The 217,817-nt window shown below is 39.0% G+C and overlaps 9 protein-coding genes, 3 long non-coding RNA genes and 3 other non-coding genes across 22 annotated transcripts; 8 read left to right on the top strand and 7 right to left on the bottom strand.

Moving 5' to 3' along the window:
- Window positions 1–14,404: 14,404 nt before the first annotated feature.
- Window positions 14,405–14,505, top strand: LOC122660609. The gene has a single exon (XR_006332722.1). It is a non-coding gene; the product is annotated as a small nucleolar RNA snoR69Y (small nucleolar RNA).
- A 62-nt stretch (window positions 14,506–14,567) lies between these two features.
- On the bottom strand, window positions 14,568–17,524 carry LOC122660270. Its single transcript, XR_006332657.1, has 4 exons — window positions 17,514–17,524; window positions 16,066–16,072; window positions 14,837–14,847; window positions 14,568–14,681 (listed from the first exon to the last, which is right to left on the bottom strand). It is a non-coding gene; the product is annotated as an uncharacterized LOC122660270 (long non-coding RNA).
- On the top strand, window positions 14,599–14,681 carry LOC122660614. Its single transcript, XR_006332725.1, has one exon. It is a non-coding gene; the product is annotated as a small nucleolar RNA snoR53Y (small nucleolar RNA).
- Window positions 17,525–25,520: 7,996 nt separating the features above from the next.
- LOC122660111 lies at window positions 25,521–26,369 on the bottom strand. The gene has a single exon (XM_043855294.1). It carries the CDS (start codon window positions 26,281–26,283, stop codon window positions 25,714–25,716), a length of 570 nt encoding a protein of 189 aa, XP_043711229.1. The 5' UTR covers window positions 26,284–26,369; the 3' UTR covers window positions 25,521–25,713.
- A 1,538-nt stretch (window positions 26,370–27,907) lies between these two features.
- LOC122660110 (60S ribosomal protein L19-2-like) lies at window positions 27,908–31,161 on the top strand. Of its 2 annotated transcripts, none has more exons than XM_043855292.1 (5): window positions 27,908–28,110; window positions 29,727–29,849; window positions 30,381–30,694; window positions 30,814–30,860; window positions 30,958–31,161. In XM_043855292.1, the coding sequence occupies exons 1-5, from the start codon at window positions 27,999–28,001 to the stop codon at window positions 30,980–30,982; spliced, it is 621 nt and encodes a 206-aa protein (XP_043711227.1). In that variant the 5' UTR covers window positions 27,908–27,998; the 3' UTR covers window positions 30,983–31,161. The 2 variants fall into 2 exon arrangements, with proteins under 2 accessions (XP_043711227.1, XP_043711226.1); XM_043855291.1 differs by having other exon boundaries at window positions 30,955–31,161.
- A 1,293-nt stretch (window positions 31,162–32,454) lies between these two features.
- LOC122659584 (cactin-like) lies at window positions 32,455–75,279 on the bottom strand. The gene is made up of 16 exons (XM_043854686.1): window positions 75,213–75,279; window positions 74,725–74,813; window positions 74,536–74,625; window positions 74,353–74,444; window positions 71,488–71,587; window positions 70,059–70,130; window positions 69,098–69,160; window positions 68,661–68,801; window positions 59,538–59,633; window positions 56,675–56,959; window positions 56,452–56,587; window positions 56,219–56,361; window positions 55,402–55,578; window positions 55,054–55,320; window positions 54,789–54,957; window positions 32,455–32,503 (listed from the first exon to the last, which is right to left on the bottom strand). Exons 1-15 carry the CDS (start codon window positions 75,277–75,279, stop codon window positions 54,838–54,840), a joined length of 1,938 nt encoding a protein of 645 aa, XP_043710621.1. The 3' UTR covers window positions 32,455–32,503; window positions 54,789–54,837.
- Window positions 70,511–100,066, top strand: LOC122660108 (phospholipase D zeta 1-like). The gene is made up of 22 exons (XM_043855288.1): window positions 70,511–70,521; window positions 80,263–80,688; window positions 82,487–82,588; window positions 82,760–82,875; window positions 82,979–83,120; window positions 87,014–87,184; window positions 88,349–88,522; window positions 91,446–91,688; window positions 91,795–91,911; window positions 93,535–93,674; window positions 93,805–93,954; window positions 94,188–94,344; window positions 94,432–94,959; window positions 95,171–95,281; window positions 95,443–95,589; window positions 95,784–95,981; window positions 96,125–96,226; window positions 97,289–97,420; window positions 98,429–98,494; window positions 99,485–99,546; window positions 99,642–99,942; window positions 100,004–100,066. Exons 2-21 carry the CDS (start codon window positions 80,455–80,457, stop codon window positions 99,889–99,891), a joined length of 3,342 nt encoding a protein of 1,113 aa, XP_043711223.1. The 5' UTR covers window positions 70,511–70,521; window positions 80,263–80,454; the 3' UTR covers window positions 99,892–99,942; window positions 100,004–100,066.
- Window positions 100,067–102,839: 2,773 nt separating this feature from the next.
- Window positions 102,840–123,158, bottom strand: LOC122660112. The gene is made up of 3 exons (XR_006332623.1): window positions 123,147–123,158; window positions 120,287–120,291; window positions 102,840–102,979 (listed from the first exon to the last, which is right to left on the bottom strand). It is a non-coding gene; the product is annotated as an uncharacterized LOC122660112 (long non-coding RNA).
- Window positions 108,636–113,686, top strand: LOC122660109 (probable protein phosphatase 2C 34). 2 transcript variants are annotated; one of them, XM_043855289.1, is made up of 8 exons: window positions 108,636–108,682; window positions 108,729–108,804; window positions 108,902–109,149; window positions 109,284–109,592; window positions 111,209–111,326; window positions 111,428–111,651; window positions 112,380–112,609; window positions 113,484–113,686. In XM_043855289.1, exons 3-7 carry the CDS (start codon window positions 108,907–108,909, stop codon window positions 112,596–112,598), a joined length of 1,113 nt encoding a protein of 370 aa, XP_043711224.1. In that variant the 5' UTR covers window positions 108,636–108,682; window positions 108,729–108,804; window positions 108,902–108,906; the 3' UTR covers window positions 112,599–112,609; window positions 113,484–113,686. The 2 variants fall into 2 exon arrangements, with proteins under 2 accessions (XP_043711224.1, XP_043711225.1); XM_043855290.1 differs by having other exon boundaries at window positions 108,652–108,682; window positions 108,742–108,804.
- A 2,037-nt stretch (window positions 123,159–125,195) lies between the features above and the next one.
- On the top strand, window positions 125,196–125,278 carry LOC122660624. The gene has a single exon (XR_006332734.1). It is a non-coding gene; the product is annotated as a small nucleolar RNA SNOR75 (small nucleolar RNA).
- Window positions 125,279–132,816: 7,538 nt separating this feature from the next.
- LOC122658041 (ATP-dependent RNA helicase DEAH13-like) lies at window positions 132,817–147,084 on the bottom strand. The gene is made up of 13 exons (XM_043852897.1): window positions 147,047–147,084; window positions 141,006–141,115; window positions 140,487–140,559; window positions 140,304–140,372; window positions 140,177–140,226; window positions 140,000–140,060; window positions 139,110–139,499; window positions 138,744–138,989; window positions 138,379–138,609; window positions 136,688–136,801; window positions 135,336–136,580; window positions 133,199–134,855; window positions 132,817–133,061 (listed from the first exon to the last, which is right to left on the bottom strand). Exons 2-12 carry the CDS (start codon window positions 141,092–141,094, stop codon window positions 133,368–133,370), a joined length of 4,056 nt encoding a protein of 1,351 aa, XP_043708832.1. The 5' UTR covers window positions 141,095–141,115; window positions 147,047–147,084; the 3' UTR covers window positions 132,817–133,061; window positions 133,199–133,367.
- Window positions 147,085–147,627: 543 nt separating this feature from the next.
- LOC122658050 lies at window positions 147,628–171,062 on the top strand. The gene is made up of 3 exons (XR_006332407.1): window positions 147,628–147,863; window positions 159,706–159,712; window positions 171,052–171,062. It is a non-coding gene; the product is annotated as an uncharacterized LOC122658050 (long non-coding RNA).
- Window positions 149,994–194,155, bottom strand: LOC122658045 (fumarate hydratase 1, mitochondrial). 4 transcript variants are annotated; one of them, XM_043852905.1, is made up of 18 exons: window positions 194,039–194,155; window positions 193,799–193,960; window positions 193,175–193,292; window positions 172,822–172,971; window positions 172,635–172,745; window positions 172,326–172,409; window positions 162,873–162,971; window positions 157,329–157,379; window positions 157,200–157,249; window positions 155,746–155,827; window positions 155,498–155,592; window positions 155,346–155,412; window positions 155,172–155,222; window positions 154,689–154,784; window positions 153,220–153,318; window positions 153,081–153,110; window positions 152,908–152,973; window positions 149,994–150,458 (listed from the first exon to the last, which is right to left on the bottom strand). In XM_043852905.1, the coding sequence occupies exons 2-18, from the start codon at window positions 193,948–193,950 to the stop codon at window positions 150,372–150,374; spliced, it is 1,488 nt and encodes a 495-aa protein (XP_043708840.1). In that variant the 5' UTR covers window positions 193,951–193,960; window positions 194,039–194,155; the 3' UTR covers window positions 149,994–150,371. The 4 variants fall into 4 exon arrangements, with proteins under 4 accessions (XP_043708840.1, XP_043708841.1, XP_043708842.1 ...); XM_043852906.1 differs by having other exon boundaries at window positions 193,799–193,952; window positions 194,022–194,080; XM_043852907.1 differs by lacking the exon at window positions 157,329–157,379 and having other exon boundaries at window positions 194,039–194,089.
- A 3,695-nt stretch (window positions 194,156–197,850) lies between these two features.
- LOC122658049 (dnaJ homolog subfamily A member 4) lies at window positions 197,851–204,229 on the top strand. The gene is made up of 5 exons (XM_043852914.1): window positions 197,851–198,149; window positions 198,250–198,301; window positions 198,389–198,456; window positions 198,539–198,888; window positions 204,197–204,229. Exons 1-5 carry the CDS (start codon window positions 198,000–198,002, stop codon window positions 204,204–204,206), a joined length of 630 nt encoding a protein of 209 aa, XP_043708849.1. The 5' UTR covers window positions 197,851–197,999; the 3' UTR covers window positions 204,207–204,229.
- On the bottom strand, window positions 199,796–215,983 carry LOC122658042 (pumilio homolog 24). Of its 3 annotated transcripts, XM_043852900.1 has the most exons (18): window positions 215,660–215,983; window positions 215,495–215,596; window positions 215,272–215,325; window positions 215,095–215,156; window positions 214,935–215,016; window positions 214,700–214,823; window positions 214,532–214,615; window positions 212,077–212,191; window positions 210,363–210,513; window positions 210,148–210,261; window positions 209,985–210,056; window positions 209,546–209,596; window positions 209,403–209,453; window positions 208,960–209,073; window positions 208,668–208,874; window positions 208,030–208,104; window positions 200,121–200,368; window positions 199,796–200,020 (listed from the first exon to the last, which is right to left on the bottom strand). In XM_043852900.1, exons 1-18 carry the CDS (start codon window positions 215,879–215,881, stop codon window positions 199,891–199,893), a joined length of 2,058 nt encoding a protein of 685 aa, XP_043708835.1. In that variant the 5' UTR covers window positions 215,882–215,983; the 3' UTR covers window positions 199,796–199,890. The 3 variants fall into 3 exon arrangements, with proteins under 3 accessions (XP_043708835.1, XP_043708833.1, XP_043708834.1); XM_043852898.1 differs by having other exon boundaries at window positions 215,495–215,983; XM_043852899.1 differs by having other exon boundaries at window positions 208,966–209,073; window positions 215,495–215,983.
- Window positions 215,984–217,817: the final 1,834 nt, after the last annotated feature.

Below are 217,817 nucleotides of genomic sequence, written 5' to 3'. Positions count from 1 at the left end.
ATAAAGTGGTCTGCCTGATAAATATACTGTCAGAGAATTGCTAGATGCAATTTCCATCAGATACAAAGTTTCATCGAATGCTAAGAGTGGGAGGCTTCTGCTAGGGTTATTTAATATGGGATATGATGGTTCTAGGGGTGTTAGGGATTACATTATTAGAATGGTTGAATACCGCACTAAACTCAAGACTTTGAACATTCCTCTTCCTGATACCCTACCTTCTGAATTTAACATCAATCAAACCTACTATATTTCCCAAGATGGAGTCTGGAGTATTAATGACCTTATTTCTAAGGTTGTATCTGAAGAAGAGAAACTAAAGAAAGATAAACCCATCACTGCCCTTCTTACTTCCAAATCCCATAAGAGTAAAAAGTCTAAAAACCATACTCAAAAATCTATCAATAAAGAGTCCGATCGTATTAACAATTTGGAACCCAAGAAAGACTCTTTCAAGAAAGAGTGTGATCGCTGCTTCTTTTGCAAGAAGAAAGGTCACATAAAGAAGGACTGCAACAAATAGAAGACTTGGTTATCAAAACCGAAGCCATCAAGTAATGATTCTTTGGCTTTACCATACAAGGGGTTCATAAATCGAAAAAGGCCAAATCAGGATGAATCAAGGCTTGTCATAGGGAACGATGGATATGTTGACGTAGAATTCGTAGGAGATATCATTTTATTACTAGTTTCTAGTTTTAATTTTTATTTTAAAGAGCACCTTTTATGTATCGTCCTTCAGGCAAAATTTAATTTCGATTTCAGTATTGGACATTGGTGGTTATCATTTTGAAATAAAGAACAGTATGGTTCCTGCATTTTGTCCAATGGATTATACAGATTGTGTTTGTCTCCCAATGAAATCTATGTCTCCTATAATGTTGAAAACGTTGTTTCCAAAAGATCCTTACCTAAAGAACGGTCTTTCACAGTGTGGCACAAGAGGTTAGGTCATTTTTCTAAGGCTAGAGTGGAAAGGTTGATAAAGTCTGACATCTTACCTACTCTCAGAAGTGATCTAGAAACTTGTGTAGACTGTTGTAAGAAAAAGATGACAAAAAATAAAGCAGAAAACTGCAGCCTGTAGTTCTGACCTGTTGGAGGTCAATCATATTGGCATCGGTGGTCCCTATTCAGCTACACTGTGTTAAATTTTTTTATCACTTTTACAGAAGACTATTCCTGATATGGCTATCTGTTCTTAATTAAAGATAAGTCTGAATCTCTTGACAATTTCAAGTTTTTTAGGACTTAAGTTGAGAAACAGCTGGGAAAGTTATTAAAATTGTTAGATCCGATCGTGGGGGTGAGTATTATGGCAGACATAGCAATGCTGGACAGCTTAAGGGCCCGTTTGCCAAATACCTAGAGGACTCTGGGATAGTTAGTCAGTTTGCTATGCCACGAAGTCCTGAACAAAATGGTGTCGCCGAAAGGCATTACCGTACCCTTATGGAATTGGTGAGGAGTATGATTAGTAGGACAAATTTACCTAAGTTCTTATGGGAGAGGCTTTGAAAACTCCCCTTTATATCCTTAACGATGCAACCACTAAACCCAGTTTAAACCATCTTAGAGTTTGGGGATGCCCTGCAGAAGTAAAACTATATTATCCGACTTTGAACAAGTTGGATCCCAGGACTACTTATTGCTATTATGTTACCTACCCAGATCATTCGGAGGGATATAAATTTTATAATCCCTGCGGAGGCACTAGGATTATGGAGCCACAGACAACGTAGTTTCTTGAATTTGATGTGGCCGAAAAGAATGATTGTTCTCAGACTGTTCAAGATAGTGATATGATTAGTACATCAGTACCTGTTCTTCTACCTATTCAGACGGATATGGGGCATACTACGCCATTGGGTACACTTACTGGAGTTCAGGAGTCTGATATTGATACGGTCATTGGCATTCATGTAGCACCTGATGAGATTCCTCTTCATCAGGATGCGGCTTAGGATCATATCATTGATGCAGTTTTAGCTGAGATTCCTCAGATTCAGGGTGAGACAGTGGTAGCACCATTACGAAAATCCATCAGGCAGAGAAATTCAGTTATACTATCTATCTATGAGGTCTATCTGGGAGAACATGACTATGACATAGGCTGTGTGGTTGATCCAGTTACTTATTTAGGTGTTGTTTTCTAGTCCTCAGTTAGATTTATGGTTAGATGTAATGAGAGATGAGGTGCAATCGATGAAACATAATGGTGTTTGGGATCTTGTTGATTTACCTAAAGGTTGTAAGCCCATTGGGTGTACAAGACCAAAAAGATTCCGAAGGTAAGATTGAGAGGTTTAAAGCCAGACTGGTAGCCAAGGGATTCACTCAAAGAGAGGAAGTAGACTATAATGGGTTTTTTTTTTCTTCAGTCTCTTCGAAGGACTCTTTCAGGGTAATTATGGCATTAGTAGCTCATTTCAACATAGAGTTACACCAGATGGACGTGAAGACTGCCTTTCTGAATGGAAACCTTGATGAGGAGGTCTATATGGTTCAGTCTGAGGGTTTATGCGGTGGATGGTTCAGACCATCTTGTGTAGACTCAAGAAGTCTATTTACGGTCTCAAACAAGCTTCCAGATAGAGGTATTTGAAGTTCGACAGTGTCGTGACTTCATTCGGTTTGTTGGAAAACAAAGTGGATCAGTGTATATATCACAAAGTCAGTGGGAGCAAATTCTGTTTTCTCATATTTTATATGGATGACATCCTGCTTGCTAGCAATGACCTAGGGATGTTGCATAATACAATGCAACTATTATCTAGGGAATTTGACATGAAGGACCTTGGTGAGGTTTCTTTTGTCCTTGGCATTCAGATCCATATGGATCATTCTCGCCGTTTACTAAGTTTTTCTCAGAGGGTTTATGTTGATCGTATTCAGGAGAGGTTCAGTATGCTGGATTGCAAACCTGAGAATATTCCTGTTTTAAGGGGTGACAAACTGAGCTCAATACAATATCCAGAAAATGAAACTGAGAAGGATGAAATAAAAAATGTGTCTTATGCTAGCGCACTAGGTAGTATCATGTATGATCATGTCTGTATCAGACCAGATATTGCCTTTGTGATGGGTCTTCTTGGTAGATATCAGTAAGATCCTGGTCTTAGCCACTAGGTTGCTGTCAAGAAAGTATTGAGGTACTTAAAGGGGACAAAAGATTATATGGAACATAAAGACACATTCCTGAACTCAAGCTAGTGGGTCATACAGATTGCGACCTTGCTGGCTGTGAGGATGAGAGGAGATCTACATCTGGTTATGTTTTCTTGATGGCAGGAAGGGCAGTATCATAAAACAGATATTGGTAACCACTTCGACTATATAGATAAAGTTTTGTAGCATGCCATGGAGCTGCTACTCAGGTTATTTGACTCAGAAATCTCATAAAGTAGTTGACTATTTTAGATTTTGTGAATAGACCCATCCAGATATACTGTAATAACAGTTCTACTGTGGCGTTTATACAACAACAATAAAAGACTTAGAGAGTCTAAACACATGAAGGTTAAGTATTTGACCATAAAAGAGACAGCAAAGAAATGTGACAATAAAGTGGAGCATATTGGTGCAGATGATATGGTTACAGATTCCCTAACCAAAGATCTTCGCCCTTGTGTTTTTGAAAGACATGTCATAAACATGGGTTCAGGTGCATTTTCTTTGCTCCATTATAAAATAAAATTTCTTTTCATCTGTGAATTTTTTACCGTGTGATAAACTTTGGTTTTTATATATATCAGTTGTTATTGCATATAGTTTCTTTTGAACACATGAATGTTTTAATTATTGACATGATATATATATATATATATATATATATATATATATATATATATATATTTAAGTTTTAAAGTCTTAAGGTATGTGATAACATTAAGCAAAGGCCAGGGCACTTAGTTATTGGCCTTAAAGATATGTCTTATATCACATAAAGTAAAACTCGAGTTACTAGATGTAAGACATACAGGTTCATTGGAACCATAAAGTTTTCTCTATTGTGTCATTGCGTCACTTAAGGAAAGAGAATTGAACTGACAAAAGAGATGACACATAAAGATTATCTGTAAAGTGTTATTCAATTACTACACTACCATATTGCATCCATTTCAGTAGAGTTAAGGACATTCGTGATTATGGATGGTCCTGTGTCACTTAAAAGATGCAGTTATCACCATGATCCGGAGTTTGAGACTCTATGTGAGAGGATTGATCATTTTAGAGTTATCTCTAGACCAACATAAAGGCACGCGCAAGTTTTTCAAAAATGTTTTTGAACTGTTTCGAACGAAAACAAAAATCTTTGATTTTCTAACTTTGGTTACAATTAATATAGTCCAAGTGGGAGAATGTTAGAATATTTCTGATATTCTTACCTTTTTGGGTGGGCTCTATTAATTGTGGCAGTTACTATTTCTATGGATTGGTCTAATAAGGTAGATACACAATATCTTGGGGATCTAATATGGACTGACTAGTGTAGGCTCACAGATCACCGTTAGATCTTTAATGGGAAGATCTAATGGGAATCTGTATAAAATGAAAGCTAGGTCCCTCCTCTAAACCCTATTCATTCACAATATTGCGTCGTCACTCTGGAGAAATGGTGACTTGAAGGTTCTACCATTGAATAAGTTCTAAAGGGAAGTTTAGAGGAGAAGATCCTTACTTCAAGGGAGACTAAAGATCTATTCCGCTGTGTTCTTCGTCGTCTCCATGGATCCTAAAGAAGGTACGCTCCCGTGAACAATTTTGTCATATACTTTGTTGTGTTCTTAATCTATCTATATGCGATCCTGTACAAATTTATACTTACAGTAATGACCATCCTACCCTTTGAGTGGCAGGCCTATATGTCTCGACATAGCCTGTGCTACGGCACAGAGAACATGAGCCCTTATATTAATAACATTTTCTACATTGCCATTGGTGTGGCTTCAGAGATTTTCCCCGTATTGGTGGAAACCCTCCCCCTACACTAATGGTTTCAATTCTAAATTGAAGCTGAGCTATCATTTGGTTTTGGTTTTGGATTAGACTTTTTAGTCTAATAATTAGTTTGGTTAGGATTTTAATCAAGAAATCATCGAAACTAAGAAATCGAATAGGTATTATAATATTTCTTATCATGAAACTCACTTCATGACAAGGATAGAGCGAGATGGAATGATTAATAGAGAGACGTAGAGTTTTGACCCTCTCTAGTCTCTATTTTGATATTGTTCTCTCTGTCTTTATCTCTCAGCTTTTCTCAAACGTTTAGTTTCTATCAAATTTGATGGATTTTCACCCTTTTAATGCCAAAAATTTATAAAAACTGATTTAAATAAATCAATTACTAATTGATTTTAATTCAAAAAATTAGAAACATTTAATAATTGATTCAGAATTTCCGCTTTTGAAGGGTGTGCCGTGCGGATTGATCCTATAGTCTTTTTATGGTGGGAATTGAAGGCGATGGGGACCAAAAAGAGAGATCGAGATAATATTGGATTCGTCTTTTTTGGGTTCTCAATAAAGAATCGAAGACAAAGGAGTGAGGGCAAAGCAACGAAGGGATAGAGGTCATTAATGTCAATTCAAAATTGAGTGGTGAAGTGATACACAGCAGAAGGTGATGGAAAGAAACTAGGCGAAAGGAATAATGAAATTTGGTGAATCTTTCCTTAATGATGATTTTGGATTTTTGTGTTGCTTTTGGACCTCTTTCCAACTTTACTAGCTTCTAATTTGCTTTCTTCATCTCATCTAGAAAGAATCCTCACTATAGGAAAAGCCTCTGAGCAAATGACATGGCATAGCCTACGCTTACGAAAAAGAATTCTTTCACGAGAAGAAAAAATGAAGGGGGCTGTTTCCTATGCCGCAACGCAGGCTATTCCCAGGCACATGAAATTTTTTTCGTTTACGATTCCTTAATCAATGCGGTTTTCTAGTTTCTCTCACAAGAAGAGGGTGGATCCCACTTGGGCACACTATTCGGTCAGGTGCCCCGAGTGGTCCCACCCCCCTCTTGTGAGAGGAACTAGGAAACCGCATCGATCAGGGAACCATAGACGATAATTGTCCCAGGTACATGGGGGTGGGTAAAATGATCAGAAAACTCATTTTTTAAGGAATTTCAAGGGTAATTTTATCTGATACAAATCGATCTAGGCTGATACTGTATCGGTATTATATCGATTTTGAGTGTTACTGATACCCGTTCCGATATCGTGCACTAAAACCATGGAGGACGCAATGACCATCCTGCCCCCCCTGAGATGGGCCTAGGCGCAGCCTACACTGCGGCGCAGAGAACATTCTCCCAAAAATGAAATATAAAAATTAGGAAATAATTTTTTGTCAAGAAGTATAGCCAACGCTGGCGTTTTTTGAGTCTATCTCTCCCCTAATAGAGGGGCATATATGTTCTCACAGAACCAATTGCTATCGTATCGATACAAGAGAGGGTAAAATGGTCTAAAGTGCCACAGACCACGGTAAGTCCAACATATCATGAAAGTATCCGTTATGGCTAAGGTTCACCGCACGGTTTTAGAAAAACGTCATGTCATATGAAGGTTATCCGTCATTTATATGGACATTTTATGATCTAGGCATATGCAATATGTGGACTAAATTACGTGACACAACAAAGATAAAGAATGGTATATGGGTTTTTTTTGTAAGAATCTTATATTTTTATTTATTTTTTGTACGAAGAAGATTTACTGATGAGAATCATGTGTACAACCAGTATCTTCAAATAAACAAAGATCATCAAGCCACGAGAGCCTTCCTTGCTAGGACATCTGCAATTACATTCATAGTCCTTGGAACAAAAAGAAAAGAAACAGATACAAAAGCTGAGCATAACTCACAAACATCTTCAACGACAACTGTAACATCAAATGGTACAACACGGTTTCGATCTTCAATAAAACTAATAATCTCCTTATTGTCTGATTCAACAAGAAGAATTGTGATTCCTAATTCACGAGCTTGCACTAGTGTTTCATTTTGGATTACAAAAGATAAGACCTAAGACTCAGAGAATGCCTTTCAAAGACGCCCATTGTAATTCCCAAAAATAACCTCGCAATCCATCAACAGTATCTTCATGAGACTTTGCAACAAAAGAGGCCTCTATCAACTAATGTCACCCATCGACATGATATTGATACCGATGCGCACTGATAGGGAGGTTTACGACAAATAGGGAGGGGAAAAAGTGTAGTGTTAGTTAGCATGTAGTAACGTGGCTGCGGTCCAACAAATATCACTCTCTCTCCAGCCTCTTCTATTTTGTATAATAAAAGAAGAAAACTAGAACCAATAAAGAGTGTTAATAGAGTTGCTAACCCCACAGGACGTCGCGCCAGAAAATGAAGGGTACAAAGAGAAGGAATTGAAGGTAAAAGAAGATGGTGTGTGTGCGCGCTAATGGGAACCGTGGATGTGACACCTGGAGGGGATGTCAACATTTGGAAAGCAAAAGGCCATTCTCTTTGCCATCGCACCTACTAAAACATTCCATATTTCCAAATCCCAATTGGCTGCTTTTGCTTTTTCGGTTGTTTTACTTGCCTATTGTGTTTGTCGAAAAACTCAAAGTCACATATCAACACAAAAACTACCCCCAAATCCATACACTATAAAAAAATATCTATTTTTGAGACATTTTGAGGTCAGCCTCATGGCTCTTAATGTATTTTTTTTTTTTTTGGGAGAATGTTTTCTATGCCGTAGTGCAATCTGCACTTATACACATACACATGGGCAGCCTGTGCAGGGGGCAGGGTGGTCATTCTATTCACCCCCATGTGCTTGGGTGCAGGATGTGTTACAGTATAGAGAACAATGCCCCCTTTTTTAGTACTTTAGGGGGGGGGAGGGAGATGGTTGTTGTCCGAGCAAGCAGCTTAGAAGAGCATATAATTGGAGTGCACTAAAATAGGTAAGAAAGCCTTTCACATGGAGAAGAGAGATATAAAGAGGACGCTAGCGTAACCTATCTTAATGGCTCGGAATATATTTCTTTTTTGGGTTTACTGAGCCACTAGGGCATCCAATCCCTTCTCTCCAATAAATAAGGCAAAAGATTGGCACATTTTTTGTATACAAATTCTTTCATATGCCCTCTCTCAAAAAGTGAGGATCCCACACAAGTATATTGTTTTTAGGAAAAAAAATGCTACCTGGTTGCGTGCAACACACGGCCCTTGTGCCTAGACACAGAGTCACGCAAAATGACAATTGCGCCCCATGAAAATGTAAAAATATCTAATGGTGTGCCGGTCTTTTTGAACTCGCATGCGACTAGATAGCGTATTTATTTTTATTGGGACAATTTCCTATATCTATTAGATTAAAACAACAATTACAAAAACAAGTAGATTTATTTCATCTATTTTGAAAATGTCAGCCTCACATGAATGATACTTTTTTGTGAATACTAATTGGTGTGGTGTGCAGATTCCTTCTCATGCTTGTACCGTGGGAAACCCTCACCCTTTATTTATATATTTATTTTTGGTCTTGGTTGTGCTACTTCTTTGGGCATTAAGGTCCATGAGGTTCGAGTTTCAACAAAGGACCTCATTCACCATATTCCACAGCCATCTACATGTCCATGGCCGTGGGAGATTGATGGACGTTGCTTTTCTGGATGGATTGTATATCTCGAAAAACAATGATAGCTATATCGTAGGTTGGCTAACCCGCTTTGCTTGGAATGCCATAGAGCACCACCAACTCTATTCGTATAATCAGGATGATGTACATACTATGGTTACTCATTAGTTTAATGAACCTTCTTTTATCATCAAAAAAAAAAAAAAAAAAAAAAGAGAGTTACTTAGTCATGTGGCTTCTAGGCCCAAACACATGAGCACACAAAAATTAACGCCCCGCTCCCATGAAATCAAAGATCTTATCTATGTTGATGCCCATGTGCCCGCTCTTATTGGCCTCAATGTTGGTGCATGGGCCACACGAGCAGGCAACGATCTCCTGCCCATTCATTTTTTAAGAAGAAAGAAAAAATAATATAAGTTTGGAATTATTTTATTGTAACGAAAGTGGTGATCTAAGAAGTTGTAACCTTAATTTTTTGCCATTTTAAGATAACACATTTTTCCTCTCTTTTTTTTTGTGTCTTCCAATGAGGGTAAATCCTATTTTTTCACATAAATATTGCATTAAACACTGAGTTAAATAACTTTTAATATTTTGAAAACCCTTTTTTACCCTTGTATTAAATAACTTTTAGAAATAAGATAAGGGGCAATTAAAAAAACGAACATAATTTCCTTCAACCTAAATGAGAATCCATTTACTATGGCAGGTTCAGATGCACGTATCAAGAGGGTATTTTAGGCAACATGCTAAAACCTGTAGGGGTTTGTGAACCTAAGATAGTGTGGTGAATATTCCAGCCCTGTGGAGGAAATGTTACAACTTCTTATAATTCATCACTTTGGTGACAAGAAGTTGCACCCTATAAATTGATGGAAAGTATATCTTTAGGACCATTTGAGTTTCCTATTTCCCTTACAAAGAAGGTTTTATTTATTTTTATATTCTTTAAAAATGATTTAATTATTCTCTGTGAGAGGGTGTACGATGTCTTGGCGGCTCAAAGAACCCTTGCCCAATCTTTGTAAGGGCGCATATGATACCCGACGGTTTGGAGATATTTCTCTGTGCCGCAACGTAGGTTGCGCCCAGGCACATGGGCCAGCCACTCAAGGGGGTAGGGTGGTCATTGCGCCCACCCCCATGCGCCTGGGCGCAGCTTGCGCTACGGCACAAAGAACAGCACCCCTTTTTTTTTTTTTTTTTTTTTTTCAATTATGAGTAATTTATTTTTTCCAGTTGGGGTGTGTGGTTGAATTGCTCTACTCCTGCAAGCTTGTAGCTAAAATGCGTGGAGGGCTCTAGCTGCAATTTTGCTGCTTAAAAGTTAAACACCTTTGAGAGATCCATTCTCCGAAGTCCTTGTATTGCCAGCCCAAGCATAATCATATCAAAGACTAGGCCTTTGTCCATCCAATACAAGCCCAGCCCACTTATACCACCATTAGTGGCCCTTCCCAACTTTGGGTTCTAACATGTGTAGTGTTCTCCCTCTTGTTTCTCCTATGGTCCTAATTTGGAAAAAAGAGTTGGGAAATTTTTTTTCTCATCTAGATCTAGGTGAGAATTACATTTCCTATTCAAGTTTTCGTGACAAAGTCAAGCTCCAAAAAAATATTACTATTATTATTATATGTTAGAAAAAGGAGAGGACGGTGAGACTGCCTGAGTTGAACGAACACATTCTATCTTTAAGACAGTATTTGCACCCTAATTACTGCATTGGGTTACAGCAAATCTATGAGAGAATGTTATACACAAATGACTGATTTCGTGGGCTGTTTATGGGCTCACATGGTTGTTCGGATGGGTCACAACCATTGGGCTCGTACGTGCAAAGTGCAAAGTGCACCTTCAAAATGCCACATTGCGCCTCACGCACGCGTACACGTATGCGTTTGGATGGTCACCGTCCTCGTAAGTGCACCTTAGAATCTCTTCTAAATATAACATCTGATAAATGACCACTAGCACATATAAGCCATAAGAATTCTTTCTTCATAACCGATGTGGGACTTTACATTATTAATTTGAAAATTTCCAACAATATATTATTTGACAGAAACTACGAATTTATTACCAAAAATCAGCATAAGAAAAGCTCCGACTGTTGGGAAGATTTACAGAGAAAGAGGGTTTTAAAAAGCCAAACCCAAGAGGTACAAGATCTAGAAGCACAGGAGGCCAAAGAATGGGCCTAAACAACAAAACAAACTAAAAGACCAAGACAATATTCGAACTATATAGCTACAATGACGATGGTACCCAATTAAGGGAAATCATAATGTCGTTTAAGGCATGAATAACCAGAACACAATCCGAGATGATGACAATGGAGGAGATTGACAAACTCAGAGCCAAAAAGAAGATAACATCTCGTACTAAGACCAGCTCCACATTTTGACGTTAAGAAAGATCCATTCGTGTTCCGTAAATAATGGTTCGGGCACCTCTACGAGTGGCAGCATTCCATGCACCATTAGTAATGCCTAATGTAGCTCCTGGAGGGAGAGGAGGAGAAGCAATCCGACTAGAAGAGTCCACATACGCCAGGCCTAGGTGGAGGGAGGATAGCATGACACTCAGTTTCGAAGAGCTGACAAGCAAACATAGGGGAAGCGTGTCCAACAATGGGTAACAAAGGACACAAAACCGAAGCATGTAAAATAGATTCCTCTTGTCCTAGACAGAAAGTGAATTAGGGTAAAAAGCTAAATTCCTTTTCCGGAGGAGTTGTTTAACAGCCCGAAAATCAGTGCAACATCTTTATAAAAAATAACTTTATTTTGAGAGCAATTTGATACTTCAAAGCCATTTCCAAAAGGGGCTATTAGAGGCTTAGTTAGTAAGCTCAGGAACGGCAATTGAACGGGAACGGATACGTACGGCAATTAAACGGATTAGATGGCAATAATATTTTTCAAAAATTCAGTTTAATAAAATACATACGATAATAATATGATACATATTTAATACGTGTTTAATACGACCTAGACGGCAATAATACTTTTAAAAAAAAAAACATACTAAGACAAAAAGAAAATCAGAATAAACGTCTAATCCTCAAGTTCTTCAATGATTGTTCAAAACTTAGGTTGTTCCACCGAGCTTTCTTCATCTGTGATGTCAAAAAACCCTAGTGGTGGTTTCTTGAGAAAGGGGATTTCTGCATTATAGTCTATTCCCTTTCATTTTCCTCTTCCTATTTATAGTTTCAATCCCAGATGCCTTTAATTCCCTCAGTTTATGTAAAGAAGCAAGCTTCTTGGCCTCTACAAACTGTTTCTCCCTAGTTTTCCTCTTTGCTTTCTTCCCTCTGGTGTTTGCTAAACGAGCCCGTGCTTCTAATAGCATTTGTTTTTCATACTTATCCATAGAGAGCAATGGTGAAATTATTAAGAGAAAGAAATAAAGAATGAGACTCATAAAAAACAGTACTACATGATCACTCATTGGCTCATAGCATAGCTACATTATAGGACCTACGATCCCTCTCTTGTTTTTGAAGGTTAAATCGATTCACAGAGAACAGAAAAAAATAAACGAAATTAGGAAGAACAGCTTTATTTGCAAGATGGGTCATAGGAATCGTGAGATCAAACAAGGAAAAAATACAAACCTGCTGTGTATCTCTCTTGTTTTTGAAGATTGAGAAGAGAAGAGAACTGTGAAGCCTTCAAGATTGAGAAGAGAAGCCGTCGCAGTCGCTATCGCTATCACCGTCGCCGTCGCCGTCGAGGATTTGATGATCGCCGGTGACTGTTGAACGGAGATGGTGAAGATGATTGCAGATTTGGGGGCAGCTGCTAGGGTTTGATGGTTCGTTCGAACTTCACAGAGAATGGCAAATGGGAAAGTGAAATGAACCCCGATATTTTTGTTTGTGTTTTTTTTTTTTTTTTTTTTTTTTTTGCATTAGGTTAAAAAGTATTTAAACCGTATAATACGCTAATTATATGCATTTAATACTCGAACGTTTAAAAAACACGTTGTTCAGTAAAAATACGAAAATATGCGGCAACAAAAGTTTTTTTGATTTCAATGTTCGAATACATGTATAAATACGTGTATTTATTAACTAAAAATTAGAGGTAGAAGCAAGGGGTTGATGTTGGGAGACCTCAAAAGGATAAGACTTGTTTTAACCAGAGAAGATTCCATTAGCCATTGGAACCCAAATTCAACTATCCGGAGTATCCGAAATTGAGATTGGAATTTGACCAAAAACAATTAAAGAGAAACAAAGACTGAAGGGTTTCAAGATCCTTCATGACACATTGCTATTAGAATCCTAAAGGGCGTACCCAATACACGAGGCTCCCGCCACTGCGGGGTTTGGGGAGAGTCATAATGTACGTAGCCTTACCCCCGTTTTCACAGAGACTGTTTATAGACCCGTAATATCCATTATTCTCCATGAATCCCAACTCAAGGGTAGATAATATTACACCACACAGTAGGTGTGTCAAATGTTGGCCTGCCTGGTTAAAGCATCACATCAAACTGATCAATTAATAAATAGCTTGGTGCCAGACTTAACCCGATTATGGACTTGTCATTCTCGGTGTTTGGTTGTAGGCCAACAGGTGTCGTTATTTGACTATTCCAGTTAGCTCATTTATAACACGATTAGCCATATTGGTCTATTTATAGTCCAATTAACATGAGTCGGCCTGATCCTGTTTTAAGTTATACTATATATATATATATATATATATATATTAAACTTTAAACGTTACCTACATTTTGTTATATAATATATTATATATGAAGATAACAAATGATATAATACATTTTATTATAGTGTTATTATACATAACAAATTTCTCCCTAGTCCAGGACCAAGCAGGGTCAACCCGGCCCGACCCAGAGGGTGGTTCAGGGTTGGATTATTAAGGCCCTAAGTCAAGGTTGGGTCGGGCTTGGGCCCAGCTAAGGAGACTTAAGATTGGGTTAGGGTTCTATAAAGTCCGGCACAACCTGCCCTGTTGCAGCCCTAGGTAATACTCACTCATAGGGATGTAAATGAATAGCCAAAATCCGTTTCCGTATTCGTGTCCGTATCCGTTTAGCACTATCCGAATCCGTCTGAAAGCTAAACGGATACGGATACAGATAGGCTATAGCTATCCGAAAAGCCATATTTACATGTAAACAGATAAAATATCCGATCCATATCCGTGTCCGCATCCATTTAGTACTATCCAAATCCGTCCGAAACCTAATCGAATGCGAATGCCGATAGAGCACTAGCCGAGCCAAATCCAATCCGTCTACATCCCTACTCACTCAGACCTTGGTCCAGTTACTTTTCTACACTTTTTGGGTTTCTGTATGGGCCTTCAAGCTGCAGCCCTGTTTTTTTCGTAAAATTCAGAGATCACAAGTCACACAACTACAACCTCTGTTTATAGGTTATGTTCGTAATTTCGCAGAAGATTAGGGTTAAGGATGAAAGTGAAAACCATTGCTAACCCCAAATAAACCCTAACCCTATTATCCTTCACCTTTTTAAACCCGCAGCAAGCTTCCTTTTCTCCTCGCCATTGGAGACTTTCAACAGTCACGGCACTCAGGATTGAATGCCCAATGCATAATCCCTTATTTCCTTTCAGAAGATCTTACGGATTCGTTTTTCTTTCATCTGTGGTTTTTTCTATGAGAAATTTCAGAAGATCTTAAAAGGTTCGTAGTTTTATGATATAGTGTTTCTCTCATCTCTGTGTTTTCGATGAGAAATTTTCTTTTCCTATTTTTTTCTTCGATTTTTCAAAGATGATGCGGTGATGATAAATGTTAATCCCAGCTCATTATGAGACCTTCGGTTTCCGAAGGTCGGGGAAAAGATTCTATAACGTTCGTCTGAGCATAAGTTAATTTGTATTCGTTTTTTACTTTTTGTTTTTTTTGTTTTTTGTTTTTTTTAAAGCTTTTTGGGTTTAGATTTTCGTTTGATTTAGGGGTATTGTTCCCAGTGATGATTATCTTTTACCATGCTAATTCTGAGGTATATTGATGAAACCTTATTCTTTTGATCTCCTGAGGGAACTCTCTTCAATTTTTTAAATTCTTTTCGATCTTTCTTAGTGTCTTTTTGATGACATTTTTAAAACTAACTATGAAATTTAACTGAAGTATAACCTCAGTTTATCTGATTTATCCTTCATCTTTCAAGGATAGAAACTCCATTTGTTTTTCTTACTACGTTTTCACCTTCTAATGTATCTTTGGATGTGGGAGCGGGATTTTAAGCTGTTAAACTGGTCTCTGGATAAATTAATGTTACTTTTTAAATAAATTAACCTGTTCAGGTGTTGTATTTGCTATCTAAGGCAAGATCTATCTGAGAGATTTTCTTATAGATCAAGTAGCTTCAAACAAAATGATCTTCACTCGCATGAGAAGGATTGGAGGCAAGAGAGTCAGGTGTATTTAAGCTGATTACATTATTCCAAAAAATTAGGTTCTTGATGAGTATTCGGTTGATATTGAAAAATCCAAAATAATTTGAAAACCACATGAGATTTGTTTGAACCATCTTAAACCTAACCGATTCAAACACATCAAATCAAATTCATTTCACTTAAACTCACACTCAATTGGTTAGGGTTTCAAATCGTTTAGGAAAACAAAAATTCTCAAAATTTCTCATTTGCGTCATGGAAGAGAAGAATGGAGCAGAGGTTTTGCTGAGATCTTGGGAATTTTCATTCTCTTGAACGATTTGAAACCCTAGCCAGATGAATATGAGTTTGAGTGAAATTGGTGTTGTTTAATGTGTTTGAACCGATTGGGTGGGTTTGTTTTGGGGATTAAGGTGGTTTTCAAATTATCTTAAATTTTTTTAATGTCAACCGTTGGATGGTTCTCAGGGAACTGGTCCCTTTGGTAACTTTCTTTTAAAGTGATTTTTTGTTTCAAATCTCAGAATACTCGAATTGAAGAAATGTTTCAAAACAGCTTCTTGGAATGGCAACGTTATTAGCGTGTAAGAGAAAGATATGCACAAAAAACCCCTCAAATTCTAACAATAACAAGAGGCTAGCCTTGTGCACAGACAAAACAAGATACACTGGAGATATTGGTCTTTGCACTCTTGAAAGTGAAGCTAAAAAATCCCCAAAAACCTAAAATTCTTCTTAGATCCTTGTGGAGTTTGTTTTACTTTAAAATATGAGAGAGAACGCTAGCCTTCCGCTCAGACATGGCCCCTGTCCACGGATCTTTATCACTTGCGGTTCCTTGCCTGGTACAATTGATGTGCTTCCCTAACATGGGTGACGAAATGACCATTCCACCCCTGATAATGCCGGGGATATTTTTCCCTGTGCACTTACCACCCCCATCCAGTATGTGTATTGGGTTCTATACACTGAATTGTACCTATCGTGAACAAACATTATAAAACAAGACCTGAAAGACCATAGAAAAAACTTTTTTTCTAAGACACAAAATCCACCAGGTTGAACTAGAAGGCTAGGGTGAACCAAAATTTTGGTAGATTGGTCTGGTCTAAACCTATTGTTCTTCAATCACGCTCTTTACCCAGTAGAAGATATTGGTTGATGGCAAACATTTTTCAAACGGAAACTGAAAATCGTGTTTGGTAAACATTCCATTCTCAAATCCTTGTAACGCAGTGAAGAATGCAGCTTATTCTGGAATGGGCTTTTTTTACCATTCCACGTTCTCATTCTCCAACTCGAGTTTTGTCAGAAACTCCTTTGATTTGATCTAGCAGCCGCAACACGACATTAGTTTCTACCCCTGAGCTCTTGAATCCACCCCATGCTTGACCAGAAAAGGAGTGATATTTTACAAATAAATTCATGAACTTGGATCTAGCGGTAAAGGTAGAATCAAATCTGAAGCTTGAAATCTAACAAAACAATCGAGCATAGAGGGCCAAATTTAATCCTTTGAGTCGATTTAAGCAAAAGTATCAAATCCCAGATTTTCAAGTCGATTATTTCAGATCTGAGGGAGAACTGTTAAAAACATTTGGGACTGCAAATACCGCTCAAGAGAGGGAATAGCAAATAAAAATTCAAATAAATGAGACAAAATAGAAGATCAGGTCGCCATGAACTGATACGTTGGTTGTGCATCAACAGAAGGGAAGGATTTGCCCATGAAATCCATCGAGCTAGAGGCCCTTCTCTGTTCCAAAATTATAAACCCATTCCAATAATATATTTCTCAACCAATTGATATTCTTTTCTGTTTGTGTCTAAGGCCCCTATTCAAGAGCGCAGCCGGTTGTTCATGTTGTTATTTTCAGAAAAGTTAAACTGAAATTGGTTTGTTTGTTGCTTGTATGAAAGGTGTTTGATGAAATGCATTAATATGAATGTACCACCTCGTGCCTACGAATGGTATGCATTACTGTGATACACTCACTGTCTCACCAGCATTAGAAAATCAAGAATATAATTTACTTAGATATGTGCCAAACAACATTCCCATTCTATATGAGGAATGAATTCTCCATCTTGAGAATGAGAATGTGCATTCTAAGCATGAGATTGTGCATTCTAAGAATGGGAATGCATACCAAACACAGCCTAAATCTACCATATAAAAACCCAAGACAAAGCCTAGATATCACCAGGTGGAATGGTCAGGGCTCCACCCAATATCCTGAATGCCATCCCTCTGAATTTTAAGGGGGGAAAAACACGAAAAAAAAGTTGGAAAATTAGTCAAGACAGAGCCCTAACGGGTTGGTGCTGGAATGCTGATAAAGGCGAAATGAGGTTGAATGAAAGATCGGAGATTAAAATCCTCTACAGTGCGGACATCTTGCGGTGCACTACAGTGCAAGGCTGAGAGCTCGACATGTGAAAGAAGCTTCATCCAACAGTGCGAGTTTGATGCAAGACAATTCTTTTTCTTTCTTCTCAAGCTCGGCACCGCTGGATGTCGCAACTTCCAAGTGTCAAGCTCTTAGACAGACATCATCAATTCCACATAACATATGGAACTTGACTAAAATTCCATATATATATATATAGGGAAGTAGTTTTCTGTCCGGGAGTGTGGCCTATGCCAGCACTCCCATGTGTCTATCTCTCTCCTCCTTAAAACAAGGGGGTAGAGGTGTCTTGTCAAATAAGGAGAAGAGAGATAGACTCATGGGAGTGCTGACGTAGGCCACACTCCTGGACAGAGAACTTTCTCCCATATATATATATATATATATATTTATATATTTATATATCACCCCACCAACGAGAGAGAGATGAAAACACTACAAACAACTAAGGTTTCTATACCATATTCTGAGACAAGAAGGCATTAACCACTTCCCCCCCCCCCCCCCAAGCCAATTCCTCTTATCTATGCCCTCTTCTCTATCCGACACTTGACAGTGCAGGAATCCAATGACCTCGCTGTGCAAAGGAACATTAGATATGTTCCCTTTTGAAACACTAGTTTTCAGTAGCCACCAGAAGTTTATATCCCTGCTTAGACAATACATGTGAAGTTGTGAACCCAATTATATTATTGCATGTCCCTATAACAAGACGACCTTGGCCAGCAATAAGCACAATCCTGGTAAATGAATATTTTGATATAAGCCATATTAAGCTTTCCAATACAGGCTCTATAGTTTTCATACAGGCTCTAAAGTTCAGATAGATGCCCAAAAAGGATGCCATAAAGCTAGAGATGACTAGTGTTGGGCCTTTCATGAAAGAAATTTACAAGTACCTCCACTGAGGTAAGGCTCAATAATAGATCCACCCGTGAGTTTTGGATATTTACATGTACCTCCCTTGCTTTTCAAAATAATTAGTAAGTAAACCCACTCCATTAACCTGGGACTAAAAGCGTTAGAACTTATCATATATTGACCAAATTGCCCTTCCTGCTACAAATGTTAGAATTTAAGGTCTCTGCATGACTCTCTGATCATCGCACATCCTAACAACTTCAGACCCTGTCCAGGCCACATTCACCACTACACACTGTAGTGTCCCCTCGCCACAATCCGATCAAAGAGCTCACCACTGACTTTTGTATTTATCATTTTTTTCGAAGCATACATTTAGAGAACTAACTTATGTATTGGCAGGTTTGAAGACAAAGAAGTGTAGAAGAACATGAAACTTGTTCCAGAGGAGATTAGTGCTATGGTTCTTATTAAGATGAAAGAGACAGTTGGGAAGAGATGCCTGGGACATGGTTGGATTCTAAAATATCACAGCCATTCCACATCTCATTCACAAGCCTTCTCAAACACACCCAAAAAACAAAAAACAAAAAAAAAAATCTCAAAAAGAAATGATTTTTCATCCAAAGCAACCCAAAACTGGAGCTACATTCCAGCACAACATCCTCCAAATACATCAATCCTTCACAGTAACCTCTTTCAATGCTTAGAAACAAAACTCAAACAGATATCATTTACACCCAAACATCATGATACATGTATCAAAAGAATCGAACTTCCAACAACCTACTCTTTCTTTTTCTAAATAGAAGAATTATTCAAATATCAATGAAACCCAGAGCAAGGAGTGAAAAGAAGGGGCAGAAAAAAAAACAACAAATCCAAAGCTTCTAACACAATCACTCAATCCCATAAATGCTAAAAAGTTGCATGAACTCAACAACAGATACTCCACTGTTAAACCCTAAGAAAATGTTTCTTGCAGTAATTATGGCCAAAAAATGATGATGCTTACCAGCTATCTCAGCGACAGAGAAACCCTAGTTTCTTTTCGACATATAGTCGAAGCTAAAAGAATTCTGGAATTTAAATTGCAAAGGGAGCTTTCTTCACTTGAAAACAGAGATGTAGCTTGTGAAACAATCTCAACTCTCAAATCCGTCAGGCTGGTGTTTCAGGATGAGGCAGAGGCAGGAGATTCTAAGATCACAATTTAACGCAGGTAGGTCACGTTGTCTGGTAGGGCTTGGTGAGGCGGGCAGAGTTGATGCAGGGTGAAGTGCGGCAGTGTAGGGTGGGGGTTCTGGGTGCAGATCGCAGATAATGAGGCAACAGTGTTTAGGGGCTGGTGATTTTGGGAGATGCAGGGGTTACTCACAAGGTTGGGGTGAAGTTTGGACAGCTGAAGCTTGGAGCGATGGTGCCATGGCGCGATGACACCGGCTTGTTGCGATGGTGCAACTGGCAGGGGTGTGATGCCTAGGGCGATGGACAGAGCAGGGCTGGTGAATTGCATAGGGCAGTCGAGTGATAGAGAGATCAGCAAGGTGGAAGAGGAATCCCGTGGCCTGTTGATTCCAACTAAAGAGCACCCAAAACGGAGATCCAGAAAGTCTCCTCACCTCCTTTCCAAACCAGGAAGAAGGACAATAATGTCATTCTACCCTATCAAGGCTATATTGGTCATAAAATGACAAACTCTTACTGTTCGCAACTAACGGAGTGGGTTTACTTACTAATTATTTTGGAGAGCAGGGGAGGTACGCATAAATATCCAAAACTCACGGGTGGTTCTGTAATTAACCCTTACCTCAGGGGACGTACGTGTAAATTTCCAAAAAAAACAAAGAGACTAGCATAAGACAACAAAACTGGAATGTGGACACATCAAACAATAGGCCCAGCCTCCAACCTTTAGTTGCCACAAACCCAAGGACATGGGAATTCAGGAGAACAATATCAAGACTAAGCCAGAGTACTCTTACTAAAGAGAAGAGAAACAATGGTTGCTTTTGATTTCAATAAATCACCAAGCAGGACCAATTAAAATACTCTGCATGCATTCACATAATTCTCATTTGGAGCTAAGAAACAGAGGTTTGCCAAGAGACGAAGGCAAGTGCTTAACTAGGCTGCAATTGGGAATGGTTAAGCAGGTTCCCAGCCTACCCTATTTGGAGTATGATACAACCTGAATAAATTTTGGTCATAGGAAGCAAGCTCTATCAGGTTACAAATATGCATGAAAATAAGTGCGACATGGAGTATTAAGGGAGTGATTGGCCACTTGGCCAACTCGGATTGAGCTGAAACTTGAAATGTGGGCAGGGGGTAAGCCTGTTGATGCGGAACCCGGGGTTCAAAAACCCTGTTGGGTTTGGTTATGGGCCCACCCAAGTGTGTGATAGCTAATATTTAAGAATGATGGTAATTCCATAAATAAACTGAAGTAGCAAAGGGAAGATGGCAATCTGGTAAATAATCAAATGTGTAATGCAGATAAGTCACCTAAAGGGCTTATTTTATTGGAAATAAGCCTTGTGTTGGGTTATGTAGGTATTGGGTCTTTGATCCCATAGGTTTTCTTTGTAGTGGACCACTTTAATGGACCTAAAATATGGGTGGAAGGTAGGAAAACGGGGTTTACTTCATTAGTTTAGTTAGAGTCCTGTTTTGAGTCAGTTTCTTTCATTATTTTAGTTTCTTAGTCAACTTATGTTACCTTATTAGTTAAGGATTGGATTAGGCCTTTCCCTTTTAGTATTTGAGTCTGTTTTTGAGACTTCTATACAAGTTTGCAAGGAAACTACAGCCTTGTACACGAATTTGAGTAATGAGATTTTGGCTTGAGCCTTTTCTTTCGTTGCTGAGAAAGTATGCATGCTGTGAGACTCAGTTAAGGATGAGAAACCCTTGGAATCAGTGTGATTCTAATCCAAGACTGCTAGTGGAAAGCCAAAGGTCACACTCTTCCTTTCCATTATTCAAGTACAGTTCTGAATTTTCTGTAACTCAAGATCTGAATCTGGGATTCATATGCAAGGGTTTTTTTACACAAATTAAATTTAAGAAGATCCAGCCATTAGAATCCTCTCAAATTTTTAGGAGTTATTCTACACCCTAAAAGAGGAACTCGTCCAGAATTCCTCCATGATCTGACCTGCAGATCTGGTTTTATTTCTGATTTCCAATTCTGCCCTTATATCTTAGTTACTGTTCTGTGCATCTGAATATTGAATCAATTTACTGGTTTTAACTATCTATTATTGCTGAATTTTATGTCCATTGATCAGAATCGATTGGACATTATTTTCCTCCCATCTGAATTTCAATCTGAACAGTGAATTTACTGATTTACCCCTATCCTTAGGACTGGTTCATATTTTCAGATCCAACCCTTGGATCTGACTTTTTGGGGATTGATGGATCCAGCCAAGAGTGACATTCGACCTGAATCTTAAGATGATCTACAACAACAACAACAACAAACTCAGCCTTATCCCAACTTAATGGGGTCAACTACATGGATCCAAACAAAACAAAGTAGGGAAAACTACTGTCTAAAAAAAGGGGGGGGGGGGGGATGGGAAATGAGATGAGAAATGAAAACTGGAAGATGACAAAAGAAAAAATGAAAATAAATAGACAAAACAAAGATAAAAGATGAAAGTAAGAGGAAAGAGGCACAACCCAACAACTCAGGAGACTCTCAGCTAAATGGGGTCCGCTACATGGATCCTTGCCCTCCAATAGGCTCTATCCAAGGTCATACTTGGTACAAGACCTAGACTAATCATGTCCTTCCTCACAACTTCTCCTATGGACATTTTAGGCCTGCCCCTAGCTCTTTTAGCTCCTTCAATCGGAATCATATCACTCCTCCTTATTGGGGCATCCCTAAGCCTCCGTTGAATATGAACATACCACCTCAAACGACTTTCTAGGAGCTTGTCATTGATCGGGGCAACTCCCAAGTCAGCTCTAATAGGTTCATTCCGTACTTTATCCTTTCTAGTTTTCCTGCACATCCATCTTAACATCCTCATATCTGCTACACATAGCTTCTCGATATGACACTTCTTGACCGCCCAACATTCTGCCCCATACATCATAACCGGTCGAAAAACAGTCCTATAGATTTTTCCTTTAAGCTTTAAGGGAATACGTCGGTCACACAACACTCCGGATGCACCTCTCCACTTCATCCATCCCACCTTGATTCTTTGTAAAACATCATCTTCTATGTCACCATCTTGACCCCGGATATCTAAAATAGTCGCTTTGCGGTATCTCTCTTTCCTCAATTCGCACCATGTCAGCATCCCTCATAAAGGTCGTACCCAGTGCACAAGGCTCCTGCATTTAGCAGGGTCTCGGGAGGGTCAGATGTACGCAGCCTTACCTCTGTTTCCAGACAGGCTGTTTCCAGGACTTGAACCCGTTACCAAGCGTTCAGCAAGTGAGCACTTGACCAATGCGTCAAGCACGACCTTCGTCACCATCCCTCATAGTGTGACTAAAATTACACATCATATACTCCGTCTTCATTCTAGTAATCTTAAAGCCTCTTGTTTCCTAGGTTGATCTCCACAGCTCTAACTTAACGTTAATCCCTTCTTTTGTCTCATCCACCAAAACGATGTCATCAGCAAAGAGCATACACCACGGGACCTTGTCTTGGATGCTCATGGTTAGGTCGTCCACGATAAACACAAATAGATAAGGGCTTAAGGCTGATCCCTGATTTAACCCAATTGTAATTGGGAATTCCTAGCCCTGACCTCCCACAGATCTCAAACTAGTCACCACACCCTCATACATATCTTTAATTACATCCACATATTTACTCGACACCCCTTTCTTTAGCAGAACATGCTGGATTAAATCTCTAGGGACTCGATCATAGGCTTTTTCCAGGTCAATAAAGACCATATGTAGGTCCTTCTTGCTCTCTCTATATCTTTCCATTAGTCTCCTCAATAAGTAGATAGCTTCTGTCGTAGATCTACTTGACATAAAGCCAAATTGGTTCACCGAAATATGAGTGTCTCTTCTCAAGCAGGCTTCAATAACCTTCTCCCAAAGTTTCATAATGTGGCTCATAAGCTTTATGCTTCTATAGTTTTGCAGGGTCTGGGAGGAACAAATGTATGCAGCCTTATCCCCTGCTTCACAATGAGAGGCTGTTTCCAAGTTTTGAACCCGCCACCAACAGGTTGCAATAGCGCAAAGCAGCAAGGCTCGCCCACTTGTTGGGCACAAATACATGGAAGAATAAAAGGAAATAAAACTCCTATTCAAACTCTAAAACCAAAGTAGAATCCAAAACAAATTAGCCTATCTCCTACAACTCTAACTCTGACCCTACTTACAACTCCAAAAAAATATAATGAAAAATTATAAAGAATTCCAAAAAATTAAAAATCCTAAAATATTCTACTGGACCAAAGACCCAACTTTTGATCCGATTCATCCCCATCTGGGCTCCTCAACGGGTTTTGGCCGGTCAAGAAAAGTGTTCATGCATCACCGGTCCACAAAATGTGGGCCCCACCTAAGCAGCCACATGGCAGATAGTTGATGTAAGGTGTGATTGATATATCACCTAAGTGGGTGTTCCCATAACAAAGCTCATGGCATGCTTTCATCCTAAAGCATAAAAAGGGTGTACCCAGTGCACGAGGCTCTCGCCACTATTGGGTCTAAGGAGGGTCATAATGTATGTAGCCTTAACCCCCGTTTCGCGAAGAGGGTGTTCCTGACTCAAACCCGCAACCACTAGGTACCAATGAAACCTTACCATTGTGCCAAGGTCCGCCCTCTAAAGCATGCTGAGCTTATATTGGTACTAGCCAGAACCAACCTCACTCTCTTTCTACATGCACTGCTTCTTCATCAGCAAGTAGGGAATTCGCCACACTAGGTTCCATGATCAGTATCCTAGAAGGTATTGATATCCGACCAATAGAGATCGAAGTGACAGAGGCTTATGCATACTATTTGGCAATCGAAGAAGGAGAAGCGGAAAGGTAAGCCATGGTTTCATGACTCTTCATGGTCCAATATAATATTTACATCAGTAACAATAACATAAACAAGACTTAAAAGTAGTACCCTAGTCAGATTCGTAATGAGGCTTGTGTTAGGCTCTATATTAGATTCAATCAAGTGGGAACTGATTTTAATTTAAACAAGGCAACCTCCTAAATTCATTTCCATCACTATGCCTTCCTTTGTGTGGAAGAACATAAAAGCTTTGATGTGTCAAAAGTCCCAATTAACATCTATTCAACAAATTTTAATTACAATTTACATGGCTGAAAAATCCTATTCAACAAATTCAGATATCAGCTCTTGTTTTAATTCACAGGCCTCCTTAGTGGTAATTCAGCTCAACTAAGCCTTAACTACTTGAGTTGTCAGATAAATCAACTATGGTCAGATTGTTTTCAGCAGATATTTGAAACACTCGCACATTTTTGGGCCAAGAATAGGTCCTTAAGGTTAGACTGTTACAGGTTGTCCTAACATGGTGGTAGATGACCTGAACACACTGACTGCTATGCAGACAATCCTTAAAAAAAGAAGCTCATTTTGATACTTTTTCGTCTTCCAATTTTTGTTGTTCAAGCTTTCATTTATATTAATTTCTCCTCCTGATCTCTCAACTGCAACCTATCAGCAATAGCATTCTACTCAATCAAATCTTTTCAAGTCTTTTACACTAATGACAACAATTCCGACAATCCCATTCAAATACACAGCTGTAGCACCATTCTTGAGACTTTTCACCAATTACATTCCCTCACACATAAAAAATGCAACCATAAACTATTGTCTATTCCCATAAGCTGTATGGCTTCGCACTCAAACTCCTACCATAATAACCTTCCTCACCCTTCCAAAATCCTATTACCTCATATAGACCCTAATCTTCTAGATAACCTATATACCAAAGAGACCTATTTATCTGTTGTCTGATTTATCAAAGCTCATTCCAATCAATTTTTTCTCTGTTGTGAAAGATCCTATAATCCATTTGTTGCAACGAGCAGTTTCAGTAGCTTAAATTTAATAAATAAATCAAATTACAAGGCATGTTACTAATCGCCAGATGAACATAACAAAATCACAAAATTTCAGGGTTCAGCATCTCCAGAACAATCAATTTATACTTAATTTTGAATTTATAAAATAGACAATAAAGCTACTGTCTGTAGACTCTGTACAGCCACAAATCATAAAAGGGTTATCTACAGTGCGAGTGAGAAGATATATACATATATACTATAATCGAAAGGATAATTATCAAAGTTCAAGACCTAAATTGACAAATAAAAACCCCGACTATCCTCGATTGCTCTTGTAAAAAAAATATTCGAGGCAACATATCCACTTCAGCACATCTATACCAATCTCATTGGAACTTTATCCCTAGAAGGATCGCCAATCCCAGCTGCTACAATTCTAACGAGCTTCTTGAACGCGAAGTGCAAGCAATTAGAGAAAGCAACCCAGCAAATTACCTCGTAGAAAAAATCGAGAGCATGATCAGAAAAAGATGAATAAGAAGACTCCTCCCAATCAAACCCCCCATATCCGTCAAAATTCCATCCTCTTCCACCGCTGCCCCCGCTACGGCCCCCGCCAAAAGGACCATCGTTGCCATCGCCGAAGAATCCATCCTCCCCGCCGTCCTCAGGGTCTCCCGTGGAAGGTCTTCTCCTCGTACGCCTCTGCTGTCTAGTGAACGTCCGGGGAGCGGGTCTATAGGTATACGATCTGACTGCTGGCGGAGCAATAACGGCCGAAATTCCAGCAACTCCGGTGGTATACGACGTTTCAGACGAGGAACCGCAGAGAATAGAGGAGTTGCCGAAACAATTAAAGCAATGGCGCCGAAGGATGAAATTGGCAAACCCTATACTATGGGTCGTTGCCACTGCAACAGCATCGGCGATGGCGAAGACCTCCATTATTTCAGGCACAGATACTAAATTGCTACAATTTCTGAAAGGCAATTAGGGTTTCAGAAAATTCAACGGAGATTAGGAATTTACAAGATTCCAATTTCCGAAGAAGAAAAAGGGAAATTCTCAATCTCTTCCTCTCCCCTGATTAAGAAAGTCTTAATGCAACGCAAACAAAAGGTTCATTGATAGAGAAGTCAACTGGAACTCTGCAAGTTTAGAACTTTGAAAACGCGCGTCCCACACTCCACTCCAATTGTGTGCTAATTCAATCAATCCGTTTCCATGTATAGCAATTTTGGATCACGGTTTCAAGAATCGGGATCGGATCCGTCGATTTGGATCAGAATAGGTCGAGCCCGATCCCAATCTTAGTTGATCCGGAGCGGCTAATCTATAAGCCTTTTCTAAGGTTAATCTTCGGCTGATCCGGCATAATTTAGTAGGGGTGTCAATGGGCCAGTCTTGGCCTTAACCCTAACCCAATCCTAGAAGCGTTAACTTAAACCCAAGCCTAGCCTGATCCGCCAAGATACCCTCAATCCAGCTCGATCCTAGCAGGGTTCCCAAACCCGGCACGTCCATGATTAGCATTGATAGTCCATTGAATAGTGAAATTAACAAAGCCCACCATGGCATCATAGCCCACTATTTGATGTATTATATATTATATAATACATTAATACACGATCAGGCTAGCCCTACCAAGGCCGAGGCCTCAACTCAGGCCGGGCTTGGCCAAAGCCTAGCAATTGTGAAACCCAGCCCAACCCTTACTTATCCCTGGGCTCGGTCCAGCCCTATCCGGGCTTTAGGGCAGGTTAGGGTTGGGTTGGGATGGCCGAGTTTTTTTTTTGACACCCTATTATTTAGTTAACGAAACTTCATACGTTAGGAGTGGCCACATTTATATTCGGTCAGACAGTTATTGGTTCATAATTAAGGTCAAGTGAATCGGACTATAATTGGTCTTTAAATAGGTTAATTGGGTTATAAATGGGCTGTTAATAAGCCATCGGATTGGGCTGGGCCTTTTCAAACCTCAGCCCAACCCTAAGTCGCCTTGGCTAAGCCCAGGTCTAATCTGACTCTAACTTAGGGTCAGAAAATCCAACCCTAACCTGCCCTCAGGTTTGGGTCGGACTAACCCTGACTGGACCTGACCATGGGGGGGGGGGGAGATGCATAGGCTGGCCAGGCAGAAGAAATAAGAGGGAGAAGTAGAACAAAAAAACTAAAGAACAAGAGATGAAGAGAAGGTCAGGTTGGGCCGGGCCAAGCTCAGCCTAAGGCCTTAATCTTAAGTCTAACCCGACCCAACCCTGACTCAGGGTCGAAAATTCCCAACTCTAACCTCCCCTCAGAGCCAAGGTATCTCAACCCAGGCCCTATTTGAGTTCAGGCGGGCTCGGGCTGTCAGGGACAAACTTGCATCCTCCCAGGCAACCTCATCCAGTGTTGGAAAATCTGCAGTGGAAGAATATATTTTCCATCCTCCCGTCGGTCATACAAGAAACGATCTCTAATGCAAGAGATTATTTATGTTTTGTTCGTCAGATTGGAATCCAACTTTCATAAGTCGCAAAACCCTGAAAGTCCCTCACACGCTACGGGATACCCTAACGAGTTAGCTTCTGAATATAAAAGGAAATCTCTTCCCTTCTTCGCTGCATTTCTCGTTCTGCAACGGCGAGGGAGGAAGACAACGACTGGGCGACGCGATGGTGTCGTTGAAGCTTCAGAAGAGGCTTTCGGCCAGTGTTCTCAAGTGTGGGAGAGGGAAAGTCTGGCTCGATCCTAATGAGGTCAACGAAATCTCCATGGCCAATTCGAGTACGGTCACCCCCCTTCCATTACCACTGTATCTCGTATCTTTATTTTTATATTTGAGGTTACTAGAACGGACTTTAGCTTCCAGTAGCACACTTCAATTTATAACTGCGATTCATTCAAATACTCTTGAGAAGATTGTGATAGATCGAGGCACACACAGACGCTCTTCTTCTTTGTTGCCATTTTATTTGTTTAGTTGTCACAGAGACCTATATGCGATCGATGGCTGGAAGAACGCACCTAGCGACTAGGATGAATAAATCTGCTGCTCTCTTTACTTGTGTTTGCCAGTTCTACATTAGTAATTTTCTTTTGGAATAGATTTGAAGCTTTATTACTAGTTTTCTATCAACAAATTCAGAATTTCTTTAAAAGTATCACTATGTCTGTACAGCTCCTCTCTTAACCTTGAACCCTAAACCTCAACTAGTAACTAGCTTTTAAAGTTTAAACCTCTTTGATGGGGGGAGGGGGGGAGAGTGGTTGTCCTTTATCAAAGAAAAATCATATGATGGACATGGATGTATCACATATACTCATTTAAGCAAAAAAATTTCTGTTGGGTACCTACCATCTTGAATCACCAAACATAATGTGGAGACTTTGGTTTGATTGCTGGAATAGGCTTTATCTTCTAATAGGCCGCTTCAAAAAAAAAATTTGCGATTCATTAAAATACTTTTGTGCAGTTTGTGATAGATCGAAGCACACATAAATGCTCTGGTATTTTATTGTTATTTTACTTGTATTGTTTTCACTAGGGCCTTTATGGGATGAGTAAATCTGCTGCTATCTTTGCTTGTCTTTGCAAGTTCTATACCAGCAATTTTCTTTTGGAATGGTTTGAAGCTTTACTAGTTTTTTCTATCAACAAATTCAGAATTACTTTTAAGAGTATCACTATTCTTGTTCTGCTCATCCCTTGAACGTGTTTTTTTTTTCAAGTAGAATTTTGCCCTGACAGTTCAGATTAACATTGAAATGATGCCTATACAAAATAACTACGCTTGGGTTTTTCTTCTTTTAGCTAATGACTGTATGCTTTTATGATTCTTAGTGTTTCTTTTATTGGGGCAGTGTAGTTTTATGTTCAAGACGTTTAACTGTGACTCTACTGTGTTTGTTATCATCGTGTGATCTTAGAGGTCAGTGAAACTGGATGAACGTTGAACCATAGGAAGTTGTGTTAGCACAGACTGCTGATTCTAATTGTTGAAAAACTATGCCACTGTTGAAAATTGGTGTCTGATGAAGAATTGGATTATTATACTGACTGATGCAAGGGCTTCTGAACTGCTTCCGACGATTTAAATGAGGAATCAGATAAGACTACTATGATAGTTCTATCTTCTATAACTAATAACTAGCTTCTAAAGTTTAAACCTCTTTGATTAGGGTGTCCTTTATCGAAGGAAAATGCAAAATGGAAGATATGGATATATCTCCAAAACCTATACCAGCTCTCTACTGAGGTTCTGGAGTTGCTTTTAGTTTTTTCTTTGATTATTTGTTTCTGCTGTAGCCTTACCCTCATACAGGATGATGATTCCATATTTTCTTACTGTTTGGACTTGTGTGCAGGTTGTTTTCAGTTTCTAACTGATTGTCAACTGCAGGGCAAAACATAAGAAAGCTGGTGAAGGATGGATTCATCATCAGGAAGCCAACCAAGATACACTCTCGCTCACGTGCACGCCGGATGAAGGAGGCCAAGAGAAAGGGACGTCACTCTGGTTATGGTATGTTTTGCAATGTGAATCTTAAATAATAGTATTTTATTGATTAACAGTATATTATTAATTAAGAATATTGATTTGCTATCTTACCCGAGTAGATATGCTGATGGCAATTACTCAGTTTTATTCGAAACTTGAATGGTTCCTGAAAGATATGCATTTGTAGATATAGATGATATGGTTTTGGCTATTACTGGCAGTCTTCTCAATGGGAAATGCTGTGAATTGGTCGCCAGTACCATTAAGTTTCTCAGTTTTATTCGAAAATTGAATGGTTTCTGAAAGATCTACATTTTCAAATATAAATGATATGGTTTTGGCCATTACTGGCCGTCTTCTCAGTGAGAAGTGCTGTGAATTGGTGGCCAGTACCATTTGGACTAGATACAATGCAATGGAGAAGGGTAGAAAACAGTTGAACTATAATTCTAGTGAATTTGTTTGTTTGACCGGTGACATTCTTGTTGTTGCTCTATTAGTTTTCTGTTCAGTGGCAACTCGGCCATCTTATACTGTAGTCTGTAATGTTTGCAGGTAAACGGAAGGGTACACGGGAGGCAAGGTTGCCAACAAAGATTCTCTGGATGAGGAGGATGCGTGTGCTCAGGCGCTTGCTCCGCAAATATAGGGAAGCAAAAAAGATTGACAAGCATATGTATCATGACATGTACATGAAGGTTAAGGGTAATGTTTTCAAGAACAAGCGTGTGCTAATGGAGAGCATCCACAAGTCAAAGGCTGAGAAAGCGAGAGAGAAGACATTGTCTGACCAATTCGAGGCTAAACGGGCCAAGAACAAGGCAAGCAGGGAAAGAAAATTTGCGAGGAGAGAGGAACGTTTGGCTCAGGTAAACCCTTACAAAATATACATTTGAAATTGTATAAGATACTGTTTCAGAATTTTGATGGTTAAGAATAGCGTCCATTAGAGTTTTCTGAGTTTCCCATCATTACTGCTCGTGTACAGGGACCTGTGGAGCGAGCCCCACCAGCATCTGTACCTCAAGCAACTGAGTAAGTCTTTCTGGTTTCATACTTCGTTCTTTCACTCAAATTTTGAGGCCCTTACAACTTCCAAGTAATTGTTATCCTATTATTTTCCTTGTAGGGGAGGAGCCAAGAAAACCAAGAAGTGAGAAATCAAGTTGAAGGAGGATAAATGACTGTTGAAGACTGTATTTTTGGGTATCCAGGAATGGCTCTCATCCGTAAAAGTTGGTTTTTGGTGCACTTATTATCAAATTTCCCCCCTTTTCCACCCTGTTCTGTTGTTTGTTCATCTATATCTTATGTTCCAGAGAAGATAAAACAATTTAATATTTTAGAACTTAATTTAGTCTTCAATTCTGAATCCAAGTTTTTTGGAGTTACGATTTTGTTGAAAGGACAAACTATGGGTAACATTACATTCGAAGTAGAGACTTGGTTGTACTATGGCGCCATGTTTTGATTGACGAGGAGAGTCCGAACTGTCTTGCTTTGCTTTTGTTTTTGGCAGAATGATCAAATTCGGCTTTGAAAAGCTGATTTTATACCTCTTTGGCGTAAAACCTTAATCTATAATTGGATGATAGATCAAGCTAACTACATGATAAATGCTGTAACGCCAGGTATTTAGCTTGATGCTTTACTATTGGTTTAAATTAAAGAAAAATATTCCAGCATGCTCACCTAAAAGTAGATCCGCATGTGCATTTTGATATGGGCCGATCAAAATGGCAAATTTTTTTTGTCTTCTCTAGTTTTTTTATCATCTGTTCTCAGATGTCCAATCAGATCAGTCCATGTTCAACAAAAGTTTTATTATCCTACCCTGTTTTTTACAAAGAGGGAGGCAAAGGCCTGCAAAAGAAAAGAACCCCAGGGAACCACAACAGGTTAAATTGGGAAAACGGCCTAATCACGACCCGACAACTCAACTCATCATCAAGAAAGCCCACCTGTCATTGCTCAATTTTCTTCCCCAAGATGGATTTTTTTTTTCTGCAAATGGCACCTCGACGAGGATGCCAATGAGCAGGTCAATGGCTACGCTGATTTAAGCTCAATCGTAAGCGGAAATCTTGAAATCAGTTCTAAGTCAAGTGGTTCAATCAGAAGAAGGTGAGATCTGGAAAGAGAGGGGGAGGGGGGAGGTTTGTTTGGTTTGTAAATCAATTGGATCTTGTAAACTGATAATATTACAAAATATCGAATCATGACAAACACACTGTCATATCTGTATAAAAGCAAACCAATTTCCTGACCAACTTTGATTTGCCGCGATTTTTTAAGTTTCACAGGATCAGCAGAATAATATGGATGGCTCCTAACTTGATCCAATCCACATTCCATTGTAATTCTTGACGGGCATTTTCATTCTTGATAAAATAGTCTGCCCTGCTCTACTTTTCGAGGATTATGAATATTGTTCTGTGACGAAACCCTAGCAAAAATGCAGATATTTGCTCTGGGCCCTCTTGATCCCGAGTCGGAAGCCGGAGCAGAGCCTACTTTGAGCACCATGTGATAATGGATGGTACCCCTCGGGACACTACAGATACTGTGATGTGTACATGGACTTTCTAGCTTGTCGCTGATTGTCCCCATCCTTGCTTCAGATGCAGCATGTATTAAATTCCAGGTTCACTGGCTTTCCTCCTTTAAGTAATAGAATGCTATAAAAACAAATAAGAAAGATAAAATAAGCCATATTATTTGGGGAAATTTAATTGGTCACTATAATTGTAACCATGGCCTGATTCTGCCACGTGGAATAATGGTGTGACAAATGACTGATGGATATTTAGGGAATGGCATAGCTTGGCCAGGTAACAAATTTCAGCCTGAAATTCAAAAGTTCACCTTTCATCCAATGCCATCTCCTCCCATGTTTACCATGCAACCCATTGTAGTCTATATGTCCACAAATCTTCAGCCCCATCTGAGTCACCAAGTGGCTGAATCAGGGCCAAGGTTACATTATAATTATAACCAACAGGGTTACCCATAGCACAACCCTATAATTTTGGGAAAATCTAACTGTAACCATCTATGGTTATTGCTCAAAAACAAATGAAGGGTATACTCAAACAGAATGATTGCATAAACAGTAAGTCTTCATTTCTCAAACGCTAAAGCATCTAATAATCATTTGTTATCATTAGTAAATGAAACAATATCAGAACTAAGCTCAGAATCCTATTCAAGAGAAAAAGTTAAGTGAGAAAAGAAGATGAAGAGAGAGCCGCAAGCCTAAAAAACCAGGTTCACGGTCTGGCTGAATGCCTTACCATGAGCACAACAGTGTAAAAAAAAGAGCGTACCCAGTGCACGAGGCTCACTGCGGGGTTTGGAGAGGGTCATAATGTACGGAATCTTAACCCCCGCTTCGCTTCGCGGAGAGGCTGTGTACATTATATACCCCTGAACTTATGTCATTACATAAAAACCCTTAACTTATATATAACACCAATCTCAACACTCCCTCTCAAGTTGGACAATATACATCTCCCATGCCCAGCTTGGAACAACCCTCGAAGAAGGTTAGAGGAAACAAAGCTTTGGTGAACATATCACCAAGCTGAATTCCAAAAGAAACGAATGGAATAATGATCGACTTCCTCATTACTGCATCCTTCACAAAGTGACAGTCGACCTCAATATGCGTAGTCCTCATGAAACACTGGATTACTGGCAATGCAAATGGGAGCCTGATTATCAAAAACATATCTAAGGGTTTAGTAACCGAAACCCAAGCTCAAGAAGAAGAGACCTAATCACATTAACTCAACTGCAATATGAGCCATAGCTCTATATTCAGCTTCAACACTAGACCTTGTCATCGTAATTTGCTTTGCTCCTCTTCAACATCAATATATAGGTATGAATGAGTCTACCAACTAACCTCTTGTACTGATGCTCGTCTGTAAGGTCCTCACCATCATTCACCCCAAATTTTTTATGTGGATCCATAGGTGAATCAACTGATTTACTAGTCTCAGCCAGAATATCCAAACATATTTCCTCTGTAAAAGACTAATTCCCTTTTTACTCCTGATCACTTTAATCCAAAGAAAATATCGGAAGACACCTAAGTCATTTGAAAAAACTGCTGTAAATAGGATTTAACCTCTGCAATAAAAGATGAATCATCGCTTGATATAATAATATCATCGACATACACAATCAAAACAACCACCCTAAAGTCACGACGATGGACAAATACCGAATGATTAGAATAACACTTAGTGAACCTACACTGAGTAACATGATTCCTAGTTGCATGTCTATTTCTTGCCATGAGTGTGAAGCGTGTGAGTTGGGAAGCATCATCGTTTGTCTTTTCCTTCTCGTAGTGTCTAGGAGTTTGTTTTTATTGTCCTTGGAGCACTATTATATATTTAGGGTCCATGTCGAGTCAAAAAATAGGTTAGGATTATCTTATTTTTGTGGATGATTATTCCTGGTTGACATGGTTGTATTTGTTCCAACCCAATGTAGTTGAGATAAGACTGAGTTGTTGTTGACATGGTTGTATTTGTTGAAAGAGCATTCTGAATTTATCTATTTTAGAACATTTTATAACGAAATAAAGACCCAGTTTGATGTTTCTAAGAAAATTTTTCAGTCTGATAAATTTGTTTTTAGGGAAAATTACACGACCCCCTGAGGCTTGTCCTAAATACAGAGCGACCCCCTGTGTTTCTAAATTATACAGCCGCACCCCCTGAGTGTGGACGGTGTTAAATAATACAATGTAAAATACCAACTTTGCCCTCTTCTAAGATCCTGTTAAATAATACAATGTAAAATGCCAACTTTGCCCTCTTCTAAGATCATAAACCATCTATGTCTTCTCTCCCTCATCTCAAGTACTCATCTCTTCTCCCTCTCTTCTCTCTCTCTTCTTGCTCGTATTTTTTTTCCTGCTCTCCCTTATCGCCATTAACCCTAAAAGTTCAGCAAACCCAAACTTTGTCTCTGTATATTTGGTCTTCTTAATCAATCATCCTCATCCTCATCTTCCTCTCACTCTCGTTCTCTTCTCAATTTCAACCACCCACAAATTCCAAAGCTTACCCTGAAAATCAAAACCAGAAGAAAACTGATAAGAAACGCTCTGCTAAGGCTACCAACCTCATCACCCCACTTGGTTCCTCCAGATATCTCTTGGGCAAATCCTCTCAAGTACCCAATCTCCACATGGGCCGATCCAAAAGGACTGAAACGGGTTATCAGCCGTGCAACTCTTGTACTCTCGTCTTGATACTTGCAGTACGCTGTGGAAGTCTGATTGGAACTTGAAAACTGCAGATAAGTAGAAGAAGAAGAAGAGAATTAGAAATGGGAGATATGAGAACAGAACTCATTAAGGAATTTATTAGGTTGAGAGAAATGGAAGGAATACCAAGAGTGTCCCCTATTTGGAAACCCATCTGCCAATGGCAGCCACCAAGCAACTGCAATCACTAATATTACGAGCCTGCCACATTGTGAATACATCGTAGAAAAAAACTATAGACTTGAGGCAGAACGAGAAAGAGAGAGAGAGAGAGTTAAGGACTTAAGGATCCCAAGAGAAAGGGCGGGGGAAGATGAACAGACGCCTCTTCCTTTGGAGAGAACGAAAGTTACTTTTCTCATTTAGCACTTGGCGGGATTTGGGATTGTAAACCGGGTAACGCAATTCCTCACACTTGTACATGTTCTTCAAAATCACTATTCATGGTTACAATTTCAATTCAATCTAATGCAGCATGGTTATTTCAAAAATTCAAAATTAATTTGAGAGAATAGATAAGGAAAAGGGTGAGATCGAAAATCACAGTTGGGTTTTTGGTTAGTGGGAATGGAGAACAGAGATGGGAAAATGGGTTTTTTTATGGTTCGGTTGTTAGTGAAACCAGAGATGGAGATGAGGGTTTCAATCGGTGGAGTTGAATAGGTTTTTAAGAACCATAAAAAATCCGAGAGAGAAGAGAGGGAGACGAGATGAGTAGTTGAGATGAGGGAGAGAAGACATAGATGGTTTATGATCTTAGAAGATGGCAAAGTTGGCATTTTACATTGTAATTATTTAACAGGATCTTAGAAGAGGGCAAAGTTGACATTTTACAATGTATTATTTAACACCGTCCACACTCAGGGTAATGTAGTCCTAGATAGGTAGGAGACCTACTAGGAGCCAAACAACAGGATCAAATAACAAAAGGGGCTGCTGGTTCAAATGGACAGCACTAGGATTTAGGTCAATTCCTAGGGTTTGGGTTGGATATTGGGAAAGGGGTTTATAGGGTATTAATGGGCAGGTCTAGGGGGTCAATATGGTATAAAAAAGGTTAGGGTTTGGATGAATTTTGAAATTCTGCAAATTTGGGCATAATTGAATTTTAGGGTTTTGAGTTTGGGTTTTAATGGAGCAAGGAGATGAAGGGGTTAGAGTGGGAGTTTGGAGCTGAAACTTGGATCGAGTGTCGACAACGATGTAAGGGATGTATGCTGAAAGTTTGGTTTGAAACTGATGGACAGATTCGAAGTTATGGAGGTTTCTTAGTAGAAGTAGGAGAGAGGGGTAAAACTATAATTTCAGACAATCGGCTGGGTGGATGGTGCTGAAATTTGAATCGAGTCTCTCTTAGGGTTTGAGGAAGACTCGATCAAATTTTTAGCAGGTTCTAATTGTTAGATTTGGCTGGGCAGAATTCTCACGAAAATCACCTTGTATGTGACCTTCTAGAAGGAAGAAGAATAGTTGTAGAATTTCTTACTTGTTGCAGGTCTTCAATGGCAGTAGCTTTGAAGATGAACAATGGGATCTCCCGATCTTCACGATGCAAGGAGATAAGTAGCAGCCCTCCCGATCTTCTCGATGCAAGGAGTCGATTGGAGATCCACCAATCCCTTCCACCTTGAGATCCACAAGGATATACACTCACAAAGAGCAGCAACAATGGCAGCAAGCATAAAGTTAATTTTTATTAATCAAATTCGTATTCAATGCTAACCTCCCTTAGCCAGCGGTTAAGGGCCCCGTTTGATGGCTAACAGGTTTACTTAGACCTATGGTGTGTGGACTATTTTGCGACTTTTTTCTCCCGTTGCTCATCTCAATTTAGTTCATGTGCTTATTTCTGTGGCTGTGGGATTGGCCGTTGTATCAGTTGAACATCAAGAATGCATTCTTACATGATGATCTGCTTGAGATGTGCATGGAACAACCTCTTGGGTATGTTGCTCAAGGGGATAATGTTGGTAAAGTTCGCAAATTGCATAAGGCGATTTATGGTTTGAAATGGTCGCCCAAGACATGGTTTGATAAGTTTAATTGAAATTTAGACAGCTACAAATGTCTTAACTAATGCCATTATAGAGGAAACACCACTAGAGGTAGTAGCAACAACCATAGAAGACACGTCACACTCGAGGTAATACAACCCATCCTTCTCACGCCTTCCCTCCACCAATCCTCTTCTTTGTCTGAAGATTCTGAAAGACACAACAAGAAAGAATGTAATAGAACAACTAAGTACTTTGGTGAGTTGACTAACAAATAAAAGACCCAAAGGTAACTGGGGAATATAAAGGACAGGAGTAGGCAGGAACAGAGTGTCATGGCCAATGACTTGGATAGAAGACCCATTAGCAAGAACAACATGAGATGGATGATGAGTTTTATTAAGCAAGGAAAACAAACTTGACTTACTTGTCATATGGTTAGACCGTAGAGGCACTAGAACCAATGACACAAGAAGTGGGACATGAGGTGGTAAAAAGGGCAATTCTACCTATATGGGTTAGAGTAGTTGTGGATGAGGAGGATGACTCTAGCTGTTGGACACGCTTCAAAAACTGAGTAACCAGATCACCATGAGACAAGGATCCTAACGTACTAGCTCCAGATAAGGTGGCAAGATTAGTGTCACCAGATTACACCGAGTCATTACTTCCATCGGGGGTTGCTATATTGGCCAATCGTTGGGCCCACTGAGGTTTACCATGTTTCACCCACATGTATCAACAATATGGTTAGACTTGGGTGCCTAGGCTGGCGCCTTGGATGCCTTGGTCACCTAGTTGGTGTTGCCTTGAATTTGGACCCTCTCCAATGCCTTGGGTCGCCTAGACGCCGTGACAACTATGGGTTAGACTTGCCACAACGAGTACAGTGCCACAAAGTATGGTACGTCCATGTCCAACTGAACCACAAACTCTCCCAGGAAAGCTAGAGCCACGACCATGACCACCACTATTAGCAACAAAAACAGAGTTTTTCTTAGAAGAGGAAGACAAATCAACTTTGGTATGAGGAGAAAAAATACGCTGAACATGAGAAAATGCCTCATTCAGAGAAGGTGCTGCCTTTTCACCACCAAGAATCTGACCTTTACCCGGCTGCAACTCAGGATTCAATCCAACTAAGAATTTCGCTACCTGAAACCCAGCCCTTTGTATCTTCAATCCAGATCTATGGTGAGAGGTTGATAAACATCGAGTTCCTCCCATATTCCCTTAAAGGCACTATGATTACTAATAGATTTGTCTCCCTGCTTCAAGTTGAAAATTTTCTCATAGAGATCATAAATATAGGTCATATTCTTCTCTTGAGAGAAGCTTTCTTCCAAGTCACTCCAAACTCCCTTAGTGGTGGTGCGGAACATAGCATTGGCTGCAATTGTGAACTCCATACTATTCCACAGCCATATAAGAAGAGTATCGTTTTCACACATTCATTCATCATAGTCCTTAGAATCAAGAGGAGAGGGTTCGGATATGAGATACTTGAGCTTACCCTAGGCATTAATGTAAACTTTAACAGCTTGAGCCCATAACAAATAATTAGATATTCCATTGACTTCAATAGAAGTAATTTGGACATTGATATTGTCCACAATAGGTTTGGAACCAGCTATCATATCAGAAAAATGATGCACAGCAAGATGAGCAACCAGCGACTATAATAAAGAGTAGCCAAAAAGTGTACCAATGCGCAGCCACAAGAAGAACAAACTGAATTCTTGGAAAAATAACCAACTGAAGAGCACAAGAGGCTCTAAAACTGATATATGGATGCAGCAGAAACTAAGGCAGCACCTGCTATAATCAACCTTGCAATCAGCAGTAACAGAAAAACAACTTCCAAACCTAAACAGGGATCAAAGGTAGTAGAGAAACCCTAAACAGGGAGATATTAAAGAACTTGCAAACGGCTGATCAAATCAGCCAGAAAATCCAATCAAGTATGATGCTTAATGGGGGGGATAAAACCATCAAACTTTGGCAGCAAACTTCTTGGTGGATTTGAATATATGAAGCAGCTATTAAAAAAAAAGTATTTAATAACACCTGCATAAGAGGAATCTGATCTTCAGGACTTGCAGCATAAAAGGAACAGCAGCCGAGGAAGGAAATCAATCACAGGAGAGTGGAGAGAAAACACGTCTGCGCCAGAAGCACCGGGGGAGGGGGAGTGATGCAACCACAGATTTGATAACCACGATCGTGGGTCGCTATGGGCCCAGAAAAACTGAGAATTAACTCAAATTAATAGTTGAAGGGCAATTCGGTAATTTCCCAGCACAAGCAATGGCTCCTTTGGAAGAGAAAAGAACCTTAGGGCATATAAATAAATAATTTTAAAGAAAAAGGACAGATATGGGATATAATTGATAAAAGGTACAAAACAGAATCAAATTTAAGGCTAAGGACTGTTTGTAGCAATAATAACTCAGAGGGGGTATTTTGTAATTTTCAAAACCTATCCTTCTTCAACCTCACAATAGTTCTTCAAAAGGGAAAACCCAGATTGAGTTCGATATTAATAACTCACTTAATAGGCCAAGGTTTGGCCTAAGATTTCAGGTGGAGTTCCCTAGTTCGAAGGCTTGCTGATCCCAACTCATAAACCAGCCAAAATACCAGTAACAGGAAGAAAATTAAAGAATGAAACTGACCCAGGCGGAAATTCCAGGTTATGGTTTGAACTCAGGTTTGAAAGGACCGTCAACTCACTCTTACGGACCCAGATTTCACAGGTTCTGCCGCCCACAAGGGAAGAATCAGCACACATTTTGTGACGAACGGAGAAGGATCGAGAGAGATCGATCCCAAACAGTTGGACTGTCAGTACTGTTTTACAGGAAGAGGAACAATAAAACAGAAATTCTGCAAATAACAAGGAGAAGAAATAACAGGGAAGACGAGGGAAAATAAGGAAAAGGAAGACAGAGGAAGGCTTCCGTCAGAAGATTGAGAAAAAAACGTGAGAGAATAAATCTGTGCACACAGCTCTTGGCAGCAACATGGATGCGCTAACGCGCAACGGCTTTCGCGCGTCATGCTGGTTGCGTGCTCCTGCGCAACGGCTTTCGGGCTAGCAGCAAACGGTAAACCCTTTTCATTCAATTTTCAAATCTCAAATATGTCTCCAATCGTTGGGTTACATGCCCTTTTTATAAAATAAAACTCCTAATCCTACTTTGGAACTGAAATCATAACCTGAACCAAACTCTATCTAATCTAAAACAGAAAGCATTCTCATATAAACCTGAACTCATACCTTCCTACAATTCTAATAACAAGAATAAAATGAAAATTACAAAGAGTCCCTATTTGATCTAACGTCTAACAGCATCAGGGAGGGGGGAAGGCTGTTTTCAATAACTTCTAGCAACCGCAGGAGATGACAGTGTGCCTTCGATAATCTTCATCCATATCCAAACAAGTACAGAAACAGAAACCCTAGTTTTCATTATGGTACCAATAAGGTTTCATTACACAATAAAGCAGGATAGGTGGCTGCACACCATAATAGAAAGAAACCCTAGTGTTACTTTCTAAACAGAAAAGAAGGAACGATGTAGCACTCACAGAGGCTTCGACAATTCTGTTTCGTGGGAGTATTTTTGAGCTGAAAGTGTTCCGTTTCTGTTCTCAGTGAGTATTTTTACGGGAGTGGAATGTGTTTGATAACAAGACTTAAGAAGTGCTTCTGAAAAAGAAACATGTTTGGAATGACTTTAACAGAAACATTTCATGTACGAATAATGATCTTCACTCTGAACCATCTTTTTGTTAAATTTCCTAATTCATGACTACTCTGTATTCATCACGAACAACTGCAATAAAGCTCTCCATTAGGTCTCTATGCCCTTTGAAATCATGAGTTGCGTCTTGAAAAAGTGGGAGCGAGATTTGCATCAGTTCTATCCACCAGCAGTCATTAACTCATCCAAACTCCAATCATGTTGCCCAGATTGGGTCCTCCACATGTGTCATGCAACTCCAACCTTTATCACTCTCTTCAGGGCTTTTACTCTTCTTTAACTAGTTGAAAACCGCTCAAAATCCTCCTTAGTAATCATACTAGCATCCATCAACTGACCAAAAGGCCTCTTAATTCCAACAGTCCTGTCCACCAGCTTCTTCATTTCAGTCTCAAGAAAAACTCCTTTATCTTCTACCTTGGTCAACGTTCGATACACATCCTCAACCTGAACCTGCATCATTTTCGTCTCCCTCTTTATAAACTTCTCAGCCTCTGCAATCTGCCCTTCGAAATCCGCCACATACCCAATCGACCAATAGCACTGTCCACAGACTTATAAGCTTTCCACTTCAATTGGGTAAGAACTAACACAATAAGAAGGGGCAACAGATTCCAAATCATACTAAACCCTTTTGTCACCAGTGCTTCTTCGGCTTCGAAACCATCTTCCTGGTCCGCGAGGCAAAATGATGAAATAAATCAAGTTCTTCTCCTGCAACAAATCCTTGGGTCTCTCAAGAACCGTTTCACCCTAATCGAATGACTCAGATAGTTCCCACCAAGCACCTTCTCATCACCGCTGGCTTTGGAAACTTCATCGTCCCCAACCATTTCGATACTCGATCTCCTGGCAATGCTTCTCCGCAAAACCATCTAAACCAGCGGTCTTGACTTCAATCATTGAAATTGAACCTCAACGACCTCATTAACAGATCCACAGAACAATGCAAGGTTTATCGGGTCAGACCCCTTGGGGAAACCCCATTTTCCCTCTAAATTACTGAAACGCCATATCTCCCACCATGAGCTTGAGTAATCAAAGCTCAGCGTGCAGATCATGACCAATGTGTAGTAGGCATTGTAATCATAGTAACGGAAGTGAATCTCCTAATTTTTTTTTCTGTTTCTTTTCTTTTCCCTTCCGTTTGATAGGCAACTAGATTCAGTGAGTGTTCATTATATAAAAATGGAAAAATTGAGGGTTCCTATTTAAGAAATCAGAGGAAAGCTGAAAATTACAGATTTTAAAGAAGATAGAAAATAATTCAAAATGTTATCAAAAATCAAACCCAATTCAGTGAGATATATGACAAACAAATTCTTTGCCTGGAAAAAAATCTCTTGTGCAAAATTTAGAAAAGGAAAATTTTTTTCGAGTAAAAAAATGTCGCAGGCACAGCCATAGCCAAACTGTCAATGCCAACCGTGCCATCAGCACGGTGGGTGAAAGAGAGGCACAGAAGAAGGGATGGATGAGAGGGGGAGAGGGAGAGAGAATGTCACACCCCGAAACCACCCCCTAAGAGGATTCGTGGGTTGACCTGGATACCCGATGTATTCGAGGACCTCCAGGATCATAAAGCTGTAAATACACGTCACAACCTAAACACAATGATAAGATGACAGATATGTCCCGGATCAGAGTGCACGAAAAGTAAAGAGTTTAGTAGATAATTTACAAGTTATTTACATTGTCATTAAACATCCAAACTTCCAGAAGGTACGATGCCCAACCATCGGGCCAAAACCACCAGACTAAACAATATTTACAGTAGACCACGTCCACCAAAAAGACTATATAACATCAAAAGATAAACGAGCTCCTCATCATCAGTCCCTATTCCCCAGGGACACCCTGATCGTCCATGTAAGAGGGGTCACACCCCTCTGGGTCCAAACCAGCAAGGTCACTATAACCATCAGCCTCTGCCTCAAAATAATCCTCCCCACTGCCATCACGTCTACCCGCAGGATCATCTAAAAAAAAAACATTCCACAAGGGTGAGTTCTACTGAGCCCAGCAAGTAAGGATAGACCACACACACACAGACATAAACAAGCAAAGCCCTATGTGCATGAATTCAATTTTATTCTTAGTTCCACCTAACAGAAATGCCTAAGTCACTAAGTCTGTGATACGCCAACAATTCGGGAAACATTCTCGGTTCCTTCTCACTTCCCCGAAACATATCCTCAATTGTTGTGTGGGGCCCACACCGATCGTAATCCTCCAGATCTCCCCGTGGGTAGACCCCGATAATCATAGCCTGGACCCCATCCCGGCGTACTTCACACTCCTTAGTGACCGGGAGCTATGATTACCCAACACCTGAACCCCTGCTGGTAAGGGTTGTAGCACTAGGGAATGACATTCCTAGCCATATGCAATCTAACTGGCATAGTACGAGCTGTACAGTGCTCCCGCATCCCATACTACGGCACACCATACCTCTCGTTTCCAAGCCGACCATGGCATCTAATCTAACACAAGAATTTACATCTACAAATCATTCCACATCATACCATTTATAACCTCAAATCATCAATAATAGAATCAACAACTTATTACAAATAAAACGGAAATTTAAACATGTGTATGGTTTCAAACATATAAATCAAGTAACGAATTAAACATTTCCAAGAGAAATCAAAGCCTACCCCCACTTACCTTTTCCCTTTCGTGTAAAGTCTACCAAGTCTGGGTCAGAGATAAGCTTCGGATTTGGTCCCGGTGAAATATTTAATTTCCTATCACAAGGCTCATTTCATTAGAATTCGTAATCGGTATTTTGTTTAATCTTTGTTTGTTTCTTGTTCATTTGCGTTTCAGGTGACTTTGTCGTATTGTCGAGCCTTATATGTTAAGTTTCGATTTTGAGCTTCTTTATGAAAATTGTACTTCTTTCTGTTGTGATTTTAATGACACTAGAATCGAACTAAAATCATTTACGGTGAGGGGCATACGATTGGCATAGCCCAACTGTCCAAAATCCATGTTTTTGTCTAAACCTCGACTTCAAGATCAGGTTTGGGGAGTTTCTGTTCGGAATGGGTATTAGACGAAAACATGGTTTTAGAACATGATTCTGTTACGAAAATTTTGGCGTTGGTTTCGTGAATTTACGATATACCGTTTGTGAGTTATCATTGTTTTCATTAGATCTATTCAGAAATTTTAGTCTGCTGATCGGGAATGTTCACCGGCCGAAACGGGACCCATGATCTCCAAATCTGATTTCAGTTCCTAAACAAAAAATGTCAGTCGTCGAGTCTAGTTTACAGAGGTTTTGGAATAAGTGGATTTGAAGTTCTGGAGAGTGAGATATCTCTGTTTTCGTATAGGGTGTCAATTTTGGAAATTTGATTTTCAAAGGTTTCATGTTGTAGGTACTGTTTGGTTATTCCTAATAGGCACCTAGTTATTATTATTATTATTATTTTTTTTTTTTTGCTGTCCCTCCAAATAGACCTTAGGCTTTAGTTTAGATTGATGTTTAGGGGCTTGTTTGGTATCATGTATTGTGAGTTGTGCCACTTAGTGATACTTATATATGTTGCCAAACAAGCTTTAGTTAGATTGGGTTAGATAAAACCAACCCAAACCGAACCGGGTGGAGAGAGTTTCTCTTCACCCATCTTCAACCTCAAGTTCCCACTTTCGTTTCTTGCACATAGCAGTCCCTTTTCTTTTTTTATTAGATGGAATAGGGTCACAACCACCACCATGTATGGTGGTCGGATCCGGCGGCCGGAGCCACTATTGCGAAGAAGGGAGAGGGCGGTGGTTAGCCATCATGGCCGAACCCCCTTCTCCACCTCTCACCATTTTCTCTCTCTCTCCTCCCCTTCTCTTTCTCTTTTCTTCCTTCTCTTGTAGAACTCACACATCCTCTCCTACACTCCTTCCATTTTTGTTTTTTTTTTTTTTTTATTCCATAAACCAAATCTGAAATCCATTGTAAACTAAAATTTTCAGAAAAAAGACATTTACCTATGGGGATGAACCACTCCACTTCTAAGTTTAGTCCTCTTCTTCTTGATCCCCTTCTAATTGTTTCTTGCTCTCTCTCTTTTTTTCTCCTCTTTTCTCTTTTCTCTTTTTCTTTCTTCCCATTTCTTCTATGTTTTCTCCAATGTTGCTGAAATGGAAGAATGAAAATGATCTCTGGTTATGCCTTTTTGTGTTTTTCTAATCTAAAACCTGATTTATGAAATCACCATTTTACCCCTCCTAATCCCACTAAGATCTCCTATTCATTTAACTTTTAACTCGACACCTAACCACTATGTTAAGTGTTTGAGTCTAAGAATGCCATTAAACTTTATCCTATCCACATGTTGAAATCCACTTTCTATACTAAGCAAATAAAATAAAATAAACTAATACTATATACAAAACACTATTTACTTAATATATAACTATAACTATAACTATAACTATAACTATATATATGTACCATAGTATATTTATATATCCCTAGGGTATTATAATTAAATAAAATTCTTATAATATGAAAGACTTATGTATAAAAGAAAATAATAATAACAATAATAAGTCTTGCATTATTATAATATAATAAACCACTTGTTTACAATGGATTTCAGATTTGGTTTAGGGGCTTGTTTGGTATCATGTATTGTGAGTTGTGCCACTTAGTGATACTTATATATGTTGCCAAACAAGCTTTAGTTAGATTGGGTTAGATAAAACCAACCCAAATCGAACCGGGTGGATTTATAACTAATACTCTATATATATTAAGTAAATAGTGTTTTGTATATAGTATTAGTTTATTTTATTTTATTTACTTGGTATGGAAAGTGGATTTCAACATGTGGATAGGTTAAGGATTAATGGCATTCTTAGAATCAAACACCCAGCAAAGTGGTTCGGCGTCAAGTTAAAAGCTAAATGAATAGGAGATCTTAGTGGGATTAGGAGGGGCAAAATGGTGATTTCATAAATCAGGTTTTAGATTAGAAAAACACAAAAAGGCATAACCAGAGACCATTTTTGGTTCTTCCATTTCAGCAACATTGGAGAAAACATAGAAGAAATTGGAGGAAAGAAGAGAGAAAAGAGAAAAGAGGAGAAAAAAAAAGAGAGAGCAAGGAACAATTAGAAGGGGATCAAGAAGAAGAGGACTAAACTTGGAAGTGGAGTGGTTCATCCCCATAGGTAAATTTTTTTTTATGAAAATTTTAGTTTACAATGGATTTCAGATTTGGTTTATGGAAGAAAAAAAAAATAAAACAAAAATGGAAGGAGTGTAGGAGAGGATGTGTGAGTTCTACAAGAGAAGGAAGAAAAGAGAAAGAGAAGGGGAGGAGAGAGAGAGAGAAAATGGTGAGAGGTGGAAAAGGGGGTTCGGCCATGATGGCTAACCACCGCCCTCTCCCTTCTTCGTAATAGAGGTGGTGGCTCCCGCCGCCAGATCCGACCACCACACATGGTGGTGGTTGTGACCCTATTCCATCTAAAAAAAAAAAGGGACTGCTATGTTCAAGAAACGAAAGTGGGAACTTGAGGTTAAAGATGGGTGAAGAACTCTCTCCACCCGGTTCGGTTTGGGTTGGTTTTATCTAACCCAATCTAACTAAAGATTGTTTGGCAACATATATAAGTATCACTAAGTGGCACAACTCACAATACATGATACCAAACAAGCCCCTAAACATCAATCTAAACTAAAGCCTAAGGTCTGTTTGGAAGGACAGCAAAACAAAACAAAAAAATAATAATAATAATAACTAGGTGCCTATTAGGAATAACCAAACAGTACCAACAACATGAAACCTTTGAAAATCAAATTTCCAAAATTGACACCCTATATGAAAACAGAGATATCTCACTCTCCAGAACTTCAAATCCGCTGATTCCAAAACCTCTGTAAACTAGACTCGACGACGAACATTTTTTGTTTAGGAACTGAAATCAGATTTGGAGATTATGGGTCCCGTTTTGGCCGGTGAACATACCCGATCAGCAGACTAAAATTTTTGAATAGATCTAATGAAAATAGTGATAACTCACAAACGGTATATCGTAAATTCACGAAACCAACGCCAAAATTTTCGGAACAGAAGCATGTTCAAAAACCATGTTTTGGTCCAACACCCATTCCGAACAGAAACTCCCCAAACCTGATCTCGAAGTCGAGGTTTAAACAAAGACATGGATTTTGGACAGTTGGGCTATGCCAATCGTATGCCCCTCACCGTAAATGATTTTAGTTCGATTCTAGCGCCATTAAAATCATAACAGAAAGAAGTACAATTCTCAAAACCGAAACTTAACATATAAGGCTCGACAGTACGACAAAGTCACCTGAAACGCAAATGAACAAGAAACAAACAAAGATTAAACAAAATACCGATTACGAATTTTAACAAAATGAGCCTTGTTACAGGAAATTAGATATTTCACCGGGACCAGATCTGAAGCTTATCTCTGACCCAGACTTGGTAGACTTTGCATGAAAGGGAAAAGGTAAGTGGGGGTAGGCTTTGATTTCTCTTGGAAATGTTTAATTCGTTACTTGATTTATATGTTTGAAACCATACGCATGTTTAAATTTCCGTTTTATTTGTAATAAGTTGTTGATTCTATTATTTATGATTTGAGGTTATAAATGGTATGATTTGTAGATGTAAATTCTTGTGTTAGATTAGATGCCATGGTCGGCTTGGAAATGAGACGTATGGTGTACCGTAGTATGGGATGCGGGAGCACTGTACACCTCGTACTATGCCAGTTAACTTGCATATGGCTAGGAATGTCATTCCCTAGTGCTACAACCCTTACTAGCAAGGGTTCAGGTGTTGGGTGATCATAGCTCCTTGTCACTGAGGAGTGTGAAGTACACCGGGATGGGGTCCAGGCTATGATTATCGAGGTCTACCCACGGGGAGATCTGGAGGATTACGACCGGTGTGGGCCCCACAACAATTGAGGATATGTCTCGGGGAAGTGAGAACGAACCGAGAATGTTTCCCGAATTGTTGGCGTAGCACAAACTTAGTGACTTAGGCATTTCTGTTAGGTAAAACTAAGAATAAAATTGAGTTCATGCACATAGGGCTGTGCTTGTTTATGTCTGTGTGTGTGTGGTCTATCCTTTATTTGCTGGGCTCAATGGAGCTCACCCCCGTGGAATTTTTTTTTTGAGATGATCCTGCAGGTAGACGTGATGGCAGTGGGGAGGATTATTTCGAGGCGGAGGCTGATGGTTATAGTGACCTTGCTGGTTTGGACCCAGAGGGGTGTGACCCCTCTTACATGGACGATCAAGGTGTCCCTGGGGAATAGGGACTGATGACGAAGAGCCCATTTATCTTTTGATGTTATATAGTCTTTTTGGTGGACGTGGTCCACTGTAATATTGTTTAGTCTGGTGGTTTTGGCCCGATGGCATCGTACCTTCTGGAAGTTTGGATGTTTAATGACAATGTAAATAACTTGTAAATTATCTAGTAAACTCTTTACTTTTCATGCACTCTGATCCGGGACATATCTGTCATCTTATCATTGTGTTTAGCTTGTGACGTGTATCTACAGCTTTATGATCCTGGAGGTCCTCGAATACATCGGGTATTCGGCTCAACCCACGAATCCTCCTAGGGGTGGTTTCAGGGTGTGACAGGGACGGTTACAGAGAGACAGAAGAAGAAGGGTTTTTGTCTTGAAAAGAACGAACGGGAAAGAAGAAAGGTTTTTCTTCACACCGTTCGAACCTTTGATGGTTTAATTTTTGTTTCTTGCATTTTGTCCAGAACAAAAAAACAAAATTTTTTTTCCTTCAATGTTTCTGTTCTTTTTGTGTTCTAAAATCTGGTTCACTTCGAAAGAAGTGAAAAACGAACCAGACTCACCAAACATGTTTCTGTTCTTTTTTTGTTCCCATAGAACAAAAGAACACTGTAAATACTTCTGCAAAGTGTTACCAATCGTGGCCTGATAAACTGTTGAAATAGGCTACTTACCCGATTGGGGTAATTAGTCCTAGTCAGATTATGTTTCTCTTTTTTATTGTTTTTCCCTCAGCCGAGTCCTATTTTTGGTATTCCTAGTTGTATTAGGAATTCCTAATAGGATTAGGACTAAGGCAGCATTCCTATTTTTACTTTGATTAGTTGTAATTCAATTCAATAAAAATAAAGGGCCTGGGTGATTGATTTAGATCATTCAAGCATTCAGTTCATAGGGCTGTTAACATGGTATCAGAGCCAACTCTGATCTAAGAGCAGCCTTTCTCAGTTTTTCTGGTTTTCTGGTTCTTCCCTCTCTCGGTTTCAGTTTTTTTTCTTCTCCACCCCTCTTGGCCTCTTTCTCTCCATCAGGGCAGCAACTATGAGGTGGTCTAATGCAAGTTTAGCTGCTGCCCTCAATGTCACCTCATTGAAGATCGAAGAAACAGTGGTATGACCTAAATCTGCCGGCAGGTTTCCTCCATCCTTGGAGATCGAGTTATCCTTTCAACTGAAGTTTGATTTCTGCTTTTGTGGAGATTGGTTCCTGCTCTTATTGGTTTACACCAATCCCTGTTTGAAGACTGCAGTTCTGGATCAAAACCAAATTCTGATTCACACCTGCAATTTTTCTGCAATCAGTTTTTTTCCTAAATTTTGACAAATTTAGGGCTTTTTATTGGCTCATCAGAAGGAGCTAATTTTTGGAGGATATCTTCCCTACTATTAGAGGGAAACTCGACCTAAGTTTCAGCCCATTCTGACGATTGAAAATTCTGCAATCTCTAAACCCATCTTTCACACTCGATTCAAGTTTTTTGAAGAACTGATTTTTTTCTGCCTAGCTGAATTATGGGTGACTTAGAGATGACTACTGCTACTTCTGGAGGAGATGGTCATACTAGGAATGACTTTCTTCCCTATGCTGCTGCCATTAAACTTGATGGTACGAATTACTTAATTTGGGTCAGATCATTATCCTTGACCGTGGCTGGTAGGGGACTTACTGGCACCACCAAACAACCTACTGAAGATGGTGCTGCCCGTACTAAATGGGCTGCCAATGATGCTATGGTGATGTAGTTTGTTTTGAATTCTATGACCACTGACCTTTCCAGTCAATACCTCCTTGACACTGCTACTCAAATATGGACTGCTGTCAAGGGAACTTATGGTCGATCAGGAAGTGGTGCTCAGGTTTATGAAATCAGGAAGACAATCCAAAATACTACTCAGAAGGAGATGTCTGTCACTAAATACTATGCTGCTCATAGTTGTCACGGCGGTTAGGCGACCCAAGGCGGTGGAGAGGGCCAGAGTTTAAGGCAACACCAACTGGGCGAACAAGGCGTCCAAGGCGCCCGCCTAGGCGCCCAAGTTGACCAAAGCGCCTAGACGGGCCTTGACAACTATGATGCTGCTCTCAAGTGTTTATGGCAGCAATTGGATCATTATGCTCGGTTTCAACCTACTACTACTACTGACATTACTGCTTATCATTCTTATGTTGATCAATTTCGGGTCTATGATTTCCTGGCTGGCCTCATTGATGATTATGACCCTATTCGGGTGCAAGTCCTTGGTAGGGTTCCTTTTCCCACTTTAAAGGAGAGTTTTTCTTATGTTCACAGTGAAGAGACACGAAGGGCTGCCATGATGATTACTCCTAAAGTTGAGAGATCAGCCTTACAGACTGCTGGCTCCACCCCTATTACTTCTTCTGACAGTGTTGCTGCTACAACTACTACCAAAGAGCCTGTGAAGTGTGAGCATTGTCACAAACCATATCACACTGAGGCTTAGTGTTGGAAATTACATGGGAAGCCTGCTGATTTTGAGGCCAAACGTGGTCGTGTTAAGTCTAAAAACAAAGCCAATCACACTAAAAGTGTAGCTCCAACTCCCACTGCTGACATCAGTTTCTCCCAGGAAGCACTCTAGGCTCTACATCGTATGTTGAACACATCCGTTGCCTCCACTATGTCTGCTGCGAATTCAGGTTCCTTCTTTGCCCGTACAGGTATTTCCTTTGCTGGTCATTGTGCATCAGTAGTTTCCACTCCATGGATCATAGACTCTGGGGCTACTGATCACATGACAGGTTCTTCCAACCTTTTTAATACATATTCTCCTGCTTCTGGTAAGGATAAAGTCAAAGTTGTTGATGGGCCCCTCTCCTCTATCTCAAGAAAAGGATCCATTGGTTGTTCTCCTTCCCTTACACTGTCATTTGTGTTGCATGTTCCGAAATTTACAACTAACCTCCTTTCCATTAGCAGTATTACCAAATCCCTAAATTGTAAAGTGACTTTTTTTCCCACTCACTGTGTTTTTCAGGAACTGGACTCGGGGAAGACGATTGGATCGGGTAAAATGCATGGCGGATTGTACCTGCTTGATGGAGATCCTACACCTACCCAGGCTTTACCTTCTGCATCTTTCTCTTCTGAATTACACAAATGGCACTCTAGGCTAAGCCATCCCCCTTTAGTTACTTTATCAACTTTATTTCCAGCATTAGTTAAAGATTGTACTAAGGAAGACTTTTTTTGTGAGCCTTGTGTCTTGGCTAAACAGACACGCTCAAATTACCCTATTTCTAATAAAAGATCCTCTTTCTTTCATGTTGTTCATACTGATGTATGGGGTCCTAGTAGAAAAACTTCCCTTTCAGGACATCGGTGGTATGTCACTTTTATTGACTGCTATTCTAGGTTCACTTAGGTCTACCTCATGCACACAAAAAATGAAATTTTTTCATGTTTTCAGCACTTTCATCAGTTGGTTAAGACCCAATTTAGTGCCACTCTTCAAATTTTGAGGAGTGACAATGGGACAGAGTATATGGAAGGTCAGTTCCAAAAATACCTTGCTACCTATGGAATCCTCCATCAGACCAACTGTGTCGACACTCCAGCCCAAAATGGTATGGCTGAGAGAAAAAACCGCCACCTCTTGGAGGTGGCTAGAGCTCTTCTATTTGCTCGCAGTGACCCTTCCCTGTATTGGGGGGATGTTGTCCTTACTGCCGCCTATTTAATTAATAGGCTGCCCAGTCGGGCTCTTAATTCTACAGCCCCTATTGAGCTATTACTTGGCTCTTCTTCCTTTATAGTCCCACCTAAAGTCTTTGGCTGCGTTTGTTATGCCAGGGATACAAGGTCCCCTGGTAAACTTGAACCCCGTAGTCTCCGCTGCATTTTCTTGGGTTACTCTGGTACACAAAAAGGGTACAAATGTTATTACCCTCCATCCCGCCGGACATTTGTCAGCATGGATATTGTCTTTCATGAAAGTGTTCCATATTATGTGTCCCCACCTCTTCAGGAGGAGAGTGTTAGTGAAGATGTGCTGACTATTGATTCTCCACCTCCACTATAGTCTGCTTACCACGAGTCTAAACCAGTTCGGCCTGCCCCTAGTACTCCCCCTGAGTCAGGAGGAGAGGTTCCTATACAGGGGGAGACTATCTCTATTCAGGGGGAGCAATCTACCCCGGTCCAGACTCCTATCCAGAGGACTATTAGTGAATTTCGGCGGAGGATTGATGACAGTACTGTGAAGACCTATGCAAGAAAACATAAGCAGGTTCAATCAACTGTTGCTCCAGCACCCATCCAATTGCCAAACCAGGATCCAGAACCTGCCTCTCCATCTAGTAATGTTCCTTCTCCTGAATTACCTATTGCTCTTCGCAAAGGTGTCAGGACATGCACTAAGCATCCTATATCTCATGTTGTTTCTTATGACTCCCTTTCCCCCATCCTTTCGTGCGTTTGTTTCCTCTCTTTCTTCTGTTCGTATTCCAAACAATTGACAGGAAGCTCTATCAGATGGAAAGTGGAAAGCAGCTATGATGGAAGAAATGGAAGCCTTGAAGAAAAATAACATATGGGAGCTTGTGGTTCTTCCACCTGGGAAGAAAACCGTTGGATGTAAATGGGTGTTTGTGGTAAAACGGAAGGTGGATGGCACTGGGGATTGGTATAAGGCACGACTCGTGGCCAAGGGGTTCACTCAGACATACGGCATTGATTACCAAGAAACTTTTGCACCTGTTGCAAAGTTAAATACTGTTTGTGTGTTATTATCTTGTGCAATCAACCTTGGATGGGATTTGCAGTAGCTAGATGTAAAAAATGCCATCCTAAATGGAGCACTGGATGAGGAGGTGTATATGGACATTCCACCAGGGTTCTCTTGTGACAAAAACTAAGGAAAAGTGTGCAGGCTGAGGCGTGTATTATATGGGCTGAAGCAGTCACCGCGAGCATGGTTTGGTCGGTTCCACAAGGCCATGATTTCTGTGGGCTATAAGCAAAGTAATGCTGATCACACACTCTTTATAAAGAGGACTGGTGAAAAACTCACTGTTCTTATAGTCTACGTTGATGACATAGTAGTTACTGGCAATGATGGTGATGAGATCAAACGGTTGAAGACCTTCCTTGGACAAGAATTTGAGATTAAAGATCTAGGGAAACTACGGTACTTTCTTAGGATTGAAGTGGCCAGATCTGCTAAAGACATTTTTCTCTCCCAAAGGAAGTATGTCCTAGACTTATTGGCTGAAATCGGGTTGTTAGGCTGCCATCCTTCAGATACTCCTATGGACCCTACTGTTCGACTCAAGGAAAAAGAGGGTGAGCCTGTTGATAAAGGCCGGTACCAAAGACTTGTGGGGAAGCTGATTTATCTCTCACACACTCGTCCTGACATTGCTGTCGCCGTGAGTACTGTGAGCCAGTTTATGCATGATCCCTACTCTTCTCATATGGAGGTTGTCCTTCGTATCTTGCACTATTTGAAGTCCGCTCCTGGAAAGGAAATTCTTTTGTCTGCACATGGTCACCTATGGATAGAAGCATACACTGATGCTAATTGGGCTGGTTCTGCAGATCGCAAGTCTATTTCTGGGTATTGCTCCTTTGTAGGTGAAAATCTTGTTACATGGCGTAGCAAGAAGCAAAATGTGGTTGCTCGTTCTAGTGCTGAGGCTGAGTTTCGGGCTATGGCACAAGGTATTTGTGAGTTACTCTGGCTTAAAGGTTTGCTACAAGATCTTGGTGTTCCTATTCGTCTTCCTATGATGTTGTACTGCGACAATAAGGCTGCGATCAGCATAGCACACAACCCAGTACAACATGATCGTACCAAGCATGTTGAGGTGGATAGGCATTTCATCAAAGAAAAGTTAGAAGATGGGCTGATTTGTATTCCCTCTGTGACATCTGCTGATCAACTTGCTGATATCTTCACCAAGGGATTGTCTGGGAAATTGTTTCATCCCAATCTAGTCAAGTTGGGCATGATCAACATCTTTGCTCCAACTTGAGGGGAAGTGTTGAAATAGGCTAGTTACCCGATTGGGGTAATTAGACCTAGTCAGATTATGATTAGTCCTAGTCAGATTATGTTTCTCTTTCTTTTGTTTTTCTCTTTTTTATTGTTTTTCCATCGCCGAGTCCTATTTTTGGTATTCCTAGTTGTATTAGGAATTCCTAATAGGATTAGGACTGAGGCAGCATTCCTATTTTTACTTTGATTGGTTGTAATTCAATTCAATATAAATAAAGGGCCTGGGTGATCGATTTAGATCATTCAAGCATTCAGTTCATAGGGCTGTTACTATAAACCCACTCTGATACCATGAAACAATATCAGAAACAAGCTACCACTCCTATTCAAGAGAGAAAAGAAGAAAAGAGGAGAGACACCGCAAATCAAAAGAACCGGGCTCAAGGTTTGGCTGAATGCCTTACCATGACCATAACAGTGTATTCATATCATATTGAAATAAGGAATGGACAAGTATACCCCTGAACTTATGTCATTACATAAAACCCCTTACCAAGTCATATATATTACCTAAATTACCCCTATGATAGCACTCAAACATAATAATACCAATCTCAACAGTAAATAAGAAAGACCACTGAGGCACATACCATACAAGAGTATAGCTGGACATAGCACACACCATTGGCCTGTTTTAACTTATCGGCGGTAACGATAGCGTTTGAAGTTAAAATAGACATGCAAAATGCCCCGCTCAAATGTGCATTTGAAACCCTTCTTGTGGGAATATTCCCACTCTTTGTTCACAATCCGGAATGCCTGTAATGCAATTACAAGAGCAAATCTCTGAGTAAATTATTTCCAATAAAATTCGGATAGATGATAGGTTCATTCAATGGACAAAGCAAGACTCACAATGTCTTCGTAAGGTGGCCCAGCATGAAATCTGATCAGGCATGTCTCACCACTGCTTCCATCCTTCTCTATGGTATACACTGGCGCTTTTGTTTTGTCAACAAGATCTGGGTAAAAGATGTTAAATTTGTAACCTTGCACGATCTTTGGAGGCGGATTGTCGTGGTCGTAGTGGGTTTGGTTGTATTTGTTCCACTCATATCCAGTATGAACCCGATTGAAATACTTCGGTTTCCTTGGACGGTATTTATCATGCCACCAGTATACCTGCATCGAGATAAATCATTACACAACTATGAGATGGTCGAATGAAGGGAAAATAGAAATAGTAGTAGCTGAAAAACACACTTGCGAATCCAGGTTGACTTCAGCGCCAGAGCCAAATACTGCATCCCCTTCCTCCATAGCTCCCATAGCTTTCATGGCCTTCAGCTCCAAGTTATCTTCTGATGAATTTGGTTTTGATGCCATTGATTCCCGAATCCGTCTTTGCTGTTCTTCTAGTACAGCAACTCTTTTTCTTTCCTGGTACATTTTACACCAAAAAGGTTTTAAAACTGGGAATTGGGAACTGGAACAATCTCCATCAATTCTTATTCAAATTGGAGAATTGGCCGGACTCAGCCAAACTCAGTTGGACTCGGTATCACTCAGTTAGAACTCAGTTACTTGAGAATCGAGGTTAATAGGAATTGTGATCCATCGATTCCGAGACGAGCGGCGGATTTTTTAATTCCACTCCGATCTTTAAAACCATGAACACCAAGGAAATCATTATAGAATGCTCAAATTGCCACATCAAAGTATCCTGAAGATGCACTTCAGAAAATTACAGCAATCATGGCATGTTGAAAGGTGCACAATTAGGTTCTGGGACCAAGTACCACAGTCTAGTGGCTGTGATTTAATTACCTAGCTATAGATATTTAAAAAGCTTTCCTCAAAAACATCAGTTAAATCAAATTATAGTATTTTTTTTGGGAGGGGGGAATTCAAATCATAGGTTTGACCAATTTGCAATCGTAGTATCCTTTTCTGTATCTGAGAGTACTGGGTAATACTCAGAACTCCATACCTTTTCTGGGTGGCAGAACTGAATCTTAGTGCAGTGAACTGCATATCTAATACAATCAAATCAGCATCTGTGAATTAGTAGATAGATTACCAGCTCAATTCTATCCTCTTCAGGATCAATTGCTTCTTCATTTTCATCACCATGCAACAACTGCGGTGAAAATGAACCAGGTTCTTCTTCAGGCTCATGAGTCTCTTCATTGATCAGGGGCTCAGGAGAACAAGGTTGAACATCTATACACAAATTCAGATTAGCTAACCATTCTAAATAAAAAATCACAAAACCAAACCAGCATAGGCAGCTAGGACAAGGATTGTCCATACCTTCCACAGCATGAATGGTATCCTCTTGAAGATTTAAGTTATGATCACCTTCCAAGTCTTCCTCAATCTCCAAAGGTTGCTCCAGACGTTGGAGATGTTTATGCAATAGATTAGCATGAATATCCTTTAGAAGAGCCTATTATAGCAAAAATCAATTGGCAATTTTCCAATCGCAAGATGGGAGTTGGATGAAAAAAATTTATGGAGGTGTAAAACTGTGTACCTTTGCTTTATATATCATAAGGTGTTTCTGAACAGCCTGCCAGAACTCAACCACCTTAGCAGTGCCGGAACGCAACCCTGAATCAATCTGTGATTCTAATTCCTCTAGCTCATTGTAAGTCTTCACTTGTAGGACGTTCTTGACATCTCCTTCAATGCTCGAGTGCAAACCTCTTTCCTCAGCAAGCAATTCAACCAGTGGTTCCTGTCCCCGTACCCGAGCACGATCTAAGGCATCCTTTTTCCGAGCTTCAGCTAGCTCCCAGTCACAAACCACCATTAATGCCTGTCACAGAACATCCATTGTCTCATTCATGTGCTTTGTACCCATAACAAAGTAAGAGCATATACAATTTTTTTTCTTCAGGGAAACTACTATCAAGGCGTCACTCCTAACACAAATATCATGTTAGTCAGTGATAATTCCAGAATATCAAGTCTATAGTTCTGTAAAACAATCTCAAATCCCATTTATGCAGTGTGTAGTTGTATCGTGAAATTTCTAAATTATCTTTCATCATGAACTTCAAATCAACTCTAGAGGAACTGCCAGGTCCAGAAAAATGAAGTGGTCATTTGGGGTCTCCACTGTAACCCAAGCTATGCCAAAAACCAAATGTAAAAATTCCATAAGATTCTTGTTGCTTGGTTATGCATCATCAGATGTCTGGCTCCCTGCTCCCTACACAACACACATTGACTATACAAGGGTACCCGTCTTTGAGATAGCCCATGATGATAAGGAACTTGTCAAACACCACCACCCAAACAAGAGCAAGAAGTTTCAAGGAAAGTCATTTCTGGGGATCCTATTGTTCAATCAACTCTGGCCAGAAAATTCTCCACTCCATGTATGAACATGGTAATCCATGGAATCTAGAAAAAGAAACACACAAACACATAATTCAACTTAAATAAGGTTCAAGATTTCGGTTTCGACTGGGATTTCGACCCTGGTCAAAACTGAAATATACCACCCAAATGGTTGAAATGGCATCAAATATTGTCAATTTTCATGAAAAATCCAAACTTTGAAGACCCCTTAATTCGCAAGCCATTTTGTTTTGACAAGTGTCAAAGACGAAATATGCCATCGAAATTTCGACCTATGAACTTAAAAGAATATGTAAAATTTTATTAAAAGAAAAGACAAGGACAAAGTACAGAGGACAAAAGGGAAACCGCTCCCCCACAACAACCCTCCCAAAAAAAAAAGGAAGACAAAACTATAACAAGAAGCTAAAGGTTACATATAATTATGGAACCCTAAGTAACACCACCTTACTCTAATGTCATTGCTCAAATCAATCAAATCAAACATCAAATGCATTTTACTCAAAAACTCTGGAACCCAAACCTTATCCTACCCATTTCATGATTAAGGGATGGCTTTCCTTAACCAGATTATTAAGACGGTCAGGTATGGATCAAGAAAAGAGCTCTTACCATAGTTGTCAAGGCGGCAAGGCGGTGGAAGGGTGCCTAAGCACTTAGGCGACAAGGCGCCCGCCTAGGCACCCAAGTGTTATTTTTTATTTCTCCTCTTTTCTAACATTATTTAGTATGCTACAATATGTACCTTATATCATCAAAAATCAACATTAAGCTACATCAAGTCATAAAAACTCAATATTAAGCAACATCTAGTCATCAAAATCAATATTAAGTCATATTAAGTAATCAAAATCAATATTAAGCCACATAAAGTCATCAAAAATCAACATAGAAGTTTAGAACTAGAAGACATCAGAATTGAAGAAGCAAGCTATTGGAAGTTTGAAACAATCAAAACATATATTTGGTTTATACTGTTCTTAGAAAATATGATTTTATCAATAAGTAATTAAACTGCTCTCAATTTAGAGAAATGTTCTTGTTCTCTAAGAAGTTTGACTGATCAAATGATTTCATTTTTACGTGAGACTTTTTGTATTAGGTAGAACACAAAACCAGCTTTCCAACAAATCTAAGATTGTTTAAATCTGATTTATATTGAAGGAGTTATGTTCCGGTCAAACCTTATTCGGTGTTTGCGAATGCTGTCAAAATCGCTCTAAATAAATAAAAAAAAATTTTAAATATCAAAACAAATGAATATTTTACCTCACTTTGGGTTTTTTGCAATGTTTTACCATATTAAGATTTATGGAATTTTTAGATTTGATTATAAAAATAAAAAAAACTCAGCATTAGAAAGTTGAAAATTTCACCTACTGCCAAAAATCCAGTTTTTATTCTTGAACTGGGGGGTTGACTTTTTATCCTTTTGGAATTTTATTTTTTAACTATTTTTATTGCATTAAAATAAGGGGTGTTTGCTTATTTACAAATAATATCTTAAGTAAATGATTTTATTTAAATGATATTTGGCATAAATAAGTCTCAGACCCTGATCCAATACCAATTAAACCAATGCAAGGCACCCTGCACTATGGTGGCAGTCGCCTAGGCCCCTAGAGATCCACTTGGACACCTAGGCGGCGCTTTGACAACTATGGCTCATATCCTAAATGGTTAACCAAATTAGAACCATTTAAAACTCCAAAACCCAAACCTTCATCCCACCCATTTCATGACTAAGGGATGGCTTTCCTTAACCAGATTATTAGGACGGTCAGGTATGGATCAAGAAACTAGCTCTTACCCTAAATGGTTAACCAAATTAGAACAAAAAAAATGCTACGTACTAAAACTGGGACTGGAGCTTTCCAAATGAAAAGTAAAACCCGGACATTTACAAAGTAAAATATGACAATATTTACCTAATTGGGTTCAGAAGTTTTGTGGCTAGGTTAATTTAATTATGTTATGATGCACAACAGAGGATATTGAATGCATAAATGGACCAGGGAGAAGGTTCATACCTCCCAAAACTTTATATGTGTTGGTGTTGCTCTATCCAAATCCAGGTGCATTTTTATGTCATCATGAAGCTCTTCCATTTCCTTCACTGTCAAACCCTGCTGTACACATTTCAGGTTTTATTCCAAGCATAGTCATCATAAATAATAAGAAAATATAGTAGAGCATAATTCATAATTAAAAAAACATTCAAGGTAAATATTAGATCAATCCATATAGCATTGAAGAGGGTCAAGAATATTTGGCAATCGTTGACTATTTTGAAAAGATCAGTTCTCTCTCTCTCTCTTATTCAATTCCTCTACTGTGGATGGGAAGGTGATTCATAATTAAAAAATATAAACGCAAACAGGCCTCATTCTTGCAGTTATTCTGTGCTAGTTTTAGGTTGTTAATTAATGTCAAACCTTAGTTTTGCATGGTCTTTATCTTTAATATTTAAGTCTAGGTTGAATATGCACCATCCCACCATTTCTCCTTTAAGGGTTTATTTCGAGGGTATTGTCAGAGAGGATTTCCGTTAGCCATCTAATAGCTCAAGATCTCACAAATCCAATGTGATAAGCAAGAGAATGACCATATTTGCTAGGTATTCAACTCAACTCAGCCTTATCCCAACTAAATGGGGGTGGATCCTTTTCTCCAATCAGCTCTATTCAAAGCTGTACTTGGTACTAGTCCTAACTCCTAAGCTATGCATGTCTTTCCACACCACTTCTTCTAGAGTCGTTTTAGGCCTACCCCTAGTTCTCTCAATCTGAACCAAATCAACCCTCCGTATTGGAGTATTCAAAGGCCTTTGTTGCACATGTCCATACCACCTCAAATGACTTTCTTGCAAATTATCATGTAACTCCTAAATTAGCTCTGATTTGTTCATTCCTTATTTTATCTTTTATAGTTTTACCACTCATCCATCTCAACATCCTCATTTCAACTACACTAAGGTTGTTTATACGTTGTTTCTTCACTACCCAACATTCCGCTCCATACATTATTATTGGTCTTATAACTGTCCTATAGAATTTTCCTTTTGAGTTTTAAAGGAACACGTCGATCACACAATACTCCGGACACACCCCTCCACTTCATCCACCCTATTCTAATTCTTTGTGCAGCACCATCCTCTTTCTCCTCCTTTATTTATGATTGAACCTTGGTGCAATGGTTAGGTTGCTCCATTGTGACCAAATGGTCATGGGTTCAAGTCTTTGGAAACAGCCTCTCTGCAAAGCAAGGGTAAGGCTGCGTACATTAAGACCCTCCCCAGACCCCACAATGGCAGGAACATAATTCGAGATCTCGGCGAGTTTCTCAGTTTTTTGAGAAACCAAGACGAGTTAGCATACGAGTTGCAAAAGTGCAACAACTCGACCGAGATCTCGAGAATCTTGACCCAAACTCCTTTATATGAGTGCCAGATCTCGAGATCTTGGAGGAAAATCTTGGTATACAGACACCTATCTATGCAAACCTTGGTATACAGACAGTTATTTAGGCCAGGAACTAAGACAGACACTTTTTTTATGCCTAATATCATTTAAGTAAATGTTTTTGTATTACATTTACTTAAGATATTATTCATAAATAAGCAAATACCCCCCTATTTGAATCCAATAAAAATAGTTAAAAAATCAAATTCCAAAAGGAAAAAAAAGTCAACCCCCCTGTTCAAGAACAAAAATTGGATTTTCGGGGGTAAGTGCAATTTTCAACTTTCTAATGCTGGGGTTTTTCTCAAATCTAAAAATACCATAAATCTTAATATGGTAAAACATTACTAAAAACCAAAAGTGCGGTAAAATATTCATTTGTTTTGATGTCCAAGAAAATATTTTCATTCAGAGCGATTTTGACAGCATTCGTGCACACCAAATTAAGTTTGACCGGTACATAACTCCTATTTGGACTTTGTTTTTGCAAAATTTGATAGTGCCATTGTGTTTAAATGGTCTAAAATAGGCTGAATACCAAGTTTCAGACCCAAACTAGGTCTAAAACCCACCGAGTTGAGGCTTCGAATCTGAAAAAAATAAAATGCGCCAAGATCTCGACTCGACTAGACTCGGTTTTTCAAGGGACCGAGTTGGTACTGAGTTCCGAGTTTTAGTACCTCGGGCGGAACCTCGTGCACTGGGTACACCCTTTTTTTTAATCTTGGTACCTAAAATTCACTTTGCAGTATCTCCCATCATCAATTTTCACCTCCTCACTTTTAGTCATATAGTTACTAAAGTTACACCATATTCTTTGTTTTTGTTTACTTAAAACCTTTTGATTCTAAAGTTGATCTCCATAATTTCAACTCTGCATTTATCCCTGCTTTTGTTTCGTCCACCAAAACAATATCATCAGCAAAAAACAAACACCAAGGGATCCGATCTTGAATGTCTCTAGTTAGTTCAATTATGAATACTGTAAACAAATATGGGCTTAAAGCTGATGCTTGATGTAATCAAATTGTAATTGGGAATTCACTACTCTGCCCCCCCCACCTACAATTCTTACACTAGTTACTACACCATTATACATATCTTAAACTATGTCCACATATTTACCCAAAACACTTTTCTTCTCTACTACTAGCCAAATTAACTCTTCTAGGGACTCTATCGTAAGCTTTTTCTAAGTCAATAAACACCATATGGAGATCCTTTTTACATTCTCTAAATCTTTCCATTAGTCTCCTAAACAAATAAATAGCTTTTGTGGTTGATCTTACTAGCATAAAACCAAATTATTTATCCGAAATACTAGTTTCTTGTCTCAAGCAGGTTTCAATTACTCTCTCCCACAATTTCATAGTATAGCTCATAAGTTTATTCCTCTATAGTTATTACAACTTTGAATATTACTTTTATTTTTATCAATCAGAAACGCAATGCTTCTCCTCCATTCATCTAGCATATTACTTGAGCTCATAATCTTATTAAACAACTTAGTTAGCCAAGTTCTTCCAAAAATTCCTAGGTGCTTCCACACCACTATTGTAATACCATCTGGACCTACTGCTTTAACTATTTTCTTCTTCTTTAAAGCATCCTTTACTTCAAACACGATATTTTTTATTATATATCTAAGAATTATGGTTTCTTGATGGTTATTGGGAATTTCTAAAACACTATTACTTGTATTGTTTTTATTGATGTTGTAGACAATGTTACCATCTCTTTTTCATATCCTTGTCATTTATTAAAATTTTATCACCATCACTTTTAATGCATCTAATATGGTTGAAATCTCTACTCTTCCTTTGATGGGTTTCTAGAAGCCTGAGGTGTTAGATTTAGAAACTCAGTTGAAAACCAGAATTGCAGTGAGAGAAAAGGAATAGATTTACAAGATTTAAGATATCAGACCAGAATTGCAGTGAGAGAAAAAGAATAGATTTACAAGATTTAAGATATCATAAGATCAAGGATTCTAATCTGGTAAAAAGAGTGGTCGAGACCTCTATCCAATCTGATGGTCTAATCTGCAAATATGGAAGAATTCTACTGAAGATAAGATCCAGATTAGGGTTCTAGAACAGTAAATGAAACCACAGCCTTAAAGACCCAAACTGATTTTAAACAGGTTGTCAAAACAGCAATAAACTTAAGAAACGGTAACAGAAACATTTATCTGATTTTGACATCAAAATTAAAATTCAAAATAGATTTCAGAAAATCCTACTAAGAAAAGGATTTCATGAAACCAGCTCAAAGATAAAATTTTGAAACCATAAATCGATGAAGCATGATTGCTGTCATATGTGTCATTACTCCTACAGCTACAAGAGAGGGGGCGCAAGGGAGTGCCTTATGGCACAAGGTGTACAAAGGAGAGTTGAACCTATGACCTCCTAGGAGCCTACACTCTACAGGCAAGGCACCAACAAACTGAGCAACGAGTTGTCTTCATATAAGGGATTAATCGCTAATGCAACTGCATCAATTCCCCCTCGGCTAAAAAAGCTCATCCTCAAGTTTTGAAGAATGAGAGGATCTTCAATGCATGAGCAACAAATATTCTCCTTGACCCCACGAAACCAATGATCAGACCACGATCTAACCGTACAAAATCAGCGATAAGGCAATCGTCGTTCAAGTCGCATTGTGGAAGTACATATTTGACTGGTTCAATAAAAATATCAACCATTGTATGTTCCTTCATAGGTGGTTCTTCAATGATACTGGAGCCACTTGGTCTTCCATCATCAATTGCATGTCTTTTTGAACTTCCACCCATTGCTTAACGACTAAAACCAATTTATCGAATGAAGATCCCATAAGATCGAATGTGATCACCAATTGGTTCTTAAATTCTTTACATTGTCGCCAAGTTTCTTCAATATTCACTTCAACCGTTCGCAAGTTCTCTTACTATTGAATTATTTATCCATCTGTGTCCCCCTTTGGATAGTCCGCCGTGTTAGAGCTCCTATATGATATACATATTGTTTCCTCTCTTTCCTACACGGCCGGCCTTTTAGCGGAAGCGGTTCCATCATGGTATCAGAGCAGGCAGGGGTCACGGTATCAAGTCCCCCTGAGAGCGGGCCGGTGTTGAATTATTTATCCACCCGTGTCTCCCTTTGGATAGTCCGCCATTTTAGAGTTTCTGTATGATATACATATTGTTTCCTCCCTTTCCTACAAGGTCGGCCTTTTAGAGGAAGCGGTTCCATCATGGTATTAGAGCAGGCGGAGGTCACGGTATCGAGGCCCAATGGGAGCGGGCAGGTGTTGAATTATTTATCCACCTGTGTCCCCCTTTGGATAGTCCACCGTGTTAGAGCTCCTGTATGATATACATATTGTTTCCTCCCTTTCCTACAAGGTCGACCTTTTAGAGGAAGCGGTTCCATAACTTGCACAACTTGAATTTGTTGGCGGATAACAAGCATTAGAGTAGGATCCATGGTATTTACGGCCAGGTTTGGCTTTGATACCTGTAAAGAATAAAAGGAAAGACAAGAAGAAGAAAAGAAAGAGAGGAGAAGAAAGATGGTTGTAACTTTGGGAGTCACACCCTTGAGATTGGGATTGCCCACTTCATTCAATATAAATAGAACTAGGATACAACAACAAAGAGAAAGGACAAGAGACAAAAAAGCCCCTAAAGGAGGGAAATTGAGATTAGCACCAAGCGCTAATCATAATTTCCCCTCCCCCTTATTTGACGACCTCTTACACTCCCCCTCAAGCTGGAGCATAAATATTAACCATGCCCAACTTGTTACAAATATAATCAACTCTACCACTCCCAAGAGACATCGTAAAAACATCTGCAAGTTGTTCCCCTGTGCGAACATGACTTGTACAAATAATTCCCTGTTGAATCTTTTCCCGAACAAAGTGACTGTCGACTTTAATATGTTTTGTTCTCTCATGGAACACTGGATTCGATGCAATATGAATAGCAGCTTAGTTATCACAAATTGGACAGGCTGAGAGGAAGACTCATTACTCGCTGCCGAATTAGCAAACTGCTTCCGAGGAGATTTGCCATGAAGTTTCCAACACAAACGTTGGATATGTCCTGGTTTACAACAATGGTGGCATGTGCGTACAGATACCGGAATATCTAAAGAGGTGGAGTTACCAGTAGGTTCCCCTTTGTTATTCCCACTACCAATGCCACGAGCATTACCACGATTGTTGTTCTAAGAAACAAGGGCTGAGCTGTCCGCTGGTGTAGGATCATGAGAAGTCTCCTGAGATACCCGTAAGACTCGGGAAAAGGTATCGGCAAGAGAGGCGACCTTGTCGCTGCCAAGAATTTGAGAACGAACAAAATCATACTCTGTCCCAAGGCCACCCAAAAAGTCCCTAACTGCGAGTTGTTCTCATTGTTACTGCATCTGTTGCACATCACTAGTAATAGGAACTAGGAAGTATAGAATTTAATTCTTCATACATCCTCTTAAAATCAGCAAAGTACTGAGTCAGAGGGCACCACTTCCGATCAACCCGATAGAACTCCTATGCCAACTCGTAGATACGAGAAAGGTTGTTCTGTCCAAAATAGAGAACATTCAAATATTCCCACAACTCCTTCACAATGTCGATGAGGGTAACAAGATCAACAATAGAATTATCCATTGAATTCAGAAGCTGCCCTAGAATTTAGGCATCAACAGTATCCCACGTAGTATCATCAGGCTTCACCTTTGTGAGATGACCCTGTTGCTCACAACCAGTCAAAACCAAATGCATAATTTTCTTCCATTGTTGAAAATTGGCAACCCCTGTAAGTTTCTTTTCTGTGATTCGATGAGAGGATGAGTATACAACCTCACTTACCATATTCTTTGTCTCAGCCATGGAAACAAAGCAAATAGCAAAGCAAGCAACAAAGCTGACCAACAATCAACTCTCAAAAAAAAATATCGATTTTCCAAAACCCTGACAAAAAAAATTGATTTCTCCTAAAACCCTGACAATGGGAAATCAATGAGTCCCAGACAGCAGCACACATTCCAAACAAGCAGCACTCTCCACAAAAAATCGATCCCAAAAGCTCCAAAAAGATAACCGATCGATCAATAGGACATCCCTCTTGAATTGATCCTTCCAAAAAATTAATTGATCAATCATGTCTCCATTGCAGTCGAATCAAAATCAGCAAACCAGGGGGTGAAATCACCCTCTCTAAGCGTAGCCGTGACTTGTGGGGTAGATCAGTAGCAACCAAAGATGAAGAGGGGTTGTTGCGCTGCATGTATCAAACTCGATTTGATGTTTAAGGATCGAGCTCTGATACCATGTAAACAATAAAAGAAAATAGAAGAGAGATGGCTGTAACTTTGGGAGTCACAAGCTTGAGATTGGGACTGCCCACTTCATTCAATATAAATGGAACTAGGATACAAAAGCAAAGAGAAAGGACAAAAGACAAAAAGCCCCTAAAGGGAGAAAATCGAGATTAGCGCCTGTGCAAATCACGATTTCCCCTACCCCTTATTTGACGACCTCTAACAGTACCAATTGATGCGATAAGGAAATCCAAATCATAGATCTCAGATGCAAACTTGGTTCGAGAACTCAATTTCGGACCTGGTTTCGCTCAGGTCAAAAACCGAGTTGGACCGAGATCTCGGCAAGTTTGTGCATTTGTTTTTTTGAACTCGTTTGATGGTTTTGGAGGGTTTTTGACCTAGTTTGGTCATGAAACTTGGTATACAGCCTATTTTCGACCATTTAAACACAATAGCACTATCAGATTTTCCAAAATCGAAGTCCAAATAGGAGTTTGACTTCGGACCCTAGGTTGGTAGGCTATGACGTACTAATAGGCCCTATTCTACACATAATTTAGTAATAGAAAGCAATCAAAGCACACAATTAATGTAAAACGACTTAAATAAATCGACTCCATCAAGTCATAGATCGGCCAAAGTTGTGTAACACATATTAAATTGCCAACCACCCACCAAGAGTTGAACATATTTTTTTGGAACAAAAAAGAGATTTAGGGGAAAATGGTTTACTTTGGAATGTTCAAATCTTCTTTAAAGTTCTTTGGATTTGTTGTAGTTCTTGCAAGTTCGATGTTTGCTGAAGTATTCCCGTGCAATCCAACGATTTTTCCGTCGAAAAATGGGATCAAAACCAAGTTTTTGGTGTTTTTTGGAGGTTCTTTGCCGAAACCAGTGAGACGACCAAGAGCAGCCGAGATTTCGACTGGTCTCGGTCGAGTTGAAGACCATTTTATATGTGCGTTTGGTTCAGTTTCGGTCAAGACAATGCACTTTCTTATTCGTAACTGATCTCGTCCCGGTTTTGCAAAAAACTGAGAGCTCGCTGAGATCTTAGCAAGACCTTGTTCCATGGATGCAAACACGCCCAAGCATCAAATCTGTGATCAGATTGAGATAAAAAGTAGCAATTGCATTGTTAAAGGAAGTAATCAGATCAATTGAAGGGGAGGGGAAAAAGAGGAGATCAATCTGCTTGGGATACCAATCCCGTATGCACTGCTCAATAGCACCAAAACTCTATAAAATAAAATTTAAAAAAAAAAAATTCATTTTCTTTATGGAAATCATCTCTAAATGATGAGGGTGTATTACATATAGAGAGACCTTCTAAAATTCCTAAATTGACTCATAAAAGGACACCTAATCACTCTAACACACTTAATAAAGTAAATAAACTCAAAACATAACTCTAACTATAAGTATAATTTAACTCAAACACCTGACTACTAATCCCATGTACCAACTCTATTACCACTTAATGAACTTACAAATTAGGCCCATTGCAATGAAACCTAAAAAAGTAAAAGGCCCAACTTATAATATAACCACCCAAAGGTCAATTTCAGCCCATTAGACTGCCACCATGAACACCTTATGGGCCTCCCAAGCTTATGCATAGGCCTCCATATGGGATTAATGTCTAATGCAACTGCTCACCCTCTGATAAGTACTACGTCATAACTCAATTTAAAAGTCCACAAATCTCCACTAATACCTAAATTGATTCCCCATACACCCATACCCATCAACAAGCCTTTAGAACCTAATTTCCCTAACTGATGATGAGACATGCATCTTCAATTTACTTTATGACTATCAAACTCTAACCTGAACCTTGGTTGACCTATACCAGATTGGTTTCAAAGAAAGGTTCCACCAAAATGTTTTCACAGTGTGGCACTTCCTCCATTACAGACCAACGATTAGCCAAGGTTCCTCTGTCTACTCTTAAGCAGCCAAACATGGAGACCAATATTATTGAGTAGATGGATGGCTTCGAAAGTAGCCTGCATAAACTAAAATTAAGGAGGTTCAGAGGTCCGCAAGCCCTTTAATTATGCAAGTCCAGAACCTAAACGTTACAAATGAATACAACTGATTGGAAGATGATTTCATGTAGAGAAAGCTGGGAAACCAGAAATCGTGTCATTTGACACCCAATTGCCTATTAGTTTGAACAGTTTAAAGAAAAGACTCTCATGGGAAACAAATGAATTTCAATTTTTCAGCAAACACATTTTTTCATTTGCTTTGTGTACTGTAAACAATATGATATTTCAATCAAAGACATGAAAAAGTATAAAGAAACTCATGAGAAGGTCAGAAGTGTGTAATAATTAGCACAGAACAAATAGAATTTGAGAACACAGTGGATACTTGCCTTGAAAACCATGTATGGTTCATTTATCTCGATGTCAAAGTCAGCTGAACCATTAAGATGCTTGGAGAGAATATCAATGGGCTTTATACGCCCCTCACGCAATCTAATCTCTGACCTGACTTTGCTTTGATCAAAATGAAACTGTAAATTGAGCAGGTTAACGCCTAGTATATTGACATATTTGCATTATAAAAAAATAAATAAATAAAAATATAACAAATAGTAATGAAATGCTATCATATCAAAATTACCTCCATATTTAAATCCCCTTAACATAATCGATATCACAATACCACAATAAGAATACTAAAAATACGCATTCATATCGATTTCACCTCCACAAGAAATAGTAATAGTAATACAAATAATAATACATGGTTCACATGAAAGGATGAGGAAAGGGAACAGGAATATAGAGGGATAAATTTGGTGCTTACCTCTTCTTCTTTCTTTTCCCAGTCATGGAACTCAGCCCTAGCACGTTCTCTAGCCAACATTGCCTGGGATAATGAACACAATTGGTAACTTATTCCTCAGGAAGTTATTAATTTCAATTTAATTAAGAGATTGAAATAAGAACTATATGTATCAAACCATTATCTCTTTACAAGGCTTGATGGCCTCAACATCACTCCCAGGATGATGATAGGCAAGTTGATGTTAGATCAGAAGGCACCTCTTTTTTGTGCCTTCTTCAGGAGTTCTATGGAAGTAGAACAGATATAAGGAAAATCTTAATTTTATGTGAAGCAGTCCCATCCCAACAATCATCAAAGCTTCTACATGGAGTGTGATGTTAGACAATATCCTTACAGCTGACCACTTATAAAAAAAAAAACAGCCAGGTCAAATGCAACTAGAAGGTGAGACAATCCATCATCTTTTCCTCCACCACTAGATGTTCAAGACCATTTGGTAGTTCTTCCCTTCAAAATTCTTTGGGCATCGCATTTTTTCCAAAGGAGACTTCCTTTTCTTTAGTCAAAACTGCTAAGGGGATGGTCGATAGTGGTGAATCTTATGACAGATTTTCCATAGATGGTGGTAAGGGCATTAGGAAGGAGAGAAAACAGAGGAATCTTCCAGGAATCAACAGCCAAACCCCACAATATGCATGAATGTAGATGTTTCTCCTTTATAATTGGTTTGGGTGCTAAGATTTGTGTCAGAGGAAGAGTCTAATTGGGAAGGTACAGCATACAGCCATATTGCATTTAATTTTTTGCATCTGTTGGACATAACCCCCATATATATACCACAAATGTACTTATTTTTCTCTTCCTCTAGAATACAAAGGTTACTGTTACTCATCCAAAACAATACTAGAAAAAAAAAAGAAAAATGACAGTTTCCTCCAATAGACCAAAAAGATTGATGAAATGTCAAAGACGAAAATACCATTTCCTCTTCATATTTTGCCTTCTCAATTGCTCGCTCCTCCCTTCTCTTCTTCACTTTCTCAATCTCTGCCTGCATCATGAGTTTGATAGTAAGTGCCTAAATTTCATATTTCAGACAAATGGAGCATCTCAACTCAACTAAACCTTATCCCCGCTAAATGAGGTTGGTTTAAAGGTTCTGATCTGCCATTGCACACCCGTTATGGTCACAGCGCCTAACAAATGAAAGACATTCCCCATGAAAGGTTTGGGCAGATAGGTGAAAGTGAAACTACTATACCCAGTCTCAAAGTCAAAGCAATATTTGTAGGGGGCTACCAGGACCAGCTAATCATTAAAGATGTTGGAAGTATTGAAATAATATATACATGAAAAAAACTCAGTTATACTGGTTTTTGCCAAATTCAAAAGGATCCACAGGTTAGAGCAATTGAGTAAAATAGTTTAGGTAATATAATGAAGTGAAAGGCTTTAAAAAAATGCTTTTCAACTCTTTCAATATAAATGAAAGCTTTACTTTCTTAAAATTATGGGAAACTTTTCCTTCACCACATGATGAAGGAACCGTACAGCCATCAATGACTGTAGTTGTCTGCCCCCCCCCCCCTATTTACGAATGGTCAATAATACCCCCATTGTTGCACGATCCCCTATGGAGACCATCTGAAGTCCTCGGTCAAGGGATTCTCCCATGACTGTGGCTGAAGGAAAACTAGGTCCTAAAATTGTTTATACCAGATAGAAATTTTATTTTATGTTGAAAAAAGGTCGGAATTTTAGTGAAAGATAAGGGAGAGAAAGAAGTCCAGTTAGGCTGAACAAAAATTATAATTTTAAGCAAGCACATTATAGAAGAAAACCACACCCAAAAAACGAAAATTCATCAAAGTTCTTATTCATTGTTGAAGTACGTCAATGTAAACCAATTTTCTGCAAGAGTGTATTAGACTACGCCCTGGACCAGCATATTCCCCCCCCCCAAACAACTCACATCCTCACTTTCTTCTGCACATCATTGGTACCTTCATCCCCTCATTCAATTATGTGGGCATAAAACAATTAATTAGAAGACCACAAAAGCCAGAGGATAGCCTGGTCTGATAACAGAAGAAAATCTATTGGTTAGATTTTCTGGCCTTAGAATAATTTTTCCCCTGGCTAGTGGAATGTAATAGTTTGATAGTTAGCAGTCACGGTTTTTTGGTGTAGATTTCCTCTACACCTTAGTGGCTTCCTAAACACTACATGAGCCAAAGACAGTAATCAAGAAGACAACCTAAGGAATAATTACTTTTTGTGCACTTTGTATGTTTTAGATTTTAGTGCTAGTTTATAATTACCACAGGAACTAGAATGAACTGTAAAAGAGAACCTCTTACAATAAAGCAGATATCAATCAAAAGACTGATCATGGCAAGAATATATACCATCCTTTCTTTCTGTTTCTTTTTCTCTGCTTTCACTGAATACATCTCAAGTGGTAGACCTAGTGAAACATCGCACTCTATTTTCTTTCGCCACACAAACCTGCCACCATTGCATGGTAAATATTTATAAAGAAACATAGAAACAGGCACAGCCACTTTCATTAGCTTATCTTATCAAGTCCACCAAGTGAGCAAGTATAGACCTAGTAGTCATAGCTATCCAGTCCAACAACACTGACATCTGTACAAAATTTGAAATAGAGGAACCAAAAGATCAGATTTCCATTCAAAATATCTATAGATAAGCATAAGATAGCTTCAAAGTGTATATGTTTATCTCAATAGTAGAAAAATCATGTATTATTATCTTCCTCATCCAAATGAAACTTGAACAGACAAAAAACATAGTTTACAATACCATACCCGTTCACACAAATCCCAGCCTTACTGCACCCCTTTTATATAAATTGTAATAATTCTGCTACTTGCAATCACAAGGTGATAGAGATAGGTTGTGACAGATTTGGAGCTGGAATAAGTCCTTAATAAAAGCAAAAAAAAATATTTGGAAAATCTAGCTCTAACTAGAGTGGAATGGAAGAATATAGTTTGCGCTCAAACCGGAAAAAAATTTAATTGGGATGACACTAGCTTGAGTTGTAGTCAAGTATAGAACACATTTGATGATGACCAAAGGCAAACACCTAACTTATAGAGATCACATCTTCTAGACCACCAAAGGAATGGTATCCAAGCATTGCCATAAGACTTCTTCCCTCCTCCCCCCCTCCCCAGGTACAAAGAAAATAATTGTAAGTGACTCAGCAAGGACAAACAAGATGAAAATAGCCAAGGCTCTAGGATCAAATGGGATCCGAATAGAAGTATGGAAGAGCTTAGGGATCTGTGGCTTATCTTGGTTAACAAAGCTGTTTAATAAGATTGTGTGCACCGAGAGAATGCCAGATGAATGGAGGAGAAGCTATGTGGTCCCGATTTACAAAAATAAAGGTGATATCGAAAGTTGCCACAACTATAGAGGCATAAAACTAATAAGTCATAATATGAAATTATGGGAGAGGGTTATTGAAACATGCCTAAGAAAAGAGACCACTATTTCAGAGAACCAATTTGGTTTTATGCCACGAAGATCCACTACAAAAGCTTATCTATTTACTAAGGAGACTCATGGAAAGATTTAGAGAGAGAAGGATCTCCATATGGTCTTTATTGACCTTGAAGAAACTTATGACATAGTTCCTAGAGATTTAATTTGGTAGGTGCTAGGGAGGAGAAACGTTTCAAGTAAATATGCGGACATAATTAAATGTAGTATGATGGGGTGGTGACTACTGTAAGAACCGTGGGGAGTCAAAGTAGTGAATTCCCAATTACAGTTTGGTTACATCAAGGGTCAGCTTTAAGCCCTTATCTGTTTGCGTTTATTATGGATGAGCTAACCAAAGACATCCAAGATGAGGTACCTTGGTGCATGCTTTTTGCTGATGACATTGTTTTGGTAGATGAGACAAAGGCTAGGATTTATGCCAAACTGGAGTTATGGAGATCAACCTTGGAATCAAAAGGTCTAAAAATAAGTAGAACAAATACAGAACATATGGTATGTAACTTTAGCAACTCTGGGACGGAGAATGAGGAGGTGAAAGTTGATGGAACGGAGAATCCACAAAATAGCCATTTTAGGTATCTCGGATCGATTATTAGTATGGAAGGAGATATAGAAGATGAAGTCACAAAGAGGATTAAAGTAAGGTGGATGAAGTGGAGAGGGGCAACCAGAGTGTTATGTGATCGACGGATCCCTTTAAAGATTAAAGGATAGTTTTGCAGGACAATCATATGACTGGCCATGATGTATGATGCGGAGCGTGGGCAGTTACGAAGTGTCATATAGATAAGCTAAGCGTAGCGGAGATGAGGATTTTGAGATGGATGAGTGAACCATGAAGGATAAAGTAAGGAATGACCATATTAGAGCTGGTTTGGGCCAAGATAAGCTTCAAGAAAGTCATTTGAGGTGGTATGGCCATGTCCATCATAGGCCTTCGGACGCCCCAATTCGAAGGACTGACTTGATTCAGATTTAAGGTACTAAAAGAGCCAGGGGCAAGCCTAAAATGACCCTAGGAGAAGTGGTGAGGAAAGACATGAATAGTTTAGGTCTTGTCTCTAGTATGACGTCGAATAGAGCTGATTGGAGGGCAAGGATTCGTGTAGCTGACTCAAGTTGGTTTGTTTATTTGATTTTTGTTGCGATGTTGTGTTTCTTTTCTCTACTTTGTTTTAACATAGTGTCGAAGGATCCATGTAGCCGACCCCATTTAGTTGGGATAAGACTAAGTAGTTGTTGTTGTTGTTGTTTTTGTACTCAGCAAGGACAAATCTCTATCAACAATTATGATTTAAAATGGACTTTGCAAATAAGTTGCCCAACTTGTAATTCTTTTGAGTACATGCAGGAAAAATAAAGGGCCTTCTAAATCTGCACTGGAGTATGGAATGGAGAACTTTAGGATTCAAGCCCTCTGACTCAAAATCTGAATTGAAGGATGGAAATTTCTTCTATTAACTCCCTATTTGATTGCAATAGAAAAGTTTGAGGGCAGAAAAAAGGGTCACCACATCTAAATTTCATTATTTTCCCTCAAAATTTTCTGTCAAAATCCAATGGAAAATTGTTTCTTTCTTGTAATGTAAATTGCTCTACAATTTTAGAAATCTCAATTCACTTTTCAATTCAACCAGTTGCAGCAGCATTGTAAAGTTTTGTACCTATATAGCAGACAAAATATTTACTTTTGGGGCAGGGACATCAACCTGATTCATTGACAAATAAAGACTCACTTCTCATTAAGGTTGGAATCACCAAAAGGATTTGAATCATTTGAATAACCAGAAACTGTCTGTGACTTTAACTTTTTAGCAACACTGAGTGCCTGTACATCAGATGAGGGGCGAGTTAGTATCAAAACCAGAACCTGAGAAAGAAATAGAAAACCAAATGACAATAGCAACAAACTCCCATACTTTCTTTTGGGCCTTCTTGGCCAAATACTCAGAAATTTCTTCCTCAGTTATCTCCCTTGAAGACCTCTTCTTGTTCCGATTGTGGTCACTGTTGCTTTCAGAATCGGAATCCCCAGTGCGTGATGAGCTCCTTCGCCCGCTCTGGCTGTGACTTCTATCCTTTCTCCTATAAGAGGTCTGTCGGGCTGACTCTTCCTCAGAAACAGAACTGGATTCTTCCGATCTTCTTCTCCTTGAAGAATTCTCTTTCCTGCTACTACTTCCATATGCTTCGGCATCTCATATAATCAGCTAATGCTCCTTAAGCTATAGAATATTCTCCACTGTACAAATTAATGTGGAGATATAAATGTCAATCAAGAAACAAGAATACAAATAGAAGAAACAGATCAATAAGAGAGGGCAATTGTTCTTAAAACATTCAAGCCGAAACTTCCTTGTTATCCCCAATTTATTGGTGCCACGTAGGCATGTTACTTGTGAGAATTTAAATGTATGGTCGTATTACTCAAGTGATCAACAAGACGCAAAAAAAAAAAAAAGAGAGGGAGTTAGCAATTACGGAGAGGGAAGAGAGGGAGATAGCGAAGAAGAGTGCAAGAAAAATGTGATAGAAAATAGAGATTCTAGCGAGAAATATAGATTCTAATAGGAAGACAGAGAGTAAGACACGGTACTTGCGGCTGTTGCTGATGGGGAGACTTGTTGGATTAGCTGTACGGTAGTTGGAGGAACATTCTCCATTACAGTTGCAGAGATTGAAGGATACAAATTGAAGATTAGGGTTTTGATCACATAAAATGCGGATGAAGAATAGACAGAGGGAAGGTAAGAGATGGAGATAGCGAAGAAGAGGGGAAGAGAGTTGAGAGAGAAAAACGAGAGCCCTAGAATAGGAGAGAGAGAGAGAGCGTGAGTGAACGGCCATACCTGTGGAGTTCTCTGCCAGCGTTGGTGGGGGAGGAGGCAGCTTCAATCGAGTTGAGGCTCCCTCTGTGGGTCTGGAAGTTTCTACAATTCTACCGGGAAAAGATTTTTAAACAACCCTTCTCTTAAAAACTAGAAGTATGTAGAAGTTGGGAGATTAGCACATTTTCCACGTCAGCAAGATGTCCTAACAAGTGAATTAGGTGTTTTTTTTTTGTGGTAATTAATTAGGTGTTCATCATAGCATAATCTAAAATGACTTAAGTAGAAGTTAGATGTTTAATCCGCTAATTCTAGGTAAGAAGATATAAAGTCCCATAGAATATTGACATTGTGAGAGGAGTTAAAATAGTTGTGCAGATCTTTGGAGGTGTACCAGACTTCTCTTTAGGGATGTAAACGGATCGAATTCGGTCGGATATTAGCATTATCATATTCGTATCCGATTATATTCGAACGGATTCGGATAATATCCTATCGGTTTTCGGACGAATTCGGATAATTTTTTAATAGTGATTTTTTTAATACAGGTTCTCCTAAATGGATATGAATACAGATCGAATACGATTTTTCAACTATCCATTGACATATTTACCATTTTTATGATGAGTGTTATGGTTGAGACTTGAGAGTTTAGTAACTACCCTTTCTTCTACTCTTCTTAGTCTTTTATTTTCTTACGTTTTTTACTTTTGATTTTTTAATAGATATGTAATTCCATGTATCACATTACATAAATCAATATATATAAACCAATTGCAAATCTAGAAAAAAGAATCACATTATCTTAACTTATAAATTTATAAAAATAAGATAACAAAATCCAATAAGGTAACTTAAAATGATAGACAAACACATAGTTATATTTCAGATATTTTATTACCATCGGACTGCTAAACGAATTGGATAATAATCGATCGGATAAGAGGACTATCATATTTGTATCCGATTAGTTTCGGACGGATTCGGATTCTCCTAAACGGATACTAATGCGGATCGAATACGGATTTACGAATATCCATTTACATCCCTACTTCTTTTGGTTAAATTTCTAAATTCCTAACTGCTTTTCATCCCTCCACTATCACAGTGAGCTCTATTTCTGTTTGATTTGAAGTACTATGGGAACTTGCAGAAGTTAGAACAGGCTGTCCATCTATCAAAATACAAAAAATCCAATCGATATAATTTAGTTGTGAATAAAAAATGCCTGCGCAAATTAAAACAGGACAGTGAATATCAATGTTAGATGCATACAGAAATAAATTATAATCAATAATAATAGCTGAGTTATCAAGTGGGATAATAGGTAATAGGGATGGGGGGATGAATATTCATGTGGATCAGTTGTTGCTCATCCATGAACCACAAATGAGGGAAAAGAGTTTTTTTGCCCTTAGGCAAGGAAAAAGGTTGGGTACACTAGCAATATACGTAACGTAGCACCTTATGGAAGGGGAAGGGGGTAAGAAAGACTATCATCATATGATGACACAATGGTTGATTTATGTTTCTATTTCTCTTCAAAATCTTTTCTTTTTCTTGGCTTCCAAACATAGCATTCTTTTTTTTCTTTTTATGAAAGTGTAATCACAAAAACCACACCAATCCCAAAAGGTTAACCGACTTTTAGGATTGTGGAATGGGGTAACACACCGGAAGGGAAAATAAAGGGAAATCTCAAATTTTTTTTAAGGTCTAATTAATATCACTCCCCTGCACCTAGCCTACATATATAAAAAATCCCCCACTTTAAAATTCTTTTTTGATACTCTCCTGCTATTAAACTTTTACACCTCCTTCTCCCCTCATGTTTTTAAATACCCATATTATCCTTCATTTTCACCTAGTAACCTGCTAATCTATTTATCAATTTTTAGTGAGTGGCTCACAAGTTGCTTTTACCGAACCAAGAAAAAACCAATCGATTAACAAATTTGCTTTTACCGAACCAACCTCTTCCACACTCCTCAGTCCTCCCACTAACAAAGTAGTTCTTCCCCTTATATCACATCCCAATAACGTGGCATCATATTAGGAAATCCCTAATCTCTTTTTTAGAAGACTTAAGAGCATACTTTGCATTAGAAGAATCAAATCACTCACAAACTATACGTGTTTGAAACAAAATCCACCATTTAAAATCAAACTGAAGTAAATCGGTTTAGTTTTGGTTTAAAAAGCTATTATCTTTTCTCAGTTCGTTTCAGTTAAACCATTGAATCGAGCCGAATTACCTACTTTCAAATTGGATAAGGAATCAAATAAAATTATATTCTTTTTTATTATTTCATTCAATGTAGATGATAAATTATATATATTTTTTTAATGTTTTAAAAATCTTGATGGGTTATGACCTTAACAAATAAGGGATCTTTTTTGTCAATGAAGATGGATAAAAGTTAGCCCAAATACTTAAAATATAACCTTAACCGAATGGAACCAAAATCAAATCGAACCAAGACAGCATGGTTTAGAAAACGTGTTCCTATTCTCAATTCAATTTGATTTTGGGTTTTGCATTTTGTATCTTGAAAAGAACCTATTGACATCCTTAGTTTGAACTGCACCGTGTTGTCACTCAAAATACCAATACCTTGATTTTTTGACCATTTTACCTTCTCCTATATCGATATCAACTAATACAACCAATCCGATATCGATACCTTGAACCGTGCCCCTTCCCCCTTTTTTTATTGCTTTTTTCAGTTTTTCTTGTTGGTCAGTCTTGAGGACTAACCAACTCAAAACAAATTTCACTTCCTTGTCTCTCTTGATTTTGGTCTTGGTTGTGTGTTTTATTTAATTTAAATTCTAATTGTTAATATTTTTCTTTCCGGATTCACGAATCCAATTGTGCCACACCTCATGCTCATGAGGACCAGCTAAACCTTGCCGTTTCTGTATACTTTTTTGGGATTTTTGTTTCCTGCAAGTCATGTTCATGTGGGGTAATAAAGCAAAACCCAATACAACACGTATGGTCTACTACTCATACTCTATTCATTATCCCACAAGTTACATGTCCAAAATGCATCGGAAAATTAATAAATAAAAATGAGGTCACTCAATCATTACACTTAATTTTGAGTATTCTCTGTTAGCATCTCCAACGTGGAAAATCAACCATACACGTGGTCCCTGAGAAAGCCTCAATTACCAAATTAACCCCAACATTCCTCCACTTGAATTTAAATACAATGGGCCAAGATGAATTGGGTGATATTGAGATGTCAGTCCCATTCTAGTTTAGCCATTTTGTTATACTAAAGCCCAACTTAGATAAGAAATTGAACTTGCCAGTGCTTCATGGTTTGCATATTACTATGTTTGGATGTAAAAATAATCACTAGCTTTCTCTATCCTCCCTTGTATATGAAACTAGGTATCTAAACTAAAGGTTGTCTTAGGGTTTTTATGGTTAGGGAAAAAGTCTCTCTGAGCTGCCAGGGCCCTCACATGAAGTTTTTTATTCATCTTTTCGAAGAGAGTAAAAAAAATAAATAAACAATTTTCCTCTAAGGAGGAGTAGGGTAACCTTGCGGCTCAGAGAACTCTTGCTCTAATATTTATTATGGGAAAAAGAACTCTGTCCGGGAGTGTGGTCTATGCCAGTACTCCCATGAGTCTATCTCTCTCATCTTCATATGAAAAGACACCTCTGCCCCCTTGTTTTGAGGAGGAGAGAGATATAGACACACGGGAGTGCTAGCGTAGGCCACACTCCTGAACAAAAAACTACTTCCCATTTATTATATAGTGAGGCGATCATAATCTATCGAAATAACATGATTTATCAGAATTACACACGAGCCGAGGTCTATTAATTGCATATGAACATTAATTTGATCCATAGGGGATAGTTTCTTATTTATAGTATTTTTTTTATAATTTTTTTTTTGGGGGGGGTGGGGGTGGGGTTGAGGGTACTGTAATCAATAAACTTTGATGAGTTATTTGGCTCCTATATGTTCAATTTATAAATAGGTTGTCTGAATGTACATTAAAAGCTCAAACAATTAATATATAATTTATTAGAGATTACATTTTTTTTTTCTCTTTTTTTGGTAAAAAGATATTACATTGACATCTACAATTTATAATCTTCTATAAAAATGTCCTAGTAACACAAGACCTTCTAGTATCATTTAGTTTCACATTGAAATGATTGTCCAAGCCTTAGATCTAGATCAGGGCTTCAAGAATTAGGATCAAATCAGTCAATCCCGATTCTAGTGAATCCGGTTCTTCCGATTCTCGTAAGGAATCTAGAGTTAGGGTATTAAAACACCGATTCTGGAGGCCTATCTTGACTGCTTCAGGCCAATCCGGATCTCGATTCTGTGTTTTTAAACCCTAATCTAGATTAGAAAATCAAATTCATTTTTGTCATTTTTCTTGTTCCATAGTTGTCCTATTGCTTGAACAGATTGAACTTCCCATGTAAATAAAGTGGTGGAAGCCATGCATAAATAGAGTATGGTAGTTTGGACCACAATGGGCCACATTCCATTTCTGAAAATACAAAAGCCCATCACTCAAGTTTACAGACCCACAAATGGCAGTGAGATTTGTTTCGTATACAATAAATGACACCTAGACAACTTCAATATAAAAGTTCAATTATAGTGACAGTCTTAGTCAGATCACATGTGTCTTATCAAAAAAAAAAAAAAAAAAAAAAAAAAAAAAAGAGTTCCCGTTGGACTCTGGAGTTGAGGACTAAACGGGAAAATAAAATATGCTCATGGAATCTGAGACCTTGTCATGGTTTCTTAAAACTGAATTAAAATATCAAAGACAATATCATACTACGAAATAGGAAAACCCGTTTTCTCTCTCTCTTTCTTAACTCTAAAGTCGTAACCATTGCATATAAACAGCTTCAAACTGCCAACCGGCCGGAGAAGGATATGCCAAACCAGTTTCCTGGTGATTCTCTCCGAATTGCAGAAGTGAAAATTTCAAAATTTGTATCGAAAAAATTCATAGATGTTAATGGCGGCATCGGAACAATTCTTGTCCGAAGGTGGACCGGTCTATACTCAAATGCAATCGGAACCTCCTCCGATGATAACTCGATCTCACTCTTCACGTCAAGGTGCAGAACAGAGTTGGATTTTCGAAACATTGCCCAAGGCAACCATCGTCTCTGTCTCCCGCCCTGATGCTGCCGATATCAGCCCCTTGCTTCTTTCCTACACAATCGAATTTCAGTATAAACAGGCATTGACTTGCTTTCTCTCTCTCTATCAATTTTAGCACTGATTTGAAATCTCTGTTTCTACTTGAAATTCTGAATCCCAATAGTTGTTGGGTTTAGTTCGCCGCCAATTAGTGATTATCGTTCTTTAGATTCAGGTTACTTGTTTCAGTGTCCCACTCGAGGCTCAAGCTATTACGATGAATTCGATAAATATTTCATTTTTTTCTAACTCCGATGTTTCTGTGTTTGATATGGTATTTTGTATGATCGTATTTTGAGCAATAATCTTGTTCTTTGAATTCGAGTTACGTATCTCAGTTTCCAATTCGAGGCTCAAGCCATTATGATGAATTCATTCGCGAATTAGTCATCATTGGTCTTCAGATTCGAGTTACGTGTCTCAGTGTCCTACTCGTGGCTGAAGCTATTACGATAAATTCAATACTTTTTTTAAAAAAAAAATTTCGATGCTTTGTACTTGATATGGTATTTTGTATGGTTGTATTCTGAGCAATACACTAGATTCAATTTGGTTTCCATTTTTGTTCTGCCACCCTTTCTCTGCAAGTAAGAAACTTTCTTTGATTGACAACAAGAAGTTTACAGAGTTTACCTTATTATCTAATATAGCCGTATTAAACATTAGCTTTCGCCCCTGCTTTTTTTTTTTTGTGGGGGGGGGGGGGGGGTCCCGAAAGAAGCCGGGTGAAATCGTTTTCCCCCCTCCCGAATTAGTTCTACTCATCTTAATAACGCAACATAACTTTACTTTTGAAACCAGATATGACTAATATGCTTTGGAGATAAGCCAGGACGTGGAAAAACTCAGCATTGCAGTCACCAACTTTCATCTATTTTTCTGGAGATTTTTATCTTCAATGTATTTCTTCTAGATGACTTTATTACTTAACTTTAAAGCTTTTCCTCAGGGGAGGCCTTCTTTCTTCTGGAGTGAAGTATCCGACTGGTTTTGCAGATTCTTGTTTCTCCCAATTCACATTTGCAATTCTTTCAAAGTTCAACGTTTTAATTTTATATAAAAAATATTACTGTGAACCTGCTTAACCATTTAGTAAAAAACACTTCACCTCTCTGGAACAATAGCATTGAATTTCTCTGATTTGAGCCATATATTTCCAAACTCAAATGGTCAATTTGGAGTATTTTTTGCACTATTTATAGATTAGATTCCAAAATTTACAATCTCTTGCTAATCTAAGCTGTATTTCAGAGGTTGGTAACCAACTTATGGAGAGGGTGTCAACCTATAGTGGCTTTTTATTTATAGGAATCCTGATTTGATTAGGAGTTTGATTTAAGTTTGTAATTGAATTCAACATAATAAAATGAGACTTAGGACTTTGGTGCACAATTTGAAGGTGACTGCTAAATAGCTGTTTTTAGGTTACTTTCTAAATTTCGTTTTTAGTTATGTTTGGTATAATTAATGAATTAGCAAATGAGTAGTTTACAAAATTTCAAAACATTGTAAGCCCTTTAAAAAGGGCAAGTGGATGTCCCAAGCATGAAGATGATGTATTGAAGATTATTGCTATATTGGATTAAAGTGGCTTTGGTGCTCTCTTTGCTGCTTAATGGTTGGTGCCTTTGAGTTCTACTGCTAGAAAGACTTGCTTGGTTCTTCGCTCCTTCCCAGCCTTGAAGTTTGCTCTTGCTTAAAATGGATGGGTTGTAACTCATTTAGTATATGTCTCTGTTCTTCTCCATCTTCTTCTTACTATTTTTTGCTTCCATTGCTCTGGCAATAGAACAGATTCTTCAATACTGTGGAAGTAACTGTTTACTTCTCTTTATCAGTTCAAATGGCGCTTACTGAAGAAAGCCTCACGAGTTATTTATTTACATGTTGCACTGAAGAAACGTGCATTTATTGAGGAAATTCATGAGAAACAAGAGCAGGTTTGTCAATTATTCTGATGGTTGAATTCCTTCACAAGTCAGATTTTAGCAATTTCCTGGTTACTAGCCCTGATTGTGTTTGGAACCTAAGAATGTTTTCAATTTGCTTAAATGTATTTTGGGGACGATTAGGGTTGTTGATGTACTTCTAATCCAAACTTTAAATGAAAGGTTAAAGAATGGCTTCAAAACCTTGGGATAGGAGATCATACAGGAGTAGTGCAAGATGACGATGAGGCTGATGATGAGAATGTTCCATTACATCATGAAGACAGTGTTAAAAATTGGTGAGACAACTGATTCTTTGTCAGTTATTTAGTTGGATTCTATACACCTAGTGCAACCTTTGGTTAAAAATATAATATATATCTATGTTTTATTTTTTGGCAGGGATGTTCCCTCCAGTGCAGCCTTGCCAATAATTCGCCCTGCACTTGGAAGGCTGCAGTCTATTTCGGACAGAGCGAAGGTAGCAATGCAAGGTTATTTGAATCATTTTCTGGGGAACATGGACATTGCAAACTCCCGAGAGGTATGGATGGTTTTTCGCCTTAAAATATGGAGCCAAGTTCCTTTGATTTAGTCCCAAACTGATGTTGGTACGTGGACTATATGCTTACTGAGAAAGTGGATGTGGGTTTTCAACATTTTTGCGTAACATTGATTTCAGGTTCCTTTTAGTCATTGTATGAAAACTTTGTTCATTTATTTCTCTATCTATAAAATTGATAATTTCTTTTTCTGATGGGTGATCTCGGTAGCTTTCCTCTCAAACCAGCCACACCAATCACATCGGTAGCCTTTGTCTAGTTGTGGTGGATTAAAATGAAAGATTGAATAGCCAGCTAGTTGTTGGTAGCATTTCTGTCGTCTCTGTTTGTGTTTGTGCAAATCTGAAAAAAAAAAGTTTTAAATTTTAACCTGCATAAGTCACTAATTCTAGTTCATACTTAAAGATTGTGACCAGCATATTTAAAAAGAAATACCAATCTTAGAGATGATTTTAAGAAGAAAAAGAAGATTTTAAAGAAAACCTAAACCAAAAAAATAAAAATAAAATTAAAAATCAAAGAGCAGTATTCTAATTAAAATTTTTAATGATATTGCTATCTGATCTGATCAAATCTAATTTTGTTCATATCTATCTATTTCAATATGTAAATTTTAACTCTTATGTATTAAAATCATATGATATATTCATTGCAGTTCTCACCTCAAAAGTCTAAATAGGTCTTTAAGCCCCTAAAGTCTGTCCTCCATGCTCCTACAATATCTTTTAGTAAGTTCTCACTCTTTTTGAACGTATAAGCCCCTAAATTCTATCCTCTACTTGGTAGGTCAGTAATGTAAGACTGGATTAGAGTTAACCTTTCCCAAAATAAACCCACAAATCAAAATAGCAACAGAGGACAGAACCAGAAAGTAATCAAATCTGAGCAAACCAGCAGTGGGAATGGACTCCGAATCTGATCGAAGACTAGCCTTGGTGGGGTGAATATATGCTCCAAGTTTGGTCCAATTCTGATGGTCAGAAGTGGAGATCTCAGTTGGTTTGAAAATAGAAGGTAAAACCCAGAATTAGAAGGTAAGGGCTGTAGAACAATCCAGCCAGCAATGGAGGCTGAAACGTGGATCGAGTGGAGGCCCTGGTAGGTATGTTTTGTGCTCCAAAACTCAACTGATTTCGATTGCTGGTTGAGGAGATGCTCAAGTCTGAAATCTGCTGGAGAAACAGGAAAGGAACAGCAGAACCGCAGGTGTCCTTGAGCCTCCTTTGATTTTTTTGCAACAGCAGCAGCCTTTGGAGAATTGGAGATTGATTAGAGCCTTCAAGAGTCTTCGCAGCACTTGCAGCAGTCTCAGGGAAACAGCAGGTTAAGGGAATCAAGAGGGATAAGAAGAGAAGATAGGAGAAGAAGGGGAAAGGGATAAGGAAATTCGGCTCTTTCAGCCAGGCTCTCTCTGCCCTAGGGGTGTTGGCTCTCACCAACCAGGCCTCTCAGACCTTCATCCACACAATAGGACAATAAAACTTTGCATAAAAGGCATATTCTCATTCGTCATAATCGTTGGTGGTGGGCCTCTAAGGCATAGTACAAAAACTCGTTTCGTCTCGGTCTAGATTTCGAGTATCTCGGTCGAGTCGAAACTAAATGCAACATCGAATTAAAAAAATGCAATATTTCGAAAATTGCAGTGAAATCTCAAAATTTTAGGTCATCTAGTTTCGGAAATCTAGGTCATTTTGGCATTTTATACCCACATAAAAAATACCATATTTCAATGAAATTTCGGTATCTCGGAAATTTTGGTCAGACCGACACGCCGAAACGAAATGAGATTTTAAAACTTGCTCTAAGGGCATTACATATTTATGGGCAGCACTGCTTGCCTTTCAAGTAAGAGAAAACAGAAACTTGCAAGAAAATAAAACAAACTAAAAATAGAAACTTCTAAATAAAATCTAAACTTACTTTCTAAATCTGGAATTAGAAACTAAAGAATTAAGGTTGCTTAATAGACAACCACAAAATATCTAAGAGAATGATCATAAAAATAGAACTAAACTAAACTCCTAATTCCCTCACACATAGAAAAAATTGTCTTCTAATAAAGTCTTCCATGATCTGGTCTTGGGCCTCACAAGATCTTCTAGTAGCATTCACACCAAGGCAAAATAAGGGGCTGTGACACTGTCCATGTGAAGCCTCTTTTTCTTCATATTTAGATCTACATCAGTCAAACTAATTAATTCTCCTTCCCTCCCATAAAGACAATCTTATTTGGAAAAAACCCACATTTTAAGGAGATTGTTATTAATGCATTAACAAGTAACGGGCCACTAATTCAAACCCTTTCTCCAGTATTAATTGCATCATTTTGGCTATGCAATATCCAGAAACAATTACGGTTAGTGATTATAAATAAATAGTAAGATGATTAAATAAGGGCATTATGGGAAATTCGAAGAAACTCATTTCTTGGTTTTACAATGAGCGGACAGTTTGGGACAGTGAAAGAACTAAAACAAGACAATCTTTGTGGGACGGACGGACTGCCATCTTCCCAGTTTAATGACATTATTTTCTCTCCCCAATGTAATTAATATGAGTTCCCAACCACTTTTGAAGTTTGAAGAACTGAAATAAATGAAAATTAGTAAAATTCCCGTACTTAAACCCATGCTCAAATGGAAAATAAAATAAAGAATATTGAAACTGATCCCTGTCATTTGGGTGCTACTTGTGCTGAAGGTAGAGGGTCCAATCACCAATACATATTTTGTATTGATGACAGTTGATTCAGTTCCTTATCTTTTGATCTCCTTGCTTGGCTTTCGCTTTTGTGCTGGACTTGTATGGTATAGAGGGCCTTCTTTTTTCTTGCTTATTAAATAAATTAATTTCATGAAGAATTTCAATGGTTCAATTACATGCTACTCCCATTGTAGTTCAGCACCCATGTCTTCATGGTCGGGTGGAGCCAGAAATTTTCTGTTTGGGGGGGGGGGGGAGTTCTACATATATTTTACTTACATAAATTAGAAATATACTATAATCTAACAAACAACAACTCAGCCTTATCCCAACTAAATGGGGTCAGCTACATGGATCCTTGCCCTCCATAAATTAGAAATTTATTATATTACATATAAATACAAAAGGAGCTATCAAAAGTTTATTTCTTTGGGATTTCCCCCGTGTCTTGTTCATGGATTTGATCTATTCTGTTAGATCAGTTACCAAGGATATTTAGTTAGACAGCAACCTTTATGCATTTTGGATGCTAAATATATACTCCCCCCCCCCCCCCCCCGACCACCCACAATAGGTGGGGAGAATCTCCAGTCCTCCTTTCCTTGGACCTTGAGATAGTGGGACTTGCACCGGGCTATGACATTTCACATCAGATAGACTTTTTCCACCTTGTAGTATCAGCAGTCTAAGTTTTCTAATTCGAAAAATGCCCCCAAAAAAATTATATTGGCATGTTTCTTTTAGGCTGAAATTTACCTCATGATTAGGGGGTGTGCTAACATGTTGAACCCTTTTGAGATGCCAATTAAGCTGCATGTGGGGTCCTCTACCACTGGACAGACCCACTTTTTCTTTATGGACATTAGTGTATTATTAAATATACCAACACCCACAAAGCAAAAGTGGGTTCTTCCTTCCATTGTAAAACTATGTAATAGCGAGATTACTCAGATTGGTTACCAAAGAGCTGAAAATAAATAACAAATAAATAAACAAAGTAATGAGCAATTCAAACTTGTACAATGGAAGGAACAACCATATGCTTGGGAAGTGGTAACATATTGGGTGCTTAGTATTTCTAATTCTCCTTGAATTTATGTTTGCACATCTTTCCTTTGTCACTACTTCATTTTTGCCTGTCGATTTTAATAAGCAGTTCTGAGTGTAGGTATGCAAGTTTTTGGAGGTTTCGAAGTTATCTTTTTCACCTGAGTATGGGCCCAAGCTGAAAGAAGATTATGTGATGGTGAAACATCTACCAAAAATTACCAAGGACAATGATGATACTAGATGTTGTGCATGCCACTGGTTTAGTTGTTGCAATGACAACTGGCAAAAGGTAATACAATCTTGTTCCTGAGAACAATGTACAATGTATCGCCCCCCCTTCAGAGCAATGGCAATGTTTTGTTGTGTTGTTTGCATGCAGTTACACACACAGCCAGTATTGCCTTTTCTTTCTCTTTATTAATTAGTAGCAGTATATTTTTTGGGATGGGAGCATGTTGCTTTTGTGCTCTTTGTATTAAACAATATTTATGGCTGTTAACTTTGTCTTTCTATTACCAGTCATCCCGAAAGAAGCCCATGTCAGACATTCAATAGGTTGTAATAGCCCCATTAATTTAAGGCATTCTTGACTCAAGTATAAATAATTAAGTTTATTGAATTATGGACACAGCAGACGATTTGTGCATTCACTCTATTTTATTTTCTTCTCTTCTCTGCAAATACTGAAACCAGAACCCTAGGTTTTGAATTCCAACCTGGTATTAGAGTGGAATAAAGATGGAAACTGATCTTTGGCAGCAGATAGGCTGATTGAAGGAGTGTTTCCAGTGGGAATTGTTTATGCTGGGTCTGATATCCTGTAATCACAGATGATGGTAAGAAACAATAGCCTGTCCTTGGGCTTAGCAGAAAGGTTCATAGTTATTTGATATGTAACCTGGTTTGATTATCATAAGCAATCAATTGGGTTCTTTCCTGTTACGTAATTTTCTATTAGACAAACTTTCAGTTTCTTTGTCCCTACCTTTAACCATTCTCCCCCCCCCCCCTCCAATGATGTGTTTTATCAGAAAACATATAGCAACAGTTGAACACTTCATGTATATATGAGACTGTTCTGTGATGAAGCTTGTAAGCTCATGTGGTTTCTCAACAATGCCAACTTTTTCTTGGTCATATTGTTGTTCCTTTGAATGCGTTAATTACACAATTGTGACCACTGGCATCTTATTCTTATGCTAGCTTGTGTTTCTTGTCTGTTAAAAGTTTATTTTTTGCAGTGCTGATGATCATATAATCAGCCTATATCCCCATTTTTACCATAATGAGAGTAATGACGAGATACCTGTTAATAGTACTTCAATGACAATTGTAAATGACACGTTCTAGACATGCTTATTTGTTCCATCGACCATTTGAGTGGCAGAGCTTGAAATTAATCTTACTAGTGATTACTGCAATGGCTCTCATCGTACTACATAACTGCATGTAGGTGTGGGCTGTATTGAAACCTGGGTTCTTGGCCTTGCTGGAGGATCCTTTTGATAAAAAACTGTTGGACATAATTGTTTTTGATGTATTGCCATCATCAGATGGAAATGGGCAAGGCCCAATATCATTAGCAGAAGAGATAAAGGAACGTAACCCTTTGCGTTATGCATTTAAGGTATGACCTTTTCTATCCTGTTAAAGCTCAATTTTTTTGGTTGTATTCTGTTGCCTCTGCTAGAGAGGGTTCACCTTCATTTCATATGACTTCTGGGTTATGCTTTGTTTCTATTTGTAATCTTCTCTCTGGGTAATGCTGAGACTGTAGGCCATTTATTAAGTTTTTTTTTTTTTTTAATTGTTAAGGAACATCCAGTCCTCAGTCTATTTTAAAAAAATGCTGCTTAGTACTGAATTACTGAACTTGATATTGTCTTCTGAAGTTTAATAGTATGATTTTCGTAAAATACTTGTATTTTTACATTATGAGGAAACTTATTGTCCTCAATCTAGTTAACAAAAATGCTGCTAGGAAATCCGAACAAGCTGGTAAAACTATTACCCTTCTTATTCTCCAGCTGCTAATGATAATGACCTTGATTGTTAAAGAAAAAAATCCTAATTCTGATTGAATTGGTCTACTCACACAAGCTGCCAAGGTATTTTTTCCCCCTTACGAATGAAAACGACATCAATCCACAGGAATTCATTCATAGATATCTCCACCTCGTAAAGCCATAACAGCATCGGCTCAATGAAGCGCCCTCAAGGGGAAGCCTAAGGAACAAGGAAGAGGCTGGAAAGGAAAAGGGAGAAAGAGTAAAGTGATGCAATCTGAAAATCCAGATTATGGATCTCAGATGCAAGCAGAACCAATAATCAAATCTGTGATTAGATCTGAGATAAAGGAAGCAACTGCGTTGTTAAGGGAAAAAATCAGATCAATGGAAGGGGAGGGAAGAGAGATGAGATTGATATTCTTGGGAGGAAGAAGAGAAGAAATCAGGTTTGAGATACCAATACCGTATGCACTGTTCTACAGCACCAAAACTCTTTGAAAAAACTCATATTCTGTACTCAAATCATCTCTACTTGATGGGGGATGTATTATATATATAAAGACCTTCTAAAATTCCTAATTTGACTCATAAAAGGACTCCTAATCACTTTGATACACTCAAAGCTCAATAAAGTAAATAAACTCAAAACGGAACTCTATTTAGTTATTGAGTATTCTAATCTAACTCACTTAACTACTAATCCCGTGTACTAACTTTATCCCCACTTTATGGGCTTATAAATTAGGCACATTACATCAGTATAACACAAAAATAAGAAGCTCAAGGTCCATAGAACCTAACCATGGGACAAAATAAAGTCTTCTAAGGTCCACTTGACCCAATTGGACAATCTTAACTGCATCATAAAGTCTTAGCGCATATGGCACGAAAAGGCAATCCAATTTCAGTAGGACTTGATCTGAATAGTAGTTCAGATCCAAATCAGTTCAGTGAAGGTGTGCTGTCAGTAAGAAGAGAGCCAGCGCCTTTTGAAGCACTTTCTAGTGTGAACCGCAAGAACCAAGCAAGTCCTTCCACGAAGAATCCACTCCTGTGCGCTACCTGATTGTAGACCATCATTATCTCTACAAATGGCCCAAGAAGAGCCTGGTTGGATTTATAAACATTAAGAATACATGCTTAATTAAATGATTTTAGAAGATGTAGCTTGGCATCACAGTAATGATAATTAATAACAAAAATTGACATTTACACAGATGAAAGTGTTTTGATTTCCTTGATTGTAGGACTTTGCGCTTGGAGTTTGTTATGACTTAGCTCGTTGCTTTTAATCTCTCTCTGGGAGTCAAACAGCCAAACTATGAAATAATTTGATCCCAACAGTTTTAGAAAAATGACTGAGGATCTTATGGACGAAAGAATGCATAGAAAATAAGGCAAAAGAAGAATCTAGCATAAAACAAAGGTTCTTGTGGTTGATTCACGTGAGCAATCCAACAAGGAGAAAGAAATAATAAATGGAAGTCAATGGGGATTGTGCGTAACCTTGCATTTCCCAGTACAATGAAAACCACATAGTCATATCTTCTATAAAAAAAAAGAAGCACCACTGCAACTATCTGGTTGCCAACATGGCCATTCAACTATTCACAAGGCACAGCCTTTTTTATTTTTATTTTTATCCGGCTCAGTTTGTTTCCAGGTAGAATGATTTTACTTGAAAATTTTCCTTTTACACAGTTGTTTAAAAAAAAACACAGGTCTTGACTTTGATGGCACCGTCCATTCCATCTTAGATTTATAGGATTTTATCAAGAACTGAAACATTGCTAGAGAAATTAGTGTAGCTGAGATGAGGATGTTGAGATGGATGAGTGGTCAAACTAGAAGCATAAAGGAATGAACACTCTTAGAGGTAATTTACGTGTAGCTCCGATACGTGATAAGTTGAGAGAAAGTCATTTGAGGTAGTATGGGCATGTTCGACGAAGACATCTGATTGCATTGATGAGGAGCGATATGATTCAGATTTGAGGAGCTAAACGAGCAAGGAGCAGGACTAAAATGACTTTTAAAGAAGTGGTGACAAATGACGGGGATAGATTAGTGTTGACAAGAAGTATAGTCAATAGAGTTGAATGGTAAAACAGGATCCATATAGCCGACACCATTAGCTGGAATAAGGATTAGTTAAGTTGAGTTGTAACATAGAAAGAGAAGAAGTAAATAACACCACTCTATAAAATCTTTCTTTATTCTCTCCTCTTAATGTCTCCATATTTTCCTCTTGTGCATACTGGGGCATGTTTAGCAAATAGCAAAAGTTATTCATGTGATTTTACCTAATTGATTCCTGCATAATATAAAGTTCTTATGTTAAAGAGAGGGGAAAAACTTAAATAAAAGAGAGATGGTTGTAAGTTGTAACCATGAGAAGACTCCAACATAGTGGTCTTCAAATATTTATTTTGCTTCATCAAGCGTGATTTGATTAATTGATGGATGTAGTCATGTAGATGCACTTCTAATCGAAACAAGTATTCTGTTTACTGTCTAATAAACATTTGGACATTTCAAAAGGTGTCTTGTGGAAACCGCACTGTAAAGTTAAGAGTTAGAAGTAATGCTAAAGTTCGAGATTGGGTTGCTGCAATTAATGATGCCGGATTAAAGCCTCCTGAGGGCTGGTGCCATCCTCACCGCTTTGGTTCTTTTGCTCCGCCAAGGGGGTTAACTGAAGATGGAAGCCAGGCCCAATGGTTCGTAGATGGGCAGGCTGCATTTGATGCAATTGCTTCAGCCATTGAGGAAGCAAAATCAGAGGTCTGCCCACAGTGCTAGCACATAAACAAATTTCTATTTTAGCTGAGATTGATTTCGCTGCAATTAAATTCTAAGAAATGCTGAACCAGTTTGAAGTTCCGTGCAGATATTCATTACTGGCTGGTGGTTGTGCCCAGAACTGTATCTAAGGCGTCCATTTGATGCACATGGGTCCTCTCGGCTTGAAGCTCTACTGGAAGCTAAAGCGAAGCAAGGAGTTCAGGTGCTCATAATTTTCCTGCCCTTTTCATGATTCATTATTTACTTTGATGACCGTGCTACTAAAATATGTGCATGTGACGTAACATACAGTCGTACATGTTAACTATGATAGTTAGTTTTAGAAATAATTTTGATATTACAAAATTGTTCAGTTAAATAGTAGTTATCACTTATCACTTCCAGGGTTCCATAGTCCGTAAGTATGTTATGAAGACTAAACTTGAACCAGGGAAATCCAATTGGAATTTAGCTCAAACAGGAACACGAGGTGGGTTAGAAACTATAGGACAGAACAGTGAAAAGTTAATAGCTTCAGAGATTCAGATCAAATAGGTCTGAAATGTTGTTGATGGGTTAATTTACCAAATAGATTAGGCCTGCAAAGTTGATCAAAATTTGGTGGCTGGATTGCGAGATCTGGAACAATCCTACTGCCAGTAGGAAACTTTAAAGCCAGAATAAAACTGATAAATTGATTAGGGCATTCCGAAATCAGAACATAACTCAAAGAGATAAATCTCGGATTAATGAAATAAAACGATATTAGAACTAGTAACATATAGCAGAAACAAGTAAACAAAACAGATCTGAATGATTGAACAGAAACAGTATAGTCAATTAGTCACAACTCACAAGGGATGTGAGTGTTCAGATCTGACCTGTAACTTTGATATATGGATAGAAGAACAGATTGAAGGATAAAACAGGTTAGGAATCCACCGAAACCCCAGGCTAGGAATCAACCAAAGCTTGCGAGGAGAATCCACTATTCCATCGAGGAATCCACATTAGTCTTCAATTGGAATCCACCAAGTACACCCGGAATCCACCAGGTAAACACCATTGGATTCACAGAGGTAGGTCTGAATCCACAGAACTAGATTTCAGAAACTGCAAAGCTTTATTCTTCAAATTATGGGGAGGGCCTATGGCCAATACATATATTTATAACTTTTCCAGAAACCTGTGATTGGCTTAGGAGACAGCTTACATCATCTTATCATTATGAATTTCCATCGTCCAACCAATAGGAAAGCTTCAATCTAACCTAAAGACTTGACAACCAATTACGGAAGATAGCCAACTCAGAATAGAGAAAATGTTCCATCCAAGATATGCTTTGCAATAAAAAAAGAAAGACATTAGACTTCTAGAAAAACCACACGATTGGACTGCTTAACAAGGATAAAATCTAGAATCTTATCCAAACCAAAACCTGAACATGAACAGTAACTGCAGGCTGTCATGTCACAGAAAAATCTGGCTTTCATGGTGGCTGTGAGCTATATGGTCAAAGGCTGTTGTCATGTCATAAAGATTCCAAAATTTGATTTTTTTTATATTCCTCTGCTAGTACCGCCTCTAGAACCTTGATTATGCATCAGTATGTTTCATGCCTTTGGTTATACTTAACTGTTTCCACCCTAAACCCCCCCCCCCAAAAAAAAAAAAAAAACAAACTGGTTTATACCTTTGTGCGGAAATTTTCTTATTTTTATTTATTTCCATGCATATCTAACCATTTAAAGACAATGTGGCATCAATGGGTGACAACTGTTTAAGGATTTCTGTTCTGGATTAATTTGGCTTTTATTTGACTGCAATCCATTGATGAGGTGTGCAGATCTACATTCTTCTCTACAAAGAAGTTGCTATTGCTTTGAAAATCAACAGCATGTATAGTAAGCGAAGGCTTCTTAACATTCATGAGAATGTGAGGGTACTCCGTTATCCAGACCATTTCTCAACTGGTGTTTATCTATGGTATGCAATTCAAATGTGAAACCAGTTAAAATTTTCATCAATATTGCAATTAGGAGCTCCGTTGTTGTTTGGTTAATCGGTATATTAATTTGGATTGCAGATGCTGATGAACGTTTCTGGTTACGTATAGGTCCCACCATGAAAAACTTGTTATTGTTGACAACCGGATTTGCTTTATTGGGGGACTAGATCTGTGCTTTGGCCGTTATGACACAATTGAACACAATGTGGGTGATTACCCTCCTCAGATATATCCTGGAAAGGACTATTACAACCCAAGGTAGATATATCTATCTTCTCATATAGAACTGACTCAAAACTTCAGCAGGCAATGGTCTGGAGAGGGAGAAAGAAATCTGCCTGGTTATATTTAGTATATACTTTGGGTCTAAATATTACAGTTGTAGGTGCATCATCATTTAGGATATGAATATAGTTCGTGAGAATAATTGCAAGAAATTGGTAGTCTATATTTATCTATCTTTATATTTAATGTAAATGTTATTGTGGTAGGGAATCTGAGCCAAATTCTTGGGAAGATACAATGAAAGATGAGCTAGATCGTTGCAAATATCCTCGTATGCCATGGCATGATGTCCACTGTGCTCTTTGGGGGCCACCTTGCCGTGATGTGGCAAGGCACTTCGTTCAGCGCTGGAACTTTGCAAAGGTTGACAATTTGTTGCTTATGTTGCAGTTCACATGTCAATAAATTTAATTTTCCGTTGGGATTCTAATCATTTATGCATTCTTTCAGAGAAACAAAGCTCCAAATGAACAAGCAATTCCACTGCTTATGCCTCAGCAGCACATGGTTATTCCACATTACATGGGGAGAAGCAAGGAAATAGAGATTGAAAGTAAGAAAGTAGAGGACAAACCTAAAAGCATTGGAAGGCATGATTCCTTCTCTTCCCGATCATCATTACAAAACATCCCATTGCTTTTGCCTCAAGAGGCAGACACTGCCAATGAGAGCCCAAAGTTAAATGGCTTGGACATGACACAGACACTCCTCAATCAGCCAAGCAGGGTCAGTCGAAGTATTTCATTCTCTCTACGGAAGTCTAAAGTTGAACCCTCAGTTCCGGACATGCAGATGGAAGGCTTTGTTGATGACCTCGATTTCATGGATCTTCAGGACCAAACATCTGTGGATGTAGTTGCACAATCCGATTTGCTTAATATGGATAAAGAATGGTGGGAAACACAAGAGCGTGGCGATCAGGTTGCTTCTGCTGATGAAACTGGACAAGTTGGCCCACGAATCCCATGTCATTGCCAGGTTTGCTACATATCCAGAAACCCACTTTGAATACTCAATTTTGCCCGCCATTAATTTTTCATTTTTATCATGTTTTATGTTGTTGGGTTACCTTTTGGGTTCATATTTTCCAGCGGTTATATAAAATGATGAACTATTCTCCCATGAGGATTTAATTTTTCTTTGTTTTTAATTCGTGCTAGACTGCCACTTTAATGCCTCTGATGTACAGGTTATTCGAAGTGTTGGGCAATGGTCTGCCGGTACAAGTCAAACTGAATCGAGTATTCACAATGCTTATTGTTCACTTATTGAGAAAGCCGAATACTTCATCTACATCGAGGTACTAATCCTATGTAGAACACAATATCTTCTTCATTGATTGGTAGTGGATTTATGACTTCCTTCAACATATTCCTGTACCAGTTGTATTCAATATCAAAGTTTCAATTTACTATTTGCATTACTAATCAGCTATTATGTTAATGGGCCACTTGTTGCCAGAATCAATTTTTTATATCAGGTCTCGCAGAGGATGAAATAATACGGAACAGAGTCTTGGAAGCAATATACAGGCGTATAATGCGAGCATACGAAGAGCAGAAGTGTTTCAGGGTTATTATTGTCATACCGCTTTTGCCTGGTTTCCAGGTACTAATTCTTGGTCACTCTCAAATTTTTATTGAACACGTTTTCCTTAGTGGGCGCTGGATGGGCAAGTTGGGTTTGGCTAGTGCTGAAGCTGGGTCATGGCTTGGTTAGTGATGGAACTGGGTTATGTACCCAGTTCTGGGTATCAAGACTCGTATTCGTTAATTCCTTTTTTGAACTTCAAATTTAAACAGGGTGGTCTGGATGATGGCGGTGCAGCATCTGTGAGAGCATTAATGCATTGGCAATATCGAACCATTTGCAGGGGTCAACATTCAATATTGCATAACCTTTATGATCTACTTGGTCCTAGAACACATGATTACATAGATTTCTATGGTCTAAGAACTTATGGCAGACTTTTGGATGGAGGACCCATTGCTACCAGTCAGGTGAGGTTCTTAGGTGCCTTGCATGAGATATAGCTATTTTTTCTTTGGATTTTTTGTATATGACCTAGTGACATATTGACAAGATTTCCATTTTGGAATGCATTACTACTTTCTCTGTGTTATATTTGTATTGTTTCTGGCAGGTGTATGTGCACAGTAAGATTATGATAATTGATGATCGTCTAGCTTTGATTGGATCAGCTAATATAAATGATAGGAGCTTGCTTGGATCAAGAGATTCTGAGGTATAATATAGTGTATTAACTGTTATTACTCTGTCAACTGGAGATCTAATTTTTGGATAATTGGATTAATTCAAAATAGATCCAGAGATAGAGCTAAATTCTTTTTGCACTTTTAGCTGTCTAGTCCTTCCGTCTTTAATTTGTGATAATAAAATGTCTCTCTTGTTTGTCCTGTATTTTTTCTTCTTTCTTTTCTCCTGCAGACCCCCCGTCCTAGTGGCTTGAGATTACTTAATAACTAGGGTGGTGATGGGCATCCCAGCCTGTCCCATGTTTCTGTGAGTTTGGGCCTTGGCTTCATGTTTTAAGGCCCAGTGCCAAGGCCCCAGGCCTGGCCCACCAATGTTCATTTTATAATATATGCTATATACATATGTACTGTATACATAAATACGTTAATATATGTGTGTGTTCCTACTATGCAAATAAGTATGTAAGAGATTTTCATCTTGCATATGCCATTTTCAGTGCATATGTAAGGTGTTATAGTGGTACAATAGTATATTCTCTGTGAAGAAAAGTAAGTATTCATGCTTTGAGTAAGATTCAATCCTTAACTATAAGATCTTTTAAAAATTCTATGTACCATATATGTCATTGCAAAGAAACTTAGATAGGCCCAGAGCCTGGCCTGTATTCTTCATGGGCCTTCATTCTCGGTTGATTGTCACCCCTATAATTTTTTATATTCTTGTTAGCTTCTTCCTTGTCTCCTCCATCTTAACTTGCAAGGCAAGAGGCAATACAAGGTGGTGCTGTATTACACTAGGGATCAGTGCAATCTTTTCAACTGAGAGCACTCCTAGAGACTCAAAAGCAAGACTTCCACCTTCAAATTAGTCAGGTTGTGAAGGCCGATAGTACTTTGTATATTACCCATTGGCTAGAATTAAGTTTCTAAAGAAACAGAAACTATCCAAATAAAAAGAAAGATCTCTGCTCGATGGCTTCATTGAATGCCCTTTATATCACTTCTTTCCTTGCTTTCTTCAATATTCTTATCCCTGTCATTTATCTGAACCACCATATTATCATTTTGCCACATGGATCTTGCTGTTTCAGATTGCTGTACTGATTGAAGATAAAGAGTTTGTTGACTCATCTATGTCTGGGAAGCCTTGGAAAGCTGGAAAATTTGCTTTTAGTCTTCGCCTCTCATTATGGTCTGAACACCTCGGTCTTCGTGCAGGAGAGGTGAGTAAAATTGAACTAATAGTGTTTTGTTAAAGTTTTAACCCTAAAGAAACCTTATTTATTGATGGATGGAGTGCCTATTTCACATGGAAACGTGACCTGCTGTGCCGGTTGAGGCTCAAAACTGAGCGTTGTAGTCGACGTTGACTCACGGGAAGCTCATTCAGTTGTGGAATCTGTGCTGCTAGGTATCATTTGCAGAGTATTTTCTGCTCTCTCCTTCGCTGCCCATTGAAATGAGTTTATCCATATCACCCCAATGGTGCTTGAAAATCTCATTATTGGGTTGTATAAGGATTAGACAGGGACAAGCATGTTTTGAGGAATCGGAATTAGATCAGTTGAATCGATCGATTTGAATCGGAATCGGTGGCACCCGATCCTGATGCAGACCAGCCGATTTCTGCAACCCTCTTTTGAATCATCTGGTTTCATGTTTGATCTTCATTTTTGCCATTGTTTCTTCTTTTCAGTAAAATTGCTGGAAAACAATGAAACTTACCTCTGATAGCATGATGCTATAGTTTATTGAATAAAAACTCCAAAAAATCACAGATTTTAAGAGATCTTTGTTTCTTCCCGACTCCAATTTCTAGGGTTTCAACCGATTCCGGCTTTGAATCAGAATCGGAATCGACTGAAACCGATCCTTTCCTCGATTCCATTTTCTTTAACCTTGGCAACAAGTTGACAGGAATGGCAGAATTTAGTAGATCCACTGGTTCTTTGAGAACATTACATGTAACAATCATGGGTTAATAGTTAGTGCTCCTTATTCTTTCCAATCAAGGTCCTACTGGATAGCATTTGCAGAGTATTCTGGTTTCCTACTGACCTCCCATTTATGCCAGTTCATCCATATCACCCTGATGGTGCTTGACAACACATTATTAGGTTGTAGAAACGTAGGGCAGAGATGCATGATAGAAATGATACAATTTGGATGATCCATTGATTCTAATTATATGTTACATAATGACATATCTTTTGTGCTCTTTATTATTTCAGGTCAGTCAAATAAGTGATCCTGTGGTTGATGCAACATACAAAGATATTTGGATGGCTACTGCAAAGGTGAGTCAAAAAATTGGATTTTGTATGACTCTGTGCCTTGTGCTTGAAAACTCATTCATATTTCTTGGATTTTGTAAAATATAACAATTTGAAACTTTAAAATTTTGTGGGAAGGTATATTTCTTTCTAAGATAGTGAGATACTAGTACTTTACGTTTCTCAAAAGGATGGCCTAAATTCGATTTTCTTTTTCATGAGACTTAGATGTTGTTTTGATGAACAAGTGTGTACAGAGGCTAAGAAATGATTTTATCTTCCGCATGGAGATTGATTAAATGAGACTTTCTGCAAAGATATTTTTAGTCTGAAGAACCTTGGAAAAAAATATATATATTTCACCAGAGTCCTACCTGAAGAGGTTGCATATCATACACTTGGTCATCAATCTGGATCTCTTATTGGTTATTTAAGACTACCCTTTGGTTGAGCAGAGCCCAAAATGGCTACTCCTCTTGGCCCAAAGGGTCTAGGTGGGTGTCCTTTTACATGCCAAAATAATTAATAGGCCTGGGGTTAAACGTTAACCATCAGCCTCTAGGGATCATGCTAGATTCTAATGATTAGTGCCATTGTAGCAACCTGATTTTCTGGTTTTAATGGTCCTCAGGGATGAATAATTTTGGTACTCATCTCCGTAATGCACGAAGAGGGTCTTTGCTTTAAAGCATACTTTTGTTTTTTTTTTTTTTCACATACCCACCCCCTCATGGCCATCAAGGTAGGACAAACCATTTAGTTTGACTAGAATAACTCCTGAGTGAAGGATTAACCAACACCCAAGCCAGAGTTTCTTGTTCTTTCTGGCTTTCTTTTGTTGTATTCACTTATAATTTAGTCCCTGCATGACTGCGGACTTAGATCCATGAAGCATATTTTCTGCAAATAGCATTTTACTAGTCAATTATCAATGTGATTGTTGCATGCATTTTTTTGAGTAAATTTGATTCCCAAATGCCAATGACAAGGAAGATTTTTCTTTTTCTTTGGCAGACAAATACCATGATCTACCAGGATGTTTTTGCATGCATCCCAAATGATCTTATTCATTCCAGGTGCGACTACTTGTTACTATGTTGTCTCTTCTTTCTGTGATCAAATGGCATGATTTCCATGCTTTTGTTGTTGATATAATACTTATTGTGTGCAGAGGTGCTATTAGGCAAAGTATGGCCTGCTGGAGGGAAAAATTAGGGTATACTACAATTGATCTAGGTATAGCTCCTGAGAAGCTAGAATCCTATCAGAACGGAGATATCAAGGCCACTGATCCAATGCAGAGATTAGAGTCAGTGAGGGGGTTCCTTGTTTCTTTTCCCTTAGATTTCATGCGTCAAGAAGATTTGAGACCAGTGTTCAATGAAAGTGAGTTCTATGCATCCCCTCAGGTCTTCCACTAAGCATGGGTTTCTTGAGGGACAAGAATGTCATTGTTTATATCTCTGTAGGACATTCTTTTTTTTTTTTTTTTTTTTTTGGGGGGGGGGGGGGAGGGGTAGATCTCTATAGGACATTCAATCCATTCATAAAGTAGTAGGCTATCAGTTTATTTGTGTATTTAATTCAATAGAAATTATTATTTGTGTATTAATTCAGTAGAAATTCTAAAAAATAAAAAATAAAGGTCTTGAATTCATGATAGATGTAATGACCATTCTTGATTAATGAAAGAAGTCACACTTTTGCCACAATAGAAAACATTGGACTCTGCATCCACCACTCCACATAGAAAGGTCAAGTTTCAGTCCAAAGCAAGTATTGGAAGTGCCTTAAAATTATGCTGAGAAAAAAAATGCTATTATGGAGTAAAATGGCTTTTTGAAATTTTGAGTCTGTACTCGTTTTAAACCACTTTTTAGAATCACTTTTGGTGCTTGTTTAAGGCTAAAATTTGTCGTGTGAGATGGGCGTGCTTGTGTTAATTAAGGCTGAAAAATGACATGTGAGATGAAACTATTTGTTTAAGGCTGAAATTTGACATGTGAGATGGGTGTGAGAGTCATTACCAGATAGGTTGATTTGTACCTTCCAAATTTGTCATGTGGCCAATATGAAGGGGGAAAAAAAAAGACCTCATGATAAAATGAAATAGTAAGTATAGGTGCCCTTATTTGAGTAAGGCACATGCCAAAACTAAATAACCAACCATTAGCGTGCCCGAAAGTAGCTCTCTAATAGGGAAGTGTGCTTCATAGAACTTAAGAGGAATAAATAAGGTCACTAGTCATAGAGTCAGGTAAGAAGGGAAAAAAAAGGTCTTTAGTAGTTACATATTCTGCCAGCCAGTAGCCTCTTGTCTTATGAGTAGTATTTTAGTAAGCAATTGATTGTGATAAGTAGAGGATTGGTAGATTGGTTGCCAAGAGGAGCAGGTTTCAGAAGAGATGAATGTTCACGTACGTGAACATATGTGAGACTTACAGTCGTTTAGATGGAACATTCCCACAGAGTGGATTCTATCTGAACAACTGTGAGCCGTTCACGTACATCTAGCTGAGGAATGAGCAAAAGAGAACACTAATGTAGTGGCAATTCCACCTTGCAAGAGTAACTTTTATTTTGTTATTATGAACCCAAACAATAGGTTCAATAACTTCATATGAATAACCATGGCTGCTACAGAAACATTAAACTATAGTGAAAGGAGAAGGCTTTTCATTCTATTAAATGTTGCTTTGGAGCTGTTGGGAAATTGACAACGAAAGGCTTTGCTCTTAACATCTGATGAATGCTTAATCCTTTATGAACAAGGGTCTTATGTGAGGATAAAATATAGGGTACATTTGTTAACGGTACAAGACCGCAAATCCATTCACGTAGATCTGACCCCTCCATGGGTCATAGGTCCCACACCTCCATGGAGGGTTCAGATCTGTCCCCATCCATCCCCATGTGGGTAGCATATCTGAACTCTAAGACCGCTTGGTTGTAAATAAAGAAAGTGAAATTAAATCAAAGCAAATAGAATCCAATTTTTCTTCACACATGATGAAGAAAGAATCTCTTCAACCATAAGATCTGATCCTTTGATGTGACTACCAATGAAGAACTAGAAAATTTAATCTTCTGTAATGATTATAAGAATTAAGAATTAATATTTTTTTGGTTTGAATTAGGTTTTCCTTCAACCATGGAGAGGGGTTGCATAAAAAATCTTAGTCCACTAATTAATGAATGGATCTAAGCTAGCTGAACAGCCAATTATAGATGATTTGTGGGACCATTTTTTATTGTGTCGTCCAACCACCACCGAAATGGAATTGAGATCCCCACAAAGCAAAACCAACCAAAGGTCCTCTTCCTTTTTAACTTTTTTTAGGACCACAAAATAGATTGATGTGAGATGTCTACTCTTTTTACTGTTCCTACAGCATTCAACAATCACCTCTGAAAGTTAAAAAGGCTCTAATTGTGTGGAAAGCAAAGTCTTGATTCCCATAGATTATCTTGCTCGCCAATAATGTCTCCTTTCATCAAAAAAAAAAAAAAAGAAAAAAAAAAAAAAGGTTATTTTCAAATGTCCTCTTAAAAATGGCCAAACTTACAGTTGTCTCTTTTAATTTTCATTAATTTTACATGCATCCCTGCTTTCCAAACTAAGTATTACTGTAGTCTCTCCCGTTAGACAGATTATAATGGATCCCAGTTTTTTTACATTGATGGACCATTCTACCCCCCTTGATAGGATAGAATGACAAAAATGCCCTTATTTAAAAAAATAAAAAAAAACCCTGCAACTCATCTTCCCCAATCCCCAAATCGATTTGGGGAAGATGAGTTGCAGGCATCTTTCAATCCATTTGCAATCATCCCTGCAAACCCCTTTGATTGAACCCATTTGCAATCACCCCTTTCATTTGAGACTTTCCCTCTCCCTCTCTTTCGGTTCATCTCCTTCCCTCCTTCCCACCATTGGAGAGCTTCAAAATCCCAAAACTGTCTCGAAAACGCTTCAACCTCTTCATTCAGAAACTAAAACCTTAAAGACCCTACCTATTAACCTGCAAGTTTTAACTCCCCTTCCTCCTTTACTGCCGTGACTATCCGTGACGAACTAGCACGTTGGAGCTAGAGATCTCTGTGTGCGTATCTGAAGTCTGAACTGTGAAGACTGAAAAGGGTTTGGTCATCTGCTTCTTTTCTTGGATTGCAGAGCAGATAGAGAGGGACTGATTGAGAAACGAATAAATTTGGATAACAAGAATGAAACCTGAAGAGATAAATTGCAATCAGTCAAATCCACTGGTTTTCTTTCCCCTAGCCATATTAACCCAACAACCCCACATAATCAAAAGGGAAAATGCGAATTCTGGTGGCCCTAAAGTAAAACTCAAAATTCAAAACAACGAACACCAGAAGAAGCAGGAGATAAGAAATGATAGGAGGGCATCAAGGTAGGTATACCTTCTCGTCACAAGAACTGCAAATAGCAGCCTCGTCGGCAGCGCAGAAAAGAATGGCCGCTGCGCTCTCGCAAACGTCGCAGAGCTGAGAATGGGGAAAATCCAGATGATAAACTCTCAGGAATGTCTGTTCCCATAGTGGAGACCGAGAAGATTAACGGTGTGGAAGACAAGGAAGAGAAAGAAGAAGTACATGGAGGAGAAGAGCAGGAGGACGTTTATGATCAAGAACATGAGTTCTTAGGTGTTGAAAGATACCTGCAACTCATCTTCCCCACGATTTGGGGCAGGGCTTTTTTATATTTTTTTTCAAATAAAGGCATTTTTGTCATTCTACCCTATAAAGGGGCAGAATGGTCCATCAATATTAAAAAACTGAGATCTGTTGTAACATAACGGATCTGTTTAACAGGAGGGGTTATTTACTTAGTTTGGAAAGCAGGGGTATACGTAAAATTAATAAAAATTCAAGGAAACAACTATAAGTTTGACTATTTTCGGGGGGACATTTGAAAATAACCCAAAAAAAATAGTGTCTATTTTTCTCCTTTATACTAATGGGCTTTTGCCTTGAGCTTGTGGCAACCAGGTTAGAGAAGAAATTACCTTTTAGTTAAAAAACTAATTTTTTTTTACATTTTTACCTCTTATTTCGTTATCGATTGGATCAGATCGGGATTGGCTGGGCCAATATGGATTGGGATCGCTCAAATTCGGGCAAATATGATACTTTTGTCTCTATTTTCTTATAAAAAAAACTAATTTTTTTTTTACATTTTTACCCTTATCCATACAGCTAGATCAAATCGATATCGAGATCGATCTCGACTGATATTTATCTGCTCCAACCAAAATCGATCGATCCGATCTGATACCTCAAACTATGCCTTTTACACAGACACACACACACACTCTCTCATCCTTCCTTTAATTATAGAGTTAGTAGAATCAATCTAGACTAGATATTTTCTTTCAAATCCAACTTAGTTATCAAAACTTTAGAAATGATGGAAATAAAAAGTCATGAAAGATGGGAGAATGCATGACATTGCTGCGTGATTAATGCATTCAAATTCGTCGTCAATGGCAACTCTTCTTATCTCATCGGACGGCTACTGTTTTGACCAATTCTATTTTGGCTTTTTGCATGACAGGCGATGGCGCTTATCTCATGGCAACAAGTATAAACTAAAAGTACGTACTATTTTTATTCAGTAACCAGCATATATATATGAAAAACCAAGCATATATATCATATATATATATGTCTCTGTCTCTGTATTGGTATCGGTATTGATATCGATATCGGTGTTCATATCAATCTCGGCTGATACCAATATGAAACAGTTAGATTTGGGCCGTATCCATAGCCTAAGGTAATGAGATTGAATCGGTCATATTGGCTGTATCAAGCTGGTATGGGGTGTAGTTAAAAAAAAATGGTCGATACATTTGATCCATTTTGGTACCATCAATACTGGGGCTTAGAAATAGAGATGTAATCAGATTGAATAAAGATTGGATGTGATTAGATCTGGATATCCTTGATTGGATACGAATATATCTAAATGGATATGATTGCAAATCAAATCCGGATTTTTGATTATTTGTTTACATCCTTGCCTTGTGTTATTTGGACCTTTTCCCTCCTACAGTTATAATTCGTTCTCAATCCATGTTTTTGAGTTGTCTTGGCTTTTTTCCTCATTCTTTAGAACTTGTGGAATTTCCAATAACCCTCAAAATCATTAATTACTTATTTTTTTAGCATTAGTTGGATTATATGTTCCGGATTATTAATTACTTATTTTTTTAGCATTAGTTGGATTATATGTTCCGGATTATTCGAATTCAGATCTGAATACCCTCTGAACGGATATAGATACAAATCGATTTTCGGTCATCCATTTTCTGTATTTAGAAACATGTGAGTATCATGGTAGTTCTTTTTTTTTTTTTTTTTTTTCTTTGCCGGTTGAGGGTTTTTAATTCCCTTCTCTCTCTACTTTAACACTTCGTTCAATGCTAATCGAAAATATTAAATTCTTAATGCACTAACCAGTTAGAAGAATTTGAACTATTATTGAACAAGCCTTTGAGACGAAATGAACGAAAGCAGGCAACATGAGTATGCTATTTCCTTTTTTTATTTTTTTGAGTAGAAATAAAAATGAGAAAAGACTGAAGAAAATAGTCTACATCATCTTTTATAGTTAATTTAATTTTGTTCATCCTTGCCCTTGAAGCTAGATTATTGGCTAAAAATATAATCTTGTGTCCGTGCTTTACGATGGACACAATTGAGAATTCATTCATAACATTCTTAATATCAATCAAAGAACAAAAAGTAAAAATTTCCCAAACCCAGCATCCCATGTTATGCTGTAAATGGCAATATAGTGAGAGTCAAAATTTGTGAAGAATTCCTATGTTCCTTGTTTACCTGTGAAGCCTAGCTCAATAAAAATAAAATAAAATTAAATATAGGTTTTAATAAATCCAGACTACGGGAGAGTAAACCATCGATGTCAAATTTATAATACACATTCATGAAAATATGACGATACATACCAATACATATATAGGAGAATAATTAATTGAAGGGATGATGTTTTCTATCCGGGTGTGGCATATGCCAACAGTCCGCCCTAGGTCTACTGTCTCTTTCCTCTCCCAATAGGAGGCAAATATATCATTTCATAGTGGGGAGGAAAGAGATAGACATAGGGGGGGCTGACGTATGCCATATTCTCAAACGTAAAAACATTTTTCCATTAATTGAATTAGGTTCTAAAATTTAATAGTTGGTCAATTTACCTTGCTTTTTATATATCCAATTCTAAAAATTGCAATATCATTCATTCCCATGGTAGCCACTTGGAGGCATGGTTATTAATTTCAGTATCAGGATCCTTTATCATTCTCGGCCAATGCCATGATTGTATCAGGTCATATCAAACGATTTTACCCTAAATTTTAATTAAAAAAAAAGAAGAGAAAATCGTCTAGAGCTACTAGATAAAAAAATAAAATTAAGGAAAAAGAAACGCTAATTGGTGTTGTGTGTGGGTGTGTGAAGTAGGGGGATTGGGATATATAATTCGAAATGACAAAGGCGATCCTATTGCTACTGTATTGTCCCCAGGAAGCTTTTCTTCTATCTTGGAAGGTGAGGCTTTAGCGCTTCGATTTGTTTATTGCTAGCGATTTCTGAAAGAGTGGAAGATTTGGTGATAGAATCAGACTGCCTGCAACTTGTTTCCTTGTTTATAGCCCCCCAACTACCAGTCAGGGTGGCTTGTGTTGTAGAGGACATCCTCAAACTTGCGTTCTCCTACTTTAACTCGGTTTCCTTTAACTACTACATTCCCAGATAGATTAACAACGTGGCTAACACCTTGGCTCGGAAAGCCTTGTCTTGTGCACGTGAGATAGCTTGGCAACCTTCCACTCCTTGGTTATCTGATACTTGTAATTCAGACACCTTGCGTTTTTTCACGTTTCAATAAATAAGTTCATTTCTTACCCCAAAAAAATAAAATTTGTGTATCCGTGTATACCTATGCCTAGACACAACCCAGTGCAAAAAAATTACCACACCCCGTAAAAAGGTGAAAAGATGCCAATGTGTGGTGATCTTTTCGCACCAAGCTATGTCTGGCACACACACAACCTGCGTTATTTCTCCAGAAAATTAATTACAAAACAAGTACAATTGAAGTGATACAAGATTAACTTCTTAATGTCAGCCTCGGCAAATATCGATAAAGATTGGTCGGCACCGATATTAATATTTAATTCCATGTTTGGAGTTGGAGGAGCTTTTCCAAACTCACGGGTGATAACTAGTGAACATTCCTTATTTAACAAAAAACATCCTTTCTATTTCTAATGTTCTTTCGTCAGCCAAGGGCCTACAACTTACTTAATTATATAGTTAACCTACATCATCATAACAATTCCAATGCTACGTGTCATCATTTTACTTCCCAATCATATAAACCTTCGCGCTAAAAAAATATATAAGGCCTAACTGCTCAACGTAGTAACGTTTCGCATGAATCGCCAACACCACACGCTTCTTTATTTAATACGATATTTTTGGATAAGAACTAGGGGCTAGGGCTTCAAGCTTGACCACGATAACTATTAAAAAACTAAAACTTATTATTTTATTGAATTAAAAACTAAAAAGTACAAAAAAGGTAAAAATACATCCCTCCCCTGTACTTTTTTTTTAAAATTAAATTTTCCTCTCCTAAACTTTCAAGTATTACACTAGAAACCTCTATAGTTTATAATCTATTACAATTAGACCCTACTCGTGAGTGTCCATCTGTTAAATCATGATGTGGCAAAGAAGAAAAAATTTTAATGCCCAAAATAACCCTGGGGGCATTGAAGATGATCCTTTTACCATTGGGTCATGTTAGTAAGGGTTAATTCACTTAAGACCCAAAATACCCTTCTTTCTTCTTCTTCTTCTTTTTCCTCCTGCAACTCCTCCACCCTTGCTTGCGACGTAATCTATCTCCCCACCTCCACTCCTGCTATCAGCACAATCTTGCTTTGTTTTCTCGGTTTGATTCTCCTTTTTCCTCCGCAGTCTTCAAACCCTTAGTTTACCAAATCAAACATTAGAGATTGAGAGCCTGAGACCAAAGGAGAAACAATGACCCAAGGGTAAAAGGGTCATCTTTAATGCACCCAGGGTTATTTTGGGTATTAATTTTTTTCCTTCTTTGCCATGTCACGATTTAATAGATGGACATGGATTAGGATCGTCTCCAGGGAGCAAGGAACGAACAGGGCTCTGCCAGTCGTTGGGCTATGTCGCATACATCTCTAGGCATACACCGAGATGTGTGTGGTACAACTCAACCGTTGGATGCTCCTTGGCAGCACCTTGGGTGCACGCCTCCCTGGAGACGAGCTAAATTCGATGGACACGGTCTAATTGTAATAGATTGTAAACTATAGGGAGTCCTAGTGTAATAATTGAAAGTCAAGGGAAGAAAATTTTAATAAGGTAAAGTATTGGGGAGGGGATGTAATTTTCCCAAAAAGGGAATATGTTTTTTTAGGAGAAATGGTCCAAGTCTTAACTCATGATAATCATATGATTAATATGTTAATAAGACATGATTAACCAACGTCTCTATCATTATTCTTCCACGTATCTAATCATAATTAACAAACGTCATTATCAACGTTCCTCGTTGGCAAACCCAAAAAAAAAAAAAAAATTTCCTGAAGATTAGATTCCTCTAAAATTTTCTCACCTTTTCAAAGCGGAAAATCAGAAAAGATGTTCCATTAAACCTGTTCCTAAAAGTTTACTTTTTGTTTCGTCGCAGACCTTAACGCACACTTTAGTCGGTGGTGTCAGGTGTGTGTGTGTGTTTGTTGTGCAGACGACGGTAGCTTTCTTCTGTTACTCTCTCATCATCATCTCACCTTAAGTTACAGAAGCTAATGGAGTGTAAGCGATCTGAGGCTCTCGCATCTCTATATCTCCGTCTAACTAGTCGGAGTTTCTTCGGAATCCGGCTGAGACAACTCTCGGTTCGCCGACGCCGTCAGAGTCCCGCTCTTTAGCTTCCGAGTTTTTGAAATTGTCGCCCGCAGAACGAGGTCTTGTTTCCTTTTTGGTTCTTGCTCTATTCGAATTTCGCAGACGGAATATGAACTTTTTTTTTTTTTTTTTTGGGTTGTTGAAATTCGGTTTTCTGAATAGAAACTGCGTCGAAATTGGAGTTTAAAAAACTATCAGATGTTGGAAATCCATGTTGAATGTTTGACTACTTTCGGGATTGAATATTTTTTTGTTATTACTGAAATTAATAGATCCTAAACTTTTGGAGACAGATCGCCTCATTCAGCTAGTGAACAGTGTATTTGCTGCTTGAGGTGACTCTTAAACTCTATCGAGAATTTCATTCTAAAGTATAGCCATGCATAAAGAAAGGTTCAGAGTTGTAACTCTACCTGTTTGCGTGAGTTGTAGAGGTAATGGAGCATCTGTCGTCTCTGTTCTATGGATTGGCAAGATCTCTTTCCATCATAAAGGGGAAGGATTGTGGGGTTGATGTTGGAAGGGAAGCTGCTGAAGCAATGGCCAACGAAGCAAAGAAGAACAACTTGATATTGCGTTCTCCGGGCATTGTCAATGTTGATGGCTCAAAAAATTTCGCCTCTGTCTTCTCAAAGGGAGGAAAGAAAGGAGTGAACCAAGATTGTTTCATTGTGTGGGAGGTATGGTTTGTATGGTCTTTACCTGAAACTTCATGTGATTGCTTCGTAGTTTCATTGTTTTCTGCTTGTGTTTTACTTTTACCCGCCTCTCTTGTATTTAATTGAGAAATATGGATTTCTTTGTTGGTTGGTAGGAATTTGGATGCCAAACAGACATGATCTTCTGCGGAGTTTTTGATGGGCACGGCCCATGGGGACACTTTGTAGCAAAAAAAGTCAGGCAATCGATGCCTTCATCTTTACTGTGCAATTGGCAGGAGATCGTTGCTCTTACTTCCCTTGACCCGGATTTTGACATGGAATCCGATAAGAAACATCATCAATTTGATATATGGAAGGAATCCTATGTCAAAACTTGTGCAGCCATTGACCATGAACTTGAGCAGTGTCGTAGGATTGATTCCTACTACAGTGGTACGACTGCTTTGACAATTGTGAGACAGGTAACAGGAGATTATTGTTTAGAGTGTTTTGTACCAGATGGGGTAGCTTAATTATGGTAATCTATATTTTCCTGTTGGCTTTTGAATGTGTGTTTATTTGAAATTCCAACCTCTGTAGTTTTTCTTGCTTTTCATTGATAAATGTTGTTTAAGTGCTGAAGAAATGGGCAAATTATAGCTTCCTGATGTATAATGTATTATCTTTGCTCATGTCTGTGACGCATATGACGTGGGCCTTGGTAGATTTCATACAGACTTTATTTCTTGCATGTTGTTATTGTGTGGATTCCTCTATAGGTTGTAGCCGAGCTTAGAGAAAAAGCATTTCAAGCACAGATAAGCAGAACATGTTTAGAAAGAAGTTAGTTTGATACTGATTTATTTATTAGTGGTGCGGAAGTCCTGAACAATCCTTGAAGCACTTAATAGACTCATGGAGGAAGAAAACGGTTGCTTGATAATATTTCAATTGTTAATTAATTGTGTGATTTCTATTTCGTTCTTAAATTGGGAACCTTTTGAAAGCCTAGAATAGACACAATCAAATTGCTAATATACAATTAGGTTCCATTTGGTATATTCAGTCCATTTGAAGAAACTAAAAGATTCAAATGAATGACCATAGACATAGAATTAATGATGGAAGAATGGAAAACCAAAATTTTTCATGATGACATAGTAAGAAATATATATATATATATATATTTTTTTCATGTCTTATTTCACAGCATTTCTACCCAATTCTAACTGGGTATATACTCTCAATCAGAAGGTGTCTATTGTATGTAAAATAACTTTAAAGAATAAAGTTCCATTCTCCCATCTAAGGTCTGGAATGACGTCCGCAAAAGATGAGCCAAATTAGTCTTATGCTACTTTTGAAATTTGTATATTTGCTGTTAGTCTTAGATTTACTTTCAAATCTAATGAATCTTATACCACTTCCTTGATTCAGACATCTGAACTATCCGACTTGATAGGCCACCTCTTCTCTGGACTACATCAAATGGATTCCCGGTAAAAGGTTTACTGGTTGGATGGTAATGCCATTATTTTGGTGCAAGTTCAGGGAAATGATTTATCCATGAGGTGGTACCTTGATTTGATCGTTTGAGTTGATGACCCATGTTATGTTAATTGAATAGCTAAAGGTGGACAATTCCAATAAATGGTCTAAGCCAGTCAAATTCTCTTTTTCTTACCAGTAGTTTTGGAAGGGAGACGTAGGTGATCGTTACTAGCAGGTAATGGTAATGAGGTTAATCCTACGTTATGAAATCCAGAGAGAGTTAAATAGGTGGATTGATCTTCTTGTATTTCCTTATATCCCATAGATAGTGGTTTAGAGGTTAATCATATATGATGAAAGCCAACGTAGATAAGTATCTTAATCTTCTTTATTTGCCTCTCCTTATGATACTATGCTAGTCCCCCCCCCCCCCCATTCTAATCTAATGAACATTGTTGAGATGGTGTTCCCTTTTTCCAAGTAAGATGTGGGGTGAAAATTTTATTTATTTATTTATTCAATAAACCATGATCTACTCTAGTACTTTATGCTTAGTCAAGTTCTCTAAGACCCAGCATGAAGCTCTTTCAAATTGATGTTTTGTCAGGGTGAACTCATTGTTATAGCAAATATTGGGGACTCTCGTGCTGTGTTGGCTACCACTTCTGATGATGGAAGCTTGGTACCAGTGCAACTCACTGTTGACTTCAAGCCAAGTCTACCTCGTCAGTTCCCCTCTCTCTCTCTCTTCTCTCCCCCCTCCCCAAAAAAATTATAAAAAGGGTCAGTCTACTTAACTTTAACCCCTCTGTTAATGTCTGTTCAGAGGAGGCTGAGAGGATAACACAATGCCAAGGGCGGGTGTTCTGTTTAAAGGATGAACCTGGGGTGCACAGGGTCTGGCTGCCAGATGAGGAAACACCAGGTCTGGCAATGTCTAGAGCCTTTGGAGACTATTGTGTAAAGGACTACGGGATTATATCTGTTCCTGAAGTCACACAAAGGAATATAACCAGCAGGGACCAATTTATTGTACTGGCAACAGATGGGGTATGTCTTGGCAGTGGTAATTGTTAAATTACCTCATAACCCACTGTTTCTCTATTTTTTTAAAGATGTTAGTTACTGTTATGAGGATTTAGCAAAGGAAGTAGATAATCTTTATTTTGATATTTATTTTGTCATGATGACAAGTTCTGGACCTTCTGGCTAATCTAGGAGGACATAGTACTCAAGATTTACAGGCAGCTAAATGTATTCTTTTAGTATAAGCTATGGACATCTCTAAAAAATATGCACAAGATTAGAATATGAGTTTTCTTGATGAAATATTTGGCTTCTTTTGATTTTGGGTATTACAAAGCTTTTCTTTTCCTCTTCCTTAGAAAAAATAAAATCAATAGGAGTTCTTATGTGAGACATGCAACGGAAGCCGCCTTCTTATTGGTCCAACTAGGATAGTAGGATCTTTATGCACACCATCCTCTGGAGATCCAAAAAAGAAGAAAAACTCCCGTGTAGGGAAAGACTAGCTTCTACATATGCAAATGTCCTGCTTCCTTTCTCTGTCCACAGAGAGAGCAACATGGTCACGAAACTTGGGTGCTAACTGGACTTCCACATACCATAAAACCAAGACCAACAGAGACCATCTCACCGAGCCCTGTTCTTATTGTTGAATATCTTCAAGGACACTCTTTAATGGATCTTTCTCACAATATAAACCATGGATAGAAAACTAATTAAAATTTATTTTCCTTTTTTTTTTTTCTTTTGAGGTGTGGGATGTTATCTCCAACCAAGAAGCAGTAGAAGTGGTTTCAGCAACACCAGAAAGAGCTAAATCAGCAAAACGGCTGGTTGAATGTGCAGCACTTGCATGGAGACGTAAGAAACGTGGAATTGCAACAGATGATATTTCTGCCATTTGTCTCTTTTTGCATTCTTCCTCACCCCATGAACCAGTTGACTCCATATCCCTGCAGAAAACAGCCTGAAAATGAGCAAGGTAACTTCTGGCCATCAGCTTTTGGTATTCAGTAACCATGTGTAGATACAGATTAACTTTGTTGAAAAGAGTGCTTTTTCTTAACTTCTTCCTATTCTTCTCTCTCTCTCTCTCTTTGTTTTTGGTCCTTTCCTTTCTGCTTTCCTGGATTGGATGTGTACCTTAACCTATAAAATTAAATAAAATCGCAAATAGTGAAGTCAAATATACATAGGAAAGTCGGCTAGTCTTGGTAATCCAGTCTCAGCCAATGAAACGAGTAAATGAGTAAGGTAGGCATGACATATTACTAATTTTTGGGTCATTGTTGCTTGTGCACTCTGTCTAGGAATTCTATTAATGCTGCACATTTTCTTGTTAAAACATAAGGTTACTTTATAATGGAAGCATGTCATGCCTTAAGATATTTTGATCTTCTGCTGCTCTTGTGAAATAAAGGTTAAATTCTTGAAATTTTCTATTCATGAATACTTCAAATGGCCGAAATAACAGGAGAGAGCAGGGCCGTGCCAAAATGATCTCGAATTTCTGTTTGTTAGTAACTACTGAAAAGCCAGAAGGGTTTGCATAGATGGAATAGTTTGTACTAGTGGATAATCAGAATAGAGGGCTAGTATGGGGAAGTACTCATGAATAGAAGGTTCTCTGTTTGCCATATTGTGTGTAAAAATAATCAGCATCCAGAATAAGAACCTGGACGATGGTTTCCTGTTCTTATAATAAGATTCATCCATCATTTTACATTTTACTGCTCTCTCCTCCTCTTTGGAAAGTTTTTTGCATCAAGTATTTTATTTGTTAAATTTTATATTTTCAGAATATCCATGTTCTTTTTCAAGTGTGTGTTTCAATCTCTTTCACTTCCACCAGAAAGCGAGTGTGGATTTTACCTCGGTAGCGGATGCCAAGGGGACGAGAAAGTTTATTCCAACTAAAGAAGCTGTGAAGAACCTATTGTCCTAATCATATGAGATGAAAAGCCAGGTTGAGGATGTTTTTGTAGTTAAACCTTTAACAGACCTGTGCTGGTGGATTGTAAAGGATGTCTCTGATAAAAGGCAAAAATGCCATTTCTTTCACTTTTGTTCTAAAACCTGCGTTTCTCGTTTGTATAGTCCAGGTCAGTCCAAGTTGTTAGTTTCAGTCAAGTAATGGGCTTTGTAGATGGTCCAACATTTTTGTTTTTTGATGAAACTTGAAAAAAGAGTATATTAAACATTAGTGGAATATACATGTTTGTTATAGTGTTTACAAAGCCCAGCTTTAGCAAGAGATATGGCAAGTCGGATAGACTCGGTATTTTTACAGTGGAAGCTAACAGTAGGTGCATTATCAACTATGAACAGAAAGTCACTAATAAGTTCCCACGGCCACGGTTTCGTGGTTGGGGAAGGCAAAACCTCGGTGATTAGTTGGTTGGCACACCAGATTTCCTTAACAGTCAATCCCATACCCTTGGCACATATTAAGCCCTTTTTTATACTAAGCAGGTCTGGTTCCAATTCGATTTGATCTTAGGAGTTAGTTGTCCTGCTTCAAAAAACAACACGCATCCATCTAGTATAATAATAAAAGCCCATCCCGCTGTACTCAGTCCAGAACTATTGTATCCTGCACATATTAACACAGGAAAATCAAACACAGGGAAACAGTTAGAAGTTTGGGAGAAATAATCTTCCGGGGAAGAGGGGAGTACAACGTTGGGGGAGATGGAAGGGGGGGGGATAAATTCAAATATAAAATCCACTTATTCACAGTATTTAGCACCCAGTGAGGGTCAGGTTTGGCTGAAGAAGTAACCAACCGATTTCTGACAGTCCAAATAAAATAACAAATTATAATAAAAACACTGAAGAACTAGACTAAGGTATGTCGTCCTAGGGCATGATTGTAAAGAAAAGCAATACACATGTCCATGAGATTCGGGTACTGTAGATGTTCCGATCGTAGTCCTAAAGGTCCAACAGCCTAGATGTGTTTAGCCCAATCGCAAGACAAAAAGAGATGCCATGAAGATTTGATACAGTTGCCACAAAAAACGAAGGAGGATTCGATCTGGATCCATTTCGAAAGAGTAGCCTTGATGGGAAGTCCGGATTAGATGAGGATTGGTGCACCGTGTTGCCTGGGCCTGAAGAGGGTATATTGCTACGTACCGAGTTGATAGGCGTTGATCTCCCTGAAGGCGCAAGGTCACAATGATTAATCCAAAACTTGGCAAGAGCTAGGAAGGAATCTGGATCAGACGAGGAAGAAATGCAGTGTTGAAGAGCAGTTTTGAAAAAGTCCAACTCAGATGCCAGAGTGGAAGGGGATTCAGGATAAGCAAATTTTATTTTCTTGGAAGGCTGGGCATCAACAGGGTCCCCCATAAAAAGCTCAGTCCGGCCTTGAGAAGGTGGAGGCAATGGAGCAGCGATAAGGATGCCAAACGAAGGGTCGAGATCAAGAATTGCAGGCTCCGACAAACAAGTATTTGGAGAACCCAATCCGAGAGTTACATTGGCTTCAGGTGTCACTGCCGGTGTGTTGAGGTAAGTTGATACAAGGTCGTCCACCAGTGTGTCTTCAAGAGGAGAAACCGAAGGCACAATAGGTAATTCATTCATCCCCCCAGCAAAGCAACCAGAATTCAAGCCCACAGCCCACTCATGTGTGTAATCCAAAAGAGGTGTTTCCCAATCCATGTCCACCGGGACCAATGGGGCAGGATCATGAGTAGCAACAAGAGCCGTAGTAACAGCAGCATCTCCATCATACAATATTTCAGTAATAAGTGGTGCTGGAGGGTCCTCAGGGAATGCAATAATATCCTCATGCACATTAAATCTGTCAAACCCGGTAAAATTCATCTGCAGGGCGTGTGTCAAGGCTTGCTCAAACAGACCAGTAGAAGGGTCGAAATCTCCAGAACTAGTACCTTGCCCTCCTGCCATTGTAGGACAGGAGGTTACCTCATGACAAAGTCGCCCACAACGCCCGCCTCATAATTTAGAACAACTGGAAGCAGGTCCCCTCACGAATGACAAATTTTTGAATGTACGCAGATAGAACTGTGTTTGATCAGAAACTCTTCCTTATCTTATCTTCAAGATAGGAAGTCGTATTTATAAAGTATTTGTAACGTAACAATAATTTGAATTTTACATTCGTTGTACATTGAAGGAGTTTGAGTTGTTATCAAACTCATTTGCTTCACAGTTGGATACTTCCACCAATGTAGGAGTCCTCCCACGGTTGACTGACTTATTCAAAATTGAATTTAAATTTGAATTGTGGTTATCCATTTTCTGATCTGTTACACTCCCCCTCAAGCGAAACGGTCGGGTGCACACTGTGAGCTTGTCCCTGAACAACCGAAACCGTGGACCAGGGAGGCCCTTTGTGAGTGCATCTGCGATTTGATCTTTACTGGGCAAAAATCGGATGGAGAGTTTATTAGCCGCCATATGTTCACGCACAAAATGATAATCAATTTCAATATGTTTTGTGCGTGCATGGAATAACGAGTTGGCTGCTAAATAAGTGGCCCCTATATTGTCACAATATAGTACTGGTGGAGATGAGCCGATGCCAAGATCACTTGTCAGCTGCTGAAGCCACATCAATTCTGTTGCTGCATTTGCCACTGCCTTATACTCGGCTTTTGTGGAAGAACGTGCTACTGTGTGTTGCTTTTTGGAGCTCCATGAGACTAAGCTGTGTCCAAGATAGACACAATACCCACTTGTTGATCGTCGATCATGGGGACTTCCTGCCCAGTCAACATCACTGAATGCAACCAACTTGAGAGTGGTTGAAGGCCGAATTTGAATTCCAAGACCAATTGTTTCCTTTAGGTTGCGAAGTATGCGCTTCACTGCAGCCCAATGATCAGTTGTTGGGCTATGCATGAATTGACAAACCTTGTTTACTGCAAAGGCTATATCCGGCCTTGTCAGTGTCAAATACTGTAGTGCTCCAACGGTGCTCCTATATAGTGTGACATCATCAAATGGTGACCCAGCTGTTGGAACAAGAGGCTGAGTTGATGTTGGAGTAGGCATCGGTTTTGCTCCATCCATTTGGGCTTTTTTTAGCAGATCCAAAGTATATTTGGACTGAGAGAGATGTAGGCCTCCTGGTGTGCGCACCACTTCAACCCCTAGAAAATAGTTTAGGGTGCCCAAGTCCTTAATGGCAAACTCTTCTCCTAGGGACTTGATTAACTGTGGGATCACAACAGTGCTTGTGCCAGTCACAACTATGTCATTGACATACACCAGCAAGTATGTAAGTGTCCTTCTGCTTGTTGCGGACATATAGAGCTGTATCAGCTGCGGATGACTTGAAGGCAAGATGAATAAGAAATTGGCCCAAACGATGCGACCACGCACGTGGAGCCTGCTTTAGACCACATAGGGCTCGCTTTAGATGACAGACGTGAGTGGGTCAGGCCTGATCGACAAACCCTTATGGTTGAGTCATAAACACCTCTTCTTGTAATGCACCATTTAAAAATGCATTTTGAATGTCTAATTGGCGCAACACCCATCCATTGGACACTGCAACAGTTAAAATGGTCCGAATAGTCGCAGGCTTGACAACAGCACTGAAGGTGTCAAAGTAGTCTATCCCTTCTCTTTGGTGAAATCCTTTTGCAACTAACCGTGCCTTATACCTGTTTATTGACCCATCTGAATTTCTTTTGACCCTGTAGACCCATTTATTCCCAACTAGGTTCATTGATGGCTTAAATGGAACCAACTACCACGTCCCATTTTTGAGTAAGGCATTTAGCTCTTCACTCATTGCATTCCTCCACTTTGGATCTTTGCTTGCAGCAGTGTAAGAGGTGGGCTCATCATCTGGGCAGGCTAATGCGGATACAAGGGCTGTGGGAATAGGATGTTTGGTGACCATTAGGTTCAGTTTTTCCACAGGTTTGGTGACACCTGATCGAAGCCGTGTGACCATGGGATGAGACACATGTTGAGGTTGAACCATGGTACGTTGGGCTGGCTGAGATTGGACCTCGGCTTGTGGTGTTGGCTGGGCTTTTGGTTGTGGTACTGGTTGGGCCTCAGTTTGGGCTTCAATTGGTGATACTAGTTGAGTAATATCAGGCTGAGACGAACTGTTGGATGGGCTAGGTGAATGTTGGTTTTGTAGTGATTGTGGACCAGGCTCGTTTAGAGCTGGAATCGGGTTATTTGGATTTGGAATTGGAGTTGGTGAAGGACGATGGGCCTGGGTTATGACATTGTCACTAGTGATGATGAGTGGACTTGTCATTCGGTTTGGGTTTGGATTTGGTAGTGGTTTGTTGGCATTAGGAAATAGGCACTCATTAAACGTTACATGCCTTGAAACATAAGTGCGCCCTATGGTAGGGTCAAAACACTTGTAGCCTTTGTGGTAACTGCTGTATCCAAGGAATATACATTGAGTGGACCGGTATTGCAGCTTGTTTTTGTTATAGGGTCTTAGCCAGGGATAGCATGCACAGCCAAAAGTGCGAAGGAGCTTGTAATCCGGGTCACACCCAAATAAAACTTTAAAGGGACACCGATTCCGTAGGACTGGTGTTGGTAGCTGATTTATTAAATAGGCTGATGTTTCAAAAGCGACTGGCCAAAATTGTAAGGGTACAGAAGCCCTTGCCATTAGAAAATAGCCTGTCTCCACAATATGGCGATGCTTGCGCTCTGCTATTCCATTTTGTTCAGAAGTGTGAGGACATGAGTATTGATGATTTATTCCTTTTTGTTTGAAGAATGAATCAAATGCTTGATATTCCTTTGCCCCATCTGACTGGAAGGTCTTGATTGTGCAATTGAACAAATTTTCAATATGAGAATTGAATTGAAGAAAAATTGGCAATGCCTCTGAACGGCTTACAAGTGGATAAATCCAAGTGAACCTACTATAATCGTCCAAAAAGGATATATAATATCGATAACCTTGGACGGATGGAGTAGGAGATGGGCCCCAGATGTCGAAGTGCACAATATGGAATGGAAACTTTGCATTATTGTGACTAGCCTCAAATGGTAATTTGTGTGATTTTCCCATTTGACATGAAATGCATACTGAAGAGGAGGACTTTGACGCCTGAACTGGAAGACTGGAGGAGCGCAGCAAAAAATCTAAACACTTTAAAGATGGGTGTCCAAGCCGATCATGCCATATCGATTTGGAAACTCTTTCGCCAATGTGTGCACTTGGCTGAAAATTATTTGAAGATAAGAGTGGCGAATCTGCCTTATTGAGTCTGTAGAGACCTGCTTCAGTTGTGCCTTGCAGTAGGATCTTCCCCGTTTGTAAATCCTTCACATAGCAACACTTAGGATGAAATTCAACAGCAACACTATTATCACTAGTAAACTTACTCACAGACAGTAAATTTTTAGTGATGCTTGGAACATGTAAAACACTATTTAATAACAGAGATTTAGAAGAAGTTGAAAGTGTTGAATTTTCAATGTGTTCTCTGGTCAAACCTGCCCCATTACCAACTCGCACTTGATCAGTGCTTGTGTATGGTGAGCTAATGTTCATATTTGCCATGTCAGAAGTGATATGATGAGAGGCACCAGAGTCTGGATACCACGCATAGTCACACGACGCAGCAGGAGTTGATGGAGTGGCATCACCAGTGGCTTGAGTGGCTGGTGGTGCAACTTGAGGCTGGTAATTAGGATTGAACCTGTTAAAGCAGGTACTGGCAGTGTGATTTGTACGGTTACAAATCTGACATAAAGTAGTAGGAGTTGGCAGCAATGGAGGACGTTGCTGGTTGCCATTTTGTGGAGCACGACCACGATAATTGCTGTATTGGTACCCACGGCCACGACCTCTGTTGGAGGAAGAATTCCTTCCACGATAGGCGCCATTTGCTAACGTATTGGTCTTGGCAGCCATATTGGCCTCCACTGTTGGTAGCTCTTGATGAGAATTGCGTTGATCCTTAAGGATTTCTTGACTTAGAAGTAAGCCTATGAAATCATCCAATGGCAGCGGATCAATTCGAGTGGTGACAGAAGTCGCAAACGCCTCATAATCAGGTCCTAGGCCACGGAGAATGCCAAGTATAACATCCGATTCAGCAACCGGGTGGGCAACAACGGCCAAGTTATCAACGAGATTCTTGACTCGTTGAAGATACTCGGCCATGGTGGAAGTTCCCTTTTTTATCTGGAGAAGTTGATATTTGAGTTGCATGATGCGTGCTTGAGACTGAGACGCAGAAGTGTGCTCCAGTGTGGTCCATGCAGCGTGTGAAGAAGAGAGTCCAACGATCTGTGCAAGTGCACCTTCGGTAAGAGAGGATATGATCCAGCTAAGAATAATTTGGTCTTGCCTGCGCCAGAGAGTATACGCAGGGTTTGGAGTGGGAACAGCGGTGGCAGAGGTTGGAGAAGAAGAAAGAGTTGGTGGAGGGCTAACGTTGCTGCCATCAACGAAGCCGTAAAGATCATGTGCGTGGAGTAATGGCAGAAACTGAGACTTCCACAGCAAGTAGTTAGTACTGTTAAGTTTGATAGGGAGAAGAGAAACAATATTGGTGGGAGAGACTAGGGACAATGAGGCGTTGCCGGAAGCAATGGTGGTTGAGTCATCGGAGTGAACCATGATGATCGGTGACGTGAGTCAACGGCGGATGATACCAAGATAGAACTGTGTTTGATCAGAAACTCTTCCTTATCTTATCTTCAAGATAGGAAGTCGTATTTATAAAGTATTTGTAACGTAAAAATAATTTGAATTTTACATTCGTTGTACATTGAAGGAGTTTGAGATGTTATCAAACTCATTTGCTTCACAGTTGGATACTTCCACCAATGTAGGAGTCCTCCCACGGTGGACTGACTTATTCAAAATTGAATTTAAATTTGAATTGTGGTTATCCATTTTCTGATCCGTTACATACGCTAATAGGCCTTCTCCACTTTATTTGGACCTTTACCCTCGCTTTACCCTAGCCACGGTCAAGGGTAATCCCAAATCATGCTGCATATACAGCTTCAAGACTTTACCAACACAAGAGACTGCTTGTTTGATTGTTTCATAGGAGAAAGCATAAAGAGGGACTGGGCTCACTTGGACCCAAACAGGGACAGCTTCCCTCTCAGAGGCAAAGAGAACGTCGTCCAGAGCGTGGGTAACAAGGTTGATAAGCGCTCTACCACACCACTAGGGGCACACATTGAGGAGATTGTCACGAGCAGCCATGGAACAGGTTTCGACAATGAACATCCCTTCAGCAATCCATGTAAGAGAGAGAACCCCTAAAGGCTCCCAAATACCAGAAAAATGATTCCAAAAGATCTCCTTGGTTGGTTTGGGGAATCCAACAGTAAACCCGAATAAAACCGGATGATCCTAATTATAAAAGCAACTCAGATTTCTGCCATTGAGTCCGGTTGCAAGCATCTCAGGAGGGATGGAGACGGCATCATCAGACCCCACAGCCGATGTAATCGACAATGTAGAAGGGTTCTCAGACCAGCCATAATCAATATTAGTCCTGCGATATGGTCTTCTGAAGGCCGAACCAAAAGCTCTTCGGGGGGAACCTCGTGATGCCATAAGGATGAAAGTACCTGAGAAAAGGTAAAAGAAGAGGGCACAGATGGAAAAGCAACTAAGCAAAATCAAACCAAATAACCAACATTAGGCAAGACTCCACGTAGGGAATCAAACCAGAAGGAGTAAGCTAAGGAATGACATAATTAGAGACACTACCAGACAAAAGCAACAAGATCCAGCGAGCTGAATCAAGCCCAGAAGCAACAGAACGGAAAGAAAAGAGGCAAGAAAGGTGAGTAGCACCAATCAAACCAGCAAGAAGACAGAAGAATGGCCACTTGATGCAAGCCAACCCAAATAAAAGGAGCTGAGATAAAGGGAGACTAGAAAAACGTAGCAGTAGCCCTCTTACAACCCAGGCAACCCAGTACGCCCTCACCTAATCCAGCATAAAATTAAAGGAAAAGAAGAGAGATTTATGGTGGGGTAGATAGTGAAAAGCAAAGTAATAAATGTTAGTAGAAAAATATCAATAGCTCAAACCACAGCATCATAAAAGGGAGAGAACAACACGTTGCAAGGGATCCTCAAGCCCATAAATGGGCTGGGCTGTGAAAGCAAGGATTGATGTTGTGAGATTTTTGTTTGTTAGTATTTAGTGTTATTTTTTTTTTTAATTTAAAAAATGGTGGGTGGAATGCTTAGAAATAATCGGGCCCAGCCCATCTAGATTGAATTGGGCCGAATTGACCACTTGAATAAGATTCAAGATGCCAGCTAGGGATGTAATTAGGGATGTAAATGGATAACCGAAATCCGAATCCGAATTCGCATCCGTATTCGTTTAGAGATATCCGGAAAATAATCCGAATACTCCGATTAAAATCCGTCCGAAACAAAATCCGAATACTTAATAATAAAAAATTAAGTAAATAATGATTTCAAGGGTTTTTGAAGATTAAGTAAGTTCTAGAATATGATGAAAAGAGAATCATGATCTAAGAGATATGGATTGAGAGTGAATTGTATCCGCTAGGGGGAGGAAGGTCCGGGTTACACAAGGCAGAGATGTAAACGGATGGTCGAAAATCCGAATCCGATCCGCATCCGAATCCGTTTAGAGGTATCCGTATTCGACCAGGGAATATCCGGCTCCAATCACATCCGATCCGTATCCGATCCGAATCCGATCCGTTTACATCCCTAGATGTAAATGAATAGCCAAAATCCGTTTTCGTATCCATTTAGCACTATTCGAACCCGTTCGAAAGCTAAACAAATGCGGATACGGATAGGCTATAGCTATCCGAAAAGCTATATTTACATGTAAACGGATAAAATACCCGATCCGTATTCGTGTCCGTGTCCGTTTAACACTATTCGAATCCGTTCGAAAGCTAATCGGATGCGGATATAGCACTATTCGAGCCGAATCCGATCCGTTTACATCCCTACTTAGTAAAGTCTTAGGTAGTGTTTGGTATGTATTCATGGAATGCGTTCTAAGTCGATGCCACATTCTCAAATGATAAAAATAGGTGTTTTTGTCACCCAAGAATGCGAAATCAACCTAGAATGCATACCAAACACAACATTAGTCATGGTGGATGTTGTACCCTAGGGGTGTTACCTAGCTCGAACTGATGAACCCGAGCCAAACTGACTGAAACCGATATAAGTTTATCGGATCATATTTCGGATTGGGGTTTTGTGACACTGTAATCGATAAGACACCGAACTGAACTTAAAAAATCAGATTGAAACCGATATAACTCGGTAAGAAACTGATACCAGTCCGAAATTCATTAAAAATACAATTTTCCCCCCATACTTATGAATATATTTACACGGCAAACCAAAACCAACTGCGATAGTATACCAATACAAAACCGGAATTAAATCGAAACTGATGCACCTTTATTGGATCATGTTTTGGACTCACTACTGAAACCGGACCAAACCAACCGATTGACACTGAAACCCTTTGAGCGCTCTTTTCCATTTGGAAAACAGGAAAAGGATAGACCCATGGTTTCAAGAATCAGAATTGAATTTGTTCAATTAGCAGATTTTAATCCGAATTGAATCAGAATCGGTTACATCCAGACAATTCTCCTACTGTCTTTTGAACCCTCCATTATTCGTGTTTATTTTCATTTTTTGCCTTTGCTTTCTTCTTCTAGTGTTTTTTTGGTAAAGTTCTTCTTCTAGTTAATAAAATAGTAAAAATTTAATAAAGCCTCACTCTTGTGGCAAGATCCCCAAGTCCATTGAATCAAAACTTCCCAAATGATCACAGGTTGTGATGGGGCCTCTCTTTCGTCCTCACTTAATTATTGGCCTAGGGGTGTCAAAGCCTAGTCTGAACCAGTGAAACTGGACCGAACCATCCCGACCTGATATCGAAATGAAGCTTATTGGATCGACTTTGTATTGAGGGTTTTGCGAAATTGAACCCAAACAAGACCAGATCGAAATTGATAAGACACCGTAACTAGCGGTGTCAATTCTTAGCCCGCACTGGTAGGACCGATCTGTCTCGATCAGTTAAAGCCTGAAACTAGTATGAAATGTTAGCTAAACATGTCGTTTATGGTGCAAGGAGATGGACTGATAGGTACCTGACCGAGCCTGACACGTTTAAGGACCGATAAATTTAAGTGTATTTATGGACTATTTGTTTTATCCCAATTACTCCATAAATTTCCCAAATATACCTTTTCTTAACTTATCATCTCACATTATGTAGGCTGTTTATAAAGAATTATGGCCCGAGTAAAAACAAAGAATTGATAATTGAATATTATCAAACTATGAAGTTGATGGGCCAAAAAATGAATGGAATACAAAATCAATGTCATTTATATTGTTCAAAATATCATCATATGCATGTCAAATGAGATTGAAGTCCCCCAATCCAACGGTATAGGTCGGCTCAGGATACTTGGTTTTGGGTGCACTCTAACTGCGGGGTTTTCGATACCAAATCAGCGTATGAGATCGAGGCTCAAGGGAGTCTTTCTGATCTTAACACCGTCCGTTGGCAATGGGTTTGGAAAGCCCAATCCACTCTTCGAACAAAATGGATTCTTTGGCTTGCTATTAGAGAGAGGCTCAGCACTCAAGATAGACTACTCTTTTATGGTACTATTAGTAGTGCTGCTGTGTGTTCTGTAGATCCAAATAAATTTGAGATTTACTTATTTCGCCATTAATCGGAGAGGAACATTCTCTCTTTCTTGTTTTCATCCCAAAGAATTGAATTTCATTAGGAACTATATGGATCAAATTTGCATAGCCAGGTTATAGCCTATTTAGTATGAGCCTGTTTTATAGGTTACTTTAATTAGTATAAGTTCGATTATAGAATAGCATTCGACTGACCGCTCATAAATAAGAACATGCTTAGCCTATGAAGATAGATTACTTAATCGAGCCAGTTACGGTGCGAGATCCCAAAGTAGGGGGGACCAATTAAGCCTAACCGAACCTATTCGGACTGACCAATTCACACTCCTATGATTTATTTAAAATCGGATCAAAACAAACCCAAACCGATATAACCCGATGAGAAACTGATACATGTACATGTCAAACCAAACTCAAACCGGACTGGAACCAAAACGATGAAACCTTGTTGGATTGGTCTTGGATTCACCCATTCTCACACCGAAACGAATGAAACCGAACTAAAACTGGCCCTAACAGACTGAATGTCACCCTTATATTGGTCCATTGCCCAAGTGCCGTTGCTTTTCCGGTTCAGCCATCGCCGTCCCAAAGAAACGGCAGTAGTTGAAAGGGTAAGGAGATATTTGTAATTTTAACGTATGAGAAACCCTAAATTTCGATCTCTAACTCTATAAATTAGCCAGGGACGACTCCAATTCTGGATTACAAAGAGTTTATAATAGGCTGATCGCTTTCTCCGTTAGGCATTTGTTTCTTTGTGTGTTTAATGCAATTCTTATCGATCCATTTCTTATTTTCTTGCTACTGTTTGAGTTTTGTTATTGTAAGGTTTTGGTTAGTTTCTAATCTTTTTTCTGATCTTCTCTAAAAACGAAATGGGGTTTCTCAGTGATGTCAATAATTGATGACGAGTCTGATAACATCCATTCAAAACCGTGATGTGAATGAGGCATTTGTCTGAGAGAGATCCCTTTTTTCCTTCTCCTTTTCCGTCCCCCTCCCCCCTTGATGGATTTGATGAATCTCGAATTTCTTCAGTGTTTGTTTTTTTTTTCTTTTTGGGGCGGATGGTCTGGTTGGGGCTTTGTTTGGTTTTATAAGGTGTCTTTGTTTTCTAGTATTGCTTCCTAAACAATCTCATGGAACCAAGGTTTCAAGAATGGGCTAATAGGATTATGAAGCGGGAGTCACAGTTCCTGATGATTCGATGGCGCCTTTTTTTTTTTGTTTTTGGATAAAACATCAAAGTCGTAGGCATATTCTTTGATTCGATTCTGAGTTTTTTTTAAGACCCATTCATTGACTGCGTTAATCATTTGAAACCCTAATGGGATTGCTTCCGTTCCGATGGAAAATTTTGAGATATATTCATCTTGGGGTGTTGGAAGAAAACTTAGGTTATGTTTGTAATGCGTTTCCATTCTCTTTTAGAAAATAGAATGTATTTTTACTTGAGAATGATAATATTGTCTTGATTCATGATCCAACAAAAATATATTCTTGAGTTAGATTTCTCACATCCTTGTTTAGCATCATTGTTAAACGATTTTTAACAATAATGTTAAAAATGAATTTAAGAAATTTAAATCGAGAATTTATTTTAGTTGGACATGCTTCTAGGCAATGTTCTCATTATTTGGTAAGAATGTATTTTGTGTTCTCAGCTTCAAGATTTCAATTAAATTCTACACGAGGTACAAAATTTACTGTATGAAGACAGTGCAACATGGTAAGTTGGTTTTTTACTTTTTTATGATGTACTACTACTTTTGAACACAGATTGTTAATCAAGAACCACCCCCCCCCTCCTCACCCAAGAACATAGAAAGAATAACATGTGATTAATTACAGGCTACAGTACAGGAACATCTTATCTTGGTTCAACACTTGCCTACACAAGAGTAGGCAAGTGCAAAGACTACAATCCCAATTGGTGTATTTCAATGTCCCATAGAAAATTCTTTTCCTGTTCACAAACAATGTTTACCACATTGCCCCACTTGAAAAACACTAACGCGGGTTTTCCCTAAACACCCCCTCGTTTGCCCTAAAGGATGGTTAACCCCACCATCTTAAATTTCACAAATCCTTCTTAATGATATAGTTCGTTCAAAAAGATTTTTGCAATCTCCTTTGCTTGGGTGAATGAGATCCCATCTTCTATGAGTAGACGGAAACTTGATCTTTTTTATATTTATTTTGATCATAAACAACTTGAAAACCACAACTTTCATAAGCCATTGAATTAAATCCCAAAATCAATTTTCACAATCCATTGAATTAAGTACCAAAAACCTTGAAGGCTAGAATCCCTAAAATTATGGGTGTCAAAGAAACATGACCATCTAGACTCGGTCTTAACCCAACCTAGCTAGTACTTGGTTTAGTATTTTGTAGAGTTGTAAATGGATAATTGAAAATCCAAATTTGATCTGCATTTGTATCTGTTTAGGGGCATCCATATTCGTTTGGAGATGTTCAGAAAAAAATCTGAATATTTAGATAAAAGTCTGAATCTGAATACTTATAAAAAATTAAGTAAATAACGATTTTTGGGGTTTTTGAAAATTCAACAATTTTTAGAAAATGAAGAAAAGAGAATCATGATCTAAAACTATGGATTGAGAGTGAATTGTGTCTACTAGGGGGAGGAAGGTTTGGTTTACATAAGACAGAAGTGAATATTGATGGCCGAAAATCTGAATTTGATTTGCATCCGAATCCATCTGAAATTTGGAGGTATCCGTATTCAATCAGGATATATCAGAAACCGATTACATTTGATTTGTATCGCACCCGAATCTGATCCGTTTAAAGGCCTAGCATTTTGTTGGCTTTGATAGGGTTAGGCTGGGTTTTGGTTGAGGCTTTGGCCATTGTAGGGTCAGCCCGACCTGGTTAAAGGGGAACAGTTTTTTGTATGGAGTATGATTTATGTTAGTACTTTCATGAGTCTATCTCTCTTTCTTTTTTATAACAAGGTGATAGAGGTGTTTTTTCATATGGGGAGGAGAGAGATAGACTGATGGGAGTGTTGGTGTAGGCCACAATTCTTTACAGAGATTTTTTTTCCATATATATATATATATATATATATATATTTTATGTACAAATGGGCTTTGTTAATAAGTGGTTCACTGGACTGGGGTTTGCTTTGTTAAACCGATCCGTTGACACCCCTACATAGAATAGCAACCACTCTAATTATTGAAATCGTTCTAACTCTTCAGTAGACAAAAGAAATTCTTTAATCACCGCTACGGAGTAAAGAAATGTACCATGAGGTAAGTGTATAACAGACTTCTTAAAACCATTTGAATTCAAGAATCGGAAACAGTCTTTTACTAATTTTCTTTTGAAGGGTAAATCAAATCTGAGGTGCCCTAAATTTGCATAATGGATGTTTGGGGTTCCTATGTAACAGGTGTTGTTCAAAATCAGAATTATTTCCAATTTTACCATTGTAAGTCTGTGTCTGGGTATTTCAAACACCACCGATTACCACATCCTCCACCCCGCTACCGTCGTTCCTCTGTTGCAGCCCATCTGCAAATGCCACAACACTTCTGTTCCCATCCCCTGCTGGAACTCATCTCAAGCTTCGTTTGCAGGTTGAGCATGAATGTTCTAACAGGAAACACAATCAAGGGGGAGAGAAACAATAGGGGAGTTCGTTAGTTTGTAGTTAGAAGGCGTAGCAGGTAGCAGCAGCATAATCAGATTACAAAGTGATAGGTGGAGGACGACGGTTACGATTAGAGACGTGCCATCTCTAAAAGGGAACGAAGACTGACATGACCATCTCAAACATAAACCAGTTGTGATTTTGAGTTTTCTTCCTTACCCTATTGAATCGTTATTTTTTTTGGGGGGTGTGGAGTGGAAGGAATGAAGATTGAAGTTTTGAGATAATCCAAAGTTTACTGAGAATTAGGTGGTCTTCACAATAATCCAGTGAGGTGTGCGAATCGCATATTCTAATGTAGCAAAGTGGCTGGAAAAGTAACTTAAGAAGAAAAAAGGCGTGTGAAAAGAAGACGAAGGTAAGAAAATTTGTAAGCTGTAGTGGCAGAGGGATTATTGAGGTTGCAGAAGGGGAAGCCATTGCAGATGGGTTCTCCAAGATTTTCTTGCAGAGCAGCGGTGGTTTACGGCAGCGACAACGAGGAAGACTGGTCTTTGCCCTTTGCATTACAATTTGCAATTCCTTTCACTGCCTCATTGGGAGGCTTTTGGCGTGACTGTCGGATTTACAGGTGGAGAAGAAAAGGGCTGCAGAGATTTAATCCGCAGTGTTGATGATGAATTGGATTTCAGTGCTACATCGATGACATTTGTTCCTGGCCGAGTTCGAAAACATGGGATACATTTTGTAGGGGAGGGCGGTGATGAAAGGGAGGAGTTGGTTGGGAGATTTGCGGCAGGGAAAAGATGGCGCTGGGCAGGGGTAGGGTGCATGGTGGGTTGCGGCTAAATTGACGGCGACAATGGTGGTTGGGTTCAGGGTTGGAAGGGGAGGTGAAGGTGGATCAGGGGTGGGAGTGGAGTTGATCAGATGGTAAATTTGGAAATATGTTATTTTGAAATCTAAAACTAATTTAAAGAGGCATCCCAAACGTCCATTTTCAAAGAATGGGTATTCTAAACATCTTTTTTCACAAATTTACGGGACCTCAGATGTATTTTAGTATATCGAATTTTATACAAATTCTTCAAACAAGCTTGGTATTCTATAATTAAAGAGGAGGGGTATCTACACGTTGCATATATTGTAAAATCCCACGCCAATTTAATGGTTGCATAGGAAGAAAAAGTATGTATATATCCCTTGATGAAATTATAGATGGTGACCGTTGGCCATTGAGGGAATGGTCTAGATTGATTATATCCTAATTTTTAAAATAAAACTTAATCAAATTATCCTCTATTTATATCATTTTTATATAGTATATAATTTTTCAGAGAAAGAGAACAATACCTGAGCATGTGTGGTGTGCTGCCATTGCTTGGCTGTGTCTAGACACATTGGCCCACGAAATGACAATCGCCAATAGAAATTTTTACCTTTCCAAGGGGGTTTGGTGGTCATATTGCATGCCTGTGTCCTAGCCCAAGGGCAGCACACTGCACAAACTAGAATTTTTGACTCTTTAAGAATATTAATTCCTAATCATAAATTAGCAACTCTTGTGAATGCAACGGTAATGGGGGGGGGGGGATCTAAGCACTGGTTTAGGGTTTAGAAAACCTCATCTAAACCAGAATTGCAGGGATGGAACCAAACCAGATTTAGTGGAATCCAAAACTAAGCGAAGGCAGATCAGATAGGCTAATAGTCTGATCGAATGGCCTAGTCAGCATGAAGAATAATCCACCAAAGTTTGCAGAAGATCCAAAGGTCAGATATTAAGATATTGAAGAACTCCATTTTAGAAGGTTACCTAAACCCCAACAGAAAATAGAACCAGAAACTATAATTTGTAATTCAAATTTAAAAACTAAGAAATTTTGGAAACTGAAACTGAAAATAGAAGCAGAAACAAAAATCAAAGGTAGGTTCAGGAACCAGATTTTAGAAAGGAGAGTTGAACTAGGATCCGAATATTGTTTAAGAAAACTGACCTTAAAACAGGGTCCGAACCTAGGATTCAACAGATGAATCAATACCAAGAATAACTACATCTGAATGGGAATTAATGCAGCTATTAATCTTGTGAACATAATAGATATTGAAACAAAATAGAAAAAACATAAAATCGCAGGTGAAGAAATTTTGACCTGTTTGCAGGAGAAAAGATGGATAAATAAGAGAGAAAAATCGGAAATCCACCTGAATAAACCTGCTGAACCACAGCAAAAGACAACTGCTGAATCCATATTAGTCCACCCTAGTAACACTCTTAAATCCCACAAGAGTAAGCCTGAGATGCACACACCAAAGTAGCAGCCAAAGCCTTTCAACATTGAGAAATTCGTGAGTAGGGCTTTAGCCCCTTACATACTTGGTACAGAATACAGCTGGACAGACTCGGACTCAGAAAAGAAACGGCAAAGGAAACATGAACTGTAATATGTACAAGAGTGGGAAGTGGAGAGAAAATAGGGAGATAGATTGGCTTTACAGACGAAACCATGGCGTCTTGGCTTATTAGGAAGTCACTGACCCATGCTCAAGATAAGATCTAGAGAAATAAATTAGGAGTTTCCAAGTCCACCTTCATTTCATAATATACAAGCTATTTTTTTTTTTTGGATGAAGAAAACGTCTATTCATTCATTAAACATAATACCTACATTAACAGTAAGTTCCTCAAAAGAGAAGTTATTCAGTCTAGCATACCTGGATAGTCTGTCTACCGGAGTAATGTAAGATCTAGGTTGTTTTATAATTTTTACAGACCTTAGGGATGAAATAATATACAAGCTATTTGAAGAGTACAGATCAATTTCCATTAAGGTAACTACTATTCAACCACATTTCTCATGATGAGAGAGTCCCAACTGAACCCATTACTTCTAGTTACAATAACTATTCACATAACTACTATTATGCCACTACAGCTGCCACGAATATAATTCCCATGCAATGTGGATGATGGGAAAGAGAGACATGCCTGTACGCAACAACTCCTCCCTTAAAAAAAGATCTTGTCCTCAAGATCAAGTTCAGGGAATTGTTGCTTCATCCTCCCAGGTTCCCTTCTCTGGAAATAATCCTTGCTAGTTAATTAGCAATGTGTCTCCATCTCCTTGGACACTTGGAAGAGTTATACGAAGTAGGGTGAATTTGGGAATCTGCCGGCTGGCCTGGCTCTGACTAGGAAACTGATATAATAAGGAAAACAACTTGGAAACAGGACTGCAGTTTTAATAACCTATCCCAGCCTGACTAATAGCAGCACAATAATAATAAATTAAAGAAAAAACAGTCCTAAATAGAGCCCATTATTTCTGTTACTTGGTGAACCAGAACTGAACTGTAGAGTCTGGAAAGAACTAGAAAACAAGTTAAAAGTTGGACCAGACCAAATCACAGGCTATGCTGGCCAGATTTCTCCTCTTTCTTCTCCTGACATGGCTGGAAATCTGCATCAAGTGCTAACCACTTACCAAAACAATAAGAATAGTAATTTAAACGGAAACTGTAAGTAGAACTCCTAATGAAATTAAAATTTCTAAAGCAATACTCCCATAACAGATAAGTTATTAGAAAATTTGTTATAACTTTCCAAATATAGAATTGCAAGATCTTGCACTCACTAAATAGGTAACTAAAATACCTTCCAAACGGCACAAATATCATGCAAAATAGAGAATTTGGTACCATTCAAATTTAAGCCCAAAGAAGAGAGACACAAATAACCAATTGTCAATTGTAAAATGCTCCAAAAAACCAAACTGATTAAGTTGTTTGTAACAAACAATCAAATCATAAGAATTCTTTTCTATGATGCTGCAGGCATCATACCCTACAATTGATTAGATTGCACAATCAAAGTTTTCACATCAAGATCATTATCAGTCACTACCAAACCAATCCATCTCCATGGTATTCACTATTGACACAGTAGCAAACCACAACTGACTCCATTTCACTGAGCCAGTGGGTTTCTGTTACCAAGATACCATATTTTGTCCACAAACACCAGCCCCAATAGTGCAGGCTCCCATGAGGTCACAGGTTAAAAAAAAAAAAAAAAAACACATTCCATGGATTAGCCATTTGTCAAGTTTTACATCCCAACTCAACCATATGGACTACCATGTACTCAAGTTGAACACCTTTGTGTTTTCAGCGGTTGGACCAAAGTTGTCCAAATTAAATTTACAAAATTTTCTGAAAGCTTTAATAAAGCAGGGAACATGCATCAGAGGTGGAACTTGCCTCATGGAAAATTGCCACTAGAGCAAATATTCAAAATTTTTTACTTGCAACCCCCCAAAAAAGGGATAAAATTTGAACCAATTATTAGTAAGCTAATCAATGAGCACTGTCATAACATCATTCAAACCAGCTGAAAATTCATTTTCCAGCCCTGGCATGAGCACTGTCATAACATCATTTAAACCAGCTGAAACTTCATTTTCCAGCCCTGGCATGTACATGCGCGGTAGCAAAGCTTTCACCTATTTACTACAAGTACAAGTCTATGACTCTATGGTGAAGTCGAGCCCAGCATCTGCATCAAGCTACCACTTTTTCATAATTTTGGCCAGTTTCCAATTGTTTGGGGCAAGATTTTAAAATTTGTGAAACTCAATTCACTGGAACAGAAAATTCCAAATGACACTGCAGAAAAATAGCTTCAGAATACAAAATCAGAAAATACACTAGAAGTAAATAACAAGCATTATGTAATTATGTACTTACAGAATACAAAATCAGAAAAAAAAAAAAGCTCAACTCTTCTATGTTAACTTTGGTCACAGTCACACACTATGCAACATAAAATTTTTCCTCTTCCCATAATAGAATGAATTCAACCCAGCTAGCCGCAGCGTTCAGTTTGCAATAAAAATACAACCTTTGTTAAGCATATAAAAGGATAAAATCCTTATCTACCTGACAACGTCCATGATTACTTCCCTCAGCCAACTCTATTCACTATATAAATACAAAGGTGCAGTGCTGTAAATAAATTTTCATATTCTCAGACAGATGTTAGATAAGTAAGGGGTGAGAAGCTTGAAGGCACGATTCAATCCCAGGCCTGAGGAATGCAATTAGCACGGTAGATAAAAATGTCTCCTGTGTAATGTTAGCCACATGGTTCAGCCCAAGACAAAACTAGCTTCATTGCAAAAGCAAAGCTGGATTAAAAAAAAGTTCAAAACAGAAATTACTATAAGAAGCAAAGGTAGTCATTTAAACTTTGTCAGGATTACCTCAAATTGAGTTGCTGCCTTTGAACTGCACCAGGCTGTGTATGGTCCCCATCGGCTCACGTGGTCGAGGTTCAATTTGGTTCACTGAGCTCATTTTTTCTTCAGTTTCTGTATTTCAACAGGTAAACATAGCAACCAAGGCACATCAAACAGGAAATGTGAAGTTCTCTTAATCTCTACTTTTCCTCTTTTCTTTCTTCACACTCTTGGGAAAAAGTTCTTGACACTCCAAAAGAACCTCACGATGCATTTGTGCCCAAAGCTTTTCAAATTGATCATGAAATTTCTCCTGAAACCAGTCCCGAATCTCTGAATGCAATTTTTGGGGATTCTCATTCCAGATCTTTCTCAACATGGCACGACTATCAATTGACCTTGCACCAGCCATCAGTTCATTTATAAGGTTCCCCACCCGTCTTTGACCTGCTGCCTCAGGCCTCAAAATGGTAACAGCAGGGGCTGCCATGAACTTCTGTGCAGATCTTAAGCAAGGCAGTACTTGGCCTTCAAGTAAAGCATAAGCAAATACGGTCACTCTATGCACACCATTACTGACAGGCAAACTATGCAATGGTAGCTGCCATAAATGGGGACCAAAGGTTGGACTCACCCAGCAAAACACTTGGTCACCTGAGGGTTCATAAAATGGTTTTGGGTCTGAAAGTGGAGTAGAGAAACTACAAAGAGATGCAGCATATTTAACAAGCCAATCTGGTTTCACACTTGTCACTCCATGCATATATGGTCGTTTTGTGTTTAGAAGTTCACTATAGACCAGAAACTCAGGAGCTGTTCGAGAAACGGATGACCAACGATGGAGGAACACGGTTTCTTTAACCATGCAAGATTGATATCGTGGTGCATTAGCTTTTCTGTCTCTATCTGATGACACTGAAACTAATCTGATGCGCTTGGCAATCCTGTCTGCCCAGCCAGCACAGATAGCTTGTCCTAAGAGCTCCTCCTCATTTAGTAATAGAGGATGCCTGTTGGAGGAAATCCTCCAAGCCTGTTCTACATCATCAACAGTCCCATATGTCCACAAGAAATCCTCGTGTACAACAACAGAGCTTTGATGAAATACCAATTGGAGTAGCTGCTTTCTTAGCTTGGACATCTCCTCCATGGTTTTCAGGTGTAATGAATTATCTTTACAGAACTCTGTTGGGTTCCCTGCGTGTTCAAATGATTGCAAAGCATAAGCTATTGTCAGAGCATCACTACTAGGGTTGCAGAATTTTGCACGGGCCAATTTAGTAATTTCTTTCAGTTTCTTCTGCCTCAGTTTCTCTTCTTTGTCCAGAATCTTTGGGGTATCAACAGTATCAGTTTTATCATCTCTATCCAAATCAGCTGAATTATTGTGGCTTCCCTCAAATTGCATAATAAAAGGATTTGACAAGCTCAAAGCTGCGGCTGCAGCAACTGTGTAAGCAAAAACAAGATTTGCCCTTGGATAACTCTGGACTTTCTTCATAATTTGAATAACTGTAAGAAGCATACGAGAGTGACGAGGACTCATGGGATACTTTGCCATGGCCCTTCCAAGGGGTGTAAGTCTTCCTTGACTATCAAGTGCTTCAAGAGCCATTAAGCAACGCTCAGCTTCCACCAAGGCAGTGGCCTCAGGGGGAGTCGGAAATGGGAAATTTGCAACCTGGAGAATAGAACATGAAAGCAAGGGGGAAGAATAAGCCAATCAGAAGAATTAATAAAGATGAAATTATTGTTGCTGGATATTAAGATAAAAACTACAAGGCAAATAATTCTTCAAGATTAATAAGAGAATGCTTCAGTGGAAAATGATGCAGATTGCAAACTGCATATATTCCCGCCATATGGACCAGACAAAAACTACGGTGCAAACAAAGTAAAAGATGTTACAGGTGCTACCTAGATCTCCCACCCCAAATTAAAATAATTGGACCAGCTTAAACAATTCATCAATGATTAATTATTTTGACCGTCTGACTAGGTTGATCTTGACTTAGGTGATCTGCACCCAAAATCCCATGGGTGTTCACATGGATGTTTAAAATCTTCAGCATATTCCCACCCAAGAAGCATAATATATGAAGCTTTTGCACGACAACCACTGTAAAGAAACGTCAAGCCTTAGAAAATGAATTAAACCCACCTTATCAATACCCATTGATTTCATGAGAAGGACAACACCATCAACAGGTATTTTGGATATTTCAGGGATAGAGAAGTCAGAAAATATGTTAGTAAAAACAGCAGAAGAATAGAGACGGTAACAGTGGCCAGGCCCAGTTCTGCCGGCTCTTCCTGCACGTTGGGCAGCAGATGCCTTGCTTATCCAGTGAATCTCATATGTTTCCATACCATTGGAGGAATTGTAGTTCTTGACCTTCTCCCTTCCAGTGTCAACCACATACTTTATGCCTGGAATAGTTAAGGAGGTTTCAGCCACATTGGTAGCAACCACTACAAGCCGCTCTCCTTCAGGAACCTTTTCAAATACCCGAAGCTGTACTGCTGCAGGTAGCATGGCATAAAGAGGCAGGACACACATTGCACTAGCACAAGGACCATCAGCCATATCACATTTTTTCGTAGAAGTGGAAGTAGATTGGTTCAAACATCCTTCTGAGCCAGGGGTGATGGGAGAATCCAGTTTCCCCTCAGAAGTTGGGTCGGGTGCATTATTGCTGGCCAAAGCTGCAAAAGCAGCCTTCAATGAGGCAAGGCTTCCAGGTTCTCCAAGAACATCAAAATGCTTACCATTTTTCTCATGATTTTCATATTTCAGTGAACCCTCAACATCACCATCAACTTCCAACTCACTATCTGTTCCCAAATCATCAGAGGAGTCGAACTCTTCCTCATCAAGAACATCATGATCCTCATCACATGAACTAAATCTGTCAGTTTTCTGGTGGTCTGATGACCCATGCACCTCAAATGCTTCATTGATATCCTTCATGTCAATTCCCTGGTCACTAGTATCTACATCCAAGACAGCCGTGGCCTCACTCTCCTTCTGCTTGGAAAATTTCTGAGTCAGCTCCCTTGAAGTTTTACGTAGTTTGCGGCACAAATATTCCACTTCCCTCTGCCCAGTGACAAAAACGAGTATTCCACCAGGTGGAAGCCGCTTGTGAATGGACAAGACCTTTTTATAAGCCTGGCCCATGTAGTCCACGATCTCGGTTCTTTTTGAGAAGTGAACAGTAACAGGAAATTGTCTGGTTGGAACTTCTATAACAGGTGGGTTTTCATTAAATAGCCTCCTTTCTGAAACAAAGTCCTCAACTCGCAAGGTTGCACTCATAAGTACAAGTTTTAACTGAGATACTAAATTCTCAGGACTGATTTTCACTCCCGAAAGAACCTTCTCTTGCTGCTCTTCGTATAACCTCTGTCATGGAAGCATAAAATCATAAGAAACATAATTAATAAGCCAGACTGGACATAAACTTTAACTCTGCACTGTGCCAACCAATAGTAGTGGTTTTAATATCTTACCTGGCGGATTTGTATGATACGGGAAAGCATTCCAATAAGTATATCAGTATTCAAGCTTCTCTCATGAGCCTCATCCAGAACAATAACAGAATACTTCCTAAGCAAGAAATCACTCTGCAGCAGAAGAATAGATTGATGTGATGATGTAGGGGAGCAGTATAATCACTTTAGTACATTTAATATATGCCAGTTCATCAATCAGCAAAAGAAAGGACTAATCTTGCACAGAATAGATAGTCATCACATAAACAAAAAAGAGAGTTTAAAACAAGAAACACCTACATAATCACTAGAGAATCCCCAATGATCTAAAAGATCAATGGACCAATAAATAGACATAATAGAGCAGCGTTAAAGCATGCTTAACTAAAGATACATATAGGACCATAGGTCAATTTGAAGAACATTACAGAGGTTTCGATAGGTTTAGACACTCTAGGCTATGTACATACAGGTGAAAATTAACAAGATTTCAGTACCTAACCACATACGCCCATTTGCATTTCCACCAGAAAAAAGAAGCAGAAGCAACTCGATCAAGCAGATCAAAACCATACACCCCCCCCCCCAAAAAAAAAAATAAAAAAAATAAAAATAAAAATCAATACACAGCAAAGAGAGGGAGAAGAATAAGAAGATAATAACTATTCCATTGACCCAGCCGTTCTGATGAGAACAATAATATCCAAGGAACTTAACACATGAAATATATTCTCAGCAGACCTCCAAGAGAGAGAGAGAGAGTCCTTAACAGATCTCTGATTTTACTTTTTAGCGATCACCAATATCAATCTCTATGCAACTGACATCCTAAAACTAGTGTTTTTGGAAAACCATTGTCTAGAAAGCCACTTATTTTTAGGGTTTACAGAGTGTATTGCCATAAAAACCTGCCTATGGAAAGAAAGCCCGGAAAACAATTATAGGAGTTACCAATGAAGCTCTCAGGGAAGTTGTGAACCTCAAATCTCATGACATATACATATCCCTTGAAATGCTAATGCACAACAGTAAAAAGCCAGGGAACAATAATTTTTCCGTTAACTCCATTACATAATTCTTTGTTGCTTCAAAGTGATATTTGATTCTTTTGCTTCAACGGAAAAAACAGCATCCAAAAAAAGACCTTTGTGCCCAGGTGGAATCTCAATTTCATTCTCACCAAGCACCTTTGTTTCTACATACGAGGCACTTGTTCCCCATCTTTTAATACCCAAAACGTAAGGATCAAAATCAAGGATGATAAACTCAACAATCGATTCTGCTTTCCTGACTCAAGCAAGCTCAAAAAATTGCTCTATCAATCCCCAAAATGAATGTGATGACATAAGAAATCAGATTCCTGAGAAACAGAAACTTCCCAACTAAGATCTCCACTTGAAATTCTTGGTCCTGAACTTTTGTAAAACCCCACAACCAAAGCTTCAATCAATATCAGGGGCGTTAGCATCACTTGAACCGGTCCTATGACTCCCACATAAGTTCAAGATGCAAATTAATATATCTGAGAAGGAAAAAATACATGGAAGATGAACAATATTATCTCTCCCTCGTCCATAAGCAAGCTTCAGTTCCCTTAATTTATATATATACATATATACAAGTTTCCTCAATAAAAAAAAAGGAAAAACGAAATGATATAAAACGAGTTCTCAAAATGACAGTCAAATGAACACGTGTTGGTGAAGAACCTGCACTTCTCGAAGCAAAATTCCATCTGTCATGAACTTGATGGAGCAATGGTCCCCGATCTTCTTGTCATGTCTAACTTGAAACCCAACCTCCTTCCCTAGACGGAGACCTAGCTCAAATGCCACTCGCTTGGCCGTGGCAAGGACTGCAACACGACGTGGTTGGGTGACACCGATTATGCTACTTTTTGAGCCAGACTTGTTCAAACCAAAGCCAGCTTCATAAAGGAACTGCACAGTATCAATGAGAAAGCTGAACTTAGGGCACAATTAAGGCAAAGTTTTTATTATAAGAAAAAAGAAAACAAAAATTTAGCCAAGAATTCCAGTTAGTAAAATATGAAAAGCATCCAATCCAAGCACACCTGAGGAACTTGAGTAGTTTTACCACACCCAGTCTCTCCACATATAATAAGTGCAGAATTTTCATTTATAGCCTCCATTATCTCTTGCTCCATCATCACTATTGGAAGATCCTTTCTTTTGCTTTCAACTTCATTTGGTCTTGATACATGCACTACAGTTGGGGTGCTAATAGGTCTCTGGGTAGCAGAATCTACAAGGACACTAGAACCATGTGAATCTGGTTTTGGGCCATTCCTCTCTCCATCCTGGTTCACATCAAACAACACAGTTCACATCTTTCAATAAGAGCTAAGCATCACAAGCATCAAGTCCCATTTATGAAAGCAAAATTCATTCACTAAAAGTTTGATCAACATTATAGGTACCAGCAGGTTGGTGCTTTTTATCTCATCACGATTGCATGGTGGTAGCAAAGAATTCTTCCCTTCGTGCTGAATGTCTCTGCCATCATCCTCATCGGCGAATCCCTTAGCAGGTATGGCAGTATCAGATAAAAACTCTGAACCTAGTGGGCTGCCACAAGTTGGATCTTGACAAGCATCCAGAGACCTATGAATATTTTTAAGACCTTCTCTGTCCGGCATCACTGGACACTGCAAATCATCCTTATTGAGCTCCTGATTTTGGTGGCCTTCATCAAAATCAGATTTGCTTTCATCACTCCTTTTCTTTGAGGGTCGCTCATCCTGGGCAACTTCTAACCCTGCCTTAGAAAACTCTACGGCCCTTCTACGTTTCTCCTTCATAGTTTCAACCTATGCATGTTCATTGAGTAAAATAAGATTCAAATCCCCCCATAATATGAAAAAAATAAAATGTTAAGGAAAAAGTTGCCAACATGCCATTGACCCAATGACCTTAGAAAAACACAACCTTGTTATACCACGTGGAAGAGTAATGTGGCAATTCTGATAGTTAGATATCTAGGTAATGGTGTGGATTGGATCTGAGTCAAATGTCAGATACAAATTCAATCATATGCCCCATATATAGTCAGATTCTTCCCATCTATGTTCATGCACCCTCTTGGCCGTCCTAAAACTCTCAAATCTCGATAATGACAAGTAGATATATCGTAATGGTTTGGTCTAAAACTTCAGACATGGTTAGATGTTGATGTCAACAGTATGTCTCCCAAATTTTAACCATAAGCAAACTGACACGTGGAAGACAGTTATTGAAGGCATGGTTGAGAGCAAACCAGAACCAGGCATGGCAAGTCCTGGTTCTCTAAATGTTATTTGATGGTACAAACCTGACCAATATTCCCCGAAGATTGCAGAAGTGAATATGCATCCTCTCGGATCTTGTACTTCCTGAAAATGTAAATTGCTCACAATTATTAATCATGCATTCTGTGCATCTCTGTTTGGAAAAGCATGCAAATCCAACTAATGATTTTTTAGAAGGAAATAGAACAAAATTTTCATACTCCAAGATTCTCATGCTGGAAGCCAACAAGGCCGCTTTCTCTTTCTCCTCCTGCACATAAAGGAAATAATTTATTCTAAGATCTAATGGGCATGGTTGCCTAATAGAACAGGCCTAGAGATGCATACCTCCAATTTCTTCAGCTTTCTTTTCTGGGATTTGCTCATTGTTACTTTTTTCTTCACATCTGAGTTTAGCTTTTTGCAACCAATACAAGGAAATCCAATAATCGTGAAGCATATTAAGTAATAGATAACCTACTACAGCATCACAAATTTACAATAACATTTTAGTTTAGCTAGTGTTTTTACCTGACTTGTCCCATTTGTTTTCTTCTTGTTCTTTTCCAGCAAGATGATCGCATTGCTATCATCACCTTTGGAACTACAAAACATAACCCAAAGAGAGAGAAGTTTTATTTTTTTAATTTATTATTATTTTAAAAGAATGTTTGCTAGGCTAAAAATATGCTTGGAGCCCCCTAAAATAGCGTAGGTAATCTCTTCTGGATTTCATGTAGCCTATGCATCTAAAACCTTCCAAACATGAAGTAACCCACAAAGCTGAGGTATATGCAACCCAATCTTACAAGGATTGCTTCCAAGGGAAATCAATCATGTAAGGTGCTGATGCAATGTAAATATAAAAGATTCATTATACCTGCAGGTGATCTTTTTCATTTCATCAATAAAATAAGTTAATTGATTTGAAATCAAATATCAAATGACACATTTGCAGGTAATATTTTCAGTCCATTAAAAAAATTAAGTTGTTGAAACCAAAACATACAAATTTTCTTAAGATCAAACTGTGAACAACAAGGGTTTTACCTCCATGAATCTTGAAACGCTTCTTTGTGTTGGAAAAATATCTGGTCCACATCCAAAGACTGTTCCAAATTGTTATGACACGATCGCATCCTCTCCTCTTTAACTCAACTCTGCATTGGCACTCAACTGAAAGTGAGCAGGATCATAATGCTTAGTGGAGCATGCCAACAAACAATCTGCTAGGGGCAAACTGGCAGCAATTTTGGATAAACAACTTATACAAATAATGTATCAAAACCAGGTAGTGCATCATCATTACATCTCACGATAACATGTTCATTATCATGCAAGAGCATAGTCACCAACATAAGGACAGTTGATGCAGATTCATCATCGAAATGAGCTTATTTCTTTAGAAATAAGTCTAGGATTGAGATATATATATGTTGGGCCTTTGATCCCAAGGGTTTTCTATGTAATAGGCCAGTTTAATGGGCCTAAACTAGGGGTACATAGGTTGCATACGGTATTAGCCCAATACTTAGTTTATTTTTCATGTTTTAGTGTTTTAAATTGAACTTGTTGAACCACTGGTCCAATTTAAGTGAAATGTTTCTATTGACTAATAGGGTCTTATATCCTATTGGTTACTTAGGAATCTTCTTAGTTTAAGTGTTTTAATTGGTTTTAAGTTGTTTATTTCTACCCTTCCACGATTTAAGTGAGGGAAGTGTTTAGATTTTATTAGGATTTAACTATTAGCCTTTTATTATAAGTATTAAATCGTAGGAGGCTCCCTCACAGTTTTATGAATTTAAAAAAAAAATCGTGTTTGCTGCTTTTGTTGCTGCTGCAGCTCCTTGAGAGTGTTCATCCTTGAGGTTCTATCAAGGTGGAAAGGGTAGGTGGATCTCCAACAACTCCTTATGCCGTGACGGCTGGGAGGATCTCCATTGAAGATGGTTCTATCCTTCTCTGCTGTCCAAGCTTGCTGCCAACGGATTCTACTGTAAGTTTGAAACCCAATTCTGTTTCTAACCCTCTACTTCCCCCCCCCCCCCCAAATTGATTCCTCTTTGTTTTTTATTTAAATTTCATAAACCCTAATTACTCTTAACCCTGTCCAGCATTAACCCCTCATCAGAATTTCATCAGATTTGGACCACAGTTTCCCCTTAGCATCCCCTCCACTCGATATTCATCTCAGCCCCTTCCAACCACCCAAACCCTAATTCCCCATTAACCTCCATTAATCCTAAAACCCTAGAATTTTCAGAACTAACACTTACATCCATCACTTGGACTTCATACCTTGGCCGAGTGGTATACCCTATCAGTACAAAACTCGACCTTAGCCCCTTGCCCTAATTTCAACCTAAAATCTAAAACCCAAAACCCGAAACCCTAACCCTAATTTTTTGCAATTTGAAATTTTGTTCAAATCTTGTTCAAATCTTCACTGCTAGCTTCCCCTAGACCTGCCTAGCATTACCATATAAAAATTATCCCCATTCCCCAAACCTAACCCTAGAAATTGACCTAAAATCCTAATCCTGCCCATTCGAACCAGCAACCCTCTTTTTTAGATCCTATTGCTTGGCCTCTAGTAGGATCCTTCTCCTATCTAGAGCTACATTAACAATCAACAACAACAACTCAGCCTTACCCCAACTAAATGGGGTCGGCTACATGGATCCTTGCCCTCGAATCAGCTCTATTCAAGGTCATACATGTCTTTCCACACCACTTCTCCTAAGGTCATTTTAGGTCTGCCCTGGCTCTTTTAGTCCCTTCAATCTGAATCAAATCAACACTCCATACTGGGGAATCTAAAGGCCTCCGTCGGACATGGCCATGCCACCTCAAACGTCTTTCTCATAGCTTATCATGTATCGGCGCTACTCCCACATCATCTCTTAATGTAGTCCTAGATTCGAATAATCAAACTAGGAACCAAACCAAGATCTTTTCATCAAAGAATAGTTCAGATTAAGGAAAATTTTGATAACAGAAAATCAGATGGTTAGAATGATCCCAAATTTCATATGAGTTTACCAAATAGGGACTGGAACAATTTTGAAAAGCTGAAATTGATCCAATGGTTAGATCAGCTAATATGGGGGAATCCTAGTACAACTAGGAAAAGGGGAAAACAGTAATTTAACCAGGAAATTTAGAGATAAAAAATTAGGGTTATGTTCAGTAATCGAATATAAATTTAGTTGATAAAATTCAGCAATAACAAATCAGCAGAATATGTATACTAATTGTGACCTCAGAAGACCAATATAACAATAAGGGCAGAATTGGAAATTCACAGCAGGAACAGATCCGCATGTCAGAATTGCACCAAACTGAAATTGAGTTCATGAATTAGGTTCAAGAACGTTAGGTCAAAACTTGAGATGATTCTAACTGTTAGATTTGGCTGGGCAGAATTCTTACGAAAATCACCTAATATGTGACCTTCTCGAAGAGAAGAAGAATAGTTGCAGGTTTTAGGGTTCTAATAGATCTATGTTTTTAATGGTGGATGAGAAAGGCAGCAGGGATTGATTATTGGCAGTGGGGATCGATGGCTTGCGTTTAGAGGATTAGGAGAAGAAGGTTGATTGTCAAAAAAGTAAATTACTTACTTGTATAGCAGATCTTCAATGGCAGCAGCTCAAAGATCAGAATTAGGTCCTCCCGATCTACAAGATGCAAGGAGATGAGTAGTAAATCCTTCCGGTCTACAAGACGCAAGGAGTCAACTGGAGATCCACCAATCCTTTCACCTTGATATGACTCACAAGGCAACACTCAAAAGAGCAAGGCAGCAGCAGCAATCATGGTTTAAACTATCGACCGATACAATACGATATGGACCGATACGTATCGGTATCGATCGATACCGATACGATACATACCGATACATCACTTTTAAAAAAAAATTAAATTGTCTCTAATTATATCTATCAATACGAGCCGATACGATACGATACCATTGATACGTCTGGTAAGGGGTTCTGTGGGTGGTTTAATATGTAACGATATGTATCGGCCGATACGGCTCGATACATACCGATACGTACCGATACATACCGATACATACCGACACCATCGATACATTCCATAAAAAAGCTGTTTTCACTCACAGACTCGATACAACTCCTAATCTAACGAAAAAATGAAGGAAAACTCTCAACCAAGAGTCTAAAATCTTGCATTTAATCTTGGTTTTTCACACTTTTAACTAAAAAACGAATCAAGGAGTGTTACAACAACATCCTTTGCATCATCCAATACTTTTCATGGCTATAGACGATTACAACATGTAAGAAACCTCATCTTTTATAACAATTTCAATTTAATGCAATTGTTTGGTTATACATTATTCACCATTTCAGTGTTTATGCATGACACTTGTTATATATTGCTTATTTATATTGTTTTTTGTTCCAAAAGTGTATTTCCATGTGTATTTTGATCATTTCAATGCGTATCTGTATTGTTCGATACGTATCTCCGAAACAATATGATACGATACGATACGTCTCTTAAAATCACCCGACCGATACGATACCCGATACCGATACTTTAAACCTTGGTAGCAATGGTAGCAAACATAAGTTATTTTTATTAATCAAATTCGTATTCAATACTTGACCCCCTTACAACCTTATATAAAAGATTCCAAATTAGACTCCTACACTAAAAGGGAAAGGCCTAACCCATTCCTTAACCTACTAGGTAACTTAAACTGACTAGGAAACTGAAATAGACTCAAAATAAGTCCTAATCTAGCCCAACTAAACAACTAAAAGAAAAACTAATAAAATCACTTAAATTAAATCACTGGTTCAAACCAGTTTTGGACCGGTTCAATTTAAAACATTAAAAACATGATATAAACTAAGTCTAGGGCTAATCCCGTATGCAACTCATGTACCCTAACTTTAGGGCTATAAAAGTGGCCTATTACATTAAAAAACCCATGGGATCAAAGGCCCAACATGTATATAACCCAACCCTAGACTTGTTCCTAATAAAAGAAGCCCATTTCGGGGATGAATTTGCATCATATGTAATATGATCATTCCTTACTTTATCCTTTCTAGTTTTGCCACTCATCTATCTCAACATCCTCATCTCCACTATAATGAGTTTATCTATATGATGCTTCTTAACTACCTAACATTCTGCACCATACATCATAGCCGGTTGTATGACTGACTGTCCTATAAAATTTTCCTTTCAGTTTCAAAGGAATACGCCGATCACACAACATTTTAGACCCACCTCTTCACTCTGAAACATCATCCTCTTTATCACCTTCTTTATTTATGATTGAGCCCATATACCTAAAATAATCGCTTTGCAGAATCTCCCTCTCATCAATTTTCACCACCTCATTATCCGTCCTAGTGTAACCAAAGTTACACACCATGTACTCCGTCTTCATTCTACGTATCTTAAAACCTTTTGATTCCAAAGTTGATCTCCATAACTCCGACTTGGCGTTAATCTCTACTTTTGTCTCATCCACCAAAACAATATCATAAGCAAATAACATACATTCAAGGAACCTCATCTTGAATGTCTCTAATTAAATCATCTATGATAAGCGCACACAAATAAGGTCTTAAAGCTGATCCTTGATGTAATCCGATTGTAATTAGAAATTCATTACCTTGACACCCCACAGTTCTTACACTCATCACCGCACCATCATACATATCTTTAATTATGTCCAATCCATTTTCTCAAATCTTGTGATGCTAGACACCTTTTATGCTCATGCTCCATGTGCATTTACACCAATCAGTTTAAAAACCTTCTTACACAAACATCTTGTTTCCAACCATGAACTTGTAGCTTACAATTGATTTCATCTACATCAGCTTGTTCTAAAGTTTACTTATTATATCACATTATGGCATGAATTAACCATTTTAGGAAAATATTTCATATTTCATAATTTATAAAGCAAAATCAGCAGAAGTCTTTGGATACTATATTAAAGTTGTTGGAAACCTAGTGCTCTTGTTACAAAATGGAATCTGTGTTAGACAGGTTTAGACATGTGCCAATGTCTTCATTACACAAAGTGTATTTGTCTTCATCCTGTGCTTTCCAGTAGGTTAATGTGAGTCTTTAAGTGGGGTATAAAACTTCTGGAGAACATATAAATGATGGCATTGCCTTTTATGCTCAGAAAATTTCTCACTTTGTCCTTGAACTCTAGTTCAGCCATTCACAACGATCAGATTTTATATGCTCCAACAAATAAAAGGCGAAATTTGACCCCAAAAAAATAAAATAAAACAAAGGGTGAAAGCAGGTTGGAAAAGCAGATATTACAGTTGGGAGAGTTGGATGTACTTGAAAACACCATTGTTGCAACACGAAGACAAAATATATAGATTCCCATGATTCTTTTACTTCATATGCTTAATATGATTATTTCTACACCAGAAACCAACGGAATAAGCTAATCTTTTTGCTGTCCCAGATGGGTGTGAAATTCGCTTTTAAATCCCAAAGACAACACGGGCTGAAGACATGCCAGCATATGCGGTTCGGTAGGGTTGGCGTATAAGATACATACCAACAGTGTAGCACTTATAAACATAATCTCCGCACTAAAGACATACCAGCATAGGGTTGTTATCCCATGTTTATTGGTATTACATTAACCCAACTGGGACTGGGAAGAGTTAAGCGACAGCCGTACAGTACGCTTGCCAGTTATACCATTCGTAATTCCCCTGTTTCTCCAATATATAATTTTGTGCCAAAATTTATAGGATTTGCTTCTGTTTTGTTTCCACAAATTTAATTCCCTCCTATTAATTCCAGTTGGAAGTAACAACATTTAAAAACTAGAATCGGAAAGTGTATATTTTGCTACGTTGATTATTGCGGACAGAAAAAGCAAGGCACTACTGAACCTTCACTGGATTCACTCAGGTTCATCCAAGAAAAAGAAATAACAGACAAATCGACCATCTAGAAAAGAAACCAAAGGAGATGAAAAAGTATTGGTTCAATTGAGAAGCAAAACCAATCAAGGAGAGGAAAATAAAACGAGCGAGATAAATAGAAGAGCTTTAACTAACCTTTGGATTTCAGCAGTAGAGATAACACAAATCCCTCGCTTATACGGAGAGAGAGAGAGAGGGAATGAAAAGAAGGTTTCTTCCTCGGTTCTCAACACATTCGTTGCGGCGAGAGGAGGAAGGAGAACTGAAAGCTTGTGTGTAAGTGTGTAATAGTCTCTAAACCCTCTTAACAGTCAAAAAGAAGTAAACTGGCACGACCCGCCGTCACCAACGAAATCCTCACCTTTTAAGAAAGAGAAATATGGGGTTTTATCGGCGTACGCCCACTGCTGCCCTGCCTCTCATTGTCGATCCTCACAAATAGGTTGTGCTTGAGATTGCTTCACCTTAATCTGATCCATCAAAATCTCCACATGCACCGACACCTGAACCAGAGCCAGCCGTTGCCGGAGGGAGTTGGAGAAGCTCTACTGACATGGAGAGAGAAAGAGAGAGACAACATTGATAAAATTGGGGACAAAGGATTTCAAGGAGACCAAAGATTGGAATGAGTCTTCATCACCGTCGATCCTTGGAATCGCCCACGGCAACCGGATAAGCATAAACATTGGGTGGTTAATTTTCCCAACTAGTAAATCCCACATCGAGAAGTTGAACTGCGAAGGGGCTCTTGGGGGTCTTATAAGTACGAAAGGAGGGTTCATGGTGAAAAATAACCTGTCCTGTTGGGGGTGTAAGGCGACTCGTCAATGATCGTTAAGTGACGACGGGTCGTGCCGACACAAACCAAAGCGAACACACCTTTAGAGGCGAGCGAGCTCCACCCTTACTTAGGTGGACTTGCCCGTCAATTTTTGGAAGCTCCCCTGGGGGAGTTTACTTAATTTAACATCAAAATATGTTGCCCTGTCTCTTGTGAAAGGCGGAAAGGTGAGGGGTGGTATAGCTTAATGCCAGTCTTTTTTGTTAGATTCCAAAGTCGATTCTTTTATTTGTTTGAGGGAAGGTCGAGTTTTCGTTACATGGCAATGTAATTGCAACGATTGAGTTTTTGTATGTGGTCGTGTATGTGGTTTCAATCGTTGTTTGTATGTGGCCGTGTATAATGAAGTGTTCAACCACAAACGAGCGTTTTATTTATTCTCATCCAACGGTTGCAGGCATGGCCGTGCATAAAGTCTTTTATCAAATAAAAGATAAGATTTAATGGACCATCCAAAAAATATAATCTGTGGACATAAAACAAGTTGAGAATATAATTAGAAGTAGAATTTTTGTACATAAGTTGGCATGTGGTTAATCCAAGAGGGTTCCTTACCTATCCATACGATTAGAAATTGTCACATGATCAACCATGTAAGTATAACAGTTGGGACATGTTTTAAAGCTTGCAGCCCATCCATGCTGCCACATTTTTGCTAGACATTGTGTGTTGCTACATACGTTAACCAATGCAAGTCAATCTAGTGAATATTTTTTAAGAGACTGAGTTTCTCTACACCCATGGTGAAAAGGGAATAGTCATATCTTAACATTGACCTTTCGGATTATCATGGGAAGCATATTTTCGACCATGTACAATAGGGATGAGAGTTTGATAATGATACAGATTCCAATCACATGGTCACATTATTAGTGAAGAAGAAATTTCTCTGCTCTAGGGAAGGAAAACTTAATCTTTTTTTAAGGGAATTAAGTTTTCCTTCACCTTTTAAGGAGAGGTTTTTCACTCATGGTGAAGAGATTTCTACCAATCCATCATAATCTCTCATTATATCCAACGAAGTTCTAAAACTACTTTCTGTCCAAAATGCCCCATCCAACAGCAATAAGGTAGGTCAAGAGAAACTTGTTCATTTTTTTTTTCTATTTTTATTAACAGGAGAGGGTTCGCTACAGCGTTGGATGTAGTATCCCACTGATGGGATGGGAAAACGAATCGTCCAGTATATGGCTTTAATGAGGAGAGAGTGTGTAGGGTCCATGGGTGGTATATGAGAAAGCATGAGTAGGAATCTACACACTGGCGTCATTGCAATATTTTCCTTTTCCTAACAGTGAATATTATATGATCGGAAGGAAGAACCCCAAAAGGTAGCGTGACCTATGCGCCCAGCGACCCAGACATATAGGGGCACAAATGACCACCCCATCCCTATGAAAGGCAGATCCCACCTCTGTTGATGTTTCCCCGAATACTCCTATTGGCCCAAGCGTTAACGCAGGGGCCATGCTACTTTTTAGGGAACCCTCTCCCTATATTATTTAGAGGAAAAGAAGCGCACGATGCCAATGCGCAATTTTTTATGCACGACACCACACATCCCACCCATGGATCCCATACCCTCTCTCTCCTCAATAAACGCCCACCCCTATTAGATGATTCATCATCCTCCCTTCCTATCGGTGCAAAGGATGGCCAAGGACTATGGCCAAGGACTAAGAAAGGGAATGGGGACCCCCCCCCCACCACAACAAAAAAAAAAGAAGAGAGAAAACCATTAGAGAACTTCTCTATTCTCCAATCATGGAGTAAATCAAACTACTAAGAATATAAAACTTCTATCACACCTTCTATCTATTCAAATCGCACTGCTGAAGAAGATAAAAGCTAGTGACATTATTAAGAGCATGTTTGGGAAAGCTTATGGGGCTTCTGCTTGGACACTTATTATTGAACCTTGCCTTCTTGCCACTTAGAAGCTGGTTTATGGAAGTCTATAAGTAGAAACATGATAAGCTTTAGCTAAATATGAGTTAAGCTCCTTTATTTTGTGGTAAAAAATCTTCAAATTGAACTGGCAAATTTTCTAAAACCATGCTTTTTAATCCCAGGATTTAGACTTGGGCAGAGATAAAATCTTTTAACCAAACCGAAAGCAAAGGCAAGTCTAAGTTGCCTCATTGAAAAACCGTTTTGTAGCTTCACATAATCAAATACCAAAAGGGCATGCCGTTCTTCCCATCATTTTCTAAAGGACATTATGATACACCAGGCCTATTATGACCTGGTTTTAGCCTTATCTTCAATTTATGTTAAATAATTTGAAAATTCAGAAAATAATGGTACAAGTTCTTCTCTGAGACTAGATATTTCCATTCAATATACCATTCTCTCATTTCAAACAGTTTTTCTTCTGTTACATGGTCAACGGCAGCTCCATTATTAACTGGATCAACTGCAAGAATCACTCGCATGCACCCCAGGAAAAATTCAGGCAAAACTCCAGCCTGTCAAGATTCCATGAATGTCATATTTTTACATCTCAACCAACTAAATCCACCTAAAGGCTTGATATGTGGATGCAAAAATGGAACTTCAGAGAAATCAGCTCTGAAGCCTGGGAAGTAATTATTAAGAACTCTTAACATATTTCTAGGCTCAATCTGTGGGGCTGATCATCTTCTCAGGTACAACGAGCTGATCAAATTCTTCACTTGTGAGCAATCCATGGTTCAATGCCGCTTCCTGCCAAAGTAGGAATTTCATAAGATTGAATTCTATACGAAGATCAAAGGAACAAAGGACCTACCAAGCAATGAACTACTTAAGATTGGCAACATATTAGGTCTGGATTGTCAATAGATAGTAACACCCCTGCAGCAAGGTGCCTAACATGAAACTGGCCATCTATTAATCAGGTCGGACAATATTGATCAGGTCAACATAAACCTGATGCATTTACTAATAGGCAGCAAATTCAGATTAGGTACAGACAGCAATCCCATGAACAGGGTAGAGATGGGATTTTTTTCAAATCTACCAACACTATAGTGTATAGTTTTCTTCTTTTCTTCTTTTCATTTTTTTTCTGGGAGGGGGGACAGGTGTGAAGGCAAAGGTTGTGTTTATACTTCTGGCATAAGAGGTGGAGGCCTTAAGTTCAAATCTCTTAATAAGCATGCTTCATGGCTTACTGGCCCAATTGGCTAGTTCAAACAGTTCAATTTATCAGATTGTTGAATTGATGATTGTTGGCCAATCAACAATTTTCAAGGGCATTTGATCCTTGGAATGACACAGAATTCAAGCTTGGCATAGCGAATTATCCAACCAAGGTCTTAGGAACTGCCTAAAGGGGCCACGAAAACATTGAGACTGACATTAGGTTATGCATCGTGTTATGCCAATCAGGATTCTCTTCCAAAAGACTATTGTTAGTATATCCTGCATCATGTTATGCCAATCAGGATTCTCTTCCAAAAGACTATGGTTAGTATATCCTCAGCTATCAAATAGATCAGTCTTCTTGTGAGATCTATACCTTGTGCAAATGGAAAGAAAAGGTATTATCTGTAGTGAGGATAGGAAGATTGGAAATGGGAGTTGGGGACTAATAACAATATAAGGTATACTCTCAGATTTAGTAAATAGCACATAGTAACCCCCAAAAGACAAACCTACAATATCATAAAATACAAACATATTCATAACATCATATGATTATATTTGATATTCATAAAATTATATAATTAATATGGTACATGGTATAAGGCGGCTGTTGGGAGTTGGGGGTTTCCTTCCTTTTTTTGGTTGGGGAGGGGGGGGGGGGACTCACAGGTTCTAAGGTGTTTCCCCTTCCTATAAAACATATAAATAATGAAAATTTCAAGGGGTGGGGCCATGGAGACCACTGCCAGGAAGTGGCTGTATTCATGCAAGCCAGTCAGATAAGCAACCTATATATATCCTGATTGTTATGGCAATCCTTATTAGGGCCAGCAAGTTGAATCAACTGGTATCTGCCAAACCCTGAAATACCGTAGGATTTGACACCTCAATACTGAGATCAGTTTATATTTCCTGCTCAGTGTAGGATTAGCATTCCCTTACTAAATGCAAATAACTTCCCCAGAAAATTTTCCCTGTTTCTGCAGTCTGCCACTGGGCCTCTACAAAAGCAGAATTTCCCACTCACCTGTCTTCTATGGTCTTGTCTTGAGTGACTCCTTTAGTTAATTTTGTTCTTTCTCAAGATAAGTATTGTTATTCTGTAGTTAGTTAATTCTATTAATCTTTTACCTCTGGAGCCTAAGACGCAAGTCTGATACAACCAACCAAATGCTTCCTAAAATATTTCACCATTAGGCTGTTTGCTTAGAGGGGAAGTTGTGAGGTGGAATTTATGGGGTGGAAAACTTGTACTTGTTTCCCACCCCTACCACTTTTAGGAATGTTCATTTAGGTTGGGGTGGGAACCTTACCAGACAACTTTCGACCTAGTGTTTTCTTGTCTGGTTCTTGTATGCTGACGTGGCATCCCATATATTCCCACCCCAACCATGTTCAAAGTCCCACCAATTTGGTGGGACTTTGAACACTATTCATGGAATTCTCATAGTGTGTCAATCTCTCTCCTCAACAACATGTGGATCCACCCCACCTCTATTTTACTTTTCCAGACACGTCGGTCATCCCACCCCATACGGGTCCCACCACTACAACAATCCCACCCCATAAGTCCCCTCTAAACAAACAAGGCCTAACATACACCACAGAAAATGCTTTTCCAACCAGATAATTTGGATAAGAAATAGATGTTTTGGACATATAGTTGAACTAAATGCCTTCCATTAAAGCATTGAGAGATTAATTAAGAAACACTTGTATGATAAGTTGACTAATCACTACTAATTTTTGCAGTGTAAGGACACAAAAATCCTATTGATATAGTCATTAATCAGCACAAGAATACAGAGATAAATCCAATGATTCTGCTCGAAGGATAAGAATCATCACAAATAATTATCACCTCCAATTCGCGGGCACGTCCAATTCCTCCAATTCCCCTAATAGGGGGGAGTGGACCCCACCTTGGGCAGTGTTTTCGGGCAGGGGGTAGGGTGGTCATTTCTGCCCCTATGTGAGGAATTGGAGGGGGCAGCGAATTGGAGGGGATAACGATTCGAATCATCACCTTTAATGTGGTTCCCTCCTTGTGTGCCTTTTTGGCCGCTGCTGCAGCATTGTCATAACCAATTTTCTGAAAAATAAGGACAAGTTAGTGTAAAGAAGAAGGGGCGGGGGAAGATGGGGAGGGTGAAAGGAATCTTCACAAAAGTTCGGGTTGGGGTGAGGAAGAAAACTTACAGGATTCAAGCATGTAACAAGCATCAGTGACTGCAAGGGCCGGACAAATTACCACATTATGGTAAAATATCTGATCAGTTATCTTCAGACTTCCACAAATAAGACAATTTCACATATAACTACTGTGTATTAGATTTACCTCATGTAGTAATTTTGAAATTCTTTCACGATTGGCTTGAATTCCCCTTACACAATTCTTTTCAAAAGAAGTCGATGCATCCCCAAGCAACCTCAGTGACTGAAGAATCAAATTAGTAAATGAGTGATACAGTCTTGAACAGCGCAACAAGAACGGTCAACAAATTGTTACATTTTAGTGCCTAGAAGAATGGTTGTCTGATAAACTCCACCACAGTACCCATATAGCAGGATTTGAAAACCAAGGATCATAACTTTGAAATGTTTTGGATGAGAAATAGCCTAGATGGGTTCGTGAAATCAGTCTCACTCATTTGAATAGGCATCATGAGAAAGTTGATAGGGAGAAAGTATGAACCATGGTTCAAGATCTCGGTTTCCCAAGTTTCCGAGACAAAACCCATATGTACTGTATTGACCAGGCTTTGACATATTTCAAGAATATTTCAATAATTTCGACCAGTTTTGATGTAGATCGAAATACGAAGAAAACACAGTATATGGTACTGTTCACGTGAACAGTATCACAGCCCATATTTACCTAGTGTGGGAATGCTTTTTAGAAGATTTTGTGGACCCATCAAGTGGAGAAAGATTCTATCCTAATGCTGCCATAGTTTAGTTTCTATTTTCAGTTTTAGAAAGTATATTTTATTTCATTTAGGTAGCTTCTAATTTCAGTTTGTTACTATTTTTGTTTTTAGGAGTTTCTATTTTGATGTATGACAGCTAGATTTATAGGAAGTTTCTATTTTGGTCGTAAGCTACTTTGTAGCAAATACTTCCTATTTTGGGCTCAACCCTTGAATCTATATAATGTAATGCCTTTAGAGGCCTTCAACAGTTGAAGATTGAAGAAAATAGAGAGCTATGGCTTGAAGCTGTGAGAGGCAGTGGCTATGGGATGCAGCAACGGTGAGAGGCAATGGGTGAGAGATCCTGGACTGAGAGAGTCCCCTATCCCCCTTCCATATCCCCTTCTTCTTCCATACCCTTTATGTTCTTCTTTCATATGTAAACAGAAAAAGAGAAATAAAAAAAAATAAAAAAATCAGTTATTCAATTTTGTTCTCCCTTATTTTATTGATCATGCTGCAATCGATCTCCCACTAGTTTTTAACTAGTTCGAGTTCGAGCTTGCATTAAGTTTTGACCAAAAATACCAAGTTTTGACCAATTTCACCCGCTCAGTTTCAACCAGTTTCAGGAGTTTTGACCAGCCCATGACATGTCGAGTTTTGTCCAAAAAATACCAGGTTTTGACCAAAACCTGGGAAATCTCAGTTTTGGCCAGGGTCGAAACCGGCCTTGAAACCAAGATTTAGAACCTTGGTATGAACTCCATGATATATATTACATACCTAGTTCCTCCATAAAAAGGACAAAATAATACATGAATACTTATTAAGTGCTGTCCTCTCTAAATAAGTAAATATAACTGGTAGAATCAGAAATAATAACAGAACATACATGTAGAAGGCCACTAGCAATCAGTGGCTTGAACACATTCAGTTCAAAGTGACCATTTGATCCACCAACAGTAATTGCAACATGGTTTCCCATAACCTGCAAAATGCTTGCCCATCAATATTGTTTGAATTTTAAAAAAAAATGACATTTCAAAAAAGAAATCAATATATGGTTGTCATGATTCAGCAATTCTAGGTTGTACCCAGTCACGCTACCTAGCTGACCAGGTGATAGGCAGCATGTTTTACATTTCTCTCTTAGAAAGATAAATGAATGAAAGAAGACGCGTATCGATATTTCCCTCCTTTTCTCATTCTAAATGTCTTTAGTCTTTACTTAACACCTAATCCAGATATTAGTACACTGCATACATCTACAGCCATTAGGGGAAGGCAATGTCACATTAGTAAAGTTCAGTTAAAACATGGTTTATCCACAAAGTCAAATTGTCTAACATGAATAATATATAAGAAGAATATACACCTGAGCACAAACCATTGTGAGAGCTTCACACTGAGTGGGATTAACCTTACCCTGGAAGCAGACAAAGATCATTTTAGTCATAAAAGAAAAGGAAAGACAATATTTACCGCAACTGTGTATGAATTAAAAGAAAAGAACTAGAAAACTGTAAGTGTGAGGTGTTGAGAACAATACAGGCATGATGCTGCTGCCTGGCTCATTCTCAGGAAGAATAAGTTCACCAAGGCCACAACGTGGACCACTGAAACAAGTAAAACACAGTGACTGTTACAAAACAATGTCAAATAAAAAAACATCCTCACGCATGATAGAATTCAGATGAGTACCTTCCCAACAGTCGTATATCATTTCCAATCTTCATAAGAGAAGCAGAAATTGTATTCAAGGCACCACTAGTTTCAATAAAAGCATCATGTGCAGCCTAGTAAAATAGTTTGGGCATGGAAACAAAGTTATCGTGAAGATTACTGGACGTGAGATGAGAATTCAATCAATATATTATTTTTACTTGTTACTACCAAAAACAAAAAACAAAAAAAAAAAAAGAGGATTCTTTCAACTTTCAGAAATTAACCAGAGCTTCAAACTTGTTTTCAGCAGTGACAAATGGTAGGTTAGTTTCCTCAGCTACTGCCGCAGCAATCTTTTCATCAAATCTGAAATGAAAGGGAGAAGTTCAGAAACCACAGAATTATATACTAGATATTTTAGAAACGACACCTTGAAAGGAAAACACATGACCATTGCATATTACAAATTATTGTGATTATTGTGAAAAACTTAGATCCTATGAGAGGAGGCAGTCTCCCATTCTAATGCCAATAGTCCATCCTCTTCGTCCTGAAACAGTTTGCTAGTAAGGTCTTTCAGAGGATCCGTAAAGGGATCAAGGCTTCCTATATTCAAATATTCTTATCAAAGTTCGAATCCCATGGAAGGGGGCAAGGAGCAGTTATACCCAGTATAATTTGAGGTTTTTACCACAAAACTTCTTCGGGTTTGCTAGGACGACCCTAGTTGCTGCATCATACTATATGTTGGCACAACTTACAGATAGTCACCCAGTACCATTTGGCAACTGGTGACAAGGTGAACCAGTTTTAGCCAAGGTTTTGCCCAGGAAATGACAAGGGAATCAACCATGACCCATATAATAAGACACACACACACACACTATGTGAATAAGACACAGTGTAAAATCTAGAGGAACTAAAATTTAGCTCTTATCATTCTCACAGGTCAGACATAAGGTAAAGCTTCTATGTATGTAAAATCAGAGATTACGATGCACTTTTTTACTTATTGCATGTCACCTCTGCCCTAGTGCTTCTGAACAAAATCCCCCCGGCAGTTCTGGGAACGTGCCCTCTGAGGTTGGCCTGAACTTCTAGGGGATTTGGGCTGAAAATGCAGAGGAACCTCAAGGACCTTACAAGTCATTGGACGATATAAAGGCTGAATTGCATGGAAGATTACAATGGGCTTTTCCACCAGCTGTCACTTTATGATAATGTTTAGTTTGGTTTCAAGAAAATTGTTACCGAGACAACTTGGTTTTTTGGCTGACCGAAACCTCGAACCTTGTTGCTAGTTAATATTGAAGATTGGATGAAGAATGATAAAATCCAAAACGCATATTGGGAGGGGGGAACATATAGAACTTCATTTATCTCAGCATATAGTGGTGGATGTTACTAAGTAGAGTCTGCATTTGGTGCTTGTTTAACATAATGATTGGATGAGTAATACTACCATCATACCAGAACCTAACTGCTCAAGCATGCCAGAATGCCTAGATCAACTAAACAAGAGAATAAAATGAAGAGGTGATACTTATATTATTATAAGAAATTCAGATTATCTCCCATGCTGGGCAAAAGGCTTAAAATGAGGAAGAGAAAAAGGGGGAGGGGGGACAAGTTTGATGATTCATAAAAGAAAACAAAGACCACATCACAACCACCACTAAAAGCTGATATTAACAAGGCAAAAGAATGTAAAATTCTTTAACTCCAGAATTACACATACCCTTTTTTTGTGTTCAATCCTGTTCCCACAGCAGTACCACCTTGTGCAAGCTGCTCCAAAGACAGTTTTGATCTGTTAGAACCCAAAAGGCATTGAATAAAAAAATTTAGGTTAATTGAAATTTGCAACCTGATACATGCGGTGTAAAGTACACATGACCCGATCAATTCCATATTTTACCTGCAACAGAGCACTTAAAATTTCAGGAGATTGGTTACATAAATCCTTTTTTTGCTATCCCTCTATCTAGAGATGTATCCACCATTAAATCAAAACCACTCATATTTTTTCCCACTACTTCAACCCAAATTTAGGATACTTCCCGTCTTCCCTCCATTATTTCTGGTTTCTCTTGCATAGTATATCATGTTATATATCCATGAGACAGAAAATAAACCTAAATATGAAGACCGTTAGAATTATCGGGATCCCAGAGGATCTCGGTATTAGTGCTAGCACTAATACCGAGATGGATCCTTCTGGGGGTATTTTTGTCTTTTGTCCATTTCTTGTGGGTTACTCTTCTTATTGCTATTTAATGAAGTGGAATAGGGAGTTCTAACCTATCGGTTGAACTCCCAAGGGTTACAGCCTACGTTATTCTCTCCTCTCTCTTCTCTCTTTACTTCTTCTCTTTTCTCTTTATTATTTTACATGGTATCAGAGCTAGATCCTTAGGGCTGCTACATCGCTCTAATATCTTGTTCTTGTTCTCTTTTCATATTTCTTCACTTTATTCTTGAGGGGATTGATCTCTGATTGTTTTGCGGCTTCCTTTCGTATTTGTTTGAAGGGGGTCCAGCACCCTATGCTACTTTATGGGATTTTCAAGAGACTAGATCATGTTTCTTATTGAGAACTAGTCTTCTCTCTTTTGTGTAGTCATTGGTGATCGGTATATGGATTGCTAATTGCGACGTCATGTCAGGTATGAACTTTTAGTTGGTTGGAGATTTATATCGATCAGCTTTGGATCGATTTTCTGGACAGAGTGTGTGCTTCATATCGATCAGCCTTGGATCGATTTTCTGGATCAGATTGATATCGATTTTTGGGGCTGCATACTTCAATATTTTCCAGGCAGAATAGTTCACGGTTTCTGGGCAGTGACTCGATTTTCTTTGACAGCCTTTGTGGGCAGATTTTTGGATCGATTTTGTGGTTATTTTCTGAATCTCTTTTGATGGATGATAATAAGCAAGTGGTGACAGAAGTGATGTCTTCTTCTTCACATCGTACTGTGAAAAAGAAATTAGAAGGTGCTAGCAACTTTCAACAGTGGAAGCACATAGTTACGTTAGTATTGACTGGTCGTGATCAGCTGAAGCACTTAACAGAGACAAAGCCGGCCGATGATACATCATGGGATGTCATGGATGCACATATTTTAGGACAGCTTTTGAATTGTATGGATCACCAGATAGTTGATTTGGTCACCCATATCCATACTGTGAAGGAATTGTGGGAGTACCTGAATGTGCTGCATTCAGGTGTGAATAATCTGTCCCGTATTTATGAACTGTCGCAGGATTTTTATCGAGCTGATAGGAAGGGTCGTCAATTGACCCAATATTGTGCTGATTATAAGAAGATGTATGAAGAGTTGATTGCGATACTCCCTATCAGTTCTGATGTAAATCAGCTGCAGACCCAGCGGGAGCAACTGTTATGGGTTTTTTGGGCAGTCTTGGAAAGGAGTATGATTCAATTCGCTCCAATATTTTAGGAGGTGTTAAGGTGCCCTCCCTTGCTGATACATTCTCTCGGGTTCTTCGTGTTTCTCGTGAGAAGTCTCATGATCCCACACCAGTCACAAATGACATCTCAGCCCTGGCAGCTTCTGGCCGTGGGAATGGAGTTGGCCGTGGTCGTGGGAGTGGTAATGTTCCAGGGAAAGCTCCTGGTTCTCTGTCTGTTGAGGGTGGTCCTGTAAGGACGTGTCACCACTAAGGTAAACCGGTTCATATTCAGCGCTTTTGTTGGAAGCTTCATGGCAAGCCTTCGCAACAACAGTTTGCCAACTCTGCAACTAGTACAGAGTCTTCTGCTGCACCATCTGAGGTAAAGGTGGTAACTATTTTTGCTGAGGATTATGCAAGGTTCACCCAGTTTCAGATTTCTCAGCCTACGTCTACCTCCACTGCTACTTTTGTCAAGACAGGTAATGCCACTGTGTGTCTCTCTTCTTCTAGTCCCTGGATCATTGATTCAGGTGCATCTGATCATATGTCTGGATTTTCAAGTAATTTTTCGTCTCTTTGTCCTTCTGAGTCTAGTGTTACATTAGCCAATGGTTCATTAGCCAAAGTTAATGGCACTGGAACTATTCATCCTAGTACAAATTTGTCCCTTTCAGATGTCCTTTACTTACCTGATTTCCCTTTTAATTTATTGTTTGTGAGTAAGCTAACCAATGCTTATACCTGTTCCATAACTTTCTACCCTGGTTCTTGTGTTTTTCAGGATCTTACGTCGAAGAAGACGATTGGTAGGGGGCGTGAACAAGGGGGGTTGTATTTTCTTGAGGACTCTCCTTCAATTGCATGCTCTGGAATTTTATCTCCTCGTGAAGTTCATTGCCAGTTGGGACATCCATCGTTACAATGTTTGAAGAAGCTTGATTCTTGTTTTCAGTCTCTTTCTAGTCTAGATTGTGAGTTGCGTCAGTTTGGAAAGCTCCACCGTGTGAGTTATTCCCCTTGAGTCAATAAACGGTCTGCGCACCTTTTTTATTTAGTTCACTCCGATGTGTGGGGTCCTTGTCCTGTTGTGTCTAAGTTAGGATTTCAATATTTTGTTACTTTTGTTGATGACCATGCCAGGGTCACTTGGCTTTATCTAATGAAAAATCGTTCAGAATTGTTTTCTATTTTTTGTGCATTTATTACTGAAATTCAAACTCAATTCAATAAGAGCATTTGTATTTTACGCAGTGACAATGCAAAAGAGTATTTTTCAGCACCCTTTAATTCTTTTATGATTGGTCGTGGTATGATTCACCAGTCTTCCTGTTTAGGCACTCCACAACAAAATGGAGTGGCTGAACGGAAGAATACACATTTGATGGAGGTTACTCTGTCCATTCTTTTTTAACGGAAGGTACCACAGATTTTTTGGGCTGATGCTGTTCTTACTGCATGCTTTCTCATTAATCGCATGCCCTCTTTTGTTTTAAAGGGTGGGATTCCTTATTCTTTACTTTTCCTGTCTGCCCAATTGTTTGAGTTACCTCCCCATATATTTGGGTGTGTTTGTTTTGTTTGTGACCATCGTCCTAGGTTATCTAAGTTAGAACCTAGGTCCTTGAAATGCATTTTCCTTGGTTATTCGCGCACTCAAAAAGGATATAGGTATTTTTGTCCTTCTTTGCAGAAATTTTTTATCACCGTCGATGTTTCCTTCTTTGAGTCCACGCCTTATAATGATTCTTCATATGTTTTGTCTGAGTTGGATAATGGTCTTCCTCTTTCTGTTGTTGAACGGGTCTCTCCACAGGTTCCATTGGCTGCACCTCCACCACCACCACCACCAACTGTTCCTCCGCTTCGATTCACCTTTGTTCGTCGTCCTCGTGTTGATACAGCAACCCCGGCTCCTTCGGCACCTACCAGGTCAACTCGGCTGTTGATCTTGTTTCAGAGGTAACTGTACCCATTTCTGATGTTCTTGCTCCATCTTCTAGTGATGTTGTTCCTTCTGATCTTGATGTTCCCTCTCCTAATTTTGATGCTGCTCCTTCTGCTATTGATGTTCCATTGCTCTACGCAAGGGGGTTCGTAGTTGTACCCAACATCCTTTGGGTAATTTTGTGTCTTATTCTGGTTTTTCTGATTCTTTTCGATCTTGTCTTACCACTATTGCGTTTTATCCTGTTCCTAAGTCAGTTGCAGAGGCATTATCTAGTCTTGGTTGGAGGACAGCTATGGAGGAAGAATTATCGGCCTTGGAAAGTAATGAGACTTGGGATCTTGTTCCTTTGCCTACGGGTAAGACTGTTGTTGGTTGTCGGTGGGTATTTGTTATGAAGGTAAACCCTGATGGTTCTCTTACTCGTTTGAAAGTACGTTTGGTAGCGAAGGGGTATACCCAGGTCTATGGGGTTGATTATTTAGATATTTTTTCTCCTGTTGCCAAGCTTGCTTCTGTGCGTGTTTTGATCTCTCTTGCAGCATCTCATCACTGGCCTCTATATCAATTGGATGTGAAGAATGCCTTCCTTCATGGTGATTTATATGAGGAGGTATATATGGAGCAACCTCCAGGGTTTATTGCTCCTCTAGTTTGGTGTGTAAGTTGAAGAAGTCACTCTATGGGCTGACGCAGTCTCCTCGGTGTTGGTTTGGTAAGTTTACCAGTGTTGTTCTTCAGTTTGGTTTGTTGCGATGTGATAGTGATCATTCGGTGTTCTATCGTCTCTCCAAGACGGGTAGGGTATTTTTGGTTGTGTATGTGGATGACAAAGTCATCACAGGAGATGATGTTGAAGGCATTGTACAGTTGAAGGCACATTTGCAACAACAGTTTGAAACCAAGGACCTCGGAAAGTTGAAATATTTCTTGGGTATTGAGGTTGCTCAGTCGAGCAAAGGTATTTCTCTTTCACAACACAAATATGTTTGAGACTTACTTACAGGGACTGGTATGTTAGGTTCTAAACCTTTGGATACTCCTATGGATCCTAATGTGAAGCTTATGGCTGATAAGGGTGGTGTGTTGAATGATCCTGAGAAGTATCGTAGGCTGGTTGGGAAGCTAAATTATTAGACAGTCACATGACCTGACATTGCTTTTCCAGTTAGTGTTGTGAGTTAGTTTCTGTCCTCTCCCAGGACGTCTCATTGGGATGTTGTCATTCAGATTTTGCGTTAATTGAAGAAGGCTCCAGGCCGTGGTCTTTTGTACTCTGATCATGGGCATGGGCGTATTGAAGGGTTTTCTGATGCAGATTGGTCTGGGTCTCCTGTTGATAGGAGGTAGACTACTGGATATTGTATTTTTATGGGTGGGAATCTTGTCTCATGGAAGAGAAAGAAACAGACAGTGATGGCAAGGTCCAGTGCCGAGTCAGAATATCGGGCGATGGCTCATATTACTTGTGAGCTGATGTGGTTGAAGCAACTCTTGACTGAGCTTGGTTTTGTTAATATTATTCCTATGCATTTGTGGTGTGACAACCAAGCGGCTGTCCATATTGCTTCCAATCCAGTGTTTCATGAAAGGACGAAGCACATTGAAGTTGACTGTCACTTCGTTCGCGAGAAGCTACAACAAGGGCTCATTTCTCCACAGCATGTTAGCACAGCAGAACAGTTGGCTGATGTTTTTACTAAAGCTTTAGGGAGTGGGAGGATTGATTATATTTGTAACAAGCTGGGCATGATTAACATCTATGCTCCAGCTTGAGGGGGAGTGTTAGAATTATCGGGATCCCAGAGGATCTCGTTATTAGCGCTAGCACTAATACCATGATGGATCCTTCTAGGGGTCTTTTTGTCTTTTGTCTATTTCTTGTGGGTTACTCTTCTTATTGCTATTTAATGAAGTGGAATAGGGAGTTCTAACCTATCGGTTGAACTCCCAACGATTACAGCCTACGTTATTCTCTCCTCTCTCTTCTCTTTTCTGTTTATTATTTTACAAAGACCATAATAAAGAGGAAAGCAAAAGGCTTACTTGTGTAGAGTAGCCACTGAACTCCTGTCCGAGAGTTAAAGGCGTGGCATCTTGAGTGTGCGTGCGTCCAATCTTGATGATATCTTTGAATTCAAGGGACTGGTAAAAACAGAACAAGGAGAGCTAAATGCATGAAAAATAAAACAGAGTTTATAGAAGCGGAAAAGAGAGAATAGAATGCTCAATGCCATGAAACCAATGCAACCATAAGATCATAATCAAAAAACCTGATGGAGCAAGATTCATGCCATGATTAGTGTAATGTATCATATTAGCAACAAAAAAAAAATCCTTTGACCCAAGTTCTTTTACATGGGAAATTTCAAAAAAGGAAGCCGCTCCATATTCTAAATTTTTGTCTATAAAGTCATCCAAGTTGACTGCTTTAGTCCTCGTATCAACTCTTCAAAATAAAGCACCTTTAATTTGAATGAGTCAGGTGTACCTTCACAGTAAAGTATCTCTAGCATAGTCATGTATCCTTATTGCATGGTTTTAAGGATCAATCAGCCAATCCAGATTGGGATCAGCAAGGATCAAACAGAAATGGCAAATCCACAGCATGAATTGGATGATTCATACTAATCTGGATTGGGACCGATTAGGATTGATCCAATCGCTTGATCCTTGGCTTCAAGCCAACAAGAGTGACATACACAACACTGCATATTACATATAAATATATATTTATTTAGTGAGAAGTTTCTCTTCACTAGAGGGCGTAGAGGCCATCTCTAGTTCTCTATACCAGCACCAAAATTTTGCCACTTGGAAGGTGATGTGGCAACTACAACTATATGAATTTCTAGGTAATGGTGTGAATTGGGCACCCATTAAACTTCAGATTCAGATTTAATCATAAACCCTCCCATATATGTTCATGACCCCTCTCCATAAACAGAATTTCCAAAGGTAGTTTTGAATTTTTGAATGCCTTATTTTTGCCACAGGAAACTTGGGATGCTGATGTAGAGAACCTGCCCCCACTTACTCATGTAAATTTGTATGTGGCAAAATTATTGCAATCAATTTGAAGTGGTTTTTTTTTACTTTTTTCCTTTTCCCTACCATTTCTCACTACCAGGGGCTCTTTTTCCCCATCTCAATAAATTCCCTGAGTTATCGGAGGTTAAGAAAAAAAACCAAAGCCCTGCTCTGAAATCCTTTTCATCAATAAATCCAGGTTAGGAGCACTAGGTTTTTGTTAGTTATATGTCCAAAATACCGTAGGGGTATTCTGGACCTTTCTTCGTTCTTAGTTGGGTTTATTATTTCGTTTTAGTCCCACATTGATTTTGTAATCTTTTTTATTCATTCATTATGATTATAAATAGAAGTGCTTGGTGATCACATTGATTATCCAAGTCTTACCCTAATTCAGTCCTCTCTACATGGTATCAAAGCAGAATTCGAATTAGGGCCACCCATCATTAAATCTCGATCTCTCTTCTCTCTCATCTTCAAGATTATCATTCCGAGATTCATCACTGAACAGCACTGGAAGATTGGTGAAAGCTGCCTTTTTTGGAAGACATTCCAGTCCCGATTTGCTGATTTTTTGGGGGTGATTCCCTACTACTACAAGCCCCACTCGCCCTAAGTTTGGACACTTTTTGATGGCTGGATTTGTTTTTACAGAAAAACCTTCTCAACCTGCTATTTTTGGTTACCTGTTAAAACCTTGACTCAAATCGAAATTAGGGTTACAGGTTTCAGTTTTTGCTGATTTTTGGAGGGATGATTACTTCAACATCAAGGACCACTCGACCTCAAGCTTACACATATCCAAGTTTTCTAGATGGCCCTACCCCAATCGATCTCTACCTTTCAGGGCTTTTCAAAACCCTGACATAAACCGATTTTTTTTGGGATGGGATTACTTGCTGATTTTGGAGTTTTTTGGAGGTGTTTCTACTATCAAGAGAGGAAATTTACTTCAATTATTCATGGCTTGAAGAAGTTATTTTACACAAGATTGCTGCTGCCCTATTTTTTCTGCACTTTGTGGTGTTTCTCCCACTTGAAAATCAAGTCTCAATCGCCAAGGAGATTGGTTATTCGAATTGGAGATCCATTCCCGCAGTTGAGGTCAACATCTATTACCAGAAGACATCACCCTTGACAAGTCATCATCACTTTTGTTGAAGCCCCCTTCCCTACAATCGATCTTCACTTTCAGGGTTTTGTAAAGACCCTGACTATAATCGATCCAAGGGTTAGGGCAGTCCTCTCTTGCTGATTTTTTTAGGAGAATTTTATAACCATCAAAGGAGTATTCAACCCATCTTTCAGCATCATTCATCAGTTATATTTGGAAAAAATTCAGGTTCATTCTTATGGCTTAGTTTCTCCAATTAGCAACCTTTTTTTTTTTTTACTTGTTCCTATGTGGCTGGCTGCTTCAACTACCTATGGATCTGTCGGGTTATTTCTCCTATATTTGCTGGTTCTATTGAGCTTTACTACATATATTGCTAGTTTTATTGATTGGCTTCTACAAGCATGACTGGTTGACATGCTACTGCTGCCCTGTTATTGAGACTGAGTATCCTATTATTGAAGATCGAATTTTTTTCATTATTGAAGAATCGAATCTACTACCCTGGAGATCAACTTATTTGGGATTACAATAGTGTGTTCCAAGCTTCTTACATCAATTGCTATCCAGATATTTTCGTCAGTTCTATTTTGCATGTGGGAGTTTATAGTTTGGAATTTTGCACACTGGTTCTTCCTTGTGTGAAGATCGATCAAGTTTTTGAAGAATGGTGCCTTCTCCTTCTACAAATTAGACCTGTTTTTTATAATTCAGATCTGATCATTGGAGATTGGTGTTTTGGAATTAGTTTGATCGATTAAAAGATGTAGATTACTGTGTTGCTTTGTCCATGGTTCATTATTCCACTGCTTCTTTTCACTTCACCACCTCCCATATCATATCTTTGGCATATACCCATAACCACCTTGGAAGTTTATGGTATTCTCTAAATTGCCATTTCTTCTCTTTCCATTACCCTTAGCATCTTTTGGAAAATTCTGGAATATTATACTTTTGCACTATTTCTTACATCATCTCCGTTTTCTGTCCACGTGTACTACTACACGTGAGGGGGGGGATTATGTACAGTATACCTGCAGCCATTGCAGAAAGCAGAACTTGCAGGAACACTTGTGCAAAACATAGAAGATCAGTATTTCCACCATTGCTATTGGGTATCCTTCATTATTGGGTTGAGTTTGCCGTAAGGGGGAGATTGGTATTAAAGTATTGAAGATGTTTGGTTATTGCCTGCCTACATGAGGTTCTACAGTTGGGTTGATTTTTTCCGCTGCTTGATCTTTTCTGCTGCTTGATTCATCTGTTCGCTACCTTAGTTACTTATCTTTAAGATTATCATTCAGAGATTCATTACTGGACAGCACTAGAAGATTGGTGAAAGCTGCCTTTTTTGGAAGACATTCCAGTCCCGAATTAGGGCCACCCATCATTAATGTTTGCGAGGAATGTCCCGTCTCAATATTGGGGGGATGCGGTTATCACGGCAGCCTATCTCATCAATAGGCTGCCATCTCGGGTCCTTCACTCCCGTAGCCCCTCTGATATTTTGATTGGTAATTCCTCCTTTATTGTGCCTCCCAAGGTGTTTGGTTGTGTGTGTTATGCTAGAGATACCAAATCTCCAGGCAAACTTGAACCTCGGGGGCTCCGTTGTATTTTCTTGGGTTATTCTCCAACCCAGAAAGGCTATAAATGCTACCATCCCCCTTCCCGCCATACCGTGGTTAGTATGGATGTTATTTTCCATGAGTCCATTTCTTATTATTCTTCACCACCTCTTCAGGGGGAGAGTGTTGGTGAAGATGTGGCTTTCGAAATTCCTTTACCTGAGGTGCCTCTGGCTGCTGCCCAGCCATCTTTACCACCCTCGGCTGCTGTCCAGCCCCCTTTACCACCCACGGCTGCTGCCCAGCCCTTTTTGGATGCTTCCCATCCAACTTTGGATGCTGCCCATCCTACTTTGGAGACTGCCCAACAACCTCTGGCTGTTCCTCCCTCACCTAATGGGAATCCTTTACAGGGGGAGACCATAGAAAATAGTATTGTTAATATTCCTATTCAGGGGGGGCTGACTCCAGTCCAGAGAACTATTGGTGAATTTCAGAAGAGAATTGACAACTCCAACCTGATCACCTATACAAGGGGCAGATCCACCAGAGGGCAGTTGCATCCCACTGTAGCACCAGTACCCATCCAATTGCCGGCTCCAGACACAGATCCTACATCTCCTGGTAATCCATCTCCTTCCGACCTACCTATTGCACTTCGCAAAGGTACTAGGACTTGCACTTTACATCCCATATCTCATTTTGTTTCTTATAACTCTCTTTCTCCCTCTTTTCGTGCATTTGTATCTTCTCTTTCTTTTATCTCGGATTCCTAGAAATTGGCAGGAAGCATCCACAGATGGAAAGTGGAAGGCAACAATGTTGGAAGAAATGAGAGCACTACACAAAAATAATACGTGGGATCTTGTGGCTCTTCCTCCAGGGAAAAAACCAGTGGGATGTAGATGGGTCTTCGTGGTTAAACAAAAAGTTGATGGCTCAGTGGATAGGTATAAGGCACGTCTGGTTGCAAAGGGGTTCACTCAGACTTATGGAGTTGACTATTAGGAGACCTTTGCACCAGTGGCAAAGCTCAACACCGTCAGGGTGTTTTTATCTTGTGTTGCAAATCTTGGGTGGGATCTTCAGCAGTTAGATGTCAAAAATGCCTTCCTCCATGGAGAGCTTGAGGAGGAGGTATATATGGACATTCCACTAGGTTTTTCTGATGACAGGACTAAGGGCAGGGTTTGTAAATTGAAGCGTGCCCTTTTATGGTTTGAAGCAGTCACCTAGGGCCTGGTTTGGCAGATTTCATAAGGCTATGATTTCAACAGGTTACAAGCAGAGCAATGCTGATCACACTTTGTTTATCAGACGGCTTGGTAACAAGGTTACTCTTCTCATAGTCTATGTGGATGATATTGTGGTCACGGGTAATGATGATGCTGCAATCAGGGATTTGAAAATTCTTCTTGGCCGTGAGTTTGAGGTTAAAGATCTTGGTCCCCTAAAATATTTTCTAGGGATAGAAGTTGCTCGATCTTCAAAGGGCATCTTTCTTTCTCAAAGAAAATATGTCCTTAATCTATTGACTGAGACAGGGCTACTTGGCTGTCATTTTTCAGATACTCCTATGGAAGCTACTACAAAACTTAGGGAGAAAGAGGGTGAGCTTGTTGACAAGGGTGCTTATCAACGGTTAGTGGGCAAACTAATCTACCTTTCTCACACACGCCCTGACATTGCAGTTGCTGTAATTTTGGTGAGTCAGTTCATGCATGATCCCTATTCCTCTCATATGGATGCAGTCCGTCGTATTTTGAGGTATTTGAAGTCTGCTCCGGGAAAGGGAATCCTTCTATCTCCCAATGGTCACTTGAAGATTGAAGCCTATACTGATGCCGATTGGGCTGGTTCTCTTGACAGAAAATCTATCTCTGGTTACTGTTCCTTTGTGGGTGGGAACCTTGTCACATGGCGTAGCAAAAAGCAAAATGTTGTGGCAAGGTCTAGTGCTGAAGCTGAGTTCCGCGCAATGGCACAAGGAATTTGTGAACTTCTGTGGCTTAGAGGATTATTGCAGGATATTGGTGTTGTTGTCCACTTCTCATGATGCTTTATTGTCACAATAAAGCAGCCATTAGTATTGCTCATAACCCTGTCCAGCATGATCGTACTAAACATGTGGAGGTTGACCGACATTTCATCAAGGAGAAGCTTGAAGCTGGCCACGTTTGTGTTCCCTTTGTGAAGTCTACTGATCAACTAGCTGATGTGTTCACTAAAGGATTGAGTAGCAAGCTGTTTCATCCTATCTTAGTCAAGTTGGGCATGCATGATATATATGCTCCAACTTGAGGGGGAGTGTTAGTTATATGTCAAGAATACCGTAGGGGTATTCTGGACCTTTCTTCTTTCTTAGTTGTGTTCATTATTTCATTTTAGTCCCACATTGATTTTGTAATCTTTTTTATTCATTCATTATGATTATAAATAGAAGTGCTTGGTGATCACATTGATTATCCAAGTCTTACCCTAATTCAGTCCTCTCTACAGTTTTGAAATCAGACATATCAAATCATTTGACCAGAATTGGAGATTCAAGCAGAATAGTTAGCCATTCGGGACAGTTCTAGGAACTAAGTCAAGATATTTGATTAATTGATGCAAACAGTATTATCTGTAAGTTTGGAATGTCAAAAAGAATTGCAAACTAAATTCACCTAACCCTCATCAACCTAATCTCCGAATTGATATCTATCAAAAATACAATTACCCGCACTCTAATAATACAGGATCCAATACTACCCCATTTAGTGGAAATTGGTGTCACAATGGCTCAAATGAAATCAACATACCCTATCTTAGAAACAAGACAACAAAGAAACAAAGTAAGAAACTACAGTCCCACAAAGCACATAACTTCTACTTATCAAAGGGGGAAAAACATAAATTTTTAATGATACATACAACAACAACTTAGCCTGCCTAAAATAAATGGGGTCGGCTACATGGATCCATGCCTTCTAATCAGCTCTATTAGAGGTCATACATGATAGAAGGCCTAAGTTATGCATGTCTTTTCTCACCACTTCTCCTAAGGTCATTTTAGGTCTGCCGCTGGCTCTTTTAGTTCCTTCAATCAGAATCGAATCACTCCTACGTACTGGAGCATCCACAGGGCTCCATTGAACATGGTCATGCCACCTCAAACAACTTTCTCGTAGCTTATCATGTATCAGAGCTACCCCTAATCAGCTCTAATATGATCATTCATCTCAACATCCTCACCTCTGCTAAACTGAGTTTATCTGTATAATGCTTCTTAACTACCCAACATTTCACACCATACATCATAGTTGGTCGTATGAGTGTCCTATAAACTTTCCTTTTAAGTTTTAAAGGAATAAGCCAATCACACAACACTCCGGACGCGCCTCATCACCTCTCCACTTTATCCATCCTATTTTAATTATCTGTGAAACATCATCCTCTATATCACCTTCTTTATTTATGATTGAGCCCAGATACCTAAAATAATCACTTTGCGGAATCTCCCTCTCATCAGTTTTCACCACCTCATTATCAGTCCTAGTGTAACCAAAGTTACACACCATATACTCCATCTTCGTTCTACTTATCTTATAACCTTTAGATTCCAAGGTTGATCTCCATAACTCCAACTTGACGTTAATCCCTACTTTTGTCTCATCCACCAAAACAATATCATCAGAAAAAAGCATATACCAAGGAACCTCATCTTAAACGTCTCTAGTTAAATCATCCATGATAAGCGCAAACAAATAAGAGCTTAAAGTTGATCCTTGATGTAACCCAATTGTAATCGAGAATTCACTTCCTTGCCCCCCCCCAGTTCTTACACTTGTCACCACACCATCATGCAAATCTTTAATTATGTCCACATATTTACTTGAAACACTTCTCTTCTCTAGTACTTGCCAGATTAACTCTCTAGGGATTCTGTCATAAGCTTTTTCTAGGTCTAAAGACCATATGGAGATCCTTCTTGCAATCTCTAAATCTTTCCATGAGTCTCCTAAGTAAATAGCTTATGTCGTGGATCTTCCTGGCATAAAACCAAATTGGTTCTTCGTACTAATAGTTTCTTGTCTAAGGTGGGTTTCAATAATCCTCTCCCATAATTTCATAGTATGACTCATTAGTTTTATGCCTCTATAGTTATTGCAGCTCTGATATATCACCTTTATTTTTGTAAATCGGAACCATTATGCTTCTCCTCCATTCATCTGGCATTTTCCTTGTGCTTATAATCTTATTAAACAGCTTGGTTAGCCGAGATAAACCATAAATTCTTAAGCTCTTCCACACTTCTATTGGGACTTCATCAGGGCCTTGTGCCTTGCCTACTTTCATCCTCCTTAAAGCTTTCTTTTACTTCAAACACCCTAATTTTTTGTATATATCTACGACATGTGGTATCTTGATGGGTAATGCAGTCTTCCGAAAAACTATTACTCGAAGTGTCTTCATTTAGTAGGCTGCATAAATAGCCTTTCCATCTCTTCTTAATGTCCTCATCCCTTATTAGTACTTTACCATCTTCACTTTTAATATATATATATATATATCCCACCCCCTGATATGTGATAGAAGTTTTATTGATGAGAGAAAAAGTAATAATATCCCCTCCAAAGAAGGAAAGGTGACTAGTACCCCTCCATCAAGGTTTTAGAACTCGGTTTCACCCCTGGTTTTGCCAGGCCACGAAATCGAGTCCTACTGAGATCTCGGCGAGATGATGCAGTTTTTCTCATCTCAACTCAATGGTGGGTTTCGGTGGCCATATGGCCAAGATAGGTCCTGAAACTTGACATCCACCCTTTTTTAGGCCTTCTAAACACAATGGTAACATTAGTTTTTACAAATTCAAACCCAAAGTTTTACTTTGACTTCAGACCCTAGGTTGGTAGTCTATGGCGTACGTGAGGTCTACCCTAGGCTATTCCACAGAATATTTAGAACTCATATAATAAGTAGAGGTGTAAAACAACTTAAATAAGCATTAGGAATTAAAATACATCAAACCATAAACCATTTAAGCATTAGGCATCATATTCATATTTCATAATCATACATGGTGGAGGTTTGACGATTAATAATTGCTAGAAACTTGGGAAGAGACATAGATTAAACAAATACAAGTGTAAAAGTGTAACAGGTCCTACCATTTGAGAGTAGCAAACCAACTCCCTCTCTTGATGTTGAAGCTTGAATGTTGAATCTACAGGCTTTTTATCTTCACTTGGAGGTGAAATTTGCCAAAAACAAATCCACCAAAGTTGGGTTTTCCCTTCACAACAGACTGAGACTGGCAAGAGGAGGTGAGATTTCGATTTTGGGGTCGAAAACTCGCCGAGGAGCATTTTATATCACTTAATTTGGGTCTGATTCGACCGAGTCGAACCAAGACCAAGCTATGTGCTGAGATCTCGGTCGAGTTTTTGTTGATTTTATGTATCGCTTTTACCATGCCCTCCATATCAGAATCAGACAAACAATCATGATTCACCACAATCTACAAAAGAAGGCTTTCCCAATAGAAAATAAAATGTCTAACTACCCCTTGCTTTTAAGCCTATTGGTATGTTAAGCCTGGGAAAGTCAAAATATTAAGCACCCTTTATACAGCACTCGCACAAGTTAGTGTCTTAATAATGATTGAATACCCACAGGAACAATAACGAGTAAATTGTATCTACCAAATCCAAAGCAGATCCAATATATGAGAAATAGCATAAAACACCCACAGGGCTTCAATATTAATAATCGCTTTTCGAAGGCAAAATCTAAATCCGATTCAACCTTTGAATGTAAAGAAGTGTGCAACTGTTTCAAGCTCGGAATAAATCTTGAATTTATTTCAACTGCTGCAGCTATGTGCATAACCTGGATAAAAAAATCACAGTCCTCATTAGTAACCCATGAGATTAAGGGTAAGGGTTTACCATTAAAATGGCAAAACCAGAGCTGTATGCAATTCTCAGACCAGACACTCGACCAAAACAACATTATGACAATTCTTTAATGGGTGAAGCAAAATCACAATATTTTGTAGAAGACACAAAAACCTACAGAATAGCTCAAGGTTACAGAGATGATCCAAGAGCTTACAGTAGGAAATGTGTCATTGGAAGACTGTGATCTATTGACATGGTCATTTGGATGTACAAACTTTTCACCCCTCTTGTGGCCCAGAATCTCAGAGGCTCTATTTGCAATCACCTGGATAAAGCAAAATAATGAGTTAATATATCACAGATCCTAAATTTAAATACACAGAAGGAAAAAAATGATTAACCTCATTGGCATTCATGTTACTTTGAGTTCCACTACCAGTCTGCCATATAACAAGTGGAAAATGATCATCCAGTTTTCCCTCAGAAACTTCTTGGGCTGCCTGCATTATTGCCTTCCCAATAGATGGATCAAGACCATACTCCAAGTTCACCTGCCATTGAAAACATTACCCCAAGTATATCTTGTGTCAGAGAATAAATCAGGTCCATAATGGAAAATTGAAAATATAGTAGGAAAACAAGATGAGCAATGCCCGATCATTTAGACTATACGCCAATTTTCTTTACATGATACATAAATAAAATTTAACACCATGGGGGCCAGAACCAAACCAAAGTTGCTTACATATATTGAGACACGGAAGCTATAAACTGGCTGATGGTTTTGGGGAATAGAGCTTATGTCCATAGACATCAGCCCCTCTTTATTTATAATAAAGGGAAAACATTCTAGAATGGGTACAAGGACCACAATACCCTCTATGACTAAAATACCCTTGAACCCATATTACAACACTCCCCCTCAAGTTGGTGCATAAATATCAAACATGCCCAACTTGCTAACAATAGGAATAAAACTCGTAACACTAAGCCCCTTAGTAAATACATCAGCTAACTATGCATCTGACTGAACAAATGGAACACAAATAACTCCTTGTTCCATCTACTCCTTGATGAAATGGCGGTCAATCTCTACATGCTTTGTTCGAGCGTGCTGGACTGGATTATGTGCAATGTTGATTGCTGTTTTACTATCACAGTATAGACGCATAGGCAGCTCAACTGGGACACATAGATCCTGAAGTAGACCTTGGAGCAAAGAAGTTCACATATGCCATGGGTCATAGCCCAAAATTCAGCTTCTGCACTAAACCGAGCAACTACAGCTTGTTTCTTGCTCCACCAAGTAACAAGGTTGCCACCAAAAAAATTGCAGTACCCTGAGGTCTCTATCGTCTAGACAACTGGCCCAATCTGCATCAGTAAAGGCCTCAATACGCAAAGGACTATGAGGGGAGGAAAGGACCCCTTTCCCAAGAGCGGATTTTAAATATCTCAAGATCCTATATACTGCCTCCAGATGTGTTGAGTGAGGATCATGCATATACTGACTAACCATACTAACAACAAAAGCTATGTCTGGCCGAGTGTGGGACAGATATATTAGTCTTCCAACCAACCTCTGATAGTTACCTTTGTCAACTAGTTCACCATCCTTGTCCTTGAGATGGGAGTTAGGCTCTAAAGGAGTATATGTTGGTTCACAACCCAACGTTCTTGTATTTGATAAGAGATCAAGAGTATAATTCCGTTGAGAGAGGAAGATATCTTGAGCTGAATGAGCAACTTCTATGCCAAGGAAATATCCCAACTTACCCAAGTCCTTGATCTCAAACTCAGTTCCCAAGTAAGAGTTTAGTTGAGATATCTCATCAACATTGCTTCTAGAGTTCTAGTAATTACAATATCATCTACGTAGACTATCAGAACTGTAACGTGGTCACCTATCTTCTTAATAAATAAAGTATGTTTTGCATTATTTTGTTTATAGCCAATGGACACCATGGCTTTGTGGAAATGTCCAAACCATGCCCTTGGAGACTGCTTCAAACCATACAAAGCCCGTTTCAGCTTACAAACTTTACCATGGGGTTCCTGTGCAGCAATCCAGGAGGGATATCCATATACACCTCCTCTTCAAGTTCTCTATAGAGGAAGGCATTCTTGACATCAAGTTGCTAAAGATCCCATCCTAAGTTGACTACACATGAGAGGATAACTCGAACAGTGTTCATTTTAGCTACTGGAGCAAAAGTTTCTTGATAGTTGATCCCATATGTCCGAGTGAATCCTCTAGCAACCAATCTTGCTTTATATATGTCCACTGTTCCATCTGCCTTCTACTTGACTACAAAAATCCACTTGCAGCCTATAGGTTTCTTTCCTAGAGGAAGAAGTACCAAGTCCCACGTGTCATTCTTCCCAAGAGCCCTCATCTCTTCATTCATTACCTCTTTCCACCTTAAATTAGCCAATGCTTCCTGCCAGTTGTTAGGAATGGAAACAGAGGACAACGATGAGACAAAATTATAAAAGGAAGGAGAAAGGGAGTCATACGAAACCACGTTAGAAATGGGATGTTGAGTGCAAGTTCTACAGGTTTACAAACAACAATTGGTAAATTAAGACTAGGATCACTAGGAGGAGAATACTAACCAGATGGAGTGGAATCTTTTGAAAAAACTTGGATCCGGTAAGGACGGCTGGCTAGGTGCAATGGCGGCGGTAGCATCAACTTGCTTACGCCGAGATCGAACAAAAACCTTTAACAGAGAAGGAGTAGGCGGCTCCCCTTGGACCATGGGCTACTCTTGTTTCTATCCTGTCATACCCTCCTCAAGCTGCTCTCCCTGGACTGAAAGTTGCTCTTGTTCCTGACCTATCACACCCTCCTCAAGTTCAATTGAAGTATCTTCCACCGTAGGCATATCCAGAGAAGCTATTAAGGGCACATCTTCCCTTGGAGAAGACTTCCCCCTGAAAATGTGTAAGAGAGGGATAATAAGCTTCTAACTCAAGAAAGACGACGTCCATCTAATGTAAAAGGAGTTCAATTAAGAACCACTCTACAGTAGGATCGATGACAAGTTGCAGCAGAACATCATAATAGCAGTAAAACCAGAATTAGTAACTTAGGAGGTAGAGATCAAACCAGCCAACAAATGGCTACCAAACTTAGATTAAGTGGAGGTGATGCTGATCAGGTCCTTTGCTTCAAATTACAGCCAATTCTGATGGCTGAATGTTGAGTTATTAAGATAACTCAAAATTAGAAGGTTATGCAATAACTTGCAAACTAGCACTGGAAATGGGCTCCAAAGGGAATCGAGTTTCAGCCTTGATGGGGTGAAGCTTTGCTGCAAGTTTGGTCCAGTTCTGATGACCAGCAGACGAGACCTGAGTTGGTGATGAAATTAGAAGGTTAAGGCTGCAGGACAATCCAGCCAGTCACAAGGGCTCATACTGGGGTCAAGTGGGCGTCTTATTCGTCTGGTTCAATCCTCAAAAGCCTTGCTAAAACAAACTCTAGGCTTCAAAGAAAAGGTGGCTCGATGTTGCAGGAGGAACATGACACAAAACTGATCCGCAGGGGCGCACCTCGATCCTTCTCTAGTGATGATCAGCAACAATCAGTCAAGAGCTTGATTGGGAATCACTTCTGGTCTTCAGCAGCAGTTGATTGCACTTAGTTGCAGTCACAAAACACACCAGGAAATATGGAATGGCTGGGTGTAGTAGACAGTGAGAAGAAGAGGATAGGAAAATAGAAGGTAAGGGATAAGGAGATTTAACTCTCACCAGCCAGGCTCTCAGCAACCCTAAGGTTTCGGCTCTCTCAGCCAGGCCCTCTACCTTCATCCTCACAATTGGGACAATAAAACTTGCATAAGCAATTTTAACTCTTCATTCAAATCGTGGGGAATGGCTACAGCAGCCTTACAATTAATAGAGGGCTATGTTTGCACCTCAAGTTAAAAGAAAATAGAAACTAGACTTTATAGTTCAACCAACATGCAAGGAACAAAATTAGAAACTATAAATAGAAAATGTCTAATTAAAGATAGAAACTTAAGCCTACTTAAGTTTTGGCCTCTTTTTCTTTATGTTTTGTCCTACATCACCATTGTGCCAAATAACTGCGGTGAAGGAGGATGATAACATTTTTTCCCTTCTGAGTGGTAGAATAGCTGAGAAAAATATACCGGAGCCCCTTGGGATCAAACATGCCACACACATGATTACGAGCAAAGACCACACATCCAAAAACTCTAGGTGGCAAAATAAAGGAGGAGGAACCCAGGAGAAGCTCAAGAGGGTAGCAGGATGCCAAAACACGAGACGGAATCCAATTGATAAGGTAAACCGCCAAGAGTACTGCATCACTCCAATATTGGGGAGGAATGGACTTGGCAAACATGAGAGATCTGACCACTTCCAAGAAATGATGATTCTTGCATTCAACCACACCATTCTGCGCAGGAGTGTCAAGACAACTTGTCTGGTGAAGAATCCCATGATCAGACAGATATAGCTGAAAGAGAATGTAGTCCTAGATAGATGATAGGATCTACTAGGAACTAGGTAAAATCAGGATCCGATAAGCTACTGATTTGGTGGGGCAGAATTGATGTTTTAGGACAATTCTAGGGCTAGGTTTATGATAATGGAGATAAATCTTATATGGTTTTAATAGGCAGGTTTAGGGGAGCGAGGGTTTAATGGGGATCGATTGTGGGTAGGTAGGTGATGAGCACATTTATGTGTGAAATCTTAGGATATAAAACATTCATTTTACCACATTGAACAGTGCTACTCAGGTACTTTTTGTCATTTTTCAGGTTTAGGGGCATTTTGGTCAAAGTGGAGAATACATGTCTAATTGGACCGCCAAACGCCAGATTACAAGGTTGAAGATTTTAGTCGGGTTAGCTTTCCAATGCGCAACATTGGAAGTCACTTGATTAGAGCCGATTCGAGTTTAGAAGAAGAAGAAGAGAGAAAAATCAAGCATAGGGGCATAACGGTAAGAATCAAGAATCTTTCAAAAGATATCGGATATTGGGCTCATATTGTCTGGAATTTAAAATGGTGTAACTTTAATTCTCGGGTTAGTTCCATCTGGACCTAGGATAAAAAGATATAGCCCAAAAACGATTCTTAGTGAAGTTGGAATTTAGGATAAAAAAAAATTGAGAAAAATATCTTTTCTCTCTAATCTCTCTCCTAACTCTCTCGGATTCTCTCTCGGATTGTATTTCTTTTATTTTGGTAAATTCGGTTTCTATATCTTCCCTCTCCCACTTTCTCTTAAATTCCCTCATCTCGCCTATCTCCTTCCCATCTCCCTTTCATGAGCTCTCTCCCCCATATAAAACCAATCTTGACCGCACTCCACCCGCTCTCTCTCCCTTCAGTCCTTCGTTTTTTCTTTTTCAGTTTTAATTTTCTATTCTAGAATGATAATAGCAGCAGTAGTGCCGTTCCTCTTCGTTATACCCGATCTTTCATCCTCTTCTTTTTATTTTTAGTTTTTAGATCTTATGTAATTAGGTTATCATATGTAATTTTATTTTTTTAGAATCATTGTTAGGATAAATTTTATTTCCCCATCTCTTCGATCATATGTGTAATCTTCATTATACACTTTGGTAATTTGTTCTTCAATATTGGATGCGGCTTCAAGTGATGGGATTCAAGTGACGGAATCATCTTCATTGGAGTTATTCGAATCAGCTAAGTTCTTCTTCTTATAAATTTTAGTTTTAATAATTTCTATGTCTTTTTCTCCATCAATCCTTCCTTCCCTCTTCATTGCTTTCATGGCTAGCTAAACCTCTCCTTTTGGGAGTGGGTGAAACCATGAGAGAAGGAAGAATTGATGGCTAGCATTGTCTATGTGATTAATGGATATGATCAATATTGGACTTACGATGGATGACCGCCCACAGCTTGTATGTCATTCCAAGGGGAACTATATACATGTTCGTTAACCGTATCCATTGTGACACCATTATGTTCATGTATTTTTATTTTTTTTTACATTGTATGTTGTATGAGCACTGTTTTCATAGGATATGTTAGCCGTATATGAGCCGTGCCGCATATCTTATAGACTTAGGCCGTATGCATGCTTTGCCCTAATATGCTAGTCATTGATCTGCCCTAATTCTCATGGTGGAACTCATTCCCAAGTGACTTTCTTATTTTTAATTCATCCATTACCTTAGTGGTTGCCCTAGTTTCTATTTTTAATTTGTTATCTTTGGTAATTTAGTTGCTTCTATATTTGCTAGTTTCCATAATTGGTAGTTTTTATATATAGGTTGTTTCCATATTTGGTAAGTTGTACACTTCGCGTTAATTAAAAGTGGAAATTTATTCAAGGTTGACCTCCTCGTGTTCGACCCGTAGCTACGATTGACCCGTACGCTTGCGGTTAATTATTTCTTGCAAACAGTAGGTTTAGGTTGGAAGGTGTGAAGAAGAAGGTAATTACAAAAATCTGTAAACTACTTACTCGAAAAAAAACTGATCTTCAAAACAGCAGCAGCTTGAAGATTGATTAAAGAATGTATCTCTCAATCTGAACAGATGTAAAGAGTGAAGAAGAAGAACCTCCCGAAATGCAAGGAGTCAATTGGAGATCCACCAATCCCTCACCTTGAGATCCACAAGGCAGCAGCACTCTCATAGGAGTAGAAGCAGCAACAGCAACGGCATGCAATCATGACTGAAATTTTTTTTAATCTAAAACTGTGTAGCTCTTAGCAACCCCCCCCCCTTGGCTTTTATTTATAATATTTGAATGAGGTTACATACCACGATCAACAACTAGGTTGATGTGAAGACTTTCTAATTTCAAAAATAGAAACTAACTACCAATTACAAAATAGAAAGTACTAACTTCGAATTATGAAAATAGAAACTACTAAGGCTTTATAGATCCAGCCTTCTAAACAAGCAAGGAAACAAAAATAGAAACAAACTGAAATTAGAAACTACCTAATATACTTTCTAAAACTGAAAATAGAACCTAAACTATGGCAGCATTAGGACAGAATCTTTCTCCACTTGATGGGCCCATAAATCTTAGTATCTCTACATAAGGAAAATATGGGCTGTGACACTGTTCACGTGAACAGTGTTTCTTGGTCCAAAACTGGCCCAATACTTGGGCTGGTTCGACCTGGTCCAAAAATGGCCCAACACTTGGGCTGGTTCGATTTGCATCAACTCTCCCCTGTTTGAAAAAATTTGTTAGGAGGAAACAACATGTGATTAGCAGCTTTGACCATCCCCAAACAGAATTCCGGTGAAACAGGAACATTGAGGATAAAATCTTCAAGGCGTGGAGCTTTCTCTTCGAAGAACCATGGTGGCATAACAAACTCTAGGTGTTTGTTTTTTGAATCAGCAGCAACTGTGAATGTCCTGTCCATAGAGTCTTCAGTGTTAGCAAAATTCTCATCGAACACTTGAGACACAAACTCCACCTTTTCAAGAACAGCATCTTGAAGGTCATTGTTTCCCTTTGGAATGCTCTCAATCAGCTTTTTATTTTTTTTTTACAAAACCCTGACTATAATCGATCTAAGGGTTAGGGCAGTACACTCTTGCTGATTTTTTTAGGAGAGTTTTATAACCATCAGAGGAGTATTCAACCCATATTTCAGCAACATTCATCAGTTCTTTTTGGCAAAAATTCAGGTTCATTCTTATGGCTCGGTTTCTCCAACTATCAACCTATTTTTTTACTTGTTCCTATGTGGCCGGCTGCTTCAACTGCCTATGGATCTGTCGGGTTCTTTATCTTATATTTGCTGGTTCTATTGAGCTTTACTACATATATTGCTGGTTTTATTGATTGGCTTCTGTAAGCATGACTAGTTGACATGTTACTGCTGCCTTTATGTAGACTACTACTGCCCTATTATTGAGACTAAGTATCCTACTATTGGAGATCGAATTTCTTTCATTATTGAAGACTCAAATCTACAACCTTGGAGATCAGCTTATTTGGGATTACAACAGTGTGTTCCAAGGTTATTGGTTGCAAATACGAACCTATTCAGTTATGTGAAGCTTTTCTGGTTCATATCCGGCTCACTTTGAGATCTTGATCCTAGCATTGTTCACAAATTCAGATTTGATCCAAGTTTTTTGTTGAAGCTTCTTACATCCATTGCTGTCCAAATATCTTCGTCAGTTCTATTTAGCATCTGGGAGTTTATAGTTTGGAATTTTGCACACTAGTACTTCCTTGTGTGAAGATCGCTCAAGTTTTTGCAAAATGGTACCTTCTCCTTCTACAAATTAGACCTGATTCTTTTTTAATTCAGATCTGATCATTGGAGATTGGTGTTTTGAAATTAGTTTGATCGATTGAAAAAAGGTTGTAAATTACTGTGTTGCTTTGTCCATGGTTCATTATCCCACTGCTTCTTTTCACTTCACCACCTCCCAAACTATACCTTTGGTCGCATATACCCATAACCACCTTTGAAGTTTATGGTATTCTCTAAATTTCCATTTCTTCTCTTTCCATTACCTTTGGCACCTTTTGGAAAATTTTGGAATATTATGTTTTTGCCCTATCACTTACATCATCTCTATTATGTCCACGTGTACTACACGTGAGGGGGGGATTATGTACAGTATACTGCAGCCATTGCAGAACGCAGAACATGTAGGAACACTTGGTGCAAAACATAGAAGATCAGAGTTTTCACCAATTGCCAATGGGTATCTACCTTGTTATTGGGTTGAGTTTGCCGTAAGGGAGAGATTGAAGTATTAAAGTATTGAAGATGTTAGATTATTGCCTGCCTATATGAGGTTCTACAGTTGGGTTGATTTTTTCCGCTGCTTGATCTTTTCTGCTGCTTATTTATCTGCTCGCTACCCTAGTTACTTATTTTCAAGATTATCATTCAGAGATTCATCACTGGACAGCAATAGAAGATTGGTGAAAACTGCCTTTTTTGGAAGACATTCCATTCTCGGTTTGCTGATCAAGTCTACCCAAGTTTTGAAGATCTATTTTTTCAAATTCTTGAAGGTTTATTTGGGAGCTGCATTCGTCTTGAAGCTGGATTCTGCTACAACTTATTTTTTCCCATTTTGTTCAAGTTGGGCATTAGTACCTTGTATGCGCCAACTTGAGGGGGAGTGTTAGCATTATTATGGAGTTCTTTTTTTCTTTAGTTCAAGCTGGATTTTTTTTTTTTAATTCTTTGTATAAGCCAGCTTGAGGGGGAGTGTTGGAATATGTACTCTAGAATACCGTGGGGGTATTGTGGTCCTTTTGGGGTAGTTTTTATGTTATTAAGTGTAAGTCGGCTATGTGGGTTTTAGTCCCACATCGCCTATTTTAGTCTCTTATAACTTTCCCCTCTATTATAAATAGAGGGGCTTACCTATCAATTAAATATCTCAAGCATTCCAATCTATTCTTCTTCCATCTTCTCTTTTCTCTTTTCTCCTCTCTAAAGTTACTGGTTACAGGTCCTAGGTTTTCAACAAACATGAATACCTCAAATATCATCACCCAAATCTTCATAGTAACCAGCCAATTCATCATCGGATGGGGGATACGCATGCAAACCCTGTTCATCATCAGAGGTTTTCTCTTCTTTGTCAGCCACATTAACAAGCTTATGCTTTTGTGGGCAGTCTTTGGCATAATGCCCAATCTCATTGCAGTGGAAACACTTGTGGGGTTCATTGCTGTCCATGGGAGCTTTACCTTTGATCAGCACATGGAGGAGCTGTAGGTTGGGAAGAACTACCGACAAAATAGCCTATTCTGGTAGAACCAACAGCAAAATTTCCAGCTCAAGTGTAACCATTAGAAGTAGACTTGAATGCTGGAAAAACTTTATTGGTGTCGACAGTAGAGGAGTCAAACTTCTATTGGCAGCCAATAATTCTTCAGCCTTCAATGCCTTCTCAAAACAGTCCTGGACATCTCTAACATCAACTACTCCAATGGCCCTGGTAATATCAGCCCTCAATCCCAGTCGTAACTGAGATAGCATCTGAGTGGTACTCTCTCTCTAGTGCCAGTACGAAAAGAAATAGCATCAAACTTCTGCATGTTCTCAGATACAGTCATAGTTCCTTGGCGAAGGGAGTTGAACTGATCCTGCAATTGAGCTCTGTAGTGTCTAGGCAGATATTTCTCCTTCAAATCATATCTTATATCTTCCCATGTAGTAGGTGCATGGCCATTAAGTTCCATGTCTCTCTCTGCATTTTTCCACCATTCTTGGGCAGGGCCAACCAGCTTGGTATGTGCCAATCTCATCTTCTGGTCTTCAGGTAAGTCATACCAATCAAAATAATCATCAAGGGCAACAAGCCAATCATAGAATACCTGAGGATCATGGTTCCCATCGAACTCTTTCAACTCAAGTTTTACCTTCTGGGTGTCATATCTTCGGTTGGTAGCTTCATCTGTAGTGAAGTAGGATCTCCAGTACTCCACAAACAAAAATAGGCTTTTGAGGGTGTTCTCTAATTCTGTACCTGTCTTCTTTGTATCCATCTCTATCATGTCTGCGCCTATCTCTGTGATCCCTGTGATTTCTAGAATTATCTTTGTAGTCCCTGCGATTACTGGAATGATCGTTGTGATGTTTGTTTCTTCCCAGGGTTCCATGTACTTTAGAATTAACTTGGAATCTATCTTCTTCTAAGGGAAGGTTGCTGTCCCTAAGAGGTGCAATCTGCCTTTGTTCCATAACTTGTAATCGACCATAGATAGATTTCTGATCTGCCAAAAGTTTTTGGAGCATCTCCATAATTGCAGCAAGGGGATCAGGTTGGGGTGGCAGATTTGTGTTTACCACTGGATTGTCATGTTCACCCATGGCTCTGATACCACTTAATGTAGTCCTAGATAGATGATAGGATCTACTAGGAACTAGGTAAAATAAGGATCCGATAAGCTACTGATTTGGTGGGACAGAATTGATGTTTTAGGACAATTCTAGGGCTAGGTTTATGATAATGGAGATAAATCTTATATGGTTTTAATAGGGAAGTTTAGGGGAGTAAGGGTTTAATGGGGATCGATTGTGGGTTGGTAGGTTTAGGTTGGAAGGTGAGAAGAAGAAGGTGACTACAGAAATCAGTAAACTACTTACTTGAAAAAAAAACTGATCTTCAAAACAGTAGCAGCTTGAAGATTGATTGAAGAATGTATCTTCCGATCTGAACAAATGCAAGGAGTGAAGAAGAAGAACCTCCCGATCTTAACGGATGCAAGGAGTCGATTGGAGATCCACCAATCCCTCACCTTGAGGTCCACAAGGCAGCAGCAATGGCATGCAATCATGACTGAAATTTTTTTTAATCTAAAACTGTGTAGCTCTTAGCCCCCCCCCTTGGCTTTTATTTATAATCTTTGAATGAGGTTACATAGCACTATCAACAACTAGGTTGATGTGAAGACTTTCCAATTTCAAAAATAGAAACTAACTACCAATTACAAAATAGAAAGTACTAACTTCTAATTATGAAAAATAGAAACTAAACTGAAAATAGAAACTACCAAGGCTTTATAGATCCAGCCTTCTAAACAAGCAAGGAAACAAAAATAGAAACAAACTGAAATTAGAAACTACCTAATATACTTTTTAAAACTAAAAATAGAACCTAAACTATGGCAGCATTAGGATAGAATCTTTCTCCACTTGATGGGCCCACAAAATCTTCTAAAAAGTATCTCCACACAAAGAAAATATGGGCTGTGACACTGTTCACGGAAACAGTGTTTCCTGGTCCAAAACTGGCCCAATGCTTGGGCTGGTTCGATTTGCATCAAAAGGATCCGTCAATATACTCCTTGCCATTATCAGTGCGAAGGATTTTAGCCTTGGCATAAAATTGGATCCGAACCATCTTATGAAATAATTGACAGCATTAGAACACATCACTCTTTTGACGTAAAGATAAATCCAAGTAGGTCGGTTAAAACAATCAATGAAGGTAACAAACCACTGGTAGCCAAAAATAGACATACAACGGGTAGGGCCCCACACATCAGAATGTATCACACCAAAAGGAACCAAACTTCTATTATCAGAAATAGGATCACAGCCCTAGTTTGCTTGGCAAAAATGCAAGCATCACAAAAGAAACTGTTTGGATTACATTGCTTAACTAAACCAGGGGAAAGCTTTGATAATGTGCTTAGAGGAGGGTGACACAAACGACGATGCACCTATGTAACTCCAATAATGCAAAAGTAGACGAACCAGGGAGAGATGCCGCAGTAGTCAAAGCTGATGGAGAGCCATCAAGCAAGTATAGACCACCAACAATCTTACCATTGCCAATTGTGCGTCCCATTTCCAAGTCCTGAAAAATACAATGAATGAGAAAAAATATTACTTCAATTTAAATCCCTTGTGAGACTACTAGTAGAAAGAAGATTATTAGAAACTTTAGGAACATGTAGAACAGAGGAAAGAGATAACAAAGAAGAACACTTGATCGATCCCTTTCCCGAAACAAAGGAGAGGGAACCATCAGCAACACAGACTTTATTGTTACCTAACAAGAGAAAATGTTGAAAAATTATTGGAAGACCTAGTCATATGATCAGTGGCACCTGAGTCGATTATCCAAGGAATAGATACAACTGAGGCACAATGGCCACCAAAAGAAATACCTAAATGAGCAAGAGATGAATCAGATATCACTGGCAGGGCTTTAGCGGAGGTGGCAGATGGCACTGATTTAGAGGAAGAGCCTAGCCTAGACATCTCACGATGCAGAGTTAGTAACTCCTCCGATGAAAGGGACAAATCTGTAGGAGCATCATCAGATGTGGTATGATTAGAAGCAACAGAGTTGGATCGACCCTGTCCACGACCACAAGAAATGGGAGGACACCCACATAACTTCCAGCATCTGTTTTTGGTATGGTGTTCCTTCCCACATTAATCACACTTCACATGTGGTCTATCAGGTGCAGGATGATCGCTAGTACCATGAGAAAGACCCCCACGAGATGAGTACCCGGACCAGAGTAATGAGCTAACCGTTCCAATGTCACGGGATGGAGCATAGCAGTGCGATGACTTTCTTCTGATTGTAACTTGGCATAAGCCTGCTCAAGAGATGGGAAGGGATCACGATTCAGGACATGAGCCTAAATCTAATTGAACTCAATATTAAGGCCAGCAAGAAAGTCATAGACTCGAAGCTTGTCCTCCCATTTTTTGAATGTACTTGCATCTGTATCACTGGTAGTAGCAAACTACCATAGAATTCCAACTCTTGTCCCATACCTCGCAGAGTAGAGTAGTATTGGGATAAGGACATCTCCTTTTGTTTGATCTCGTGAATCTACTTTTGTAGTTCATAGCATTGTGCATCATTGCCAACCTGAGAATAGGTATCCTTGGCAGCCTTCCAGATCTTAGCTGCAATTTCGAGAAGGAGATATCCCTGAGCTATAGTAGGATCCATGGAGTTGATGAGATATGACATGACAAAACAGTTGTCTGAATCCCATTTTTTCTGAGAAAGACCAGCAACAGAAGGCTTGACAGATTCCCCTATAAGGTAGCCCAAAAAGCCATAGGAATAATAGCAAGGAAACACGAACGAGACCACATCAGGTAGTTGCTCCCATCTAACTTGATGAAGCTAATAGTGAACGAAGGAAAGTCGTGCTGAATGACTCCTTCCTGTCCAATGGATGCGGTTGATATGTCGGACATTGTTGCTGATCAAATATGGTGCACAAAAAAAATCCTATCACATGTAGAAAATAGCCGAAATCTTCAAAATTTGGAATGAGAAACTTAGGTCATAGCAGGGCAATAGACCTGTAGAGATAATTGAATTAGGGTAAGACTCTGTACATCCTTAGATCACACAAGCCTTGTATTTATATTAAGTAGAATGATAAGGATCCAAGTACAAATAGGAATCAACCTCAGTCCTAATCATATTAGGGATTCCTAGTACAACTAGGAATACCAAACTAGGATTCGGTTGAAGGAGATAAACAATAAAAAAGGAGAAAAATAAAAGAGAAAAATAAAAGGGAATAAAGAGGAAACATCCTAATCTAACTAGGGGTACTTCCCCAATCGGTTAGGAAGCAATCCTAATAGGACTGCTTACCCCAATCGGATAGGGGATAAGTAACCTATTTCAACACTCCCCCTCAAGTTGGAGCATATATATCATGCATGCCCAACTTGACTAATATAGGATGAAACAGCTTGCTACTCAGTGCCTTAGTGAACACATCAGCTAGTTGATCAGTAGACTTCACAAAGGGAACACAAATGAGGCCAGCTTCAAGCTTCTCCTTGATGAAATGTCGGTCAACCTCCACGTGTTTAGTACGATCATACTGGACAGGGTTATGAGCAATGCTAATGGCTGCTTTATTGTCACAATAAAGCATCATAGGAAGATGGACAGCAACACCGATATCCTGCAATAATCCTCTAAGCCACAGAAGTTCACAAATGCCTTGTGCCATCGCACGGAACTCGGATTCAGCACTAGACCTTGCCACAACATTCTGCTTTTTGCTACGCCATGTGACAAGGTTCCCACCCACAAAGGAACAGTAGCCAGAGATAGATTTTCTGTCAGGGGAACTAGCCTAATCGGCATCAGTATAGGCTTCAATCTTCAAGTGACCATTGGAAGATAGAAGAATTCCCTTTCCTGGAGCCGACTTCAAATACCTCAAAATACGACGGACCGCATCCAGATGAGAGGAATAGGGATCATGCATGAACTGACTCACCAAACTTACAACAACTGCAATGTCAGGACGTGTGTGAGAAATGTAGATTAGTTTGCCCACTAACCGCTGATAAGCACCTTTGTCAATAGGTTCACCCTCTTTCTCCCTAAGTTTTGTAGTAGCTTCCATAGGAGTATCTGAAGGATGACAACCAAGAAGCCCTGTCTCAGTCAATAGATCAAGGACATATTTCCCTTGGGAAAGAAAGATGCCCTTTGAAAATCGAGCAACTTCTATCCCTAGAAAATATTTTAGGGAACCAAGATCTTTGACCTCAAACTCACGGCCAAGAAGAATTTTCAAATCCCTGATTGCAGCATCATCATTACCAGTGACCACAATATCATCCACATAGACTATGAGAAGAGTAACCTTGTTACCAAGTCGTCTGATAAACAACGTGTGATCAGCATTGCTTTGCTTGTAACCTGCTGAGATCATGGCCTTATGAAATCTATCAAACCAAGCCCTAGGTGACTGCTTTAAACCATAAAGGGCACGCTTCAATTTACAAACCCTGCCCTTAGTCCTGTCATTAGAGAATCCTGGTGGAATGTCCATGTATACCTCCTCCTCAACCTCTCCATGGAGGAAGGCATTTTTGACATCTAACTGCTGAAGATCCCACCCAAGATTTGCAGCACAGGATAATAGCACCCTGACGGTGTTGAGCTTTGCCACGGGTGCAAAGGTCTCCTGATAATCAACTCCATAAGTCTAAGTGAACCCCTTTGCAACCAGACGTGCCTTATATCGATCCACAGAACCATCAGCCTTCTGTTTAACCACAAAGACCCATTTACATCCAACTGGTTTTTTCCCTGGAGGAAGATTCACAAGTTCCCATGTATTATTTTTATTCAGTGCTCCCATTTCTTCCAACATCGCTGCCTTCCACTTTCCATCTGTAGAAGCTTCCTGCCAATTTTTAGGAATCGAAACAGAAGAGAGAGAAGATACAAAGGCACGAAAAGAAGGAGAAAGAGAACTATAAGAGACAACCCGAGATATAGGATGTAAAGTACAAGTCCTAGTACCTTTACGATGAGCAATAGGTAGGTCGGAGGAGGAGGGATTACCAAGAGATGGAGGATCTGGATCTGGAGCCGGCAATTGAATGGGTATTGGTGCTAAAGTGGATTGCATCTGCCCGCTGTTGGTTTTGCCCCTTGTGTAGGTGAGTATGTTGGAGTTGTCAATTCTCTTCTGAAATTCACCAATAGTTCTCTGCACTGGAGTCAGCTCCCCCTGAATAGGAACATTAACATCACTATTTTCTATGTTCTCCCCCTGTAAAGGATTCCTAGTAGGTGAGGGAGGAACAGTCAGAGAAGGTGGGGCAATGTCCAAAGGTGACTGGGCAGCAGCCGTGGGAGGCTGGGCAGCAGTCAAAGGAAGCTGGGCAGCAGCTGTGGGAGGTTGGGCAGCAGCCGTGGGAGGCTGGGCAACAGCCAAAGGGGGCTGGGCAGCAGCTAGAGGAACCTCCAGTGGAGGAATCTCAAAAGGCACATCTTCACTTGTACTCTCCCCCGGAAGAGGTGGTGAAGAATAATAAGAAAGCGTCTCATGAAAAACCACATCCATACTAACCAAGGTACGGCGGGAAGGGGGATGGTAACACTTATAACCTTTCTGGGTCGGAGAATAACCCAAGAAAATACAACAGAGCCCCCTAGGCTCAAGTTTGCCAGGGGAGCTAGTATTCCTAGCATAGCACACACACCTAAAGACTTTGGGAGGCACAATAAAGGAGGAATGGCCCAATATTGAGAGGGAACATTCCTCGCAAACATCAAAACCCTGGCCATTTCCAGGAGGTGACGATTTTTTCTTTCTGCCACGCCATTCTAGGTAGGGGTATCAACACAGCTAGTCTGGTGAATAATGCCATGGTTAGCCAAATACTTCTGAAATTGGGATTCAGTATACTCAGTTCCATTATCACTTCTCAATATTTGGAGAGTAGCCTGGAACTGAGTTTGTATCATTTTATGAAAATGTTGAAAACAGGAGAAAACCTGATTTTTAGTGTGCAAAAGATAAACCCAAGTGTTCCTAGAATGGCAATCAATGAAAGACACAAACCAACGATGACCAGAAATAGATGGTTTACGAGTAGGGCCCCAAACATCAGAGTGTACCAAATTAAAACAAGTAGAACTTCATTTATTTGAAATAGGATAATTTGAACGTATCTGTTTGGCCAGAACACAGGCCTCACAAAAAAAGCCATCCTTAGTACGTAGGGTGACCAAACTAGGAAATAAATGAGCTAAAATGCCTAAAGGGGGGTGACCTAACCGAGAGTGCCACTGGTAGAGTTCAGAAGAGACCAAGGAGTTCTGATGCAGCGGAGATGGTAGTGGTGATGGAGAGAAGCGACCGTCATCAAGCAGATACAGGCCACCATGCACTTTACCCAATCCAATCGTCTTCCCAGAGTCCAGATCCTGAAATACACAATGAGAAGGAAAAAAAGTGACGTTACAGTTAAGATCACGAGTAATACTACTAATGGAAAGGAGGTTAGTAGTAAAATTAGGTATGTGCAAAACAGAAGTCAAGGGAAGAGAAGAAGTGCATTGTATGATTCCTGTTCCAGATATGGAGGAAAGGGAACCATCAGCCACTTTGACCTTATCTTTCCTAGAAGTGGGAGAATATCTGTTAAACAGACTAGAGGAACCAGTCATATGATCTGTGGCTCCAGAATCTATGATCCAAGGATGGGAAGCCACAGAAGCATAATGACCTCCAAAAGGAATACCTGACCGGGCAAAGTGTGAACCTGAAGGAGCAGAAGAATTGGCAGTCGCTGATGTAGTAGAGGCAGTGGCAGTAGAAGACCTGAGCATACGTAGGAGTGCCTGTATATCATCCTGGGATAGACCAGTTTCGATGGCAGGGGCTGCGATACGATCAGCGATCGATGTGCCTTGGGCTTTGTCTTTATCTTTGTCTTGGCAGCCCGCTTAGCTTCAAAATCGCGATTCCATGAAGTTTCCAAGACCTCTCTTTGGTGTGATAGGGTTTGTGAATGCTCACAAACAACATTCCTCGTAATAGAATCACCAAGAGAAGCAAGTGCCACTAGGTGCATAAGAGGCTGGGGCAGCAGCCCTGAGAGCTAATCTATCTATAGTAGGAGGGTGCAACATGGCAGCCCTACGGTTTTCCTCAGAGGACACCAAGGCATAAGATTGTTCAAGTGTGGGAAAAGGTTTATGGCCCAACACTTGAACACGAATCTGATCATATTCCACATTTAAGCCAGCCAAGAAGTCATAGACCCTAATCTTGTCCACATGCTTTTATAGGAAGCAATGTCATCAACTCGTAGTAGGGTGAAAATCGAGAAGTGGTCCAACTGCCCGCATCGCGGAGAGTAGCATAGTATTTCAAACAGAAAGGTCTCCCTGAGTAGTGTGAAGTACCTTTTGTCGAAGTTCATAAACTGGGCATCATTACCAAGCTGCCCATAGGTTTCCTTGCAAGCAGCCCAAATCGGTCGGCAGATTCGAAGAAGATAAATTATGTTGTAGCTCAAGTCATAGAGCCTATGAGGTATGACATGAGAACACCATTATTGGCAAGCCACTTAGTCCGGCAGGGCCTTTATCACTAGGCTTCACACTAGTGCCATCAATATGGTCTCGTGAGACCACGGCCAGCAATGGCAAAGGAGGCTGATCTCGACCATAGAAGGTAATTAGAGCCATCCAGTTTGATAGGGTTAGGTGAAAAACCGTGATAATGCTCTTGTGGTTGCTATCATGATCCGAGGTAGTCGTAGAGTGGTAGAGTCACCCATACCGGCAGAGAGAATGCCAAAAATATCTTCAAGTGATATCCCAAATATGAGAACCAGCAGCCAATAAGAACCCTATATCGATATGGTCAGGGTTTTGAAAAAACCCTGAATTTGATGAAATCGATGAAGGATCCAAGGGGCTGAAAAAAGCCTGCAGTGAATGGACTTGAACTGAGGATAAGGAGCCCTTAAGAATGGGAGAAAAATCTTCCTGAAATCAGATTCCAAAAAAAAACTGCAGTAGCTCTAAATCCGATAGAGGTAGGGTTTTAAAAAACCCTAATTTTGCTAATATCGATCTCAAGGAGGTCCTCTTCAATAAAACTGAACTGTGGGAGCCCAAATTGCTGTCGAGTGGGTCCAAATAGGTGGAGAAGAAGCCTTCAAAAAATCAGATACAGTAGTGAGCTCAAACTCCTAGATCGACAATTGTCAGGGTTTGGAAAAAACCCTGATTTGGTAAATATCGATCTCAAGGAGGTCTTGAAACTATGATCAGATCTGAGATAGGAACATGAAGCAATAATAAGATATTCCTGCTGCAGTTTCTGGTCTTCAAAAAAAAGGAGATGATGCCTTGTATTAGAAGTAGAAGCAATCCTCAAAGAACTGAAGCTCCAATTTGCGCAAGCTGGAAGTGCTGGTTCCTATCGAGCAGAATTATGTAGTAGCATCCATGAGGTAATGGGGGCAGCAACTGGATCGAAAGATCACCTCATCAGTGCTGCCCTATGTGACAATAGAGAACAATGGAGAAGAGAAAGGAGAGACCGAGAGAGAAAGAGAGAAAAAAAGAAAAAACTGAAATATCGTGGGAGATGGTCCCTAATTCGAGATTAGCTCTTATACCATGTAGAGATAATTGAATTAGGGTAAGACTCTGTACATCCTTAGATCACACAGGCCTTGTATTTATATTAAGTAGAATGATAAGGATCCAAGTACAAATAGGAATCAACCTCAGTCCTAATCATATTAGGGATTCCTAGTACAACTAGGAATACCAAACTAGGATTCGGTTGAGGGAGATAAACAATAAAAAAGGAGAAAAATAAAAGAGAAAAATAAAAGGGAATAAAGAGGAAACATCCTAATCTAACTAGGGGTACTTCCCCAATCGGATAGGGGATAAGTAACCTATTTCAACAAGACCCTTGGTGGGAGAAACTCACCACCAAGGGCGAGAGAGGTGGTGCTAGCGAGAGGGCGAGAGGTCAAGAGAAAGAGCACAAGTGGTGGCTAGCGGTGAAAACCGAGAGAGAGAGAGAGAGAGAGAGGTGGCGGTGAAAAAACCAAGAGGGAGAGAGAGAAGCTAGAGACGAGAGAAAGAGAGGATGGCGGTGGTGGTCTTAGGGTTTTGTGAGTGAAGGCATTAGGGTTAGGATCCCAAAATTGATCCTAGCTCTGATACCATGATGGATTTGGGGAATAAAGCTTATGTCCATAGACATCAACCCCTCTTTATTTATAATAATGGAGAGTACATTCCAGAATGGATACAAGGACTAAAATACTCTTGAACCCATATTACAATACTGGCCAACCTGTTATGTTACATCAGGGAATTCGAAGAAATTGAATAAAATCAAAAGAATATTCAGTCAATTCAAAATTCATTCAGTTGATGGTAAGTATTTCCCTCCATTGTTCTCAGCATTTTTTATAAGAGAATCCAGGTAGCAAGATTCTTCGTACAATTACACAGCAAAACCAGATTTTATCGAGCCGAAGCAATTATACAGTGACGCTACCATATCATTAGATTACATTGGTTTTGTTATCCTGAGCAGCTACAACGAGTTTGGGAAACTGAATATGCATATAATCAACCCCACAATTTCCATTCCAATTTGTGATTGTGTTCCAAAGGTTTACACAGGCTTGTGATTGGAGCCTAGTGGTCCACAATGCATTAAGAACTCAAGGGCAAGTGATTTTTCTCAGGGAATGATGCAAACAAGGACCTCATGAATATTTGAGTGTAGAAAAAGAAAATATATTTTCTGACGGATTTCCAAGTTGAAGGTTGAGTCCAAGAACTCCACAGGTGGAACATATAAAAACCCATCATTACCTAATTCAAAAGAAATTTCATTAAACTCTGATTTGTAGCTGCTTCACATATTCAAACAAGAAGCCATCCAGAAAAATTAAAGAAAGCACTTATAGAGCCAAAAACAACAGAAGAATCATGACAAACCTTGGCTGCACATTTTTTAAGAATTCCAAAGGCACGAATAATTTGTTCAGGCATTCGTTCTTGCTCGCCTCCAATATCAAAATTCTGCAATGACCTCTGAGTTTGAGCACCCCACAACCTAAAAGTAGCCAGTGACAATCAGATTGAAGCCAAAATCATAGGAAGCAATACCAAAGACTAAAAAGACAAATTTATTAGCACAACATCGCCACACCAAAACCAATAAGACTCGATTCAACTAAGTCGAGTTACAAGAAGGTACGTTGTTCTGTTTGATTTGATATTAGGATAATTGAATATCTTAACATAATCGACTGATATCAGCTGCCTACCAGTCCAGATGGAAAATATTTCTGTCATCAGTGGGCGATCTAATTTATCCGAATATGATCCCAATCAACACACTACTGAAACCGAGATCCTTACTTCCAAAGAACAGAATAAAGCACCTTTTTCTACAGTGACTGATTACAGGAGGGGCTAAGAAATCAAAATCATGTAATGAACTATAACTAAATACAGTAAAACGCAAACGCACTTGGTTGTTTGTGCGGGTGGGTGAGTAGTTTAATACACAAAAAGGATACTAGGATCAAAAGGGAAGACGAAATAAGGAATACGAACTTGTCGGAGGGTACTTGTATCGGTCCAAATGTATCACGCTCCTCCCTGAACGCCGTCGAAAAAGACCTCAAACAGATAGCACGGCAAGTCTCAGACAGTGTTGATGTTGTCGATGAAGATGAGAGTCGACGTGAGGCCATTAACATCGCCATTTCTAGTCCGCTAAAGAAAATCAAAGAGAAGGGTGCGAGCAGAAAGACTAAATGAGATCAAAGTAACACAACGGAATGACTTCGAGACCTGCCGCAATTCCGGACGGATTAATTGACGCCGGTAACGTCGCTGGAAGAGACCGAGAAAATATATATAGGAGAGAGAGAGAGGGGGGGAGAGAGGTAGTCAGGAAGAAGATGTAGAAACCAGTTGAGAGTAAAGACTGGAGTCACTTACAAAAATGGAAAAGTTTCTCTTAGGCGTCACTCTTTTAGTGAAGCCTACCACTTCACCATTTGCCACCTGATACAGTGATACTTAAATGGTGCGGTTTTGGTTAAACGGTTTGATTCGGTTTGGTTCAGCATGTTTTAGGATAATTGAATTTGAAACGGTTTATTTTTAAACCAAAATCATTTATTAAAGAATTTAACTCCTCTCCAGGGAGGCGTGCACCCAGGGTGCTGCCAGGAGGCATCTAGCGGTTGAGCTGTGCCGCACATAACCCGACGCATGCCTAGGAATTTGTGCAGCACAGCCCATCGACTAGAAGCACCCTGGGCATTCCCTGCTCCCTAGAGACGATCCTGATCCTTTATTAAACGATTTTGGTTTTAGTTTTCCGATTTGCAAACAATTTTGTCTAAACGGCTTTGAACGATTTTAGTTTTATTTCAAACCGTTGATTGAACGATTCAAATCAAATTGAACCATTTATTTAAATTGTTTCAAAAAATGAAACCTTAATCAAATTATTTAATAAATAGTTTCGATTTGATTTTGACACCCTTACGTCTTACCAGATATGTTGGTACATATGATGAAGGATCCCACACACTATTTCAAAAATTGGAATCGGGTTGATCAAATTGGCCAAGACCGATCCCTATTCTAGACATCCTTGAGCGACCATCTTGGGTTTTTTAGGATCAAATCGTTTGGGTTTTCAGATCAGAAGGATCAATTCAAAGGTTTTGGCATTGAATTGGCAGAGACCGATTTGACCCTCCGCCCCAATCCGAGTTTAAAATATTTGATCTCACATTAATGCCAATGGTCAAATTTTAGCTCAAAATAAATAAGGAAAATGGCTCAAAATGTGATTCAAACTTTTAGTAAAAGTACAAAAATAGAATTAAATATAAAATATAAAACTGACACATTTTGTAATTTTAGCTGACTACGTCATAAAGTTAAAGTTGTATCATTTGTTTGGTCTTTCACTTTTAAAGATATACCTATGTACTATCATGTGACAACCGACAAGTAATGAAAAGTTATATTCACTAAATATGATGACATCTAGATTTTTCCAATGGAAAAAGAAAAATTATCGCCCCAGTACTAGGGGGGGCGGTGGTGTGTGCATCGGGCGGTGCAACACCCCCATGTGTGCACTGTGGGTCCCATCGTGCACACTTGGGTGGTGTTGCACCACACGATGCGCACAGCACCCCCCTAGTACTGAGGGCGATAAGGACCCATGGAAAAAGTCCAACATGTATGTAGAATGCACCATTTATTTTCCCTTTAGTCATTTTGACGTCACCAATGTTGATTTGAAAGTCATTACCAAAAAAAAATTGTTGATTTGATAGTCTAAGTTACAATATATAACAATGAAAGGTCACATACACGAACATATATAAATATGATCAAGTGCAGTAGAGGAAATGGTCCCCTACACTGCTCGAGTGCAGTTTCAGGCAAATTAGAGAATTCCTTTGAAATCTCAAAATAGGAGTGAGGGATTTATGACGAATCACCCCCAACAACCATGACATTGTGTACTATTATACAAAAAATGTTAATTATTACTCTTTTAGGCAAAGCAACATATTCTCATGTGGTCATTATATTTATCATCACCATCTAAAGCATTACAGTGACACAACAACCAAATACACCACCATCCTTTGGATCCCTGTGTTGAAGAAAAATGGTATTCTTAAGTTCAAATGCCACTATACAAATGTAGTTTCTACTATGGGATGATGTTTTCTGTGTCGCAACGCAGCCTACGCCTAGAAACATGGGTTGGGTATTCAGGGGGCAAATGCCACTATACAAATGTAGTTTCTACTATGGGATGATGTTTTCTGTGTCGCAACGCAACCTACGCCTAGAAACATGGGCTGGGTATTCAGGGGGCAAGATGGTCATTTTTCCACCCACCATGTGTTTGGACACTGCCTGCGCGGCTACGCCCCCAGTGCAGAGAACATTCGGCCTTCTACTATATATGCTTATTCTCTTTCTACCACTATTATGTAAGGATTTTCATGGGAAAATGTAGTCAATTGAAGTATAATTGAAACATGTTCCAACTGAAGTCCCTATCTTTGCCATAAAGGAGTACCATAACATGTCAAATTTGTTAATCAATATCAATGATATTGGCAACCAAGAGTGAGTTTTAGTTAATTGATTTGTGTATTGTAACAAATCCCAACTAAAGCAATAAAATTGGTCTAAAATTCAATGCATAAATTTTAATGACTTTGTGCGATGAAGACCATCTATGAGAAGAGGGTGGGCATACCACCACAGTGTACGCATCTGCTTAAATTTTATTATTATTATTATTATTTTATTTAATGACATGGACCATCTGTATACAATTTAATACTCATCAAAACTTTTCTCCCCCTTAAACATATGTAATGCCAATATAAGGGGCAGTGTGTTGATGTTTCTCCCTTATTTTATTAAAGAATTACTTTTACACTACCAACATTCTCTATTAAAGAATTGCTTTTATACTACCAATATTCTCTAATGAATAATAAAATATTGGTATATATTAGTTTTTAGAATATATAATGATAAATTTGAAAGCGAGCAAGTGTATAGGTTGGACGGGCTGTGGTAATATGTTTCCATTGTGACTTTGTGATATGAACAACATTATCTGTGTGTCAAGTTCAATCTAATATGATTTTTCCACATGTTAAAAATAACCAAAGAAAAATGATACATCGTTTTTTAAAGACTGTCTAATACATCATTTTTTAAAGCTTGTCTAATATTTACTTAAAAGTTAACCCATACCCTAGCAACCGATGCGCATGGAGTGGGATTTGTATGTGAAATGGAGTGTATTATAGTCATCAAAACAAAGAAGGCAAAGTTACACCATTGCAACCTAGTGGTTAGGTTGCGGGTTCAAATCTTAAAGTTGTGTACGTTATGACCGTCCCCAAACCTTGTAGTGGCGAGAACCTTGTGCATTGTAAACGCCTTTTTCTTTTTTGTACAATGGCAAAGGAAAGATCTATCTTATTCTCGTGCACCCAACCCTAGGATATGGTTCTTCAGGTATTGGTATCTGTGGCCATATCAGTCACCACCAATACCAATATTGATATGATACAGATACGATACAATATGAATTGGGTCAGCAGGTGAAAATTCAAGAAGGAACCATTTTTTGGATGATACTTCTAAGTCCCGATCCATAGGGATGTAAACAGATCGGATTCGGCTCGGATAGTGCTATATCCGCATCCGCATCCGATGTGCTAAAACGGATACGGACATGGATATGGATCGGATATTTTATCCGTTTATATGTAAATGTAGCTTTTCGGATAACTATAGCTTATGCGTATCCGCATCCGTTTAGCTTTCGGACGGATTCGGATAGTGCTAAACAGATACGGAAACGGATTTTAGCTATTTATTTACACCCCTACGTGATCCATATCGGTATACGGTACTGGTTCAGTGAACCGATACGATACTGATACCTTGATCCATCATGCTCATCCCTGGTGCAACTAATACGAACGATACACTTGACAAGATTCAAATTTAAACGAAGAGAATCAGAGGAGACGCCACCTATCAAATACCTAAACGGTAACTCCCTCCCTCTTTAGTCTTTACTCACTCCATCACACTTTGAAAACTTCTCTCCCGCAAAACATGCCATTCCTAACCGCTCCACCTTCTCAAATCTTTTTAAACCCCAAAAAAGTTGGAGAGCAGAGATTCAACAAAGTGAATTTTGAAATAAAATGCAGCCCTTTATCTCATTTTTCTAAGTATGGAGAGAATGGGAGAAGAAGATTTGGATTTCAAATCACAACTTGTGATAGAGATCTGCTCTTTCTCTTCACGCTCCACTGCCTGCAAGCATCGTGGATTTCAGAATCCTATCAAATCACCATTAATTGATTGGTATCTTCTTCTTCGTGTATGTTTCTTTTCACTCATTTTACAATGAATTCCAACTTTCTTCTGAACTTTTTTCGTCTTGTGCTTTAAGAATTTTTCTAATTTGATCCATTTGATAGGTCGAAGAAGATGCAGATATAGAAATTATTAGGAAGCAATACAGGAAATTTGGTACGTTTGGCCTCACTAGTGAAGTAAGAATTAAAAATAAAGTTCTCTCTTTCTTTACTAGTTTGGTGAGGTCTATTTTCTTTGCAGCTTTGCAACTTCACCCAGATAAGAACAAGCATCCCAAGGCTGAAGTTGCATTTAAGCTTGTCTCTCAGGTGAGATTTTCTCTCTTTCAAGAATGGATATCTACTTTTTGATCCATGACTTACTAGGAAATAAAGAAACATTTGTTTGTAGGCATATGCTTGTCTCTCCGATAGAACAAAAAGAAGAGCTTTTGATTCTGAGAGATGGAAAAGCTTCTGCACTTTTTGCAGCCAACGCTCATCCTCCAAGTTCCCTGGCAATTCAGAAGATAAACTTCGGAGTTCAGATACTAGACACCGGACCAGATCCAACAAGATTTCGCAGAGTATTCGAGAAGTTCGAGACAGATTCAATGAAGAAACAAAGGTGATTGAGAGGTGTTTGAGAGCCACTCATGCATCTAGAAATGAATTTCCAGTCTTTGATCCAAGTAAATATTCGTTCCAGGATTACCCTCACTATAGAACTCGGATCTACAACAAACCGAACGACTTTTGGTTGTTAAGACGTGGAAGGTGTAGTTCCCCAATCTTCGAAATTGGATCAGAAAAGAGAACATCACTTCAATGCAGATCAGCAGCAGCATCTTCAAACAGATATTGTGAAAGTTTCTGTAAATAATTCCCACACATTGATTTCTGTTGAATTCTGATGAGATAGTGCTCTACCCAACAATCAAATCCAAACCCTGGATTCCCTTTTACGATTGTGACTTCTATGCCCATCATTCCAAAGAATATTATAGAATGACCTGGGTGACATTAAATTCGGTGAATTGTTGTTTCTTCTTCTTCTTCTTCTTCCATCCATTTGATCTACAGAGACTGGCTTACATCTCCCACTCTGCATACACAGAACTCCTGCAGTAAATAACTCATTTGATGACCTATGCTTAACTTAAATAATCCAGAGGCTTTATTTAACCTAACTTCGTTGCTACATACAGGGTGAAGCATCCCTACAGGTAGTTAGCAGAGACAGACAGAGAATCACACAAGGCAAAAAATTTCAAATTACAGAAGTAATAAAATATCAAATATGATCATAGCCAAGTTTAAGTACTGCTGCTACAAATACTCAATGAAATGGTTTCCAACTTACATGCCAATATTGTATCTCAAAAGTCCTTTGCCAACAGAAGAGCGCCATCCCAATTGCACATGATTCAAAGTCGAATAAGAGGTTTTTTTTTTTTTTGGTTAACAGTCGAATAAGAGTAGCAGTAACTAAAGTGGCACTTCCATTTCATAAAAATAAATAAAAATTTCATATAGAGTTTTCTCAACTGTTTTGATTTTCCTTGCGGAAACTCAGGTTACACTAAATTATAGAACTAGTTATTACAAAACTTGAACTCCGCTTGCAGTGAATTTATACATTAATCATTTTGGCCCAAAGAGCTCAGTAACTTCAGAATTAAGTCTGAATAAGCCAGTGAGCGATCCATCAAAACTCCTGTTTGTTCCATCAAGAAGCAAGCCTTTTCACGTGAACTTTTCGACTCAGCTTTCTGCTAGCTTGGTATCAGGGACTTTGAAAGAGCCACCATCTATCAAGGGTTGCAACTCGGATTTTGCTAGATCCCGAACCACGGTGTCTGAGGATTCCAAGAAAGCACAAACCACCTTACAACTGCAACCATAGCAATAGAACCCAGAATAAAACGTAATTAGAAGCTATTACCAGGTGTATTTATTGTGCATTTGCTTAAAATTTAAAACAGGAAATCAACCTGTGACCCTGGGCCCACAGTTCACATTTCCCTTCCAGAGCTATCTTCCAAAGAGTAGATGCAAAGGTGGAGCAGTCCATGACCAATTTTCTAATAGTCCTGCTGGAATGAAAATTTTCAAGGACATGCTCCTCTTCTGACTCATCTGATTTGGGCAGCGCTGCAAGAGATGCTATGGCTTCATGCAAGGCATTCAACCTGTCAGCTAAAGTTGACCATAGAACACCACCAGCCCCACCAGTAGCCACCTGTGTATACCAACAGGAGAACTTCAGTAAATGTTCAATTGTCTCCCGCAGATTTTTACAAAAAGAGGGCCAATAATAATTATATGGAAAGAATAAGCAATAAAATGGCTTCATATTTATCTTCCTGTAATTACTAATGAAGCAATTACAATAAGAATGGTTATTTTTTCACTGGAAAATTACACGTACACCCCCTTTACTTTGTCTAAAACAATAATAAACCCAAGGCTTCCAAAAACCACCTTGTACACCCCCCCTCGATTTAGGAAAAAACACAAAATTAACAGTCCATTAGGGACTGGCTGTTAAGTGATGACGTGGGATATAACTTGAACTTGAAATGACTCTTATACCCTTCCTAACACTTCTAACAAACCAATGACCGTCTCTTCTTCTTCCTCTAAACTCTCCGGCACTGCCATGGATGAACTCCAGACCCAGAAGACCCACCTTTGCATCATCGGCAGCAACCCCGCTGCTCACACCGCCACCCGAGCAGAGCTCAAACCCAATTCGAAGGTTGGATGGCCAAAGATGGAGAGTGAAGAAACATTGCTCTATTGGGGCTTCTGGTTGATTAATCCAGAAAAAAGAACAGATTCGAGAGTGAGACAGAGAGGAGTTCATCTCGGGTCTCTACCTAGAAGCAAGAAAAGAGGGTGCGGAGCTCTCCGGTAACCTTTTTTTAGGATGAATCCCATCACAAATATCACAACTCACAGATTTGGTATCTCTTTATCTTTCTTTGAACCATTTTGAGGGTCCAATCCCATCTGAAATCTCACTGCTGACCAAGTTGGTTTTCCTTGACCTCTTTGCTAGCTCGGGGTTTTCTTTCAGTTCTCATGACGCATGTTTTTACGAGTTTGCCAAACTTGAAATCCCTAATCTGAGCGCATTTGTTCAAAACCTACCTGGTTTGAGAGAATTGCATCTTGATGGGGTGAGAACTTGTTCGCACCCCAAAATAGGCATTGGTGTCATCACTTATCATCCACAATCCCTAACCTTCATGTGTTGTTGACTTGAACATATAAATCTCACTTCCACAGTACCAAGCTCTTTGGTGAACCTCACTTCTTTGACTGTCCTTAGTCTCCGGTATTGTGGATTTCATGGGCAGTTTCCAAGCAATGTTTTCCTTCAACCTAGCCTAACGCATATAGACTTGTCTGATAATCCTCTCCTCACAGTTCAGTTGCCTGAATTCCCTCAAGCCAACAGCAGTGCTCTTCGACATTTGGGAGTTGGAGGCACGAATTTCCAAGGTAAGTTTCCAAGTTCAGCTGGGAACCTCAAGTTTTTGAGAATTTTATATTTGAGTTGCAAAATCTCTGGACCAATCCCACCTACTGTTGCAAACCTTACCCATCTTACTGAATGAATCTTTCAGATAACAGTTTCAGTAGTCAAATTCCTTCCTCTTTCAGTAGGAGCTTTCCAAATCTTGAGGAACTCAGGTTGTAATTGGATATGAGCTCTGCACGGGCGGCGTAGATGGCGGCGGTGTGAGCAGCAGGGCTGCTACCGATGATGCAGAGGCAGGTCTACAAGGTCTGGAGAAGAAGAGACGGTCATTTGTTTGTTAAAAGTGTTAGGAAAGGGTATAAGAGTCATTTCAAGTCCAAGTTATATCCCACGTCATCACTTAACAACCAGTTCCTAACGGACTGTTAATTTTGTGCTTTTTTAAAAATCGAGGGGGTGTACAAGGTGGTTGTTGGAAACCAAGGGTTTATTATTGTTTTAGACAAAGTACAGGGGGTGTCCGAGTAATTTTCCCTTTTTTCAATGCTGATGTTCTATTCAGAGATTATCAGCAAAAAGAAGAAAAAATTGTTCTAAGAGGGCCAAAAAAATATCATGAAAGTGGTAAAGCATATCATCTCCATCCACAAACAACAAATAGGGTTTGTAAAAAACTAGAAAGGGTGATAAGGTGTAGCATTGAGTTGGGAAATAAAAGATAATAACCCAGTGGCTACAATGAATAGTGTAAAACAAACTGGAACCAACCAAGTGATGCCAGGCATCACCAAGGACAAAACTCTTGGAGAGGACTGAGTCTTTCAGACAATCCAAATAGAATGGTTAAAAGAAGAATAGTCCGATGGATGGGTATGATATTATAGAACTCTTTACGTTGTCTTTTATTTCACTTTACTTAAAGGGATATATGTTTTTTTCTTTTCTTTTTTTTTTTTTATTTGGATCTAGGTTTGACATTGTAAGTGAGCTTTTAAGTCATAAACCCATGGGGAGTTTAAGTTTTTAACATAAAGAAGGGAGACTGCGAAGAGAGGGGTCAGTTTTTCAATCTTTAGGGCGTAAAACCTATAAACAGGCTGGACATGAGGAGACCAGATTCTCTCTTTTTTTTTTTTCTTTTGGGGGAGGGGGTGGTTAGCAGGTTCCAGATTGTATCATGTACAGGAATACATTAGGGTTGGCAGTAGTCACCATTTTCCTAAGCTATTGTCACTGCTATGCTGCATCTTCTACCACTATTACAATTACAAAATATCTTTTTTATTCATGTGTTTAAAACATAGTTGTCAAGGAGTCGCCTAGGTGACGCCATGACATCTTGTTAGTGTCGCCTTGGATTTTCCCCCCCCCCTCCAACTCCTAGGATCACCTTCACACCGTGACAACTATGGTTTAAAACCATCCAAAATGCAATAAAAATAATGTAAACTGTAATCACTAAAATTTAAATTAACATCCACAATGAAAAGAATTCTAAGGTAACTAAGGGAAGATGCTCACACATCAAGAACTCATTGGGGCCAATGGTATTTGTAAACTTTGCAATGCTCTATCCTCGGCCAGCTAGTATTGGTGGTAACTTCAGGATAATTAATGCAACTTTTCTCAGGCCCCCATTGGCATCACAGAGTCAAATCACGGCTAAGTTGAAGACATGTTGCTTGAAGGAGGAGAGAAGGAAGAAGGCCCATCAACCCAGCCATTTGGGTGGAGTTTAGTCCAGTGATGAGCCCAACTTCCAGCCCATTAAGTGATCACCTAATAAGTTCTTGCATAGGGGAACAGCTAGCTGCAACATTCTAATTTATTTAGTTACTATTTTGAGATGTTGTTAGATACTATATAGACTTCAGTTATTTTCTTTCCTTCTAAATTAAGTAGTTTGCTGTACAAGGCCCCCCAACACACTGTGCGAGCCTCTTTTTTAGCTTCTTAATTTGTTTAACGTTAACAGCAGTAATGTAGGACTGAATTTGAAAGATCAAAAACAGTACCAATAAACAAGGTCTTTTCTCAGAGAAAAAGTTCAGATTAGGGAAAATTCACGTAACATGAAATTAGAAGGTTAGAATGATCCCAAACTTCAATTGAGTTTAACAAATCAATAGGAGAGTGATTGCTGAAAATTAGAACTTAATCCAATGGTGGAATCAGCACATATGAACTAATCCAAGCTGTCCTAGGCGAAGGTTAAAACAGTAAATCTACATGTCAAACCAGAAAACAAAAAGAAGGGTTCTGATCAGCAATCAATTATTGATATATGCTATAAGAATCAGCTACAGTACATCAACAGAATAGGTATGTCGATTGAAATCTCAGACGAACAGTATAGAATAAAGGTGGAATAGGAATCCACAGTAGGAACAGATTGGTCAGAATTGCACCAAACTCGGATCGAGTTTATGATTAGGATGGATGAACATTAGGTCAAAATTTGGAATGCTTCTAACAGTCGGATCGCTCTAATCAGAATTCATGCAAAAAAAGTCATGCATATGAATCCTAGATGAAATAGGACTTAACCAATCCAAGATCAGAATCTGATATCGATTACAGATTCAGATAGAGAAAAAATTCAATTGCAGGAATATGTAAACAAGTCTAAGCTTCCGCCCCTCTGTCAAGTTGTACCAGTCAAAATATTCCTTTACAGAATCTAACCAATTTAGGAATAGATATGGATCTGTCTGTCCAGCAAAGTATAGGAACAGCAATTCGGTCTTCCATTGTTGTCATCTGATCAACCAACTGCTGAAACGTCTTCAACACCCTAGCTATAGGATCAGGTGGATCTAAAAGCCTAGGATTATTCTCTGCCATTGCTCTGATAGCACATAGTGTAGTACTGTATTTGAAAGATCAAAATAATACCAACTACCAAGAACAGAATCAAAAACAGAGAATTTATTCCAGATATTGAAGAATTGCTACAACTCAAAATCAGCAAGTCAGAATAGACTAACTCAAATCGAGTTCAGAAAACAAGGGGTAGATCACTTGCTAAATTCGAAACTGAAGACAACTTGAAGCATCCATTAAAAATAAAAAAAATTTTAAATTACTCGTTAAATTACCGTTTTACCACCAAAAGGCCTTTCACAACTGAAGAAAACTTGAAGCATCCATATAAAAAATAAAAAATAAAACTCAATTGCAGGAATATTATAACAGATTAGAAATCAGAACAATACCTTATAATCAATTTAGTAATTTAATGGTGAATGTAATGTAAGATTGCAGACATGCAAGAGGACAGATTAAACAATAGAATCGATTGTATGGAAGAATGATAGAAACACCCGGGCTTCACACCACAAGGCGGTTCAACTGGATCAAACACCAATCTAAACCTTGATAACACAAGAGAAGAGCAGCAATAGCTTTTCATTAATCAAAATTCCTGCATAATGCCTGGCCTCCCTTACAAACTTACATAAAAGACTTAAAAATAGACTCCTACAGTAAAAGGGAAGGCCAAAACCAATCCTTGAGACCTTAACTAATAAGGTAACCTAAACTGACTAGGAAACTGACTCAAAACAGGGCTGGACTTATAGAATCCTAATTCAGCCTAACTAAAACACTTAATAACAATTAAAATAAAGAAATAAAGTCACTTAACCAACTAATCCCGAATGCCTAGCCTCTACCCACATAATAGGCCCATTACAAAGAAAATCTATTGAACTAAAGGTCCAACACATATATAAACCAACCCAAGGCTTATTTTTAATAAAATAAGCCCATTTAGGTGATTTAACTGCATCAAGCAGTTTATATATTGTACAAGCCTTTAGAGATCAACCCATGATTTAGATGAATGAAAAAAAGCTTGGTAGTTTAGCCATGGATGGTGTGAGATGCAGTGAGAGGTGAGATGCCTTAGGGCTAGTGAGGGACTGATCAAGGCCATAGCCCCCTTCTTCTTCCCCCTTTCTGCTCTATCTTCTCTTCTCAAGTTTCTATTTTTATAACCTACAACCGGTGCTATTGTGTAAGCCTGTAAGGCAGCCGAGACACCCCTGTGTGTTATTTTGCTGCTGACTTATCCTCTACAGTCTGGTCCATTGATTACTCAAGTACCTGGTGGTAGGAGGACCCTCAAGTAACCCTGCGGCACTTGGTTTTGAAGGATTCTTTGGCAGAAACTTCTGGCTACAATATCTCCTCCTGTCCATCAGTTGACTGCCTCCTGGTATTCTGTTGTCCATGTTACAACCTCCCTTCAACAGTGATTTCAATTCTATTCATTGGCTAGAACTCTTATGTGTGTAAGCTGCTAAAACTGTATTTAGTTTCTAGTTTTGATCAAGAGTTTTTACTCTCAATCTAACCAACATCTGTGGCTGAGATTCTAAAGTGTTATTGAGCACCATAAACCCTCCACTTGATGGGAATATGAGCCCCATCCATGGTGCTAATTGGTTGCTATTGTGGTTGATCCAATAGTTGCTAATTTGGGAACAGCACTGTAACTTCAGCTCTGATCCTCAGTTTTGGGGGAGAATTTCAGGGATTCTTATTATCAACATTACCTACTGTTAGTGTCAATTTGAAGGTGTTCTGACCTACGGATCACAGGTTTCACTTAGTATCTAATTATAGCAGCAAGTTGCCATACACAGTAACTCCACTATGGGCACCAATTTGACCTTTGGATTATGACTACATGCTGTGGCCCTGTTACTAGTGTCGATCCCTAGTTCCCTACTGTAGACCCAGTTGTTAGCTCTATCATAACCACCTGTTGCTTCTGTAAATCAAAGGGTTAACTTGCTGTACTACAGTACATTCAATCCTACCATGGGGTTGGGAGTCTTATTTTCTGTTTAGTAATCCTAGTCCCATCATGAAAACCCTTATTAAAGGAATAGAGATTGTGGGTGAAGTAATATATATCATGGTCAAGGAGATTTAGCTTTGATGATTGGTTAGTCATAATCCTTATGGTTATCTATGAAGGTACATGCACTTGATTGGCAAAGCTAGGTCCTCCATTGAAAGGAACTGTGATGTAGATCACAAGTCCATATGTACCTGCAGGAACAAGCCCCAAAACCAGCCCAGCAAGGCTGTGGGATTCGACTTCTGTGAGAGGCAGCCTGGTCTGATGATGTGGCAAGTTCTTGTTGGTTCGATGGAGAATCACCTAAGGCAGCCCCAGCCCAGAGGGAAGCATGAAGAAGATAACAGATCAAGACGGGAAAAAAAAAGAAGTTACTGTTCACGTGAACAGTGATTTGGGGGCAGATATGGACAAGCTGGTGGAGATTGAATGCAACTTTGAAGACTTCTAGAAGACTTTCTAATTTATTTAGTTTCTATTTTAGTGTCCTTCCTTTTGTTTTAGAAGGCTGATATGTAAAGCCTTAGTAGTTTCTATTCTAGTTAGTTTCTATTTACAATAAGTTGCCATTGCCACTTGTTGCTAGGTTTAGTACTTTCTATTTTCAGTTAGTTTCTATTTCAGGAAGTTTCAATTTTCTACCTTCTATTTGTAAGCTTGCCTAAGCTATTAACAGGACCCCTTATTGTAAGGAAGGATCAGGATTGGAGAATAGAATTTGTGGCCAAGCTTGCCATCGGTTATGGGAGAAAATCCATGTTTCAATAGCTGGGATAGCTGCAAGTGAGAGACCCAGGCTGAGAGAGCCATTCCCCTACCCCCCCCCCTTCTCTTCTATCTTCTTCTCCTTTCTTCTTATCCTTTATGTTTTCCATTCATATGTAATAGAAAACAACAATAAAAAAAGAGTTTTAGTTATTTAATTTGTTCCTTATCGTGTTGATCCTGGCTGCAATCAATTTCCCACTGGTTTCCCCGGTTCGAGGTCAACTCTTGCATTAAACTGTTTTGTTTTTGTGGAGAATGAGATCAGCCAACTCTTTTGTAGATGAGTAGGCTAAGGAGTGTTCATGGGGATTCTTTGTACTCAAGTGATCTTCTGACTGTTTAGTTCCATGTGTCGGTGTTTTAGGCATTATCCTACTTTTTGTTGCTGTAAATTAGAGATTGTCTCTTTTTATTGTGATAAATTACTCGCTATTGAACAACACCACCCCACCCCACCCTCCGAAAAAAAATAAAAAATACTCAAGTCAGCGTATATGTTTGACTAAATACAAATCCCAGGAAACAATTTGGTTGAAATATGGATGATCTTGTTCTATCATTGATCAAAGATTTTTCTATAAGAAAAATATGAATCGGATTTTGAAGAAGGGGAAGGAGCCCTCAACGCGCAACAGATAGAGGAGGATTTATTCAATCACATATTTTGGGCCCCAATTGAAAAAGAATGTTTGTCCAAACGCATTTCAAGTAATTGTAGTAAAACCTGACCGTTACAACCCAAATAAAGGCAATATTGACAATAACAAAAAATTACCTCATATATGACTTCTTTGCCAAAATTTGATCGGATTAGTTCTCCTGCATTCTCAATGCATGTAAGAATGAGACTCTGCAAAACAAGTATACTGAAGTTACCAATTCTTCAACACCATATATTTTGCTCGCTGGGCACAATTAAATTCAGTTCTGCAATATCCTGACAACTAATGTTGTTCAGTCCAAGAGGACTTCACCACATGGCAGATAAAGCTTTAAGAAACACTTGAAAAGTCCTTAGAAATAGTTTAATAGCAGATAATATAAAGGGAGAGTCCAACACATGGTTGGCCATATAGTTGAGGTTATCCACAAAATTTGACTTGTGGGCAATTTGTTGGGTCTCCATATATCTAATGGTTGGAATAACCAGATCTCCCATATATGTGGTTCAAATTGGTTCCATCTGGCCAAGCTTGGTAAGAACAGACCTTGCTGCAAGCATTCCCCTCCATAGTTGTCAAGGCGTCGCCTAGGCATCCAGGAGCCTTCATCGCCCCCCCCACTCTTCAACGCCTTGGGTCGCCTAGACGCCATGACAACAATGTTCCCCTCCACCCGTCACAAAAAATAAAATAAAATAAAATAAAATCACACACATACATTCACCCAATAAGGTTAGAGAAGAGAACCAACCTCGGCAAGCCCACTATCTACCAACAATTCAAGTCTTCGTATGAAGGGATCCTTTTTCCCTCCATCCACTGCTTGCAGGTTCTCCTCATGGTTTATATTATCACTGGGATCAGCTACAGCAACCTCTGAAACATTTTCAGACCCATTTTCTCCAGTGTCACCAACTTCAATAGATTTCGCTTGTGTTTCAAAGTCTGAATTTTCACCCTGAAACAAAATTCAAATAAGTTTAGATTAAGTAACATTGATGTTTAAGTAACCAAATAGTTTTGAGAAACCTAAACACCTTTAGATTTACCTTGGTGCAGAGAGATGGAATTGATAAATTGAGGGAAGCCAATTCGTCAGGACTAAAATAACGGTGACAATTTGGATGAAGCAGCTGCAATAATGGGCGCCTTCCATTCTGACAGTTAAAACAGGTTAGAAAAGTAATTAGTGGCATGGATTGCAAACAAGGTAAATATCTGAAAATATGATCAGGGGCATGCTCACCCAAAGATACTCTACAACAAAAATTAACCCAATTCACTGATCCTAATCGATACCAATGAACTTTAGCATTAGCACATATTTTTTGCAGGAAAGACAATTAAGGTCATCTAATTAGATTGATTTTTGCTCTAGCAGTTCTAATAGTTTGGGACTATCAAATTATAGGTACATGCATTCATCACCCATATCTGCCCCCAAAAAATAAAGGATGTGTTACAAAGCACAATTTCAATTATATACCTTATCCAAAACAAGCTCCTTAAGCATATTTTGTAACTCACGGACAATAATCTGTCGTAAGAAGGGTTGAATTGGAAACTCATATTAATAACACAATCACACAAGCCAAGAGAACTATGAAAAGCATTGGTCGAGCAACTAACCTTTGTAATAAGCTTTGTATCATCAACTACAGAAAGAATGCAGATAAGCACCTGAAAAAGAAATAAAATAAGATGAAATTCACACAAATAATTAATGAATAAATAAAAAGATGCAAGCATAAACCTTATTTTAAAAGACAATGGTTACGATTGAGCCACAAGGGAATGCACAGAGCAGTGTCTGTATGTGTGTGTCTATAGAGAACAAGAAAAGTGACCAATAACCACAATAATTCTTATTTCTCACTAATATTTCTCTGCTGTAGTGCTGTTAAGACTAGACTGAATCAATTGAAGGGTGTAAGCAGCAAAAGAATTTTCCATTAGCCTGACATTGCTAAGGAATGTAGTCCATACAGAATTTAACAGGCCAAAAAAAAAGGATGAACAGAAGGAAAATAAACAAATGATCCTAATGTTCCAAATAAGAGTTCCATACCATGGTTCCACATTGATCCTGAGCTATTTTCCCTATGTGACCTTTCATGCCTTTGATTATTTTCTTTCTTTCCTGAAATCAAAAGACAAAATTCAAAGTTAGACAAAGTCATGATTCACTGTGAAGAATTTAATTCCAAACTTCTATAACTAGTATAACAAACCTTAGCACTTCCATGTTTAACACATAGGATGCCAACCTTCACTCCATCTTTTGTATGGATCATTCGAACAAGGAGTGGTCCAGAGAGTTGTTGGATCACATCTGTAGCAGAGGACTTTAAATGAACTTGATTTAGAAATTTATCAGCACCAAGCACTGGAAAACACAAACGCATCTTAAGGCAGATCGTAAGAATCAAATAAGGCTAAGCAATACCTTGTCAGCAATGCTGAAGTATTCCACTAGTGATCTGTGTATGATAGAGTGGTCCACTATTCCTTTCTCAAGAATTGGTTGAACTAAAGAAGTCATATGTCGTATCACAGAAGCTTTTTGTAGTCCTAGTTTAGAAATTAAATCTATTAACCTGATAAAGGGAGACAGTTGTAAATCTTAGGGAAGACCAGAGAATAGAAAGGTTGATGAATTCAGAATACAATCAATAACCGAGAGAATGCAAAGCTACAGGATACAATTTTCCTTTTATCATTAAAAAAATGTTTGCCCTTTGTAAAACATTATTTGAATTCATCAAGCTTCTCAGTAGCCTGCCCATTCAACTAGGTATCAAAGAAAGAAAACATCTAGAAAAGAATAGCTAAATAAGCTGAAAAGTAATCTTGCATCAATTCAGCATTTAGAAACTTTTGCCTTTTATAAGTGAGAGAATTATAGCAAAGGGCCATATTATTACACAAGAAGTTTGTGTCGTCATCTAAAAAACAGTAATTGCTTTCACATTTTCAAAATTGGCAAATATGATTCCCAGTGACCACCAATCCCATTGGTGGAAGAGTGGATTATAGATTAAACTGATAGATGTAGAACCACCACCCGCCCCCAATCATGCATTTCAAAACAAGGTTCGACCACTGATCAAACTAGCAGTGGTAGCTTGAGCCTCAGGATGCTTAAAAGAAACAGAAAAGTGGAGATGAGTAGATGACTTAATAAGCTCAATTCAATTCAACATCTCCACATGGAACAAACAAGCGACGGGCCTTTTGAAATTAGGCTAGCTGTACAGCAAAGCAAATGATGATTAAAAACCAACATGTAGCCTGTTAGAGCGCATGTGTCTCGGTTGGAGGTCCATGGACCTCTGTACCATGGGAATATGTTCTTCTCTAAGTAGTTTAGATTCTTATTGTTTCCTATTGTAATTAAGCTTTAGTTTCCCATTGTGATTTAGTCTTTAGGAATAGTAGACTAATCACAATAGGAAACTAAAGCCTAATTACAATAGGAAACAATAAGAATCTAAACTACTTAGAAAAGAACATATTCCCACGGTACAAAGGTCCATGGACACCCATGGACCTCCAACCAAGACACTTACACTCTAACATAGCCGACATGGAACAAAGTCACCCTCATGATCATCTGCAATAGACATACCACTTCAGAAGTCACAGAATGAAGTAACACTTTGAGCAATGGTAATAGAAACACACCCACCTCCCCCAACCCAACACCTCACAAGGGGGATGGTAGCCTCCATTTAGAATATGGACAATCATGGAAAGCCTTAGTGTTGACCTGACTCTAAAAGAAGGTGCCACCCAGCACCTGAGGAGTCACCCTCATGATCATCTGCAATAGACATACCACTTCGGAAGTCACAGAATGAAGTAACACTTTGAGCAATGGTAATAGAAACACACCCACCTCCCCCAACCCAACACCTCACAAGGGGGATGGTAGCCTCCATTTAGAATATGGACAATCATGGAAAGCCTTAGTGTTGACCTGACTCTAAAAGAAGGTGCCACCCAGCACCTGAGGAGTCAGCAGTTACTGTAGAATTTATTCTTAACATTTATTCATATATGGATCCTGGCAACTAAACAGGAAAACTAGAGAGGGAGGGAGGGTGAATTCAAGGAAGAATACAAAATCGTCTGTTTATTTTATCAGTTGAACTCCATACCTGCTCTCTTTAGTTGAGACCAAGTCCTTGAACAATTGAAGCTCTGTAGAATATAACTCCAATAGAAGCCTTTGTTTCTGAGGCGCATTCCCCAATTGGTATGCTTGTTCGATAACTGCATAGTAGAAAACAGTGGCAACATCCAAGGATTAACACATGAAAAATTTTAGAGGAAAAATATTTGCTGAGAAACTTCAAAATTAGCTAAGTTTCAAAAAATGAACAGACAAACCTTACTGATAATCGAACTTATATCACATAACACCCCAATCCCTACTAGGCCCGATTAGGTCAACTTAGCCAAGCCTTTTCATAACTACATTCAGTTAGCTACATGGATCCTGTTTCATTATTCAAACCTGTTCGAAGCCGTTGCTCCAATTTTTAGTTCAATCCACCCTTAAATGGAATTAAGCAGAATCTGGTATGAATTGGCAAATTACATACAACATGAACAAAGTCATTGTGAACTAGGACTCCAGAGCAACCACTGACTAAGAAACCAACCAATATGTAGATATAAATAGGATACAACCAAAATAATAATAAGGCAAATGTTTCATGTACAGCCGTGCATGGTGCACGGTCGTACTTGAAACTGCTTGATGCGGATAAAACACCTTTTAAAATACCAAAACCCACGCAACCCTTGTACACGAAGCTTTCGATTTCCGAAAGCCGTACACAAACCCCTTCCCCTAATAATAATTAGATAAAGAATATAGGGGCATAGAACTCATGAGCATACTATAAAGTTATGGGAGAGGGTTATTGAAACCCACCTGAGAAAAGAAACTACTATTTCAGAGAACCAATTTGGTTCCATGCAAGGAAAATCCATGATAGAAGCTATTTTCTTACTTAGGAGGTTCATGGAAAGATTTAGAGAGGGTAAGATGGATCTCCATATGATTTCTATTGACCTCGAAAAGGCTTATGACAGAGTCCCTAGAGAATTAATCTGGACTATACTAGAGAAGGGAAGGGTTTCAAGTAAATACGTGGACATAATTAAAAATATGTATGATGAAATGGTGACTAGCGTAAGAAATGTGGGGTGTCAAGGTAGTGAATTCCCAATTACAATTGGGTTACATCAAGGATCAACCTTAAGCCCTTATTTTTTTACACTTATCATGGATGATTCAAGAAGAGACATTCAAGATGAGGTTCCTTGGTGTATGCTTTTTGTTAATGATATTGTTTTGGTGGATGAGACAATGACAAGGATTAACACCAAATTAGAGCTATAGATACCAACCTTGGAGTCAAAATGTTTTAAGATAAGTAGAACAAAGATGGAGTATATTTACACTAGGACGATACCATGAGGTGGTGAATATGGATGAGATGGAGATTCCACTAAATGATAGTTCTAGGTATCTGGGCTCAAACATACATAAAGAAGGTGATATAGAGGATAATGTTGCTCATAGAATTAAAATAGGATTGATGAAGTAGAGAGGTGTGTCTGGAGTGTTGTGTGATCAGCGTATTTCTTTAAAACTTAATGAAAAATTTTATAGGATTTATATACAACAGTCTATGATGTATTGTGCAGAATGTTGGGGAGTTAAGAAGCACCAAATAGATAAACTAAGTGTAGCGGAGATGAGGATGTTGAGATGGATGTGTGGTAAAACTAAGAAGGATAAGGTAAGGAATGACTATGTTAGAGCTGACTTGGGAATAGGTCTCATTCATGATAAGCTACGTGAGAGCCATTTGAGGTGGCGTGGCCATGTGCAACCGAGGCCTTGGGATGCTCCAGTACGGAGGAGTGATTTGATCCGAATTGAAAGAACTAAAAGAGCCAGGGGCAGGCCCAAATTAACCATAGGAGCAGTGGTGAGGAAAGACATGCATAGCCTAGGCCTTGTTTCATGTATAACTTCGAATAGAGCTGATTGGAGAGCAAGGATCCATGTAGCCGACCCCATTTAGTTGGGATAAGGATATGTTGTTTTTGTTGTTGTTTGAATAAGATAAAGAATATACGTATATATGTCCACCCCTCTCCCATTCCATCCCATCCCACCAAAAAACATAAAAAGAAAATAAATAAATAAATAAAAGGCACCAAATAAGCTACGTGAGAGACGTTTGAAGTGGCATGGCTATGTGCAACGGAGGCCTTGGGATGCTCCAATATGGAGGAGTGATTTGATCCAGATTGAAGGAACTAAAAGAGCCAGGGGCATGACTAAATTAACCATAGGAGCAGAGGTGAGGAAACACACGCATAGCCTAGGCCTTGTTCCATGTATGACTTCGAATAGAGCTGATTGGAGAGCAATGGTCCATGTAGCCGACCCCATTTAGTTGGGATAAGGCTATGTTGTTGTTATTGTAGTTTGAATAAGATAAAAGAATATATGCATATATGCCCACACCCCACTCCCAACCCCATCCCACTAAAAAAAAAATGATAAAGCACCAAATAAGTAATACTGACCAACAGATCCAACCATGTGGCGAAGAAGAGAAGCAACATGTCCATGAAGGGAAGAGATGAATGCTTCCAACTGCTTCTTAGAGGCTGCAAACACGACCACGGTACATAAAGAGATCAGAAACCTATCAAGTTCACTTCTTTGTCCCAGTATTTCACACTTGAACCTACCATTGTCTAACATTTTCTTCACCAGATGTACTGAGTAAGTGTTACATGCCATGGTAAGAAAATGCGGGCGGAGCTCCTCATACACGTCATCTCTTTCAGATTGTGAGCAGTATTTAACGCAAGTCTAAGGTGCAAGGAAGAACACAATTGCAATTTAGTATGAAAGAGAAGGGATAAACCAACACACTACTCAAATGTAGAAGCAGCACGCAATCAAAAAAGGATTAGATATCACCTGCAGAACACGGGAAGAAACATGGGAGCTTGCTATCTCAGGAATTTTGCCTTTCATCTTTTGTAGAGCTTTAGTTATCAGCCTAACGTAAAAACAAAGTCAACAATGTTCACTGATAATAGAACTAAGCCAATATGTAAGTTTAAGATATAGTAGATACGTTGATCTCTCTTCTTTGGAGATGTTACGGCGCCTCATCTTTTCCCATAGTGATGCAAGTTCCTGAAGAGAAATATATAGTTAATTTCCGAAGGGCTCAACCAACTGAATCTCTAAAGGTATTCATGAACATTTTAAACCATTGATAATATGAACATGCAAAGGAAGTCATGCTCACTTGCTCAAGAGTGTAATGTCGCTTCCTCTTCTTTTTCCTCGCTTCGGCCAGTTCCTGCAATGAATCAAATACCAAATTAAATTGCACTTTCTAGCAAAATTTAAAAGCCAAATCACCAAATCTCCGTTGCAGGAGAAAATAGAAATGCAACATGTGCCACCGAACAATATGAATCTCCAAATTTCCGATCAATATAAACGTCAAAGCAACGTTAGAGACCAACCTTTGCCAGCAAACGACCTTCACGCTTGGATAGAGGTTCTTTCTTCTCGGGAAAATTACTGGATTTATCGGATTTGGAGAAGTTAAAAGTCTTTTTCGCTCCCTTAACTGGAAGTTGTCCAGGTTTCGACGAAGCGAACTTCGGCGAAAAATTCTTTTTCACTACCTTACTTGGAGGCTGTCCAGGTTTCGACGGAGAGAACTTTTGCTTCTTAGGAGTTGTCCTTTCACCTTCTCTGGGAGTGCTCGAAATTTGCTTTCTTTTCTTCGATTGGCTGCGGTCCTGTTTGTCCTTCTTAGGAGTTGGCCTTTCACCATCTCTGGGAGTGCCTGAAATTTGCCCTCTTTTCTTCGAATGGCTGCTGCCATGTTTGTCCTTCGCCGCCATGAGAGGATTGCCGAAGCTTTTTCTTCTCTGTTCCGCTCTTTCCCGGTATGGAACTCCAGGGTCTGTAAGAGTCTATCTCAGTATCAGTCCTCCGCTTCTCTGGGTTTTGTAAAGGGTTTACACTTTTCCGCACCTTGGGGCCGTCTCGTCTCTCTACTGGGTCGACCTAATGAAATGCTAGGGTTCCGGATCCGAATTGAAGCAGTCGAAATCGATCTGGATCTACTGGAATCGCTGAGGATTCGGTTGGAATCTGTCCGAAATCGTAGTGAGAAGTTTGATCGATTTGAATTCGGCCGATCCGATTCCGACTCTTTAGAATCCCTTGCACCGGTTAACAAGTTGTTGCAGAAAGCCTGTAAATGCGTATTGTTTATAAGGATAAAGAGTGTAAATGAATATCCGAAAATCCAAATCTGATTTGCTTCTCTGAATCCATTTAGAGATATTTGTATTCGTTTAGAGCTCTTCGGAAAAAAATCCAAATACTCTCATAAAAATCTATCTAGAAAAAAAAATCTGAATACTTAATAATTCAAAATTACGTAAATAATGATTTTGATGATTTTTTAAGATTCAAATGGTTCTATAATAAAAGGAAAAGAGAATATGATCTAAGAAATATGGATTGAGAGTGAATTGTATCCGCTAGGGGGAGGAAGGTCCGGGTTGTACAAAGCAAAGATGTAAACCGATGGTCAAAAATCCAAATTCGATCCGCATCCAAATCCGTTTAGAGGTATTTGTATCCAGCCAAGGAATATCTGAATCCGATCACATTTGATCCGCATTCGAGCCGAATCCGATCCGCTTACATTCCTAGATAAAGCGGGATCCTGGGTCACTTGTAGGCAAGGGTGTCAATCTATTTCGGTCTTGTTAAATCCGTGCCCAAAACCCAGTTTAAATTCTGGTCTGACCGGTCCGATTTAAACTTGTGTAGAGTAGTCGGCAGAGTACTACAGGGAGTTGTGGGCGATGATGCTCAAGCCATCTCACAAAATCATCGACCGAACGACAGATGAAGCCGTCAAGGATAGGTTCATCAACAAAGATAGGGGAAATTTGTCGAAAATAGAGCATTCTGGGCATTCCCTCCACAGGAGGACCCGCAAGGCCCGTATCGATTCCCTGTACCACTTTCCGACAATTGGGGGTAAGTCATTACCCACATGTTCTATTATTATACAAACATCAAGTGGGCTTAGGATTGCAAGATCACCCTACCTAGAAATAAAATCTGGCACATGGGCCTAAGTGAACTCTAAAGCCAATAACCCAAAGGGCCCTAAAAATAAGACCTATCCAAACAAGCCCTAGGTAAATAGACCTAAGTACTTAGATCTACCCCAAACACACTCTGAGGCACAAATGGGTAAAGTAAATAGGAATCCAAGGATTCATTATTTACTTCACCAAGAGGAACCCTAAAACGAATTTGAGAGGAAGAGAAGGAGAGAAGAAGAAGAAAGAGGAGAAGAAGAGGAAGAAAGAGAAGAAGAAGGCGGGAGGAGCACCCTTTCACCTCACTTCACCATTGAAGGTACACTCTCCTCCATCTCAATTTCTCCCTCTCTTTGTTGTCTTTGGAAGGGATCATGGAAGAGTAATGTCCTCCCATTAATGGAGTTCTATCTACCAATGGGGAGTGCCATCAATAGAGGACATTAATGCTTCCATTCTTATACTAAATGAACTATAATGGCTTCTTTGCTTCCATCAATGTTAACCTAAGACCATTTAGGTAAACCCTAACCTAAGAACTTGTGATTTAAGATTTTCCTTTGGGACCTTGAGCTATACCTACATGGCTGTGTGTCAAACAACTCATGGAGGTTTGATTTAGCATATCTTCCCTTCTTGTGCACCTCCATGTACCAAAAACCCCTATTATGTATGACGATCCATCAAACCCAAGGGTTTGTAGATCCATGTG

This window comes from Telopea speciosissima, chromosome 4, assembly GCF_018873765.1.
Source record: "Telopea speciosissima isolate NSW1024214 ecotype Mountain lineage chromosome 4, Tspe_v1, whole genome shotgun sequence".
NCBI lineage: Eukaryota > Viridiplantae > Streptophyta > Magnoliopsida > Proteales > Proteaceae > Telopea > Telopea speciosissima.
Note: the sequence above shows the minus strand (reverse complement) of the source record. Positions and strands in the feature narration are given on the sequence as shown.

Bases quoted from the DNA above. Each gene is read 5' to 3' on its own strand.
- LOC122660111 (XM_043855294.1), bottom strand. From the start codon at position 26,283: ATGGAGGTCTTCGCCATCGCCGATGCTGTTGCAGTGGCAACGACCCAT.
- LOC122660110 (XM_043855291.1), top strand. From the start codon at position 27,999: ATGGTGTCGTTGAAGCTTCAGAAGAGGCTTTCGGCCAGTGTTCTCAAG. The intron at 28,111-29,726 runs GTACGGTCACCC...TGTCAACTGCAG, and splicing joins AATCTCCATGGCCAATTCGA to GGCAAAACATAAGAAAGCTG. The intron at 29,850-30,380 runs GTATGTTTTGCA...TAATGTTTGCAG, and splicing joins GGGACGTCACTCTGGTTATG to GTAAACGGAAGGGTACACGG.
- LOC122659584 (XM_043854686.1), bottom strand. From the start codon at position 75,279: ATGGAGAATGTTCCTCCAACTACCGTACAGCTAATCCAACAAGTCTCC. The intron at 71,588-74,352 runs GTGAGTCTTTAT...CAATGGTGGCAG, and splicing joins GATTCCAACCTTAATGAGAA to GTTTGTGTGGCGAAAGAAAA. The intron at 56,588-56,674 runs GTACACAGTTTT...TTGCTATAATAG, and splicing joins TTATGATATATAAAGCAAAG to GCTCTTCTAAAGGATATTCA.
- LOC122660108 (XM_043855288.1), top strand. From the start codon at position 80,455: ATGTTAATGGCGGCATCGGAACAATTCTTGTCCGAAGGTGGACCGGTC. The intron at 93,675-93,804 runs GTATGCAATTCA...GGTTACGTATAG, and splicing joins TCAACTGGTGTTTATCTATG to GTCCCACCATGAAAAACTTG. The intron at 98,495-99,484 runs GTGAGTCAAAAA...TTTCTTTGGCAG, and splicing joins TTTGGATGGCTACTGCAAAG to ACAAATACCATGATCTACCA.
- LOC122660109 (XM_043855289.1), top strand. From the start codon at position 108,907: ATGGAGCATCTGTCGTCTCTGTTCTATGGATTGGCAAGATCTCTTTCC. The intron at 109,593-111,208 runs GTAACAGGAGAT...ATGTTTTGTCAG, and splicing joins CTTTGACAATTGTGAGACAG to GGTGAACTCATTGTTATAGC. The intron at 111,327-111,427 runs GTCAGTTCCCCT...ATGTCTGTTCAG, and splicing joins CTTCAAGCCAAGTCTACCTC to AGGAGGCTGAGAGGATAACA.
- LOC122658041 (XM_043852897.1), bottom strand. From the start codon at position 141,094: ATGCGATCGTGTCATAACAATTTGGAACAGTCTTTGGATGTGGACCAG. The intron at 140,061-140,176 runs GTATGAAAATTT...TTACATTTTCAG, and splicing joins TCCAGCATGAGAATCTTGGA to GAAGTACAAGATCCGAGAGG. The intron at 134,856-135,335 runs GTGGGTTTAATT...TCTATTCTCCAG, and splicing joins AATCAATGGGTATTGATAAG to GTTGCAAATTTCCCATTTCC.
- LOC122658045 (XM_043852905.1), bottom strand. From the start codon at position 193,950: ATGGCGATGTTAATGGCCTCACGTCGACTCTCATCTTCATCGACAACA. The intron at 155,828-157,199 runs GTATGTGTAATT...CTTTCATTTCAG, and splicing joins GGATTGAACACAAAAAAAGG to ATTTGATGAAAAGATTGCTG. The intron at 153,319-154,688 runs GTATGTTCTGTT...TTGATTCTTCAG, and splicing joins TTGCTAGTGGCCTTCTACAT to TCACTGAGGTTGCTTGGGGA.
- LOC122658049 (XM_043852914.1), top strand. From the start codon at position 198,000: ATGGAGAGAATGGGAGAAGAAGATTTGGATTTCAAATCACAACTTGTG. The intron at 198,302-198,388 runs GTACGTTTGGCC...TTTTCTTTGCAG, and splicing joins GAAGCAATACAGGAAATTTG to CTTTGCAACTTCACCCAGAT. The intron at 198,457-198,538 runs GTGAGATTTTCT...ATTTGTTTGTAG, and splicing joins CATTTAAGCTTGTCTCTCAG to GCATATGCTTGTCTCTCCGA.
- LOC122658042 (XM_043852898.1), bottom strand. From the start codon at position 215,881: ATGGCGGCGAAGGACAAACATGGCAGCAGCCATTCGAAGAAAAGAGGG. The intron at 214,824-214,934 runs GTGATATCTAAT...CTTGCACCTTAG, and splicing joins TTTCTTCCCGTGTTCTGCAG to ACTTGCGTTAAATACTGCTC. The intron at 200,021-200,120 runs GTTGATTTCCTG...CTATGGTTGCAG, and splicing joins CTGTGGGCCCAGGGTCACAG to TTGTAAGGTGGTTTGTGCTT.